General features: G+C 36.6%; 2 protein-coding genes and 1 long non-coding RNA gene across 3 annotated transcripts; 1 reads left to right on the forward strand and 2 right to left on the reverse strand.

Annotated features, from left to right (window-relative positions):
• Window positions 1–28731: 28731 nt before the first annotated feature.
• On the reverse strand, window positions 28732–42383 carry LOC121729642. The gene is made up of 3 exons (XR_006035990.1): window positions 42311–42383; window positions 33535–33544; window positions 28732–28742 (listed from the first exon to the last, which is right to left on the reverse strand). It is a non-coding gene; the product is annotated as an uncharacterized LOC121729642 (long non-coding RNA).
• On the forward strand, window positions 30386–175404 carry LOC121729640 (5-hydroxytryptamine receptor 2C). Its single transcript, XM_042118213.1, has 8 exons — window positions 30386–30414; window positions 101644–102064; window positions 130758–130860; window positions 139535–139664; window positions 146424–146622; window positions 160404–160524; window positions 172897–173001; window positions 174181–175404. The coding sequence occupies exons 2-8, from the start codon at window positions 101773–101775 to the stop codon at window positions 175070–175072; spliced, it is 1842 nt and encodes a 613-aa protein (XP_041974147.1). The 5' UTR covers window positions 30386–30414; window positions 101644–101772; the 3' UTR covers window positions 175073–175404.
• Window positions 175405–205524: 30120 nt separating this feature from the next.
• LOC121729496 lies at window positions 205525–206016 on the reverse strand. Its single transcript, XM_042118019.1, has one exon. It carries the CDS (start codon window positions 206014–206016, stop codon window positions 205525–205527), a length of 492 nt encoding a protein of 163 aa, XP_041973953.1.
• Window positions 206017–288358: the final 82342 nt, after the last annotated feature.

Genomic DNA, 288358 nt, shown 5'->3' on the forward strand with positions numbered 1-288358 from the left:
AATCCATGAGATTACAAGGCTGCTACAAGAAAAACAACAATTTTAACCCTTAACCACCTGTCATACGTCTCATAGACCCCGCTGATATTATTTTTGTTAATATTTTTGCGCCGGAGTATTGTATCGACTCGCTGGCTTTTACACCTTTTTCCTGCGCCCCTAGCTATCGCCCAACGGCTCGACGAGGTTAGGCATGCATTTATCTTATAAAGACTTGCGGGGGTCTGAGAGACCCGTGTCAGGAGGTAACGTAAGTTTTTTCGATTGTATTTTTTTTATTTTTTTGGAAATAATGGCTCTTAATTAAGTTTTTATTGAGCGTTGATTGGACCAAAGCCTGGCAAATGATGATAACATACCGAACGACGAATGCAGCGATGTGGAGCCGGTCAAAATTAATCATGTTGTATTGGAAGATAGTTCATAGTGGAGCGTCTGATTCCGAATGCGAAGAGCCAACTGCAGTGCAAATAAGCTATACATCACAAAGTTATATTCCTTCGGAAAGTGACCAAGAGTTTTTATTTGAGGACGATGTACTAATTAGCGGAAATTCGATCTAGACCTAGGAAGAATGATTATATAGCCAAAAATCACTTTAGTTGGTCATCTGCCCTGACTGAAATTGCATTCTAGTGAACTTATCTGTACAGCTACATAGACAAAAGGTTGAAAGCAGTTACATGTTTATGGAGAAACTGGCTAAACAGTTTACGAGATCGCTTAGGGCACATTGTGAAAGCAATGTGAAACTGTAACGTGATATGAAGAATCCTTCAGATTAACTTGACCCTCCAGCAGATATCCCATGCTGCAGCACTGATGAAGAGTGATTGGCAATTTGTAAAAACTGTTCCACTTAAGAGTATTAAAAGATCTGTCTTCACAGCCATAAAAAGCTCTAAGTTTGTAGCCTGCAAATTTTTATAATTAGTAACTATAATGAGTTTTATAATTGTTTTAAGTTACTTGTTAATTTAATTATATAATTTTCTATCAATTTAATCATTTTTTTTAGAAATTATTTTCTGAAAGTGTTAGTGAGTAAGCCAAAAACACGAATATTGTACCAAATATGCTGTATTATTTGAAAAATGTTGTTGATATTCAAGTTTTTTATTTTTTAAACAAAGAGTTTAATAGTGCCTAAATATAATTTTTTTAAATTAATATTTGCCTCCCCCTTTTTATTTATAGTTATCGTATGTTTTATAGCCGGGGTCCCACAGACGTATGGCAGGTGGTTGTGTGACAATTATATATGCTAGGTGGTTAAGGGTTAAAGTAGCAGCTAAAAAGTGCATCATAGAAAAATGTTTTTGGAACGAAGTTCCTTATCGGGCGTTCGGCGTAAATCTGAAGGCCAGACTGAACGATATTTGACTTTTATTTGACCTCGACACTTTTACTACCTGCATGTTAGGGGCAGAGGGCGCTGATAGTGAGTATTCCTGAGCATCAACTAGATGGCGTTTTTTTAAATAAACAGGGACGCGTTGTTAGTATTCCTGGGCGTCAATAGCTATGGCGTTTTTTATATAATTTTTTGATTGTATATTATGTATAGGTACAGGTTTTTTAAACATAAGAAATAACTTCGTTCCATTCGGGTGTCCCTTGACACCTTTCAAGTTTTTTAAGTATATAATAATAATTAAGTTTATAATAATTAAGGTAACGCCTCCATGGTCTAGTGGTTAGAGCCTCGCTCTCGACTCCGGAGGTCGTGGGTTCGAATCCCGCGTTGGAAACATATTATTTCTAAGTTTGGTTAGGACAATGCAGGCTGATCACCTGATTGTCTGACAAGTAAGATGATCCATGCGTCGGATGGGCATGTAAAAAGTCGGTCCTGCGCCTGATATCTCGCCAGTCGTGTCGGTCTTCCGTCCCACTGGGTTATGAGAGTAAAGGAATTGAGAGTGCTCTTGTGTACTGCGCACACACTTGGGCACTATAAAATTACTCCTGCGTACCTGGTCTGGTTTCAATGAAACCGGCCTCCGTCACCGAAACCGGTGTGGAGAGTATTATTATTATTAATAATTAAGTTAGTAATGCATGTACATTACAAATAGCAATAGCTCGTATGGTGTAAATTATGTTTTTAAACACATAATTATTATTATAATAATAACAATTATAATATGTGTTTAAAAACATAATTAATGGAAACTTCCTAATCTAAACTTTTTATCAACTTATTATATAGACTTATCCTGAATAACCAAAAATTTTATCAGTAAACACATTTTGTCATTAGTGTGATTTGAAAGTATAATGTGACGCAACCAGACGTATAAAATGGTAGTGAAAATATATTTTAGAATCGGTTAGTACTCTCAAAAAATATTACATAGGTTCGATTATATCGCTTAGTGAAGAAAAAGGTATATTAATTACTAATTATTATGGCATAAAATTATTAATTTTCTAGTGAATAAATACAAAATAAAATCGGTTATAGAGGAAACATAGACCAAAAATTGTGTTTTTGTATGGGAGCCCTCCTTAATTTTTTATTTTATTTTAATATTATTCTTAAAATTTGAAGTAGACATATAATTAAGGCCTTTGTGAAAATATCAAGTGCCTACCTGTTGCCATTATTGATATCGAGCAAAAAAGGCCAAAAAAATTACGTTTGTTGTATGGTAGTCCCCTTTGAATATTAATTTTATTTTGTTTTTAGTATTTGTTGTTATAGCAGCAACAGATATACAAAATCTGTGAAAATTTCAGAACTCTAGCTATAGCGGTTCTTGAGATACAGCCTGGAGACAGACAGACGGACAGACAGACATCGAAGTCTCATGAATAGGTTATAGGGTCCCGTTTTCACCCTTTGGGTACGGAACTTCAAAATGTTCTTATATAATTAGGAATGTTTATAAGTATTCCTTGGTTCTTATATAATAATTATCATCAAAAATACGTGTACACCTACACATGCGTAATTCGTAAATGACAAAAATATACACGAACACTGTCACACATTCGTAATTCAAATAAAAACAAGATGGCTACTCACAATAACATGGCACCCCGGTATCACACACGGCAATTTCATTTTCAATTAAAACTTGTGGCCGAGTAAAAAAGATTTGATTACAGCGTTCCGTGGATAGTATATATTGTACAATGAGATAGCGATGTGATATTATAAGCGATAAGCGTTAAGCGGATTATGACCTATATTGTTGGCGCTTCAAGTAACACTGGTAGTCTGTTAGGCTCAATTTATATGCGTCCGCCCAAATGCGCGGTTTGGCGGCTACGCCGCGAGATCAGAAGCAATTGTATGTAAATGAGAGCGCGACCGCGCCGCTTTTTAAATAAATCGTTGATTCTGATCTCGCGGTATATCGGCCGAGCCGCTCATTCGCACGAACGAATTATTATATATAAATCTAGTTTTAAGACAAAAATAACGTGTCACCTGAAGAATATTGAGACGGAAGTGTATTATGATAGTACACTTGTAATAAAGATTTTTCTCACTATATCTAGAATTTTCTAGGGACTCATAGTGGCGATATCTATGACTCGCTGCACCCAAAATAATGGTTAGCAGCTATTTAGCTCGGCGGCACTCCAACAGCAATATAATATTCAAGGCTCTGGCATGCGTCGTAGGCTATCCTGATTTTTGGAACGAAGTTCCTTATCGCGCGTTCGGCGTAAAGGAGGTTAGACAGAACGATATATTTTGACCTCGACACTTTTTTATTAGTACATGCATACGAGGGCTGCCTTTTAAGTTTTGTCGTTGGAATAAATACCGGCAATCTAATAGATTATCACCATTTATTGTTTTTTAAGAATTCTTCGCGATGTTTAAAATGCTTTTGCATGCGTTCAAACTAGTTTTTAAAACATTTATTCCAGTCCGAAGTTGGGTAGTCAAAATGGCCGATTTTTACCCGTAAACAGCTTCTTCAGGTGAGCTTAAGCGTTGGCTACAAAGATTTTGTTTAATTTTGTGAAACTTATTAAAATCCTTAGGGCTCAAGCCAGGGCTGTAAGGTGGATGATTTAAAATTTCAACGTTTTGGGTTCACAAATACATCATTCCGGTCAAACACCGGCGATGTGCGAACATGCGTTGTCATGGCCAGGAACATACGACATCTTAAATCGTTTATTTCGAAATTCGGTGATGACTTGTGGCAAACAAGCTGCGGTATACTAGTCAGCGGTAACCGTTTTGCAATCTTCGGGTACAATAGTGGCGATGCGACCACCCTTTGTCAGAATGGAGGCAAACATTTTTTTTAAGTGCTCTGTGAGTCCATGACTTTGGTCAATTTTGGCTCATTCTAGAAGACCCAGACAGTAGACTACTGCTTAGAATTTGGATCATAAGCATATATCCAAAACTCATCACCATTGAGCAAATTATAATATCGTCGTTAAGCAAACAAGGTATCTTACGAGAAATTACAATTTTTACTCCAAGTTTTTCGTGCAAGATTTTTTGGACAGTGGTCCCTGAAATGCCCATGGATGCCTCTATTTCGCGATATATCACATGACGGTCTTCGAGGATTAGCTGCTGCACGGCTTCAATATTCTCTTGCGTTATGACGGTTTTTGGACGACCACCACGTGGCTGGTCACTGAGGCTAGGGTGTCCACTTTAAACTTCTAAATACCAACGTACCTACTATAATCCTAAGACATGGTCCTGCATCACCAAGTACAGAAGTGATCTCTTCAACAGGCTGAAGTCGCGATAATCAACTTAGTTAGTTGTAAAAAATTATCGCACGGAAATTTTCCTTTGACATTTCCATTTTTACAACCGACTTGTCACCTTTGAATAGACGATATAATAAGACTATTTATTCGACCAATCTGAATAATTTCTGTTGTTTTTGAAATCCAAATACAAGGATATTAAAATCCCATATGGTTTTTTTTTTCAATGATCGCGGGAAGTTTACAAACGACAGAACTTAAAAGGCAGCCCTCGTAGTACGGGCAGAGGGCTTTAATCTTATGTACTTCAAAAGTACTTAGTAGGAGAGTAACCTGCATTTTCCTATATTAGATAGGAGCTGCAAACTCAACAGGTATCTTAACAGATGTTAATGTAAGCAGCATATAGACATGCAGATTCTGCGAGGAGAAGGACTATTAAACTGTATATATTCTCCTTGACTGTCCTGCTCTACTACATAGTAGAGGGCTACAATGACCTGCCTTCAGAGAGAAAAATATTAGATAAGTACAAAATATTTTATCAGTAGCTTCATCGCTTCATCTCTTAACTTAAGCCGCGTCTTGCTCAATGCAGTGTTTGTATAAAAGATAAGTGAAAGAATTTACTATACACGCTCATCCTATAAAAAGGTCGCACTTGCCAAACACCATAAATATCAATTTATAAACTAATATGGCATCATATTTTATACTAAAGTACCTAAGCATGTACTATTTTGTTCTCTAGGCTACTCTTATTCTCTAGGGCTTTTGTTTTTTTATACGAAAGCATATTAAAATCTTGTGATCTTGTGATTTACGGAGATTGTATTTTCTGACACTATATATGACACTATCTCCAAAAAAAGTAACATTTTTATCGAAAAGACTGAACCAATAACGGCTCACACATTATAATATTAAAAACATAATATTTTTAGAGACGAATTTGACGATCATATAAATAATGCTTTCCACGCCTATTTTCGTGAATGTGCAGGCGCAGGACCGGCTCTTAACATGCCCATCCTAAGCAGATATTCTTTCTTGTCAGGCAGTAATGTGATCAGCCAACAATGTCCAAATCAAATTTGGAAACAACGTCGGAATCAAACCCACGACCACAAATCGTTAGAGCTAGTATTACAACACCGAGTGCGTAGGCGTTGTGAGTTCTAAGTGAGACATATTTTTGCACTTGGTATTAAGAGGATACACCAGGGGCGAGAGAAATTGAAAATAGGTATTTGAAAATGTATTGCTGTCTCACCAATCTCAAGTCCCCCACCGCAGAGCGCGATAAAGACAACACGACAAAAGTTCTAATAAAAGAACAGAAAATCTTCGATTCGTTGTCCGCTGATTCCTTCTCCAAAACTTAACCGATTTAAGTACTGTTTTCATTAAGAATTAAAGCAAGGCTTGAGCTGTGTTCCTATGTTTTATATTTATTGTATATTTTAGCCAGTTTTGTTTTCTGGGTGTTTGAACACAGAGGAAAATCTGGCCATTTTTTTGGGTTTTTGGACGTCCTTATCTTTTTTATTAATAAAATTATGAAAAAAAAGAAAACATAGGGACATGCTAATATAGTGGCCATAGATATTCAGGAAAAAAATCATAACTCTACCGGCATCATCCAGGGAGGAAACAGGGGAGAGCGTTTGTATGGAAAAACGGCGGTGTGGAATCCTCTTAACTTAAAACGTAAATTTGCTAAAACTGAGCAATTGACCGTGAATCTTAATGCATACGGGTACCGTTTCCCTAATTTTCGTGGAACTGTCGATTTCAAAGGTAAAAACGAGGCCGAGGTACTTAGATAACCAGTATTCGATAATTAAGACCACTGTGGCTCAATGGTTTAGCGTGTAGCAGTTCAAACCGGAACCAGTGTCGTGAGTTCGATTTCCGCGTCAAAAACGTGCTAATTTCCTATTTGGTTAAAACAATGTTGGCTGGTCACCTATTTGTCTGATAGGCATGTAAAAAGTCAGTCCTGATCTCTCACCTGTCGTGTCGACCTTTCATCTCACTGTATTTTGGAACGGAGTTCCTTATCGCGCGTTCGGCGTAAATCTGTAGGCTAGACAGAACGATATTTGACCTTGATTTGACTTCTTTATTAGTACCTGTATGTTAGGGGCAGAGGGCGTTATTAGTAAGTATTCCTGTGCGTCAACTAGGTCGCGTTTTTTTAAATAAACAGCGACGCGTTGTTAGTATTCCTGGGCGTCAATAATTGGCGTTTTTTTAAATAATTTTTTGAGTGTATAATTATACAGGTTTTTTGAAGCTAAGAAATAACTTCGTTCCATTCGGATGTCCCTTGACAGGTGTCAAGTTTTTTCAACGAAATTATGGAATTCATGTTGTTTATGTACCCTGGGTCCCTGGATAGCTACCGCGATGAATGGTGATGATTTAAGCGTCAAACGTCGAAAAATGGACTCAGATGGACTTGTCATTGTATCCACTTTAAGAAATAAGAATTGATTTACAGTCTTATCTACCAAGCCTAAGTTTCTGTGATATACGGTCTAATATTATGATACTATGTTTATGGTATACGAAATAACGAGGAATACATTACTGAACTTAGTATGTTATAATATGTAACTAACACTATTTAGTTTCATGTATCTGGAAAACAGATTACCTAGATCTAGATTCTAGTGCATAAATTTAAACCTGAGTTAGAGCCCCGCGGATATAAAAATTAGCATATTTTCCCTTCAACTTCGCTCTAAAATTGCACGATAAACGTGCATAGATAGTCCATACAACAGACCAAATAAGTTCATAGACATGGCTTTAAGAAATATTGATTTTAGAGGCCCGCGTCCGATGATATCAGTTACCGATTTTCTATAGGAGGAAAATACTGATTGTAATAATGCCGTACATGTTATAAAAATGTCGGTCGGAAACTATAAGAGAATTTAAATCATGCCATATTGATTGGTCCCACAAAAAGAATTGAATACCCGACAAAAAATTACAATAGAATATAAAAAATTACATTATTGCACACCAAAAATAGAAAATAAAACAATGTTACATAATATTATTACTTGTATATTTAGGGCAAGCGAAGTGAGCCCTAGTATATTATCCCACAACCTGAGCACTTTTGTAATACACTTTACCCAAAAAAACTATCACGCCTTATGATTTGTGCTTTATCATAGTAATTTTTATTTATATTATGTACATGTGTTATGACCAGTAATTCAAGGTTTTGTTACTATTAAAATATATAAAAAACTGCCTAAAGATCTAGAAGAACCACGCAGAAACACGACACGAGCCCTCACAAAGCTCGGCAACCAACACAAAGTTTTGTCCCAACCATTACGTAAATATATTTCGATACATCGTTTATACGTGGGAGAGCCATGCTTCGGCCCAATCCCCTACCCTAGTCCCTTCCCTACCCTCCCCTATTTCCTGCCCTTCCCATCCCTACCCTCCATTATTACCCTATTCCCTCTTGAAAGGCCGGCAACGCACCTGCAGCTTTTCTGATGCTACGAGTGTCCATGGGCGACGGAAGTTGTTTTCCATCAGGTGACCCGTTTGCTCGTTTGCCCCCCCCCCCCCCCCCGCTTATTTCATTAAAAAAAAAACTTTTTTTTATTTTGTTGCTTAAAGGAAGCAAAAAGGAAGGTGATTACCCTCCCTTTATTAATTTAGGCAGTCAATAGATTAGTAATGATGCTGCGAGTATTTTTTTTTGTTCTTTACCATTGTATTATAGCTATTTAGGGCCTGTTTCACCGCTTCCTGATAAGTGCCGGGTAGGCTATCCACCACTTAACTTGACAGATATAGAATGGAGAATCTCTCAAAAAAGTTGTGGATAGCCTATCCGGCGCTTTATCAGGAAGTGGTGAAACACGGTTAAACTTCTAACATGTGCCATATCTATCACATTTCTAATCTATTCACCCTATGAATGCAGCACATGTTCGTGTGGGAAATTGTTCGACATTTTATTACACTGTGGATCGGACTGTGATTAATTCGTGGTTTAAGTCCGGCCGCACATTGTCCGAAATTTCTGATACGAAACAGTTGAACGTCCGCGCTGTCTCTTACATTTTGTACTGAGCCGAGTGAGCTCGAACTCGCCGGAAGGATATTTCGGATAGTGTGCGGGGTGGCGGTCCGGCTAAATTCAACTGTTTCTGATCAGAATTCGGACAATGTGCGGCCGGGCTTAATCTTTTCAGCCTGTACCGTATATTGGTAATGGCGATGTTATCTAGTTTCGTTTCGTCCTAGTTTTTCATTCTTTGGCGGGTTTCGTCCTAGTTTCCCTTCACCGTTATTTAAAAGGAACGTACAATAAATCAATTTGATAATGAGCTTTAATTTTTTTTTCAAAATTCGTGATTTATGAAATACGAAGGTATCTAAAATGAAGTACTAACCTACGTACTAACACTATTTTACAATCGCACTTGCATACATGCACAAAATGATTACAGGTCGGCCTGTTTTCTGTCTGAAACTGTACGGGAAAATTAAACTGGTATATTCCTTGCAATCCACGAAGACGCGCTCCACCAATTTTTGGGTGAGCATCTTTCCCTTTGACCGTGACGCTTTTCCTTAATTGATCTATTAATGTAATGTGCGCGTACTCGTACACTCATAGGTAATTAGTGTGTACCGATAACAACATTGGCGAAAGCTGCACACATATTATACTATAGACGATTATAGGAGGAATAGTGGGGCGCGTCTTCGTGGATTGCACGGACTATATTCTAAATCATAACATAAAATACCACACACGAATAATTGGGCCTTTAAGACAAAACTTTAAGCTAATAACTCTACATAATTTTATATTTCGAACACTATGCAATTTTAAATTATTTTAAGGTACCAGCTTTTAGAAGTCCTTTTGAATTCAAATTTAGGCTTAAGTGTCTATTGGCCTGTGGCATTTAGCGCTAATAAATTTTAAGAGTACTCATTTTACGGTGATTAATTTAAGAAAATGAAAATTGTTTTCATTGTCTTTTCTTTTCAATTAAATAACGTTTAATAAAATAATATTTCAATAAAAATTTGTGAGCAACAATTCATCAATTCACCATCACAGGAATCAATCAAGTTAAACGGAAAAATTAACAATTCCTGTGCATTAAAAATTAATCACAAATTTCTGTGCAAATGTTGCACAGCACTTACCTAATAAATATAACTAGAGATCGCCCAATGGTCGAAATTCGACCTTAGTTTCAACGACATTAGGACTACTACGTTTAATTTGTAAAAAAATATTGACCTTATCATTAGTTTTTATTATTCGTAGTTTATCATACATATTTTTTTCAACTTTCGTCTCTGGGACTCAGCTGATCTCAGACTAGCCGTGTAAGCAATGTCTAATAGTATCTAAGATTCAATAAAAAAAACTATAATCCGTTTTCAATTTGTCAACTTGTTGTCAACAGACTTCAACCATAAATAAAAGAGTTTAATTCGTATGTATAGGCTTGTCACTCAAAAATCTGTCATTTCTCATGTGTGTGTGTTGTAGTGTGTGTAATGTTTTATTTGTTAAAAAAATGTATGATAAAAGCATAATTTCAAAATAATATTAGTTCGATGCACTCCTTCACCATATAAACTATAACTAAGAACATAGATGCATCTACGTTTCCCCATTTTTCGTAAAAAGGGTTACAAAGTTTTTCGTTCGCGTATTAATATTATGATATAGATAATAGGGTCACGTTGTATGGGCGATTTTTTTTCTTTAAATTTCTTTACGTAATAGGAATCAAAAGTTGCCTTGGACTTATATGATTATGTATATGTTATAAAAGTTATATATTTCTTTTATTTTTGGCTCGCTCAAGTGTCTTGAAATATAAAAAAAAATGAATTTTTGTCCTATTTTTTTTAAGTCGGTTAAAGTGATAAGTATTAATTTTTATCAGTTATAAATATACGTTTATACTTTAAAGAAAGTAAAAAAATAATAATTTTAATACATTAAATTATAGAAAAGTAGTTTGAACATAAGACAAAATTACAGCCGGCTGCGTTCAACAAATCCAATTTAGTCGATTTCCGCCAAATATAAAATAATAGCTTCCGAAACTACCTTCGGAGATTCTGATGAATAAGTTGCATGCCCCAGATAAATTAAACCTAGTTTTTGTACCATTGTTATATGCTGTTCTACTCGTATGCGACGGTATATCTTTTCATAACTCTATAGTAATTTAGTTCGCCCTCTCGTTTCTATCTTAGGTTTTGAAGTGATTTTAATCGTTTTACTTATCAAATTAAACGAAACGAATTACTAATTCCTATCTATTATTTAGCTCACAAATTACAATTGAACGACTCAGATAACTGAAAAATACCGCTTAGTCGAAACTGTAGGAGTCGAATGAGGTCAAATAAAAACAGGGCGCGGGTATGTAAGTATAAAATATAAAGAAACAGTCGTATAACGTCTCCAATATTTTTTAGATATTTTTTACATTGTTAATAATATTAAAACAGTCCGTGGTTTTTATTTTTCTAATTGCAAATAGTAAAAAAAAATCTTAATTGAATGTCTGATTTTGTGCTTTTTTTCGAAATTTCAAGGTCTTTGAGCGAGCCAAAAACGTAAACTTAAGTAGAAAAAATAAATGCAGTTGTCCCTTTGTTCCCTTTAATCTTTAAAACTACGCAACGGATTTTGATGACTCTTTCAGTGTTAGATAGCCCATTGATCGAGGAAGGCTATAAGGCTATATTTTATCACGCTAAGATTAATAGGAGCGAAGAAATAGAGGAACATGTGGAAAAAACGGGGAAAATTATTAGAAAGGGCTAACTTGAACGCGCTAATCTCAGGAACTACTGATCCGATTTGAAAAATTATTTCAGTATTAGATAGCCCGTTTATTGAGGAAGGCTAAAGGCTATATTTTATCACGCTAAGACTAATAGGAGGATGTGGAAAAACAAGGAAAAATATTTGAAAGGGATTATCTCGCGAACTACTGGAGCAATCTTTATGTTATTTGGCACAGATAAGAAGTAGAGCACGTGACGGATAGGCTATCGATTTTAATATTTTTTTCAGTAGCTATATATTTTATATCCGTGCGACGCCGAGGCGGGTCACTAGTAATATTATAAAAGTAAATCACCAAGCTTACTTATAAATAAATAAATTCACAAATATTAAATTCTCTCCACTGATATCTCAACAAATATTCCCCATTATTTACACAAATCTAACTCGAAAGAGACTGAAAATATTGAGCACATTTATATTCACCTTAAGTAACACTTTAGGGTTACTTGAAACATCAAGGCACCGCCAAGGGCCGCACAGATTGGAAATCGATTTCAAGAGCATTATCTTACGGATAAATTCAAGAAACTGGGGCCACAAAAATGGCGTAATTCTCAGACAGACAGACACACTTTCGCATTTATAATATTAGTATGGATTACCGATGTCGATGAATAAAATTTTAGATTTGTGTTTATCTACCCATCTTCTTTAACACTTTTTTTATGAAACAAGGGGGCAAACGAGCATACGGGTCATCTGATGGAAAGCAACTTCCGTCGTCCATGGACACTTGCAGCATCAGAAGAGCTGCAGCTGCGTTGCCGGCCTTTTAAGAGGGAATAGGGTAATAGGGGAGGGTAGGGAAGGGAATAAGGTAGGGGATTGGGCCTCCGGTAAACTGACTCACTCGGCGAAACACACCGCAAGCGCTGTTTCACGCCGGTTTTTTGTGAGAACGTGGTATTTCTCCGGTCGAGCCGACCCATTCGTGCCGAAGCATGGCACGAATGGGCCGGCTCGACACTATAAAACTTGACACTTGACTCTCCAACAAACTTAAAATTATCGGGTAAATAACTGACAAATTCAGAACCTAATAATAGTAAAACGAGGATCAGAATTACGCCATTTTTGTGGCCCCAGTTTCTTGAATTCATCCGTAAGATAATGCTCTTGAAATCGATTTCCAATCTGTGCGGCCCTTGGCAGTGCCTTAATGTTTCAAGTAACCCTAAAGTGTTACTTAAAGTGAATATAAATGTATTCGATATTTTCAGTCTCTTTCGAGTTAGATTTTTGTAAATAATGGGGAATATATGTTGAGATATCAGTGGCGAGAATTTAATATTTGAGAATTTATTTATTTATAAGTAAGCTTGGTGATTTATTTTTATAATATTACTAGTGACCCGCCTCGGCGTCGCACGGATATAAAATATATAGCTACTGAAGAAAATATTAAAATCGATAGCCTATCCGTCACGTGGTCTACTTCTTATCTGTGCCAAATAACATAAAGATTGCTCCAGTAGTTCGCGAGATAATCCCTTTCAAATATTTTTCCTCGTTTTTCCACATTCTCCTATTAGTCTTAGCGTGATAAAATATAGCTTTTAGCCTTCCTCAATAAACGGGCTATCTAACACTGAAATAATTTTTCAAATCGGATCAGTAGTTCCTGAGATTAGCGCGTTCAAGTTAGCCCTTTCTAATAATTTTCCCCGTTTTTTCCACATGTTCCTCTATTTCTTCGCTCCTATTAATCTTAGCGTGATAAAATATAGCCTTATAGCCTTCCTCGATCAATGGGCTATCTAACACTGAAAGAGTCATCAAAATCCGTTGCGTAGTTTTAAAGATTAAAGGGAACAAAGGGACAACTGCATTTATTTTTTCTACTTAAGTTTACGTTTTTGGCTCGCTCAAAGACCTTGAAATTTCGAAAAAAAGCACAAAATCAGACATTCAATTAAGATTTTTTTTTACTATTTGCAATTAGAAAAATAAAAACCACGGACTGTTTTAATATTATTAACAATGTAAAAAATATCTAAAAAATATTGGAGACGTTATACGACTGTTTCTTTATATTTTATACTTACATACCCGCGCCCTGTTTTTATTTGACCTCATTCGACTCCTACAGTTTCGACTAAGCGGTATTTTTCAGTTATCTGAGTCGTTCAATTGTAATTTGTGAGCTAAATAATAGATAGGAATTAGTAATTCGTTTCGTTTAATTTGATAAGTAAAACGATTAAAATCACTTCAAAACCTAAGATAGAAACGAGAGGGCGAACTAAATTACTATAGAGTTATGAAAAGATATACCGTCGCATACGAGTAGAACAGCATATAACAATGGTACAAAAACTAGGTTTAATTTATCTGGGGCATGCAACTTATTCATCAGAATCTCCGAAGGTAGTTTCGGAAGCTATTATTTTATATTTGGCGGAAATCGACTAAATTGGATTTGTTGAACGCAGCCGGCTGTAATTTTGTCTTATGTTCAAACTACTTTTCTATAATTTAATGTATTAAAATTATTATTTTTTTACTTTCTTTAAAGTATAAACGTATATTTATAACTGATAAAAATTAATATTTATCACTTTAACCGACTTAAAAAAATAGGAAAAAAATTCATTTTTTTATATTTCAAGACACTTGAGCGAGCCGAAAATAAAAGAAATATATAACTTTTATAACATATACATAATCATATAAGTCCAAGGCAACAAGGTTAAAGAAGTTGGGTAGATAAACACAAATCTAAAATTTTATTCATCGACATCGGTAATCCATACTAATATTATAAATGCGAAAGTGTGTCTGTCTGTCTGTCTGTTTTCCAAATTTCAGCAAAATCGGTTCAGCGGTTTGGGCGTGAAGAGGTAACAGACAGACAGACAGACACACTTTCGCATTCATAAAATATTATTAGTATGAAAGTATGGATATTATGAAATATTTTTCATAGAGTGAAGGTCTTAAATAATAAATTATCTCATGCTTTGATTTGTGGCCCGACATTTTTAAATTTCGGCTGTAGGTAAAACTCAACAGCTCTAGATATTCGCCACCTCCATAAATATGGGCTCCTTGTAATTTCCCAACTCCAGCACCTTATTTCATTACTACTTATTACTTTGACTTTTCAAGATTTATGTTCCGTTGAAAAGTATATTAATTTCAATCACGCGCAAAACTTGTGTATTAGGGTACTTACTTTAACTATAACCAGAGACCAGCCATACATATTTATTACTCTATTAGTCGAATGAACTGTCAAATTTCATAGTAAAAGTCCATAATGGACACCATATTTGACAGTAACCTTAACCTTAACTATAACTACGCCTCTGGTGCAAAAAAATAAAGTCATAAAGTTAATATACCTAGCGGAATAGATAAACATAGCCTGAGCAAGCGAGATGTAACTGTCAGTAACACTGCGTGGTAGAAAAGAGACGTGTGATAACTGATACATGACAGAAGAACTCGTTTTTGACGTCCAGTCGGCACTTATCGGCACGTTGACAATTTCATCTCGTAGAATCCATGTTCAATCATGCTTGACGTGTAAGTGTATACGTACACATATTTATCACACAGATGAAACCAATTTCGGTGACGTTTGACAGCTCCAGATTGTTGCTCTATTCCACAAAGTTAAATAGAATAGAGCAACAATCTCGAGCTGTCAAAAGAAACAAAAATTGGTATTCATCTGTGTGAAAAATATGTGTACGTATAATGTACACTTACACAAGCATGATTGAACATGAATTCTGTGAGATTATATATTGTCAACTTTGACTGGACGTCAAAAAAAGAGTGGTGCTGTCTCTTTTTACCACGCAGTGTTACTGATAGTGACATCTCTCTTGCTCAGGCCTTTGTTTCTCTATTCCGCTAGGTAAATTAACTTTATGCTCTATTCCGCTAGGTATATTAACTTTTGCAAATGGGCGACTTGCGACTGCGACTGATTTCGCTACAAAATGTTCGTTTTTGTAACTTATCAAGGCCACACGTGTATTTTAACCAAACACGCGACACGATTTACAGTTTCTTCTTTGTTTGATAAATTTGTTGACATACGTAATTGAATATAAAATACTTTTCATCCACTAACCAGCTCGGTGAAGGCCCTTGAACTATGAAGGGATCCTAGCCTCCTAGGCCATAACGTATAGACGTTGTAGATCATAATACCTTCGGTACGGTTCTTAAATCGATGACGTAGCGGTACAAGAAGGCTCTCTTATACCTTTATTATTTACGACAAAATGTTATATTGGAGATAAATTGTATTTTATGATCGCTTGGCAGTAAGAAGTAACAAAGGTAGATCGTAAAATGCCATCACAAAATTATAAAAGAATACAACATTGGGTATGAAATTTTATAGCTTTATTTTGTTGCGCTTCAATTGCTCTAATCTTATGATTTCAGACCATTTTGTAATCAGTTAAAAAGAAAAAAATCGGAAACCGTACATCTCACCGAAATAAAGAGTATAGCGGAATAGAGAAACAAATGCCTGAGCAAGAGAGATATCACTATCAGTAACACTGCGTGGTAAAAAAAGACTTGTGACACACGACAGCAGCACTCTTTTTTTGACGTACAGTCGGCACGTGCCGCACGTTGACAATTTAAACTCATAGAAATCTTGTTTAATCATGCTTGTGTAAGTGTATACGTACACATATTTTTACACACAAATGAAACCAATTTCGGTTTCGTTTGACAGCTCGAGATTGTTGCCCTATTCCGCTAGGTATATTAATTTTATGGTCCATTCACAGGACTCAAACTATCTCAAAGATAAATTGCATCAAAATCGGCTCAGCGGGTTAGCCATGAGGGGGTAACAGACAGACATACTTTTGCATTACGATATTATTACGGACATGGATTCAAAGGCAATTTTTATGATTTTAAAAGAGCTCGTTTTAGAGCCTAATTCGCGAATTCGAGTCTGAAAATCTGGGTCATGTCAATCATAAAAATTGTCTTATGAAGCTATTATTAACTTTTATTAAGGTCGTTCGCGTAGAGCACCCTACGATCGAGGGGTCGGAAAGCTAATAAATGATAAATCATAATATTTTAGTATCAAAAATTAATACATTCGAATTGTAAAAGCTGCTTTATTCCGGCGCCGATTCTTGTACCATCGAAGAAATTGATTCATAGGCCGATGGCAGACCTACATCATTTGGTCGGGTTATGTCAATTCAACATTAGTCACGATCTGTCGGCTGGCTTTGACATAACGCGACGAAATCAGCAGGACCACCATCTGCCCATGAGTCATCTTCTCTGTTGGTACTTCAATTTAGATTGCCTGCCGTTTCACTCACGGATATACAAAATTAATTTAATTATGAGTGATCCTGCGATCGAAGTGACATTAGAGTTGTGATAATCCGGCTAGTCTGTTATTATCTTTAGCTGTTGCCCGCGACTTCGTCCGCGTCAACATAGTATAATAACCAAAATGGATAGTCCGCTAACAAATATGAAAAAAGTAAAATATTACCTGCTCCTTTTTGGAAGTCGGTTAAAAAGTAGCCTAAGTTACACCTTACTACATCAGCTATCTACCAAAAAAAGTCCCGGCAAAATAGCTCCAGCCGTTTCAGAGATTAGCCGGAACAAACAGACAGACAGACAGACTAAAATTTAAAAAAGTGTTGTTTTGGTGTATGTAGCGTATATAGATTCATATCCATGTAGTAAAAAACGGTTCTTTCAATATTACAAACAGACACTCCAATTTTATTTATATGTATAGATGAAATTTGATATAACTCCTTGCTTATTTGACTGACCGACCTTTGCCTTATAACGCACTCAGATATATATAGATTATATTTAGATTCTAGTCTTTTTTTTTTGTGAACTTTGTGGATATCACAATGAGTGTTGAAAATTTCGGAAAGTTTCCGAAACTTTGGAAAATTTTTCCATGGAAAATTTCCGGTAAACTTCCTGAACAGAAATTTTGGAAACTTTCAGAAACATTTGTGAATTTTTTAAAAATGGGTTTTCTTCTATAAAAAAGTAATTTTTTACCGACGAAAACAGACGAGGTACTCAATTCAATACGTAATTTTTTTGATGTACCTAACATAGGTACATCAAAAAAATATGATAAAATTTGAGTCGGCATTCACAATACTCTCGGAATATCCTCGTACATTGCAATGGGGTCGTTAGGAGGCAGTGTCGGTCGGCGATCAGTTGTTCCGTGATTTATTTGGCTATTGACCTGCTTCGCTATCGCCGTATCTTTTCCGTTCCGTGGTTTGAGCACGTAAATCATGCTATCGATGTTTGAATGCAATACAAATGTTTATTGCAATTCGTTTAACGGGACTTAGTTCTTGAAATGTTCTTATAATAAAACTGCTTTTCTTTCCATGACAGTGGTCGAGCTGTAATATATTAAACATTAATTCTTTATACTGTACCTAGTAGGGTAGTAAAAAAGCAGACGTATTCTATTAAAATAAAGTAAGATCTCAAAAATCCAATCTCTTCATCTTAGAATCTCTAGATTCTCCAGTAAGCAAAATAATTATTATTTCGCACCGATTTTAAATAAGACCGTGATAGTTAGTCTGATCTAGTTTGATTAAGCTATCCATTTTACACGAAACATAATATTTTATTACCGTTATTTATTAGCTTTTGCTATAACGATGAAATCGCAAACTTGTTTTTAGTGTTCTCCTTGCGTAAACGTAATATATTATATTCTCTAATATTAAGTACAAGACTTCAAATCCCCGTCGTATGCAAAAATCAAACTTGGGCTTTGAAGGCAGTTCATAAGACCCAATATAAGATCCTACTGTTTCAAAGGAGCTCCCGACGATATTAGCATGAAACAAGGGACCATAATAGATGCAGGAATATATTTAGTGCTTTTTAGGCCATGTTTAGTTACAAAAAGAAGCAGAATTTTCGTTTACTCAATGTTTTAAAGTAGGTTTTCTTTATTCGTTTATTTGCACATTGACGTTACGAAATAGTAAAAAAATAATTATATTTAATTTGTATTGAGGACTATCTAGTAATAGAGATTGGAGTGAAAAAAGCCTTAGCCTAAAGAATATTTTAAAATCGCCTGAGTGACAAATAATTGAAAATTTAACTTCCTATTGAGCGACAGCTTGACAAAAGATTTATATAAGCTAATATAATAGACGATTGTGAAACAGTTTTAAAATTATAATTTTGAAAATATATTTAATTGTGATTAAAATATAATCCTAGTATATCCTAGTATATCCCTCCCTCCCTCCCACACACTTTTGACTTTACGGAAAAACTATTATGCCTATTGATTTGTGCTTTAACATAATAATTTTTATTTACATGTTTGGTCACTATTAAAATATAAAAAAGACTGCATTTAAGATTATTACCACGTAGAAAAACGAAGCAAGCCCTCACAAAGCTCGGCTTTTAGCTAGTATATATAATATGGTAAATATACTACTATAAATAAAATAAAAAATAAAAAAGCCTTTATTTCCATACCCTTGTTTTACATTTTCTGATTCTTAATTGTTAGTACGTGTTAGTTATTATACTTATTATCTAAGTGTTAGTAACGGGTTAGTTAGCTGGGTTGGATATGGACCCCGTCTCGGGTGAAGGCCTCCTCCAGTTCCTTCCATCCACTTCTGTCCTTGCCGATTTCTTGCCAGTCCTTTCCTGTTATGTCCGTTATATCGTCAATCTAACATCTTTTTGGTCTTCCTACTCTTCTTTTGCCTATTGGCCCTTTCCATGTTGTAGTGTTGATTGTCCACCTGTTGTCCGTGTATCTCAAGACGTGTCCTACCCATTACCACTTGGGTTTTAAGGCTTGTTTAAGGGCATCTGTTACCTTTGTTTTCTGTTTGATAACTTCGCTCCTGATTTTTTGTATTTTCCTTATGTTGAGAATGCTTCTCTCCATATCTTTTTATGTTGTTTTTAGTCTTTGTTTTGCTCTTGCCGTGTAAACCCATGTTTGACAGCCATACAGTAGACAGGGCAATATGCAGGTGTCTAATATAGTTTTCTTTAGGTTTATTGAATAATCTCCTTTCAGGATTTCTTTCAGTGATCAAAATTTATTCCAGGCTAAGTTTGTTCTTCTTTCGATTTCGTCTTCATTTTGTGTTTTCATAAAAGATAACTGTTTTCCTAGGTATCTATAGCTCTGGACATAATCTATTGAGTTCTCTTTCACGGTTATGGGCCATTCGGTGCTATTTGTCATTATTTTAGTTTTTGAAGCATTCATTTTTAAACCTATTTTACTGCTTGCTTGGTCAAGGGAGCGAAACATATTTTGTAGTTGTTCTGCGGTTTCTGACATTATGACTATGTCATCCGCAAATCTGAGATGGTTCAAATAGCTGTTATTTATTTTTATGCCACTTGTTGACCAGTCAATCTTTTTGAATATATCTTCTAAAACAGCAATGAACAACTTGGGTGACAGTGGGTCTCCCTGCCTAACTCCCCTTTCGATTCTTATTGCATTGCCTCTACATTCTAGTTTGACATTACTGAAGCTGTTGCTGTATATGTATTTTATAATATTTGTGTATTTAACATTTATATTTACATTTTCTAGTGCATTCCAGATAGAACTGTGGCTTATGCTGTCAAATGCTTTGCTGTAGTCTATAAAGCCGAGATACAGTGGCTGGTTAAATTCTTCATACTTTTCTATAATCTGTCCAAGTGCCTGTATGTGGTCAAGTGTACTAAAACCAGAGCGAAAACCAGCCTGTTCTATCTGTTGCACATGTTCAATATCTTGTGTTATGCGTTTGAGAATTAAAGATGAAATTATTTTATACGTGTTAGCCAGTAAGCTTATCGGTCTGTAGTTGTTAATATCAAGAGGGTTTCCTTTCTTATAAAACAGTATGATGTCTGATTTGCACCATTGGGTTGGTACAACTTCTGTCTCAAGTATAAGGTTAAATAATTCTGTAAGAGGCCCCAGTAAAATTGGTGCTCCGAGTTTCAAAACTTAATTCGTTATTCTATCTGGACCGGGACTTTTGTCTGACTTGAGTTGTTTTAGTTCTGCGTGCACATATTTTCTTCTATTGGTGCGACCGATACCGTGTTGTCATAGGGGAATGGTGTGTTGGCTTTGTCAGTTGATTTTTCTCTGTTTTTTTTATAGTTCTTGATAGAATCTAGTTGCTTGCTGTATTATTTCTTGTCTTGTTTTAGTTTCTTTGTTCTGGCCTTCTAGCTTTTGTATCCATGTTTTTTGTAAGTTTTGTTCTTTAAATGCTCTCTTTGTGCTTCGAAATGTATTTAAACTTTCTGTTATTATTCTTTGTCTGTATTTACTGTAGTCTCTTTTAATCGCTTTACTAGTTTCTTTGTATAGATTGCTTGGTTCTTGTTTTGCATAAACGTCTTTGTTTTTTCTTGTACTTAATTCACTGCGCTCGTTTATTAAATCTATTGTTTCTTGACTAAATACTTTGTGCCGTTTTTTTGTTTTAGGATTATTTTTGCTAGTTAAACTTTTTATTATAATTTCTTCTAAAGTATCTTAGTAGGATTGCACGTTTCCAGCGTTTATTTGCTTTTTTCGATGTTAATTTTAAAGCTTTCTTTAAAATATTCTATTTCCTCATGGGTTCTCGGGATTTTAGGTTGTGGCTTAAAATTTTTTCTGCATTTTTTCAATTGACTCAATTTGATTGTTGCTCTTAGCAATCTATGGTCTGTTCGAAACTTAACATTATTGAGAACTTCACAATTTTGTACGATTTTTGGGGAGTTGGTCATAATAGAATCGATTTCGTTTTTAATATTCTCGTCTGGTGACCTCCAAGTCCACCTCCTGCCAGGTCTTTTTTTGAAATAACTATTCATTATTGATAGTCTAAATTCAAATGCGTATTGTATAAGTTGTTCTCCTCTGTTATTTCTTTGACCTAGGCCGTACTGCCCCATGACTAGTTCTTCGCCTTTTTTGGGTTGCCCTACTTTTGCATTAAAATCTCCTATTACAATTAGTTTTTTGTCTGCTATCGTATGCGCTTTTCTCAGGTCCTCGTAGAAGTTTTGTATCTGTGTATCATTTGATCTTTCTGTCGGTGCGTAAGCTTGAATTATTGATATGTTTACGATGCCAAATTTCATTTGTAATCGCGCAACCCTTTCCGAAATGCCAGTGAAGTTAACTATATTATTTTTCCATGCCTTTTTTATAAGAAAACCGACCCCATGAAATCCTTTTGTTTCCCCTATGTAACAGAAAATATAGTCCTGGTACTCTTCTATATGGCAGCCTATTTTTCTCGTATCTGAGAGTCCTAGTATGTCGAAGTTTATGTCTTTTAGTGCGTAAGTAAGTTCTAAGTATCGTTGTATGGATGACAGAGTCCTGACATTAAAGGTTCCTATATTTATAAGATTTTTGTCTTTTTCCCGTTCAGAGGTTTTTTGTAGATGTGTTTTTCCTGGACGGTTGTGGTCATACTCTTCCACGGCGACCAACCGGCTTGGAAGATGGTTGTTGCATGTTGTTTTTCCAGTATGCTTATTGGTTTTGCTTTTTTGGAGAGGCTGGCAGGCTCGTTGTTATATGTTTACTTGTGTATTTGTTTTGTTGCTGTTGTTTTTACTTGTTACGTAATTAAGCATGCTCGTTATTGCTATGCCTTCGGAAAAGCTTGAGGACCAGTGTGCAGTGTGGGCGGGCAAGGTTTTATTCCTTTTAGTTGCTTGGGATATCGGTTCAGTTATGTTATTTGCCTTTGTCTTTGGCGAATTTGATAAGTTTCTTTTATTATTTTTTAGCTCATTAGGTTGTTTCTTCAGTATTATAAGTTTGTCGTATTTCCTTTCTCTCTTTCAGCTTTTACCTGTTCTTGCAGTTCTTTTCTTTTTTGTAAGACCGATTGGGGGAAGTCTTTTTTTTTTACATAATACGCTGTTTCTTTAAGTGCTCCTTTCTTTTTTAATATTTCTATTTTCTTGCCAAGTGTCGTGAATGTGATGGCTATCGGTCGGGGCTTGTCCGACTTTTTGCCAATTCTTTTCACTGCTTGCAAGTCTCTGTGGTCTATTTGTATTGAGAAGTACTTTTCCAAAAAATTAACTTTCATATTTTCTAGGCTTATATAGGACTTCTCTTGTTCTTCGATCCCGAAAAATACTAGATTGCGTTGTCTTAGTGGTTTCTCTATGTAGTATAGCCTTTGATCCTGATTCTCAACTCTCGACTTAAGGTTTTCGTAATTTTCTTCTAAGATTTTTAGTTTTTTGTCCAGTATTTTATTTATATTTGATGTTACCATCTCAATCACTTCTTACCCTTTTTTCTTAATGAGCTTTTTCTGTTCATCGAGTTCTTTTTGAATAGAGAGAAGTGCAACCATAACTTGGTCCATTTTTATTTTGTTTTTTGCAAATTTAGTTGCTGTCTTTACGTGTCGTATAAATATTTCCACTCGCTAGTCTTATTTTTTGGTCTCAGTTCATTCTTTACTTTCAGGTAGATAACGACGCCCTCTATTTTGCACGCACTTAATTTGTTTGACAGGTGCCGCTTTTTGAGAGTAGATGGATGCACGATGTCGAAATTTTTATTTTAATGATTTAATTATTTGTTGCAACCAACATGGATTTAGAAAAATAGCTAATAAAAACCCTTGTTCTGTAGTTGTCTTCCCTTAGGTTTGATCCCGGTGCCGTTTGAGTATCGTGCTGGGTGCCCTTACCGCTACACCACTGAGGCGATGATAGGTACGCAAAATTGTTGATTATGTTTTTGTGAGTTCCTTAGTATAGCAAAAGTGGTCACTTTAAGTTTATTCATGTACCCACTGCCAATTTTATTAGACGAAGGAATAATGTATTAGTCCGCTTTTGTTTGTTTTCATTTCACCAGATTTCGGATTGTAATTAGTTTTGTATTTCGCTTGTGCCACAGTATAATTCACTTAGCAGTTTTGGTACATACTTCTGTTTTTTAACATATTTCTTGCAAATGTCACAATTGGTTTTCACTTCAAAGTTTATTGTAATTTTTAAACATTTCACCACTGTCTTTTCTCACTCATTGCTCTCGTACACTTTGTTTATGTAGTTACACCTCAGGCAGTTAGGTTTTTAGTATAAAATTCTTCGAGTAACTATTTTTAGTTTATGAAAATACACGAAGCCGATGTTTAGGTGGCGTTTGCCTACTACCTACTACTACTAATGTTGGCTATATTTATAACTAACTAATTAGGATAGGCAAGTTTGATGTTCTTCCTACGCGATATTCTTAATACGCGAAACAAGATGTTTCGAGTTTGTTCGCAATAATGTACTGTTGGAGATCGAATCATAATCTAAGTCGGATCAGACTCGAATTCCGATACAAAATAGTTAGTTATTTAAATAACATTTTTAATGAGATAGTTATCATCATTTTACTATTATATACTCGCGTATTAAACGCGAACGAAAATCATTTGTGTAACTTTTGACCAAAAAAGCGGAAACGTAGGTGATTGAAATTTTGCACATTTATAGTTTATACTATGGTGAAGGAGTGCATCGAGCTAATATTATTTTGAAATTATGCTAATTATCATACACTTTTTAAAAAAATAAAACATTACACACACTACAATATTATGCACAATACCAACTATGTATATAAATGACAAGCTAACCATAAACAAGAGTATGAATGGTTGGTTGTCTCTTTTGTTAATGGTTAAGGTCTGTTGTCAAATTAACAATGGATTGTTGTTTTTTTTTCGTTAAATCTGAAATAGTCAACACTTTAAACGGGGGGCCAAAAGAAGAAGATAGTTAAATTTAAGGTTGAATTTCGACCACTGGGCGATCTCTAGTGTATATAGTTATATTAATTTAAGGTCATATTAGAGTTCATCTGCAAAAGTAGAGGTAGAATACAGCCATCGCACATGTTGACATATTATTTGATAAACATAATATTATTAACATTGGGTTTCAATATTTATCATTAGGAGATGTCGTTTCTGTTTGCTGGAGATTAATATTTGCTAAACAAATATACACCTTCATACTCTAGAAATAAGGTTGAGATTACAGCAAACCATCTGCAGGATTAGCGTGGCAAAGGTATTCGCGTTTGGATAGACGTTATTAATTTCGTGCAGCAAACTTTGAAATACTTTGTAAGCTTTATTCGTATTTTTATGAAACTACGTCAGTTATTACTTCATAAGTTTTATTAAAATGATTCATTTGTTTTGATTATGACTAATTTTAAAAATAGATTATGTACCCATTCTGATTCGAAAGTGTGTACCAACTTCGCACCAAAACTGATGCTTGCTTTTTTTATTATTAGGTATAAATAAAAGAAAATAAATAAAAATTGTTTTATTTTTGAATAAATTTGAATCAAGTGTTTTCAGAACGAACTACTACAACCCACCCTACCTACCCTAACCTACCCTACTACAACTACCGGTTCGGGAACTAACCCGGCGAGAAGAACCGGCGTAAGAAACTCGCACGGGGCCACTTTTAAGTAAAAAAGTGGAAAATTTGTGTTTTAAAAAAAAATTAAATGTATGGACATACTTTAAGTCCCGGAAAAGGACAAAGAATACTTTTCATCCCGAAAAAACGTACGGTTTTAGAGCTACATTTAATTGTAAAAGATCTTTTGAAATCGGCACAGTAGTTTTTGAATTGATTTATTACAAACGTATACAGTGTGTAACAAAAATAAGTGATAATACTTTAAGGTGTGTACGTGTTCCTTGTAGAGATTTCACTGTGAAAGTAGCAGCTCTGAAAGACGATTTTTTTTTCACTTTTGTATGGGCAAGGGCCCGAGCGTCACGATTTTCCCCATACAAAAGTGAAAAAAATTTTTGGTCTTTCAGCGCTGCTACTTTCACGGTGAACTCTCTACAAGGAACACGTACACACCCTAAAGTATTATCACTTATTTTTGTTACACCCTGTATAAATAAATGCGTTTTTGATTGAGAGCATTTAATTTTCTTTATCTCAATTATAACAACACATATTGCCGCGGACGAAGTTGCGGGCAACAGCTAGTCTAAATATTATATTTACTTAACTCAAAAGTGACTGACTGAGTGACCGACCCAAACCACTGGAAAGTGGACGGATCTGGCTGAAATTTGGCATGCAGGTAGATGTTATGACGATAGCATCCACTAAGAAAGGATGTTGATCAATTTTACTCCCAATGGGTTAAAAAAGGGGATGAAAGTTTGTATATATTAATTCTTCTTAACGCGAGCGAAGCCGCGGGTAAAAGCTAGTAATATTATCAACAAAATACGATGTACAGATACAAGCTTTGTCATTTTATATGAACTGTAGTACCACGATCCGCAGTTTGGATTTTAGATGAATGCCCAACAGCGAAATTGATTCATAGTCAAATTATGGCGGACCCACTTAATTTTGTCGTATCATGTCAAATCCAGCCAATGGATCTATGACAGGTGATAATACGATGAAATTACGTAGGGTTCCCATCTGCCTTTGAAGTAATTTTTTGACATTAAGGCTACCTATTCTGGGAAGTATTAAAAAATCGTGAACTCTTGACAAGGAAATTTAAGGACATTTCCTTGTGTTTATGTTTAATTGAAAAAATAAGATGCAATAAATTATATAAATAATATAAGACGCAATAAACTAAATATTTGTTAACGAGCAAGTATGTAGTTTCTTGCATCAAGCTATTAGACACTTATGACCGCCAAAGTGCAATCTCATGTTCGGTATTCAAATTGGGTCGTAAGGGACTCGTAGAGGCCTCGTAGTGAACTCGTAGAGGCCTCGTAGCAAGCTCGTAGAGGCCTCGTAGCGCGTATGGCGCGTAGTTTCAGTGTAATTAAAACCATTTACAACACAGTTAAAGTACTTAGCGATGTAGATTTATTATTGAATGGTTAACTTCAAGAAGAGAGCGTATTCCCTCTTAAAACTCAACGTGGGAGAGCCATGCTTCGGCACGAATGGACCGGCTCGACCGGCAAAATACCACACAGAAAAACGGCGTGAAACAGCGCTTGCGCTGTGTTTCGCCGAGTGAGTGAGTTTACCAGCCCAATCCCCTACCCTATTCCCTTCCCTACCCTCCCCTATTCCATTCCCGTCCCTTCTCATCCCTACCACAATAGACATATCATTCTGTCTACTCTGTCCCTACCGTTACCTATTACCCTATTCCCTTTTAAAAGGCTGGCAACGCACCCACAGTTCTTCTGATGTTGCGAGTGTCTATTTGCGATGGTAGTTGCTTTCTATCAGGTGAACCGAATACTCATTTGTCTCCTTATTCTATATAAAGAAAAAATCATAATTTAACCATTCACCATCAGGAATAAAAACATAAGCAATAGTGACTACCGACTAACATTAAATTTTCTTATTTATAAACACCACACAATCTAAACAACTCCACAATTTAACTTGACAGATAGAGTATGGAGTAACTGCCAGATAAGTTGTGAATAACCTATCCGGCACTTATCAGGAAGTGGTGGAACATGCCCTTATTATATTTGACATGAAGCGACGTATTTTCCATAGTCTATTGATGGTAAACTAGCTATTTCACTATTTTACATTTTATTCATGTTTTATTATTCGATAAAACATGAATAAAATGACATTTTCTAAAAATGATCCCTAGCTAGATCGATTTATCGCCCCCGAAACCCCCTATAAACACCAGTGACTATGTTAGACCAAAATAATTTCATGTATAATACCTGTATTTCAGATATTGGCAGCATGGCGGCCGGTAAATCCCCTGCAAGCCGCCGTGACGAGGGACTGACCTGAGATTTTTGCCGAAACCTGTCATATCGACGTCCGGCCCACGTACATTTATTGATTTCCTCATTATTATTACACTTGAAAGGAATATCTTGGATGAATATTTCGTTTGAAATCGTGTGAATTATTTTCGGAAGGGTAAGTATGGTCCATAGAACGAGGTCACACAAATCTCACATTAAGACTCTTTCAAATTTTTTTATGATATAAGGGGGCAAACGAGCAAACGAGTCACCGATGATGGAAAGCAACTTCCGTCGCCCATGGACACTCGCAGCATCAGCAGACGGCAGAAGAGCTGTAGGTGCATTGCCGGCCTTTTAAGAGGGAATTGGGTAATAAGGGAGGGTAGGGAAGGGAATAGGGTAGGGGATTGGGCCTCCAGTAAACTCACTCACTCGGCGAAACACAGCGCAAGCGCTGTTTCACGCTGCTTTTCTGGTAGAACGTGGTATTTCTTCGGTCAAGCCAGCCCATTCGTGCTGAAGCATGGCTCTCCCACGTGTATACTGTATCGTAACAATAATATCCATATGTAACCACAAAAACGTAAAGTTACCGTTTGATAATCCAGTTTATGGGAGCCAGAAATTAAAAAAAAAAAAACTATAAATCCGTTACATGTTCAATGTTCATGACGTCAACGCATTAGAATAAACACAATATCAACAGGCACTTGACCCCAAATCCCATGAGAACGCCTGAGGTGTACAAAAGGAAATTTACATACTTTTCCTCAAAAACTCGACCAGCCTTTAGTATTTCCTTTGATATTTTGAGGGCCAATCGAACACCTTGTTTTATATCATTTGGGTTACAAAAAATTATAAATTTAGACCCTATTGGTTTGGAAATAGCGTTCGAAAGTTTTGAGATGATGCCTTAGGGAAGAGCGTTCAAATTTTGAGAAGTGACGAGTTTAAAAATTTAAATAAATAAATAAATTATGTATTATTAATATTTTATTTAAAAAACTAGATGACTCCCACAACTCTCCTGCAAGTAATATTTTCAGTTGCATCACCGTTCAATTTTCTGGACTAACGGCCTGCTTTACTACTTTCTGATAAAGTGCCGAATATGCTATTCATAACTTTTTGACAGATTTATTAATTGATCTATTAATTGATGGATAGCCTATTCGGTACTTATCAGGAAGTGGTGAAACAGGCCCTACAAATTATCCTAGTATATCCTTTCCCAGGACTCAAAGTATTTATCAGTACCCAGCAAAATCATGAAATTGTGATAAAATAACAGATAGACTTTCTCATTAATAATATAAGTATGTATTATTTTGTTCATATCTTTGAAGAAAGATAGAATAAATAATCAAAATTATCTTATTCGGTAATAATAAAAATGAGCTACGTTAAAAGATAAACTATTTTTTTTCTATTGGCAGTCGAGTAAAAGAGTAATTTCAGAATCATCTATACTTCCATACTTACTTAATATTTTAAATGCGAAAGTGTATCTGTCTGTCCAGCTGTTTGTAACCTTTTCACGCCCAAACCGCTGAACCGATTTTGCTGAAATTTGCTATGGAGATACTTTGAGTCCCGGGAAAGGACACAGGATACTTTTTGTCCAAGAAAAATGTACGGTTCCTGCCCGATAAACGAGTTTTGGCGCAGCGGAGTTGCGAGCGTCATTTAGTTTCCTTATAAACCACAACTATCTCACACTAATGGCACTTCCACAGAACACCCATTACGAGGTCTCCATTAGCTTCGCATAAATATTTATTTACGACTAATTATGGGTTTATCGCGAAAATCTTTAGAAAGAGAAACCTTGACATTAGATGCTTGCAGAAGTGAGATAGCTAATATAGTGCAACTACTATCATGTATATTGTTCTATACATAATATTATAATCACTAATTGTAATCCCTAGTGTATAATCATAATAATAATATATTCCAGTCAAAAACTATTTTAAAATTATAAATTGGAGGTACAAAACAATTTACAATTTTATTTGTAAAACATCGTATAAATTCTATTTAACAATTATTAATTTTAGAAGTAGATTTTTATATTACACTAGCTGTTGCCCGCGACTTCGTCCGCGTCAGCAAAATGTGATAACGAAGATAATAAAAAAGAGAGAATTTTCCGAACAAAGTATATAAAAATAAAATTCTTCCTCCTTTATCGAAAGTCAGTTAAAAAGTAGCCTAAGTTACTCCTTATTACATCAGCTATCTGCCAAAAAAAGGCCTGTCAAAATCGCCCCAGCCGCTTCGGAGATTAGCCGGAACAAACAGACAGACATACAGACAGACAAAAATTGTAAAAATTGCTATTTTGGTATATGTGTCGTAAGTACATTCATATGCATGTAGTAAGAAACGGTTCTTTCAATATTACAAACAGACACTTCAATTTTATTTACATGTATAGATATGTATAGATTAATTAGCAAATCAACTTTCAAATAAAACATTGTGCTTAGTATATTACGTAGAATAAAATGTAATTTAAAGCTTTTTCTTGCTAACAGTAATAATTTTTTGTTGATTCAACAAATCACATCAAAACATGTTCAATTCATCCTGAGGCTTATTTTATATCATTTCGTAAATACTACGCTTTTACATAAGAGTATTCATAACTTCTGCCGTTCAAAACGACAATAATAAAAGCAATATCTATTACGAATAAATAATTGAAATTAAGCTTTGTTCTGCTAATTAATTGTTAATATAATTACTTGTGAAATCAATTATTCAATTCCGAATTTCCTCCGTGCCTTAAACAACAGGTGCCAGGCGCCATTCGGCTACGAGCGTTGTAGCAAACGCACGTCCCGCTACGAAACCCGTAGCAGTGCTACGCCGCGCGATACGTGTGCTACGCCATAAACTTTATGAACATTTATGAATTATACATACAAAAGTGAACAAATGCGACAATTCATTTATGGATGATACACAAATTTGAAAAATTTTGAGTGGACCGAACTGATAAATTTGTGGCTTTCGAAATTGGCAAGCGGATTAACGAAGGTAGGTATGCATTTTATATTACGTGTATGACTGAAGAAAAAAAGAAATATTTTATAAATCATAGTTTACAAAGACATAATATAAATATTTTTTAATTTTTTACTTTTACTGGAAATTACATGTTAATGAATGAATCTTAAAACTTAAAAACAAAAGGTACCTTGCACATTTTACTTTGATTTATTGCCTATTAAATATTTTCACTTTGTGAAATTGTCGCTGGCATTTTTAACAGAAAACAATTACTGGATGCATTAATCATAACTATTTTACAAGTCATGGCCGATTTCAATAATGATGAGTTGATGACAGACATGAATGGTAATTTATTTATAATTGACTGAAAACAAAATGGCATGACTGGCTTCCCCGACGGTTTTCTCTTTTGTTAAAGATTTTTTTTTTAAACATTATATCATTTCAGTATTTTTTTTTCAATATTGATATTATAGTTATTATTATTTTCTTATTTCATTAATAGGGCCCCGATAATTTAGGGCCTGTTTCACCACTTCCTGATAATAATTGTCAGATAAGCTATCCACATCTTATCAGACAGACAGATTATGGAATATCTGTTAGACAAGTTGTGGATAGCCTATGCGACCATTATCAGGAAGTGGTGAAATAGGCCCGTAATATTGTTATGTATGTTTATTAATGGAAGTTAACTATTTTCGAATATAAGCTTTTACTTTTATTATTTTGTTATCATTATATGAAAGGAGATTACTGCTATAGTCGATATTAAATTATAAGCCATAACAGAAGCTTCCTGTGGTATAAATGTCATATTTTAATCAAATATTTTACGTATTGTTTTCATTAGGCAAATGACTTCACCAAACCATATTAATAATATTTTAATACGAATAAAATGATTTTTTTTAATAAAAATTAAGAGGATACACCAGGGCCTAGATAAATGAAAAAAAAGTACGTGTAATATCTATAGCTCTCTCCCTTACCTCAAGCCTATACCGCAGAACGCGATAGAGACAACTGCAGAAAATCAACGATTCGTTGTCCCCTGATTCTTTCTCCAAAACTTAACCGATTTAAGTACTTTTTTCATTAAAGATTAAAAAAAAGGCTTAACTGTGTTCCTATGTTTTACTTTTTTTGTATAATCTAACCAAATCTGTTTTCTGTATGTTTGAACACAGCGGAAAATCTGGCCATTTTTTGTGGGTTTTTGAACGTTCATATTTTATTTAATAATTAAATTATGAAAAAAAAGAAAACATAGGGACATTGTACTAGTGGCCGTAGATATTCAGGAAAAAAATTATAACTCTACTAGCATTATCCAGGGAGGAAACAGGGGACAACGTTTGTATAGAAAAAAGGGCGGTGTGGACTCCTCTTAATATACGACTGCCGATCCCGACAAAATAGCGTAACTTACACATACCGCTTTTTATCAAACCGATTTTGATAAAATACTTCATTTGTTTTCTACTTATGGGTATGAACAAAATAATCCGACAAATATATATTTTTTAAATAATAATAGGCAGCTTTTACAAGGATTCAGGCCTTTACAGGATTATTATTTGAATTATACACTGTACAATAATTTAATTATATAATATTTAACTAGATGACGCCCGCAACTCCGTCGCACCAAAGTTCATGTATCTTGTGCTTTTCCGGGACTCAAAGTATTTTCATACCAAATTTCAGCAAAATCGGTTCAGCGACTTAAGCGTGAAGAAGTAACGGACCGACAGATACACTTTCGTTTTTATAATAATAATATTATTATGGATTTTAACAAGATTTCCCATGAATGCATTCTTATGAGAAAAATTAAAATGCAGTTCTACGCCCGTGACAAAAAAAGAATATTTTTATAAATAATTACCCTTAATTATAACAGTTTATAATTAATTGTGTGAATTTTTACTGTGTCATTATCGTCATTTTTTTATGAAATAAGGGGGGCAAACGAGCAAACGGGTCACCTGATGGAAAGCAACTTCCATCGCCCATGGACATTAGCAGCATCAGAAGAGCTGCAAGTACGTTGCCGGCCTTTTAAGAGGGAAGAGAAGAATCAATAAATCCGCTGGATTCAAGTCGCCAGCATATCCGTGGTTTGATGGATTATCTTTGCCCAAAAAGATAGAGTAGCTATGATATAGTCAGTCACTTGATATTATAGTCGGTCACCGACAAAACTGTAGACAAAACTAGTAAAGAAATTTAAAAAAAAGTTGCCAGAATCAGCTGCCGCACGACAATACAATGTAGATTAGCCTTATGTTTATTGGTATAATAATCAACAACCACAACATGGTTATTTGGGCCGGTAATTACAATTTATAGATTTCATATTAGAAACAGTTCGAAACCGATATAGCCGCAAGATAATTGAAGATAATTGAGATTTTAATACACTTTTAATATCAAAAGATGAAACCGTAATCCATACCTACTAATATTATAATACTTATTATAAACGCGAAAGTGTGTCCGTCTGTCTGTCTGTAACCTATTCACGCCCAAATCGCTGAACCTATTTTGATTAAATTTGGTAATGGAAATATTTTGAGTCCCGGGAAAAAACATAGGATACATTTTATCCCGGAAAATGTACGGTTCTCGCGCGAGAAACGAGTTTTGGCGCAATGAAGTTGCGGGCGTCATCTAGTTTATACTAAAGTTCAAAACTTCATCTATATAAATAAAAATAAATTAATATTTTTGTTAATCTCGATAAAACTCGAGAACGGCTAAACCGATTTGGCTAAATGTTGTCTTTAAATAGTCCAGGAAAGGTTTATGTTTATATTAAGAGGAAAGTGATACAAAGTTCACTAGGTCATCTAGTAATATTATTAAGAGGATACAACAGGGGCTAGAGAAATGAAAAAAAAAGTACGTGTAATATCTATAGCTGTCTCCCTTACCTCAAGCCTATATCGCAGAACGCGATAGAGACAACTGCAGAAAATCCAGAAAATCAACGATTCGTTGTCCCCTGATTCCTTCTCCAAAACTTAACCGATTTAAGTATTTTTTTCATTAAAGATTAAAAAAAGGCTTGAGCTGTGTTCCTATGTTTTGCTTTTTTTGTATAATCTAGCCAAATCTGTTTTCTGGACGTTTGAACACAGCGGAAAATCTGGCCATTTTTTTGGGTTTTTGAACGTTCATATCTTATTTAATAATTAAATTATGAAAAAAAAGAAAACATAGGGACATTGTATTAGTGGCCGTAGATATTCAGGAAAAAAATTATAACTCTACTAGCATTATCCAGGGAGGAAACAGGGGACAACGTTTGTATGGAAAAAAGGGCGGTGTGGAATCCTCTTAAGAGGATACACCAGGGGCGAGAGAAATTGAAAATAGGTATTTGAAAATGTATTGCTGTCTCACCAATCTCAAGTCTCCCACCGCAGAGCGCGATAGAGACAACACGACAAAAGTTCTAATAAAAGAACAGAAAATCTTCGATTCGTTGTCCGCTGATTCCTTCTCCAAAACTTAACTGATTTAAGTACTTTTTTCATTAAGAATTAAAGCAAGGCTTGAGCTATGTTCCTATGTTTTACTTTTTTTTTGTATATTTTAGCCAGTTTTGTTTTCTGGTTTTTTGGGTTTTTGGACGTTCTTATCTTTTTTAATAATTAAATTATGAAAAAAAAGAAAACATAGGGACATGCCAAGTGGCCATAGATATCCTGGAAAAAATCATAACTCTACCGGCATTATCCAGGGAGGAAACAGGGGACAGCGTTTGTATGGAAAAACGGCGGTGTGGACTCCTCTTAAATCTCAGAAGTAACGACAATATGTGTGTAGATAATTTAATTCGGTATTCATCTAGTAATATATGTCAGAAGTAACGAAAATATGTGTGTAGGTAATTTAATTCGGTATTGTTATTTTACGTTTACTTTCCGGCAATAATTATTTAACGTTTATACATCCACTTGTGTACGTTTTACAGCTGGTTTGTTAAATATTTATAATATGGTTATTTGCACTTACCTAGTTTTCAGAATAAAGCAATTTATTTTATATTTCCGTCCAAGGCCACACAAATAACGTTTTATGTAGTTGTTGTTTTGAGAACTTGAATTTTCTTCAAATTTCCCACAAGATCCTCGGATTAGAGAAGAACTTTTAAAATAGTTTTAGGTTATAACCTCTTGGATTCTCTTTATTTTCTATTTATTATGACACTAGTATCCTATGTCCTATCTCGGGTCTCAAAGTATCTCCATACAAAATTTCTGCAAAATCGATTCAGCGGTTTGCGCATGTAGAGGTTACGGACAGACAGACACACTTTCGCATTTATAATATTAGTATGGATACGTAATATTATATTTTTCCTTCTTTAATTACCTACGCGGTAAATACTTATTCTATTGCAAATCTTGAAGTCGGTTAGTATGGAAGATGTCTATAAATAAGCCGTTAACGTATTTCCTTTAACAGTTATACAACTGTCCAGAACAAAACAATCACCATCCCAGCCTTCAAAAGGCATTTTTATCAGGAATGTGTATTCATGCAATTCATAATAAAAATTATTGAAATTGCCAGCGCGTAAATAAAGAAATTAACAATAAAATAAAAGTGCAGTCGCGTGTGAACTCGTCGAGCTTTCACCACTTTTCAGAGTTATTTAATCCACGGCTTGGCGCAGGAATGCAGTATTTTTATACACGTACTATGTTTACCGGCCTGCCACTGATTCTCAGGCTCAATAGTATGTAATGATCTTTTTAAATAGTCTTATGTACGCCTTATGTACGTTATACACGCTACAGTTTACCGGAGAGACTGCGCGGAGAGAGAGACGGCAAACCGTTGCATGTTGGCGTACATTACATACCTCGCGGTGTAGCCGCCTAACCACGCGTTCGGGCGGACGCATATAAATCGAGTATAAGGGTCTATTCAGACTGCAACGCGACGAGGTGAGGTGAGGCGCGGTGCGGCATAAATTTGTATGGATTTGACATATTTCAATTGCGTGTGACGTCTTGCGAATCTGTCAAATCCATATAAATTTAGAAATGCATCTATGCGTCGCGTTTGCGGTCTGAATCAACCCGCGACTGAACTAGTGGGTCCACCATCTGCTTAAAAATCAACTTTTCTAATAGTCATACAAAAAATTAAAATCGGTTGAGCCGTTTTGGAGGAATTCGCGCATAAGCACTGTGATATGAGAATTTTGTATTATATAAGAGATAGCTCTTTTTATCATAAATTGTTAAAGAAATAAACCCTAATTGACAGTCCCTACAGTATTTCCATTACAGATAACAATAGATAAAAAGCAATCATGTTTTAGGCAACAAAGATTCAATTACGTTTAAATGAACAGATACAAAAGATATCAATACATTTTCAAATAAATCCAATCTACGCGGCTGTCGAATATACATGATAAACAAACGTTATATAAAATATTTTTAACCGAATCCAAAAAAGAGGAGGTTATAATATGTTTGTATAATATATTTACTTACGCTTAAAGACTCAGTGAGCGGAAAAATACCTCACAACGCGTTGTGGTCACAGTAAAACAGCCACAACGCGAATTTCGCGTTGTGGCTCCAATGAAAACGGCAAAACGCTTTCTAGAAATCACAAAAAGACCAAAAAGTGAAATTTGTGTCGTGGCTGATATTATGCTTTTCGTATCTTATATCTTTCAACGAGCAATTCTTGTATATAATATATAATTAGAATCTCGGAATCGGCTCCAACGATTTTCATGAAATTTAGTATATAGGGGGTTTTGGGGGCGATAAATCGATCTAGCTAGGAATCATTTTTAGAAAATGTCTTTTTATTCGTGTTTTATCGATAATCGATAAACTGAAAAATATTACTCTTCCTGACATCTATTGGCGAATAATAATACTATTTCGTGAGCAACTAATTGCTTTAACGACACCACTACAGCTAAAGCTATTCCAGCAGATGGCGTTGTTAAGTAACACGAAGTCAATGAGTGTTTGCTATAATACCGAGCGCAGCTCGGTCATCCAGGTATTGTAATATATTATACGGAAAGCATAATATGCTTTCCGTATATATTACAATAGTATTTGAAAAAAATATATAATATTTGATAATGATAATAATATTATTATTATCATTATCAAATATTATATATTTTTTTGTATGTTCAACCATAACTTCGCCGTTTGTGGACCGATTTTCATAATTATTATTTTGTTTTTGTATAGGGTAATTTCATTCGAATTTGTGTGAGAACATAATAAAGTAAGACATGCTACCAAAAAATAAGACTTTGCACCAAATTATAACCCTGCCTCCGAAGGTACTGAACAGAACTTTTGAGTCCTTATAGCTACAGGTTATTTTGCAACAAAAAATTCAAGTCAAGGTTTGGTTAGTACTTACTATTAAAATATTAAAAAAACTGCCTTAAAGATTATAACTACGCAGAAAAACGAGGCAAGCCCTCACAAAGCTCGGATTTTACCTAGTTTAATATTAAAAGTGAATTCCAGAAATAATCAAACTTTTGGGGCTTGAATGAGGCATTGGAAGTAGGCGTTGATTGTGAAGTTGACAATTCAGCGATTCAGAAAATGAGTTCCGTCGAATATTGCCTGCACATTTATTAATTACTCTTCGCACTTTCGTATCATTAATCACTGAATCACTCGACACAATTTGAATCTGAAGTTTCGAAAGTTTTTACGTTGCATTTTTCCGTTTCAAAAAATTCCGTGTATTATAAATTCATGTTCCGCGAAAATTTAATTGCGTGTAACTTTACACGCTTCAGCTACTTAGCAGTAGCTGTATGATAAACTACTAGATAACGCCTGCAACTTTTTTGCGGCAAAATTCGTTTATCGCGTGGAAACCGTACATTTTTCGGGAAAAAAGTATCCTATGTCCTTTTCCCCCTTTTTTTTTATGAAATAAGGGGGCAAACGAGCAAACGGGTCACCTGATGGAAAGCAACTTCCGTCGCCCATGGACACTCGCAGCATCAGAAGAGCTGCAGGTGCGTTGCCGGCCTTTGAAGAGGGAATAGGGTAATAGGGGAGGGTAGGGATGGGAAGGGAAGGGAATAGGGGAGGGTAGGAAAGGGAATAGGGTAGGGAATTGGGCCTCCGGTAAACTCACTCACTCGGCGAAACACAGCGCAAGCGCTGTTTCACGTCGGTTTTCTGTGAGAACGTGGTATTTCTTCGGTCGAGCCGGCCCATTCGTGCCGAAGCATGGCTCTCCCCTACTTAATGTATCTCCATACCAAGCAGCAAATTGGTTCAGCGGGTTGGACGTGAATGACAAACAGACAGACCGATACACTCTCGCATTTATAATATTAGTTTGCATATAGGTACTTTGTGCTTCAATTAGTGTTTTTTACGTGATCATAATCAATTCTTTATCTTTGATCCTTTATTATCTCAGAAGTATTCACACGGAGACCACAGTATGTGAGAACACGTAATGTTTTGATGAGTATGCCCGCCCGGGAGTTATTTCATAGTGTCCAAGTATGCGTACAATACACAAAAGCACACCTTCCTCCTTTACCAACCAAACTTGAAAACGTGTACTTTTATAGTTGTGTGCGTCAGTAATTTTATTTGGCGAAAGGACAATGCCCAAAAAAACCCATAGTCGATTAGAATAATTTATGTACAGCAAAGTAGAGCATAAATAGTAGATTGAAAATATGCAATTCATTTTTTTCTAAGCCATAACCGAAACCGATAATTTCAAAAAATAAATCTGAGATACACAGTAGGTATCTACTTCGAATCAACTAGTTATTTCCTTTGTTTTTGTGATCTTTCTCGTGAAAGCGATGTTGATAGACAATAATGTACAATTAAATAGAAAAAAAATCGGCCAAGTGCGAGTCGGACTCGCGCACGAAGGGTTCCGTACCGTTATAGAGCGAAAGTAGGGAAAAATTATTTTTTGTATGGGAGCCCCCCTTAATTATTTATTTAATTTTAATTTTGCGATTAAATATTAAATTAGACACATAATTAAGGATTTCGTAAAAAAATCATGTGTCTACATAATATAGCCATTGTAGATTAGGAGCCAAAAAGGGCAAAAATAACGTTTTTGTATGGGAGCCTCCCTTGAATCTTAATTTTATTTAGTTTTTAGTATCTGTTATTACAGTGGCATCAGATATACACAATCTGTGAAGATTTCAGAAGTCTAGCTATAGCGGTTCTTGAGTGAGAGTGAGCCTGGAGACAGACAGACGGACAGACATCGAAGTCTCAGTAATAGTGTTCCGTTTTTTACCCTTTGGGTACGGAACCCTAAAAAAGTATGACAAATATAATAATATGTTTTAAGAATAAACTAAATCATCCTTCTATACGTGGGAGAGCCATGCTTCGGCACGAATGGGCCGTCTCAACCGGAGAAATACCACGTTGTCACAGAAAACCGGCGTGAAACAGCGCTTGCGCTGTGTTTCGCCGAGTGAGTGAGTTTACCGGAGGACCGATCCCCTATTCCCTTCCCTACCCTCCCCTATTCCCTTACCTGCCCTACCCTCCCTTATTACCCTATTCCCTCTTAAAAGGCCGGCAACGCACCTGCAGCTCTTCTGATGCTGTGAGTGTCCATGGGCGACGGAAGTTGCTTTCCATCAGGTGACCCGTTTGCTCGTTTGCCTCCTTATTTCATGAAAAAAAAAATGACAAGTGGCTTCACTCTACATCCTCTATCGGTTATAGCACGGGGAGTGCTCTAAGAATTTGTTCGGAACCATACCACCTGCAACTTTTCGCCATCGCTCCACGCAAAAAATATACCATCCTCATCACTTTGATGAGTGGCAGTCTTCCACCGTGCGTTTTTTGCGTAACTTTCTGCTGCGCACTGTAAAACTCTGAAATAAACTGTCACTATATTTTTAATACGACCTGGAAACATTCAAAGGCTGGCAACGTACTTGCAGGCTGCAGCTCTTCTAATTTTGCGAGTGTCCATGGGCGACAGTATAGTTGCTTTCCATCAGGTGACCCGTTTGCTCGTTTGCCCCCTTATTTTATAAAAAAAAACGATCATATAACCGATATCGTGTACTTATTAATCCTAAAAAAACAGTACATATTGTATACAGATTATTTTTTATACCAAACTAACATTCTATACTGTCAGATATAAAAGTGATAAATATTTAAACATTAAATTCATAAATACGTAATAACAACACTGTACATCTGTATTAAAAATGTTTTTACTACGAACTAATCGCCACACTATCGTTTGTAGCATCGCGTCGTTCTGAATATTATAGATTCCTATAAGAAAAGTCAATTAGTTACGATCGTTTTAAAGTACTCGGTGATTGTTTAATCCAAAAAGGATATTGTATTTAGGATACAGTATAAGTAGTCTACTATGGTCTATGCCACATATAAATGGTTTCAATCGATTACAGGTTTTTGGTCCATACATTTTCGGGCATTCACCTTTTTCATTCCAGTCTAAAATCGTTTCCTCACAACATATGAATCAGATAATATGTGAAGTTAATTCACATAATATTATCTGAAAACAAAAGAAACCAAACTTTCCATTGAAACGATAAAGAAGATATATTTCTATCAATTCTTTTCAAAGTTGGAACAAAACTTATTAAGCTGTTAAGTCGAAATCCAATATCTTAGATTGTGAGAGGAGATTTAGTAAGTATAAAAACGATAAGTGGCATCTGGGTCAATTGGCTAGCTCCGGGTTAGCCGGGTTGTGAGGGCTAGTCGGGTCGTGAGGGCTAGGCGGGTCGTGAGGCCTGGGTAGCCGAGTAGTAAGTTAGCCATTACGTTTGCCAAACCCTTCAGTTTCTTTATGGTCTATTTTATTTCCGGCTCGCTCTTATTGATATGAAACTTTTTGTGCGTTTAGAGCATAAAGTTAATATACCTAGCGGAATAGAGAAACAAAGGCCTGAGCAAGAAAGATGTCACTATCAGTAACACTGCGTGGTAAAAAGAGACGTGTGATACATGACAGCAGCACTCCTTTTTGACGTCCAGTCGGCACGTGCCGCACGTTGACAATTTAATCTCATAGAATTCATGTTCAATCATGCTTGTGTAAGTGTATACGTACACATATTTTTCACACCGATGAAAACCAATTTTGGATTCGTTTGACAGCTCGAGGTTGTTGCTCCATTCCGCTAGGTATATTAACTTTATGGTTGAGAGTGAAATTTTAAAGTCATGTAATGAAAAGATACTGGAAATAATAATATTGCGCCACGATTTTGGTCAGATGTTTCACTTCTGACTCGTGTACTCTATACACACGCATTTATCAAAATTATGGTTTTATATGTCGTAAGCTGATAATATGTTTTTTTTATATATTATTAACTAGCTGTTGCCTGCGACTTCGTCCGCGTCAACATAGTATAATAACAAAGATGGATAGTCCGCTAACAAGTATGAAAAAAGTAAAATATAACCTCCTCCTTTTTGGAAGTCGGTTAAAAAGTAGCCTAAATTACACCTTACTACATCAGCTATCTACCAAAAAAATTCCCGGCAAAATAGCTCCAGTCGTTTCAGAGATAAGCCGGAATAAACAGACAGACATACAGACAAAAATTGTGAAAAAAATTGTTTTGGTGTATGTATTGTATATAGATTCATATGCATGTAGTAAAAAACGGTTCTTTCAATATTACAAACAGACACTCCAATTTTATGTATAGAGAAGATGTATAGATGGTATAGATGTATAGATGTATAGTGTCATATATTATTATCTTACCTAACTTTACATTATCTGTGAACTATTGTGTCACCCATAGACGTTACCATGGAGTTATTGTTGTTATGTCACTTTGTAAATATTATTGCAAATAAAACTACATGAATTAACATTGTATATTTTAATACACAATATCTGGCGACGATGTCGACAGCAGAATTAAAGAAATGGAGAAGAATACGCGCTACTACACGCGCTCAACTTACAAAACTAGAAAATTACGTAAACTCGAACGAAACTCTAACTCACGCGGAAATACAAACAAGACTGCAGTCCCTACAAGAAAGTCTACAGTCATTCAAAGAAGTACAACTGAAAATAGAATCGGAAATTGCAGATGACGAATTTGATAACGAAATGGAAATCAGGTACGAAATTGAAGAAAAATTTACACTATTAAAAACCATATTGCTAAATATGCCTGATCAAAGTGAACAAACCCTTACACAATCAATGTCGAATCCACAATTGGCTACCAACAGCCCAGCAGAATCTAAACCGAAAATAAACTTCCAAGCGCTACAAGAAAACGAAACTTTTAAGAATTTCACTCAGCGCCTAGCTGTATACTTTCTGTTGAACAATATCACAGATGCGAAATTCAAAGTGTACACATTACTCTCGGCATTACCTCCTATACTTCGACAAAAATAAATATGAAACGCAGATCACCAATCACAATAAGAGACTTAAGGGGGAAATGCTACCGTTGCGGAAAGGAAGACCACCAGTCAAATGAGTGCAGTGCCCTAAAAATTACCTGTTCAAAATGCAATAAGAAAGGGCATCTGGCACGAGTCTGCCTTCAAAGAACACCACCGACACACCAAATGGAACACACTACGAGTAGTGAAGAGAGCTTGTGTGACATTAATCTTATTAAAAGCGAAATTTCCGAAAAATACATGATTCCTATTAAAATTGAAAATACACAGGTTAACATGGAATTTGACACTGGAGCTACCTTGTCCTCGATTTCACTTAAGCTGTACAATGAATTAAAAATTAAAACGAGAATTTTCAAAACAGACATGAAATTCAGAACATACACAGGAGAAATTTTCAAGCCAGTCGGAGTGACTTACGTCAAATGCTCCTACAAACATCAATGTTTCAATACTATACATTATTAATCAAGACGTAGACCCTATTTTTGGTAGAAGTTGGATGAAAGAAATTTCAATCAATCTGGCAGATATGCGAGCAATACACACAGCCACACCTAAACTAGAGAAGCTTATAGAGGAATACTCGAATACGGTATTTAAATCTGATTTAGGAATGATACCTAACTACAAAGCCCATTTGAACCTAAAGGAAGATGTCCAACCTATTTTTATTAAACCTCGAAGAATTCCTTACGCCTTAAAAGACAAGGTTGATAAGGAAATAGATCGACTTAGCAGAGAAGGAGTGATCACTAAAATAGATCATTCGGATTGGGGCACACCGATCGTCCCCGTCGTGAAACCAAACGGCAGTATCCGCCTATGTGCCGACTACAAGGTAACCCTAAACAAGGTAATAAAGGACGAACAATACCCTATACCTATTATCGAGGACATATTCGCTGAAATGAACGGAGGTAAATTCTTCTGCACTTTGGACATTACCCAAGCCTACCTCAACATGGTAATGGACGACGAAAGCGCTGCCCTGCAAACCCTTAGTACACACAGGGGAACTTATAAGGTAAACCGCCTAATGTTTGGGGTTAAGGTCGCTCCAAGCCTCTGGCAAAAATTCATGGATCAATTACTCCAAGAATTAGAAGGGGTCAAATGTTTTTTCGATGACATTATCATCCAGGGAGCGTCAGAAGAGCAACTACTTACAAGACTGAGCCAAGTCTTACAAAAACTACAAGAAAGTAACCTAAGAGTAAACAGAGATAAATGCCAATTTTTTAAACGTAGCATCAATTACTTAGGACATACAATAGACAAAGACGGCTTACACAAAAATAGAGAAAAAGTAAAGGCTATATTAGATACAAAAAGGCCTGAAAACCGAAACGAACTTCGAACCTTTCTCGGTATGGCCAATTACTATAATAAATTTATCCCCAACTTGGCAACACTCGCAAATCCACTAAACAGATTATTAAAAAGAGAAAACAAGTTCATTTGGTCATCAGAATGCGAGACTTGTTTCAATAATATAAGGAAGGAAATCGCCAGTGACAGAGTTCTAGCACATTTCGATCCAAAGAAACAATTAATTATAGCCACTGACGCCTCACCTGTAGGATTAGGAGCAGTACTTTCACATAGGCTACCAGATGGATCAGAAAGACCTGTGGCATTTGCGTCGAGAACATTAGCCACAAGTGAAAGGAAATACAGCCAAATAGATAAGGAAGCTACAGCCATATTCTGGGGTATCAAAAAATTTTTCCCTTATTGTTATGGACGGAAATTTACACTGGTGACAGACCACAAGCCACTTACTTCCATCTTCCATCCCCATCAAACACTCCCAGCCCTAAGCGCCATGAGGCTTTTTCACTACGCACATTTTCTTTCGGGATTCGACTACGAAGTCGAATACAGAGCTGCCGCTAAACATGGCAACGCGGACTACCTATCTAGATTCCCTGTGGAAACAGTGCACGAAACCTACGAAGACCAGCATTGCATCTATCAACGCGCTCAAATCAACGTTTTAGACATCAATCCAATGACCATTGTCCGGGAAACGCGGAATGATGAGGAACTAAATACCTTGCGAGAGGCCCTACAAAATGGCAGATCCTTACGCGCAATAGGTTTCAATGACAATGAATTCACGCTTCAGGATGACTGTATCCTCAAGGGAACTCGAGTCGTTATACCACAAAACCTACGAGAGCAAGTACTAGACGAACTCCATGCCGGGCACAGTGGTATAGTCAAAATGAAGGCTCTAGCTCGCAGCCACGTTTATTGGAGAAATATCGATAGAGACATCGAACAGAAAGTAAAGTCATGTAGGGCGTGCCGTTTACAACAAAACGAACCCCCTAAGGCCCCACTACATCATTGGGAGCAACCGACGGGGCCGTGGCAAAGGCTGCACATCGATTTTGCCGGACCGATTCAAGGCCAACAGCTCTTAATAATCGTGGACGCATTTACAAAATGGGTTGAAATACTACCAACAAAAAATACCACAAGTTCCTGGTGTATTAAGAAACTAAGGGAATTGTTTTCAATCTTTGGAATCCCATATACACTTGTGTCAGATAACGGACGTCAATTTGTATCAGCAGAATTTACGGATTTCATGGATAAATGCGGAATAGTACATAAAACGTCAGCTCCTTACCATCCGGCCACAAACGGGCAAGCCGAACGCTACGTACAGACCATTAAAAAGGCAATACGTGCAATGGAGGGGGAGGAAGGCGACTTACTAAGTAAGCTAGTGACGGTCAAGACGCGTCTGAGACGCACCCCCAACAGCGAGGGACAAAGTCCGTACCAGCTAATGTTTGGCCGTGACATTCGAACTTCCCTTCACGCTATGTTTCGCAAAATACCGCAGACTACATCGAGAGCCAGCATCGACATGCCCACAGTTAAGATGTTCACACCAGGCGACCGGGTCCAAGTCAGGGCCTACGGCTCCCAGAGATGGGCCTTTGGAACGATCTTACGACGTCTGGGCCAACTGCATTATGAGGTCCAAACAGATTCAGGAACAGTCTGGCGCCGGCATGTAGAGCAGCTTTTGCCTGCTCCAGGAATTCGAGAATAGCGGCGGAGGGCTGTCATATATTATTATCTTACCTAACTTTACATTATCTGTGAACTATTGTGTCACCCATAGACGTTACCATGGAGTTATTGTTGTTATGTCACTTTGTAAATATTATTGCAAATAAAACTACATGAATTAACATTGTATATTTTAATACACAATATATAGGTTTGACTTCACTCAAGAAACATTTTCAGTAGCAGCTTGAGAAGAAATTTTACTGCCAAATGTTCCCATTCAGTAGATACACATAAGACGAATTTAAACACGTTTTATAAAATGATACAATGATAATACAAGAGTATGTTAACAGTTTTATAAAAGTTTATTGTATATTGATCCGGAGGAAATAATAAAACAATTTATAAATAAAACATAAAAAATTGAGAGCGGCTGCCGAATTCATAATTAAAGACGTGAGTGGAAGAAGCACGTAAGTGACAGTTAACCTTCAAGCGGTCGCGCGGCGTCGAATAGACTCCCGTCAATACATTTTCGTTGATATTATCGATATTTCTCGATGAATCCATATCATTCTCTCAGTAGCTTTTCATAATTTATCTATCTACCATATAAATAGCTTACACTTACTTTCCGCACCCCCTTTGCAGCAAGGAGCTCAATTATTTTGGTCTCGGCGCCCGCGCCGGTGTCGAAAAGACTCCGCGCGCCTCTCTTATAATTTTATATGTAGTTTTCATATAATTGAGGCAAATTTAATGTTTATTTATAAAACTACATCGTCGTTGACCGATAACATCGAGTGTTATTGCTAGATGAAGAAAAATTTTGAACTACGATAAGAAAATTCCGATCACTTTTTCTACCCCTGTTCACACAAGATAAGCTACTTTGTATCACCGGATTTTATAACTAAGTTTTTACTAAAAATACATTTAATTTTGTGGATGAACTGATTACTTTCAAAAAGAGTAATAATTAAATTTATGAAATATCATATAATGCTAAATGAAAAGTGTTTTGTTTCCCAAATTCACCTACGACGTCTTTTAGGTTACGCGCAACCACTGCTGTTACAAAAAGGTGCGCGCCCGCTTGAAGGTTAATAAAGAACCGTTTTTGGCATATATAGAGGCTCTAGGACCGGAAAAAATATTTGAAATGAAAAAACTGTGTGTTTTATGTTCAGTCAGATATATACAGAGTGTAACAAAAACAAGTGATAACACTTTAGGGTGTGTACGTGTTCCTTGTAGAGAGTTCACTGTGAAAGTAGCAGCGCTGAAAGACCAAAATTTTTTTTCACTTTTGTATGGGGAAACTCGTGACGCTCGGGCCCTTGCCCATACAGAAGTGAAAAAAAATGTTCGTCTTATTATAACGTCTTTTACTTTTTTTTATTTAAATCTTTAAATTCACTACACTGCTACGTCATCAAGGAAAAAATATGATAAACTAGACGTTCCGCGTAGCTCCGTCCGCGTAAATAAGAAGTTCCCAAGGAACCGCACATTTTTCTGCAAAAAGTATTCTATAATCTTCTCTATATTATCTAGAGCCAAAATACATAAAAATCGGTCCAATAGTTTGTTAGATACGCGTGTTAAAAAAATCACTAGCAAATAACTGTATTTTAAAAAGAAAAATACTTCAAAAAAATTGTACGCAATTTATCTCCAAAACTACTGAACCGATTTTGATGAAACTTGCACTGTTCCCTAAGTTGAACAATACCTACTACAACAAAAAAAGAATAACCAAATTCGGAATGGTAGTTCCAGAGATATGCGAACACAAACATAAAAACATAGATACATACATACATACATATACATAATATACATACATACATACATACGTACATACATACATACATACATACATACATACATATATACGACGCCGCTGTACGTGTCCAGGCTGCACTGGTCCACGACGGTCGAGCAGGTCGTGGACTACATCAGAAGCAAGACCCACTTCGTCTTGAGGGTCGAGCGCTTGGAGTCCCGCCACAAAGTGAATTTTAGTTCCTTTGTGGTGAGAGTCCCGACGCACCATCTACCGACCTTCGAGAAGGAGGAGTTCTGGCCGATTGGAGTCGTCTACAGGAGGTTCCGAGGACGACTTCCGAACACGTCGCGCCCCACGTCGCAGACAATACGTGTTTAGTGTTTTAGTGTTAGTGTTAGTTTTTAGTATAATTGTATGTATGTTAGTCTATAAGGTATTTATAATATGGGCCAAGATGCCTGAGTTAAATAAATAAATAAATTAATTAAAAAAAAAATATATACAAACATACATGCATATATACATACATACATACAATTTTGAAATTTGGCACATTTGTTCAGACTAACACAATATATGAAAATTGAGCAGTTCTGGAAATATTACATACGCGTCAAATTGATAGCCTCCTTTTTTGAAATCGGTTAAAAAATCACAAAAATCACATGAAGCGAAAAGAAAATATTATATTAAAAAATAATATTTTCTTTTCGCTTCTTCATCGTATCCGATAGCAACGATATCGGTGATCGACTTCCATATCGTATAGTGTAAAAAGCTCTAGGCGGACAGGTAACACAGTCCATTTCAGTGCGGCAAAGCTTTTAAACTGTCACGTGCCAGCTTTGTACATGCCCCGTAGACCGGACATTATGTATATACATTTATAAAGCTTCTAGGAAAATGGTTTTATTGATCTGTTTATACATTTCAATTCATAGAGATAATATCCAGATGAAATTGCTATAGGCTGTTTATACTCTTTGGAATATTCAAGATACTTAAGTTTTGAATAACTTATACGTTATACGTGGGAGAGCCATGCTTCGGCACGAATGGACCGGCTCGACCGGAGAAATACCACGTTCTCACAGAAAACCGGCGTGAAACAGCGCTCGCGCTGTGTTTCGCCGAGTGAGTGAGTTTACCGGAGGCCCAATTCCCTTCCCTATCCTCCCTTTTTCCCTACCCTTCCCATCCTTACCCTCCCCTATTATCCTATTCCCTCTTAAAAGGCCGGCAACGCACCTGCAGCTCTTCTGATGCTGCGAGTGTCCATGGGCGAAGGAAGTTGCTTTCCATCAGGTGACCAGTTTGCTCGTTTGCCCCCTTATTTCATAAAAAAAAAACTTATCGTATTTCTAAATTACTAACGGCCTACCGGTTATTAAGAGGAGTTGAATATCTCAGGGAGGCATTTGCCCAACAGTGGGACATCGTAGGCTATTTTTTTTTATGAAAGAAGGAGGCAAATGAGCAAACGGGTCACCTGATGGAAAGCAACTTCCGTCGCCCATGGACACTCGCAGCATCAGAAGAGCTGCAGGTGCGTTGCATTTAAAATAATAATTTAATGTCAGAGCTTTGTATGAGATGCAACACTGTATACATAACCAAATATTTTTCCTTTCAATAATTGTGATCGGTTTAATGATCCGATCAGGCTGATCAATGAATGTTTGACAATTTCCTTAATATATTTAAGTGATTTACCACACAAGTAAAAAAATGTTAAACAAATATTTCAGTTTACAAACTCAATCTGAAAACGGGGTAACCTAATGTAAAAACGGGGGTTCCCCATGGCGACTACAAAGTGCAATAGTAACACCAATTACAAAAGCACTACATATTCATTAAGCGCAATTTTTCAACGTCCAATAATGAATAGAACGACATTCGGGGAATACCCGATACCATCTACGGCCGTGACGGATAAAACATTGTATTGAACTAAATTAATTTCACCTTTGAGCGTTCTTTACGTCTTTGTAGGCTGTATTTTAATATTGGTACGACTACAATAGAGTGTAAAGGAAAACCTACATTAGTGCGACACAACACCATCCGACACTTCACTTATATTTGTAAAACGTCGGATTAGTTTCAACGTCAGTTCTATGGTCGCGTCGTGTCGTGTGACGTGTCTCACCAGTGCATTTTTATCCAAATAATAAGTGCAATATTTTTTGCCGTGAGCTAGTTACAGTTTAGGTTAGCAGTGTCCAATACGAGACAGATCCGGACGTCCCCTTTGACTGGTGGATTATGCGATGAATTATGGCTACCTGGAGGAGGTTTTTTTGGTACCAGATGAAGCCCGCAACTCCGTTGCGCCAAGGTTTGTTTATCGCGGGAGAACCGTAAATTTTATGGGATAAGAAGTATCCTATATCCTTTCCCGGGATTTAAAGTATCTCCATGCTAAATTTCAGAAAAATCGGTTCAGTGGTTTGGGCGCAAATAGGTAACAGAAAGACAGACACACTTTCGCATTTATAATACTAGATGACGCCCGCAACTTCATTGCGACAAAATTCGTTTGTCGCGGCGGAACGTATAAAAAGTATCCTATGTCCTTTCTCGGGTCTCAAAGTATCCCTATACCAAATTTCATCAAAATCGGTTCAGCGGTTTGAGCGTAAAGAGGTAACAGATAGACAGACAGACGGACAGACAGACAAACAGACACACTTTCGCATTTATAATATTAGTATGGATATGGAAGTATGGATGTGGATATGAAGTGTAGCGCTGACTATATTGTCTTAAGGTGGCTTTCGGATCTTTGCCGCGAGCGACCGCGACCGGTGAAAATTCAAATAAAATGCTACTTTATGATATAGAATATAAGTGTCATTTTCTACTGACATTTTGGTGGCGACCCACGCTACCGCCGGCGGCGGCGTAAAAGCTAGTTGGTAGAGTAAAATGAAACCTATAATAATAATAATAATAATAGCTCTCACGCCGGTTTCGGTGACGGTGGCCGGTTTCATTGAAACCAGGCCAGCTACGCAGGAGTAATTTTATAGTGCCCAAGTATGTGCGCAGTACACAAGAGCACTCTCTATTCCTTTACTCTCATAACCCAGTGGGACGGACGACCGACACGACTAGCGAGAGATCAGGCGCAGGACCGACTTTTTACATGCCCATCCGACGCATGGATCATCTTACTTGTCAGACAATCAGGTGATCAGCCTGCATTGTCCTAACCAAACTTGGAAATAACATGTTTCCAACGCGGGAATCGAACCCACGACCTCCGAGTCAAGAGCCGCGCTCTATACCACTAGACCACGGAGGCGTCCAAAAAAAAAAGTTGAAACCTATCGTCTATGTCATAAAAGTGGCATTTCGTTTGAATTTTCGTCGGTCGCAGTCGCTCGCAGCAAAGATCCGAAAGCCACCTTTACGTACTCTTAGGGCGCTCGTCCCCCACCTGGGACAGGCATATTTTGCTCTGCGAGAAAAAAAATACGTGTGGCACTCGGCGACTACCGCGGTAAAGCTATTGCATAGGAATAGCTAGTCTACACGTCTAGTCGCACACACACAAAAACCGTGCCGAAGTCTGTCGAACCAAAACGACGTTAGACGAAGCAAGCCTTTCAACGCTTACGGCGTGGAGTGGGCGGTGTTAGGTTAGGTTATTTTCGTTACGAAATTTTTTGATTCGGCCGGCGTGAAAAGCCGGCGTTAAAAGCTATGCAATTATAGCTTAAAAAATATTTTTACACCGTGTCACAAGTTATGACGTCACAGCTGCGACCTGATGAATTAGTAATGTTGGAAAATATATAATTCTTAGAAGCCGTTTGTTTAGTTTAGTACTGATAATTTTATGATTAAGCGGAACTTTGTGACTGTCAAGTTTCAGTCCTTTTTGCTTAATTAATCAAACTGTGTTCAGAACATTGGAATGATTATAAGTTTAAGTATTATCAGATAAATTAGTTATTAGTACGCTCATTTTGGGTAAAACAATGCATTATTGTATTCTTCAAAGTTAAATCGCAATTCAAAGTTACCCAAAATGACTGTAGTAAGTCCGACATTGCTGAGATTTTGTGTACATATAATACGCTTGTTAATTAATTTCTCTGTAGATACATACCTACTGGAGTATTATTTAAGTATTTTATCGCCTTTGAAAAATTAAGGGAATTCCAATAAGAATGATCGAAAAAAGGTCTCATTGGCCTTCCGGAATCGAACCCATGATTGCACCCTCAAGAGGGCTCTTGAGTGTGAAACAAAGGTCTATTCACTAGGCCACGGAAGCTCTTCCGGGCAAGATACTATTCATTAATTTTTAATAAATGGCTTCGTAAAGCTTTTTGTTTTGAAATCATCATATTGTCGACATTACCCTCAGCCCTCAGGGTATTTTACAAAAATTGCTTAACGATTCGCGAAACAACCCACGCTGCCGCCCACAAGTCAGGTGAACTAGAAACAAGTTGTCATTATCAAAGAATATACAAATTACTAACGTGAAAAACGTCATTTACGTTAAATGTTTATACGTTGACTCTATAATAATATTATGTAGGTTAGATTCCGAAATTTACGAAAAGCTTTGTATGGGAAATATTTTGACAAAAGCAGCAGTTAACTGGCCTTAAACATTATCCGTTAATAACTGACGTACACGTCTGTGAGACGTAGGCTCGCGACAAAAACTATTCTAACTTTTAAAATCTTTGTCGGATGAACTTGTCTTTTCCAGTACCTCCCTAGGTATTAGAGCTGTTTAAATTACCGTACGACCTTGAGACGTATGTCACTGGTAAAGGGTTATATTAATATATCTTAGATTAGTAACATTCCTAGAAAACCCTCAAATATTTCCGGAGTTTACAAATAATTGTATTAGAGAAATGATCCTTAAATATAATGTTTCTGAATCGCCGGGGGCCGGCTAATCGCCGCTCTGGGATTCACAGCCAATTTCAACTGAGGAAGATGGATGGATGGCGACTGTATTACACGTAAACGGCACTTTATATTTGTACAGGATCGTATACTGAGTAGAGAAGTATCCATACTATTTAATGTACTACGTGACGCCTGCAACTCCGTCGCGTCAAAACTTGGTTATAACGCGGGAACCGTACATTTTTCCAGGATAAAAAGTATCCTATGTCCTTTCCCGGGACTCAAAGTATCTCCATAACCAGCAATATCCGTTCAGCGGCTAGGGCGTGAAGAGACGCCCTAACCGCTGAACGGATACTACACCAACCTACAACTACCCTAACAGACAGACAGACAGACAGACGGACAGACGGATAGACAGATGGATAGACAGACAGATAGACAGACGGACAGACGGACAGATGGACAGGCAGACGGACAGACAGAATCATTTTCGCATTTATAATATTAGTAAGTATGGAAGTATGGATTTACAGTGCATTTTCCTTCTTTAGTAAAATATGGCTCCGTGTTTCTTATGCTGGTTCTTCTTGCCAGGCTAGTTCCCGAAACGGTGTACAGTAGTGGTAACTGGTAAACATCTTAATTTCGAGGTTCAAGAAAAGTATTTCAAATACTTATTTCGAATAAAAAATATTTCATTTGCTTAATAAATAAATGTCTGTGTGGATTCTCCACTACATACAGTAAAGTTTACACGTGTCTGTCTGTCACATCTTCGTGATTTCATTAAATACTGAATAGATTTTTAATAAACTTCGTATAAAAATACTTTGAGTCCTTGCAGGACAGAGGATATTTTTAGAAGATAACGGATGTCAAGGTGAATCTAACGATATATGACTCACGGTAAGCCTTACCCGTGATATCGTGAGATACTTATTAGTAGACATCGGATTATATGCTCGATCAAAGTGCCGAAATATGCATGCAAGTATGCACGAAAAAGTGGCTGAAATATGCACAAAATATGCACAATCAAAAGTCACTTCATATTAAAATATTATTATTTTTGAAGAGTTTTCCTTTAGTCCCGTTAATAAAAGCGCCAATTTTTATAATTTCCTCAAATCCAGGATTTTTCATTTCTTATACAGCACCAATAATAATTTTCTACCAACATTTTCCATTAAATCGTTAACTACTTTATTGAAAATTTTTACTAATGTTGAAACTTGAACCACTAAACTACAAAGAAAAATTTCGTTTCTGGAAAGATATTGTACTTACCTATTGGGTGTATTGCATTCTTTAAATGGGGATGGAGCTACATATTATTTGAAGTGTTTTGATCTATCATACCTCTGTTTTGTGTCCTTGGTGTGTGTCATGATAGCTAGTTTGAAGACCACGAGGGCAAAAAACTACCAAATTATCAACGAAACGAATTATCAACGAAAAATTGCCAAAATATGCACTATCGCCTAAAAATGCCATTATATGCACTTGCATATGCAAGTATGCAAATACATATAATCCGATGTCTACTTATTAGTATCTTAAAAAGTTTTATGCAATTTGTAGACGCCCTAAGTTGCCGGCTCACTTCGCGCTACACTTCCTGGACTTAAAGTATATCCATACCAAATTTCAGGAAAACCAATTCAGCGGTTTGGGTATGAAGAGATAACAGACAGATAGAAGCACTTCGACATTTATAATGTTAGTATGGATGTGTATTTCAGTGAAAACGGTACCAAATTGCTATTATTATTTATAGGATTACATTTTATCATGTTGTTATTTGAAACAACAACTGTTTAGGGGACTCCCCGTGACGCAAGTAATGGATCCTCACACGATTCGTTATTTACTGTCTGTGGAACACGCCAACTAAATTGAACGATTGCTTTACCTTAATCCCACAATTGAAATCCCACGTTGTCGAGAAATCGAGAAATCTTCAAATATAGTAAAATAAGATTGTGATAAGTTATTAATTATTATGTTATAACGTATTTTTTATAATAAGGGGGCAAACGAGTAAACAGGTCACTTGATGGAAAGCAAGCAAATAAATAGAAATAAATAAACTTTTATTTAGCACAAAAGGACATTACACTATTTAATTCTACAAATACAATGTGAAATACTAAACACAATTAAAAATTACAATAAAAAACAAAATCAATATAAAAAAAATATATAAAAGAATAAAACACAGATTACAGGCAACATTAAATCTTTATAACATAATAAAACTTCGTTCTATCTACGACTTTCAAAAAGTGTATCATGATTCATGATACCCATTTTGAATGATAATATATTTTTTTTTTTTATTTTATTTAAAAAAATATGTGTTTAAAATTGTAATCGAATGGTAGGTAGTGTATTGCCTTAACGCCAAAAGGAAGCCACTCGAGTGGCTCGAGTCCTTCAGGCTACTGCCGTCGCCCATGGACACTCGCAACATTAAAAGAGCTGTAAGTGCGTTGCCGGCATTTTAAGAGGGAATACGCTCTCTTCTTGAAAGTTTGCTGATCGTATTGGTCCAGAAATATTGCTGGTTCATTCGTTCCAGAGTTTAACAGTGCGCGGCAGTAGGTTACGCGAAAAATGCACAGTGGAAGACTGCCAGTCATCAATATGATGAGGATGGTATAATTTTCCCGTGGGACGATGGCGAAAAGTTTCAGGAGGTTTGATTGCAAAAAAATCCTCATAGCACTCCCCGTGATACACCGATAGAGGATGCAAGGAGAAGATATTATATAGATTATAATAAAAAAGGCATATTAGTATTTTTAAAAGATGAAACCGATTTCAAAATCGTACGTACTTAAGAATCAAAATTTCCTAACTCAAAAACTACTGAACTGATTTTAATGAAACTTGCAGTATTCCCTAAGTTGAACTATAACTAGTACAACAAAAAAGAATTACTCAAATTGGACTTGTAGCTCCGGAGATATGTGAACACTAACATAAAAAACATACTCATATTACACTTTTGAAATTTGGCACATTTGTTCAGACGCTGATATAGATCAGGGGTCACCAAATGGTGGACCGCGATCCGCATCCGGACCGCCGACCCATTGTGTGCGGACCTTCTATTCGTTAAAAATTAATTTCGGTCTTGACGATGTCTCGATATACTGATGAACATATTACGAGTATAGCAACAAAAATTGACACTTTTATCATTGGTACAAAGTACAAATACCTTTGTAATTTCCATAATTACATTTGTTTACTTAATTTTTTTTAATGTGTGGACCGTGAAGGTCATTTTATTTCTTAAAACGGACCCCGAGCGAAACTAATTGGTGACCCCTGATAAAGACTAACATAATAATAATATGAAATAAGGATAATATAAAATAGTTTTGGTCATTGAAAAGTGTCTTACACTACAATATACTAGTTCAGAACAATAATCTACAAATTATATATAAATATTAGCCATTTGAAAATAAGTAAAGCAAGACTCATTTTTAGTCCACTTTGGTTCCTGGTACCTGACCAGGTGTCACACTTAGAGCTACACAAATTCGCAGGTATTCTAAGTACACGAGGCACTACTAATAACCTATGGTTTCATTCATCAGAGAGTAAGTTATGTCTTATCCTTCTGGGATCCAGGTCTACTAAAAGTGTGGGGGCGGGAAGGCAGCGGTGACATAAAGTATGTAATAACAAAACCTTTTAATAAACTGTTTTATTTCAACAGTCTATAGTAACTTATATTTTCATAAGCTCGGGGGTATTTTTATTAAGTTATATGAATCTGAAAAATACTTTTCTTCGTGCAGATATTTATTTTATTACATTGTTTAATTTTTATTATTTCTAATATGAGATGTGAAGGTAAAATCGTGGCCAAAAATTATACCATATTAATGTACGGGTATTTTTCTTTATATTTTTGTCTGTCAGAAGATATATTACGACTTCTAAAATATTTTTAATACAAAACAGCTTTTGTTGCTCATTAAAAAAAATCTATATATATAAAACTCAAAGGTGACTGACTGACACGGTGATCTATCAACGCACAGCCCAAACCACTGGACGGGCTGAAATTTGACATGCAGGTAGATGATAATATGACGTAGGCATCCGCTAAGAAAGGATTTTGATCAATTCTACCTCCAAGGGGTTAAAATAGGGGATGAAAGTTTGTACATAATAATACTTCTTAACGCGAGCGAAGCCGCGGGCAAAAGCTCGTTTATACATAAAAAGTTTTTTTTTTTAAATGAAATAAGGGGGCAAACGAGCAAACGGGTCACCTGATAGTAGGCAACTTCCGTCGCCCATGGACACTCGCAGCATCAGAAAAGCTGCAGGTGCGTTGCCGGCCAGGAGGCCGGCAACGCACCTGCGTTCCCTACCCTCCCCTATTACCCCTTCTCTACCCTCCCCTATTACCCCTTAGGAAAGGGGTAATAGGGGAGGGTAGGGAAGGGAATAGGGGAGGGTACGGAAGGGAATAGGGGTGGGTACGGAAGGGAATAGGGGAGGGTACGGAAGGAAATAGGGGAGGGTAGGGAAAGGAAAAGGGTAGGGGATTGGGCCTCCGGTAAACTCACTTACTCGGCGAAACACAGCGGAAGCGCTGTTTCACGCCGGTTTTCTGTGAGGACGTGGTATCTCTCCGGTCGAGCCGGCCCATTCGTGCCGAAGCATGGCTCTCCCACGTCTAAAATTCGACATCAATGTTCGAACAAAGCGTAATTTATAATGCTCTGAATTTCTCGAGCTATAATAGCTATAATCTCTGACATTCTATTCAAAGTGTAGAATGATCTATGCTTTGTGCACGTGGCAATGCGACGGAGATGGACGACTTTCCTGTATAATAAACGAGTGCTTTGCTGATTAGATGATTAATATAGACTACGAGCTTAAACTAGCCGAGTGACCAATGGGATAGAGGTTTTACTGGACTAAAGTATTTCGCTGTATTTTACTACTACCTGACCTGGTAAATATTATTTTGCCGATGTGTTGTTGCGTAAATAGAACAAGATACGAATTGAAAAGACAAAAAGGCTATTTTTTATGAAATAAGGGGGCAAACGAGCAAACGGGTCACCTGATGGAAAGCAACTTCCGTCGCCCATGGACACTCGCAGCATCAGAAGAGCCGCAGGTGGGTTGCCGTCCTTTTAAGAGGGAATACGGTAATAGGGGAGGGTAGGGATGGGAAGGGAAGGGAATAGGGTAGGGGATTGGGTCTCCGGTAAACTCACTCACTCGGCGAAACACAGCGCAAGCGCTGTTTCACGCCGTGGTATTTCTCCGGTCGAGCCGGCCCATTCATGCCGAAGCATGGCTCTCCCACGTAAAATTATATATAATATTTCTCCTTCTCCTCCTGCCCCTCCTCCCACGTAAAATTATATAAATATTTCTGACGTTCTTTAGGTATTTCAAACTTTTTAATCGGGACTTATTCAAGTAGTAATGCTACTACGAGTACATACTTTTTCTCGACGTTTCGGCCGTGTTGCAAAGTTTTAATTATAATGCAACGCGAAAGTTTAAAATGTTCTTTAGGTATATGTCTTACTGATAGAAAAACTTCAATAGGCGCGATTCAGGTCTGTGCGCAGTTTGGTCTTCAGATCATAAATCGATTTAGTTGTTTTGTTTAGTAACACCGCGAGTCCCGACTTGAGAATTCTTAATTTATAGACTAGCTGTGGCCCAAAACTTCGCTCGCAATCCATTTATTTAATTATTATTCATGCCATAAACCTCTTAGTAATTTTAACAGGTCAACCATCTGCCAGACACAACTCTAAAATGTACTTTGTTTTCGGATAAACTAGGTAAAGTTTTTAAAAGTTTAAACTGTATAAATATTAAATATAAGAAATGTTTAAATTCATAGAAAAAATTCAAAGTTTTTGAAAATTGTTTCTATTTTGCTTCAAAAAAACTAACCGCACTTAATCTATTTCAGTTCTATTTACCCGACTGCCAAGAAGGGTTATTAGATTGATTGATTAAGCTTGAAATAAGCTTGTGGTACATTTTAGGTTTACGTTCTTCCTTCAAGTTTCGTTTGGAAATATAATAATGATATTATTTTCTAAAAACAATTTTCTTCTTCGCGTCCAAGCCAAAACGCGTTGTCACAACTCTATTTTGTAAAGCTGCAAGTTTTAGCAATAATTGTTCAGAAAGCTTCCACAAGCTGCAACTGCTGCGAACAAAACGTGTACTGACACGGAAAGCTTTCTCTAAATAGCTTTATCACGAACTTTCCGAGAGCTTTTACGGTAAGACAAATCACAAGCTTCATTGTTTTGTATTGTAAGATAGTTGGTGAACTTTGTAAATGAATGGATAATGTTTACGTGCGAATGTGATGTCTGCCACGTCTCCCGTCTCCGCCTTCTGCAATCAAACTCAGAAAAAGTGAAATAAACATCAACAAAATCGACGTGGGAGAGCCATGCCTCGGCACGGATGGGCCGGCTCGAACAGAGAAAATATACCACGTTCTCACAGAAAACCGGCGTGAAACAGCGCTTGCGCTGTGTTTCGCCGAGTGAGTGAGTTTACCGGAGGCCCAATCCCCTATCCTATTCCCTTACCTGCCCTCCCCTATTCCCTTAACTTCCTATCCTTACCCTTCCCTATTACCTTATTCCCTGCAGTGCTTCTCATGATGCGAGTGTCCATGGGCGACGGAAGTTGCTTTCCATCAGGTGACCCGTTTGCTCGTTTGCAGGGGGCAAACGAGCAAATTTCATAAAAAAAACATAGTATTTTATTTTATTTTACAGTAGCTATAAAAGTGTGTTATATATTAATACTGTAAAATACTAATATGATTATTATGGCTGGTTTACATTATTTCAGAGGTAATCTAGCACTGGATTGGAAAAATATAAACAGGCCATTACTTGATAGGAATTTATAATAATAAATTCCAGAGCTGTAGATGGAGTTTTTTTTTTTGCATAGGTGGGACTCGAACCGACACCACACGATCACTGAAGTCACAGAGGTCGTGGAATGATGATGATAGGTGAAGTATGTGGTACGACACGTGCGCCGTAACTCAGCGCGCGGCCCATACGTCGATGACGGAAACAGAGCAATTATCGCCAGCGGATGTCTAAGCCGACGTACCGACAGAAAATTCATTAACTTATCTCAGCTACAAAAATTCAGCTACACAATTTTACTTTATCACCTATAATAGTATAGTACCTGCATGACCGAGCTTTGCTCGGTATAGCAAACCCTCATTGACTTCGTGTTACTTAATAACGCCATCTGTTGGTCGTTAAAACAATTAGTTGCAAACAAAATAGTTGCAAATATTATTATTCGCCAATAGATGTCAGGAAGAGTCATATTTTTCAGTTTATCGATTATCGATAAAACACGAATAAAAAGACATTTTCTGAAAATGATTCCTAGCTAGATCGATTTATTGCCCCCGAAACCCCCTATATACTAAATTTGATGAAAATCGTTGGAGCCGATTCCGAGATACCAATTATATATATATATATATATATATATATATATATATATATATATATACAAGAATTGCTCGTTTAAAGATATAAGATAACAACAACCGGAACATTTTGTGATACACTTTACGGTAAAACTATCACGCCAATTGATTTATATTTTTTTACATAGTAATTTTTAATTAGCCCAAACTTGAAACCTCCACTTCGAGTTCGTACGAAGCTCGGTGCCTATAGAATCTAGGTGATGCTGCAGAAGCAGCATGAAAATATTTACTGTAATAATATTATTATGTAGATGTGTTATCATCAGTCAGTCAAGGTGTGACGACGCAAGCCGTCACAAAGATCGGCTTTTAGTTAGTACTTACTATTATGTGATTAGTTAATAGTTATCTTATATCTTTAAACAAACAATTCTTGTATGTATGTATATATAAAATTGGAATCTCTGTATCGGCTCCAACGATTTTCATGAAATTTAGTATATAGGGGGTTTCGGGGGCGATAAATCGATCTAGCTAGGAATAATTTTTAGAAAATGTCATTTTATTCGTGTTTTATCGAATACCGAGCAAAGCTCGGTCAAATAGCTAGTGTATAATAATTATCACTACATAGACACATAGTATAAAACCATTTTTTGTGTGTTTACTTTTCCTGGCAATTTAATAGCTAGCAATTGGTTATCGCCTATCTAGGCGTGGGAGAGCCATGCTTCGGCACGAATGGGCCGGCTCGACCGGAGAAATACCACGTCCTCACAGAAAACCGGCGTGAAACAGCGCTTGCGCTGTGTTTCGCCGAGTGAGTGAGTTTACCGGAGGCCCAATCCCATACCCTATTCCCTTCCCTACCCTCCCATTCCATCTCTACCTTCCCCTATTCCCTCTTAAAAGGCCGGCAACGCACCTGCAGCTCTTCTAATGCTGCGAGTGTCCATGGGCGACGAAAGTTGCTTTCCATCACTTATTTCATAAAAAAAAAAACTTTTACAGAACGCACAAATTTTATTGCCACATTCCTGTAACTAAATCGTGTATTGACTATTGCCCGCTATAGTCGACGTCGATTTTATTTTATACTAGCTGTTGCCCGCGACTCAGCCCGCGCAGACTTCAGTTTGTAAAAATTGGTGTTATATTTCTAATTTCAAAGTTTCGTAATAACCTTTAGCCCTCATAAAAATCAAAATTGTACCGTTAAATAAAACAATTTTCATTCAACAATAAGAATATCCAAATGTTATGTAAGTATAATGTTTTTGCTAACATTACACGCCTGTTTACTACAGGAACTACGGGCCGGATAAGCGTTTAACGAATCTGAAGTAATTGCTGGTATACGTTATAATAAATTGACTAAATATAACGTTTACTATACAGGGTGTAACAAAAATAAGTGATAATACTTTAGGGTGTGTACGTGTTCCTTGTAGAGAGTTCACTGTGAAAGTAGCAGCGCTGAAAGACCAAAAAATTTTTTCACTGTTGTATGGGGAAACTCGTGACGCTCGGACCCTTGCCCATACAAAAGTGAAAAAATTTTTTGGTCTTTCAGCGCTGCTACTTTCACAGTGAACTCTCTACAAGGAACACGTACACACCCTAAAGTATTATCAGTTATTTTTGTTACACCCTGTATAACTGGTCGCTTACTGAGATGTTTGATGGCTGACAATATTATTTTCAGGAACCTTGCCAAGACGTTTTTGTTAATCTCACCCAATCCAAAGACGTGTAGTGTGTTTATCATAAAATATACGCAGTAGTCTTTTTCACCAGGGGGGTGTGCCAAAATCTTTTCGTTTTCGCTTCGTTATAGAAACGCCGATGAAAATGTATGGAATTGACATGAGCGTTCGTTAATATGACGTTGATGTTCGACTCGTCTTATGTCAATTCCATACATTTTGATCGACGATTCTATAACGAAGCGAAAACGAAAAAGTTTCGGCTGAATGGCCAGGTAACTTTTCGAACCTTACGGCAAGCGAATGCGACCTGTAGGTCCAAATAAACTCTAAATAAAATGCCACTTTATGATAGTGGCTATAACTTTCATTTTGCTCAACGCCTATAAAGCGACGGCATGGATGACTCGACTCGGTTACCGTCGATCCGATCCTATTCCCATCTTCATTTGCCGCTATACTTTGTTACATTATCAAGCAAGCGTAAAATTGATATTATATTAAAGAGTTAGCGTAGCCATAGAGTTTTACAACCGTTGTAAATCAGACGATAGCTCTGTCGATAGTTTATAGCATGTCATACCCACATAACAACCCACAGTAATAAGCCGTCACTAAGAAAATACAATATCGAACCTCAATATAATTCTCAAATAAAAACAAAAAAATTGCATCATATTCATGCATGCCGGTAATGGGGATAAAAAAATATAACGCCCAATTTTAAGGAGAAACTATCAAAAATAGGTTTTGCAAAGTTCCTTGTCATAACTCAGTAAGTAGGTTAAAAAAATATTTTCTTAGACATTCACAAATATATTTATTACATAAAAAATACCGTCATCATCACAAAAATATTTATTACATAAAAAATACCGTCATCCACATCAAATTTGAACCAAATAATATACGAAAATGTATTTTATGTGACACACTACATACCATACCCTATTTGAGCCATGATGCCATTGAGTCGTGACTGCAAACATGGCCAATCATACAGGAATAATAATATTATGCTGCCTTATCACACTGGCGATTAGCGAGCGATTTGAAAGCGACGCGACTGCTGCTGTCACGGCATGGCGTGGACGCCATTTTGTACACTCGCCTACACTGATTATTATTATATATAGTAGACTCGTCTAGGGAGTGACGTCAAAATCCATTTTGCTGCTGAGTGTCCAAAACGCCGAAGGCAAGCTGCGTGCACGCCGCGCAATCGCGCGTCATCGCGGCGTGTGCGCTGCGCAGTCACGTCGCTTTCAAATCGCTCGCTAATCGCCAGTGTGATAAGGCCCTAAATATTTGCAATCGCTTTTCTTTAGCCATGATCGATCATCGAGACCCGTCTTTTAGCATCACCGATTACAAGTAACGTTAATTTCTGCGGAACACGAAAAGTAAAATCTTAATGCCTCAGATCAGACATTTTTGAGTAACGAGGCTGGCATTTTATGTAAAATTCCTCGGCATTAATCTGCTTACATAATAAAAGGATTAATAGGTGGTAATCCATTGTTGGTAACAAAGAGGTCTGATAAATTGTATTGTGGCTTTAGGAAAAATTTACTTTGATGTTAATGCTTTTACATTTTTGCAATCATTACGATTCTTGGCTGAATAATTTGGAATTCAGCCAATTAGTGTTATAAGCCTAGGCTTTCAAGATGATTGTTAGCTTTCTGGTTTAAATTAATTAATAATAAGATTATTTTTAGACTGGGATATTGCTATAAACTGCTTTAATGAAATAATTGGTCAATTATTGGTTACAAAGTGAACTTAAGAAATGCTACAAATATTGTCTTTTCTATATTTTTATATATTTTTGTTTGTACCGGAATAAAAATAAATTCTAGTCTGTTATACTTTGAACACGTCTTTTTAAAATGAAAAATCGAAAAGAAATACTACAATGACTATAAATAACTTAATCCTAGATTTAGTGTATACATTTTTAGACATAATTGCTATACCTAGTATAATAATTATGCTACACTGTACAGCATTAATCTGAGAATCGGCTGATTCGGGCTGATTCAATCCGGCTCGGCTTTTCAGCTCCAGTGCGCGCGTTATTGTAGGAGAGCCGTGTCATTTGTCAATTTCCTTTGTTCCCTCATCCAAAACAGATGCAGGCTCCTGGCCCAAGATCGTTTTTGTTATGATATTATTGGCGGTTTTGATACATTACTGTTTTACCCATTTTTCATAGATAAGGGTCCTAAAATAAGACACTATGCGACATGCTATTATACAATTGAAACGTGAAGCGGCGTTACGCTTCCTGATCTGGCAAGCGACTGCGACCAACAAAAATAATATAATTTAAGCATATATTACATAGTGCACCATGGCTTCAAATGAATATGTCAATGGGCGCTGCTGGTAAAGGAGAACTGTCAAAAATGATGTTTTTGTATGAAAATAGCGTTAGTACCTTTTCTCGCACGTAAACGCACGTTTCTCGTTCGAAACCTTAATACAAAAAAAATACTGCAGTATATTAAAAAGTGAAAGAAACACTTGAATCGAGGTAGAAACGCAGAGTATCCACGTTTCCCGAAACTACTCAAACTCCGAGTATAATCAAGTATATAATCGTATACAAACCCAAAACTTAGAATGAGTTCCAATTTGCAGGTACATGTAGCCTGCTCATTAAAATATACATCTTGATCCTGGGGAACTCTTGTTAACTTTGCGGCGTTCATGTACCTGAATATTTATCAAGTTGAGAGTTTTAAAGTATCAAAACATCTTGAGTTTGAGATCAAAAATGGAATATTTTAAACGCTACAAATACGTGACGTAGCATTTTGTGTATTTTTTTTCTTCGTGAATAGTTAATACACTCAAGTTGTGAGTTCAGTGTATAATAAATTACATTGAATTCAAGATCTTGAAATAAAAATGTATAAAGAAAATACTTTAATTTTAATTATGCATTTTTAATAACTAGACCTACGATTAATTAAAACGTGTCAAAAAATTTGTTCCGATTCTACAAAATGTGAAAAGAATACATGTCATATTTTATGCAAAAAGAGGCCCGAATACATGTAAAAATTTTGTGTAATTAAAATTATACAACGGCTTAAACTTGTCAATTTTAATGTAGTGTTTCGTAGCTGTATTGCCTCATTTTAGTAAGTATGGCAGTTACATATTTTGCTTAGTTTGTATTATTCGTAGAACTATAGACAGTTTATTTTGGAAATGTCTGGCCCACCCACAATTCGCGTGATGTGGCGGTACCCACAATTCGCCTAACATTCCTGCATCGCGCTATCGAAGTTTTCTGAGCGCGTCGGTATATATACGATAGCTGACATGTATCACGTGGGCTTCGGCCTGACCGAGCATGCTATCTCGCTCGGTCGGAAGATCTTCCTTTTCGGCCGCCACTAACAACGTTAAAAATTTATAAGCATCCGTAGCATATTGCTATGAAATCTCGTAGAATTGCTACAAAGGCTACGACATAATGGGTTACCAAAAATAATAAGTATAGTGCAAGATATTTTTTTTATTGATATTGATTAATTCATATTTCATTTGTTTTGCTACAGGGCAATAAAGCAAATTTTAGGGTTCCGTACCGTCAACAAGGAACCCTTATAGTTTCGGTCTGTCCGTCCGTCTGTATGTCTGTCTGTCCACGGTTTTGCTCAGAGACTATAAGAACTACAAAGCTGTAATTGGGCATGAATGCACATATTAATGGTGCTGACAAAATGGCATATAAAATCTTCAAAAATACTTTTTTTACGGGACCCTCCCTTATAACACATCAAGCGGGGATAAATTATTTTTTCGCGCTCACCCCACCGTGTGGGGTGTCGTTGGATAGGTTTTTGTTTTAAATATAACGAGTATTCATAGATCATTTTCCGATTTAAGGGTCAATTTGTGAATAATAATGAATTATAAGATAATATTAATAATATTTTATTTTGTTTTAGTCGCCCCCTAACCAGATCGCGGTAATGACATTGTTTGGTCTCGAAACTCAGATCTGGGGCCATAATCTCTTTACAAAATTCATCAAAGTCGGTTCAATGGCTTTAGCGTAATGATAATATAACAGATAGATAGGCAGATATACTTTCGCATTTAAAATATTATATTGTGAATTGTTTTTTTTAAGTATCAAAATATAAGATAAAAGTAGGTAATATACAATAATATGATACGGTGAGTCAGTATGTTGTTACAGGTTGTTACGCTCCTTTTTTTTTTATGAAATAAGGGGGCAAACGAGCAAATGGGTCACCTGATGGAAAGCAACTTCCGTCGCCCATGGACACTCGCAGCATCAGAAGAGTTGCAAGTGCGTTGCCGGCCTTTTAAGAGGGAATAGGGTAATAGGGGAGGGTAGGGAAGGGAAGGGAAGGGAATAGTTGAGGGTAGGGAAGGGAATAGGGTAGGGGTAAGGGGATTGGGCCTCCGGTAAACTCACTCACTCGGCGAAACACAGCGCAAGCGCTGTTTCACGCCGGTTTTCTGTGAGAACGTGGTATTTATCCGGTCGAGCCGGCCCATTCGTGCCGAAGCATGGCTCTCCCACGTATTCACGTATCACACTCCTGTAGGTGTCTAATATCTATAGTGTGAATGTGAAATTGTTAGCTCTTATACCCCAGGAAATAGTATAGCTAGGAAAGGAAGCTAGTGTCAGTAAGCAAGCAAGCTAGTGCTTGTGGCTTCGTGATAAAACTAGCTTCATTTCTAAGCTGGTAAACTACTAAGCTAGTTGACAAGCCAGGACAGTTTTTAATAGGATGGAGTTCTATTTTTTAGGCTAGTAGTGCCCCCCCCCTCGCTGTACTTTTCGCCTCAGGCGGGTCCAGCGGCTCAGCGCCTAGGGAGAAGGTACGGACGGGTTTTAGTGGGTAGTAGAGCTGCAGCGGCCCCCGCGAAATGCGTAGGAGCATTTCCCATCCTAAAAAAAAAAAGGGTAGGAGTACCCCCAACCACAGATTTTTCTATCCTATCTTGTGTGATAGCTTCATAGCTTCATGTAACGCCTCCGTGGTCTAGTGGTTAGAGCGTCGCTCTCGACTTCGGAGGTCGTGGGTTCGAATCCCGCGTTGGAAACATGTTATTTCCAAGTTTGGTTAGGACAATGCAGGCTGATCACCTGATTGTCTGACAAGTAAGATGATCCATGCGTCGGATGGGCATGTAAAAAGTCGGTCCTGCGCCTGATCTCTCGCCAGTCGTGTCGGTCTTCCGTCCCACTGGGTTATGAGAGTAAAGGAATAGAGAGTGCTCTTGTGTACTGCGCATACACTTGGGCACTATAAAATTACTCCTGCGTACCTGGTCTGGTTTCAATGAAACCGGCCACCGTCGCCGAAACCGGTGTGGGGGAGTATTATTATTATAGCTTCATGTGGCTGGCGAGGCTAGTTTTCAGTTGACTCGTAGGCAGTAACCACGCGTTTTATTTGTTTTTCTCCGCGACCTGTTTTAGAGTCGTTTTAGAGGTTTTAAGATGCCCAAACTAAGTATCTAAGTATAGAGATTAATTTAGAGTTCATACATCTGTACTGCGACCATGAATGTCTGTGGAACGCAAGTAGAACGCCACCCTTTCATGTTATGAAGATAAAATATGTAATGTGTTCAGCGCTACAAAAATGTGTGACAAATTAAAGACGATAGAATAAAATAAAATAAAATTTATTAGACATTACATAAAATCAAGTGAGGTGAAGCGCCTGCTACTATTTAATAGGTTAGGAAACCTGTATCTAATTTAATAATAGGGGAAAAGAGACTGCTAGCCCTAAGGTGAGCAGTCCCTTTTCCCCTATATACAGAACATACAATTTTTATATGTTCTGTATTTACGATGGGTATTGATAATATGACTACCAAATGGTAAAAAGTAAACTGTCTTATATTGTTGTGTGTAATTACTGTAACGTGTCTAAAACTGTTCTATATCATCGTCACAGTCATTTTGCTTATTTATCACCATCGGAGTAAGTGATAAAGTTTAAGTGTATGTCATAAACTTAATGAGAAGATAAGGCCCCGTCCTGACGTTGCGGCCTGTAAAATATTGTGAATTGAGCAAATCAAGATAGATGACGTCATTTGCCTTGCTTGTTTTGTTTCGTATTCATTTAATTTTAGACCGGTTGTTTTCTATTTTGTGGTGTTCATTGAAAATGTTGACCATTCAAGCAAATTGAGAAAACGCGTAAACTGTCTGTCTGTTCTCCTAATGCTTAAGCGGCTTATCCAATTTTGATGCAATTTGGTATTGAAATATATTACTATATCCATAATAATATAATACTCCCACACCGGTTTCGGTGACGGTGGCTAATTTCATTTGAACCAGACCAGTTACGCAGGAGTAATTTTATAGTGCCCAAGTGTGTGCGCAGTACACAAGAGCACTCTCTATTCCTTTTACTCTCATAACCCAGTGGGACCGAAGACCAACAGGACTTCCCCAACCTATTACATTGAATCCCAGGAAAGAATATAGGATAGTTTTTATCCAGAAAAAGTACAAATTTGTAACAATAAATTTAAAAAAAACATTGGCAAAACAAAGTTGCGTCATCTAGAAGCACTCTGTATGTGCTACAAGATCTTTAAAGCATGTTTTGGCGATGTCACCGTATCGAAATAAACGACATAAAAAGCCGAAGCATCTTTATTAATTGCCCCGCTTAAATGTGAACGGCAACAAAACATGGTGAAATAGGAATAAACGAGCAATGTGATCCTCATGAAAAGTTATTTTAATTTAATTTTATGAGATTTGATAGCGCATGGTTAAGTGTTAAGAGCTTATTTACCCATTATTGATTTTATAGAAAATTTTATTAGGAAAATGAATACTTGAATACTTATATACAGGGTGCAATAATTAAACCCACCTGCCAATTTTTTAAGGGCTTAGGTATCAATAGAAAAGTTAATTTTAACAAAAATAGGGTGTATTTTTTAACAACATATTATTTTATCCCAACCAAAATCCTTGCAGAATGGTCACTTCGTTCGAATTACGATAGCGCCATTCTCAAGCGGGAGCGGCGCCCGCGCAGGCCGGTCTGTCGCCATTCAAGCACTAGGTATGGTTCTAGTCGGCGCGTAGTATCCATAATTATGGTGTTTTTTAAGAAAACTTTCGGAAGCTTTTTCTCAACATTTTAGTATTAAGTGATAATAAAAAAATATACGTGTATTTTTATTTTTAACGAGGATCAAGATATCGAAATTTGGCTGGAAGGTTTTATTGCAGCCTGCCCCCCTATCATTAACTTTGTCAAAACCTGAGCTAATCCGTGCAGGTATGTAAACAGTTGTAAAGTGAATGGTTCTGTTTCCGTATCATGTGCACTTTTACTTCTGAATGGTTTTAACCTGTAATATTTGTCTCTGAACTGGATTAAGAAATGTCAAACACGAACGTCAAATTTGACTAACGGAATTGTTTTTTTTTTTAGGAATTGAAATGGCTTAGCCATAACGACTAACGGAAAAATTGTAAATCAAGATGAAAATATAGTTTAAAAAAAGATTAATATTTTTTATTATAAAATATACTATTTTCTAATATAAAACGTGGTCAATGTAGGAATAGTTACTTTTGCACCGATTTATTGTATTTAAAGGTAATTATTATAAATGTGTAAATGGTTTTATTTATATTTTTTGGTATTTTATAAGCCCTTTATGAAAACACTGAGAAAATAACACTCCTTCATGTTTATATTATCACAAGCATGGCGATCTAGAGGAGAAAGAATTCTCTGACATTGGCAACTAACTGAGTCGGCAATTAAAAAAGAGAAGAAGAAGGAGACAAAAAAAAAGATAATTGGATATTGTTATTAAGTTTATAGAGATTATGTTATAAGCAAGAAATTGATAAGTTTATTATATCCTATACCTACTTGATACCTACGCTAAATAATCTACCATGAAAAAGTCTTAGAAATGCATCAAACTTGTGGATTACAATTACATGCATTACAACAGAGTTGATGTCATGAGTTGAACATAGTTTGTTGAACTTGAACTCATTCTTGAACACCTACGTTTTTTTGAGCTTTCAAATAGGTATTATTGTAACATAAACAGGCAATTTATAAGTTTAATAATCCCCTTTTCGTGCCTTGTAAGGCATTTTACATTATTAGTATTGTGTACGCTGAACCAAATATTTTTCAGGATAAAGGATGATTGTTAACACTGAGATACTATAAGTACTACATTTTATAATAAAGAATTGCAAGTGTAATGATGACAAAGTCCTAGGAAGATAATATATATTCACTCAAAAGCTTTAATTAAAAGAAATTTAATAAATACTCGTTTTTAAATGTTTTTTCATTTATTTTCTCACTTAAATATACCTACCTTAGATACATATTCATACACAGCTTTCATCAATAGGTACTATATTTGTCTTACATCTTATTATCAACCTAGTATCAGATAGGCAAGTGGTAAATCTCTTTTATATTATACTTATAAAAATATTTATACAGCGGAAATCTTAAACAAGGTCTTGTCACTTAAAATCAAAGAAGATGAATCAAATATCCCTTGCGTAAATATTAATTTATTATTATTAAAGGAGTTCAAATACAAACTTTTGATGAAAGATAAAAACAATATTATAATTTCAGACTTTTATTTGGCAAACCAATAACAATTAAAAACTGCATTGCAAGTTGCAACTATGGGAAATTGCCTGGGATATCTCAGACAGAGAGCGGTCAAGGGTTTTGTGTTCTTTGTGTTGTATTATGTTGTAGAATGCCTCCCGTGTGAGTATCTCTATATACTCACACAGGAGTTCTGAATGTGTCAGAATTGCTCCTCAGTCACCAACGCAAATGCTTCAACGCATGACCACTCTGTCTGATAGGTCCCTAAAACGACCACATCTTTTTAAAATGTATAATACATGAGGACTTACTAAAGTCCTCATGTATTTTAAATTTTAATGTAATAATATAAAACTAATATTATTATTATTGAGGTACAAAAGTATTTTTGGTAATAATAATATAAGTTCCAATGAAAACATTATGTTTTATGAACAATAAGTATGTTTGTTATGCAATTTTTGTTATGTCTTTTTGGAAAAAGTACTGTAAGTAATGTAGGATTATATTTTTGAGTTTTAGTGACTATTCCCATTGTATATTATATCATATTGTAGTCAAGAGAAGTTATAAATGAAAAAGTGCATATGAGAATTTAGCTAATTTGGATTTTATATTATCAATGATTTAACTTTTCTAGTAGTTTAGGTGTATGTGTGTGTGTTAATATTTATTCGTGAATATACATGAATCTAAAGTTTCAAAGGTTGTGTTCTCAAAATTCTTGTTATTGAGAAAGTAATACCTTTGAATTTACCTCCTTGGTGCAGCGTTTATCATGCATGGTTTACAAGGAAATAGTTTGTGAAATAACACAAAGACCTACTGCAATCAAAAGATTGTACGAAATGCTCCTAAGATAGGTTCCTAAGAAGTACATAGTAAGTCCTCATGTATTTTAAGTTTTAATTTAATATAAAACTAATACTTACTTATTATTATTATTGAGGTAAGTACAAAAGTATTTTTGGTAATACATAATAATATATGTTCCTATGATAATATTATGTTTTATGAACAATAAGTTCCATATGTTTGTTATGCAATTCTTATTAAGTAAGACTTTTTTGGAAAAGTACTATAATGTAGGTTTTTGTTTTTGAGTAAAATTTAGTGATTTACACTATTCCCATCATATAATACCATATTGTAGTCAAGAGAAGAAGTTATAAATGAAAAAGTGCCCATATGAGAATTTAGCTAATTGGGATTCTATGATATTATCAATTATTTAACTTTTCTATTAGTTTAGGTGTGTCAATGTTTACCCGGAGCATGTTATACATACATCTAAAGTTTAAAAGGTTTTGTTCTGAAAATTCTTGTTAAAAGTAAGTACTTAATATTGAATTTACCTCTTTGGTGCAGTGTTTATCATGCATATACCAAAATACTTCAGGTTTACAAGGAAATAGTTTGTGAAATAACACAAAAACCTACAATGCAACTATAAGATTGTACCTGTAGGTTTTTGGTGAAAATTCATACTTGTTTTACAGTAATTATACACAACACTTGTGTTCCTTATACCTTGTATGTGTTTCTTGTGTACTAAATCAATGCAGTCTTAGCTCATCGCACAAATGCAAACCTTATTGTTGACTAGACATATAGGTATATTGTACTAATATACTATACCTCACTTATGTTATTATTCTGAAACCTCACTAACACTAAATGGATTACTAAGGTCTCTACGTCTTTACTTATGTATCACTTCGTGATTAACTTGAGAATACTTAATCGTTTTCCAAAAATTTGGACACTTCGAATGTTAGTTTTTTGGTTTTAATAACGAATTATTTTCACTAAAATATATGCTATAGACTAAAATATAACTTATTAAGTAACTAACCAACTAAATAGCAATATAATTTAAGACTAAAAAGTATGTAATATTAATAAATAAAATTACTAAAATGTAAACTATTCAGTAAAAGCTACTCGTTGGTTGGTGTTTATTGAATTGCTGTATTTGACGTAAAAGCAAGCGAGCTTATGTCAGAAGTGTTGTCATGATTCGAAATTATTACTCAGTTAACAATGGAGAAGTGAGTTTTGTGTCACGTGACCACTGACTGGCTGGAAAATAGAGGTCATGGTACCAAAATGCGAGCCAGTCAGTATTCTGGCTGGGTTGAAGAGCTCATGATAGAGGCCCTGGGGGTGTATCATGACCATTCACGGAAACTGAATTGTTCCAGGCATTATCCAGCCAACTTATCATTTTTCTGACTGGATTTATCCCAGTTTGGTTGTCTATGAATGGAGTATATTTTCCAAACCTCAGACGTGCAATGGACGAGCATGTAGGTGACATTTGGAAATGTCAAAGTTTAAACTTGACGTAACGACAATTTTTTTTAAGGAATGCACATAATATTATTTATAGGACATAGCCAATGACGAACGGAAAAATTGTACTGCATTGCAATATGTAAAAATATAATGCGCTCGTCGTTTCTGGAAGCCGGCGCGCGCGGCGACCGATTGTAAGGGAGAACGACACACGCCGCGCGGAAGCGATAAGCGTAGCGATTTTTTACACATAACAAATATCGCTACACTGGAATGCATCAGAAAAAAATCACAAAGATGCATCTAATTTTCACGAATTTTGCATTTATTGCGATAACCTTGCATTGAACTAAGTTAATATTTTAACACATTGTATAAAATTCTATCATTGAGAGATCGACCAAGCAGATTTTAAAAAGTTGTATATTTATCGAGTTATTGAGAAAAAACTATTTTGGCGATGAATCCGCGTCGTTCTTTTTCACCTGGCATATGAAAGACGGGCGTGAGTGTGAATAGAGAAGGACGATGTTTGATTTTTGGGGTTAGTCGCCCTCTTAACACATAAGCTACATTTTATTTAGGAAAAATTTTACATTCCTATGGGAAAATCAATAAAAATTAATTAGCGAAAATTCATATAACCTACTGTTAATAAAGTGCGTAATTTACGTTCGCTAAAAAACACCGCGGGGCACAGCGAATATATCATATATTATATATTTTCAAATCTCTTATATTATGTTGAACTGCCAACTCGAAATCTAGCCCGGCGAGAAGAACCGACATCGACATATGAACTCGTAAAGGGCAGGCGCCTTTTGCGAGTTCTTATGAAATAAAATATGGAAAATTGTTTTTTTTTTTTTTTTTAATGAAATAAGGGGGCAAACGAGCAAACGGGTCGCCTGATGGAAAGCAACTTCCGTCGCCCATGGACACTCGCAGCATCAGTAGAGCTACAAGTGCGCTGCCGGCCTTTTAAGAGGGAATAGGGTAATAGGGGAGAGTAGGGAAGGGAATAGGGTAGGGGATTGGGCCTCCGGTAAACTCACTCAAAGTTCTTAAGAAAAGTGACAATGCAGCTAAGGGTACCGTAGCAAAATTATAAAAAACAGAACCATGGGTTCTTTATCGTCCTGTCCATGTTATGTAGGTATCGTCAGTTTTTTTTTCTTACTTCGCCATCGAAACTATGATAATGTAATTTGACTCAATACCCAAAATAACGTTCGTTGGCTAAATAGGTTTGGTAAATTGGTTATTCAACATTATATAGATTATTCCGATATGCCGGCTCGGGCACGGTTCCAATTCTGTCGCAGTGATCTATTAAATGTAAATCTGTGGTATTTGCGACTTTTGTTGATTTTTTTTTCTGTTTAGAAGTGTTTCTTAGTGTTGTTTGCATTATAGCTAGCTGGTTTACATTAATCCAATCCAATTTCTGAAATGCACTGGAATGTAAGTTGTATTGCAGTGCATTCCAGTGTCCGTTTACATTATTCCTGGTGCAATCTAGCGCTGGATTAGATCATTGGATTGGAATAATGCAAATCAAATATTATAAGCAATGTAGATATAATATAAAGTCGACAGTAATGTTATAATATTAATATACATACTCTTAAAATATAACACGGAATTGGTTTGCTTTATTACAGAGTGTAACAAAACTGTATGTATGTTGTATATACTGTGACAGTACTTTGGGTACTTATTGTTGTTTTTGGCCTAAAAATTAGCAAATTTTTGGCCTAAGAAAAGAATTGAAATCCAATTCAATGCTTCTAATTTGAACTTGGCAGGTTAATTTAATAAAACAAATATTGTCTAATTTGTACAATTAATCAAGTTTTACGTGAAGCAAGAAAACCTGCCAAGTTTAAATTAGAAATAAGTAATATGGATCAGGCTGTTGATGAAGATGATTACGATCGATGAAGTGCATCTGAACTTGGGATTGAATAGGATTTCAACTCTTTTTTTTAGGCCAAAAATTAGCCAATAGGAACTTGACCCCATTTTAACAGGTATGTTTTTGGTGGGATCTTCTATGTACCAAATATAGTTTATAATAACTTATTAAAAAGCCTCATGACGTCACATTCTGACTGAACCTACAGCTTTAATTTTTATGTAGCCGCGAATCTATTTTAGCTTGCCGGCAGCCGCTGACAGCTTGTCTATTGTTAGACAGTCGATACAACACTGCCAAGTGCGAGCTATTTTAGCTTCGATGAATATATTCTATTCTATTAAGTGGAAGACGCTGGGGAGGCCTTTGCCCAGCAGTGGAATATTATATACGTTTGTACAAAATAATATATTCTAACAGTGACGCTGCTTTTTACAGGCTCAGACCTAAATTATTTGGTTGGGTTATGTCACGACGTGTTCTGTTGGCTGGGCTTGACATAACCTGCCTAAATTACGTAGGTACACGTACCTAAACATTACAATATTTTGATCTAAAGTAGGTATAGGTACTATAAAAATAATAATACTAATTTATTTGACAAACTCATCCAAAATTACGATAAATTGTATGAAATACTTATATATTAAATACATCCATAATATTATCCTGTCGCGGTTCAACTCGAAAGGTGTAGATATTATACTTACATAAAGTATCTCGTATGTTGGAATTCTATTAAATTTTTAATTAACGTTTTGAAAGGTGGTGGGAAATTGGCCGGCGTCTGGAGACACTTCAGATTAATTAACACGATCAGCGCCATCTGTGTTTTAACGATTCCAACTATGTGTTGTATGTTTCAATTTTCATGTTGGCAACATGAAAGAAAAGTTATGAATTTGGAATGGAAGTAAAAAATTCAAATTCAAAATTAACTGCAAACTTAAAAACCTTAGTGTCATCATAATTCATACTTAAATACGTTTCGTTCTGTACCTAAGTTCTGTTTGTGAATGTTAAAAGTTTAATTCCTCTATGATAAAACGTTTTCGATGCACTTTGCAATTTGGTTATAACAGCTTAGTAGTATTCTAACAAATGAGAAATTAACCTAGCTGCAATTATTATTCTTAATCGAAAAAAATCTAAGATAAAAAAATCATGCTCATAATCAAAATATGAAGGTGAAATTTAAAATGGAATTTAGTAATAACAGCACTAGGATTCTTCTATTATTATAATCCATTCTAATGTCATAAATGCTAAAGTGTGTCTGTCGTGTCTGTTACCTCTTGACGTCCAAACCGCTGAACCGCTTTTGCTGAAAATCAGTATGGAGATATTATGAGTCCTGGGAAAGGACATAGGATACTTTTTAACTCGGAAAAATGTACGTTTCCCGCGCGATAAAATAATTTAGGCACAACGGAGTTGTAGGCATCTACTTGTATTATAATCTAAGTAGATATATATTTTGACCAAATTAATTTTTGCTTCCACAGTCAAGTTCCTATGTAAATCCTCCCGGGGGTGTACTTTGCTACATACAAGTGTAATATTCTTCTTACAATATTTTTCATCATCGATTTACTATATCGTCAAGTCTAAAGTCTAGTCAAAGTCTAAATCAAAGTCAAAATAGTCAAGGAGTCAAGTCGGTCAATTCGGTAAAGTGGTAGACGCTTTACTGAAACTTTCGACGGAGTTTTGGAGGGAACACAAAAACGCACATTTCAGGAAGTTGCAGCATTTGCCTACACTTATGCACGATAACGAATCTAATGGTTAATATCCTACCAATATTACACATTAAAAACACAGTTAACACAATTTTAGGGAAATAATACAAAAACAAACAATCACTCTTTCACATTCCCGGCAAAACTCCGAAATCCTCCTTTAGTGCTCACTGTAAACGTCTAAAGTTACATAACTTTCTTGGGTTATCGTCTGTAGTGTACTGTCGAAGAAGTCTGAGATAGTAACAAACTTTTTACATCTGGACGTTCTAGTTTAGTACGGTATCTCCAGACGAACGAGATGTTTTGAAGACTTTACAAAAAGTATTATCTTACGTTGGAATACTTACTTTTAAAAGATTATTTTGATGGAAAAATACATAAAACTCTCTTAACCTAATGTAACAAAACGCGATGCGTCGGCTGTAGGTGACTTTTCGACCTTTGCCGCAAGTGACCGCGACCGACAAAAATTTAAATATAAAATTCCACTTTATGACAAAGGCTATAGGTTTCATTTTCTATCGACATTGGTCTAGCGACCCGTGCTGCTGCTTTCTAGTGATGAAGAGTAAAATGAATTATTCTAAATCCAAAAATCTTTAAAAATTGGTGGAGACCTAGAGCAAAATTAAGCCTACGTCATCAAGTGGCATTTTATTAAATTTTTTGTCGGTCGCGGTAGCTTGTCGGCTGTCGCATTGATCGGAACAATAACTTTAGTTATGATAAGCTATGTCCACACTTTGCACTTTCGTCTTCAGTTTTCGTCATCAACTTTCATATTGGCGCATTCATTAATTGAATGCGTCAAGGAGCGCAATGCCAATATTGTCACTTTTGAAGTTTTGGATACGGTCAGAGGGCATGCGTCGCGGGCATGCCTCACGTTCGCTGTTCACTGCGCTATAACGCATGCCCTTGACGAACAGAAAAAGGCACAGTGTGGACAAAGCTATAGAGTCAGCTGCGTTATTTGACATGTCAAATTTATGTCACCGCATCACACCTGCCTACCTAGCATACGCCAACGAGATATCTCACTCTCGAGATAATTAAATTTTGACATTATGAGACGAGTAGTTACTCGTCTCATAATGTCGACATTATCTCGACCAAACTCTATAAAAATGTGTTATTTCGATGATAGATCTACGCGAGAAAAATTATTGTCATGCTAGAGTCAATAGAGATGAGAAGACAAACCATCAAACATCGAGAAAACATGAAGAGTGAGATATCTCGTTGGCGTATGCTAGGTAGGCTGGTCTCCATTTTTTTTTGCGAACCGACCCTTAGTCCAGTCCTTATCCATACTAATATTACAGGTGCGAAAGTCTGTCTGTCTGTTACCTCTTCACGCTCAAACCACCGACCCGATTTTTATGAAATTTGATATGAAGATACTTTGTGTCCTGGGAGAGGACATAGGATACTTTTTGTATCGGAAAATTGAACAGTTGAACTTTGTCTCTGCTACGGGTTTGTTGACGTCATCTAATATTTCAGTATCTTTGAACTCAATCTTATCTATACTTTATAATATCTATATCTATACTAATATTATAATTGGGAAGAGTTTGTTTGTTTGTTTGTTTGAACGCGTTAATCTCAGGAACTACTGGTCCGATTTGAAAAATTCTTTCAGTGTTAGATAGCCTAAATTTTATCACGCTACCACTAATAGGAGCGAAGAAATAGAGGAAAATGTGGAAAAAACGGGGGAAACTATTTAAAAGAGCTTATCTCACGAACTACTGGAGCAATTTTTTGTTATTTGGCATAGATAAGAAGTAGACCACGTGAAGGATCATAGGCTACGAATAATAAAAACTAATCATAGGCTTTTTTTGTGGAGTAATTTGTCTGTGAAATATCAAATTTACGCGGGCGAAGCCGCGCGGAATGTCCATATTTCAATATCTTTGAACTCACATCTACGGTTTTCCTGACCACAATGATATTTCTCATATCATGTATGAAAAACCAAGTTATCAAGTTTATGCAATTATTATAGGGTTTATATTACTCAATATACTCAAACGAGGCTAATATACAATTTTAGGGTTCTGTTTTAACAAGAAAATCATAAGTTATTTCTTAAACTAGCTTAAAGCCGAGCTTTGCGAGGGCTCGCGTCGTCACACATTTACTGACTATAACACATCTAAATAATATAAATAAAATTACTATGTTAAAGCACAAATCAATAGGCTTGATAGTTTTTCTGTAAAGAAAAAGCTTTTAATATAATAACTGTATTTTAAAAAGATAAAACCGACTTCAATATTGTACGTAATTGAGAATTAAAACTCCCTATCTCCAATACTACTGAACTGATTTTGTAAAACTTGCACTATTCTCTAAGTTGAACAATACCTAGTACATTTAAAAAAAAGGATAACTGAAATCGGAATGGTATTTCCAGAGATATGCAAACACAAACATAAAACATATATACACACACATACATACATACACTTTTGAAGTTTGGTACATTTGTTCAGACGCTGACATAGACTAACATATTATACGAAAATTGGGCAGTTCTGGAAATATTACATACATACGCGACAAATTGATAACCTCCTTTTTTGAAGTCGGTTAAAAATACTTTTATATTATGATACTGGCAAGCATTAAAATATTTTTCAACAAAGCTTTATTCAGCTTTTCAATAAACATCTAATAAACGCTTCCTCTGCTATATTTAGCCCAAGCTAAAGATAATATCGATTCCCTTTGTACTCGCCTTCATTACCGGCTTGTCCCAGCTCAAAAGACTAAGCACTTTGTGGTACTCCAGCTTACCTTTACCTCTAAATTTTAACTTTACCTTGGATTCTACCTTTGCCTCTCGATTTTACCTTTACTTGAAACGTTTTTCTTTAAAAGCTAACTTTCGGAGATTGTTTATACAGGCTGTAACAAAACTAAGTGATAATACTCTGGGTGTGTACGTGTTCCTTGTAGAGAGTTCACTGTGAAAGTAGCAGCGCTGAAAGACCAACATTTTTTTTCACTTTTTTATGGGGAAACTCGTGACGCTCGGGCCCTTGCCCATGCAAAAGTGAAAAAAAATCGTCTTTCAGCGCTGTTACTTTCACAGTGAGCTCTCTACAAGGAACACATACACACCCTAAAGTATTATCACTTATTTTTGTTACAGACTAGGTAGTAAACTATAATATATGACGCCCGCAACTCCGTTGCGCCAAAATTAGTTTTCTGGGATAAAATCCTATGTCCTTTCCCGGGACTCGAAAGTATCTCACACACACTTTCGCATTTATAATATTAGTATGGATTGTTCTTTTTATGCATTAACAATTTATTAGGGACACATTACAGACTAGAGCGCTTGTTTTAGAAACAGTATAATATTTGAAAGTTTTCTTTTACGAAAGATAATAAAGTTTAAATAATCACATACAGTTTTGTTTTGGAGCGCCCTTAAACTCACTGGAAAGTGTTGTAAGAAATCGCTAAAATATATGCGATTACTTATCATATCACTTTTTTCTGACTTCCCTAAACACCTGAAATGCGAGTTTTAATAAAAATCATAATGTTATGGCATGTATAAAAATAAATTCTATTTTTATTCTCTCAAGCGAACGCCTACAGGATGACTTACCAAAGTATTTATATTGAAGTTATTGTATCAAGTAAGTAAACAATGAAAAGTTGAGGAAGACGGAGAGTCTTTCCTTGTTTGAAGCAGTTTCTTACGCTAACTTTAGTACCACCTGTTTCTTATTAACTTGTTAACAAGTTTGATAGCTTCTCCTAGAACAACAAAAATTGATTAAGTAAAAAGTGCACTAGGACACATTAAAAAAATAAAGCGCCAATATTAGCTTGTCAAAAAAGAGTAAACGCTGTACACAATTTTGACATCTCATAAAAAATATGAAAACCTTATTAAATGGAAATAAAAGTGTAAATATTATTTAAAGTGTAATAAGCGTTTTCTGTGGAAATACAAAGAGAAAAAACCACCTTTTGAGCGTGATTACGTTTAGAAAATTTTGTACTGCGTCTACTCTTTCTTGACGGACTAATTATAGTGGGCTTACATGATTCCAATCCAGTGGTGTATTGGAGCACGAAATTGGAATAATGTAAACCGGCCATTGTGCTTTGTATTGTATGTAATTCGTAGCGGCTAAGCTCTGGTCCAATATTCACAAATAAAGGATCAATAGATTATTAGTAGTACTTAGTAGTTACGACGCTACGGTTAGTCTATATTTCTTCAAAATTATTATACCTATGGGACCTATTAGAAGGAGAGCGGTCACGCGTTCAAGCGTTCAGCGTTAGTATTCTACGTTCGTGCGGTCAGTCACATAGGAGCAATTCTGACGCGGTCAGAAAGCTTCCTGTGTAAGTAATATCTTTGTAACGATGATTTAATGATTTAATGATTGAACTTTGACAAATAATATGTATAATAGGGCTTATTTCAAAATGTTCATTTAATTACAGTTAAGTAATTGATGTTTGTCTCTGAGTGCGGCAGTAAGAACGCAAAACTGACCGCTTGAACGCTTGACCGCTGTCTGTCTGATAGGTATTTTAATTTTTTTACATTTTACTATTTAAAAAAATCTTTTAACTTGAACGAAGGTTATGCATGACGTCATACGGTATTGACGTGCTGCATTAATAATCTTTGCACCGGCACAAAGCCTTAATTACGGTAATACTATGTGTGACGTCAGCTCTGTCGAGGCATTCTTTGAGGACAGGGCCCGGTCGGACTAATAGTAGTGCAAGTTTGAGGCCTTTGTGATAATATAAGGTTCTCAAAGGAACCTAATGGTATGATATCTGAACTATGTGGCGGTTATTGGTGTTTTTTTTTATGAAATAAGGGGGCAAACGGGTCACCTGATAGAAAGCAACTGCCGTCGCCCATGGACACTCGTAGCATCAGAAGAGCTGCAGGTGCATTGACGGCCTTTTAAGAGGGAATAGGGTAATAGGGTAAGGGAGGATAGGGTCTAGGGAAGGGAACGGAAGGGAATAGGATAAGGTAGGGAAGGGAATAGGGTAAGGGATTGGGCCTCCCGTAAACTCACTCACTTGGCGAAACACAGCGCAAGCGCTGTTTCACGCCAGTTTTCTGTGAGCCCGTGGTATTTCTCCGGTTGAACCGGCCCATTCGTGTCGAAGCATGGCTCTCCCGCATTATTTTTTATGTTTAAAGTAATTTAAACTCAATGATAATGTTTTGAGACAGAAGCGACCATCATTGGCAAACTGAAGAAACATCTCTTTCGATTCTCTCTATCCACATCCACACTACTATACTTACTTATACTAATATTATAAATGCAAAAGTGTGACTGTCTGTCTGTCAATTACCTCTTTACGCAAAACCACTGAACAGATTTTGCTGAAATTTATCATGGTATCTGAAAGATCTGAAAGATATCTTGAGTCCCGGAAAAGGACATAGGATACATTCATTCCGGAAAAATGTACGGTTCCCGCGCGATAAACTAATTTTCATTAAAATCATCTAGTCCTAAATATAAATGCCGTCGCTGTTTATTGGTTCAGAACGTGGCGCTTTACTCGGAGTTGTTTGACCTGGGTTCAATTTCCGTTGGAAGAATAGCGTTTCCATGTTGGTTAGGTCATTGCTAATCTCCTATTGTCTAACAATAAAATCCTAACAACAAAAAAGCAGTTCGATCTTGTGTCTAAATTAGGCCAGTTTAAAAAATGTATACGCCGATAAAGAAGATTAATAACGTTACAATTTGTACCTACGATCCTGGCACGTTCTGTTGTTTAACCCTTCTCATACTTGCTTCCATTTACAGTGTTGTGTCGAATCGATTTATAATCGTATAGTGATGTTATTAAAAGCTATGTTGTATAATATTCATATTGCATACTACAAAAGCCAATAATACTAATAGCACTATAACCTTAACCTAGATCTATTAGTAACATACAAAGCTGTTACGAGAGTAGCTTGGCGTTTGTGCTAGATTAATGCTTACTACAACACATCCGCAACTCAGTTACGCCTAAATTCGTTCATCGTGCTAGAACCGTACATTTTTCTGGTATAAAAAATCACACAGAAAACCGGCGTGAAACAGCGCTTGCGCTGTGTTTCGCCGAGTGAGTGAGTTTAGCGGAGGCCCAATCCCCTACCCTATTCTCTTTCCTACCCTCCCCTATTCCCTTCCCTTCCCATCCCTACCCTCCCCTATTACCCTATTCCCTCTTCAAAGGCCGGCAACGCACCTGCAGCTCTTCTGATGCTGCGAGTGTCCATGGGCGACGGAAGTTGCTTTCCATCAGGTGACCCGTTTGCTCGTTTGCCCCCTTATTTCATAAAAAAAAACCGTATTACTACACTAATACTGTCATTACTAATGCTATAAATGAGAAAGCGCGTAGGTCGGTCTGTTACCTCTTCACGCCCAAACGGCTGAACCGATTTTGCTGAAACTTCGTATGGAGATTCTTTGAGTCCCGGGAGAGGACAAACGATACTTTTTATCTTGAAAAATGTACTGTCCCCGCGCGATAAACAAATTTTGGCGCAACAGAGTTGCGGGCGTCATCCACGAGACGAGATGACCACATAAGGTTCACCCTGTGAAAAAGATAATAATATGAGATCTCAAGTAGAGCCAAGCTTCTAAATCTAAACGACCTAACTGTACCGACCCTAACTTCAAATGTCAGTGAGTTGCAGTGATATCAATATCAGATATCAATAAAATTTAGATATACATAATAATATATAATATATTTGAAGATCAATTAACGAACTTACCTTAAGAGGATACACCAGGGGCGAGAGAAATTGAAAATAGGTATTGAAAATGTATTGCTGTCTCACCAATCTCAAGTCTCCCAGCGCAGAGCGCGATAGAGACAATACGACAAAAGTTCTAATAAAAGAACAGAAAATCTTCGATTCATTGTCCGCTGATTCCCTCTCCAAAACTTAACCGATTTAAGTGCTTTTTTCTTTAAAAATTAAAGCAAGGCTTGATCTGTGTTCCTATGTTTTTTTTTTTTTTTTGTATATTTTAGCCAGTTTTGTTTTCTGGGTGTTTGAACACAGAGGAAAATCTGGCCATTTTTTTGGGTTTTTGGACGTTTTTATATTTTTTAATAATAAAATCATGAAAAAAAAGAAAACATACTTTAGGGACATGCTAATAGAGTAAGTACACGGCCATAGATATTCAGGAAAAAATCATAACTCTACCGGCATTATCCAGGGAGGAAACAGGGGACAACGTTTGTATAAAAAAACGGCGGTGTAGACTCCTCTTAAGTGAAGTTCGATCACAATTATATGAGCGACTTCATTCTTAGCGATTGTTTAAGAGCTATTCCATTGAGACATAATATGTTTGTATAATTAGTCTACTATTGACATCATATCCTGAGAATATGAACTATGAACTATCTGGTACATTAGAAACCAACTCTATGAAGGTCGAAAAAACGACGAAACACTTCGAGAAAAGGTAGGTATAGTGCCTTTGCATTCCTGGGAAAGATAGTGCAGTGGTTTCCCCTTACCAGACAACCTCGAAAAGCTAATAGTCACGGGAAAAATTGAAGGCAAGCGACCCAGATGTCGATCACCTACCCGATGGTGTGACCAAATTACGACACTCACTGGACTGAAAATAACAGCCGCCCTTAGAGAATCAGAAGACCGAACAAAATGGAAGAGCTTAACAACCAAAGTAGATGAGAACTTTTCCAGGCGCGACCTTCAGTAATGAAGAAAACGACAAACAAGAAGTGCCTTTGCGATTCACTTGGCTCGTCTTGGTGGTGTTATAGGTATTAGCAACAACTTTTATGACTATATTATATTATAACATCAACAAACGCTGCATTGCTTAATGTAATTCCATACACGAACAACAGTACATTTCCTCGCAATATTATAGTCACATTTTACCGAAAAAAGGTCATACATTTCACGAGGGCAAGTCCATTCTCACCGATGGCCAGCAAAAAGCATTAACCATAAATCTGCCAATAATCCTGGCAAATAAATAGTTTATGATGCTGTATGAGGCCGCGTTTGGCACCGTTCCTCGCTGTAAAGGATTATTCATGAGCAGAACCGTGAATTATGCATACTTTGAGGCAACGCCAAGGTAATACGGTCGAAGATTTCCATACATCTTTGATGGCTTTGCACCTAGTTTGACAGATCAATAGGATTATTAAACGTATCTTGTAGATTGGAATAATTACATTTATTGGTTATAAACTGTTGAAGATTATATTATTCCACTGGGACATCCTGGTGTCGCAATCAGTCGCCACTATCAAAGAATATATATATATATATATATATATATATATATATATATATATATATATATATATATATATATATATATATATATATATATATATATATATATCGATCTAGCTAGGAATAATTTTTAGAAAATGTCATATTATTCGTGTCTTATCGAATACCGAGCAAAGCTCGGTCAAATAGCCAGTTATACATAAAGCAGCATAACATGCTGCAGGGCATATTATGCCCAAAAATAATGGCTCCATAATATTGCCCTAGTTTTACACCCTGGTAACAAAATACGTTACCAGGAAAAAGGGAATTTCTTATAAATATTTCATAATCATGTCGATATGGCTCATGTGACTTATTAAATATTGCTCCCCGCGGCCCTGTCGCGATAGGTTATGTTGTACTGGAAAGATGTCATGGATATGCTTATAATATTATGTAAAAGAGTTTGTGTGTTTGTATGTGTATACTTTGTATAATAGTTAATAGAATTTAGCATGACTATGCGTACACTCACTCATTTTGAGGTTTATTTCGCGGAATATTGTTAAAAATAATAGCATAAATAATATTTTTTTTTTCTTTGTATAATCCTACATCTGTTAAATATTTTTACAAGAAACAGGCGTGGCAACATTTTAGATTTCCATAACCAAAGGATAAAACCCTCTTATAATAATATTGAGACTTGCAGGGTATCTGCCGGTTTCTCTGTATGTAATCATAATATTGTCAAAATATGTATAGATGTTGTATAGAGGGTCTTGCGCAGCAAAGAATAATTATTTTTCTGCCTAACCTTAACGAAAGGACTTAAAGTTTTGTTGTAGTTTAAGTTATGTTTAAGTTTATTTATATAAAGTTATAATATAATAATATATAATAATATCTATGGACGCTTCACACCACGTCAGTCTGGCCCTGTGCTAAGTACCTAAAGGAATTATGTAGGTAGTAGTTTTAGATTTCCATAACCAAAGGATAAACCGTCTTATTATATTGAGAATTGGTATCTTTCTCTGTCTGTCATCATGATTATATTATTATGTACTACTACTAAGTGCACTTAATCGATTCATATCACTTACTGTATTCAGTACGCGAGCAGAGCTAAGGGCAAAAGCCGCGTACGCCTAAAGGCAATATTATTCCAATATAATTCTGAAGGGTTTTGTTTCCTAAGCCATCACGTTTTAGGTCACGTACACACTTTAATACCACATCAATATTATGTCATCCTTTGTCAAACATTGATGAAAAATATCAGTAAACGTCCTTACTGTGTTTAGGGAGCGGTGAAAATAAGGTTTATATATGTCGCAGTCATCTGGTTCAATCTGCGATTCGATTGAATGACTAGCGCATTCGTTGAATGACACCATTCAATTGAATGACTCGGCCGAACGTTGATTTAACGATCGTCACTCAACGTCCAACTAGCTAGCGATTTGTAACATAGCCCTTTGAAGATAGCGGACATGAAATCAGTCAGGTAATTGAACGTATTTCATTTTTTCCCACTGCGGCGCTAGTAGTCACTAAAACAAATATGGCGTCAAACAGCTCGCACAGCTGATAGCACTGTATTGATATTTTGTCGATTAAATTAACTTTAAAGTTTAAAGTGTTTTATTCGTAATAAAATATTATGACAGCGTGGATTTACCCATAACTACCCCGTCAACGGCTACTTATAAAAAATTATAGCATCCCATTTAACGACTTCACTATATGACGTTTAGTCAAGACGTTAAACGTCATAATCAACGTCTTGACGAGTTGTCCTTTAGTCATTCGATTGAATGCTGTCATTCAACAAATGCGCTAGTCATTCAATCGAATAGCAGATTAAACCATATGATTTTTTTAAATAATTTATTTCTTTCAAATCATATTAAGTAACATTCAAAAGCTTATAATTAAGACACTGTTTAAGTTAATCACAGTCCCAATTCAATAGTTAGCGTTGGGAGCTGTACTAGTTAAAAGCTGTGACACAGCTCCCAGCGTCTTCCACTCTGGAATACTTTTTTAATTTACACAGTACATTATAATAATTTACAAAACAAAAAACAAGTTTTATTCATGTGACGGGAGAAAAGTATATATTGTTTAGGTGAAATGCTCTTTTTAGGGTCGTACATGGGCCGTAGGATAAATAGTTTCAGTGCCTTGTAAGTAGTTATGTTAAGAATGTTTTCTTACTTACTTTTATCAAGTTACTTTGTTGAGTCGATCTTCTTATTTTTCTGTCTTTTTTTTTTTATTTTTTTTTTTTATTTTTATTAAGATAACTACAACCTTAAAACTAACTATTTAAATATACAATGTATAGTTAACTAGAAGGTCAATTAAATTTACCTACTTAAATACAGCTTAAATACTACTGTCTTTACCAATAAAATGTGTCTCACAGTGAATTAGACATTATTTTTGTCCTTGTCTGTCTAGTGACGTTTTCAACGTATCAAGCAGGGATGGAGAATGTTTTGTTGTGCTGCAAAGGCATTGTGTATATATTTTAATTAGGAAGTAAATTATGATAGACTCACTGCACTGTAATTGAAACCAATCTCCCTTAGCATAAAAACATGTTTTACTTGGGCGCCATGACTCTGATATTGTATTTTTCTTCTGTATCAAGTTATTCTATATCGCTAATGTTTATTACATAAATAATCTAACGTGATAATATTATGCTTGCCCATAATGTGGCAAAACATGGTTAAGGGATGGTCAAGAGCTAGTTCCTCAATTGGTATAGGATCCTCCCATAGAACGACCTTCACCGAGCTAGTTAATGGATGAAACGTATTTTAATTTCTTATGTCAATTTTTTTGCAAGTGGGTTGCCTAAAAAATTGCAGTTAAGAATAAATATAAAAAATAAAAAAGTTAAAAAAAATTTCATTCAATGAAATCCTGCAGTTCCCAAACTGTCATCCATACTAATATACTAATATACTAAACTATAATATTATAAATGCGAAAGTGTGTCTGTCTGTCTGTCCGTCTGTCTGTCTGTCTGTCTGTTACCTCTTCACGCCCAAACCGCTGAACCGATTTTGCTGAAATTTGGCATGGAGATACTTTGAGTCCCGGGAAAGGACATAGGATACTTTTTGTCCCGAAAAAATGTACGGTTCCAGCCCGATAAACGAGTTTTGGCGCAACGGAGTTGCGGGTGTCATCTAATAAAATACTTTTCATCCATTGACCAGCTCGGTGAAGGACGTTTTATGGTGGGCCATATCTTAGGCCATATAAAAATGTTAAAAAAAATTCATTCATCGAAACGCTGTTCCCAAACTGTTATTTCAATATATATATTTTTGTAGCTGATATAATTAATAACGATATTGTATCACGTTTGTATCAACAAACTTTCCGGTACACTTTTTCGGATTAATAAATCAACAGAGTGAGTGTGCGTTTTCGTTTCGTCCAGTCATTTGATTACTGTGACTGGGGGCTTCGAATTTTTACGATCATAATACTTTTTTTATAAAATAAGGGGGCAAACGAGCAAATGGGTCACCTGATGGAAAGCAACTACCGTCGCCCATGGACACTCGCAACATCCGAAGAGCTGCAGGTGCGTTGCCGGCCTAAATATCGTTATTAATTATATCAGCTACAAAAATATATATATTGAAATAACAGTTTGGGAACAGCGTTTCGATGAATGATTTTTTTTTAAAGAATTAGTAATAATATTTCTGACGGAAAGTAAATTTAAGTTTTTAAATGAATTGTCTTCTTGCTGAACGCTTCTTATGACATTTCTAAAAACAAATGTATGTATCACTCGGAGCACACTTTGAGAATGGCTGGCCGAAAAGACGAAAGAATCTGTTTGTCTACCTGTGTCACTTTTACGTCATAAACACTTAACCGCTTTAATAGGCATGATGACTATTTTTTTTTCTTATCGGTAATTGAAAGACACTTAAAAAATAGAAACATCGTTGAAAGAATGACTCTGATAGCTTAAAAATTCACCAAGATATGACAATTCAAATATCTCATAAAAAATACCTGCCCGAAACGCTCCATACAAAGTGCTACGAAAGTATGACGTCAGTCTTTCGTAGTTTGTACGCATCGGGAGACAACTTTGTTCGACAAGTATATTAAATATTGCGTTTATGAAAGTGATTTCATAACAAAAGTTGCTTTTAATTGCATAAGTTATCGAATTGAAATTTGGTACACACGTATTGTTTGTAGCCTGAGGAAGGACACAATTTTTATATTCGACACATTATCGCCGCAATTTAGTCGTGCTTCGTTAGGAAGAGTCAGGTACAGTGACAGTGTTTATCGTTACTCTTTCACCTTGAATTATAATATTATAATCCGAAAATTATTAGTCGCCTGTAACTATCGTTATTTTCGTTCTAGAAATGGTGGGAGACGTTTTACTTCGCACCCAGTCTACTCTCTCAGATCGGTTACGTATTCCGACACGATTTTTAAACGTAGATTTTTACACATTCGAAAAATCATTCATAACCCGGCTAAGGAAGTTCTCGTTTCAAATAATGTTATAATTTTTGTGTTTTTAATAAAGTTGGTTAATTAGCAATATTAAATAATTATAATTATGAACAAACATTCCGCATAATAATTAAATTAATATTATTGTAATTTATGTTAATCGTGGATACTTTTTAATTTTCCCAACTGTAGCTTTGGCCCACTCAGTATTCAAAATATGCATATTGCATAATATAATATGGTAATAATGTGCTGTTTTAATTAATTATTTACAAAAATTTTCATAATGTATCGTGTTATCGTGTGTAAATCCAAAAAAAAAGTTTTGGAACCGCGGCTGAACCAGGGAAAAAGAAAAGCCGTCCGAATCTAGTATTATAATAAACAAGGCGTAATAAAACCAAGTGATAATATAGTGTGTGTATTTGTTTCTTGTAGAGAGTTCACTGTGAAAGTAGCAGCGCTGAAAGACCAATCTTTTTTTTCACTTTTGTGGGGGCGCTTGCCCATACAAAAGTGAAAAAAATCTTTCAGCGCTGCTACTTTCACAGTGAACTCTTTACAAGGAACATTTTAGTGTGTACATACTTTAGTGTGTACATTTTGTGTATGTACACACTAAAGTATTATCACTTAGTTTTGTTACATCCTGTATATCACGAGGTAAAAAGGTATCCGTAAGCACTTTGCCGTTAAGTGCCCAAGTCGTGCAAGTTGACAGGCTGACCGCAAATTGAGCCGAGCGCCGGCGACCACATTGTTAGCCGAGAGCCGAGACTACAGTGGCCGAAAACGTTATATTGTCTTTAAGCATTTATAATAACCTCCTAATGATTGTATAGGAGTTTTATCGCATATACGTGGGAGAGCCATGCTTCGGCACGAATGGGCCGGCTCGACCGGAGAAATACCACGTTCTCACAGAAAACCGGCGTGAAACAGCGCTTGCGCTGCGTTTCGCCGAGTGAGTGAGTTTACCGGAGGCCCAATGCACTTCCCTACCCTCCCCTATTCCCTTCCCTTATACATACACTTTAATTTGCCCATAGCTTATATAAAATGTATTTATGGTTTTTAAATTACGCGACAAAAACCATTTTGTCGCTTCGCCCTTTCCATTTTTTGCTATTCCGTTGCTTGTTTTCTATGAGAGGCCGGGCCGGCCTCTAATAGAAAACAAACATTCTAAAACATATCCAACACGGTTTTTTTACTTTAACGCGGCGTCACCTTAATTCTAATAGCCCCGGCCTTGTTGGGTATATCTTCTATCTTCTATCTATCTACCTATATCTATATCTATATATATAAAACTCAAAGGTGACTGACTGATTGACATAGTGATCTATCAACGCACAGCCCAAACCACTGGACGGATCGGGCTGAAATTAGGCATGCAGGTAAATGTTATGACGTAGGCATCCGCTAAGAAAGGATTTTGATAAATTCCAACCCCAAGGGGTTCAAATAGGGTATGAAAGTTTGTATATAATAATACTTCTTAACGCGAGCGAAGACGCGGGCAAAAGCTCGTCAACTATATTATTATAATCCGCCACTCTACGACTCAATGTTTACCCTCCCCTATTCCCTTCCAATCCCTACCCTCCCCTATTAGTTATTACCCTATTCCCTCTTAAAAGGCCGGCAACGCACCTGCAGCTCTTCTGATGCTGCGAGTGTCCATGGGCGACGGAAGTTGCTTTCCATCAGGTGACCCGTTTGCTCGTTTGCCCCCTTATTTCATTAAAAAAAAATACGGTTTCAGCTGTCACGGCCCCTTTTTCACCATTCTATAACACGACTAAATAGCGTTAATAACAGTGTATAGTTCCATCACACATCTGCGTCTTATGGTGAACATAATCGTTTAGGTAAGGATAAATTGCGACAACCGACTAAGTTGTAAATTATGGTGTGTTCCCGCTTACCTAAACCACACTTTAAATACATACAGTAGCCCATTTTTACAAACGATATTTCAGGTACTACTAAGAAGCCAAAAACTTACACACGTATCATTAGAGTAGGTTCACACGGCACAATCCTGCACGTTTTTAGGGTTCCGTACCCAAAGGGTGAAAACGGGACCCCCTATTCATGAGACTTCGATGTCTGTCTGTCCGTCTGTCCGTCTGTCTTCAGGCTGTATCTCAAGAACCGCTATAACTAGAGTTCTGAAATTTTCACAGATTGTGTATATCAGCTGTTGCCGCTATAACAACAAATACTAAAAACAAAATAATATTAATATTTAAGGGAGGCATACAACAGACGTGATTTTTTTGGCCTTTTTTGCTCGTAATCAATAATGATAAGAGGTAGGCACTTGAAATTTTCATAAATGCCTTAAATATATGTTTACTTTAATAATTAATAATAATATTTAAATAAAATAATTTTTTAAGGGGATTCCCATACAAAAAACACAATTTTTGGCCAATTTTTTCTCTTTAACGGTATGGAACACTTCGTGCGTGAGTCCAACTTGCACTTGGCCGATTTTATTTTGCAGTATACGTCTTAACATTCATAATACGCCGATTGTACTGCAACAAATCGGGCAGTAAAATCGACGTGTGAAAGGTTCTATATCTCTTCGAACGCGCGCGCTCCAAGAGTCCAACGGCACGCGCTGCCGAAACGCTAAAACCGAAGCGATGAAACCAGCCTAATACGTCTTGTGCCTATGTTGGGCATATTAAATTTTAAGGCTACGGTTAAGCTAACCTACTGTATTATATTTACATTGTGCTTACAGCAGGTCCCCCTGAATATGTCATTTATAATTTATACCACATTAAAACAGGTCACAGGGCTTAACTTTAAGGGTCCGCTTAACTTCAAATTTATGTCGGATCTTCAAAATGATTAATGGGACAAGACTGTTCTTTTAAAAGAGCCAACTTTTGTAAATTATCTTGCAATTATATTTTGTTGTATATATTCAAGGTTAAAGTTAGGGGTTTTCACACTGGCATGGTACCGCGCGTCGTGATAATACTAAAAACTAAAACATACATCCCTTTGTCCGCAAAGAAACTACGTAGTATTTTTGCCTGTCCTAATGACGTTTAGGTAATTTAAAATAATAACTCTCACAACATTACGTTCCCTCTGCCCTGTAAATTATGCATATTGTTTTAGCCAGTGCCGAATTTATATTTTTTTATGATAACAGGCACTTTATCTCTGCCGAGGTTTTTTTTCAGATTACGTGCATGGGGGTATACGGGGTGTAACAAAAACAAGTGATAATACTTGAGGGTGTGTACGTGTTCCTTGTAGAGAGTTCACTGTGAAAGTAGCAGCGCTGAAAGACCAATTTTTTTTTCACTTTTGTATGGGGAAACTCGTGACGCTCGGGTCCCTGCCCAAACAAAAGTGAAAAAAAAAATTTCGTCTTTCAGAGCTGCTACTTTCACAGTGAACTCTCTACAAGGAACACGTACACACCCTAAAGTATTATCACTTATTTTTGTTACACACTGTATAACCTGTAAGTTGGGCCTCTATCAGGGCGCTACCTAAGGCGCTGGGCTAGGCTGTGGCCTATAACTTACGAATAATAAAAACTAAGGAAAAGTAACTGTGTCAAAGAAAAGTGAGTTTCCGTGAGTCTACAAAATGAGTCCCGAATACATGCACACTTGCATGTATTCGGGTCTCAATTTTATTTATTTTAATATACGCGACGATTATTGTCAACGGTTTTATTTCGTTGAGTGGTGTCTCGTTGCTATTGTCATATTTTGTAGTGTGCGAAAAGACACCAAATTCAAAGCGGTTGAAGAATAGCTATGACCACACTGTGCGCTTTCGTCTTCAATTTTCGTCATCTTCTTTCATTCAACTTTCGTTTTGACGCATTCAATAATTCAACGCGTCAATGAACGCAACTCCAACATTGTCATTTTTGTTTTTTGTCACGTTCGCTGTTGACTGCGCTATAACGCATGCCTCTGACGAACAGAAAAAGGCACAGTGTGGACAAAGCTTATGGGAGTTACGTTTCCTTAGTTTTTATTATTCGTAGCCTATAACGGCCTACCTATAAGTCTGGGGCTGGTTTTAACTTTTAGCACTGAAGTAAGCCGTGATCCTATGCTCAAGTTTTGTAAAAGGAGGGTCTCAAATATATGTTTGGTGGTGGTCATTGCTAAAAATGGACTCAATAACATTATTTGGGGGTCATGGATAAAAATGAGTACAATACCAATGTTGAATTAAAAGATTTACCCATGATTATCAAGAATTTAAAGGGGGCAAGTCCGCTTTGTGTGTGAGGATAATAATATGGACGCAAACCAAAAATACGTACCATTCTCTATCGATTTCACGTTTTAACGCTATTGCGACTACTGCTGGCCGATTCTGTATCGTACATGTGTGAGTTAATCACTGAGTTAATAACGAAACGGAGGAGTGAGTAACGGAAAGTCTCACTTTTGTATTCACTTGCATACAAAAGTGACACTTTGCGTTACTCACACCTCCGTTTCGTTACTAACTCAGTGATTAGCTCACAAATATATGATACAGAATCGGCCAGCAGGTCTGAAAATACATTAATTAATTTCATTTCGATCAGTTAAAAATGTTACTTTAATTTTATTTTAATTACTATGACTGACGTTGCGTGTTGGGTCAAAAGTTTTGATTATGTCAACAAAGGCTACATTTTACCCGATTACGGTGAAACAAAAAATAAGGGTGATGATTTTGACTCGGCGTGTAGCTAGTGGCGGCTAAGGGTCAATTTATAATAGAGCAGAGTCGAAGCGAAGTGAATTCTCAAAAACTGAACACAGAAAATTCAACCTTAGCTCCATAGCGTCACGCATACATTACTTCAGCGAGAACAATCAGCGTTGGTCGGGGGCATTCACGTCATGAATTCGCGCGGATGCGCGCGCCTTTTCAAATTCTCAGAAGAAATAAAGTGCGTTAATAACGGTTTGGAGTTAAGGTTGAATTTCTCAGTTTTAATAATTCGCTTCGATGCGTTTCGACTCTGCACTAGTATAAATTGATCCTAAACTACTATAGAGCTTTAGCAAATTAGGTGTCAATAGAGAAAGAGTAATAGAGTATAGATAGACCGTAATGATGCCGCAGGAAACATCTACACTTCCATAATTTACTAATATTATAATAATATGCGAAAGTGTGTTTGTTAGTCTGTCTGTTACCTCTTTACGCTTAACCGATTTTGTTGAAAGGATGGAGATAATTTGAGGCCTAGGAAACAACATAGGATACTTTTTATGCCGGTATTATACGGTTACGATATAAACGAATTTTGGCGCAACGGAGTTGCGGGCGTCATCTAGTAGACTTTTTGGAACGAAGTTCCTTACCGCGCGTAGTTCGGTGTAAATCTGAAGGCTAGACAGAACGATATTTGACCTTGATTTGACCTCGACACTTTTTTTATTAGTACCTGCATGTTAGAGGCAGAGGGCGTTGATAGTAAGTATTCCTGTGCGCCAACTAGATGGCAATTAAAAAAAAACAGCGACGCGTTGTTAGTATTCCTGGGTGTCAATAGATGGCGTTTTTCTTATATTTTTTTGAGAGTATTTATGTATACAGGTTTTTTGAACATAAGAAATAACTTCTTTCCATTCGGGTGTCCCTTGACACATCTCAAGTTTTTTTTATTGGTATAACAACAGAATCTTGTAATTTATGCAACGTACTGCTTAATAACAAGCTACAATAGAAAGGGAAACATAACTTCTGTCTGAGATCTTTGCGTGTAGCATATTGCATAACGAATTTTTAAATGCAGAAATAAAATTCAAACATCTTGGAATACACCCGCTTAATAGCTTCCAAGTTCCATGAAATCTGCCGGATTAAATCTCTGCCCCGCCTTAATTGTTGAGTAGCCACAATCAGTGGCGTAGCCACTAAGTGAGGTGAGGCGGTGCCCCGGGGGTCCCAAGACCAGGGTACCACGGACTAGGACTTAGAAAGTGCAAACTGAAGATGTTTTGTAGCATGTATAATCCTATGAAAGATACCTTACAATATTATTGTAAGTTATCTTTCATAGGCTAGTAATACTTAAATACATTGTACTTAGTTATTCTTTGTTATATCTAAAGTTAATTGGCCCGGGAAACTACATTTCTAAAGACATCGATGATTAGATGGTTATAGACATTAGTTGACCCTACTTTATGTTTTGTCCCAAGGTCCTAGGTAACATAGCTACGCCACTGGCCACAATAGCTGGTCTAGAATTTAATTTTACGAATTCGGTTGTATTTGCCAGTAATGAATAGGTTTTTCGGTTATTACGGTTGCAATGCACTGCCGTTATCGGTTGTATCGGCATAATGAGTTGGTTTTTGTTCAATAGGCAAATTAGTTTAACCGTAACCTGAAATTGTTTCGTGGTTCATTTTTATTGCTCTTATTTCTTGGTTTCCTGGCGTTTAGCAAAGTTTCAATTATTGTTTAATTTTTATATGTTTTTAAAAAGGAAAAGACTGAAATACATATAATATACTTACATAACTAGATGACACACGCAACTCCGTTGCGCGGGAAGCGTACATTTTTCCAGGATATAAAGTATCCTATATATCTATACAGGATGTAACAAAAATAAGTGATAATACTTTAGGGTGTGTATGTGTTCCTTATAGAGAGTTCGCTGTGAAAGTAGCAGCGCTGAAAGACCAGATTTTTTTTTTCACTTTTGTATGGGCGAGCGCCCGAACGTCACGACTTTCCCCATACAAAAGTGAATAAAAAAATTTGTCTTTCAGCGCTGCTACTTTCACAGTGAACTCTCTATAAGGAACACATACACACCCTAAAGTATTATCACTTATTTTTTTACACCTTGTATATCTATCTATATCCTACATATAAAAAGTATCCCGGGACTCTAAGACCCGGTACACATTAAGCGTTTTGAAGCGCGCGTTAGGTGCGCGCTTTGCTAACGCGCGTTTTGAGAACCCCGGATTCTATTGAAGCGTACACATGCAAGTGCGCGTTAAACGCGCGTTAACCCGCTCATTGTTTCCATACCGAATTTCAGCAAAATCGCTTTGGACGTGAAGAGGTAACAGACAGACAGACATACAAACAGACACTCTTTCGCATTTATAATATAAGTATGGAAGTGTGGATTTTATAAATTATTTAGATTATTATAAATTTCATATTTTATACTTAGTCCAAATTAGTATCTACACATTGGATAAAAGTATTCTTGGTAATGCCACAGAATATAATATATTAGTAGTACCAAGTAATGCCTCAAACCTTTAAAAAGCAGTTCATTTGCAACGGGTCGAAGCAATTCATCGCAAATTCGTGGCCGCCCTCTGGTAATTTATTTTGAAGTCGATTAAGTCACTTCTTAACTTCATTAGATCAGTGACCACAAGTTCCAAACTGTTTCAAACTAAAATTTCTTTCTTTTTATTTGAAACCTAAGTTTCTCATTGGCTTTCAATGAAAGCTCCGGGACAAGTATCTTAAGATTTAAAAGATATTAAAGGTATTGAGAGGCATTGAAAGTTTTACTTCATACTAACAGTTTTCTTTAGCGGAAAGCGACGAAAATTATCAGGTATTGCTTCTTTAAAGATTTTACTTTTACTTGGGTAAAATTCATATTTGCTGTAACAAATTTATACGTGTGAATATATAGACGTGGGAGAGCCATGCTTCGGCACGAATGGGCCCGCTTGACCGGCGAAATACCACGTTCTCACAGAAAACCGGCGTGAAACAGCGCTTGCGCTGTGGTTCCCCAAGTGAGTGAGTTTACCGGAGGCCCAATTCCCTTCTCTATCCTCCCCTATTCCCTTCCCTTCCCTTCCCTACCCTCCCCTATTACCCAATTCTCTCTTAAAAGGTCGGCAATGCACCTGCAGCTCTACTGATGCTGCGAGTGCCCATGGGCGACGGAATTTGCTTTCCATCAGGTGACCCGTTTGCTCGTTTTCCAACTTATTTCATAAAAAAATACAAAATATGTAATATAGGTGGTTTTTGAGTTAATTCAATTCAAATATAACAAATCTTAAACTTTATAATCTGTTGTCTGTATAAATAAAAAATAATTTTACATTTTATTAGTCTCGTTACTTTAAGCTGAACCGATTTGGCTAATTTTAGTCTTGAACTATTCGTGGAAGTCTATGGAAGGTTTATATTGATTAAGAGGATAATGATGCGAAGCTCACCGGGTTATCTAGCTGATTCTAATAAAATAAACAATGAAAGAAGTAGACGGAATCCCAACTGGTGGTAAGCAAATACCGCTGCCCATATGGACACTCGCTACTCCAGAGGAGTTGCAGTTGGTTACACATTTAGTTATATTTGGTGACATTCATTTTACAAAATGCATCATTAAAAAAATATATTAAGGCTAGATTATTCCAAATTCACGTTTCTAGAATGAGTAATTTTTAAAGAAAGCGTCATTAAAAAAAACTGAAAAATATATACATGTATAGATACATCTTTTAACTAGTGACTTTTATGGTTAGAAACACAATACAGATAATTTTACTCGATAAAAAAAAATCCGAAACAACCTCGATTTTAAAAACATTTTGAGTTTTATAGGACTTACAGGGACTCAATCAAAAAAAAATTTGGATACCTAGTTCGATTACTATTAAAATTTTACAGGGAAATGTACGGATACATGTCTAGTTATACTATTTTTTATCTAAGTAAAAAGGTTTTTTCTCCTATTTGGCCCTATCATGGACGCGGCGAGCGTCGTAACCGCCACTGTACAAGGCGCGCTGATATGAATGTTATTTTAATGTCATTTACGTCGATATTCGCACTGACAGACATCGACCTGCTAATTTAGGAATAATCCCATTAAGAATAAGTTTTACCGTTTACGATATTGTTAGAAAGAATAAAGAATTAAATGTTAATATCACTTATAGTATACAGGGTGTAATAAAACTAAGTGATAACACTTTAGGCTGTGTGTTCCTTATGCTAAGCTCCAAATCGAGCAATAACCACCATGTGGACTGCAAAACTCACAGGTAGAAGGCTCACTTCGAGCCAGCTCGATGGAATAAAATAAGTCGTTTCCTTCGATTCGGAGTAAAACTATCGAGCAAAACGTATGTGAGTACTTAGCATTACCACAGTATAGCAATATTTGTCATATTGCTATACTGTAGCATTACATATAGCGATTTCTTTTTTACATTTGTAAAAGCACTCCAGCGTCATGAATTTTCCCATACTAAAGTTCAAAAAAGTGATTCTTTCAGCGCAGCTACTTTCACAGCGAACTCTATGGAGACACATACACATCAAAAAGTATTATCACTTAGTTTTATTACACTCTTAAGCGTAAGTTTTTAGTGCATTTTGTATTTTTCTGTTTCAAATTATGTTGTGTAAAATAAAAGTATACGACGCAATAATGAAGACAGGGACAAAATGGCCCACTATTTTTCGTGCTCGTGTTGAGGGCCGAAATAATTTACCGAAGCCATTTCCTGGGCTTATCTGCGATCGTACGAAAAAACTTAAATTAAATGAGCTATCGCGATGAAATGCAATCGTGAGCGCTTTTACTTAGCCTTTTGCGGGCTTCAAGTTAAGAGGCACTTACATTGTTGATTTTCTTCTTTAGTAGTAGCCTGAGACTTTAGAAATCCGTAACATCGAAAAGAGTTTGCAATTTATACCTAAATCGAAAAAGTCCTAACTTCAAAAAAACCTCGAGAATTTGGCGAAATCCAAACATCTGCATTTACAATACAAATGAAAAACTATACAAGCCCGGCATTCATACTTAATGATTATTGAACCGTTTTGCAAAAGTACGTGGATGCTTTATTTTTCCCAACTTGTTTTAATTTTATTTCGATGTCTCCTTTTTCTTTCTGAAAATATATTTTAAATATACTTTAGCACTTCAACTTATTTTAGTAAATGAAAAAGTCGACATTAGGACCAAACTCTTTACAATAGGGTATCCACTACGTATACTGGTGTAGGACAAAAGGTTTTTCGAATACGTTTGTGTCAAAGTAAAGTCGAACAAAGCGGTGATCCTCAATGGCACAATGGCGCTTCGCTGACATTTGAAGAAACGATTTTACCCCATGACTCAGTGTAGTGATACACAGTATAAATACCGTAGATATTTTCACTGCCCGTATCGGGAATAGTAATCATAATTTCAGATAACTTTAGTGGATCTGTATCACGCTTAAGACCTGTCTGTATCTCATGAATTTTATTCAAGCACATTGCTTAGCTACGCTACTGTATGATACTATGTATTTTGTAGAAATATTTTAAAAAATGTCAGAAATTTCATTTTGACTCAGCTACCCTTTACCACAGTATAGCAATATGATAGGGTAGTATATTGCTATACTGTGCCTTTACGCTCCAGTCTAAAACTTTTTGGGCGTGGAGGTTTTATTTTAAAGTTCTTTAATTATGTAATATATTAAACTTCTACATTTTGAATTTCTTACACTATTCTGCCACACAATTTTATATTCCCACAATGGAAAATCCGTTTATATTTTTGCAGATAGGTCAGTGATTGTAGGACAAAAGGGGTGCGGCTATTTCGACGTTATATCGAGTGACCAAAACCTATCAAAACCAGAGAAACCTATATCCATTTATTATTATATTTTATTTTTATTTATTGTTTTGCTTTTACTTTATTCTAGATTTTACTATATCTCGCAAACGACAGATTTGTAGACTATAAAATTTTGAGCTAAGCTAGGTAATAAAAAAGTTTATAAAACATAATATTACAAGTTTTGCAATGTATTATAGTCCTTGTCATTAAATATTGAAAAAAGTCGCCTCAAATGATATATATAGATAAGACTTTGCTATGGCGATTGGGGTAGATAAATATTTTTTTACCTCATGGTGCACCATGAAGCATTATAAAAATGTTAGCAAGCTCACTACTAATCGCCTCACTTGAAAACGTCAGCCCAAAATACCGTAAAACATTTTCCATAAAGAAACGAAAGCTCTGAAACATGTAATAAAAAGACAGTAACAATATTGAAACGGATACCCAAACGTTTGCCTGTGTCAATAATATCCCGCGTTATTTGAATATGAACGGTTTTGTGTTTGTACTGCGACAATCCCTTATTACAAGCTAAGCTAAATATAGGATCATGTGCGTTGGGGTCTTTGTCTCTGAACACAGATTCGGACTCGACTAAATATTATAAGGTTTAGGAAAATCGAACACACACGACGTTCTATTGTAAGAGATTGTATTATTCCCAAAGGATCTATGTTATATATTTTATTATGAGCCTTAACTGGCCAGGCTGGCCAGCGGTGGCGCAGGAGAGAGACAGATGGAAGTCTTTGGGGGAGGCCTTTGCCTAGCAGTGGGACAGTTAAGGATCTATGTTGGATCTATTTTATTTTAAAACCAATTACGTCAACGAAAAATGGAACAATTTTGGCAGTGTATGTACTATGTATGTGTGTGCCCTCAAACTTCTGCTAAATTATTGCTCCGATTTTAACAAATGACGTGTTAATTATATGATTCCAGAACTTCTATGCTTGCAGTTCCATGTAGAAAAAGTTTGGGAATCCATACCAATATACTTACTTTACTTACTGATATTAATAATGCGAAAGTGTGTCTGTCTATCCGTCTATCCGTCTGTCCGTCTGTCCGTCTGTCCGTCTGGCCGTCTGTCCGTCTGTCCGTCTGTCCGTCTGTTTGTCTATCTGTCTGTCTCTCTGTTTGTCTGTTTATCTGTCTGTCTGTTCGTCTGTCTGTTACCTCTTCACGCCCAAACCGCTGAACCTATTTTGCTGAAATTTGGTATGGAGATACTTTGAGTCCCGAGAAAGGACAAATAATACATTTTAACCCGGAAAATGTAGGGTTTCCGCGCGATAAACGAATTTTGGCGCAACGGAGTTGCGGGCGTCATCTAGTCTCTTAAAAAGTATAAATGTCTCGGTACGGTTATTCAGACGAAGCCAACGAGCCAAATTCAAATTATAGCTTAAAGTATAAAATTACGTCGGAAAATGTCAATAGTTCACCAATCGTCCAAAGTAAATCCAGCTTTAGTGACCCCTGGCATACGGCCCACTACCTATGTACGCCTACATTGTGCACAATAATATTACAATACACAGATGCTGCCTGTAATAATAGTTATAAATAGATTTCCAAGGATAGAATTCGATTCTTATCATATTTTGTTGCCAAATGAAACACCTTATGGTAAGCTTCTATAAAATATGGAATCTAAAGATTTGAGCTAAATTTCAAAGTCACTGTATACTTCGCTTAAATTAGGTTTTTTTACGTGGGGACTGACTATATTTTCTTGATAAAATTATACTAAGTTTTTAACTCTATTTGTCTTTCGAATACAAAATTTCATTCCATTTAGATAAAAAGTTAACATGCAGGCAGGTAGACTTTCAAATTAATTATAATATAAATCGCGCATTTTTAAAATGTTTAGCGATTTGATAACGGTCAATTTATACTAGCGCAGAGTCGAAGCGCATCGAAGCGAATTATTAAAACTGAATATAGCAAATTAGCGTTAACGCACTAAAATTTTATGTTTTTTATTATAAGTCGTAACTAAACTTTAAGTATATTAATTATTATAAAATATTATTATAATCGAGTTCATAGGGTTTAAGAGCTCACCTGACTCTAAAAATCAAACATCGTCCTTCTCTCATCACACTCACGCCCGTCTTTCATATGCCAGGTGAAAAAGGACGACGCGGAATCATCGCCAAGTTAGTTTTACTTGAATAAAAGACGAACTATAATGATTATGAAAAAAGTGTTTTGAGCAAATTTAGGTTTTATCAATACTTTTTTAGATATTAAAAAATATTAAAGAAAAGACAACAAACTTCGAAGATCCAAGCAAAAATGTGTCTAAAACAAGGTTTTTTGTAAAAAAGAAACTATCGAGCATTTTTTGAGTAATCGTGTTTTCGTCTTGAGCAATTAATCTTTATGAACTGAAGTTACTTGTGTCAAAAAATCAGTTTTCTAATCCTTACAGATTTTGAGATCTAGGTTAAAGTATGTAGTCAAGTTAGGGTCATATGGGCTCTTAAGGCTATAAAGGCTTAAAGAAGGCTTTGTAAGTCTTCTCCAATAATTATTATAAACAATATCATTCATAGGTACATATAATATGAAAAATATTAATATGTTTTAAACCCATATCGGATACATTCCAATTAAACTTAATTTTTTAACCAAATTAAACGGATAAAATGAAAAAGAATTCAGATTTACAAACGAGAAATCTCGTTCAAAATTTACAACAAAATAATAATGTAGGTTGTAATAAATCAAAACATTTTTGCTCCCCCACACAATCTAATAAAACACTCGACGAATTTTAATTCACCGTATTTCCTTTGCAGATGCTAAATAAATTTGGAATGGAACTGTGAAAATGGACGAGAAGAAACCGAATGAGATTTACCACATTTACGAGATAAGGTGATTCGGTCCGAAATGAAACGGAAGTATAACGGAAGTGTGGAGTAACAATGAACGAAGTAACGAACGGTTCCGAAACTAATTTCACGGATTTCGAGTTCGCGAACGCTAGTGATGTGAATGGTACGGTGGTTGGTGATGTAGAGGTGAACAACTGGTGGGCGTTCATAGCTGTGATTCTAGTGGTGTGTACGGCAGCTGGAAATGTGCTGGTGTGCCTCGCGATATACCTGGAGAGGCGGCTGCAGAACGTCACCAACTATTTCCTGATGTCGCTCGCGATCACCGATCTGCTGGTGTCGATACTGGTGATGCCCTTGGGAATCCTGACGCTTCATAGAGGTGAGAGCTTTGTTCATTTTATAAATATGAAAAGTTTCTATCTAAATGTCGTACTTACACTGTTCGCAAAACTGAGATTTACTACTTTTACGTTTTAATTATTCGTAGTAACTTACTTAGGGCGGATTCGACCAAACTGGAGTAAAATTTTACTCCAGTTTGGTCGAATCCTAATCTAAGAGTAAGCTGGTTTTGCGTTTTTCCAACTTCTAATCCAATAATGAGGTAATTACACGGGAGTAAATATTTACACGGGCTATTTTGGTGGAGTAAATATTAAACTGAGAATAGTTGCACAACAGGGTTCAAATGTCACGGTCGGTGTCATTGTGAACTATAATTGACATTTTATTTCATACTCTTTGAGTAACTTGGTAAAATGCAAACGATAATACCCTAGAGTAAATTAAAGGAGTAAAATTATTCTCATGATAGTTATACTAGTGTAACTTCAAGTTTGGTCGAATCGGGCCTTACACTAATAGATTTCAGTGGGTATTAGGTTTTGTAATTATACATTAAATATCTGCTTCTACATAATTATTTATTTAGAAAAAGTCACCCTTTTCGTGTCAATGCATATTCGGAGGCGTACAAAAGTATGAAAAAAATATATACTTATATATCCTTCAATAATTAAATTCATTGAAGTCTTGGGGCTATTTCACCACTCAATGTCACTGATAAGTGCCGGATGGGCTATCCACAACTTCAAATTCAAATTATTCACCAAGCATACAATAATATTATTATATTAGTATAAAAGCCAGGTAGCATACATCACGTAGTCTAAATATCCCATGCTAAGTAAAAACTTGTGTATGACAATCAGACAACGGATGCACGCCGAACAATTTTATCCTAATACTAGATGTCCCGCGCGGCTTCGCCCGCGTAAATTAGGAATTTCACAGAAACCGTACATTTTCGAATAAAATAGCTAAGTATAAATCGACCTATGCGTAGAACAAAGTCTGATCTGCAAAATCACTACTTTTCAGTAGAGTAATCAGAAGATTTGCAAGTTGAAAAACTTGAATAGCTTAAAAACTGTAAGACTTATATTTTTGTTTTTTTTTTGTATGTTATTAAGAAATTCCTCTTTATTTACGTGGTATATATTATTTTTAATAATTCATTATATTTACCATGATAGCGGGTCCGATGTCAACTTAAGACATTTTATAGCGGAAAGACGAGGGTCCGTATTGAACACCAGACATTGTTTTATGGAAACTTCTGAATGAAATTACGTTTTATATTCATATCACTCGTTTTTTGAGTTTTGAGTTATCTGTAATTTTTATGTCCTATGTAATTTTCCATATTACTTCATATACACAAAAAAGTTTTTTTCTTAAAAAAACGTTTATTAATAAAACATCTCAAATTAAGTGGTGTTTTGAACAAAATTGCTAACATTAAATCAAATCTTACAGATATTTTGTTAGTGCCAACTGTTTATTTCGACTGCTCCTTGGGTTTTTTTTAAAAGGGGGCGAATGAGCAAACGGGTCACCTGATGGAAAGCAACCACCGTCGCACATGGGCACTTGCAACATCAGGGAGCTGCAGGTGCGTGGCCAGCCTTTTAAGAGGCTCTCTTCTTGCAGGTTTGTAGGTCGTATAGGTCCGGAAAATTTACAGATGGCGGCAGATTGTTTCAGTTTTACTGTGAAAGAGTCATCAAGGTGATGAGAATGGTATATATTCCCGTGGAATGGTTAAATGTTGCAGAAGGTGTGATAGCGAACAATTATACTCCCCGTGATTCAGCAGATAGAAGATGCAGAGCGAAGACACATCTCAGCGTAATTCCGAGGGGTCTAGACTTTAGCTTGTTTGAAACACAATGGCTGTCTACAATCCAAGCAGCCCTTCGTTGGTTATTATTCAGAAGGAATAGTTGGTATTTTGTCCTCATCTTTGGTCCCTGCCCAAAAATGAGAACAGTATTCCACGTGAGACTGAATCTTCACCTTGTAGAGTTTTAGGCGTTGCATCGTACTGAAATACTGTCTCGCTCTGTTAAGAATACTAAGCTTAATTAAGGCTAACTTGGCCTGACCCGTTTATCGCCCGAGAACTGAACATTGACATGAAAAGTATCCCATGTCCTTTCCCTTGATTTAAAGTATCCCCATTTTAAATATCAGAAAAATCCGTTAAGCGGTTTAGGCGTGAGGAGGTAACAGGCGAATAAACAGATAGATAAACACACCTTTGCATTTACAATAATGTAAGTATGGATATAGATTATACTTGGTTTATATTTCAATATCTCTTCTTTCGGCCAGGAAACTTAGGAACTAGTACTAGTAACCTAAGTGATCCTATTCCTATCTAAGTCGTATTCCTCATGTCAGAGGGTCGTGACCTCCCCTTTCATAACCTTCCTAGTTCCTGCTATTGATGTTACGCTAGCTTTTCCTGTCTTCGTCTATTCGACGAGCGTCGTAGACGATTGACTCAATAATAGTGGTGTGGATTTGATAGGACTAACGAATTGGACGGTGGCCCCTCAGTTCTTCGCCCCGAGTCTTGCCAGTGCCTATTTTAATATTGCCTCTTTCCTTTTTGGCTACATAGCCAAAATGTACACATGTCCATAGTAGGTATTCTAAGATACATTTATTTGAGGCATTTGGTACAGAGCCTTGTTTTTATGTTTAGCTTAGCCAGAATGGATGAGTTGCTTCTGAAAGCAGTCTATGAAAGGCGCATTTTCCTCCATCATTACACCCCGAAGGCGTCGATTTGTCTGCGGTCTGCAGACTTCAGAGTCAGAGTTCAGAGAGAGTTGGAAATGGCGTAGGAATTTGTACTAACAATAATTCTTGACTAACCAAGTGCGTGGGAGAGCCATGCTTCGGCACAAATGTGCCGGCTCGACCGGAGAAATACCACGTTCTCACAGAAAACCGGCGTGAAACAGCGCTTGCGCTGTGTTTCGCCGAGTGAGTGAGTTTACCGGAGGCCCAATCCCCAAACCTATTCCCTTCCCCTCCCTACCTTCCCCTATTCCCTTCCCTTCCCTCCCCTATTACCCCATTTCCCTCTTGAAAGGCCGGCAACGCACTTGCAGCTCTTTTGATGCTGCGAGTGTCCATGGGCAACGGAAATTGCTTTCCATCAGGTGACACGTTTGCTCGTTTGCCCCCTTATTTCATAAAAAAAACCAGAGTACACGTACTGTCGGAAATTTCTAAGTCTTCCAGCTGTATTAAAGGCGAATTTTTCAAAACTAGAAGGCGCTTCTTAAGAAGCTAAAGATGGTTGAATGCTATTAACGGTGAGGTCAGCAGATGGATTAGGCTCTTCGTTAATTTCATGCCAAATATCGTCCAGTTGCTGGCTTATTTCTTCTGCACCCGGAGGCAAAGGCGAATGTTGCGGTGTTATATTGTTCTCATCAAATGAAATGTCAAGAAATGTATTACAAGCAAATCAAATTTTACATATAATATGTATACATATATAGTATTGTAAAGAATATTTAATTTTAATTGTAAATAAATATATTTAAAAATAATATAATGTTGCTATAAGGTAAATGATATTATGCGCACAAAAGTGTCAATTTTATGATTTTGATTTGTCACACACCATAAGTTGTAAGGTAATACAGATTTATATATATAAAATTAAAAATATATTTATATTTGACAATATTTTTAAACGTACAACGTCCTATCTTATGCTATGATTCAGGTGATAACGTCCCATCTGCACAATGGACTTACAAAATGCATCAGTCATTCCGTAAAAAAGCGTCCTATAATTTCATGTAACCCATAAAAGCTCTAAAGTATTTGTCCAACATCGTCCTATCATCACTTATAACGTCAACTTTTTACGACATTATTTTCGATGATAACACGACGAATTTTTACCTAACATACAAATATTAAACAAATCTCACTTTTTACACTTAGAAACGTATTTTTCTAACCCTCCATAAAACAACGTCTGATATCAATATATGTTGTTGCGTCTTATCTAGATTAGACGCAACAACAACGTTGTTTCCGCACAACAACGCTCGAAGTGACGATGGTGCGCCACGCGCGCTCCCCTCTTCTCGTCCGATGTGCGCTTGGTGCATTTTAAGACGGAGCTTACTTCAAATAGGACGTTTTACGATTCTGTATATCGAAAAATATGTAAGATATAAAAATTCTGAAAATGAGAGACTGTAGAGCTTTGATTTCCTATTTCATGTATACAATAAAATCATTTTTGTCCTATGATCACATAGAACTCTGTTCTACGCATAGGTCGAAATACTCTTTTCACGTGGTCTACTCTATATTATAAGTGCCAAATATTGCTATAAAAATTGCTCCAGTAGTTCGTGAGATAAACCCTTTCTAATATTTTCCCCGTTTTTACCACATTTTCCTGAGTTTCTTCGGTCGTATTAGTTTAAGCGTGATAATATAATATAATATAGCCTATAGCCTTACTCGATAAATGATGAGATATCTAACAATGAAATAAGTTTTTAAAGCGCATTCAAGCAAACATACTCTTCAGGTTTATAATATTAAGTATAGACTTTTTTAAATTATCGCTTGACAAACTCGAGCCTCGATCTAAAAGACTATGAAATTATTCAACAAATGCACTAATATAAAAAGTAGCCAGTAGCCGATTCTCAGACCTACTGTCTACGGCAACTAACATTGTGACACGAGAATTTTATATATAAGATTATTTACACATTCACACACACAATCATATTACACTTATCTTACCGATACTTATCTGACAGATACTTTATACTCTATCTGTCAGATAAGTTGTGGATATCCTATACGGCACTTGTCAGTTATCAGTAAGTGGAGAAACAGGCCCTTATTACGAGTATTTTTGTGACCATTCGAATTATAGTCTATTCTATTTTCATTAAACAGAAGTTTTAGTACCTATTTCAACATTACCTAAGTCGCTACCGTTTTGATTAAGGCCCAGTAGTCCCTAAAATAAGCAGGTCGATGTCTGTCAGTACGAATATCGACGTTAACGACATTAAAATAACATTCATATCAGCGCGCCTTGTACAGTGGCTGTTACGCGCTCGCCGCGTGCCTTGATAATAGAAAATAGGAGTAAAAACCTTTTGTTTTTAGTATTACACAAATCAAATATATCAAATCGTTTACGTTAGGTTACGACACATATACTACATTTTTTGTTTTTTCTAGAAAGTGTGTAATTTAGCCATAAAATGATTTAATTATGAAAAACAGCGTTATAACAGTCATCTTTGAGATTTTTTTCTATCGAGCAGAATTTTTCAAATTGTGTACTGATATACCTTTGCGTATAGGAAATGAGCTCAATTTTAAAACGGTACTTATTTTATACTTAACTAATGACATTTCCTTTACTAAAAGCCTGTTTTAAAAAACCCAATTTACGTAGTTGCAACAACCACAGCACCTTAAAGTTAGTTCTTTTAGCATGGGCTCTATAATTTCATATTCAAATCCAAAACCTCAATTTCTCGAGAAATACGGTAATACAGTCGTCAATCCACAAAATGCAATAGGAATGTTCGGTATCATGCAACCTTTTTGAATAAATTATAAACTTCAGACTGAAGAAACTTGAAAAGGCGGGCTGAACGCTGTATTGTATAATGTATATTATTAAAAAAACATCTCTTTATTACGATTCGCTGGATCGGAATACAAAGGAATGTTTATTTAGGTGTAGATAGAAGAGATATAGACCATTAAATCCTCAAATGGATTGTCATTCGTATTCTACGCGTGTTTTTAAGCGTTGTCCAGCCTTCAGCTTCCTTTTGATTAAATTTTGTAATCTTTTTGTACCTTTCCGGAACACAGGACTTTTTTGGGCTCCTTCTTTTAATCTTTCGTAGCCCGTTTACGTTAAAGAATGTATGTGTTATATAAATTATTTTAAGGTGTAAAGAAATGTCCACCCCTTAACATTGTCAAAGTTTAATTTTATCTTTATAATATGTATATTATGTAATTAATTTAATTCTATATCTTTATATTTTTTGTATTTAATTGTATTGGGTACGTACCTAAAATAAATACTTTATACGCATTCCTTATTTGGTAGGTGAATTCCATGAACTCTGTTTCTGCTTTGGAAGTTATGTAACTTAAGTATCTCTTAATTACAATATAGTCACGATCCACCGAGGAAACTTCTGGTCATCCGCCATTTTTCTTAAAAGTTATCCCCTAATTGTCACAAAGTGAAAAGCTAATTACTAACTTTGAAGGTAATTATAGTTAAGAGAAGAAATCTTAAGATTATGGTGGAATGACAAGAAATTTAAGTTTGAATTGATATGTCAGTCAATTTAGCTGGTAAAGTAAAATGGACATAATAACATTATGTCCATTTTACTTTACCAGCTAAATTGACTGTCTGTCTTTTCCAAAAAATAAAACCGGCCAAGTGCGAGTTGGACTCGCCCATGAAGGGTTCCGCAGCAGCAATAATGTTTATTTCTATGAAATTTAGAGGTTTTTGATTTATTTTCATATTTCAGTTGATTAAATAAAAGTTAAATTAAGGTTTACCATTTATGGCGTATAAAATAAAGTACTGGCTAGATCTCGTTCGAACCAATATTCGTTGGTAGTTTTTGTAGTAATGTACATCATATATTCTTTTTGGACTTATCATGCCACTACTTTAAAAGTTAGAGGTGGGGGACACACATTTTACCGCTTTGGAAGAGTGTATCTCGCAAACTATTCAGGTTAGAAAAAAATGATATTAGAAACCTCAATATGATTTAAAATACCTATCCATAAATACCCCACACGCATAGGTTAGATGAAAAAAAATTTTTTTTTTGTTTCAGTTGTATCTATCGGGACCCCTAGAATTTTAAGTAATTTTTCCATTTTTGTATCAAAGTCTTAAAGCGGTTCACAGACTACATCTACGTACCAAGTTTCAATAGTATAGCTCTTATAGTTTCGGAGAAAAGTGGCTGTGATATGTGGACAGACAGACAGACATGAAGAATCTATAAGGGTTCCGTTTGGCTACGGAACCCTAAAAATGGGTCTATATTTTGTATATTATAAAAATAATTTAAAAGTAAAATAAAAATACGTTTGAAAAAACTTTGTTGCGGGCAAAGCAGAGTTCCCACGAGAGAAGTGTAACTTTTGAGGATAAAAGTATAATGTGTCAACTGTCAATCAAATATCATTTGTTCAAATTCGAAATAGGAATAAATTTTTGAGTAAAAAGGAGCAAACATTTTTCGCCTTTTTGATAATACTAAACGTTCCGTACGACTCCGCCCTTTTTTTGCCGCAAAAACTAGTCTTGGCTTTTTCCATGGTATTCTCTTTTTCTGTGCCAAATAACTTTACAATCGGTCAATTGCGAGAGATTCAAAAAAACTCTTCAGCTTAAAAAATACGTGTGGCACTCGCGGACTGCAGCGGTAAAGCTATATTATAGCATTTGTATCAACTGTAAGAAATTATATTCGCATACGTCTAGTCGCACGTACACAAACACCGTGCGTCAGCAACGCCACACCGGAGTGGGGTGTGTTCAGTTCTTTTCGTTTCGGAATTTCTTGATGCGGTCGCCAAGCCCACGGTAATACAATAGCTTATAATGTATATAAAGATAAGTATATTATTTTGATTCAACCAGTAACCTTCACTTAGTCTGGTTTAACTGGTTCATCATTCAGCGATTACATCTTTTTTCATTAACGCCTTTTCCGAGTAACAACTCGGAAAAGGCGTTCCGTGCGCCGTGACGGGGAACAAATTAAGTTAATTAATAAATTCGTCAGCCCAAATCCGTACCACCGTAAACACGCATGTACGTGCGTAGCAGTACACGCACAGTGGCCAAAGACATTAGGCTCGGTCTGGACTGGCGACGAGTGAACAGCACATAGCGCCTCTACACGATGGGCCATCGTGATGGTCCACTATCATGGGCCAGCGTGTAAACCACGTTCTGTAACCGAACGCGGTCGAGAGAAGACGTCGTATGTCAATATTTTACGCATTTCATTCAAAATGACGAGTACGTGGTTATATGAAAAATGCCGCAGCAGCTAAGATTTAGATCACAACTGAACGTGGCCATCGTGTAGATGCGTTGCAACCATTGTATAACCAACTCATGGGCCATTTGATGGGCCAGCGATGCTCCATCGTGTAGAGGAGCTATTAAAGAGAAATATACGAGGAGGCTGATTGATCCGGTAGGATTGATCGCAGGCCAACCTGATCGGATTCATTTTGTGCATTCCGTCGCATGTGCAGTCAAGTCGGCCTATGATCAGTACGGCCTGATTCTGTCATCATTCACGTATACGGCGGTTTTCACGGAGCCGTTAATCCCAGAGTGCTCTTACTTTTAAAATCATTTTTTGTATGCTGAATGTGTTGCTAAGCGCAAAACTCGAGAACGGCTGAACGGATTGGGCTAATTTTAGTCTTAAAATATTCGTAGAAGTCCAGGGAAGGTTTTTAAGTGACACGAAGTTCACCGGGACAGCTAGTGTATAATAGAGTTAGTTTCATACAAACTTTACAGCTTACTTGAAATACTTTTTTACAAGACAAAATTAAAAATAAAAGGCGACACTAAAAGATCATTTTTTTCAGGTACCTAAACCTTGTCTGATGATAACAAAAAGTATTTAGAGGCTTCCTTTACTTTGTTTTCCTTCAACGCTACATCTTCTTTATTGCACTTTAACCTAATTACTTATTTTCTTCAAAACGTAATTTTGCCTTTAAAGTAACTTTTTGTAAGCGACTCTAATCCTAAGTAAAAGCTTTAGGATTTGGTGAATTAGAAATTACGCAATAACCTTTATTAGATTAAAGCCTCTCCCGAGTTACCTGGATCTAAATGAAGTTACGCGATTTCGGAATGCCCTCAAAGCAATTTAAACATTAATTGCAAGTTTGATTACGTGGGCCTATTATAAGTTTTATTTGTTTCAATACAACATAAGAAATTTTTAGTTCGGTTGGGCTATAATATATTTTTGAAGTTTAACATTATTATGTTTAAGCTTCAAAGCAAACCTTCACATCCCACAGTACACGTAAAAAACGGAAATAATATAACCACAGTTCGTGTATGTAAATACGTTTAACGTACGTACACCCTATAAGGTGCTCCCGATTTCACCAACGAAATGGAACGTATTCAGTGCACACTGAACCAGTTTTGAACGTATAAAAGCGTTCATAACACCGAATTGTATATTACTAAAATAAACTGAACGCGTTCATAGCAAATCTGAGTTTTATCTTCTGAACGTCCAATGTCCGAAGTTTAACGTCATGAAACCCGTTCAAGCCCTGTCAGTGTACTGTCATGGCGGAACGCAAAACATAGACAAAAGAAATGTCAAGATGACAGTTTTGACACACGCGTTTCATTAGTTTATGTATTGTTTCTTGCTATTTTGTTGTTAAATTAACGTGACAAGGCTCTAAAATGATTAAAACATGTAAAATAATCGCGTGACGTCACGTGAACTTAGATTTATTAATCGCCATCAAAATAAGTTTTTGAAATCTATTTGAAACAAAACGAGATTTACGTCGCCGCATGAATGCGTTCAATGGGAACTAAGTATTATAAAACGAAGTTTTATGTGTGATTGGAGAAATATCCCACCTTAGGGCAACCGCACATTTAAGACACGACAGTTTTTAGACAGACTATTGCATAATAAAAAGTACTAGACGCGCACATTTAAAACAAAACGTCTCATAGACAAAGTTGTCTAATGCGTACAAGAACTGCACCGCGCCAAGTCTGACTAACGACTGTCGGCTTCCCTTTGAAGTGTATGCGAGCGCGCACATCAACGACAAAACTGTCTGACGGTGTAGGTCTAATCTGATCCGAGGATGAATATACAATTGTATGCGTTGCGTCGTCGTATACAAAACAGTTTCGTCTTGGTATGCGCCGCGTGGTAGACACAACTGTTTCTCTTTATTCGTAAAGTCTGACTCGTCTAGTGAAACAAGATTGTCTAAAAACTGTCGTGTCTCTAATGTGCGCTATCTCTTAGACTAATATTGACATGACATAATCATATCATTTGACGTCATCAGATTCATCAGATCAGATCATTTTAGGTCATCCATCTGCCTACGAATCAATTTCCCTAATGGTACTTCGAATTACCCTGAAAAATCAAGGAGCAAAAAAGAAATCGTAGAAAAACACCATCTTAAAATTCCTCACTTGTAACATCAGAAATTGCGAAAAGTGAATTAGTAGCACCCCAAGACATTTGGAAGCCGTAGCACGTACACAAATTATAAAAAATCTCGTTTCAATCAAATGAAGGCAATATAAAATTCGCTTAAATGTTTCCCCGAACACCTTAATAGAAATTCCCTTAACGTTGCATTTAAAAGTCGGCGATTAAATATCCGAGCAGAGCGGATAATTCGAACAACTTTAAAGTATTATATGGTGAGGCAGATGGTATCAGTCGGACTGATCGCAGGCCGATCTGACTCGGTAATAATAAAACATAATATTTTTATAAGTATCTTGTAAAACTGGAACCGGTAACAAGAATTAATCTTATTTGTGCATCACTATAACGTATTAGGTATTAAATAAATATGATAGCTTATACTAGGTTTTTTGATTTACGCGAATAACAATATTATAATTTTGAGCTCTTTACAAAGTCACAGAGCGCTTATCTTAATCTCAATATTTCGGCTAGTTTTCACCACGGTTGCTTTAAAGTAGGGAAAACGTCAAGAATAAGAAAAGTACTTCGTTACAAAATCCGTAGGATCTCAAGACGAAGCTAACGCTAGGTATCAGCTTGTCTCAGATTCGTATCTTTGAGTCATTCTGCACGTTATTTACTCTCTCGGTAAGGCCTTCTAGAGCAGGAGCCGGCGTCGTTTATCATCCCCCTACCGTGTTGTGGCTTAATTTGATTCTTTAATACGCTCCTACAATTTGGGTTATATTTACAATGATTACATTTCGGTCGAAAGCATTATTTTCATTCGTTTTCATGGTTATATTATGATTAATTTTCTTCGCATGAAAAATGAATAGCGATTAATTTACCTAATTTTGGTCCTCAGTTTTATTACAAAATTAAGCCGTACTCAGAGACCTTTAATAATGAATAACTTTCAATTTAATGAAGAGTTTGACAAATAATGTATGGGGCTTAAGTTAAAAATTTTGAATTGAAGAAATTACATTTAAGTTCCACTCTCAGTGCGGCAGTTAGTCTCCCAATTAGCTATTATTCTCTTGCAATATTGTAAATATGTTAGGTTCGTTCATTTGAATTAAAGTTTTCAAAGTACTCAGCTGAATCTTTCAATGGTTACAATGGGTACAGATATTAAGTAGCTTTGTCGACAGGCCAAAATTGACTGAATATCGTCGATCAATCCTTCTCCATACAAAAGGGGAACAAAAGTTTAGCTGTCACGAACTCACGAGGTAAAACTTTTAAATATTCATCAAGTTTAGTCGAAAAATACCGAACCAGGTGCTCGCTTTTCCAATTGATGGATGTAGTGACATTCCGAATGAAAATACTTTTCACTTCCGTTTTGTGGTTTATGGACAGTATTGGACGTATTCGTTTTTAGAACCGATTTCCGTCGAGTACTTATGGTCGATTTACACGGGTGAGTGGTGACTCACCCGTGTGTCGTGTGGTCGATTTTAGTCACCCGGCAAGTCACCAGTCGACAGTAGTATTCGCAGCAAGCGATCGCTTGCGACTGAGCGTTTGCACGGTCGATTTTGGTCACTCGCCGCATGCGGCCATTGGTCGCACGACTTTGGGGCTTGCGACTATAGCCGCATGCGGCGTAGTCGAATTGCCATTTAGACGGTCGATTTTCGCCGTGCGGCGTAAATCGTGCGGCTTTACTCACCCGTGTAAATCGGCCATAAATAGGTGGTGTATCGACAGACGTGAAAACAAACGCAGGATTTTCGTCACGCGGTAGAAAGAAGGAGAATATAACTAAGGGTCAATTTATACTAGCGCAGAGTCGAAGCCTGTTTGCCCCCTTATTTTATATAAAAAAAATAATTGGAAGTTTTTTAGGTATTCGCGCCCAAAGATTAGAAGCTCTAACTTACTATTATTAAGGAAAGTAAGGGTCAATTTATAATAGCGCAGAGTCGAAGAGAAGCGAATTCCAAAAAACTTAACATAACAAATTCAACCTGAACTTCAATCCTGTCCATCCTCCAATCCAAGCCAATCCTGATACAAGAATTGCTGTTTAAAGATATAATAAGATAAGACGTGTAGATCTGCTGTGTGCTTATGAATCGATTTCTCTAATGACACGTCATATCACTAGTATAGCCATCGGAGGATTTGGTGTAATTTCAACTTAATTACTTTGAAACACGGCTCAAAATTAGTTTACCAGATCTGTGAGGACCTCAAAAATGCATTACATTTGAGTAAATTCTCATTACACATATTGGTTGTGCACTTAATTTTGTTATAATTTAATATATTATATTTCCTTAATTTCCTTAATAATTAAATAATAAGTTCTCAAATTACACTCTGGATTTGTGGTGTGTTTGATTTCTACTGTTGGGATGTAGCTCAGTTTGGGAGTTTCTGTTCATCAACCGTTGGATGAACCTTTAACATAATATGACAATTCACCACTGTCGAAACTTCTTTCGACAGTGGTGAATACGAAGAAGACATATATTTGACACTTGACAGATGACAAGTGTTTGCTGGCCGCTTTTTGCCGCCGACCGATCCGAAATTTTGTTCTGATAATTTTTCCTCGAAAAGGCTTAATCCAGCTGGAATTTCAAGTTTCTTTCCCTTTTGGTTTTTCAATATAATCGCTGTGTGGTCAAACCTTTTGTGTGGTCGGCCGACCAAAGTGTATCAAAATTCAAGAGTACTTCAGCTACGCCCCGGAGCGGACCACGTGCTACAGAAGACTTCTTGCTCCTACAAGATCCACCGGGCTTGCTGCTACTGCAATTGCCTGAGGAGCACCCCTGCTGACTATGGAACAGGTTAGTCGGGCATGATACGGATTCCGGAGTGTCTTTTTTTGAGAACTTTGTATTATCCCGCAGGCAATTTAGCTATTTACACGCTATTGCCTTTCCACATATAAAGGTTAATTTTGGGTATAATTACAAAAAAATACGATCCCAAGTAGAGAAGGGATGCCAAACAATATTATTGTAGGATGTTAGCCTAATTTTATGCTTTTTCATGTTTTCGCTAGGGACAGTAGCTCTACCGAATTTACATAACATTAAACACTACAAAATTCGTAAGACTCTATAAAGCATTTGAAACTGTTTTGATTATACCACAGGTTTTGTTCGAAATATACTATTATATCCAATATCAATATTAATAACATATAATACTCCCACACCGGTCTCGGTGACGGTGGCCAGTTTGATTGGAACCAGACCAGTTACGCAGGAGTAATTTTATATTGCTCAAGTGTGTGCGCAGTACACAAGAACACTGTATTCCTTTACTCTCGTAACGCAGTGGGTCTTCCGACCGACACTACTGACGAGAGATCGGGCGCAGGACCGGCTTTTTACATGCCCATCCGACGCATGGATCATCTTACTTGTCAGACAATCAGGTGTTCAGCCTGCATTGTCCTAACCAAACTTGGAAATGCATGTTTCCAACGCGGGAATCGAACCCACGACCCCCGAGTCAAGAGCCACGTTCTAAACTACTGGACCACGGATGTAGGGAGGCGTGGTCCAGTGGTTTAGAACGTTTAATGAAATTTGATGGAATTTGGTACGAAGATAATTTAAGACTCAGAAAAGGAAAAACTAAAAAAATAATATGTATGTCCCGAAAAATGTACGGTTTCCACGTGCTAAATGAATTTATGTGCAACGAAGTTAAATGGGCATAAATGAGTAATAATAATTAAAAATATTTAGCTGTACCAGACAAACCTTGGAGATTTATCTATTACTTAAATAAATAATTGGCCATGTGCGAGTCAGACTCCCGCACGAAGGGTTCTGTACCATAATAGAGCAAAGTTAGGCCAAAAGTTGTGTTTTTTGTATGGGAGCCCCCTTAATTTTTTATTTAATGTTAGTATTTAAATTAGATATTACTTCAATATCTAATTTTAATAACATAGTTATTGTGGACTGTATGATTTTTTGTTGATATTATTTATATATCTATATTTGAGCTTTGATGACTTTAAATTAAATCACTTTTAACTCTTCACTTCGATTTATTATATTAAAATTAAACTTTGTGCAATGTACCAAGGCAAGGGCGGACTACTCAATATTTATACTCGTTACACCCGTAATCTGACCTATCGGAGCAATTTATATCCATCCGATAAGAATGGTGTTCTCTGACCAAGTTCCGTCAGAGTTTCTGGAGTCGTAGTTGCCGTATGAGTCCTATGCCCAATTACTATTCTATCACAACGCTAGTTTCTCAGATATTGCCGAACGTCTGTTCTTAAATATCCTTTATATTTTATTGTTATGACAAAGACAATGCTTTATTACTTTTTAAGAGAAACAGCTTTACTCGTTACTAATTTTTAAGGAACACAATAATAACGTATTTTAACTAACGAACCTAATACAGTCAAAGGGACCGAACATGTGGCGATTTCACTTTAACAATATCTTAGAAATACACTACTTAACTTTCTAAAATATGTTCGCCGCCCTTTTCATCGTTGTGTCCACAACAATAGTATAACTAAAGACTTTGAGAAAAACTCAAATTGCTGTTGCCATTTTTGATATAAAGCAAAAAGGGCCAAAATCACGTTTGTTGTATGGGAGCCCCCCTTAAATATTTATTTTATTTTGTTTTTAGTATTTGTTGTTATAGCGGCAACAGATATACATAACCTGTGAAAATATCAACTCTCTCGCTATTACCGTTCTTGAGTTACAGCCTGGAGACAGACAGACAGATGGACAGACAACGAAGTCTTAGTAATAGGGTCCCGTTTTTACCCTTTGGGTACGGAACCCTAAAAATTAACTGTAATTCAGCTATGCCAGACAAACCTTGGGGATTTATGTATTACTTAAATAAATAAAAAAATACCTAGTATTTGCGCCCCCATCACAATCGAGTAAGCGGCTTAAGCGCGAAGAGATAACAGACAGACACACTTTCGCATAATAATATAAGTATGGAAGTATGGATAGTATAGAATTCAAAATTCTAATTGGTCAAAACTCCAAAAGCCTTCATTTTGAAAAAATGTGCGGTCTGCTGACACTTGAATTAGATTCTCCGAAAACAGGAAAGTAACTTAAGGCGCTCCCCCTACGGAGATGTCGTATTAGAGTCTTATTAAGGGCTTGACCGACAATTGAAAAAACACACATTCACAACGCACATGCACCCACGCTAAGTCTACTCTGATTGTGGGAAATACTTGATTAAGTACTGCTAATTAGGGATTTATTAAAAAAAAATAAAACAGTATAGCAATAGTACACTGGTAGTATATTGTCCATAAATTTAATAATAATAATACACATACCGAGCATTTTAAGATTTTATGTTTGCGATTTTTTTCTATCGAGAAAAATAAGTTCCATAGTGTTTCAAAACACGATGTTTTGAAGCACTATGGAACTAGGTAGCATTATATGTTCTGAATAATATTATATTATATCTTTCTCAATACATTAAGTATCGCATTCTATCATAAAGACCTTCCTCTTCGAAATCTCGCATTTAGGTGTTCTAAGCCCCTTAACTCATAATTTGGAAGCTACAAAATTATAATAAAAATACAGCAATAATCTACAGCATAATATGAACAATGAAATTCCTTTCTCTGTTATTAATTTCCTATTTTTGTTTATTGTACTCATGATATCAGCTTCCAAAGTAATACCAATTTATTTAAATTCAAGCATACACTCAGTGTCACCTAGTATTTAGAAATTACGTTTATTTGAAACACACGCCAATAGATCAACAATTTCATTAACTACATAATTTGCCGTTTAAATTTTTTTAGGTCAATTTTAAACTAAGATAAGTAAAAAAATAGGATTTTATTGCGATCTCGGCAACGCAGCAAATGTATAGTCAAGGTCGTTTGCTCGGGGGATGGCCTTAAAGTATTTCTTAAAAATGTTCAACAAAACTTCAGAAACCCAACCTTTTTACATCAAACGAGCCCAAACTTAGCCAAAGGTTAAGACGAACTTAAAAGTTAAAAAGTATTCTTGAAGTTTGCCTTTGAATATTTAATATAATAACTTTCTATGACAGTTGTTGCGGTCTCAACTCTCTTAATTGCCTTCTTATTGCTGCGTGACTTGAAAATTCATGAAAAAATCCCCTAAACATAAAAAGTTGGAGACGTGATTTTTGCGCAACGTTTTTTTTTCAATAACAAATCGCTTTATGATTTTAGAATTTCGTTACCACGCGTTTAATATAACTATTATTAGTTTTAATAGCCTCAATGTTTTTAAATTTTCTTTCGTATTAAGAAAAGATAATTTAATCAAGATACAAATTACAATCTCATTAAATAATTCATTCTAATTTCTACTTTTTAATAATAATAATAATAATAATAAAACATTTATTCAACACACATTCACACCACACTAAACTTAAATACATAAAAATATATTTAACATTAAAAAACAAAGTAAACTACAAACACAAAAAGAAAAATAATAATAATAATAATAAGGACATAAAAACTAAAATTTACCTTGCTACACTATCACTAGGTCGTAGTAGTGAAAGGCAGTGCGATGCGAATATACCGTCGAAAGGGATTCCACTCAGGCTATGATCACGGTACAGGTTATAGTCCTGCACCGTGATCCCTGGTATTCTGTGGATCCTGGATCCTGAGTAGTTGTCAAGCGACTGACAGACAACAAGCAGTACCTATTAGAAATAAATAAGTAAATAAATACATACAATAATTACATATAATAATGCGCAAAATATTAATAATATAAAATGAATTAAATGAAATAACATTGAGATTTAGTATATGCGAAAGTGTTTAATATAAATAATTAAAAAAAAATATGCAAATAAAACAATAAAATATCGAGTGACCGATTAATTATAATACCTAATAATTTATATTTTAGCTTCACCGGTGACTGGTGAGATTTAAACAAAGGGTGGCGGGCAAGGACGAGGGGAGTGCGAGGGTGTGCGGCGCCAGACTGGCGGTAAACACCTACGGACTATAATACACTATACAGGCGCGCGCGCCGCACCGTTTTACGTTTCAAAATGTTGAGAAGTGTATTACCTAAAATATTTTAAGAGAATTTAAAGCTCTCTTTCTATGGCTACAGCCTACATGATGGCTCATTTTCATTGGTCGTTAACTCGTTCGCTATACAGCATGCGGGCAGTCCCCGCAGCCGAGATAACGACGAATGAAAGTTACAAGTCGATACGTGTTCGTTACACCGCCTGCGGGGATTGCCCGCATGCTTTATACCGACCGTGATATCGACCAATGAAATTCATCGGTCGATATACAGCTTGCGGGACGCGAGTTGCCACGTTTCCGACAGTTCCCAATGGCCGCCATACTACTGCAAAGGAGATTTTTTTTTCATTCAAGTACCACCCTGAAACTATTTTTAACAGTTCCCTGTATGATATAAATAGAAGTCGGATAATGCCATACCTGTGGGAGGTCGTGAATGTGAACAATATTTTTTCAAAATCCTAAGATTAGCCTGTACATTCGTAATTCGAACGAATCGTTCGAATTACGTATTTTCAATAATAATATAACCTCTACTCAAATATATTATATATAAATAATATATTTTCAATAATAATATAATCAATTTATCATGATCTTCTACTGTATCACACTCCAAATGCAATTGTAACTCCTTACACAATGTTTCTAACGCGCCATGCCTGTTTTTATTTTTCAGTAAAGTTCGCACCCAAAATCTTTTTCTCTTCTCCTTCAGTGACGCCAATAGTTTCTTCTTCAATAAATCACAGACAGTCAAAATTGCTCCGCGTAACATCAATTGTTGTTCCATGGCAAGAACGTCTGTAGTCTGTAACTGGCGACGAACACAGAGGTTCTCCCCAGCCCTGGGTCTATATCGACTAATGAAAACGGTTCTCCGAATGCGGGCCCTGTGGCACGCGTTCCAGAAATCTCCCGCACCCCGCATGCGGGCCCTATCGACTAATGAAAATGGTTCCCCGAATGCGGGCCCTATGGCATGCGTTTCAGAAAACTCCCGCACCCCGCATGCAGGCCCTATCGACCAATGAAAATGAGCCATCAACACATGAATGTAGTCAAATATAAGATAAGGTTGTCATTATTGTATATTTGACTACTTTCCGATTCTTGTGTCCTGTAGCCTGTAGCAATAGAAAAAGAGCTTAAATTCTCTTAAAATATTTTTAACTATTGATTTACTTCTATGTAAAAATGAATCGCTAAATGTGTGTGTAAGCGCTTACCTCGAGAACGGCTGAAGTGATTTCGAAATTTTTTTAAGAATAAATCTTGGGGAAGAAACTTAAAAAAAAAATCTTTAGATTTATCCATACTAATATTATAAATGCGAAAGTCTGTCTGTCTGTCCGTCTGTCTGTCTGTCTGTTACCTCTTCACGCCCAAACCGCTGAACCGATTTTGCTGAAATTTGGTACCTATGGAGATACTTTGAGTCCCGGGAAAGGAAATGAGATATTTTTTATCTCGGAAAAATGTACGGTTCCCGCACGATAAACGAGTTTTGGCGCAACGGAGTTGCGGGCGTCATCTAGTTTAGAATAATTTCTTATAAGCTATGACTTATGACGTATCCTTATCGCTTTTGACATTAATAATTAAAAACTTTATAGATATGACGAGAAAACATCCGTCGGGTCCGCTAGTATATATTAATATTGTAAGGCTGAATAGTTTGTTTGTTTATTTGAACACGGTAATCTCAGGAGCTATTAGTCCAATTTAAATATAAATAAAGTTTAAAAAACTAAAACCCGACTACTAAAACACGCTCTAAAAAGTACGAAACAAGAAAACAGTTTATAGGGATATGGAAATGTTTAAAGGATAGCCGTGGTCGTATGTATGCCCTTTATTATATTAATATAATATAATATAATGAATATGTTTTGCTCTAGTAGGTGGCATACGACCACGGCTATCCTTTAAACATTTCCATATCCCTATAAACTGTTTTCTTGTTTCGTACTTTTTAGAGCGTGTTTTAGTAGTCGGGTTTTAGTTTTTTAAACTTTATTTTTATTTCAATTATTTTGGGCCTAAGATTCACTCGATCTTAAACTATCCAACTCCTCAAATGATCGAGGATCATGAGGATGTTTAACAATTTATTTGGTTCTGTTTCACTACCTGTTGCCCGCGACTTAGTCCGCGTTAGCATAGTATAATAATTTTAAAAGAGATGGATAATTTTTTTTCAAAAAAAAAGTGTACTTATGTTTAGTTTAGGGAACAATTATGTCACTTTTAATTTATAACCTTAACCACCACCAACCTTAACCAAGTTCCGGCCGAAGCCCAAGCCCTCCATATATTAATATTATTGTTTTTACCTTGGAAGTCGGTTTTAATTTTTTGTTAAAAATAATAATCATGTATTTAATCCATAAACCTATAATGTATATATTAAGTCTATGATTTAAGACAGTATATATTAAGTCTATGATTTAATCAGACCGCAACGCGATGCGTAGATGCATTTCTAAATTTATTTGACAGATTTGACAGATTTGCAAGACGTCTTACGCAATTGTAATCTGTCAAATGCATACAAATTTATGCCGCGCTGCGCCTCGCCTCGCCTCGTCGCGTTGCGGTCTGAATTGACGAAATCAGACGAAAAACTGGTCGAAACTTGCGATTTTGCTGAAATTTGATATGGAGATACTTTGAGTCTCGGGAAAGAACATAGGATACTTTTTATTCCAGAAAATTCCGGTTCCCGAGCGATTAATGAATTTTGGCGTAACGGAGTCGCGGGCATCATCTAGACTAGTGACTATGAGATTACTCTAGTACAGGAGTAATCTCATGACATGATGCGGAGCACGTGGAAGTCGATTAAGGGCACCTGCGTGACGTCACCTGACCTGAAACCTTCGATTCAGTCTGACCGAGTGACAAATGACGTGTCGCCTTTGTCTCCGATTCCAATCCACTCAATAGCGTATTTCACTGCAAATTGCGATTAACGCGATAAACTAGCTATAGAACCTTTATTGTCAGAGTGACAACGTCAGATTTCACTGCTATTAATTCAATACCTACTCTTAGCTAAATAGCTGACCTTTTATTATTATATTATACTAGATTACATACATTTTTGCAAAAGTAGCCTAAAGGTGCTCCCTCACATATAAACCGATAATTGTACGTGGGAAAGCCATGCTTCGGCACAAACGGGCCGGCTTGACCGGAGAAATACCACGTTCTCACAGAAAACCGGCGTGAAACAGCGCTTGCGCTGTGTTTCGCCGAGTGAGTGAGTTTACCGGAGGCCCAATCCCCTACCCCATTCCCTTCCCTATCCTCCCCTATTCCCTTCCCTTCCCTACCCTCCCCTACCCTATTCCCTCTTAAAAGGCCGGCAACGCATTTGCAACTCTTCTGATGCTGTGAGTGCCCATGGGCGATGGAAGTTACTTTCCATCAGGTGACCCGTTTGCTCGTTTGCCCCCTTATTTCATAAAAAAAAAATTGTAATGCTCGGTTCTCCTCCCTCACTGATGTAATGTTCGACTCTGTAACGTTACTTTCCCACGACTAAAAGACGAATCCCCATACTGAATTTCAGCAAAATTAGACACACAATTTCCCATTTATTATAATGTTAGTATATATGGATTAATATTAACGTTATAATCCATAGTATATTATGGATTATAACGTTAATATTAATATGAGCGACCATGGCCTAGTGGGAAGATTGTCGCGTTGGTTCATACTCGAGAGGGTGCAGGTTCCATCCCGGGTTGAGGCGTGTACCAATATGTGACATTTTCAGATCCCATGCACATAATACGTACGATTTTGCGGTGAAGGAAATCACCCTCCCCTATTACCCCTTAGAAGGCCGGCAACGCACCTGCAGCTCTTCTGATGCTGCGAGTGTCCATGGGCGACGGAAGTTACTTACCATCAGGTGACCCGTTTGCTCGTTTGCCCCCTTATTTCATAAAAAAAAAACCCGTACATGGTTGGTCCCAGACGTATTGACCTGATCATTTCTCTGGACTAGGCCGACTATGTCGCGAGAATGCCGTATGTACATACATGCCGTATGTACGTATATACGGACATTTTTAAAATCTTGTCCCAGGCACTACAGTATTTGAAGAGTGGTGATTTCTCTCTGAAAATACCGTATAAATCATCCACAATGGGGATGCGAAGGCCTTGTTTTTTTAACCCGACGAGAACGTGGTGAAAAAAAGTTACCCGAAGAATATGGCAGGGTAAATTATACCCTTATGTAATAATTCATAGCCTTCTCCCAAAAATATGGAAACGAGTCCAAAAGTTCGCAAAACCCGTGCAAATCTGTGGTAATTACGGAATCCCAGAAATCACTGGGTGTATTTCGGTAATGGAACGCAATCCGACACTAATGATCACCAAACATTGGGAGCGTTCGGTAAACAGTGCTATTACCAAATTAACATACTGTTGGCAAAAATAGAATCTTTAAGAATTAGGTGCGGCAAAGTTTTTTTTGGCTCTAAATTTACCATTTAGGACTATTATTCTACTTAAAAGGTCGGCAACGCACTTGCAGCTCTTCTGATGCTGCGAGTGTCCATGGGCGACGGAAGTTGCTTTCCATCAGGTGACCTGTTTGCTCGTTTGCCCCCTTATTTCATAAAAAAAATCGTTAGTCATAATTTGTTGTGGCGACATAACCCGCCAAAATTAGGTAGTACGCCAACTGCGTATGAATTCTTTATTTACATCTCTTAGGACAATAAAAATGAACACCTATAAGAGGTTAAGTTTAAAATTGAATGAATAAACCGGCCAGTTTTTACGACGTCTAAAATCGACACCGACACTGGGTTTTATTTCGGAACTTACGAATAATTATTATTAAATAATTTCAGTACAAACCTCGTTTAAATTCAAAGTACTCAATTACAGCATTGGTATTCCAAATTTGAATATCTAGGTTATGTTTGCATTCATAAGTTTGATAATAACGTTGTTGATTATTCAAAGAGTTGCTGGCGCACCGCACTTTTACACGTACAACTAGTTTCAAGTGCGGTTTTCTCTTAAGAGGATACACCAGGGGCTAGAGAAATGAAAAAAAAGTACGTGTAATATCTATAGCTGTCTCCCTTACCTCAAGCCTATACCGCAGAAAACGATAGAGACAACTGCAAAAAATCAACGATTCGTTGTCCCCTGGTTCCTTCTCTAAAACTTAACCGATTTAAGTACTTTTTTCACTAAAGATTAAAGAAAGGTTTGAGCTGTGTTCCTATGTTTTGCTTTTTTTGTATAATCTAGCCAAATCTGTTTTCTGGACGTTTGAATACAGCGGAAAATCTGGCCATTTTTTTGGGGTTTTTGAACGTTCATATCTTATTTAATAATTAAATTATAAAAAAAAGAAAAACATAGGGACATTGTATTAGTGGCCGTAGATATTCAGGAAAAAAATTATAACTTTACTAGCATTATCCAGGGAGGAAACAGGGGACAGCGTTTGTATGGAAAAAAGGGCGGTGTGGACTCCTCTCTTGGCGTAGAAATGCGATCAGAATGGCAGATTTTAGGACGAAACTGACAGCCTTTATCAATCTACAGTGGTTACAGTTAAAGTTACTGTATAAAGAAACCTTACTAGTTTTTATAGTGGCCATCCTAAGCATGCTGAGTATAGATTTGCATACATCCTAATGTCTTGTAATTAAAAGATTATTCAGTTTAAAAACCTATTACCGTCCACATCCATAAAAAGTACCATCGAGGAAGTTGTTTCCTATGCAATTGACAGACCAACGTTATTTGGTCGAATATGTCAATTCAATGTTAATTGTGATCTGTCAGCTGGGTTTGACGTAACGCGACCAAACTACTTAGGTTCCCGATTTGCATAGGAATCAAATTCTCTACACATAGGTAGATAGTACAAAAAGGGTATAATACGTAAAAAATCTTATATTATTATAGCATTTTTTTTTTTATGAAATAAGGGGGCAAACGAGCAAACGGGTCACCTGATGGAAAGCAACTTCCGTCGCCCATGGACACTCGCAGCATCAGAAGAGCTGCGGGTGCGTTGCCGGCCTTTTAAGAGGGAATAGGGTAATAGGGGAGGGTAGGGATGGGAAGGGGAGGGAATAGGGGAGGGTAGGGAAGGAAATAGGGTAGGGGATTGGGCCTCCGGTAAACTCACTCACTCGGCGAAACACAGCGCAAGCGCTGTTTCACGCCAGTTTTCTGTGAGAACGTGGTATTTCTCCGGTCGATCCGGCCTATTCGTGCCGAAGCATGGCTCTCCCACGTTAAAATCTTCTCTTACGGCAACATCACTTATTGATATCTCATTTGTTAAAATCGGAACAGTTTAGCCGATCCGAGGGCACATTAACTACATAAAAGAAACACCTCATTACCCATCCTTTTGGATTCTCCGTAGTTGGGTAGCAATAAAGGAACATGTTAAGAAAAAGTAATAGTATTTTAAAAAGATAAAACCGACTTCAAAATTGTACGTAATTGAGAATTAAACTTTCCTATCCTCAAAAACTACTGAACCGATTTTCATGAAACTTGCAGTATAAGTAACTAAGTTGAACAACAAAAGAAAGAGTTATTACTTAAATCGGACTAGTAGTTCCAGAGATATGCGAGCACAAACATAAAAACATACATACACTTTTGAAATTTGGCACATTTCTTCAGACGCTGATATAGACTAACATATACGAGAATGGGACAGTTCTAGAAATATTACATACATACGCGTCGAATTGATCGTCCTTTTTTTAAGTCTGTTAAAAACTAATAAGTATAATATTATTTACAAACCGCCGCTTTTCCCGGCCGGGTGTAGTTGTACCGGGTGCTGCGATCAATGTCGGAGCCGCGACCTTGCTCTGAAAGGATCGCGAGACGCTAGCATTTAGCGTTTGCCGGCTATTTCATGATCCGAATCGGGGAAATAACTTTTGGATGGATGTAATCATGTTCCTAGAAGATAAGAACTTTAACAAGTTCTACTTCCTACTCCGCACAAAATGAATTGTTGCAAACAAAATATATTTTCAGTCCGATTACTAAAGCCAATTTTCCTTATGTATTCAATATAATTTATATATTAGGTATGCTTCTCCCAAGCTGCTGACATCCTGGGTACGCCCTTGTGGATGTTAAATTAGATTTAAGTATTTTGTATATTGCACTTAATCTCGTGAAGAAATAAAAATAATCTGAAACTATTTACTTCAGTTAACAGCGTATGGCATCGAGATGGTTCGATGAATTTAGCGATTATAACCCTTAATAATGGTAAAACCATTTGGGAAAACGAATAGCTTGATTTTAAAAAAATTAGTCCTTCTAATAATTTCGAATACGTTCAATGTCGTTCAAAATTAATCAAATCACTTTATAATTTAACCTCTTTAAAGCCAGGCCACAACACTGCGTTGCGGCGTCGTATCGCAAAAATAATATCGCACAGAAATGCGATGTGATGTCGCAAAACAAAAATTTCATGTAGCATCTAAGAACTCTTTACATCGGAAATTTTCACTATGCGTTTTGCGGCGTCGTAGATTTATACGATGCGACGCCACAATGCAGTGATGTGGCCTGGCCCTTACTAATAAAATATAAATAAAGAATATTATGATTATTAAAAGTCTGCTTGCCTTTGCCTGGCGCATTGAATAGTTACATGACAGATAAAGGTAACGTACTTGAATACTTAAGTGGGTAACACTACTTCATTAGTAGACCTCTTTAATCCTTTAGATGCTAGAGCACCTAAGTATGCAGGGTGCAATTAAACCTTCCTGCCAAATTTTGATATATTATCCTTGTTAAAAATAAAAATACACGTATTTTTTCTTTTATAATCACTCAGTACTAAAATGTTGAGAAATAGCTTCCGAAAGTTATCCTAAAAAACACTAAGATTAATTGACACGACTCGTTGCCCGCGCGTGATGTGACCCCGCGCGCGCGCCTGCCCCCGCGTTACCCCCGCTCATTCCCCGCGCCGCGAGTAACCGTTCTGCAACGATTTTAAATGGGGTAAAATATGTCAATAAAAAAAATATAACAACCAATTTTTTTTAGTTTAATAAACTCTCCTAATAATACCTTCCTACCAAATTTTTTCCAGGGCTTACCCTGGAAAAAATTTGGCAGGAAGGTTTAATTGCACCTGTATAATTTATCTACTTATTACACTTTCCCCACCCATCGAAACGTTTAAAATAATATAATTCAAGTGTAGTCAAGAATCTAATGGGGTATCTAAACTAGATCAGTAGAGAGGAAAAAAGTTGAGGAAGAGGAAAGCCACTTAACAGACGCTTATCTCAACGATGCACGTACTTTATTATGAAACTAACATAAGTTAAGTGGATGAAGTTAGAACAAGAGTCGATTACTTTTTTGTACATGAGAATCCATACTAAGATTAGCCAAAGTGTGTCTGTCTATCTGTCTGTCTGTTACCTCTTCACGCCCAAACTTCTGCACCGATTTTATATAACTTCCACAGCGGTTTCGGTGACGGTGGCCGGTTCCAAACCAGGCTAGTTACGCAGGAGCAATTTTATATTACCCAAGTGTGTGCGCAGTACACAAGAGCACTCTCTATTCCTTTTTCTCTCATAACCCAATGGGATGGACGACCGATACCACTGGCGAGAGATCAGGCGCAGGACCGACTTTTCACATGCCCATCCGACGCATGGATCATCTTGCTTGCTAGACAATCAGGTTACCAGCCTGCATTGTCCTACCAAACTTTGAAATAACATGTTTCCAATGCGGGAATCGAACCCACAACCTCCGAGTCCAGAGCCTCAGTGAAAGGTATGGAGATACTTTGAGTCCCATGAAAGGACATAGAATGCTTTTTGTCCTGGTTCACTTACCGGTGGTTCCCGAGCGATAAATGAATTTTGGCACAGCGGAGTTGCGGGCGTCATCTAGTATATTTTTATATGGCCTTAAACAAATAATGCCTCCCACATCGGTTTCGGTGATTGTATACGGTTGCATTAGAAAAGAAAACACAGGAGTGATTTTATAGACCAAGTATATTGTGCGCAGTACACAAGAGGACTCATGACTGTTTTCACCAACGGTCTCCTAACGCTAAGTGTTCCCTAGCGATCTTTGCGGGTCAAATATCTCTTAAAACAAACACATTAAAAAAAGTTATGTTTTGCAAAAGTTCTTACGCCCTAAGTACGAAAGTGACACACAAAAATTCGTGAAATCTTGAAGGACATGTACCCTTAATGGCCGCTAGGGGACCACTTAGCGTTAGGAGGTGGTTGGTGAAAACAGGCATCAGTGTTTAGCCTGCATGTTCTAACTTAAAAACAACATTTTCTACTTCTGATGCTGCTAGGATCCTATATAATTTTAACTATAATTCGGAATAATTTTTATAAATTGTTATATTTAGCACAAGGTACGATGAGATTGACATCGTCTTTCTGTACAAAAATCCCTTTAAAAAAAAAAACATTTTCAACGCAGGAATCAAACCAACAACCGCCAAGTCAGAGTCACGCTTTAAAGTCTTTAAAACGTTAGAATTAAAAAAGGTCAATTCATATTTGTTTGGATGTAACAGGTTTCTAAAGCGCTCGCTAAACGGTAATTCTGCATTACATGCATTACGTGCTGTAATGCACGAATTATCGTGTATTGCAGTGAATGATGCGAATTACATGCAAACTACGTGCTGTACCACGTGCTGTACATTGAATTACAACTTCTTTAATTTTTCAGCACGACATGCGTAACGTGCTGTAATGCACGCATGATCGTTTATTGTAGTGAATGACGCGAATGACATGCAAACTACGTGCTGTATAAGACGTCTGAGAGAGGAGTCACTTTAACGCAACTAACGCAATTGACATCTGACAATACAGTACACAAACTCATCTACGCGTCGCGTTGCGGTCTGAATTGACCCTTACTTGCTATATTTTAATATGGACATGTTTGCGTAACACCTACAGTCTACACCTATATTTTTATAATCTATAAAAACTATTTACTTATTTATTTAACACTATGAAAGACCTGACCTTCGATTTCAGGCGTAAAATCGATAGCTCTGTGTATTGTTAGAACATTTCAATACCACAATAGAATTGTTAAGAACAACATATTGCCATATCAATAGGTATTAATATTGTTTTTTTTTTAATGAAATAAGGGGGCAAACGAGCAAACGGGTCACCTGATGGAAAGCAACTTCCGTCGCCCATGGACACTCGCAGCATCAGAAGAGCTGCAAGTGCGTTGCCGGCCTTTTAAGACAGGAACAGGGTAATAGGGGAGGGTAGGGATGGGAAGGGAAGGGAATAGGGTAGGGGATTGGGCCTCCGGTAAACTCACTCACTCGGCGAAACACAGCGCAAGCGCTGTTTCACGCCGGTTTTCTGTGAGAACGTGGTATTTATCCGGTCGAGCCGGCCCATTCGTGCCGAAGCATGGCTCTCCCACGCATCCTGAATACTCGCAATCCAGACAAATAATCTCATCTGCTACGACAAAACTTAGACTTTTAAGGAAAATAATACTCCTAAAAAGTCACAAGCTTACAAATTATTATTCCTTGTCCATACTAATATTATGAATTCGGAAGTGTGTCTGTCTGTTACCTCTTCACGCCCAAACCGATGAACCAATTTCGCTGAAATTTGGCATGGAGATACTTTGAGTCCCGGGAAAGGACATAGGATTGTAAGCACGGTTCCGAGTTCCGACGCAAAAAAAGACGAATTTTGGTGCAACGGCGTTGTGGGCGTCATTTAGTAATATTATAAGTGAAAAGAGTAATTTTCCTTTTTGGTAAAATATGGCCCCGTACGTTTCTTACACCGGTTCTTCTCGCCGGGTTAGTTCCCGAACCGGTGGTAGGCACCATAGTCTCGACGTTCAGAAACGGTTTTTTTTTTATAAAATAAGGGGGCAAACGAGCAAACGGGTCACCAGATGGAAAGCAACTTCCGTCGCCCATGGACACTCGCAGCATCAGAAGAGCTGCAAGTGCGTTGCCGGCCTTTTAAGACGGAACAGGGTAATAGGGGAGGGTAAGGATGGGAAGGGAAGGGAATAGGGTAGGGGATTGGGCCTCCGGTAAACTCACTCACTCGGCGAAACACAGCGCAAGCGCTGTTTCACGCCGGATTTCTGTGAGAACGTGGTATTTCTCCGGTCGAGCCGGCCCATTCGTGCCGAAGCATGGCTCTCCCACGGCCTTTTTTTTTAATTTACTCTGAATAACCCATCAATCCCCGAGCGGCACCCAGTTGTCGCATTACAATTGAAAATCTATTGTGTCTGCGATTCCCGCGATCGAGGTATTACAATTATTTGATTTGATATTCTTTCTCTTGCAGGGTACTTCCCCCTCCCCGCGGTGTACTGCCTGACTTGGGTGTGCCTGGACGTGCTGCTGTGTACCGCCTCCATCATGCATCTGTGCACCATCAGCGTCGACAGGTAACAATCTATTTTATTGTAAGTAGTTACTATTTGTAAGGTTGTACGCGCTTGCGTAGCAGAATAAGGCTGCGTTTCCACCAGAGGAATGCTATGTTGCGAGGAATGCGTTTTTGAGAACCAATAGAGTCGCTTCATTGACGTGAGCTTGCCGTGGCTTCGCTCAACGCAGCGATTCTATTGGATCTTAAAAACACATTCCTTCCTTCTCTGGTAGAAACGCAGCCTTATTCCGTAATGAAACAGTTTTTACCAATGAAATCCATATTTACCCACAGATATTGTAAACGGTAAGGTGTTTTTTTTTATGAAATAAGGGGGCAAACGAGCAAACGGGTCACCTGATGGACGTCGCCCATGGACACTCGCAGCATCAGAAAAGCTGCAGGTGCGTTACCAGCCTTTTAAGAGGGAATAGGGAAGGGTAGGGAAGGGAATAGGGGAGGGTAGGGAAGGAATAGGAGAGGGTAGGGAAGGGAAAAGGGTAGGGGATTGGGCCTCCGGTAAACTCACAAATGGTGTGTCGTAAATTTTGTCCACTTATCTGCCTATTCCGGGTAATCTATCTGTTATCTCTTTAAGAATTTAGAAACTGCTAACCAATTTTCAAAAGGAATATAATAATTTTTATCTACTTACAATTTTTCGTAAATATCTGGTTTATTATTCAACGACTTCTGTGGCTCAGTTGGTGGGCTGTTGGTAGCTCAAGCCGGGGGTCGCGGGTTCGAATCCCGCCGACGGAACTAAAAGTTTTCAAAAGTTCTTGTATGTGTATTAAATATGTGTATCATAATATAATAATAACCCTCCCGGCAGTCGGGTAAAAAATATTAAATGTATGTATGTATAGTACAAAAGTATTAAATACAGCTGTTGTCTGTTACCCGTAACACAAGTCCTTCGGGTACATAGCACGGGGCCAGACTGGCATGGTGTGAAGCGTCCATAGATATTATTATAATAAATAAAAAATATAATAAATATGAGAGAAATGGGACAATTTGAATGTTGGTGTTCTACTTACGTCCACTAAACGGTGCGCGATTTATTTTCGGGGAAAAACACGCTCACGTGATATTAAAATGTATGCGTTGTATTCATAAAGTTAATATACTTAGCGGAATAGAGCAACAATCTCGAGCTATCAAACGAAACCGAAATTGGTTTCATCTGTGTGTAAAAATATGTGTACGTATACTGCTGGCCTTTTAAGTGGGAATAGGGTAATAGGGGAGGGTAGGGATGGGAAGGGGAGGAAATAGGGGAGGGTAGGGAAGGGAATAGGGTAGGGGATTGGGCCTCCGGAAACCCACTCACTCAGCGAAACACAGCGCAAGCGCTGTTTCACGCCGGTTTTCTGTGTTAACGTGGTATTTCCCCGGTCGAGCCGGCCCATTAGTGCTAAAGTATGGCTCTCCCACGTATAATTACCGTGGGATACTGTTTTTGATTGCGCAGAGCCGCACGCAACCAGTCCATATTAATATTAGAAACACAAAAGAGTGTCTATCCGTCTGTCTGTCTGTTACCTCTTCACGCCCAAACCGCTGCACCGATTTCGCTGAAATTTGGCATGGAGATACTTTGAGTCCCGGGAAAGAACACCCGGAAAAATGTACGGTTTCCGCGCGATAAACGACTTCTGTCGCAATGCGATTACGGGCGTCATCTAGTTGTACATAAAACTGAACATTTTCCCCGAAATTTCCCAGAATCGGTATTCCTATTTACATTTTCCATTCATTGGTTTTCCGTTGAAATTGTCTGTGCAATTTAACGAGACTCGTACTGTTGAAACCGTATTGTAGAACAAAATTAACTCTAAACACACTGGATTTAAGCTACAATTTAGATAAAGATTTTAGGTAAATTGAATTAAATTATGATTTGAATATGATACATTATATTAGTTGTACTGTTAGTGTTATACGAACGTAACCCAATGTTTTGTTTATTGTAACATTTTAATGTACTCGATACTTATGTTGGCAACCCACGTCTATAATTTGTAATCTGCGTAAAATGTCAATCGTCGTTGTCACTAAGATTATCTATGTCACAATAGACATAACTACCAGTAGTTCGACTGCAAAGAGACGGACAGGTTTCAATATCTGTCAAATTCGTCGGGTTTCACTAGGATTATGAACGGAATGTGCCTCGCGCTGGCTGATATAATTTATTTTTAAATATTTAAAATAAAGATTTCAAAATTGGATTCTGACAATTTTAATCGCATGTGCCAAAACACAAACAACAATACGACCAAAGATGAACACGTCCAGCGAATATGTCATAGTTTTAAATTCGTAGGTAACAAATTAACAACCCTTGCGACGATTTTCGTCATAATACGTCAAATTTAAAAATTTCAACATCAGTTCTAAGTCGGCATACTCTATCATTCTGTCTACTCTGTCTATCTCTGTATGTACAAGTGCAGAATAAACTGTATGATTTTCACCAAAATATTAATATGTACGAATTTTTTATAACATTAAATTCTGGTGTTGCGATGTGCGTAGTTATTCAAAACTGTAGTCTGCCGGGGCGTCTAATAATAATATATTGTTATTAATTACAGAATAAAGATGAATTTTACGACCATCCAAAATTTGGCAGATCGGTTAATACAAATCTGAAACTACAGAAGGGATTACGATAAGAATAGACTGTGTGCACTGAATGTGAATAGTGGTCGGACCGAAACAGGATTATGATGTTGTTACGAGAACACCAATAGGCATATGGATTTAGCACGGACGAAACTACTCACAAAGCATACATAGAACAAAGTATACAAATACACAATATCTTATCTTATTTCTTTAAACGAGCAATTCTTGTATATATTTATATATATATAATTGGAATCTTGGAATCGGCTCCAACGATTTTCATGAAATTTAGTATATAGGGGGTTTCGGGGGCGATAAATCGATCTAGCTAGGAATCATTTTTAGAAAATGTATTTTTATTCGTGTTTTATCGATAATAGATAAACTGAAAAATATGACTCTTCCTGACATCTATTGCCGAATAATAAAACTATTTTGTGAGCAACTAATTATTGCTTTAACGATACAACAACAGCGAAAGCTATTCCAGCAGATGGCGTTGTTAAGTAACACGAAGTCAATGAGTGTTTGCTATACCGAGCAAAGCTCGGTCATCCAGGTACTTATAAAGAAAATACACAGTAGAATATAACTTAGCCAGCATTTGATTTAGAGGACCCTGCAGTAATAATTCTCAAGTCTCAACCCAAGAAAATACACGGAGGCCAATATATTTCGGTCAGACTGATCGCAGGCTAAGAGTAGGTTCACGCGGCACAATAATGCACGTTTTTTTTGCGGTATAAGTCTTATCATTCATACGCCATTGTACTGCAACAAATCGCGCAGTACAATCGGCATGTGAATGATTCTATATACATTATATGCGCCACTATTTATTCGTTATGACATATACTGCAGAAAAAGTGGAAAAAAGTGCAGTATTGTGCCGTGTGAACCAAGCCTACCCAACCGGACTCATTTACTCGTTTGCTCTCTAATTTTCTAAAATAAAAATTACCAACCCGACCGAAACAATCAGACTTCCCGAATATGAATATGAAGTATACGCGCGCACGGTGCGACTTGATGCTGGTTTGCTACTTAAACTTATCTGAAATCATGCTAATGCGTTCGTATACTCGATTTGGACAGTCCAGTACGAATATCGTCTACTGTGATTATTATATTACTGTAATAAGAATGGATACTGGTTGTTAAAACTATTAATTGTTAACAACAGCTGCAGCATCGAAACCACGACCGCCATTTTGTTCAAAGGTCAAATAAATATTGCCTGAACAATAAAAGGTCACAATATTTGCTACCTGTTGAAAGCGGTAAAATAATTTCATTCGTTATCAAAATTAACAACCCTATTTTTAAACCCTTCTTAGCTATTTTAGGTAGATGTTTAATGTTTGTAGTAGTGGTCATACTTTTAATTTTGCACATATTTTGTATGTGTATAAGATCTTTGTAATTAAAATATTATGTTAACATAATATTTTTAACTATACATTTTTTTTTTAAATAAGGGGGCAAACGAGCAAACGGGTCACCTGATGGTAAGCAACTATCGTCGCCCATGGACACTCGCAACATCAGAAGAGCTGCAGGTGCGTTGCCGGCCTATTAAGAGGGAATACGCTCTTTTCTTGAAGGTTTGCAGGTCGTATCGGTCTGGAAATACTGCTGGTGACAGTTCATTCCAGAGTTTTACAGTGCGCGGCAGAAAGTTACGCGAAAAACGCACTGTGGAAGACTGCCACTCATCAAGGTGATGAGGATGGTATGTTTTTCGCGTGGAACGATAGCGAAAAGTTGCAGGTGGTATGATTCCGAACAATTCCTCAGAGCACTCCCCGTGATACAACCGATAGAGGATGCAGAGTGAAGCTACATCTCGGCGTAATTCCAGGGGGTCCAAGCTGTTTGAAACACTATGGCAGTCAACAATTCGAGCAGCCCTTCGTTGGATACGATCCAGAGGGAGCAGTTGGTATTTTGGCGCCCCTGCCCAGAGATGAGAACAATATTCCATATGAGGCCGAACCTGCGCCTTGTAGAGTTGTAGGCGTTGGTCCGGACTGAAGTACTGTCTTGCTCTGTTAAGTTCACCAAGCTTCTTCGAGGCTAATTTGGCCTTACCCTCAAGATGATATCGGAACTGGACTTCGCTCGATATGTTGATACCAAGTATCTTAATGCTAGGGGAGATGGTTAAAGATGTGCCCTCGAAACGAGGATAAACGACCATTGGTGACTTTTTAGTGGTGAACGCGCAGACTTGTGTCTTGGTGGGGTTGAATAAATTAATCAAATAATATTTGATAATAATATTATAATGTGTCAGCCGCACAAGGAGAATCTCTAAACTCTACACATTAGTCAAAATCGGTGGCCTGGCCATTTATCATTACTGTGTATTTTAGTTTAGTTTAGTATTAAGTTCAAAGCCCTGGCGAATAACAAAATGGCCAAGCCACCGATTTTGACTAATGTGTAGAGTTTTTAGATTCTTCTCAAATTCTTCTTAAATGTTATTATCAAATATTTTGCCGTTCTTTAGGGTAAAATTAAGGTTTTTAGATTTAGGGTTGAGTATGTAAGGTTATAAACTTGAGATCTCACTACTTTTTGACACGACGAACTATAATATTATGTTCTCATCTCGGCAACATTTTTACATGAAAGTGTTTTTGGTGGGATTTCATTTCTTTTTGTAAGCTGGTTTACGTTGTTTTTCTTTTGGTTCATTTTTTAGGGTTCCGTAGGGTAGAAACGGGACCCTATTACTGAGACTTCGATGTCTGTCCGTCTGTCTGTCTCCAGGCTGTAACTTAAGAACGGTAATAGCTAGAGAGTTGAAATTTTCACAGATTATGTATATCTGTTGCCGCTTTAACAACAAATACTTAAAACAAAATGAAATTTATATTTAAGAGGGGCTCCCATACAACAAACGTGATTTTTTTGGCCTTTTTCGCTGTATATAAATAATGGCAACAGGTAGGTACTTGATTTTTTCTCAAAGTCCTAAGTTATATGTCTACTTTAATATTTATTAATAATATTAAAATAAAATAAAAAATTAAGTTGGGCTCCCATACAAAAAAACACAAATTTTTGCCTAATTTTGCTCTAGAATGGTACGGATATAGGTTAAGTTGGGTTTGATAATTTTTATGTTGTTTCAGTACTAATATTATGTTACATACCAAATTTCAGCTTTCTAAGACTTCAGGAAGTACCCTAACAGTTTTGATGATCGGTGAGTCAGTGACCAAATTGTGGATTTTTGGACACCTATAAAATCTAAAGTATAATAGCTACGATATTCAAAATTTGCGCATTTAATAACTATACCCATGTCATTATATCTTAAAAATTTCAACTATCTGGCATTATTCAAACCAAAGTTACGAGGGTTAAAAAATACGACGAAACGTTTCGATAAAAGGTAGGTAGTGCCCTTGCGTGCTTCGCTTGGCTCATCTTGGCGGGGGCACTCCCGTGCCCCCAGATATCGGGGGTTTCGGGGGCGATAAAACGATCTAGCTAGGAATTATTTTCAGAAAATGTCTTTTTATTCGTGTTTTATCGATAATCGATAAACTGAAAAATATGACTCTTCCTGACATCTATTGGCGAATAATAATACCATTTTGTGAGCAACTAATTGTTTTAACGACCAGTAGATGGCGTTATTATTACACGAAGTCAATGAATGTTTGCTATACCGAGCAAAGCTCGGTCAACCAGGTATTGTACATAAAACACAAATAATAAGTTTATGAAGTTTTGGTAAGCTCATTTAAAAGATAGAAGGCCACAAGGGAAATATACAGACAGATGTAGCCAGAGAATTATTGTGTGGGCTTAAAATGAAATAACATTATGTATTTCATCTTTTCAAGAGCAAAAAAATTTTAATAAATTGAGATTTATTAGATTTATAGCTTTTGAGGCGAAATTTTTCTCTTTTCTCTCGCTTTTTTTCATATAACTTCACAAACGAAGGATTTGTTAGATGGTTCCATAAAGTGCAAGTCTCAAAAATTCAACTAATTTTAATAATATTGTGTTGAGTAAAGCAAACTTTTTTGCAATTTGTAAATAGCTGCGTGAGGTTAAAATATTAACTAACAACTTAACAACTCCGTTGCGCCAAAATTCGTTTATCGCGTGGGAACCGTACATTTTTCCGGGTTGAAAACTATCCTATGTCCTTTCTCGGGTCTCAAAGTATCCCCATACCATATTTCATCAAAATCGGTTCAGCGGTTCGGGCGTGAAGAGGTAACAGACAGACAGACGGACAGACAGACACACTTTCGAATTTATAATATTCAAATTATGGATTTGAACAGAATGATTTTTTTGTTACCGGATGATCGTATAAAGCTTAGATTAGAACAAACCTACGCGTCAGTGACGCGGGACGCGGAACGCGATACAGGAGCGTCTGTAGAGATTAGCGCGGTTTTGATTGAATTATTTCAGTGTTTTTTTAAGCGCATTTGAAAAATTATTTCAGTGTTAGATAGCCCATTTACCGAAGAAGGCTATAGGATATATTTTATTACGCTAGGACTAATAGAAGCGAAGAAATAGAGGAAAATTCGGAAAAAACGGGCGAAATATTTGAAAGGGAGACTCACGAACTACTGGAGCAATCTTTATGTTATTTGGCACAGATAAGAAGTAGACCACGTGAAGGATCATAGGCTATTTTTTGTGGACTAATTTGTCTGTGAAATATCTAATTTACGCGGGCGAAGCTGCATGGAACGTCTAGTAATAATAATTATATTTGCGGCTTACTTACCCGCATAGCCAACGCGGGACTATGCAGCTCAGCCGTTCCAGTAGCTTCGTCAGTGGTCAGACTTTAATGTCTCAATCTAATGTACCAATCAACTATAGATTCAATTTCTCTTTAATTTAATGGCTAAAGTGGCTTTCTTTGATTGTAGTTTGTTTACAATTTTGTTTTATTTAGTATCGTTAACTTAGTTTAAAATTATGGTCGTGGTAAACCTTCACTGCACATAATATTTTTTTCCTTTTAAGTGCGCTAGTCTTACTTGTTCTTGGCGAATTTTACACTACTAGAGATCGCCTAATGGCCGAAATTCGACCTTAGTTTCAACGACATTAGGACTACTACCTATATTTTGTAAAAAATATTGACTTTATCACATTTTTTTTCAACTCTTGTCTCTGGGACTCAGCTGATCTCAGACTGGCCGTGTAAGCATTGTCTAATAGTATCTAGGATTCAATAAAAAAAACTATAATCCATTTTCAATTTGTCAACTTGTTGTCAACAGACTTCAACCATAAATAAAAGAGTATAATTCGTATGTATAAACTTGTAACTCAAAAATCTGTCATTTTCCTGGTGTGTGTGTTGTAGTGTGTGTAATATTTTATTTGTTAAAAAAATGTATGATAAAAGCATAATTTCAAAACAATATTAGCTCGATGCACTCCTTCACCATATAAACTATAACTGTGCAAAATTTAATTCACCTACGCTTCCCCATTTTTCGTCAAAAGGGATACAAAGTTTTTGGCTCACGTATTAATATATAGATAACTATTGGTTATAATTTAGTTTAATTTAATAATTTATTTAATTTAATTTAATTTCGGTTATATTGAACTTGTTAAACACCGATGGCGATATTGCGAGTGTCTGTGGACGACGGTAGTTGCTTTCCATCAGGTGACCCGTTTGTACGTTTGCCTAACTAATTTTATAAAAAAAACTAGCTGTCCCGGCAAACGTTTCTTTGCCATAATGATTAAGTATTTCGCCCGTATTATTTTATTGAAGTGACTAAATAAGTATGTCACCATGGCAACGTCCATCGATATCCCGTCGCACAAACAATGGTCGCCGTCTGTCTCGAGTTGTGATAATTTACTATTATTTATTCAACAAACGCACTTATCAATATAAAAGGTACCCAGTAGCCGATTCTCAGACCCACTGAATATGCATATAAAATTTAGTTAAAATCAGTAAAGCCGTTTTGGAGGAGTACGCGGCCTAACATCGTGACACGAGAATTTTATATATAAGAAGATGTGTTATGTTCTAGGTACCTGTCACTGCGGTATCCGATGCGGTTCGGTCGGAACAAGACGCGGAAGAGGGTGACCATCAAAATAGCCTTCGTGTGGATACTGTCCACAGCAATGAGCCTGCCCCTGAGCCTTATGTACTCGAAGGTAAATATGTAATTCTTTTTTTTTTTTAAGAATTCTTATACAATCATTATACACAACAGCACAAAGTGAAATGAATACTTGAATAATATAATTATGTATAATGATTGTATAATTTAAAAAGTATGTGGAACAACAAAGTGCCGTAACTTTGTTTGTTCCACATACTTTTTAAATCACCTAATAAATACTGGTTTTGACTGGAGTTTATCTAATCGCCAACGATTTTGATTGGTTCAAGTTTGGAATGTCAACCAATCAATTGTATGGATAAATAATATTTTAGGCATAATATGGGGGATCAACGTAAATTATGTATTAAACCCAATCGACAAATCACAACTAACATTGACTCGGCGTAGCCCACTCAAATAAGTATAATAATCATAATGTGCATCGCCATTATTACATGCCATAAGTTTATAAACTCTTGTCATATTTTAAGAGGATACACCAGGGGCGAGAGAAATTGAAAATAGGTATTTGAAAATTTATTGCTGTCTCACCAATCTCAAGTCTCCCACCGCAGAGCACGATAGAGCAATACGACAAAAGTTCTAATAAAAGAACAGAAAATCTTCGATTCGTTGTCCGCTGATTCCTTCTCCAAAACTTAACCGATTTAAGTACTTTTTTCATTAAGAATTAAAGCAAGGCTTGAACTGTGTTCCTGTGTTTTATTTTTTGTGTATATTCTAGCCAGTTTTGTTTTCTTGGTATTTGAACACAGAGGAAAATCTGGCCATTTTTTTGGGGTTTTTGGACGTTCTTATCTTTTTTTTTAAATAAAATTATGAAAAAAAAGAAAACATAGGGACATGCTAATAGTAGCCTATATTCAGGAAAAAAATCATAACTCTACCGGCATTATCCAGGGAGGAAACAGGAGACAGCGTTTGAATGGAAAAACGGCGATGTGGACTCCTCTTAAGGGACGCGACGGGTAGAATTCCCTGAGGCACCATCGCCCCATCGCAAAGGGCCTACGCAAGTTAATAAAGTCAATATTTTTACATAATCCTTTTCAAACAAGGAAGTCAAAGGAAGTCAATTAAAAGTAAAGCTAAAAATAAATTCTTTCAGTCATTTTAAAGCAGGAAACAAACAAAATCTGCCTTTAAAAACAACTTCAGAAAAAAGCATTTTTTCTGAAGTTTTCTGTTTAACAAGCTGAGAAAAAGCGAGGAGGCTTTGTTTCTTAGTTGTATCCTTCTTCCGTGGAATAACTACAACACATTTTGAAAATCAAAAATATGTCCAAAATAGATATTTTATTATAAAATAACTAGCTGTCCCGGCAAACGTTGTTTTGCCATCCAAAGTATTTCGCCCAGTGATATTTTATTATAAAAAACATCGTTGATTTCGCCCATATTATTTAATTGAAGTGACTAAATAAGTATGTTACCATGGCAACGTCCATCGCTATCCCGCCGCACAAACAATGGTCGCCACCAGTCTCGAGTTGTAATAAGTTACTATTATTTATTCAACAAATGCACTTATCAATATAAAAAGTACCCAGTAGCCGATTCTCAGACCTACTGAATATGCATATAAAATTTGGTAAAAATCAGTAAAGAATTTTATATACTTACTAGCTGTCCCGGTGAACTTTGTGTCACTTTTAAACCTTCCCTGGACTTCTACAATTTTTTTTCAGACTAAAATCAGCCCAATCCGTTCAGCCGTTTTCGAGTTTTAGCGCGACTAACACATTTGAAAATCCATTTTTATATACCGTGTGTTTGTGTAAACACCGTTATCCTTGAAACCATCAAATGAGACCGTCAAAATGAACAACTTTTTTTATGAGAACAATGCTGAGAACTCAAAAAAAAAAAAACGGTGTTTACACAAACACGCTGTATAAGAAGAAGATATAAGACAAGATTATGTCGGAAATAGATAATCGCAAAATTCCCAAAGATTACATAGTAAGAAAATAAGAAAATGAAGTAGGAAATAACAAGAGGGTCTAGAAATCTGATGGGCTTATTCAATCAATAAGTTTCAAAGCCTTCTGTCATTCAGCCCACGAGCATCATCAAGTTATTGGATGAACATAACTAGGCGTGTTACTAAATCCAATTTGCACGACCTTATACGAAGGGCAATTCTTTGCGAAAATATTGGTGTTCACGTTTTCCAGAGCTAAAGAATTGTGGTAAGTACCCTCGCGAACACGGTTCCGGGTTCAAAATGTGCCTATTTATATAAACTAGAGATCGCCCAATGGTCTAAATTCGACCAGTTTCATATTTTTTTTTCAACTCTTGTCTCTGGGACTCAGCTGATCTCTGACTGGCCATGTAAGCATTGTCTAATAGTATCTAAGATTCAATAAAAAAAACTATAATCCATTTTCAATTTGTCAACTTGTTGTCAACAGACTTCAACCATAAGTAAAAGAGTATAATTCACATGTATAGGCTTGTCACTCAAAAATCTGTCATTTTCTTGTGTGTGCGTATTGTAGTGTGTGTAATGTTTTATTTGTTTAAAATATATATGTTAAAAGCATAATTTCAAAATAATATTAGCTCGATGCACTGCTTCACCATATAAACTATAACTGTGCAAAATTTCATGCACTTGCGTTTCCCCATTCTTCGTAAAAAAGGTTACAAAGTTTTTGGCTCATGTATTAATATAATATAGAGAAATAAGTACCTACATAATTTCTTAAATGTGGCAAAATATTAAATGATATTAAAGAGACGTCAATAGAATATCAGCAGAAAATTGCTATTAAATACGTATTATAACAGTTTTTTTTTTAATGAACTAAGGGGGCAAACGAGGCCCATGGACACTCGCAGCATCAGAAGAGCTGCAGGTGCGTTGCCGGCATTTTAAGAGGGAATAGGGTAATAGGGGAGGGTAGGGAAGGAAATAGGAGAGGGTAGGGAAGGAATAGGAGAGGGTAGGGAAGGGAAAAGGGTAGGGGATTGGGCCTCCGGTAAACTCACTCACTCGGCGAAACACAGCGCAAGCGCTGTTTCACGCCGGTTTTCTGTGAGGTATTTCTCCGGTCGAGCCGGCCCAAACTAATTTTTGAACGGACCTCAAAGTGCAAAAACAACACTGGAAAATTGCGAGCAGTTATTATGATTAAATAAAAGCCATACTAAGTATGGCTTGTACTAGTTTTACGGCGACTGAGACATAGAGACTTTATTATAATCTATTATAATCGATAGTTATAATAGTTTTGCAGTAAGTATTAAATATTTACTTTAAAGGTAAGAAACCCAATAAGCTCTATTTGATGAGATAGGCGACGAACAAAGGTCCCAATTCTCGGTATTCGATCTATTGTCGAACTCATTCAATAGGCCTAATCCCAATAAATAATAGAGCCTATTAAATTTCGGGTTAGCAGTCTATTAGGTTGGTAATTTGATTAGAAGATTAAAGATAATACTAACTTGTAATATTCGGATTGAATAATCTCTAACTCACCGTCGCACTCGAAGAATTCAAATGATTAATTAACTTTAATTTAAAATTACTTATGGTTTTTGTCAAATTGTTCATTATCATTGTGTATCATATCATTGTGTACAGAAATTGTTCATTAAATTTAATTTAAGTAACCATTAAATGTCTTTCACCATTAATAGGACAGGTTCCCGGCTTGAACATTTTTTTGACTTGATTACTATAAAGCTAATTTTTCGTGAGGATCTTCATTTTGATAAGACGAACAACAATTATAATTTCCTCTCCGAAAATTCTCGAAAGTGGTTGCTAACCACTGAAAGAATTAAATATTTCGATTTGATGGTCCTAAAATATGGATTGTTCTATTTGTAGGACAATGTTACAGTTAAATTAAGTAACTACCTATTAACCTATAAATATACAATAAATCATTAGGGTTCCGTAATCAACGAGGACTTGTTGATTACAGAACTTTAAAACTCACATAATGTGCGAAAACATTGTTTGGGTGCAATTGTTGATCGCCAACGTAAAGCAAGTTTAAAATGTGTACAAATAGTGTATCATTTTGTACATATTTCAAGCTTGCTTTATTATTTAAATTAAAATATGTGTCAGAATACAAATCACAAAAAAAAGTTAACTCGAGACTCCTTACATCGTAAAAAACCTTTTTCCTCAAAAAAAGCGTTACACAATTTCAAATCTATCTTCAAGTAACCTTCCTTGTTGTTTATTTCTATCCCTTGACAAGGATACAATTTCTTATTTATAAAGCAGCTAGTCGTTTACTTGTTGACGTCAATAGCTTACTTTTAACTACTCTATTTCATTTCAAGGTGTTTTGAATTGTTAAACAAGGTCTCTTTAAAATATCCCTTTTATGTAAAGTATATATTTATTTCAATTTATTGATTTGAACGCGTTATAATTTTTTAAAATTAATTTGAACCTTTAAATTTTCCGTTATGAAAATATAACCTAACACCCGCCCTCCAGCCCCAGGCACAGCGCGGCGGTGTCGTTTCATGCATCGTCTAGCGTCGTTTCATTTCGACAAATTTCTGCATGGTTTTTGTGTGCGTGCGACTAGACGTACGCGTATAAACTAGCTATTGCTACGCAATAGCTTTACCACGGCAGTCGCTGAGTGTCACACATATATTTTATTTACCGAAGAACCTGAGACAGTGGGCAGAAAAAGCATTAAGATCAGCGATTTCTAAAATAGAGTCAGAAAGGAGACAGCATATTAGAGTTGAGAAATAATGATGTAAACACTATTCCTATCTCTAGTAGGGCAAAACCAGAGATAGATCAAATATTGGGAATGGCCGTTAGTAAATCTATCCTTCCAATAAAATACACAATATTTTATCGCGTCAAACGACTTTCTTCTAGTAAATCCCTTAAGTTTTCACTTTTACTATTAACCTCACTCGAAAGTTCCTCCTCCTCGAAAACCTCGAAAACTATTTATCTACCTTTTTTCTACCGTGTCCATTTCGTAGGTCCCAGGCGTTGTCTAAATCTAGACTTTCATTATACTTTACGACATTTTTAAACTTTATATTCTTATTAAAATATGTCGCTAAGAAAACTTAAAAGTACTGCTCTGAATCTTGGACTATCAAAAAAATCGATCTATATTGTCACGTGCAGGACCTACGTTATTTAGTTATGTCAATTTAGTCGTGATCTGTCATAAGTCTGAGCTAGACAAAAGCCGACAATATTACATAGGTCCCCCATCTGCTTTTTGATAAATAATTGATTTCTGTGATAGCACGGTTTACTAATTTTGTATTCTAAAAAAGCACTGTTAACAGACTATAGCAAAACTAAAAATAAGGGTAATTATATCAGGGCGAGCGAAACGAGCCCTACCTGCGAGGCTAAAATGGTTACATTTAGCAATTCCTCTCAATCAATTCAGCAAATGAATTGTCAAAACTGTCAAAGTGACGAATGTCAAATTAGTACGAATTACTAGATATGAATTGCAAGCAGAAAGATAAATTTGCGATTTTAAAAAAATGAATCATATTTTGATTCATATTATGACCAAAGCGACCATTTCAGCCCCTCTGATCACTTTACGGAAAAACTGTCACGCCTATTGATTTGTGCTTTAACATAGTAATTTTATTTATATGTGTTACAATTGGTCAGTCAATGTGTGACGACGCGAGCCCGCACAAAGCTCGGCTTTTAGCTAGTATTATTATACTAGCTGATCGGGCATATTGACCAAATTACGTTTTTTTTTTTAATGAAATAAGGGGGCAAACGAGCAAACGGGTCACCTGATGGAAAGCAACTTCCGTCGCCCATGGACACTCGCAGCATCAGAAGAGCTGCAGGTGCGTTGCCGGCCTTTTAAGAGGGAATAGGGTAATAGGGGAGGGTAGGGATGTTAAGGGAAGGGAATAGGGGAGGATAGGAAAGGGAATTGGGCCTCCGGTAAACTCACTCACACGGCGAAACACAGCGCAAGCGCTGTGTTTCGCCGTGTTTTCTGGGAGAACGTGGTATTTCTCCGGCCCATTCGTGCCGAAGCATGGCTCTCCCACGTATAAAACGTGAACGTGACCATGGATCACTTTCTCTGGTACATAGCTAAAACATATTATACATATACACACCTCTTACGCCCGTATCATTAGTCCTTTCCTCGAGATTTCCTACACTCTACTCAGCCTCAATCTTAAAAAATTATGTCATTTATTTAACAAAACGCATCAGTTGACAGTTTTTACTTCGCCTCGGGTACCCTATGTCAAAGATTATATATTACTACTAGCTTTTCCCCGCGGCTTCACCCGCGTGGAATTCTGAGAACGACATATAAAAAACATAACTTTTTTTTTGACAGCTGGTGTGTCACTCAGGAACACGCCAGCTTTCTATCGGTGTTAAATTTTTTTAGTCGGACCAGTAGTTTCAGATATTACCTCCTACAAGCAAAAATACAAACTTTACCTCTTTATTATATTATATTATACTAGCTGTCCCGCCAAACGATGTTTTGCCATATAAATAATTTTTGGTATGAAAAATAGATATTGGCCGATTCTCAGATCTACTCAATATGCTCACAAAATTTCATGAGAATCGGTCAAGCCGTTTCGGAGGAGTATGGCAACGAAAACTGTGAGACGAGAATTTTATATATTAGATTATGTTGCACAACCTTATCTCGAAGATTATAATGTTTCTTGCACTAATGACTTTTGAGAATTGAGGTTGGGTTTAGTGGAGGAAATGTCGAGGAAACGAAAAATGCAAGTGCTTAGCCATTCAACTTTGTTCCAGGACAAGCAGTCAGTGCTCATCGGGGGCTCCTGCCAGATCCCCGACCCGCTGTACAAGGCGATCGGCTCAGTGATCTCCTTCTACATCCCCCTGGGTGTGATGTTGCTGACTTACGCGCTGACGGTCCAGCTGCTGGCGCGGCAGAGGAAGGGCCTGGGACAGGGATGGGCGGCGGGTTGGCTCGGTGGGGTTCCTATCGGTATTATGGTCTTCCTAGTTATTTATCTTTCTGGTCTTTTGCATGTTACCGAAATACCATACTATAGGTGACTATAGGACTATACACATTTTACTGTCATTTTTAGCAAAGCTGTAAGTTTTTTTTTTTTTTATGAAGTGAATAGATTACATTTGGATGCCTAAATATAGTTTATACAAAGTGTAACAAAACTAAGGTAATAAGAGTGTGCAGCTGGTAGGTCTCCTATACAGGGTGCAATTAAACCTTCCTGCCAAATTTTTTCCGGGGCTAAGGTAATAATAATAATAACAATATAATAATATCTATGGACGCTTCACACCACGTCAGTCTGGCCCCGTGCTAAGTACCTGAAGGACTTGTGTTACAGGTACCAGACAGCGGAAATATATTTAATACTTTTATACTATACATATATTTAAGATTTTTATTATATCATACACATATTTAATACACATCCAGACCCGGGAACATTGAAAACTTTTTGTTCCGTCGGCGGGATTCGAACCCACGACCCCCGGCTTGAGCTACCGACGCGCTCACCACTGAGCCACAGAGGTCGTCAAAGGTAAGGTATCATTAGTAGAGTCCATTCAACTAAAAAAATTTGGGTGTTATTTTTTTAATAAAACATTTTATCCCAATTAAAATCGTTGCAGAACGGTCACTCGCAGCGATGGGTATGAGCAGGGGTGATGCGGGGAGAGGCACGCGCAAGAACACGTCACGCGTGGGCGACGCGTACTGTCCATTTATTGTAGTGTTTTTTACCAACTTTCGGTATTTATTTTAGTATTATAAAAGAAAAAATACGTATATTTTTATTTTTAACAAGGATCAATATAATATCAAAATTTGGCCGGCAGGTTTAATTGCACCCTGTATAGAGTTCGATGTGAAAGTAGCAGTGCTACTTTAGAGTGAACTCTATATTAGGGGACAAATACACACCCTTAAGTATTATCACTTGTTTTGTTACACACTGTATATATTATAGTAAATCCAGTTAATGTCTGTGTGTGATCTGAGTAAGACAATCAATTGAATGAACGTGTTTTAGGGCTTTTTCATAATTTATTTTGTTAACACATTATTATCTACTAACTATTACTGTTATATTGATTTATTTACTCTGCCATAGAATGGTATTTCTATGATGTTACCTTATATTACCCCTTAAGGTAGGTTAGCCTTAAGTTCTTAGGTTGGAAGCCGGCTAAATTAAGCGGCAGCAGACGACGTGTCGTCGCGACACTACTGGTTTCTATGTATTTCTATGTAATACCCTGCGCAGCTAGCGACACGAAGCTAGCGACACTTTCATAGAAATACATAAAAACAGTAGTGTCGCGACGACACGTCGTCTGCTGCCGCTTCATATCGCCCGCTGCCAACCGGCACGTTTATACTCTAGTCGTAGTGTGGCGGTACCCACAATATGCCTAACATTCCTGCATCGCGCTATCGAAGTTTTCTAAGTGTGTCGGTATATATACGACAGCTAAAATGTATCACGTGGGCTATACAGTAGTTTCCTACCAGTATTCTCCAATCTGCTATTCCATAAAAAGTTTTCTCAAAACTTTAAAAAACGAACTTTCAGAATTGGCTGGAATTGGCTGATGATAATAAGGACATTGAAATAGCTCTATACTTAAGTTATTTTAACTTTATGAGCACCATAGAGGACGGTACCATAAAGAAAGGAATGAAAATAGGTCCATATTATGAATTACAGGCGTCAAGGTTCAACTTTGACCTTGCTTAGCGAAAATGTATAAATAAAAGCGATCAGACTTATGATCATTGCACATTACACCGACTCGACGCCACCTCAACAGTAAAGCATTAAATTATCAGCTTTAAGCACTGTGCCCAAGGAATTATTTTCTAACTTGCGAACAACAAGAGCCAAGTGGCTGTCAACGCGGTATGCGTTTACCTTACTCTTACGAGTATGTCCTAGCAAGACCTTGCTATTGAATTTTCAGGTTAATGTACTGCGACATAGGAGTGAGTTAATTTACCAACTTGCAAACAACTAGAGCCAACTGGCTATCCACGCGTTGTGATTTGACAAATTCACTCTTATGTCATTACAATAATATACTTATTATGCTGTGAGTTGGGTTGACGTCAAGTCGGTGTAATGTGCGATGACCTTTAAACTCATACTCCTGAGAGGCGATTTCACCAAAGAAATGGAACGCGTTCAATGCACACTGAACCGGTTCAAAACGTTTAAACGCGATTATAACATAACATCGAATTGCATTTCACTAACATAAACTGAACGCATTCACAGCAAATCCGACTTTTATCTTCTGAACGGCCAAATTCAGAAGTTTAAGAGGATTCCACACCGCCCTTTTTTCCATACAAACGTTGTCCCCTGTTTCCTCCCTGGATAATGCTAGTAGAGTTATAATTTTTTTCCTGAATATCTACGGCCACTAATACAATGTCCCTATGTTTTCTTTTTTTTCATAATTTAATTATTAAATAAGATATGAACGTTCAAAAACCCAAAAAAATGGCCAGATTTTCCGCTGTGTTCAAACGTCCAGAAAACAGATTTGGCTAGATTATACAAAAAAAGCAAAACATAGGAACACAGCTCAAGCCTTTTTTTAATCTTTAATGAAAAAAGTACTTAAATCGGTTAAGTTTTGGAGAAGGAATCAGGGGACAACGAATCGTTGATTTTCTGGATTTTCTGCAGTTGTCTCTATCGCGTTCTGCGGTGTCGGCTTGAGGTAAGGGAGACAGCTATAGATATTACACGTACTTTTTTTTCATTTCTCTAGCCCCTGTTGTATCCTCTTAACGTCGTAAAACCCGTTCAAACCCTGTCAGTGTAGTGTCATGGCGGAACGAAAAACATAGACAAAAGAAATGTCAAGACGACAGTTTTGACACATGCGTTTGGTTAATTAATGTATTGTTTCTTGCTATTTTGTTGTTAAATTAACGTGACAAGGCTTCAAAATGATGAAAACATGTAAAATATTCGCGTGACGTCACGTAAACTTAGATTTATTGATCGCGATCAAAAGAAGTTTGTGAAATTCATTTGAAACAGAAAGAGATTTACGTCACAGTGTGAACGCGTTCAATGAGAACTAAGTTTTATAAAACGAAGTTTTATTTTTTAACGAAGTTTAATTTTGGTCATTTCAGTCTTTGATTAGGAAACTGACACTATTACTGCCGCATTCATACTTGAACATTACTTAAATATAATTAATTAAAAATTTAACATAAGCCCCATACATAATATGTCAAACTCTTCATTCAATTGAAGGTTAATCGTAATTAAATGGTTCTGAGTACGGCCGTAAACGACTGGCAAATGGCTAATTAAAATATACGGTAAGTGCCGAATGTATTGTAACAAAAGTTATTTATTTAAATGAACCTTCACTTGAGTAATGCGTGTGATATATTAGCACCCATAAGGTGACTTTCCGAACCTTGCAGCATGCGACCGCGACCGACAAAAAACTTGAGAGGTGTCAAGGGACACCCTGATGGAACGAAGTTATAAAAAAAACAAAAAAAGAGAGAGAGAGAAAGAAACACGTGCTACCGCACGGCTCACAACTATAGCATTTTTGCTCTGGTTGTTATATACCGACACTTTTGTGTCATTTTGTCCGTCTAACCCCCTTTCGCAACGCGCGATAAGAAACTTCGCTCCAAAATCAAATAAAATGCCACTCAATGAACTAGGCTATAGATTTCATTATCTACTGACATGGGTCTAGCGACCCATGTCAGTAGATAATGCCGTTGCCGTTGCCGTTGCTTTATAGTGTAGAGCAAAATGAGCCTAGGTCATAAAGTCGCATTTTATTAGAATTTTTGTCAATGACGTCCCGATGACGTCGGAGGTGGACAAATGACCTAACGGATAATAAAACGCTAGTTAAATTAAGTGACGACATGTCCTTGTCAAGTTCCCCAGTGGTGATAGTGACAAAATAAAGGGTTTTCCAATAGGGCCTTGACAATTTTGAATTTAGTTTGTGGACGCACCCTTTTACTTAACATCGAACTGATACTGTCAGTTTATTCTGTAGACATAACATTTTTATCATTATGAAGTACACGAATGAACAACGTCTACAAATCTTAAAAATTTACTACAGAAATTCGGAGTCTTTGGCCACTACTTTAAGAGCGTTAACTCCGATTTTCGATCGTCATTCTCGCCCTTGTAGACAGGCAGATTGGCCATGATTATGGATTATTTTTGGCCTATATAGGAACTAGGAAGATATGCACTTGGACAGCATGAGGACGATGCCACAAGCCACACAGCACACGTTACAATAGATTTATTGAAGAGCAGGTTTGATGAGCGCGTTATCAAAATGAATCGCGCGCATTTGTGCGATTTAACGCCTCTAGATTTTTTCTTTGGAGCTACGTTAAGTTGTTGGATAAGCCAATGACGTTGGAACAGCTCAGTGCCAAAATTAAACGCGAAATAGCCAAAATGTGTGGCCGAGTCATAGAAAATTAGGTTCAACGAAGAATTGGGTTGCAGCGGTGCAAACGTGCCTGCGGTAGCTATATGAGCGGAGTCGACAGGAACAAGCAGGCTGATCGCCCGATTGTCTAAAATGAAAGATAATCCATACATAGGTTGTGTATGTAAAAATTCGATCCAGCGCCTGATCTCTCGCCAGTCGTGTCGGTCGCTCCCTATCCAAGGTTATAAGAGTAAAAAAACACAGAGAGCTCTTGTGTATTATGCTTACACTTGGCCACTATAAGCGAACTTGACCTGTTTAAAAGAATCAGTCACAGGCTATCAGCCTACTAGGTAATTTTAATTTCGGTTAATAATTATGTATGCTACGAATAATAAAAACTCAGGAAGAGTAAAAAAATTTGTTCCCCGAGTCTACGAATTAAATACCCAATACAAGCATATGCATGTGTTAGATACTCAATTTCGTTTACCTATTATACAAGTGACAGATATTGTCAACGGCTTTATTTCGGTTAAATAGGTGTTTCGTTGCTATTGCCATATTTATTTTAGTGTGCGAAAAGGAACCAAATTCAAAACGGTTGAAGTATGCGAGTTACGTTTCCCAGTTGTGTTTTAGAGAAAACTAAAGATCGCCCAATGGTCGAAATTCGACCTTAGTTTCAACGACATTAGGACTGCTACCTATATTTTGTAAAAAAATATTGACTTTATCATATTTTTTTCAACTCTTGTCTCTGGGACTCAGCTGATCTCAGACTGGCCGTGTAAGCATTGTCTAATAGTATCTAAGATTCAATAAAAAAAAACTATAATTCATTTTCAATTTGGATAAAAGCATAATTTCAAAATAATATTAGCTCGATGCACTCCTTCACCATATAAACTATAACTGTGCAAAATTTCCTTCACCTACGTTTCTCCATTTTTCGTCAAAAGGAATACAAAGTGGCTCACGTATTAATTAATATATAGATAAAGTTTATTAAATTACAGTCACTAAAACCGGTGTGGGAGGTATTATCATAATTATATAAATATAATTTCAAGCTTCAAATTAAAATGTCCTCACTCCTCATCAGTCGCTAAATCTGGCTCATCCCAGCGCTTACCATTACGAGCCATTAGTTAAGCCGTTTGCGCGTAATTTCTCTCAAACCAATTAAGTGATCGCGTTACATTCGTTTTTGAATACAAGGTCTGATCGTGAACTTAGTTTACTTTTGATATAAATTATTCATGATTTTCTATTAGGGCGCTTTTCCTGTCATGCCTGTTAAGGTGCTCCCTCACCGGGAGCACTCGCTTGTAATGTAATGTTACAGATTCGAGCATTACATCAGTGAGGGAGGAGAGCCGAGCATTAGGCATTCATTACACGCTCATGTAAGCGACAGTCAATTCCGTCAATCATGAATAATTATGTGTGACTGATGGTGACTGATGGATTGACGAATTGTATTAGACGGTCACTCAATTCTCTTCAGTTTTATGTAAGTCAAAGCCAAAATTTTCCAAGGTAAACGTTTTTAATTTTTTTCCTATTTTGTCAGATGTGACAACACTCACTCAAAATTCGTGACTGATGGTTGCATGAAGCAAAAATCAAGATATCCAGATTTTCGTCAATCAACTTCATGCAACCGCCTGTCACGCTCTTACACGGTAGGTTATCCATCAGTTACAGCCATGACTGTGGTCAAACTGACAGCAAAACCTACCGTATAATGGATGCCTTACAATGCGCACCTTGTAATAATAATATAATAGAATAATATCTATGGACGCATCACACTACGTCAATCTGGCCCCGTGCTAAGTACCTGAAGGACTTGTATTAGGTACAGGTATCAGACGACGGATATTATATATATATATTTTAATACTTTTATACTATACATATAATATTTAAGATTTTTTTACATTATATTTTGAAATTTGAACATTGAAAACTTTTTGTTCCGTCGACGGGATTCGAACCCGCGACCCCCGGCTTGAGCTGCCACACACTCAACCAATTGAGCCACAGAGGTCGTCATCGTCATTGTAATGGACTAATGGTACAAGTGTGTAACATCTTGATACAACTTGTCTGTCATTATGGAATAAACTAGCTACTTATGGAATGCTTAAAGTCGATTCTGTAATGTTACATTACACGTGAATGCTCGCGGTGATGCACACCATTATCGCCTGTGCGCGGATCTCTTCCGCATGACAATTGCCCGTATCCTATCATTTCATAGATGTCCCTGTCATGTGGACAAGACGCGCGTAGTCAGGAGCGTGTTGTTACCTGCATGCGGATCAGATCCGAGCAAAATTCTTAATACGATGAATAATATATTTAACTGACGATTTACTAGAAGAAGCTTTTATTGATTGTATGATTAAAAACTTCTTTATATTCAAGACTTATGTGATTCGATGCCCTTTTTGAAAAACAAAAAATGTATGGCATTCACTAAATGTGAGACCGCACTAAGCGTAAACTTGTCACGTATTTGCTTATTAGGAATTATGCTAAAGTGTATTCATTAAGGGGGCGACTAACCCTAAAGTGTCGATTTTATAATTCATTTTTATACTTACTTGAAAATAAGCCCTGAATTGTTCCATTTTCTAAAATTAGATACTACATTATATTTCCGAGAATTCGATCTGAGCAAAAACAGGATATCTTAAAATTTTCTCGATAGAAAAAAATCACAAAGATGCATCTAATTTTCACGAATTTTTCATTTATTGCCATAACCGTGCATTGAAATAAGTTAATATTTTAACACATTGTATAAAATTCTATCATTGAGAGATCGACCTAGTGGATCTTTCAAATGTTGTATATTTATTTATTTATTTATTTAAAACACTTTATGCAAATATTTACATAGGCGGGCTTAATGCCGATAATTTATCGAGTTATTGAGAAAAAACTAATTTGGCGATGAATCCGCGTCGTCCTTTTTCACCTGGCATATGAAGGACGGGCGTGAGTGTGAAGAGAGAAGGACGATGTTTGATTTTTGGTGTTAGTAATAGGGCACTATTAAGTGTATTCATTAATTGCTATTTCTAATATAAACATACATTTTTTTACAAAACCTCAATTGCTATGAGACAAAATGCAATATTTTAGTCTGTTACAAAAATATTTAAATTATATAGAATATATAATAAAAACGAAAATCCTCACGTAAGCTGTAATATTTTTTTGCAAAACTGTGTCGTCAACAAAACCGCCAAAGCTGAAAAACAAACCGAGCATTGTGTGCAGGTTGGGGAACTGTTTTTCATAATGTATGCACATTTATATTTTTTGAAACTGGAACACGATAGACGTTATAAATATTCAGCTTCAGGTTGAAAATTAAAATCTACTGAAATCGTTTAAAAAATCTAATTTGGGAGTGAGTGGCACTAGCCTATTGCTGAGTTATTGACTAAGTGTCTAAACACACCATGCCGAAGTTACGCGGCCGTAGTTCGGTATGATTACGTCATAATTACATACGGCATGATTACGTCAGGAAACGCATACAATATAGTAATTTCGGCATGGTGTGTCATCGGATTTCAAATACATTGCAGGCATAATCATGCCGAACTTCAACCGCGATTTTTCGATCTAGTGTGTTTATTCTTACTAAGGGCGCTTTTCCTATCAGGGTCAATTCGTTTGCATGACATCTCACGCAATTGAAGTCTGTCAAATCCACAGAATACAAATTACGTCAAGTCCATACAAATTAAGAAATACATCTACGCGTCGCGTTACAGTCTGAATTGACCCTGCGTGTTGTCAGTTGTCACCCGTGGGTCTGGTCCGCGTGCGGGTGACAACATGGTGAATAGACAGAAAGTTATGTCTATTGTGCAACATGCTCCTGACCAATGATATTCTATGTTACTAACGTAACTAGATTGGAAGTTTACGGTAGCAACGCGTTGCCACTTCGAAGATGCCTGCAGGCATATCTCACATACATAATGACATAACGAATATATTATGACTTGACATTGTCTTTTGAACAAAAAAGTGGTTACGCATTTCTGAGAATCTTTTGTAAGACATTGCTACTCTAGTATTTTAGAAACTCATTGCTCCTGACCACGCGCGTGTTGCCCGCATGACATGGAAAACATGTATGAAATGATTGGATGCAGTCAATTTTCATGCGGACCAGATCCGCGGGCAGTGACATGCGACAGGAAAAGCGTTCTAATAGAGCAAAATCTAGCGACAGTTAGATTTTTTTCATTTTATAAAGTTTTTGACAGGGAGTCAACGACCGCTAGCGACAAGCTAGCCCGAGTGGAGTAATCATTTAGAAAACAATAAAATGCGTTCGTCGTACGTCGTTTTTAACGCTTGTAAAATTTTTCTGAAGGTTTTGTATATAGTACGGTAGCCCTGTAACATTTTTTTTGTGATTACTAACAAGCAAATTTTTTGTGACTAGCTTCATTTTGAGAAGACGAAAAACATTTTTATTTTCGAAAAGTCTCGAAAGTGGTAGTTAACAGATATAGGAAGGATTTAATACTTTGATGTGATGGTCCTAAAATATTGATCTTTTTGTAGGACAATGTTACTCTTAAATTAAATTATTATATAACTACTAGATGTCCCGCGCGGCTTCGCCCGCGTAAATTAGGATTTTTACGGAAACCGTACATTTTCCCATAAAAAATAGCTTATGCCCCTACTCCCTTCACGTGGTCTACTCTATATCTGTGCCGAATATTGCCATAAAAATTGCTCTAGTAGTTCGTGAGATAAACCCTTTGTAATATTTCCCCCGTTTTCCCCACATTTTCCTGAGTTTCTTCGGTCGAATTAGTCTTAGCGTGAATTATTACACTAAGATAGAGATATAGCCTATAGCCTTACTCGATAAATGAGCTATCTAACACTTAAATAAGTTTTTAAATCGGACTACATTCCTGAGATTAGCGCGTTCAAGCAAACATACTCTTCAGGTTTATAATCGTCCCAATATTATTATAAACCTGAAGAGTATGTTAATATATGTATAATATGGTAGTGATGATGATGATGAATGTAATTTGCATAGTAGCATATGTTTTCCGTTCTTAATACAACGCCAAAACTCCCAAACTTGTATCTATAAAGAATCAGGAGTTCTCTTAGCACCCTCCGAACCACGGTATACCAGGTATACCTCGGTGCAAAATCTTACTTGTTGGTAGCATATGCTTAGAATACTTCTCACGAAACCGAAGTTACCACATGTTTCCCTATAAATATTGAGGAGTTCCCTCATTACTTATGGATCCTTCATCAGATCACCACTTTTGTGAATATAATACTAAATTGGCATGATACCCTATATACCAAAAGAAAAATTTTGAAAATCGGTTAACAAATGGCGGAGTAATCGTTGACCATAAAAAAACGAACTTAACACCTCCCCCATTTTGAAAGTCGGTTAAAATTGTAGCCTATGTGTTATATATATATATATATATATATATATATATATATATATATATATATATATATATATATATATATATATATATATATATATATATATATATATATATATATATATATATATATATATATATATATATATATTAAGATTAACCTACCAATATACAAAAAAACTTGTTGTCCTACAAATAGAACAATCAATATTTTAGGACCATCAAATCAAAGTATGAAATCCTTTCTATCTCTGTTAGCTACCACTTTCAAGATTTTTCGCAGATAAAAAAGTTGTTCGTCTTATCAAAACGAAACTACTCCTAAAAATTAGCTTGTTAGTAATAAAAAAAATGTTCTAGGGCTCCCTCAGTAACACGTTTAACTAGTAATTTAGAAAACAGTAAAATGCATTCGTCGTACCGCTTGTAAAAAAAATCTGAAGGCTTTGTATAGTTTTTCCATCTAAAAAGTTTTTAGTATGAGCTTGGTGTGCAGTTTAAAATCGGCGATACAAGGTCCATTAATACTGTAAGAGTCCTACAAACTGAAAACTTTTCATTTAGTTTTCGTTTGGAAATTTTCGAGCGATGCCAAAATCGAAACCAAATGAAGCTATCGTCTTTGGTTAGAATCTATATTGATAGGTTAATAGATATATAATTTAAGAGTAACATTGTCCTACAAAATTTGAAGGACAATGTTACTGTTTTCTATTAATTTAATACAACAATCCAAATTTTAGGACCATCAAGCCAAAGTATGAAATCCTTTTTATTTCTGTTAGACCACTTCCAAGATTTTTCGCAGGTAAAAATGTTGTTCGTCTTATCAAAATGAAGACACTCACAAAAAATTTACTTGATAGTAATAAAAAAAAAATGTTCTAGGGGTCCCGTACTATCAGGTTTATTTTCGTTACGTAATTTAATATAGCCCGGGAGCTGTCAATCTCAAAAGTGCCCTCATAGTGTGCATGAAATTTTTTGATGAAAATAGATAGTTTAGAACTATAGCTACACGAAACGCTCGGTTTGCGTGGATTTGCAAAGCTTGGTTTTGTTGGTTTTTTTTTTTTTTTATTTGAAAAATGTTTTGCCCTCACCATGTGCACTGGTTTGCTTAAAGTCTATTTAATAGAAAATTTCGTTACCTTTCAGGAAAAAAATACGCAAACCAATTTTTTTGGCTGGAAGTAAGTCAGTGAGCCTCTATATTACGTGCGTGATGAGGGAGGTTGCCCTCATTACGTGTCATGTTTTTTTAATTTGTTCCTTTCAATGTCTTCTTTAAGATTATGTTGGATTGCTGGCTCAAAAACAGCCGGAAATGTTCAGCAAACCACCTTTAAGTTCATTGACTCAGAACTCGTTTTCTATAAAGTATAGCGAATAAATAATTTTTACCGTAGGAAAGCCATGCTTCGGCACGAATGGGCCGCAAACCGAGCGTTTCGTGTAGCTATAGTTCTAAACTATCTATTTTCATCAAAAAATTTCATGCACACTATGAGGGCACTTTTGAGATTGACAGCTTACGGGCCATTAATGCGGTCGCCGCGCTCAAAGTCCGCGATAAAAGCTATGCAATAGTATGTATGTATAGTATGCTGGTTGTAAATAAAATTGTAAGCCATAATCTTAATATCATAACCTTGTTTACCATACCTTTCTATTACAAGCAGCCATTGTAATACAACAAAACACCCGCCAAAATTAATTATTATAAACGTTTATTAACCCGGCGAGCGTAAGTTTGGAATATGTAGCAAACAGCGCTAGGTGGATGTGGTACACCCAGATGGCAATTATGTGGTTATTATACACTATTATTTTAAATATCTATTTTTTTTAATACAAAACTAAATTTTAGTTATATGTTGAACTTATTCAAGAGAGAGATTTAAAAAAAGAATTGAATAATGTAATTTATTTACAAAATTAAGATAATTAATAATTGGAACTTACAAAATTTAGTAGTGCCGCATATTTATGACTTTTTATCAAAAATATGAAAACAACAACAAAAAAGACTATTTTTTCTTGAGACAGACTCAACATAAGAACAAAATAAGACATAAACTGGATAATAAAACTAATACAAAAATACTTATTCGTCCTAAAATCTAGAGCAGATTTTACAGACGAAATAAGCATGTTCCATATATAAAAAATACAGAAATAAGTAAATTCCCAACAAATAACTATCATTGCCTTCGCCATTATTCTCTATCAATCCATTATGCTGTCTTTCATCATCCATCTCCTACTTTGTGTCACTTTCAAAACTTCTTTCGCTGACATTATCTTGGTCACCAACAGACTCGTTGGGTGAACCAACTTCAGCTTCTTCAAAAAAACGTAATCATCTGTTTTGATTATCTTCGTACCTTTCTAGATTTTAAGTTTTAAAAAAATAAAAACATCAAAAATAGGATAAAATGTGTTTGATCAAATTCATTACAAGTAGCGTAAGGCGGGTGTCACACACCCGCTGACAACTTCAAACTCATCTTCACCGTACACCGTGCGGCGATCGCCAAAAACAGTGGGAGATACGGAAGCAAGGGACGCTTCCGTATCTCCCCCCGCGCAGCTACTCGAGCGCACGAAGCGTAACAACAATTCGTTAATAAAATATTAATCGATTTTTTTAGGTCTGGGTGTATCTTACCCAACCTTACGCTCGCCGGGTTAAACTACAGGTCAAAATAATTGTTTACTTGCTGCCTTGAGCCGAAGACTGTTATTACCGAGCCACTCCACTATAAACTCTATTAAACTGTAATAGAGCACAAATTGCGTTGCTTTTAAAGTATTATGCAGCAAAATTAAATTGATATTTCCTATAAGGCCTTCGGTGAAGCAATCCATTAGAAGCTTCTGTATTTGTCTTGTCACTATCGTTGAGTTTTCTATCCTCGATAAATTGAGAAATATCGCTTTAGATCAATTTTATTGATAAACTAGATGACGCCCGCAACTCCGTTGCGCCAAAATTATCGCGCGGGAACCGTACATTTTTTTGGGATAAAAAGTATCCCATGTCTTTTTCCCCGGGAAGATACTTTGAGTCCCGACTCAAAGTATCTAACCTTTCAGCAAAATTGGTTCAGTGGTTTGGGCGTGAAAAGGTAACACATAGACAGACAAAAAGATAGAGACACTTTCACATTTATAATAATTTTAATATTAACAAAGACAATCATATGTTTCTATTGTATCATTTGTATAATAATATTATTTTAAATTATCACTTTTTTTAACTTCTATAATATGTATATTCAGAGAAGGCGATTCCTAGGCAGATGGCTGACCTACATAATTTAGTCAAACCTAGCCGTCAGATCACGTTTAATATTGAATTGACATAACCTGACCAAATAACGTAGGTCTGTCAATTGTCTAGGAATCAATTTCCACGATGGTATGTACTATAATAATTACATTATACGTCGTCCTAGTGTGTAAACATAAACACACTAGGCCGAAAATACGCGACCAATGTTCGGCATGATTACGCCTGCAATGTATTTTTAATTGCTGATGACACAATATCATGCTGAAATTACGTCCCGCTATATAGCGTATAGCCGAACTTCGGTCGCGCGTAAGTTCGGCAGCGATTCGGCAGCAATGTTTTTTTCGGCGTCACTTCGGCGGCGTTCTAAACACTGAATACTCGGACGAAGTTACGCAACTGTATTTACGCCGTGTAATTTCGGCTCTTATCGAACGGCCGAATACGTCGGAACGCAAAATCGGCCTCGGAAGTTCGGCTCCGTATGTTCGGCCTAGTGTGTTTAGACACTTAACGTATTGACGTTCACAGAACGCCGCTGCACCTGGAAGCGGTTCCTCAGCCCCCGCGGCGGGACCCCGCAGCACTCCGCCGCTTCCACCGAGACCGAACTACCCATAGACACCAGGGACTTGTGGATACAGGACTCCAGGTAATATATTATGGATAGTGTATATATTGTATCTTCTTGAGTGTAAGTGTCTAAACACACTATGCCGAAAATACGCGGCCGAAGTTCGGCATGATTACGCCTGCGATGTATTTTAAATTACTGATAACACACCATGCCGAGATTATGTCGCGTTATATTGTATGCGTAGCGCATTCCTAGCGTAGTCATGCCGAACTTCGGCCGCGTTTTATTCGGCCTAGTTTGCTTAGACACTAACAGATGAAATATTAGTAGATACTTCTAAAATGCCCACTTTGAGTGTTACAAATTTCTTTCATGGTCTGTTTAATTTCATATTAGAAGCCATGCCATGAAAGAGTAATCATAAATTTTGTCAGTTTTCTATCTAAGGGATCTATCAGACAGCGAGCGTTCACGCGGTCAAGCGTTTCTTTTTGTTGTATTATTATATATATATATATATATATATATATATATATATATATATATATATATATATATATATATATATATATATATATATATATATATATATATATACGCCGTAATGTAACACGGCTAATTATACAATGTGCTTTGACATATATACAAGAATTGCTCGTTTAAAGATATAAGATAGACATACTCACACAGGAAGCATTTTGACCTCGCTAGAATCCCTCCTGTGTGACAGCATGAAAAACGCAGAACTGCCCTAGTAGACAAGTGGCAAGCGATTATTGTAAACGCTAACAAAATGTATGCGATTTGACATAGGTCATCGCTTGGCTAGCGAATACTAATGTCAAATCCCATACATTTTGTGCCGTTGGCGTTGCCGTTTACGATAATCGTTTGCCGCTTGTCTAGGCCCTCTGACCGCCTGAACTTGAAACCGCGTGACCGATCTCTGTCTGCGGCAGACTGGCACAGAATGTTGTTACCTCTATGTAAAGTCACCACATGAGTGTTGTATAGCATGCTACAAGCCTACGAGGATTTGATTCATGACATTGTCAAGGATTTTTTTTAATAAGTTTTATTTCATCATATGCAATTTTTTTTTCATTAACAAAGTCACACTCTAAGTACATCTAAATTGCCTAATAACAGGCGATAAATAAATCGCAGTAAGGAACCGATTCAGGTTGTATAGTGGAAATATTTAAGTAGTTTACTCAAAATATTCCCCTCATTATACCCAAACAAAACTAGCTTATGACTTATTTGAAAGGGCTTATCTCGCGAGCTACTGGAGCAATTTTTATGTTATTTGGCACAGAAAGATAAGAAGTAGACCACGTGAAGGATCATAGGCTATCGATTTTAATCATTTTTTCAGTGGCTATATAATATTTTATACCCGTGCGACGCCGAGGCGGTTCGCTAGTAAATTATAATATAATTATGTATACAGGATGCTCGGGCTCTTGCCCATACAAGTGAAAAAAAAATCGTCTTTCAACGCTGCTACCTTCACACTCTCTCTACAAGGAACACGTACACACCCTAAAGTATTATCACTTATTTTTGTCATGTACACTGTATATATTTTTCTGTATGTAAAGGGCGGCGAAAATTATTTTTGCCCGGAGCGGCTAAATAGCTAGATCGGGTCCTGTCTATACCGAAATGCTGGAGGTATAATATGCGAAATTGGATTCGTGTACGACACCCTCAACCTGGGCTTTGGCGGGCAAACCGACATGAACCAATTAGACATAATCCATTAGATTTCGGCACACGTGTGTTACTCTTAAGGTGGCTTTCCGATCCTCGCCGCGAGCGATCCCGACCGACAATTCAAATAAAATGCCACTTTATGACACAGGCTTATATTTCAGGTAACATTTTAACACTACAAAACAGTGGCAGAGTAGACAGAACTAAGGGTTGATTCAGACCGCAACGCGACCCGTAGATGAATTTCTTTTATATGGATTTGACAGATTCGCAAGACGTCTCACGCAATTAAAATCTGTCAAATCCATACAAATTTATGACTCGTTGCGGTCTGAATTGACCCTAAGGAGTACTTCACGGAAACGGGCGAATATATCAGTCAGTATGGGCGAATATAAAATGTCAGTTTCAACATGTTTCACAATGCTTAGTAACGCATTAATACGGCGCGCGCCGGCCGATATGACATACTACGTCAAACGTATAAATTTAGAGATCTCTTCTGAGTCAGCCTACTCGTTAGTTCTGTTTACTCTGGTAGTGGCGGCATGGGTCGCTAGACCAATGAGGATAGAAAATGAAACTTATAGCCAGATCATAAAGTGGCATTTTAATAGATTTTTTGTCGGTCGCGGTCGCTTGCCGCGTGGTTCGAAACGGTACCTTTACATACATTTTCTTGTTACACAGTAAAAGCAATTTGCTAATGGTTTAGACTTCTTTAGAAATTGACTTTACACTAGAGGTATTATGCGGTTATTTTATCAACTTATGCAATTATGTGATGCTGTATATCATATCGGCGCCCTCAATATTTCTCGGCTAAATGTCATTGAGAGTCTAAATGAACTTGTGTCTAAAATAGCGAATTCATTGGAGAAAGTCTCTGAATGGGGAAACGTAATTTAGTCCAATCCAACCCCACCAAGACACACGTCTGCGCTTTCATCACTAAAAAGTGGTAGATGTAACGAAAAAAAACCTAACACACCCCGTGTTAGGTTTTTTTCGTTACGTCTAAGTTTTTCGTAACGTCTAGTTTCATATAAATATTTTTTAAAAAGTAAGCTACGTTACTGTTCTATTTTTATGTTCCTTATCGACAGTACTTATTTCCTACCGGTAATATGAAAACTGACACCTGTCGATAAGTATTAGGGAAGCTGTAGCAAATAAATATACTGTATTAGAAATTTTACGTTACCTTTGGTCCTGGCAGAAAATCATAAAAAGTAATTTTGTATCATTCGGCCATAATATGAAGCTAGCTAATATTATATTGAATATATTTACCTAATCAAAAATATCACAAAAATTTGTTAAACTTGAAGAATTACTGAAATTCAATTTTCATTTGAATAGGTTCAACTTTTTAATGTGCATCTTGAAACTTCTCAATAAAAGCTATGAAATGGTGCTTAAATTCCGCATTCCTAATTTTATATTTTAAGTTTCATCAAAATTCGCTGAGTGTATGAACATGTTTCATTAATTATAAATACAATGAAAATGCATGAAAGTGTACATTATTATTCTGAATACATAAAATTATAAACCTGCTTTTTAATTTTAGATGCGCGCTTGAATTTCGTATTCAAATAATTTGTAGTTATTTGTAGGTGTAATAATATGAGATTTGTAGCGTACTGTAAGTATAGGTTGCTTTTTGTTTTATATATTTTAAACTTTAAATCAAAAAAGCAACCTATACAACACTATACATAATATATTACAAACATGTATGTGCTTTTAGAACTAATGTTCTAGTTTTTTAGATGATGTTTAATATATACCAAACACTTTGTTATTTTTCCCGTATAGATATCAAAACTTCATCCTCCATCCATGAATTAACACTAGAAAGACCGGAGCGGTCAAATGACTGCATTTTCGTTTTTAATTTGCGATATTTTCGTTACCATTGCGTGAAATTCGTTTTCTTCTCGTGATATTTAATAATTTTCGATTGTTTAAATTGTGATAACGTGTTTTTAATGATTGCTCAATAATTATAAGTTTTAAATAACAGCGCAGCGGTCAATTGACCGCTTCAATAAAATTTCAAAAGAAATTGGGTTTCATTTGCAAGTTTTATTTTTCTTTCAATGTTTTTATTATTGATAGAAAAATACTATGTTTTGTTTGTGTATTGATTTAAAATTTATAAAATTTTAAAAAAAACTCGACTGAAATAGACTTGTCAATGACTCATAGGACAAAAGTAGGATAAATACTTTTATGTACATAAATGGTCAAAAATTTCACATTTTTATATGTAAAAATAATGGTAATATATTTACAAATATAGTGTGTGTACAAATAAATCATTTTGCCTTGCCTGTTTTGATATTGTAACGTATTTCAAGTTTTTTGCCTAATGAAACCCTGTTTTTTTTGAAAATTATCAACGTTACTACAAAAATCTGTGTCAATTTTCATAGAATTGTTGCCTGAGTTTACCTAACACAGCCACGGTTTATTAGTAGTTGGAATTTCAATAAAATATTTATGCTGAGTTAATTTTATTTTTTGTTTTACCTATACAAACGAAGCAAATAACAAACTAATGGTTGCGAATTGTAGTTCTATGAAAATATGATAAAAATTGTTATATTATTAATGCTTATTTTAAGTATATTTCATTTCTAAAGCATATTTTTTGTGCTTTTTTAGCTTTAGTGATAAAAGATTTTTATATTGTGACCAAAAATACGATACGAAAAAATAATAGTTTTGTCCTCCAATAGGGTATTTTCATCAAGATGTTCATGGCTTCTAGACGTGAATTACTGTACATAAGAGTAACTTTAACATACTATTGCCAAAATGAGAAAATATAAAATCTTAAAAAACGATGTTTTATGCTTAAATACAGGAACAAAAGTAATTAATCTTGTGGAGTTATTATAATGTCATTATATCAGTAGTAGGTCTATAAAATGCTTTTATAAATAATTTTCTTGAATATTTGTTCTATAATTTAATTTAAATACATTTATAAATAATAACATGATCAATAAAATGCAAAAGCAAAATAGTAAGACACACAAAAAAAAATAAAAACATACCATGGGTCATTTGACCGCTCTTGGTCTTTCTAGGAAGTTCAGAATTTCGGTCTTTCTAAGGTTAAAATATAAGCAAGTTAATATATATTTTACAAAAATTATAAATACGAAAGTGTGTCTGTTTGTTACCTCAACACGCCTAAAACAACGATTTTGCTGGAATTTTGTATGGAGATACTTTTAGTTCCGAGAAGGACATAGGATGCTTTTTATCCCGGAAAATTGCACGGTTCCCGCGCGATAAACAAATTTTGGTGCAACGGAGTTGCAAAGGGCATCTAGTTGAATAAAATAATTGCCGTGTCTAGATGTTTCTATCTCTTGTTTTTACAGCGTGTTCTCGTGTAGGTACAATGTATTATAAAGTCAAATTATTATGCGCCGTAAAGTTTATGGCGCTAATTTTGCCGTTAATAGCCTTTAACGTTTTATAATGGCAGTATACCGTATCTGTTGCAAGTATTCTATTAAGTTAAAAGCAAAATCAAGTAAACTAAATTATCGAAATGCGTTAGAGAAAATCCTTTTTTAAGTACCTACTGTGTTTTTTTTGCATCCCCGGGGCCCGGGGAGGACCACCGAGGTATGTGGGACTCCCCGGGGCGGACGGAAGACGCACCCGGGACTACCCACTAAAACCCCAACGGAGTTCCTGCTCCTGAAGATGGGACTGCGGGAAATGCGTGATATACGACCGCAGCCCCACCACCTCTGCCTCTTCAGGCTCAACTCGTGGATACCATTCCACATTACTCCGCGACGATGCGCTGGAACACCTAACGCATCGTGGCCTACCCGGGACTCGGTGTCATGGGCGACGGCAGCCCCATGCCGATGCCCCGAGTTCCCCTGTTAAGGCGGGACGTCGTGACCATGTCTGTCCCTTGGTCTTCGCCTCGGCCTTCTCCGAGGATCGAACGCCTCCGCCTCTCGCCTGCGCTCCGCCTCCTCTTTCGATGACATTACCACTTCGGCGAATGTCTCGACTGCCCTCCAAGAGTGTTGGCTGTCCAGCATTGCACGAACGATGGCCGGTAGCGTGATGTCGGGTCCAATAGTGGCCTGTAGGACCGCTCTTTGTCTGCTCCAAGCGGGACAGACGAGCAACGTGTGCTGCGCCGTATCATGGTCGTCACTGCAATGATGGCAAGCAGTGTTTTGCTCACTTCTGGCCATGTCGCATAGATACTGACCGAAGCAGCCATGCCCGGTCAGTGCCTGTGGTACGACAGCGCACCGCTGTTTCTGTCCACCCATTCCCTCAGTACGGGACGCATTGCGTTCAGCAGTTCGACGCTGACTAGGGACTCGTTTAGACGACCGAGCCAAAGGTCTTAATCCCGGTCCCGTGCTGCTGTTCTCCATCGCCGTATCTGGTCTGGCGATGGGATCCGTCCTTCCTCACGTTCCTCCTGGCATAGCCAAAATATTTCGGCCAGTGACTCGGCTTCAATGTCCCACGGGATAGTGCCGGCAAGAACACACGCGGCATTCTTAGAGATGTTGCGGTATCCCCTTATCGCCCTTATAGCCATCGTCCGTTGTAACCCAGTTAAGATCCTCCTGGTCCTGATCGTCAGTCGCTCGGCCCATATCGGCGCACCGTACATGCACATGGAGCGGATTACTCCCATGTACAGGCGCCGACAACAGATGGCAGACCTGCGACATTTGGTTGAGTTGTGTCAATCCATACTAATATTATAAATGCAAAAGTGTGTATGTCGTGTCTGTCTGTCTGTCCGTCTGTCTGTCTATCTGTCTATCTGTTACCTCTTCAGGCTCAAACCGCTATACCGATTTTGCTGAAATTTGGCATAAAGGATACTTTGAGTCCCGGGAAAGGACATAAGATACTTTTTATCCAGTAAAATTGTAACGCGATAAACGAGTTTTGGCGCAATGGAATTGCGGGCATCATCTAGTTCAATATAGTGCTCTCGTGACTGACATAACGCGACCGAATTACGTAGGTATATCTAAAGTCTAATTAAACTTCTCTGATAGTACTAAATAACTGGGGCATTTTGGTTACAAGTTGCTCAAGATAGATAATATGCTTGGAAGTCCTTAGATCAGGCTAATATGCTTGGAAGTCCTTAGATCAGGCCTTTGTCGAAAGACAAGCTATTGAAAACCAACATCCATTTGCCGATTTGCCCCGTGCGAGTTTCTTACGCTGGTTCTTCTCAGCTTTCCCGAACCGGTGGTAGGCAACGTAGTTTCTTCGTTCGACTTTCAAAAAGTGTTTCATGATTCATGATACCCATTTTGAATAAAAAGATGTTTTATTTAATTTTACGATGATAACAAGTAATAAATGATGCTTAACTAAGCATCATTTATACAGGATTTTATTATTTAAATATTTGTATTTTTTTGCACAAAAGTAGCAATAAAGGCTATTTTATTCTAGATATCAACAATTCCATAATATCGTATCAGAGAATATAAATTTAATAAAAATTCCTACTGGCAAACGAACATTGAATTTCCTATTTTAATAATACTTTTGGGCTATGTTACTCACAGAAAACCGGCGTGAAACAGTGCTTGCGCTGTGTTTCGCAGAGTGACTGAGTTTACCGGAGGCCCAATTCCCTTCCCTATCTTATCCTATTACCTTCCCTTCCCATCCCTACCCTCCCCTATTACCCTTTTCCCTCTGAAAAGGCCGGCAACGCACCTGCAGCTCTTCTGATGCTGCGAGTGTCCATGGGCGACGGAAGTTGCTTACCATCAGGTGACCCGTTTGCTCGTTTGCACCCTTATTTCATAATTAAAAAAAAAATGTTGCTTTTACCATGCGGCCACTAATCTATTTTCTATCTTTTCGCAATTAAAAATTAAATTTATTATTATTTAAAATGTTTTATAGAAATTTCTTAAAAAGTTATCTTTACAATATAATTTACAAACCCCTAAAGGTATGCCTATAAATTTGTGTTGTGTCTGATATTTGTTTTAGACAACTTTGCTTTAAGTATAAAAGAAGCAGGTGTTCAAAGAGTTGCCTTCTCCTTGCAAAAAGTTCTTTGTTTTTTAATAGCTCCTCATCAAACTTTTTCACAGTAATAAATATACACTTTTCATGCACTTATTCCACTTTAATAATATTTATATTATTAAAGTGCGTCCGTAATATTCAAAACGAGATTTATCTCGTTTTGAATATTGATTATAATTTATTTTTTTCATTCCTGGAAAGTACTAAATATATTATACTTCTCCGAAAGAAGAAACATGTCATATAATATATGACGTGTTCAACATAATCTATGGATTCACACCCCGTCCGCCTGGCCCCGTGGTATGTACCTGAAAGACTTGTGTTACGGGCACCCGACAACGGAAATATTATATTTAATAAACGTATTTTATATTATACATATTATATTTAAGTTTTTTATTATAAAATATACGTATTTGTACGCGAGTGGTACTCAAGCCACGACCCCTGGCTTGAGCACCACTCGCTCAACCACTGAGCCACAGAGGTCGTCAGAAATATGTCCACAGACACAATGGAGCCGTATAGATTGTCAGCATTGCTTTGCATTGATTTGTAAGTATATCAAGGACTTTCGTCCAAAATTAGCATTTTGAAAATGTTTAGGTATAAGTCCAGCACGGAGTGTACAATTCCGTTCCACAGTACGTGGGTTACTATATTATATAGGACACTCTTGAAAATAAAAATTTTACTTCACGCTCCAAACTCAAAAAATAAAAAAAGTGTGGCACTCGGGGCCTGCCGCGGTAAAGATACAACAAGAATAACTTATGCAATTATAATTTGCAAACGTCTAGTCGCACGCACACGAACACCGTGTCAAAGTTTGGCAAAGTCGCTGTGCCGGTAGGAGTGGGGCGTGATAGGTTGTTTCTTTGCAAAATTTCTTAAAAAAAATTCGAGATATGGATAAAAAACTAAGCAATAGCGAAATTGTCAATTATGTTTTTTTTTAGATTGAATTGCTATTAATTAAGATGCAAGCGCTGAGTGGCGTTCATAATATACACTGTTCACACTCACGTATGCAAAATGTCATCAATGAAATTAGCGAAATTGTCCCGAAGCATGCATTAAAGGTCAATGCTGAAGTGTGTGTGGGCGATGTAATCAGGTGATGGCAGACATATTGCAGACCTACAAGTATTATTTTTGTAGCTAAATAAAAACGCTTATAGGTAGCACTTATGGATCACTAGTCAATTGCAACTCCGTTGAACCGTCCGAATCGTACATTTTTCCGAGATAAAAAGTATCCTATGTCCTTTCCCAGGACTGAAAGTATATCCATACCAAATTTTAGCCAAATTGGCTCAGCGGTCTGGGCGTGAAGAGATAACATACAGACTGACATACTTTCGCATTTATAATATTAAGTTGTTCACTTTTCGTATTCCCGACGTTTCGGCTACTTTCCAGCGGCCGTGGTTACAGGTAACAGATGTCCTACTTGCTGAAATTACTCTGAACTACCTACCCGAAGAATAATTGTCACTAATATCAGAGTAAGGCCGACTCAGAAGTGATCTTGAAAATACGTTTGACGTAGTATGCCTCGGCCGGCACGCGCCGTACGTATATATGCGTTACTAACGCCTCTACGAGTAGTACACCAACGCTGTGAAACGCGAAACAGCAGCGAACCGATTTGCTGTCTCACTCGCCACACGGAAAAGCGTTATATGGCATCTCGCTCTATTCCTGTTTCATAGATATTTCGCGTTTCGCAGCGTCGGTGTATTAGAGGCATAAGCACTGTGAAACATATTGAAACTGACACTCACGCTCAACTCGCGTATATTCGTCCGTTTGTTTGATGTCGAGGTACTCCTTAGTTCTGTGATCTGTCTACTCTGCTAATATTATTACTTGTCTAATGCTAAGTACTCACATACGGTTTTACTCGATAGCTTTAGGTACTGTAAATCGAGCAAAAACCACCGTGTGGACCGCAAAACTCACAGCTCGAAGGCTCGCATCGAGCCGGTTGGATGGAATTATAATATAATATATCTAATTTCAAATTAATAAAAACTATCGAGCAATGCTGAATGTGTGGACAAAAGCCCGAGCCGTGGTTTTTACTCTACGTGATTCCATCGAGTAAAACCATATGTAAGTACTTAGCATATTAAAGATCTACGTTCACCTTTTGTCAATTTGCTATTATTGTTTGGTATCTGTCTTTCAACATTGAGTGACAGATACACCACATCCACACACCCGTGACAATGGCATGAAAGTTCCACAATATCCTTGTTGGTGTGTTTATCATTATAATAATATGGATAATAAACGATGGATCGTAATTCATAATATGCTAACAATATTCATAAAATAAAATGTATTGCTTTTGTTGCATAAAACGTTTTATATATTGTGTTTAATTTACATTTATTTTATGTGTCTACCTGCCTGTGTGTCCTAAGATTCAACTAAAGTAGATTTTTTCAGATTTTCATTGAAGAACTAGTACAATTTGAATCTTATATGTAGAATTGTTAACGGGCTATGGATTATTATTTACTGTCACATTCAGAGACATTAATCCCGGCCGCACATTGTCCGAATTCTGAAAAAAAACAGTTGAATTTCGCCGGACCGCCACCATGCACACTATCCGAAATATCCTTCCGGCGAGTTCGAGCTCACTCGGCTCAGTACAAAATGTAAGAGACAGCGCGGACGTTCAACTGTTACTGATCAGAAATTTCGGCCAATGTGCGGCCGAGCTAAAATGATGAGTAAACTTCAATTTAATGATAGATAATTAGATAATATAATATAATGGGGCTTGAGTCAAATTCTCTATTTAGTTACAGTTATGTTATTATTATTCGTATCTGAGTGCAGCAGTTAGTTCCTATTATATATTTTTCGTACACTTTCTTCCTATAAATAAAATTATTTACACCGCGTACACGACAATCCATTTATTGATGTCCTTGTCAAGTGGTTTTTTCAATCAGATCAAGGCGTAGATTGCGTTGTTTGTTTGTCTACTATAGTTTTTTTTTTTTTTTATGAAATAAGGGGGCAAACGAGCAAACGGGTCACCTGATGGAAAGCAACTTCCGTCGCCCATGGACACTCGCAGCATCAGAAGAGCTGCAAGTGCGTTGCCGGCCTTTTAAGAGGGAATAGGGTAATACGGGAGGGTAGGGAAGGGAAGGGAAGGTAGTTGAGGGTAGGGAAGAGAATAGGGTAGGGGTTAGGGGATTGGGCCTCCGGTAAACTCACTCACTCGGCGAAACACAGCGCAAGCGCTGTTTCACGCCGGTTTTCTGTGAGAACGTGGTATTTATCCGGTCGAGCCGGCCCATTCGTGCCGAAGCATGGCTCTCCCACGTATATATAGTTTGTGCGTTTTATGATGATATGCGTGACACATTATAATTGACAACAGTAGGAAAGTTACCTAACAAAAATTAATCGATAGTTTAAAAATATCGAATCACTTCGTAAAGGAATTGCAATCGAAATTATCGATTTCGTACTGACATTTCATCGATGCTAGTGATTTAAGATGGCCGCCCTTTTTTATCGATTTGATTTCGATTCAACAGAGTCAATCTCTATTGACATAAGTTCCGTTTCATGCATACGAGTATGACATTTTTCAAATGTTTTCGTAACAATAATTTTATACTCCTATTTCAGAGTTAATATTTATAATTTTATATTAATAAGTTAGCATTTAGCAACTTTTCATTTTTATTCATTTACAATGATAGGAAACATTTGTTTTTGTAGATGGAATATAATTTATTACATTCTGATTTTTTTTGTTTTCTTGTAAAAAAAACCCGTAGCCAGGAATATGAAAACTGTCACCCATATCATCTTAAAACGCACAAACTATAGTCATCTGTTAGCCGGGTTTGAAATAAGCTTACCAAAGCATTATGTTATGATTTTATACTATACTATGATTGTATAACATAAAAATATAATCATAATAATAATTCGGATTATATAATATAATATGCACTCGATTCATGGACCTACGTAATTAAGTTGCGTTATGTCAATCTCAGCCGACTGATCAAGACTTACATTAGCTTTGTCCACACTGTGCCTTTTTCTGTTCGTCAAGGGCATGCGTCATAGCGCAGTCAACAGCGAACGTGAGGAATGCCCGCGACGCATGGCCTCTGACCATTTTGTTACTTTCGCTTTGTTATTAAAAATGACAGTTGGCGTTGCGTTTGTTGATGCATTCAATTATTGAATGCACCAAAACGAAAGTTGAATGAAAGAAGATGACGAAAATTGAAGACGAAAGCGCATAGTGTGGACATAGCTGTTGACGCATTCAATTATTTTTATTGAATACGCCAAAACGATAGTTGAATTAAAGAAGATGACCAAAATTAAAGACGAAAGAGCATAGTGTGGACATAGCTAATGAAATGACATTACCCAACCAAATGACATAGGTCCGCCAATGAATTAATTTATTCGATGGTACGTAGAATCACCACACCACACCTGCGTATGAATAAATTTCATTAAATTATGAATAAATCCCTGCGTGAAGCTCATCATGTCGAACGGAAACCCAAATCCATAGCCCGTTTGCACCATGTCCGTTCGCATCTATGTGCATAATAAAGCTTATGTGTAACATAGCCTATGTGTACACAGCGAGCCCGCGCCGTCCGCCATGAGTGCACTGCATCATTTCGGTGCTGAGATGTTGCGACTGTCCCGCGGCTTGGAGGCGTCAGCGTCCAAACCGTCTTACAAAGGGTATATGTTTGCATTGCTTACTGTGTCGTTGATATACTATGGCTACAATGTCGCTTTTAGTTACAAACTGGGATTTAACATAGCAAAAATCTTGTATTTATTTAAGAGGGATAGTTAAAAGATACAAATCCTGTTGATGATCGACATCAATTGGGCTTGTTTTGTAAGCGACATCTCTAGATATAGTATGTCAATGGTAAAACATATTGTGTCTGTCCAAATACATTGTGTCTCCGTTATATACATAATATAACAATAGCAACAAAACTCATGATCATTACAATGTAATGATCATAAGTTTTGTCGCTATTGTTCATTTAAAAGATGATATTTTATAAAATGTATTTTGATTAAGGTAAAACTTTAGTGTTCATGTTTCATGAATAATATTATTGGTGGTATTTTTCAATAAATTAGATACCCATTTGGACTATCTAAAACGCTACATCGTGAACAAATACAATCAATTTGATATTCAAAAGAAACATGATCACATAATCCAAATGACTGAAATAGTCCAAAATTAGCATAACAGCCACTTGTATATTGAATTACCTCGAAATTCTAAACTACATATAATTCCATGTTCCCGACAATTAATATTGTGAGCACATCTGAACTAATTTATCGTGCCCGCCATGTATTCATAAAGTTTGTACATTTGTGTGCTTTTGGCTTAACCGTCGTGCATGTGGAAAACTGTTTAGGTGTAGAAAAGTAATTATCATCTGACAAAAAGACAGTTATAATAAAAAAAAGCTTTCGTTTTTTGATTAAAAAGGTTTACAATTTTGTTGATACTTGGGAAAATTGTGCCTAATTAATGCTAAGTACTCACATGCGGTTTTGCTCGATAGTTTTACTCCAAATCGAGTAATAATTAGTGTGTGGACCGCAAAACTGACAGCTCGAAGGCTCGCATCGAGCCGGCTTGATGGATATATCGATTTAGAATAAAACTATCGAGGAATGCTGAATGTGTGGACGGAATCCCGAGCCGCTGGTTTTGCTCGACGTTATTGCTCGAGCGAGCAAAACCGTATGTGAGTACTTACACTAATAAGCTTACGAGTATAAGACAGCCAAAATGTAGTTTTCCAATACTGCAAAATGAAGAGCAGTTAAAATAGCCATAGAGCAAATAAAAACACCAAAAACTAATATCAGTCTTGTTTACAGGACGAACATCTCCGAACGTGGTGGGATGCTCACGCCAGGTTCCATGAGCGTCTCCTCCAGCTCTCCATCATCCATGCATCAGGATAAGCGAAGACTGTCAACTGCAGACCCCAGTCCACTCAACAGACCAAGAAGCGCGTCAGACGATGAAAGCAATGACGGCCTACTAGCTCCTGTCACATTGACGGCCAAGTCCCGAAGCTCGGAGGACGGTCTGCTACTGCCTCCGCCATGTACGTGCCCCTATTTTGGATCAGACTCAACACCACCCAAACGAACCACCGAAGTCATTATAGTACCGGGAGGAGACATAAATGGATGCAACGGGTACACCAGAAATGGTACCATGAAGGATGAACCTTCAACCCCGTTCTTTAGGAGATCCAGCCGCGGCGCATCCTCAATAGTGACATGGGAGGAAGCGAGAAGGTTTAGACGTGGTTCCAGCTTCGGTGCCAGAACTGCATTATCAACGCCTTCTAGAACTATCCGTAGACAACGATCGATCAACAATCGCCAGCAGACTTCTGTGAATCCGAGTCCTCAGAGACAGACTCCAAGGACTCATCACTCGAGAAATTCCAGCGTGATCTCTCGAAATTCATCACGCCACGGAAGAATTCTTCGACTGGAGCAAAAAGCGACGAAAGTGTTGGGTGTCGTGTTTTTCACGTTCGTCGTGCTCTGGGCGCCATTTTTCATTCTCAACATGGTGCCGGCAATCTGCCCGGAATGTGAGCGCAGGATCCCCGGCTGGGTTTTCGACTGCGTGCTGTGGTTGGGCTACGCGAGCTCAATGGTCAACCCGATCTTCTACACCATATTCAACAAGGTGTTCAGGCAGGCCTTCAAGAAGGTGCTGCTGTGTCAATACTTCAAGGCGAAGAGATAGCCGGCACCCTGGGAGCGCGTGAGGCCGGCGTCAGACCCTGGCCTCACGGCGCTCTCAGTCAATAGGAACGTTCGATCGCAATTCGTCTAACCTTCATAGTATGCAGTGTTCCTCCAGTGTGAAGGTTTATCTAATTTATCTTTATATAGCGTTGAGATCCTTCCAATTTTAGAGGGAATGCTTATCTTTATTTCGCTTTAATGTCTATTAAGCAATATCGACAATTTTTCAAATCACCATCATCAAAGATAGGATCAGCTTAGACAGCAACTCGAGTTTGTCGTTAAGGAATTTGATCAAAGTCATCCAAAAATTTTATCGAATTACTTTATCGGATAAAGCTTTAACAATTTAAACGCTTGTTATATTTTTTGTAAAAAAGTATATTTGATTGAAATCATCAATAAAATATAACGTATATATTATAAAGCTGGAATCCACTTTTTACGAATATAAATAGCAACTTTTTTCGGTCATAATTAAGTTTCCCTCTCATTTCGGACGTTTTCCGTGTGAATTGACATCAAAACGTGAGTGATTGGCCTCATTTCGAATGTTATATTAAGGCGACTTTTCGACCCCAGCGGCAAGCGACTTCGACCGACAAAAGTTTAAACAAAATATTATACGACAAAAGTGTATACGTGGGAGAGCCATGCTTCGGCACGAATGGGCCGGCTCGACCGGAGAAATACCACGTTATCACAGAAAACCGGCGTGAAACAGCGCTTGCGCTGTGTTTCGCCGAGTGAGTGAGTTTACCGGAGACCCGATTCCCTTCCCTATCCTCCCCTATTCCCTTCCCTTCCCATCCCTACCCTTCCCTATTACCCTATTCCCTCTTAAAAGGCCGGCAACGCACCTGCAGCTCTTCTGATGCTGCGAGTGTCCATGGGCGACGGAAGTTGCTTTCCATCAGGTGACCCGTTTGCTCGTTTGCCCCCTTATTATATAAAAAAAAAATAGCACCTTCTTACTAAAGCTTATAGGTTCTATTTTGCTCCACGTCGCTGCTTTACATACAAGGCAGCGGTGGCATGACCCGGTAGAGCGGCTAGACCAGTGTCGGTAGAAAAAGAAACATAATATATAGCCTAGTTCATTTTGTGGCATTTTATTGGAATTTTTGTCCATCGCAGTCGCTTGCCGCGAGATTCAGAAAACCACCTTTACAGTCGCCTGCGACTCCGCTCGCCATAATGTTGTACAATGAGTCATTAGTGCGTGTTTTCATAGCTTTAAGTCCCCCAAACATGCAATGCTATGCAAAATAGCTATATTCGACTGATATTGACGATTCAGTTTAGGCCGACAAAATATTATACAACTTCTCTTACCAATCATAATGACTTTGCTACTGGTAAATTGGGTTTTGAATATTTTTATCTATTTATTTGAACGGAGAAATGTTTTATTGTCAAGTTACTTTAAGTTTTAGATATTACTTAATTTTGTTTCCTAATATTGTTATTCTTATACATAATGTATAAAACATTTAACACATTTTGCGCAATATTAGGTAATGTACTAGTCAAGTGTAAGAGTCGCGGTTGATTATGAACTACTAGACTAGTGAGTAAGTCGGTAAGTGAACATAAAGTTATACATTTTTTATTGCCGTATTCAGAGATAAATATTATAAAGTTAATTGTAATTAAATGATCATTTTGACATATAAAGTTGTAAAAAGCCTTCGTTTAATTACAGTTGAGTAATTAATAAGTATTAGTCTCTGTGTGCAGCAGTAAATCACTTTTTGTCGAAACGTGGCGTGACGCGGTGCTGCACTCGTTATGTTTAAAAAAATTCTTCAATGCTACACAGTAAGCAATTTAACATCGCGTTGCATCACGTTGTTAATTATCACTCTGACCCAATACTATTTAAAGGTAGTCTAAAAAAAGTCTAGCTATGATTTTGGCAGCATCAAAATATGTTTGTTTTTAACTTCAACTATTGATCTCATTATTTACGTCTAACATTATCATAGTAAGAGTAAAATAATAATATAATAATCGCTATCATAGTACGGGCTATATCATTTGTAGTCGGGTTCTACAAAAACAAAGTTATACCTTTTAACATCATAACACTAAAGGTTAATGCTATCAACAAACATAAATTGACCTTCCTTTAAAAGCAACGGCGATGCCGGTAAAGTTCAGTTTATCCTGGCTTTACGGCGACGGCCACGTTTTTCAGTTCACTTACACAGTAATCCCACTGCCATTACAATTTTATTTTAGTTCCATAACATTTTTAACGCTCGATGAAGCCGGTTCACTTCGTTATTGCAGCTACAGCTCAATATCATGAGTACTTGATTGCAGTAACATTTTTGACGAATTTTATAAGCTTCTCAACTTTTGAAAGCGATGCATAATCCTTGTGATTCATTTGGGAGCTGGTCAAAATGTAAGCAGACGTGAAAGTTTTTAATGTACAGCCGATTATGATAGTGTTAACTATTTTATTGCAAGTCGTAGACGTGCTACGATACTTAAAATTCCGTAGCACTGCTACATACTTTTGTAGAACTGCTACGCGTGTCCGTAGCACTGCTACATACTTTTGTAGAACTGCTACGCGTGTCCGTAGCACTGCTACATACTTTTGTAGAACAGCTACGCGTGTTCGTAGCACTGCTACATACTTTTGTAGAACAGCTACGCGTGTTCGTAGCACTGCTACATACTTTTGTAGAACTGCTACGCGTGTTCATAGCACTGCTACATACTTTTGTAGAACTGCTACGCGTGTCCGTAGAACTGCTACGCGTGCTCGTAGCACTGCTACGCGTGTTCGTAGCACTGCTACGCGTATTCGTAGCACTGCTACGCGTGTTCGTAGCACTGCTACGCGTGTTTGTAGCAATGCCGCTACGACGTGCTTCGATACTAATTCATAATTCCACTGCCACGAGACTTTAGAGTCATAACTCTGACAGTTCTCATAAGCAGATACTACTAACGCTTTCGGAAGAATATTTTTATCCTAAAAAAACAAATCAAATATTTAAGTGAAACTCAACCCTACAGAATGCATTACACGCATAACAATATAGTAAAAATATTAAGAAAATGTAGTCCATAGACATTAATTTGCATATAAACAAAATGTTAGCCTCAGTCAAAAGTAAAGTATAAGAATCCATTACATATTATTAATATTGAATTATGATCACACACATTATTCAATAAGTTAGACATTAGTGTAGAAAAATGTTTTATAAACACAATTTTAAGACTGTGCAAGTTTCGTTATTTTATTTTGAATTATAATAAAATCTTATTACTAAGTTGTAAAATAAGAGATAGTAATAAATGATAATGAAATTATTAATAGTTAAAGGCCTATAAATAAATTATTAGATTAACAAATTGATGTATATTTATATGAGAGCTGGATCTCGCCTTAACTTTCTACTGAATGTTTTTAGCTGTACTTAATGTTCGTTCCTTGTTTTGTACTATAAAATCTTTATGTAATGTAAATACTATGAATAAAACAATTTATGTAATTATTTTGTTTATTTTAGATGATTTTTCCTACAGCCCCTAAGATTTTACTATCTTCTGACAAGTTCTACATTAAGTTATTTAGTCATTCAAAAAAAAACTATCTAGCTACCGCAGTTCTTGATAATACTGCATGACTGGTGAGTCATTTGCAATACTTAAGGAGTATATTTGGTCATATAATTATGTAATAAAATTAGGTACTAAATTTTTTACCAAATTTCTCTTTACATAGGAACCACATAATACCAGGCACTGTGGTGTACGTCACGGTGATACGCCTGAGTGGTATCCTTTTTGGCAGCAGACATGACAATGCACTACATGTACCGTTCTTCATGATATTATTATGCTTTTTTTAATTTTTTTTAATGAAATAAGGGAGCAAACGAGCAAACGGGTCACCTGATGGAAAGCAACTTCCATCGCCCATGGACACTCGCAGCATCAGAAGAGCTGCAAGTGCGTTGCCGGCCTTTTAAGAGGGAATAAGGTAATAGGAGAGGATAGGGAATTGAAGGGAAGGGAATAGTTGAGGGTAGGGAAGGGAATTAAGGGTTAGGGGATTGGGCCTCCGGTAAACTCACTCACTCGGCGAAACACAGCGCAAGCGCTGTTTCATGCCGGTTTTCTGTAGAACGTGGTATTTATCCGGTCAATGGTCATGGCTCTCCCACGTATAATTTTTCTTTATGTATTGTAATGTGTATTGTCTTATGGTAGTGTAATGTGATTTCTTATGTTAAATAAACGTTATTATTATTATTATTATTAAATACATGAATTATGGATCCTGAGTAAATTACATGGCTACGCAGGTAGGCATACTATGCGGCCGGCGCGGCGGCGTACGCCATCAAAGAAACACCGCTCCGCCCCTCCCGCGCATGGTGTCCATGCCTTGGGTAAATAATTATTTTACTTTAAGCTACATTTACTCAGTAATCAATTCATATTATTTTTTTTTTCATCTAATATAATAGCCAAATATCATGTCGTCGAGTATTGAAAATATCTCACCAGTCAGAATCATGGATCCTGAGTAAATTACGTGGCTAGGCCGTCGCGCCGGCCGCATAGTATGCCTACTTGGCGCGGCGGCGTACGCCATCAAAGAAACACCGCGCCGCTACCCTTCCCGCGCATAGTGTCCATGCCTTGGGTAAATAATTATTTAACTTTAAGCTACATTTACTCAGTAATCAATTGATATTTTTTTGATATATATATTTTTTCATCTAATATAATAGCCAAATATGTCGTCGAGTATTAAAAATGTCTCACCAGTTATGTTGTATACAGCCTGGAGACAGAACAAGTCTTCGGAATATGGTCTCGTTTTTACCCTGTGTGTAACAAGACTACATAATATTGTAGGTACTTGATCATTATTTTGATATTGTTCGTTTCATTTTCGAATAGGTACATTAATATTATTCGTGTTGTTTCAATACGCTTATTGTTTGATATGTGAATATCAATACAATTCGAGCGTCGTGAACAAAGATATTTTATGTATTCATAGCACTCAGTTCACGAATCTTTGTGAATATACAATCGCCGTTAAAAACACTTATATGCTATTGTTCTGATATTGTATATACTTACAAAAGTATTGCATTTTTAGGGTTCCGTACCCAAAGAGTGAAAACGGGACCCTGTTACTGAGACTTCGATGTATGTCCGTCTATATTATGTCCTTCTGTCTGTCTGCCTGTCTGTCTCCAGGCTGTATCTCAAGAACCGCTATAGATTTCTGAAATTTTCACAGATTGTGTAATTTTATTGCCGCTATAATATGCCGCTACAAATACTAAAAATAAAATAAAATAAATATTTTTACCCCATACACAAAACGTGTTTTTTTTCCTCTATATCGATAATGGCAACAGGTAGGGACTTGATTTTTTCTCAAAGTCCTTAGTTATATGTGTTATTTAATACTTAATAATAATATTAAAATAAAATAAAAAATTAAGGGGGGCTCCCATACAAAAAACACATTTTTTTGCCTGATTTTGCTCTATAATGGTACGGAACCCTTCACACGCAAGTCCGACTCGCACTTGGCCGATTATATATTTTATATTGAACTAGCAGATCAAGCAAACGTTGATTTTTGAAAATTTATAATTTTCTTCGTTTTTTTATTATTATGTATCTATATATTATATATCTGGAGAAACGCATCCGTGGTCTAGTGGTATAGAGCGCGGCTCTTGACTCGGAGGTCGTGGGTTCGATTCCCGCGTTGGAAACATGTTATTTCCAAGTTTGGTTAGGACGATGCGATCACCTAATTGTCTGACAAGTAAGATGATCCATGCGTCGGATGGGCATGTAAAAACTCGGTCCTGCGCCTGATCTGCCAGTCGCGTCGGTCTTCCGTCCCACTGGGTTATGAGAGTAAAGGAATAGAGAGTGCTCTTGTGTACTGCGCACAAACTTGGGCACTATAAAATTACTCCTGCGTCACCGTCCACCGTCACCGAAACCGGTGTGGGAGCTTATTATTATTATTATTATTATCTAGAGAAAAAATTTAAGGTTTAATTATTTTCTTACATTTTAAATTAACAAATATTAGAAAAAATCTAATAGAATTTCCGGTCTTCTAAAAATCCTACATCTGAAAGCATTAAGAGAACGCGATACTATAAAGTGCCACTGAAAAAGTATTGTACTGACTACCACTAACTCAGTTAACTATAATAAAATACGAGTGGGTTGCACCAGAGGCCTGGTCATAGTTACAGTTATGGTCAAAGTTATGGTTATAGTTAAGGCTAACTTTAACTTTAACCTTCACTTTGACCACAGAATTTGATAGATGACTGTTGCGTTTATTTTTTTGTTAAACTATTATCAGTCAGGAAACTTTACATTTTAAATAGTACCCTGATAATATTAAAAAAAGGAGACCAGAAAAAGCAGCTATACCATCAAAAGTTCGCACACAATTCGCTCAAAGGCAGTATTATTCTCAGTCTGTCCACATATATAATAAACTAGATAAAAATCTTAAAATTTACGCACTAAATCTAAATAAATGTAAAAATGTAATCTTACATTGGCTATTATGTATGTCGTACGAGGAGACAGAATCAATATTGCACTAGATATAGTGCAATATTGATTCTGTCTCCTCGTAAAGAAAAAAGGTAAGTAAAAGTTTGTATATTTAGGTGATAACCTAAATATACAAACTTTTACTTACCTTTTTTCTCCTTTTTAAAATCATAAAAATATATGTTCTAATCACACACATACACGTATACACATACATACACATACTCACAAACACAAAATAGTTTACATGTATACTGGCAAGCAGTTTCTAGATGTTGGTTTTTATTTAAAGAACGTTTGTGTGCCAAAGCCTATTATAAGGTCAATGATTTCATAAACGATGGCACACCTTGGGAGTAGGATGGCTTCTTGCAAGGCTACTTCTTCATTATTATAGGACTTACAATTATGTATGTGGATATTGTATATAATATTTAGTTACAAAATTGTAAACTTTATTTTAAAAGATTAATTCTTTTCTCACTTTTTTTGGTAAAAAAGTGGGCCCCGTGCGAGTTTCTTACGCCGGTTCTTCTCGCCGGGTTAGTTCCCGAACCGGTGGTAGGCATCATGTAGGACTTTCTGAAAACATTTATTTTAAATTTATTCACAAATAAAACAATTTTGATTTTGATTTTTTATAAACAAAAATTGTAAACAAAAAATTTCGAAATAAGTATGAGCGGTTATGGTTATCGTTAAATATGGCGTCCTTAACCAAAGATTTGACATTTTGCACTGTAGTTATAGTTAAAGTTACAGTCATAGTTAAAGTAAGTCGGTGCAACCCTCACTAAGCTGTAGGTACTGGCTTAAATGTTGGCAGTGTAATTGTACCGTTAATACTATACCTGACAGAATGAATCAAAATATATCGTAATCCTGGGGTCAGGTAGGGCTCACCAGCCGACCCTTGTAACAACCCAATTATACAGTAGATTTGTTCATATTAAGTGGGATGATATACATTATATAAGCTGATATAATTTTAAATTATTAAACGTGACACACAAGAAAAAAAAACCTTTTTACTCTAAATCACACGATTTACGGCCGTTCCCAATATTTGATCTATCTCTGGTATTGGCCTACTAGAGATAGGAATAGCTCACAATTGACATAAAATATATGTCTAATGTGAGCTATTCATATCTCTAGTAGGGCAAAACCAGAGATAGATCAAATATTGGGAACGGCCGTTAGAGTAAAAAGTTTTTTTTCTAAAGTTTTTTTTCTCAATTTTAAAGTTAGTAGTATAGCAATATAATAATATAATATATTAGCAATCATCCATACTATATAATTATAAATGCAAAAGTGCCTATTTGCCTGTCTGTCTATACCTTTTTCACTCCCAAAATGCTGAACCGATTTTGCTGGGCATAAAATACTTTGAGTCCTGTTAACACATTTAATGCCACCACGATTTTCTAATAATTCCCAGCGATGCCGCCCTATAAAAAAACATGCTAGGTGTGCTCTCGGCATGACGGGATGAAATAACGTAGCACGCTAGGCGTGTTCACTGGCACTGCAAAGATTAAAGGACATAAAATATTTCTTAACCCGGAAAAATGTACGATTCCCGTGTGATTTACGAATTTTAGCGCAATGAACTTGAAAGCGTCATCTACTTAGATTAATAAAATTAAATTAAGAAATTAAAAAAAACCCCCGCCAAACAACTTTAAAAATTAATGAAATAATATATTTACTGACTTTAAGTTTAAATAATTCCTAAGTGTAAAGTGATATTTTAGTCCATAATTATTGATGTCAAGGTGTGTCGGGGGACCGCCAACAGTGTCTTTTACATTTTTGTAACGCCATGTCACTGATTGTCTCGATTCGGTTCGCTGTGAACTGACCCTTAAACTATAATGTTATGTGAAATCAAACATCTACGTTAGCGGTCCCCCGACCCAATGAATACCATCTAGGAATGTCTTTTTGGATGAGGCCGTCAATATGAGGCCAAACATGAAACCTCTACTTTGGGCTCATATGGACCTCGGCTCCCATAGAATCCAGGTGATGCTGCAGCAACAGCAGCATAGCGGTTAATTTTTATACATAAAATAAAATCATGATCACTTTAATTATCTAACTTAACTTTCCTTTAATATTCTCTCTGTTAAAAAAACTTCTACCAAATTATGCGTAAAGCTAGCGAGTTCTTTAAATATCTCATTTTTCTGAGCTAATATTGCTAGGTCGGTATTTGTACTTTCAACCAAATTTATTATAATTTATTCAATTCTTACACTCCGCGGCGCGCGAAATAAAAATGTTAAAAAAGCATTTCGATTCAAGATACGAACGATTTTAAGGGTTTGGTATAATATTATGAGGTTAACGTAATATGTTGGCACAATATGTGTTGTATTCATACTAATATTATAGTAAATGTTGCCTTTTTTTAAAAAGGGGGCAAAAGAGCAAACGGTTCACCTGATGGATAGCAACTTCCGTCACCCATGGACACTTGCAACATCAAAAGAGCTGCAGGTGCGTTTGGAAGGGAATAGGGTAGGGGATTGGGCCTCCGGTAAACTCACTCACTCGGCGAAACACAGTGCAAGCGCACAGTGCAAGCGCTGTTTCACACCGGTTTTCTGTGAGCCCGTGGTATTTCTCCGGTCGAGCCGGCCCATTCGTGCCGAAGCATGGCTCTACCACGTTAGACCTGTACCTGCCTCTACGCATACAACCGATTTTTCTGATATCTTTGCGTCCTTTACATAGGATACTTTTTATCTGGAAAATGTATGGTTCTCGCGCGCCAAACTAAATTTGGCGCAACGGGGTTGCGTGTGTTATTTTAATTATTATACACCTGAAAGTTAGTCTGTGTGTCTGTATGTCACGTTAATTTTAATGTAGACAGAGATACGCGTCGTTTAAATTCTGGGAAAGACATGGGATAGATTATATTTGAAGAAAAAACGATTATTATGCAATAATAACAATAATTATGTGCATATATACAAAACACAACACAAGGAATGTTTCACTATGTTTTTTTGTAGAATCGTAGTATTAATCTGGCCAACTATAAATAAATAATAAAATAAAAAATGTTTTATTTCCGAGTGAATCATTTTTTCTAGAATGTCTACCTGATGCCTACCACCGGTTCGGGAACTACCCCGGCGAGAAGAACCGGCGTAAGAAACTAGCACGGGTCCCACTTCTTACCAAAAAAGTGAGAGAAAAATCGTTCTTTTTAAAATAAAGTTTACAATTCTGTAACTTAATATTATATGTATACTATATCAACATACATAATTGTAAGTCATATAATAATGTAGAAGTAGCCTTGCAAGCAGCCATCCTACTCCCAAGATGTGCCATCGTTTATGAAATCATTGACCTTATAATAGGCTTTGGCACACAAACGCTCTTTGACTACTTTTTTAAATTTATGAATGGAAAGACTGACACAATCCATACTAATGTTATAAATGTGAAAGTGTGTCTGTCTGTCTGTTATCTTTTCACGTCCAAACCACTTAACCGATTTTGCTGAAATTTGGTAATGTATCTCATAACCAAATTTGAGTCCCGAGAAAGGACATAGGATACTTTTTATCCCGAAAAAAATTACGGATCCCGCGCGATAAACGAAGTTTGGCGCAATGTAATAGTAAAAATATTACCTACACTGAAGCACGGTTCTGCTACAATGCATGGTGCGAATACACCAAGCATTTCAAAGCCTCCTAAATTGAAGTAGACTAAGAAATAGACTTTTTCTCTCTATACACGATTTACTGTCAAGCCAGACCCCGGCTAATTTGGACAAGACCAGCAGATAAAAAGTGTCAAAAACAAAGAACTTGGAGTGAAATATTTTAGAAGAAACTGGGCGTTTTTTGTCAATTTATCGCCGTCGTGAAATCCCGGACGCAGATGTTGAAACATGGAAGTGGCGGCCATATTTTTTTCTCTTCAGAAATGTTAAGGTTTTTCCTAACCTGTCACTTCCCGTTCTTTCAATCAAAAGTTGAGATATGAAAAGTTTATCTGATTGAATTCAAAAATATTTTGTCCCTTTACCACTAACTTAAAGATGTGTTTGCTATTAAAGAGATAAAGTTATGACTTTAAAACCATTTTTTTTTAATTTTCAACAAAACTCCTTGATCATTGGATATTATATTTGCATAATATGTATCACAAACAGAATCAGCTGCTATATTTATTTCAATTTCCCCGGTATTGCTAGAGTCAATTTCTTTTCTCACTTTTTGCCATCAGATCCTGGTTGACCTCTACAATCAATTTCAGATTATTTTGATTTTTTAATAATAGGGGACAAACCAGCCTACGAGTCACCTGATGGATAGCATCTACCGTCGCCTATGGATACTCGTAACATCACAAGATCCGCAGGTACGTTGCCAGCCTCTCTTATTGAAGGTTTTCTTGTAGTTTTGAAGATAATACTTGCCTCATCCAGCAAGCTATATACTATCGTGATCCCACCCTCTGACTTCCTCAACAAATCGAGGAGGATTTTACGAGTTGGCGAATTCAATTTTTCGATCAAAACATTGTGACGTCTATGAGTTAGTTTATCATCCCTTTTAGTTCAGGCAAATCTTTCTATACTCCAGTGAACTTAGCTTTTTTTCTATGAAATAAGGTGGCAAACGAGCAATCGGGTCACCTGATGGAAAGCAACTTCCGTCGCCCATGAACACTCGCAGCATCAAAAGAGCTGCAGGTGCGTTGCCGGCCTTTTAAGAGGGAATAGGGTAATAGGGGAGGGTAGGGATGGGAAGGGAAGGGAAGGGAATAGGGGAGGGTAGGGATGGGAAGGGAAGGGAATAGGGGAGGGTAGGGATGGGAAGGGAAGGGAAGAGAATAGGGGAGGGTAGGTAGGGAAGGGAAGTGGGTAGGGGATTGGGCCTCCGGTAAACTCACTCACTCGGCGAAACACAGCGCAAGCGCTGTTTCACGCCGGTTTTCTGTGAAAACGTGGTATTTCTCCGGCCGAGCCGGCCCATTCGTGTCGAAGCATGGCTCTCCCACGTATATATCATCATTATCGTATAGAGCAGGGGTTCCCAAACTGTGCGCCGCGGCGCCCTGGTGCGCCGTGGAAAGGCAAGAGGGGCGCCGTGAGTCATCCACCATCATTATCCGAAACCACAAATATTATAAAATTAAATTAATTATATATTTTATAATATAATAGTAAATGATTAAATTGTTTATTACTTACTATTTACCTGCTTATCCTAACTATAATCATTAAATGTGTTTATTTATGTATCTTTTTCTAATAGCTAGGTGGAGTAGGGCGCCGTGATAAAATATTTTACGTGTAACTGCGCCGCAGGCTGAAAAAGATTGGGAGCCCCTGGTCTAGAGTAAAAAAGCTCCGATATAATAATTGTCTATTGTCCATCCTCACTAATGTGAAAGTGTCTGTCTGTCTGTTCCCTCCTCTCTTTAGGGTAAATTCAGACCGCAACGCGACGAGGCGAGGCGAGGCGCGGATTTGAAAGATTTAATTTTTTTTTTTTTTATGAAATAAGGGGGCATACGAGCAAACGGGTCACCTGATGGAATGCAACTTCCGTCGCCCATGGACACTCGCAGCATCAGAAGAGCTGCATGTATGTTGCCGGCCTTTTAAGAGGGAATAAGGTAATAGGGGAGGGTAGGGAAGGGAAGGGAATAGGGGAAGGTAGGAAAGGGAATAGGGTAGGGGATTGGGCCTCCGGTAAACTCACTCACTCGGCGAAACACAGCGCAAGCGCTGTTTCACGCCGGTTTACTGTGAGAACGTGGTATTTATCCGGTCGAGCCGGCCCATTCGTGCCGAAGCATGGCTCTCCCACGTAAGACGTCTTGCGAATCTGGCAAAACCATATAAATTTAAAAATGCGTCGCGTTACGGTCTGAATCAACCCTTACGTTACATTATGAATATTATATTGAAGACAGGAAGGGACTATGAGTGGTGGCCGAAAAGGAAGATCTTCCGACCGAGCAAGATGGCATGCTCGGTCAGGCCGAAGCCCACTGAAGTCTTTGCAAATTTATTTGAAGATCGAAACTTCGGTAGCTCGATGCAGGATTGTGGTGCTAGTTGTGGATATCTCCATAACCATTGCTTGTTTGAAAAAATATACAGTTCCCGCGCGATAATCGAATTTTAGGTTGCTTTTAATATAGCACGTTATAAAGTAACTAGCTGCTGCCCGCAACTTCGTCCGCGTGAATGTGTGTTATTATAGAGATTAAGAAAATTAAATAATTTTATTCAACAAATTTATTTCGGAAGAGGATTAATATTATATTATTATACGCATATTTAATACAATATTATATCAAAGACCCAAGAACATCGAAGGCTATTAAGTAGCTTCAGACGGCGGATTTCAAACTGAAGAGTTTACGCCACAATATTCGGAACAACGTTGGACACATTGGGAAATAAGCATAAAGTTAATATTATCATACCTTAAGCTATACCAATACTATAATATATTATAGCATAGTATTAGAATATACTAAGATATAATTATAACACTTCAAAACCACAACAAAAAAACAATTTTGAAAATCGGACAACAAACAGCAAAGTCAACTTAGAGTCCTCCTTTTTTGGAAGTCGGTTAATTTTTTTAATCTAAGATTGTTGACCGGGGATGCCAAACTTCATTAAAATCGGTCCAGCAGATTCAGAGATTAGCCTGTCATACAGGCAAACAGACAAACAGACAGAGAAACAAAAATTTCAAAAACAGTTAAGATGTGTTCTTTTACTCTTCTAAAATGCCCCTGACTTGTTTTTTTTAGTTTTTATTCAATGTATAAAAATTTTACCTCTACGATTTTATTGTATGTATAGATAGATATAGATATATTTTTACTGCCAACTGATTATCTGTTATCTATTTTTTCAATTTGCCGCAACATCTTATCTTAGCCTTATTACTTCCAAGTTGCGGCCATAATATTCAAATCGTCCTGACTCCTGAGTCAACACGTAGTTAAATGACTCGATATCCGAAACCGCCAAAAGGCCATAAAGGGTAGCAGTGCGTAATATAATTTGATAACTTGTATGAACTTGCCTTGAGAATATAAATGGCGAATTCCGCTTGATTAAACTCAAGAAGATCGTATAATATCGTTTATACGTAGGAGAGCCATGCTTCGGCACGAATGGGCCGGCTCGACCGGATAAATACCACGTTCTCACAGAAAACCGGAGTGAAACAGCGCTTGCGCTGTGTTTCGCCGAGTGAGTGAGTTTACCGGAGGCCCAGTCCCCTAACCCCTACCCTATTCCCTTCCCTACCCTCCCCTATTACCCTATTCCCTCTTAAAAGGTCGGCAACGCACTTGCAGCTCTTCTGATGCTGCGAATGTCCATGGGCGATGGAAGTTGCTTTCCATCAGGTGACCCGTTTGCTCGATTGCCCCCTTATTTCATAAAAAAAAAAAACTATTCATAATTATGAAATAATAGACGTTCCCTGCAAATTCGTTATAAGGAAAGGAAACCGTAGATTTTATTTATTTATACTTTTTGCACAATGTTGGTACAAAGGCGGACTTAATGCCAAATGGCATTCTCTACCAGTCAACCTTGTTCAGAAACAAAATTGTGTAGGTGCCAATAGTGCGAGAGGATGTAAAAAAATAAAAATAAATGAAGAGCAATCTAAAATCTAAATCCTGCTAATCCTACTAATTATAAAGCCGAAAGTATGTGAGTTTGTGTGTTTGTTACTTCTTCCCGCCTAAACGGCTGGACTGATTGCGACAAAATTTTGCAAGAAGGTAGCAGACATCCTGGATTAACACATAGGCTACATTTTTACCGACTTTCAAAATTGAGGTTATGTTATGTTCGTTTTTTTTTTAATTTTTCATGTTCAACGATTACTCCGCTGTTTGTGAACCGGCACTTTGCCCCGGCCCATCTACTTGGGGGGCTGCGCCCCCCCAAACCCCCTCCCTCCTCCTGGTAGTGTTGCTTTTTACGAAATGGTGTCACGTCGTTAGTGCTGAGTTTAAATTCTCATTATTAGGATGAAACTTAGTTATTTATCATAAATGTGAATTTATTCTAACCTTAACTAAACACGTACAGATTTCGAGTGTGTTTTGATTAATACGCTTTCGTCCCGGCGCCTACTTGGGGGGCTACGCCCCCCCAATCACCTATGAAAACACAATTTAGTTTACCTAATAAATCGCCGGTAACACAGCGGGGCACAGCTAGTACATATTATATAACTAAGGTCATCAGCAAGCATTTCACTTAATAAAGCGAGATTACTCTACTAATATAATTTTAAAAAATCTATATAACTTAAAAAAAGATTTTGTGAGATAAAAAGCATCTTATGGCCTTTTCCGGAACTTAAAGTAACTTCGTACCAAATTTCAGCAAAATCGGATCAGCAGTTTGAGCGTGAAGAGGTATAGAGATCGTATCCTGTACGACCTTCGCCCTTTAGGGCGGGAGAAGGTTGCCTGCGACTTCGTCGTAAGGAAAGATTACCGGGAATTTTCACTGGACAAAATCTATCCTAGTTTGTCCTTTCCGGGGAATCTAGCCATCTCCATAATCAAAATCGATTTAACGGTTTTGTAAGTGCCGAGTAACATATACTGACACACTTTCACTATGATGATTGTATGGTTTCGCATAAGACTACGCTTCCAGCATCGAAACTGAGTTATTTAAAACCGCAACTTCCTATTTTTTTTTTTTTTATGAAATAAGGGGGCAAGCGAGCAAACGGGTCACCTAATGGAAAGCAAATTCCGTCGCCCATGGACACTCGCAGCATCAGAAGAGCTGCAGGTGCGTTGCCGGCCTTCTAAGGGGTAATAGGGGAGGGTAGGGAAGGGAATAGAGGAGGGTACGGAAGGGAATAGGGGAGGGTAGGGAAAGGAACAGGGTAGGGGATTGGGCCTCCGGTAAACTCACTTACTCGGCGAAACACAGCGGAAGCGCTGTTTCACGCCGGTTTTCTGTGAGGACGTGGTATTTCTCCGGTCGAGTCGGCCCATTCGTGCCGAAGCATGGCTCTCCCACGTCAATATATATACTATTTGTATAAAACTACGCACCAAAAACAGTTTAAATATTTAAAAATAGAAATCCCGGCTAAAAATAGCATTCTGCGTTACACGTGCCGCGGTAAGCGATACTTGTTTGTCCGCGCTCGGTGGTGGGACAACAGAATAGTTTACTAAACAGTATTTTAAAAATGTAAAACCGACTTCAAAATTGTGCATAATTGAGAATTGTAATTGCCTTATCTCAAAAACTATTGAACCGATTTTGATGAAACTTGTAGTGTTCCCTAAGTTGATAAAAACCGACTTCAAAATAGTACGTAATTAAGAATTGAAATTCCGTATCTCATAAACTACTGAACCGATTTTGATGAAACTTGCAGTATTCTCTAAGGTGAACCATACCTAGTACAAAAAAAAAGAATTACTAAAATCGGACTTGTAGTTCCGGAGATATTATGCGAGCACAAACATAAAAACATACATACATACATACACTTTTGAAATGTGGCACTTTTGTTCAGACACTGAAATAGACTAACATATACTAAAAATAAGCAATTCTGGAAATATTACATACATACATACGCGTCGAATTGATAACCTCCTATTTTTTTTAAGTCGGTTAACCTATAATAAAAATATGAGGTTTCAATACACCCCATTTTCAAAAGGCTGCCCAAGAAAGGTGAAGATTTTTGGAAATTTAATAAGTTTGGCTGTTCGTAACGCATATATTATATGAGTTTTTATTACTATTGTTATAAACATAAAACAATAAACCAAACCGACAGCAATTAACAAATAAAATTATCACACGACTTTATGTTAAGAAAAGGATTTTTCGTTTTTAATTTGTATATTTGTCACTTTATTACACAAAAACTACTGAACGGGTTTTGACGAAAGGTATAACTGTAGATTGGGTATTGAATTAACACATCACTTCTTTTCGCACCAAACAGAATTTTGTATTTAATTTGCTATCTATCTGAAACTAGCAATTTCCATGTCTTTTCTTTATTATTTAATTTGGGGCCATCTATGGACTCTGCCCCCCATCATTTTTTTGCTATCTTTGTATTGTTTTTCGCACCAAGGATAATTGAAACAATATTATTACATTTTCATGTTTGGCAGACAATTTCCATGTTTGGCATACAAGTCTTTTAATTGTAAACATAACGTCGCTCGAGCAGTTTCCCAGGTCCCAGGTAGGAAATGCAATTTTGGTTCGCACCAATCCATACAAAACAGAGTGGTTTAATTCGCTTCCACTCGGCACATTTCGATTCGGGATTTTATATTATAAGGCCCGTCGATATCGACATCAAACATTGCAAACGCGATTGTAATTACGATTTTGTTATTTGTTGTTAGGTCCCTTGAGAGTAGTTTACACCCAAATTTGCAACCCTGAAAACCCTGTGCTGTCAATGTTAATGTCAAATCAAAATCCGTTCAGTAGTTTTTGCGTCTTTATCTCATGAACCGTGATAGCTAGAGAGTTGAAATTTTCACAGGTGATGTATTTCTGTTGCCGCTATAATAAAAAAATAGTAAAAACCAGAATAAAATAAATATTAAGGGGGGCTATCATACAAAAAACGTGATTTTTTTGCTGGTTTTTGTAGATAATGTTTCGGTGGCTGTTTCTCATGAACCGTGCTAGTTAGATAGTTTAAATTTTCACAGATGATGTATGTCTATTGCCACTATAACAACAAATACAAAAAACTGGCCAAGTGCGAGTCGGACAACAGATATGACTTTTTTGCCATTTTTATAAATGATGGTACGGAACCCTTCGTGCGCGAGTCCATCTCGCAATTGGCCGTGTTTTCTGGAGGTGGAGGCGAGTTGGCATATTATGGTGTTGGATTGTCCTTATCCTCGTCCTCAGCATCCAGAACTATAGGGATGGCGTTGTTGCAAATTCGACCGTGGCAAAAGGAACATAAGATTATACCTGCATTATACGTGGGAGAGCCATGCTTCTGCACGAATGGGCCGGATCGACCAGAGAAATAACACGTTCTCACAGAAAACCGGCGTGAAACAGCGCTTGCGCTGTGTTTCGCCGAGTGAGTGAGTTTACCGGAGGCCCAATCCCCAAACCTATTCCCTTCCCTACCCTCCCCTATTCCCTTCCCTTCCCATCCCTACCCTCCCCTATTACCCTATTCCCTCTTAAAAGGCCGGCAACGCCCCTGCAGCTCTTCTGTTGCTGCGAGTGTCCATGGGCGACGGAAGTTGCTTTCCATCAGGTGACCCGTTTGCTCATTTGCCCCCTTATTTCATAAAAAAAAAAAGATAGAACGCTTGAGCCCGGCATTTCTGCGAGTGCACGAACCTAAGCAACCTTTCTTGCATTTGCAAGCCATCATTTTAAGCAGGGTCTGAGTAGCGGGCTCTGCGCACATTGTGACAGGCATTAGACCTTGTTCGCTGGTCTTCCATCCCCAATCACACGGGTTCTTTTCAACCCCTAACCATTTTTGTAGTTGGTGGTAAGTTCTCCACGAATATATTTTGCAGCATCTGTAATTGGGGAGAGGCGAGCAAGGTTCACTTCGACCGTTACTACTGATTTCACAAATGCTATCGCAAAGTATTCAGTGTCCCCTCATCTCCTCCGTAGAGGTTACGGAGATCTTCTCGCCAGCATTTCCTACGTCTTTCTTGTTGGAGTTTGAGTCAAGGAAAGTGTTGGCGAGATTATCCAGTCGGGGTTTTTTTTTTTTTGGAGATGTTGCACCACTTTATCTTGCCTTGCCAGAAAAGAGCAGAGGGAGTGTCACACCCGCTGATGGCATGCAGACAGAAATAACACCATCCCACGTGGAATCTGCATTTCTACACAAGTGAACGAATTTTCTGGGTATTGGATGCAGTCTGATCCACATCTACTGCCTTTCTGAAAGTACACATAAGACAAAAGGCAACTGAAACAAGAGCTGTTACATCGGAAATTCTGTAATTTCACAGTTTTCCTAGCACTGCGGGAGAATTGCCCATCTTTGACTTGCTGTATCTTCGCAACCAAAAGACACAGCGTGTTCAAGTTTCGCTAAAATTGTAGCAAATTTAGTTATCTTTATTAAACTCTTCATTAAGGTAGATTTTATATCAAACTGAAATATGTACTACTCTTATGGGACCTAACAACATATATAACAAAATCGTGATTACAATCGCGTTTGTAATGTTTAATTTTTTATGTTGATATAGATTGGCCTATATCTATTTAGCGTGTCACAACTCCGTGACGAAAGGTTGGGAAAAATAACTTTTTTCTAGCTGTAGAAGGGGAAAGTCAAGGAAGATCAGAGCCTAGCCAATATATTTTCTTTATCGTTTCTTTATAGAATCGCCAATCAAAATGTATGCAATTGAAAAGTCATGAGTCATGAGTCGAATGTCGACTTAGTACTATCGAACGCTTAAGTCATTTCCATACATTTTTATTGGCGATTCTATAAAATATAACGATAAATAAAATATGTGGGCGAGCTCAGTTTATACTGCAACACGACGAGGTGAATTGCTGCAATGTAATAATTAGTTTATTAACTTTTCAATCAGCCTGACGCCATAATCAATATTCTCGTCGTAGTGGGCGTCGAAACAATTAGATGCTAGCAGTTCTCAGAGTTCCTGTACCTGAGCCTGTAAACAGAGCGGCTACCAAATCACCTCTGTCATAGCTATGTTACATTGTTTATGTCCACTATCCATATCAATAAAAGTAAAATAGTTTTAGGATTTATAAAATAAACACTAGATTTATATGTATGACTCATCATGTTTTAATGTAAACCAATCCCTACTATTGCCTATTTCTTTTAAATTAATTGACTCCTTTTTAGTATTTTCTACTTTAAAAACATTATATTGTAATAGATTATTATATTACGAGATAAAATTTAATGCAAAATGAAAATATTGCAATTTAGGTTACCACACTCACTCGATAAATCAAACACAAAATAATCGTTATACGTGTCGGTTTTCTGTGAGACCCTTGTATTAAGGCCCTGTATTCCCAAAAACGGACGATTCTCAAGATTTAAAAGTGACAGTAGACACAAAAATATAGCAATTTAAATTCTGAAAAAAAATGTGTTAGTTAAGGATCTAACACAGTGGAATTTATATTCCATTACACAATATCATGAACTTCACTCGATAGAAAAAAATCCCAAACTTACCTCTTTTTTTAACGAATTTTCCATACTATAAGTTATAAGTAACATTTTTAACGATTCCTGTAAGAGTTTAAAAACCAAATTAACCAATTATAATACTCAAACTTCTGCTTTCGAAAATTAAAACTCATATCAAGTAATCATTATTACATTTAAGAAATAATATATCTACTGTTCTTAATGAATGCCGTACACGCCTATAATTGGCTTACACATAAGTGCATGTTTTAGTTTAAGTTTTAAGTCTAAATGTATTTCTGTGTTTTGCTGTTGGCGAGTCTAATAAAGAAATAAATAAATAAAATACTATGTCCAAATTATTTGGAATTTTCAGATAATTTTTGCACTGAATAAAGACAAAGAATATATCTAGGGCGATTCGTTCTTTTGACTCGATTTAATTGATGTATAAAAAAACGTCGATCAAAAAACTATAAAATAGCAGGCGCAAAGTGTGTGACTGAAAGCGTACCAGCCGAACCTTTGCGCCTGCTATATTTTTTTCAGAATTTAAACTACTATATTTTTGTGTCTACTGTCACTTTTAAATCTTGAAAATCGTCCGTTTTGGGAACACAGGGCCTTAAACCAGTCGATCCAGCCTGATTATTTAAGACGTAAGTGGAAGAAGATAAGGTAAGTAACATTTAAAAATTGCCTTTTTGTTGCATAAATGGAGGCTTAAGGGCCGGAAAAATGATTTGAAATCAAAAAATGTAGATTTTATCTGTAACCTGATATTTTAGCCGCATGATGAAGTAGGAAAGTTACAAGGTTTAATAAAATTGTAAGGAAATAATCGGCTCAGTGCGAGTCGGACTCGCGCACGAAGGGTTCCGTACCTTTATACAGCAAAAATTGGCCAAAAATTGTGTTTTTTGTATAGGACATTACATTTTTATTTTATTTAAATATTATTATTAATTATTAAAGTACATATAATATATTTTAGGCCTTTGTGAAAATTTCAAGTGCCTACCTATTATCTGCCGCGCTGCGCGCTGTGGCGTGAGCGCGGAGTTGACTGTACGATGGATCGCTTAGTGAATATTACCTATGTTGTTTCTAATTGTTCTATTGTATGTCATTTTACAATTTAGTTTATACTGAATATCGTTAAATATTATGTTAGTAAGTAGTATAATGTTTGTCTTCCTTTTGTGGCTCTGTTATCTTTAAAACAAGAGAACCTCTATATTGTCTACACAACTCGGCTACGGGTTAAAGACAATATTTTGTCAGAATTGTAATTTTACATGTTATGAAATAAATAAATAAATAAAATAAATAAATATTACCATTATAGATATCGAGCAAAAAAGGCCAAAAAAATCACGTTTTTGTATGGGAGCCCCATTAAATATTAATATTATTTTGTTTTTAGTATTTGTTATTATAGCGGCAATATAATAATAATATAAATATATGCACAATCTGTGAAAACTTCAGATGTCTAGCTATAGCGGTTCTTGAGTTATAGCCTGGCGACAGACAGACAGACGGACAGACAACGGAGTCTTAGTAATAGGGTCCCGTTTTTACCCTTTGGGTACGGAACCCTAAAAATGAGTTATTGTCCTTATGTTATAAAATGTTAGTGGAGCATCTTTCATTATGCACAAATAAAGCCAAATAAGATCTCGTAGTTTTCGGATATTACGTAAAAGTTTTCGACTGTCTTCTTTGAGTGCGAGGATAACAAAAACAAAGTTTTCCCGGAATCGCATGGTGGGCGTTACTTCAGGCGGAACAAACAAATATTGACTTTTATTGATTTATTACCACTTAACCTTTTTTGGGCTTCCTTTATTATTATCTTTATAACTGAAGAAAATATATAGGCTACGAAAAACTTTATGGTCTAACTAGAACAGCGAGTGAACGCATCTGTACCATTTGAACAACAATCTACAAATAAAGTATTACTGGCTATCAACGATCTCCGAATTTTACCGTGCGGAAAGAGACCTAAAAAATGTAAACACAGTACCTTCCTTTTTTAGAAAATAAGGGGGCAAACGAGCAAACGAGTTACCTAATGGAAAGAATCTACCGTCGCCCATGGACGAGCTGTTGCCTGAAGGTTTCCGTCCTCTTCTATTATATAATTGAGAGAAATTGTTTGAAAACATTTTGCTTCTAATTATAGATCTAAAAGGATGTTTTGGCACGTGGATAATATTGTCACGTAGGCGTCGATGCAAATAGCTGCTAGTTAAAATGACACCAGCGATAATTCATAATTCGACCACAAGCAAAATGACACCGACATATGAAACAGCTGTCTCTTAGGGGACATTTTACAATATGGCGGCGCTAATTCTGATTTTGGCCACACGCCAATACTAGTTTGTGTCGAAATCGTTGCGAAATTGTATTATTTAATATTTTTTTTTGTTTATTATGTTTTAAAACTTAATAAAAAAATATTGGATTCGACTTAAGTCTAATTAAATGTTTTTATTAAGTTGTGAAATTAATTTGGTTGTGGAATTAACATAATTTTAAAGAAATTATGTTAATTCCACAACCGGCTAATCGAAGCACTAAACTATACTTGAAATGCCAAAAAACTTGAATGAAAATCTGTTGAATATGTAAAACAAGAATAGCAAGTTTTGTAAGTCCGCAATTTACCTACGTATCAATTTATACTATAAAACTTGCATTGGATATTAACCCTACAATCTTCTTAAAGGCCGGCTCACGAGCTAACAAGGTATCTGTTATTAAATTAGCCGCTATTGGGGTCAAACGGGCCCGCGCCGCACTATTACGTGATCAATCTGCAATCTTGATTGATTGATACGTTGAAAATTGTTTACCACCTACACATGCGAGTACGTAGGTGGTAAGTTTACCGATTGGGCCAGAAAGAGGTATCTCTAGAAAAAAATCTCTTTACGCTACAACTATAATATGAGGTGTTCTCTTTTTTGTCTCAAAAAAGTATTTTTGAGACAAAGATCATCTGTGGCGCAAAAGCGTACATTTTGTGAAAAAATCAATGGGTTTTGAAACAAATGAGAATTAAAAACGAAAGCAGGAGTATTAGCAGCGGTGTAATAAGAGAAATGTGGATAATTATAACGTCCTCTCCAGCTACTCCTGGCCTGGCTGGTCCTCTACTTATAGATGGTACTTCTAAGTCCCTATGTCTTATAAATTTTCGAACAGATAGGGTTAAAAAAGTACAAAACAATTATTATACTAAAGAAGGTTTTCCTTCAATAATAATAGAACTAAAATATGATGGTTCTGTCACCATAGTTCCTTTACATTTTGACGCATATTCGTATTCAAAAGGCATTAAAATGTATAGACGTGTTCAATTTATTCCTGCAGTCTCTCGACCACACATTGCAATGCATCAACTTGTGTGCTGATCTGATAAGGCTGCGAATGCACGTAGCGATTTTCAGAGTAGATTTCACACCCTTTTTTTAATTTTGAAGTGATGGATGAAAAAATTTTAATTTTGGGCAATTCCTTTGCTCTTCTGATGTTGTGAGCATCCAGATGACGTTAGTTGCTTTCCATCGTGCGACTCGTTTGCTCGTTTGTCCCAATTAAAAAAATCGGATGAAAATACGTGGCTTGACTGAAAATTCGTTAAAAAGAGTTCACCGAAGTAATTTTCTCTCTTTCTTCAGCGCGGCGGAAACGTAGGCCTGCTGCTGTTGTGCTGTTTCGCCTTTTCCTTTCCTACTGACACTTCCAAAGTGTAACCAGTTTCTAGGCTCTAAGATCCAGAATATCTTAATTCTTTTGAATCAATAAGTAATTTAATGGGAATTAAATCAAATGAATAAAAACAAAATCTTTATAAGGTAAATACGTCATAATGTCCTAATTGAATATCAAAAGGGATAATAATTTTATTTATTTTCAAAGTTTACGAATAAAGATCATTCTTTATACAGGGTGTAACAAAAATAAGTGATAATACTTTAGGGTGTGTACGTGTTCCTTGTAGAGAGTTTACTGTGAAAGTAGCAGCGATGAAAGACGAAAAAATTGAACTCTCTACAAGGAACACGTACACACCCTAAAGTATTATCACTTATTTTTGTTACACACTGTATATTATTTGCGGTCCTCTTAAATAATAAGCATGTGCACATTATTTGCAAGTAGAAATGCGATTTGAACTATTTTAATTTCCTATACCTATGTAATTCTTAGTTTGTCTTTTCTTTTGGATAACAAATTTTTTAAATTTGTAAGAACATTGTAAGAAGTCTAAGAAAATGCGTCATCTGACGCTAGGTTAGTGCAAAGCCTTACGAGAACAAATTTGTACTGAGCTGTTTGCTCCACCTTAATAAAATCCAATTTATATCACCTCCGATATATTGGATATTTCCTCTTTAAACTAAAAGTTGGACACGCTAACATTCGATACAGATTTTTTTTTTATAAAATAAGGGGTCAAACGAGCAAACGGGTCACCTGATCGAAAGCAACTTCCGTCGCCCATGGACACTGGCAGCATCAGAAGAGCTGCAGGTGCGTTGCCGGCCTTTTAAGGGGTAATTGGGGAGGGTAGGGAAGGGATAAGGGGAGGGTACGGAAGGGAATAGGGGAGGGTACGGAAGGAAATAGGGGAGGGTAGGGAAGGGAAAAGGGTAGGGGATTGGGCCTCCGGTAAACTCACTCACTCGGCGAAATACAGCGGAAGCGCTGTTTCACGCCGGTTTTCATCACTGAACCATACCACGTCCTCACGGACGTGGTATTTCTCCGGTCGAGCCGGCCCATTCGTGCCGAAGCATGGCTCTCCCACGTCAGTACTATATAATCGACAATATGAACTTCAATTCCAATAATATTATGTCTAGCAGACCCGACAACGTTGTCCTGTGCACACGTCTTACTAAAGCTGTTTTAAATAAGCTCCTACAATCAGGAAAAATATTGTGACCAAATTTTGATACGAATCCATTTTCACACAAACACATTACACACACTAATAATTTCATCAAAATCAGTTACATCCGGCTCAGACTTCAATTGCAAGCTAGACAAATATGTTGTTATTACCAGCTTGTTTATGTTACGCATTTTCATTTTCCTCACGTCTGTCATCCCGTTTTCCGGCGGAAAATAATAACTCTCAATCATAATAATATGAAGATGGCGTACATTGAATTTATATTTTCTCTTTGCGTGCTTTAATGTGTTTTTTAAATTATGAATTATAATAATAAATAATGTCAGACGACAATTATAGGGAACGTGCGGGAACTATAGACAGCACATGTCAAAATTGTAAGTAGGCAACGTTTATTCTTATTTCTTTGTATAGAGGAACGTACAGGAACTTAATAGGGGACAGGAAAATGTTTAGTGAATCATCAATTCAAAGTTTCGGATAGGCGACATCAGTTCGTAAGACCTTAATAATTGCGCACGGTCCCTTTAAGATTAAAAATGTTTGAGCCTTAAAAATTAAGTTCCTCTTTCAAGTTACAACTCATTTTTGCTGCTATATAGGCGTATGTCCATAATATCATTTATTGTAAAAGCACATTATTTTGTTTTGAAACCACAAAGCAACTGAAAAAGCAAAAGAATATTATAATATTATTACGTTGAAATACTAGTTCTTACTACATGCAAAGTTAAGAAAAATATATTATTTACACATAATTTCTTTTTATTTTCTCCCATTTTACGCTTTTCAAATTTAGATGCTAAAGAAGCATACAAAATTTTTGAGCTAGAAAATTTTCCACCAGTTCTTGGAAAATTCGAGCATACAAAATATAAAAGAACTCCGCGGGAGCCCCTTTGAGAATATTCCCATTGATTTAAATATGCGAGGAACGGAAAATACGATCCGATTTTAGTTCAAGGGTGATCTGTTTTGAGACCGGGGCCATATTCCGAAATCGATTTCGATATATCGAGTCTAATCTCCAGTCTTACTTTCGAAACTGATACGATTTTGATTTACGAGTCTGATTAGTTTCAAATAGAGTCGAACATGATCGTGCGCTAGTATAGTCAGACAGGAGTGGGAAAAGCCGTTGAGATCGATCGTTTATATACTCAATTTCCTTTACTCGACTCAACTGCCTCTAAAATTATATTGTTATTTTATCAAAAACACGTCATCGTTTGACAGTTCTTTCTTTGCGTCAGGTAAGGAAATTCTTTTAGACGTTTTGTTTTCGATGTTGAGGTTGAGTCGAGCGAAGTGAATCTTGAGAAAATAACGGATGTTAGGCAAACGAAAATTGGTTAACACTAGGATCACTAGAACCATTAATCTTTTCAGAGATAAAATATTTTGAATGTTCTATTGGAAATCAAACTCCTATGGCCTAGCTTATGATGGTGCGCTGTATAGATCTCGGGTGTAACAAAAGCTTTCGAGATCGAATTGAGCCGATTCTCGATTGTGTTAGTAGTAAGGGCCATGCTTCAGGCCGTGAATTTTGAATCCAATATGTTCTGAACAACTTTTCGTATACTTGTCTAGTTTTTTCCTTAATTGCTACTAAATCTAATTTTGAGGTTCTTTACCTGGATCTTATTTTGACGTTCTTTACCTCGATCTAATTTTGAGGTTCTTTACCTCGAAATTAGATTTAGATAGAACGTAATCTTTTGCGTTGGAAATTTGAATAAAGTAAGAACTGTGTTTGATATTAAAATATGGATTCCTTTCAGTCTTTTTTTTTTGCGAATGGACAAAGGCTAAATTTAGTCTTAATCCTTAATAATCCTTAATTAAATTAATAAATAATAAAGTTTAGCGAGAAAAATTGAGCTCATACGATTATGTGCTCAATTTTTCTCGCTTTTTTTCTCGAGTGGGATAGTTTATACCGATATAATATTACACCGTCGTATATTATACCGTCGTTGCGCAAACGTGGCGCCATTAAAGCGTAAAGTTTATTATAGAAACAAATCACACTATATAAAGCTGTTGTACAATGTAGCAGATCTCAGAAAATTTATGGTGAAGATACGTGTGGAGTCGCACCTATACATTCCGAGCTATATTGCCTGCGATAGAACCTTTATGCCAACTGCTTAAGGATCAGTTTATTGAAACGTAGAAGTAAGATAAATACAGATGCCGTCCTACAATCTTTCATCGCCTTATGCTCTTACAAACTAGGGGATTTGGAAAAACACGTTCGCTTTAATGCTGTAAAAAGGTTTCAAATTTATCACGTAGTGACGACAACTTTGGACGATTGCCAGTTTGAAATGCTATTTCGTGACATATTGTTGTTGGCCATATGGGTTGAAAATGGTTGAAAATAAAATGGAATTCGATAAAAGTCGTAAAATAAATTAGTTTAATTTTTACGAGATGTTTCATAGTTCAGTTGTAAAATAGATAAAATCCCTATTTACATACCTAAAACATAATATTACAATTTATTTTTCTTATTAATTTCAATGTAATATTTTGTTTTTGTCACACTTATAATCCTTTACCAATGATATTACATTATAAAAAATAATCAGCCAAGTGTTATATAACTTATAACTTATTGAGCAAAAATTGTCCAAAATTGTAATTTTTCTATGGGAGCCGCCCTTATTTTATTTTAATTTTATTATTTATTATGTACGTATACATATAATTATGGATTTTGTGAAAATTTCAAGTTCCTACCAGTTGCCATTATTGATATCGAGCAAAAAAGGCCCAAGTAATCATGTTTGTTGTATGGATGCCCCCCTTAAATATTAATATTATTTTGTTTTACTATTTGTTGGTATAGCGGCAACAAATATACACAAACTGTGAAAATTTCAGAAGTCTAGCTATAGCGGTTCTTGAGATACGGCCTGGAGACAGACAGACAGACGGATAGACATCGATGTCTAAGTAATAAGTTTTAGCCCTTGGGTACGGAATCATTAAAAAGGATCCTTTACCGAGATTCAAAATACTAACTTATATACAACTATACTTAACTAGATTACTAAAGTGTTTTAAAGGTCAAGAAGTAACAGACAGACACGCTTATCTATACTAATATTATAATTGGGAAGAGTTTGTTTGTTTGTTTGAACGCGCTAATCTGAGGAACTACTGGTCCGATTTGAAAAATTCTTTCAGTGTTAAATAGCCCATTTATCGAGGAAGGCTATAGATTATATTTTATTGCACTTTGACTTATAGGAACGAAGAAATAGAGGAAAGTGTGGAAAAAACGGAGGAAAATTATTTGAAAGGCCTTATTTGAACGCGCTAATCTCAGGAACTACTGGTCCGATTTAAAAAAAATTTTCATTGTTAGATAGCCCATTTATTGAGAAAGGCTATAGATTATATTTTATTGCACTTTGACTAATAGGAACGAAGAAATAGAGGAAAGTGTGGAAAAAACGGGAGAAATTATTTGAAATGGCTTATTTGAACGCTTATCTCAGGAGCTACTGGTCCGATTTGAAAAATTCTTTCAGTTTTAGATAGACCATTTATTGAAGAAGGCTATAAGCTATATTTTTATCACGCTAAGACTAATAGGAGCGAAGAAATAGAGGAAAAAGGGGGAAAAAACGGGGGAAATTATTTGAAAGGGCTTATCTCACAAACTACTGGAGCAATTTTTCTGTTATTTGGCACAGATAAGAAGTAAACCACGTAAAGGATCACAGGCTATTCTTTGTGGACTAATTTGTCTGTGAAATATCTAATTTACGCGGGCGAAGCTGCGCGGAACGTTATATTTCGCGTGGTCACGACATCACGCGTAAACGGCTGGACCCATTTTCCTGAAATTTGGTATAAAGATACTTTGAGTCCTGAAAAAGAACATAGGATACATTTTGTCCCGGAAAAATGTACGGTTACTGCACAATATACTTTTATGATTTGCGCGTAACTTATTCAATCTATTTTGATGGAATTTGGTATGGACATACTTTCAGTCTCGGGAAAGGTCAAGGAATACTTTTTATCCCGGAAAATATACGGTTCCCGCATAATAAACTTTTATGATTCTCGCCTAAACTATTTAATCTATTTTGATGAAATTTGGCATGGAGATTGGAGATACTAATTTGAATCTGGACAAGGAATGTTTTTTGTCCCGGAAAAATGTGCGGTTCCCACACAATATACTTTTCTGATTTGCGCGTATAAACGACTCAATCGATGTACGGGAACAACTATAAACTAAAGTCCACGCGGACGAAGTCGCGGGCAACAGCTAGTTAAATATAAGTATGTATTATTTATATGGGGTACCGAATAAAATAATAAATATCTAACCCTTTTAGGGCGAAAATCATTGGTATTTGGTATACAAAATTTCATTATGTAGACCTTTTTTCGTTGAAACAGCAGAGTTTCAGAATGCATAATTTCCGATCGGGTAAAATGAGACCCAGCTAAGCTACGTAGGAATTACTTTGAAATTCTTTTTTATTCCCGATTCGATTTTATATGGTAACCGGTAAGAGACAGTTCTTAACAACGTATTGTCGCCGGTTAACATTACTTATTCCAATACAGCGCTGGATTACTACTGGATAATGTAAACGGGCACTAGAATGCAATTCAGTGCATTTCAGTGCCCGTTTACATTATTCCATTGGCAATCACTGAATTGGAAAATGTGAACCTGCTATTACGTAACGAGCCATTGAAAATTGAACTTTATTTTCCAAGTAAATAGACATACAATTGATAAACTTACCACCCAGTGTGAAACGATTATTCCAATTTTGAAATGATTATAAATGCCTCCCTCGTTAAGTTGCAATGTGACCTTAAATGATTTAATATATTTTTTCTAAACATTGCTTTTATATACCTAATGATTACCAAAATGATAATTGATGATTGGCATTTGCCATGATGATAGCAGAGTAGACAGAATGATAGAGTATGCCGACTTAGAACTGATGTTGAAATTTTTAAATTTGACGTATTATGACGAAAATCGTCGCTAGGGTTGTTAAATTGTTACCTACGAATTTAAAACTATGACATATTCGATGGACGTGTTCCTCTTTGGTCGTATTGTTGTATGTGTTTTGGCACATGTGATTAAAATTGTCAGAATCCAATTTTGAAATCTTTATTTTAAATATTTAAAAATAAATTATATCAGCCAGCGCGAGGCACATTCCGTTCATAATCCTAGTGAAACCCGACGAATTTGACAGATATTGAAACCTGTCCGTCTCTTTGCAGTCGAACTACTGGTCGTTATGTCTTTTTTTTTTTTCGACGGAAAATGCATTGTCGCATCCCGGGGGAATTGGGGACTCCCCCACGAGTATGTGGGGCTCGCTGCGGTCGTAAGGATGGTAAGTGACCGCAGCCCTACCCACTAAAACCCGTCGGTACTCTTCGTCTTCCCGTTGCCGAGTCGCGAGAACGCGTGAGCTCTACTCCGTGGCTCGACAATCGACCGCCCGCGTATCAATGGCGGGCCCGTCCTCTTTGAAGCACTGTCGCTATGCTTCTGTCACCAAACAGAGCCCTTTCGGGGCTTGCATAGGGGACTCTCTCTGTCGTCGCGATGCGCGAAGAGTACACTGCGCATCGCGACCCTCTCGGGGACTCGGTGCAATGAGTGTCGGCATCCCCATTCTACCACCCTGAGCTCCCCATTTACGGCGGCAAGTTATCATTCCGGATGACACGTCGCCTTGGTCGTCTTCGTCGAAGAGGGTCCAGCGCCCGCCTTTCTCTATCGCGCTCTGCCTCTTCTTTGTTGGAGATCACCTCTTCGGCGAACTTCTCCACGTCCCTCCAGTTTTGCTCACTGCTCAGCATGGCACTTACCAACGCTGGCAGTGGTAAGTCCGGTCCGATGGCGGCCGTTAATGCCGCACGTTGTCGTGTCCAAGAGGGACAAGCCGTTAAGGTGTGCGCGGCCGTGTCCCTTTCGTCGTCACAGTGGTGGCACCGCGTCGTCTCCTCCCTTCCGACGATCTCGCACAGGTACCGACCGAAGCAGCCGTGCCCGGTCAGCACCTGTGTGAGGCGGAACGAGAGGGCGCCTTTCTTTCGGTCCACCCACTCTCTGAATACTGGGTGAATAGCCCCTATGAGGTCTACGCTTACACGCGGCTCCAAGAGACGCTCCTCCCACAACTCCATCTCTCACAACTCAGTCTCTGGCTTCGTCCCTCCACCGACGTACGGCGTCCGGAAGGGGATTGCTGCCCCCCGCGCGGACTTCTGCGCTACGACTGGTCGTTATGTCTATTGTGATGATAGCAACAGTTCAACAGGTACAATGACAACAGTAGACATGCCAAATAATAGAAACGCCGGCTTTAGTGGGCGACGATCTGGGACTAACGACTAGACGATCAATTTTATTGTGTAATATCATTGAACAATATTATAATTTAACAATTTATTTGACAATAGGATTGAAAGGTGTTCAACATTAACCCTAGACGGTCTATTTATGTTGCAATACAATAACTATAAAGGTGATATTGTACTATCAGAGATGTTGATTCCTATGCAAATCGGGGACCTAAGTAGTTTGGTTGCGTTACGTCAAACCCAGCTGACAGATCACAATTAACATTGAATTGACATATTCGACCAAATAACGTTGGTCTGTCAATTGCATAGGAATCAACTTCCTCGATGGTACATAAAAGTGATCATCTATGGGCCCACTAAGAGACAAAGTGAAAGGTTCCTTTATCAATCAGTCACTTTGAATTCAGGAATAGACATTCTTGCGTAAAAACCCTTTTTTTTATTGACGGGTCCCGTTAGCGAAAACAAAACAATCAGGCCATCTGAGTTATCCGTCAAAGTATAACATATACGTCAAAATTGTGTATATTTTTGTTTCAGAAATTATGCTCTATCATTTTGTTTCTTTTTTTCATGTATTTAGTTTTTTTAAGTTTATTACTTTCTTTTGCAATACCACACTATGCGTCTTTTCTTCGATATATCTATTTTTATTTAAATTAACGTGCTCATTTTTTCATAAAGCCTATACTTAAAGTTAGTTATGTATCGAATCTCACGCTTGAACAGTCCAGAGCATCTCAATATGTGCCCAATTGAGTAGACACAATTGTCCTCAGTGAAATAGTTTGGAAAACCAAATTGACTGGCGAAATAGTTAACGAGGTGCAGGGGGATGAGATAAGAAAATGGATAAAAAAGGCGTCGTTGAACCGAAATGGAAGCTAAGGTCAGTTTATATTGCAACGTGATGCAGCGATACGAAGTATTTTGAAAAAGAGCCATTTAAAATTGGAAATTTTTGGAGGCATTTGAAATTTTTTAATAGATAAATATTACGCAAAGATCGCTGCAACACTTACTGTCTAAACACACTAGGCCGGAAGTTCGGCATGAATACGTCAACATTGTATGAGTAGCGCATGCTACGCATACAATGTAACGCGACGTAATTTCGGCGTGGTGTGTCATCGGTAATTTAAAACATTGCAGGCGTAATCATGCCGAACTCCCGCCGCGTATTTTCGGCCTAGTGTGTTCAGACAGTAAGTGTTGCTGCCTGCGGCCTTTGCGTAATATTTCTCATTTGACGAATTTTGAATGGGAAAATCCAGGTATTAACTATTAACACTAATTTCTGCCCATTCAATGACTTCTTGTCGTCCTTGCAGTTTCAGACAATCTTATAAAACTCTAAGGGTCAATACATACCGCAACGCGACGCGTAGATGCTTTTCTTAGTTTCAATTGCGTTTGACGTCTATTAAATCTGTTAAATCCGTACTTTAGCAATACCTCTACGCATCGCGTTGCGGTCTGAATTGACCCTAATATCACGTGTTCATAATTATTTTTTTAAGTTCTGTCTTTATCTAGTCTAAACCATTGAAACCGAAGCTTGGCTAAAATGTTAGTGCTTACGTATGCACGTAATTTACATGCAGGTAAGGTAAAGAAAACTGGCGCGTGCCTCGGTCCATACCGCGCGGATCAAAAGTTACATTATCGGGAATTTCAGACTCCACGTGTGTTTTAGTTTTAGGGATTATTTTACATAATTTAGGGGTTCACAGCGCATGATTCCAATAACTCAATCCATACTTATATTATAAATGCGAAAGTGTTTCTTTTCATACCAAACAGAACCGAGCAAATTCATCAAAATCAGTTCAAATCTTGATAAAATTTGGTATAGAGATTAAGAGTCCCGGGAAAGGACATAGGATAAAATTTTATACCGGAAATATGTACGGTTCCTATCTGATAAACTAATTTTGGTGTAACGGGGTAGCGGGCGTCATATAGTTTAATATATCCTTTGAAATACATGGAAACGTAACGTACATCTACTGTTTTATTTTGTTTTCTTGTACACACAAAAATATTAAGCAATGACAAGAAAACACATTCCTTCATTCAGTACGTTTCTTTGCGAGTGACAAGACCAAAATGATAATAAAGATAATAGCTGAGCCTATTCTTTTATGGTGCATGTATGGTGCCCATGATACTTTGCGCGCCCTTCTAGGGAAATACCTAGTGAGATAACCTTACATTCCAAATAGTAGGGGAGCCCAAAAGGGGATTTTATGACATGCTCGAGCGTGTCAGATTAAGCATGTATAGACTTCCAACATGTGTCTAGTTATAATGGTATAGAAATCAGATTTCTCACGTGGTGGGTTAAAAAAAAGTTTTTTTCGTGTATTGTCATCGGATCTGTCAGATTAAACATGTCAGGGATGTTTACTATACCCCAAAGAAGGTTCCATATAAAGTACTGACGATTAAAAGGTTAGGTGAGCCTATAAGACAATTTTAAAATATTATACTAGGCTCCTCTACAGCTAAAAGTAAAGTAAGTTTTCAAACACTGCCGACCTAAATGTTCCGAGTTTCTGTTTCCGTAAACGTTACGATATCAGTATTTCTACTTTCAGAAAAAAATGAAATTATTATGAATCATGGCGAGTTTTTCGAAACAGATCGTGTTGTAATCATATAAACTATTTTAAAATCTAAATTAAGTGTATAAAGAAGTTGCGTGTAAGGCGATAATGATTATCCACTAACACCCGACAGTTGCTTAAATTTCTTAATATTTTTTATGATACTCACAGGGGCAGATCCCAATAAAAGGGGCAAAAGACAGGGACAAAAGTAGACGCTATTGGCAAAGAGTGGCCAAACATAACAAAGGATAGAGACGTGTGGAAGGAAAGAGGGGAGGCCTTTGCCCAGCAGTGAGACATAAACTGCTAGTAGTAATAATATTAATAATACTTAACAAAGACAATATACCAAAATGTTCCCCTTATAAAACTACTGTACTATAACTGCAAAAAAATATGTTTCAATTAAGAAATTAAAAAAAAACTAGGATGATAAAAGTAGAGCTAATGATGAAACTACTGCTAAGAGCACTCTTGATTAAGTCAGCTTTTATACAAAAGAAAAAAACTATATCAAACTCGGTCCGCCCGTTTTAAGGCTACGATGACTATAATGATGGTCGAAGATGACCTCTGTGGCTCAATTGGTTGAGTTTGTGGCAAACCCAAGCCGTGGGTCGCGGGTTCTATTACCGCTGACGGAAAAAAAGTTTTCAATGTTCCCGGGTCTGGATGTGTATTAAATATGTGTATGATATTATAATAAAAATCTTAAATTAAATATAATATGTATAGTATAAAAGTATTAAATGACATTTCCGTTGTTTGGTACCTGTAACATAAGTCCTTCAGGTACTTAGCACAAGGCCAGACTGACGTAGTGTGAAGCGTCCATAGATATTATTATTATTATATTACGATGCCATGAACAAACACACACCCACACATATGCACACACACACAGACTGACTGTCGCGTCTGTCCTTCTGTATAACTTTTTCAGCACCCCTAATTTTTCGTCGAGGTTAGTAAAATACGCTTACTAATTATTATTATCCTATCCTGTGGCGGTAAACCAATAAGATGTTTAATCAGAGGCACAATCAGATCTAATTGGCTTGTTTAAGCGACGCCGCGGTTTGCGGCGGGCGGTAATCCATTTTTTAATTGATAACATTATAATCCTATAATTGAAATGTTATTTAATGGATATTGCGTAAAATCCAATAAAAGGTTTGCCGCTCGGTTCGGTTCTCTCGTGAGTGAAAAGTTATAAGCTACTCCCTTGTTATCAAAAAAACTATGTATACGTTATAGTTACAAAACATTACCCGTTTATATCTTTTGGATACGAAAGCCTAAGAACGGATTTTTCAAAATTTTACAGGAAAGCGCAAAAGGGGATAGTTTGTATGCAAGGAATAATTTCATGCGGGTGTAACTGTCTGTCAGTCTGTCTGTGTGTATGTTACCTCCTCACGCTCAAACAGCTGAAATAATTTTGTTGAAATTTAGTATAGACTTTGAGTCCCAGGAAAGGATATATAGAATACTGGATGACGCCCGCAACTCCGTTGTGCCAAAATTCTTTTATCGCGGCGGAACCGTACATTTTTTCGGGATAAAAAGTATGCTATGTCCTTTCCCGTGACTCAAAGTATCTCCATACCAAATTTCAGCAAAATCGGTTCAGCGGTTTAAGCGAGAAGAGGTAACAGACAGACAGACACACTTTCGCATTTATAATATTAGTATGAATTGTTTGTCCCGGAAAACTGTAAGGAGTGATAAATGAATTTTGGCGCAACGAAGTTGCATGCGTTATCTAGTCTAGTGTTTCATAAATATAGGATTTTTTTAAAACGGGCTTTGGCCCACCACCTACGAATAATAAAAACTAAGAAAAAGTAACTCCGGTAACTCAAAAAACTCAAAAAACATGCTCCACAATACTTGTCAAAAAAGTGTACCTTAGGTACACATTTCAATACATTTGCAATATTTGGGTGACCTTGAGCGGTACTAGGCTGACGTTACATGACAGATCAAAAGGAACCAAATTGAAAACGGTAATAGTATGGATTCCTTAGTTTTTATTATTCGTAGCCCACCACACATTCTCACCACTGTATCTCCTGTGTCGCCAGGATCGACAGCGGTATCCAACCACTCGACCATTTGATATGATCTCAGGGACATGCTAACCTGTCTTGGGACCCGCAACGAAATTAATCAGAAGAAAATAGGAGAAGTAGGAAGATTTCCAGTTTAATATAGGAATATAAATCATACCTGTCATGGTGTCGCAGACCGAATGTTGTAAGTGGTTTGGGCGAACGATTCTTGTATGTGACGTTAATCTCTCGACCAGCTTAGTAAGACCCGTGACCTTTGACCAACTGTCAACCCATTTAAGAAACAACCATTTGTGGATTTGCAGGTAAATTCTGCAAATCTACAAATGGTTTTCGGATGCATTATTCAGATAAAAGATATTTTATGTGCATGATTTAAAAAAATAATTGTCGTATTAAGAAACTAAGAGATTCGTCTCTTGTATGGGTGACTCTCCGCTTAACACAAACTCCCTCATTTATTATAGGATTTTTTTCGATTGAACTATTATTTTTCTTCCTAAACGTCTTTACATAAGCATTGGATCAAACAAATAAAATATCTATATTTTTTTGCAGTAACTTTTTAAATAAATGTTATCGTCTTTTCAGAAAAATGCAATGATAATATTATCTTGTATGATCACTGATCAGTCTATAAGCTCTATTAATGCAACGGGTAGCCTAATTTTTTATTTGCTATATAAGCAAATAGAAAAAGAAACCTGTGGTTGTAACGTTATAGAAATATCCTCTGAGTGTTGGCGCTATTATATTATAACGACATGTGCGAGTGTTACCAGACGCAATTTCCGTCGTCGTGTGTAAAGACTTCCGCTGCTCTTTTCCTGCGCGTTGTTGGCGCGAAATTTTATTCTTTTTTGTGTTAGCATCATCATCAGTATTGCCTTTCTTTTTTTTCCACGGGGAGGGCGGGAGAATACTCATGAATTTTTTATGGGCCAGCCCATAAGGATATGAGGTTCCAGGGGACTCCGGAACGAAGCGAGTCACGTCGCCGGCAAAATGTGACAGTGTTAGTTTTTAAGTATATATAAAATATGTATATAAGTTTTAAGGTATTTATTATATAATTATATGTATGTTAGATTTAAGGTATTTGTTATATGGGCCTCTGATGTCCGAATTAAATGATTTGATTTGATATATCCGACTTTACTGTGGTGTTACCCAGTAACCTACGGACTAAACTCCCTCCTGGTTACAACCTGCTGCTGTCAAATTGCAGCACCATTTTACCTTTGATTGTATCGCCTGTCAGAGAATATTACAAAATTGTAAGTACAACTACCAGAGAACTTGATTTAAAAGTGGCGGACCTACATATTTTGGTCGATTTAAGTCTAATCCAGAGAAATCACAAAAAAATAACGCTAAATAAAAATTCTGTATGTGTTGAAGTTAGACCTATTGATTATAATTTGAAATTTTGCCCAACATTTAACTTCCTAAACTGGTTTAAAATTACCTGAAGATGACTTGTGTTCCGATCTGCGCAGAACAAACTATCAGTATATTGAAGTCGATAAAAAAATATTTCCAGCCAAATATAGAACCTTCTCCTTTTTAGAAAATCAGTTTAAAAAAATCGAAAACACTGTCAAAAAAAAAACATTATTATTATTACTGTCGTTCGTTTCAACTGAAAATTACGTTGCCACAACATTGTCACATGGAAATTAAACGGCCTAGCCGCATAATAAAGTAACAAGATTAAGTCATCATAAAAGCAATTTTGGTGACACTAATTCAGCAAGAACGTGACCCGACGGGCGTGTCCAGCTTAAACCTAACTTATCTAAGTACTAATAAATATTTAGTTAGGCTTCTAGGTAATAAAGGTCATTTTTGTTACGTACGTGGGCATTATCACAGAGTGTTTGTTGGATTATACAGATGAAAAAGTTTAAGGTATTTAAGAGTCCATATAACCCTAACTCGACTACATACTTTAACCTAGATCTCAAAATCTGTAAGGTCTAGAAAACTGATTTTTTGACACAAGTAACTTCAGTTCATAAAGATTAAATGCTCAAGACGAAAACACGATTACTCAAAAAATGCTCGATAGTTTCTTTTTTACAAAAAACCTTGTTTTAGACACATTTTTGCTTTGATCTTCGAAGTTTGCTGTCTTTTCTTTAATATTTTTTTAATATCTAAAAAGGTATTGATAAAACCTAAATTTGCTCAAAACACTTTTTTCATAATCATTATAGTTCATCTTTTATTCAAGTAAAACTAACTCGGCGATGATTCCGCGCCGTCCTTTTTCACCTGGCATATGAAAGACGGGCGTGAGTGTGAAGAGAGAAGGACGATGTTTGATTTTTAGAGTCAGGTGAGCTCTTAATACAAAGAACCAACGATTTGATTGTATGGTTTGATCCTTTCAAATCGGTCATTGATATTTATTGAAGACACAATAAAACAAAAACCGTAAATATTTGAGGGTTTTAGACAGAAGATATAATATATATAAATCAAAGGTGACTGACTGACAGTGATCTATAAAAGCTCGGGCTATAAAAGCCAAACCACTGGACGGATCGTGCTGAAATTTGGCATGCAGGTAGGTCTGATGTTATGACGTAGGCATTCGCTATTAAGAAAGGATTCTGATAAATTCCGCCCCTAAGGGGATAAAATAGAGGATAAAAGATTGAATACTTCGTAACGCGAGCGAAACCGCTGGCAAAAGCTAGTTTTTTATTAAGGCTGTTATTTTTTTTAACAATCTTATTATAGTTTGTTGTTAAAAAAACGACCAAGGTTTTTTTCTCATAAACAAAAAAACCGAGCATTATTGCCACTTATTTGGCTATGTAAAAAACCTATTAAATTATATTGCCTACTTCAGGTTTCCCAAAATAAAACACCGTCAATTCCAATCCATTTAATCACTGTCGATACAAATTCGATCAATACGAAATTAACATTTAAAATATTCCGCGGAATACCCTATGGGTACAATTTACATTTAAGTAATGAAATGTCCTAATGTAATAAAGGAGATAAAGGAAATCTTTTTATTTCAGTGGTCGAAAATCCTTTAAAACTGCTAACAATGGTCTTTAGAATCGTGGACAAAGGCGGACCATACATTTGGGACCTGGCCGATGTAGCTTTGACAAATTTCTTTTTCCATTAAATTTTAGTACGGAAATTATATTCGTCCGTCGCTTCCCGCTGACTTAGAAATACATATTTGTATTTGCGATGGGTAAATATTTGTGGGGCTTCTGGCGCGTTTTGGTGACGTTTTTCAATGACGTTATCGATTTGATTTAAATAATTTGGGTACATTACTAATAATAATAACTCCCACACCGGTTTCGGTGACGGTGGCCGGTTTCATTGAAACCAGGCCAGTTACGCAGGAGTAATTTTATAGTGCCAAAGCGTGTGCGCAGTACACAAGAGCTATTCCTTTACTCTCATAACCCAGTGAGACGGACGACCGACGCGACTGGCAGATCAGGCGCAGGACCGACTTCTTACATGCCCATCCGACGCATGGATCATCTTACTTGACAGACAATTAGGTGATCAGCCTGCATCGTCCTAACCAAACTTGGAAATAACATGTTTTCAACGCGGTAATCGAACCTACGACCTCCGAGTTAAGAGCCGCGCTCTAATCCACTGGACCACGGAGGCGTAACTAATATTATAAATGCGAAAGTGTGTCTGTCTGTCTGTTAACTCTTCACGCTCAAACCGCTGAATCAATTTTGCTAGGTATGGAGATACTTTGAGTCCTGAGAAAGGACATATCATTATACTTTTTACCCTGGAAAAGTGTATGGGTTTTGCGATACACAAATTTTGGCGCAACGGAGTTGCAGGTATCCAATAGTTAATATTGTAAATACGATAATGTGTCTGTCTGTTGTCTATTTTGTTATTTAAACGTAGGAGAGCCATGCTTCGGCACGAATGGGCTGGCTCGACCGGAGAAATACCACGTTCTCACAGAAAACTGGCGTGAAACAGCGCTTGCACTGTGTTTGGCCGAGTGAGTGAGTTTACCGGAGGCTTAATCCCCGACCCTATTCCTTTCCCTACCCTCCCCTATTCCCTTTCCTTCCCATCCCTACCCTTCCCTGTTACCCTATTCTCTCTTAAAATGCCGGCAACGCACCTGCAACTCATCTGATGCTGCGAGTGTCAATGGGCGACGGAAGTTGCTTTATAAAAAAAAATAGGGTTGATTCAGACCGCAATATATTTCTTAATTATAGTTTGTGTGTTCTAAGATGATATGGGTGACAGTTTTCATGTTCCTTGCTACGGGTTTTTTTACAAGAAAACAAAAAAAAACAAAATGTAATAAATTATATTCCATCTACAAAAACAAATGTTTCCTATAATTGTAAATGAATAAAAACGAAAAGTTGCTAAATGCTAACTTATTAATATAAAATTATAAATATTAACTGTGAAAAATTATTGTTACGAAAACATTTGAAAAATGTCTGATGCATGAAACGGAACTTATGTCAATAGAGATTGACTCTGTTGAATCGAAATCAAATCGATAAAAAAGGGCGGCCATCTTAAATCGCCGGCACCACCGAAATGTCAGTACGAAATCGATAATTTCGATTGCAATTCCTTTACGAAGTGATTCGATATTTTCAAACTATCGATTAATTTTTGTTAGGTGACTTCCCTACTATTGTCGATTATAATGTGTCACGCATATCATCATAAAACGCACAAACTATATTATGGATTTGATAATAATAATAATAATAATAATAATAAACATTTATTCAACAAAGTTCACAGTACACTACAATAGAACAAAGCACACAACAATAAAGACAGAGAAAGAAAAAAAAAAAAAAAAAAAAAGACATGCATATTTGATTGACAGATTCGTAAGACGTCTCACGCAATTGGAATCTGTCGAATCCATACAAATTTATGCCGCGCCGCGCCTCGCCTCGGCTCGTCGCGGTCTGAATTGAACCTAACAGTGAACCCAGTTGATCAAAGTGTCAAATTGAAAAACATACAAGGTATTTGATTGAGAAAGCTTTGAGTCTGCAGAAAGGAGATAGGATTGTGATAGTAGTCCTTAGTGTAAAGGAGTGAGCACACTGAGACGGGCCGTACCGGAGCTCAACGTGCCGGGGCTCATCGCAAAAATCCGCCTCCATACAATTTGTATGGAAGTGGATGCGCGTATGGCACACTGTGTCGGGGCGCAACGGATTGTCCGCTTCCATACAAATTGTATGGAGGCAGATTTTTGCGATGAGCCCCGGCACGCTGAGCCCCGGCACGACCCGTCTCAGTGTGCTCACTCCTTTAAACCGTAAACGTATTTCTTATGTATGCATAGAAATACGTGTATAGTTTAACATTTACTTCGTTTGCGAAATACGAATACAGGGTGTAACAAAACTAAGTGATATGTGTGTGGGTCCCCTGTATAGAAATTGCTGTGAAAGTAGCAGCGCTGATAGAGTAACTTTTTTATGGAAAAAAATTATCACACGGGAGTGCTTGTCCATACGTCAGAAAAAATGTTGCTCTTTCAGCGCTGCTACTTCCACAGTGAATTCTATATAAGGGACACATACACACCTATATGACATAATATATATTATCACTTAGTTTTGTTACACTTTGGGTAGGTTTTTTAAAGTAACTTCGGAACCCTAACGACTGTACAAATTATAGCAAAACGCTCTATCTCTAACTTAATTTACTTAAAAGCTAACTAGTCCAATGCAACTGAACATTCAATAGGAATTAATGTTTAGTAAAGTTCTAGTAAGCTTTAGACGGTTAGGTAGAGAAGTTTAGACTGTTAGGGTTATTTTATTTGTTGCATTTCTCTAAGTATGTTATGCTCAAAGATCAAAAACGTTCCGTGAGCGGAAAATAGTTCACAATGTGTTGTGGTCACAGTAAAACATCCACAACGCAAAACTCGTGCTATGGCCCTAATAAAAACGCACACCAGGCGTTGTAGCAATTACGGAAAGACTAAATAGCGAAACTCGTGTCATGGCTGACATTCTATTCATTTTCAACGCGTTGTGGCAATGAAAAAAGCCATTAGGCGTATGGAATATCATCGATAACCTACACTACTTTTTGAAATATTAAAACCTTTGGATTTTTTTGCCTTTGTCTGTTGAGTGACTATTCTTACATACCACAAAACACTGAACCTCTTTTTTGGAATTCGGTAAATAAAATCTATATATATAAAACTCAAAGGTGACTGACTGATTGACATAGTGATCTATCAACGCACAGCCCAAACCACTGGACGGATCGGGCTGAAATTTGGCATGCAGGTAGATTTTATGACGTAGGCATCCGCTAAGAAAGGATTTTGATAAATTCCAACCCCAAGGGGTTCAAATAAGGGATGAAAGTTTGTATATAATAATACTTCTTAACGCGAGCGAAGCCGCGGGCGAAAGCTCGTACTATATAAAGATGGTTTGAAAAAGGTTGAATCTGATACTCTCTTAACCGGCGTCACGTTCAGCAATAAAAACAAAACACTGGCGTTTCAATTAACAACTTAGTTTCATTTACATAAACTAAAAGAATTCAAAACGATTCCATTAGCAGAACCTTTTTTAAAATTTATTTTAAATTGAAAAATTTAAAATGAATGCAAACAATTTAAATTTATTTTAAGTGCAGCGACATTTAATAAACGTAATTTATAGGGATTCTTAAACAATTATTGACTCGCCAACTCTTTGAATGGGCCCCTCGAAATGGCCGCACGCTCGGTGCACCGCAGCGGCAACATTGACAGAACGGCTTGAGGCAGGAGTGGTGTCGCTGGACTTTAAAAGCTGATCATTGGCACCCTCAGAGGGTCCCATCGCGTCTCCCACTCACCACTTACGCTTCACATCCTCCCTCCGAGCCGAAGCTCTTGCGACTCCACTCTGACCGGCCGGTTAAGGCAAGGCAGAGGTAGGGCCTGGTTCTCCGTCAGTGTTCACTCCAGCCGGCCGGTAAAAGCAAGAGGGAGATGGAGAACAGAGGCTTCCCTGGGAGAACTCGGGTACGTGGGGTCGCCTCAAACTGCCCTGCGGGCTTATTATTATTATTATTATCATCAGATTCAGCAAATTAATAAGGAATGATGCATTGCACTAAAAGCTTGAGAAACTGCGCACGTAGACATCCTTTGTCAAACTCGTAATTTATTTATCGAAGAGGACCTAACACACGTACGAATTAATATGTAAGACACTTAGTTCCGATATTGCTTATTAAGTTATAACCACTTGAATGTTGGTGCAGACCAGACACAATTCCGATCACACACACAACACATCATTATTTTCTTGGGTCTCCTTACGTAAGTTAAAGTCAGTTCAGATTGCAACGTTATGAAGGCGATGCAATTTATTTTTAATGAGCTATTCCAGATCAGAACTCGAAGCTCAAGCACTAGATATTTAGATAAGTCTGTCAATTTAATTGCAAATTTTTGACGTGACAATAATTCGCTGCTGCACGCACGAAAAAGCATGACTCAGCGGCGTTACCTGGCTCTGTGTAGTTCCATTACCTATCAAACAAATAAAATTATTTTTTTCTTTTAAAAAATGAAACCATTCCATCAGTATTTTCATATATCGTTGTCACGTACAACTAACGTCATTAAGCCGACTTTAAAGACAACCGATTTTTTTTTATTTTATAGTTTAGTTTTGAATGATTGTTTTCATTCAAAACTAAACTTTATTTACCAATGCATTGCAACCGATTCGTTTAGTTGAGGTCGTTTTGGTGAAATCTCCGTGACTGACATATACGCCGCAAAGTAAACAGACATGTCGTACCTGTCGCCGGTCTGCGCGTAACCTATTCAAACTCTATCATCACTAACTCGATGAAAGTAATTAACATAGAAATGTACATTTTGATTACACATGTATTATTCTAGTATGGTCGCAAATAATTTCCATTGGCCTTTATTGTAATAAGAGGGTCGCAAATTGTTACTTTATAATTACAAAAATAATTCTACTCTACATCAGCTATCCATACTAATATTATAAATAGAAAGTGTGTCTGTCTGTTAGACATGCGTTCACGCCCAAACGGCTGAATAGATTTTCCTGAAATTTGGTATGGAGATATTTTGAGTTACAGAAAAGGAGAAAGGATACTTTCATCCCGGAAAAATGATAGGCTCTCGTGCGATGAACGAATTTCGCGCAATGGAGTTGACAAAACATCTAGTCTTCTTCTTCTTTGTATATAAAACTTCTTCTTTATATCTTTATATTATCAATTTATATAAAACTCAAAGGTGACTGACTGACATAGTGATCTATCAACGCACAGCCCAAACCACTGGACGGATCGGGCTGAAATTTTGCATGCAGTTAGATATTATGACGTAGGCATCCGCTAAGAAAGGATTTTGATAAATTTCAACCCCAAGGGGTTCAAATAGGGCATGAAAGTTTGTATATAATAATTCCTCCTAACGCGAGCGAAGCCGCGGGCAAAAGCTCGTATAATATAAAACTCAAAGGTGACTGACTGACATAGTGATCTATCAACGCACAGCCCAAACCACTGGACGGATCGGGCTGAAATTTGGCATGCAGGTAGATGTTATGACGTAGGCATCCGCTAAGAAAAGATTTTGATAAGTTTCAACCCCAAGGGGTTCAAATAGGGGATGAAATAGTGTATATAATATTACTTCTTAACGCGAGCGAAGCCGCGGGCAAAAGCTCGTATAATATAAAACTCAAAGCTGACTGACTGACATGGTGATCTATCAACGCACAGCCCAAACCACTGGACGGATCGGCCTGAAATTTTTCATGCAAGTAGATGTTATGACGTAGACATCCGCTAAGAAAGGATTTTGATAAATTTCAACCCCAAGGGGTTCAAATAGGGGATGAAAGTTTGTATATAATATTACTTCTTAACGCGAGCGAAGCCGCAGGCAAAAGCTAGTATAATATAAAACTCAAAGGTGACTGACTGACATAGTGATCTATCAACGCACAGCCCAAACCACTGGACGGATCGGGCTGAAATTTTGCATGTAAGTAGATATTATGACGTAGGCATCCTCTAAGAAAGGATTTTGATAAATTTTAACCCCAAGGGGTTAAAGTAGGGGATGAAAGTTTGTATATAATATTACTTCTTAACGTGAGCGAAGCCGTGGGCAAAAGCTCGTTAGTAAACATTTAATGTAAGCGAACAAATATTATTTCTTTTATTCAACCAGCTACAGAGGGTAATGCTCGCTCATCAAATATAGCCATTTTAAGGTTAGAAAAGTAATTCAGATATTACGTGAGGCCATTCACGAATAATAGAAAAGCTTTGGCTAACGATCAACACAATACAGAATACAAAAAGGACTTAATGATGAGGAAAAATACTTATTGAAGATACTTTGAGGCTATTGTCTAAATATTACAAACGCATACAAACAATCAACAAAACATTCTTCTTTATAAATAACTAGATGACGTCCGCATCTCCGTTGTACCAAAACTCGTTTATCGCGCGGAACCATACATTTTTCCGGGACAAAAAGTATCATAATATGATACTTGAATGAACTACCAAACTTTGAAATAATTTTTTTCCAATATACACGGAATCCCCCTCACTTTGCCCGTTATTAGGTACCGAAAATCGTAAAATAATTTCCCGTATATCTTGAGCATTATTGACAGTGTTTAAGAGGGTTGAAGCCACAATTGAGATTCTGACCACTGCACCCATCAGCAAATACTTGTATACGGTACGAATACCTTTAACATTCTTCCAACGCGAAAATCGAACTCTTGGCAAGACAAGAGCTACGCTCTTAATCCCTGGACTACGAAGGCGCTAATTTATTATACAAAAAGTAAAGTAATTATTATAGTAGTTAAAACAATACTATTTTTATCAAAGAGAAGCCACGGTGGCCGAACTATTTATGAAAAATTGAATCCGCCTTAACTTAGAATATTATGTTATAATCGCCTACTGATAGCTGCGGAAAGGGGTTAGCCGGTTCCATTAATCAGAATATTTTCTGTTATGATTATTTTGAATGTCAGGTTCCTTCGCATACGGGGTATATGCGGCCCCATTAAGAAATTCACACGGGGCCATCTTTTACTAAAAAAATGGAAAATTACAATGCTATGGCTTACAGCTATGTAACAAAAATAAAAGAAAAGTAACCTGCAAGGAGTCCCGCTCACTGGTCATTGCAATCGTTTATCGCGCGAGTAAGAAAACGCGCGCAACGGCATCTGGACGCGATATATTATATGTATAAGTAGCTCTAGTATCTCGGGTACGCGCGTAAAACGCGCTAGTCGCTCACTCGCGCGTGAAACGCTTCATCTGGACAGGCTCTTAATACGATCAGATCGAGTCGAACCAAACTGAACAGGACAAAATATCCAAAACGAATGTTTTGCTTTCCCAAAAAATATTAACTTGTTCAACCCAACTTTTTCCCCAATTTTACTTTTTTTTTTGTACGCACGCGTGAATAATTATGGGCGCTCTCAGAGAAATATTATTTTAAATGATTACAATTAATTTTATTTCAACTAAGATTTCGACAGAAAATTCAAGCAATATTTAGAATAGAATAAAATAGAAACCGTTTACTTGCTTAGGATTTAAGTTAATTTAATTTATCTAATTACCAACATGCGGCAGTCAGCCTTTTAAAAGATGAGAATTTCATCTAAATAAAACTTAGCATTACATAAAGGTTTCTTTGCACGTTCATTTCATTACTTGTGTGGTAACGTTGTTAGCATTACATATTCCTTCGGAAACACGTGTCATTTATTTCGGCGGTGCCGGGAATGTTGTACGCGTGACAAGACGTACGTTTAAAAAAGAGTTCTTAAGTTTTTGGAACACGGACGTGACAACTATATTGATTTTAAGGTTTTTCGCAACTCTGCGAGTCGTAAATTTTTTCTTAAACTTGGTCTTAATCCATACTTTAATGCCCTTTATTTTTATTTGATTTTTTATTTTTATTTTATTAAATAAACGAGCAAACGGGCCACCTGATGGTAAGCAACTACCGTCGCCTATGGACACTCGCAACATCAGAAGAGCTGCAGGTACGTTGCTGGGCTTTTAAGAGGGAATACGCTCTTTTCTTGAAGGTTTACAGGTCGTATAGGTCCGGAAATACTGCTGGTTCATCATACAGTTCGTTATGTGACTCAAAATATCACTAAAATAAATTACACTCAAATCGGGTTAGCGGCAAAGTATGCATTATCTATTTTATTTATTTATTTATCTACATAATATCTATACAGAAGTGTAGATATGTAGATAAATATAAATTCTTCCTTCTTTTCCTTTTCCTTAAGATATACAAAAATATAAATCTTTCCTCTTTATAACAATATCTTTTTTTTAATATCTATGGACGCTTCACACCACGTCAGTCTGGCCCCGTGGTAAGTACCTGAAGGACTTGTGTTACGGGTACCAGGCAACGGAAATATATTTAATACTTTTATACTATACATATATTTAAGATTTTTATTATGTGATACACATATTTAATACACATCCATGACCCAGGAACTTTGAAAACTTTTTGTTCCGTCGGCGGGATTCGAACCCGCTTGAGCTACCAACAGCCCACCAACTGAGCCACAGAGATCGTCTTTAGAGATTTCACTAAAGATTTTTGTGTGTATGTTTGTAATGATTTCAAAAATTCTTTCACCATTAGAAAGCTACATTCACCCTGAGTAACATAGCTATAATTTTTGCTAGAAAAAATTAGGATAATCGAATAGAAATCCTTACTTAAACTTAACTAACGTAATCCATGGTAAAAAAGTGCCCTAAAACGCCTTTCGTTGCATGCGCTGCGGAAACTATTGATGATAGTACAAAAGTATGTTCTACAATATTAAAGAACAAATTATCAATATCTGCAAAAAAACTCTACCACCAACATCCAAACCAATCTTGGAAATATTCAATACTAGATGACGCCCGCAAATCCGTTGCGACAAAATTCATTTATCGCGCGAGAACCGTACATTTTTTCGAGATAAAAACTATCCTATGTCCTTTTTCGGGACGTGAACTGACTTTTTCGGAGCGTGAAGAGGTAACAGACAGACAGACAGACAGACACACTTTCGCATTTATAATATTAGTATGGAAGTATGGATATTAGTATGGATTACTCGTAAACACTAAGCATGAACCTGCGGAAAACATTCTAGGAACTAGTTTTAGTATCTTTTAGGAACTGCCATCAATAAGGCATTGACAAGACCGCTAGTACGTGGTGAAGGTTCGCGTGCCCTTGGAACCTCTGCGCGCCTGGTACCCAAACTATAAGATTGACATTGATGTTAATATTCGGCGAATAACGCGTTGCTATGTCACTAACTACGCTAGAAAAGGAAGTTTGTATGTATGTAATATTATATTATATTTATTCAATAAGTAATAAGACCTGTACACATTGACAGATTTGATCTAAGAGTAATTACGTGCATTGCATTGCATTTTTTCTATTTAATAAATCAGTGGAAACGAAAAACCAATTTCATAATAACGTAACCCTTATCATAGTAGAAGGAAGGGAAGTAAGTTATCTTCATACAAAGGCTCCGCTCGCGGCTTGTATGTGTGCGCCATAGTATAAATGCGTCGCCACGTACGGCACACAACGAAATCTTGGCGGTACCAGCCTAGTAAAACTGGCCGAGATTTTGTTGTGTGCCGTACGTGGCGACGCATTAATACTATGGCGCAAACATACAAGCCGCGTGCGGTGCCTTTGTATGAAGATAACTTACTTCCCCTCCTTTTACTATGCCCTTATTTTGCCTTCAAATAAAAAAAAAATCATTATCTAAGCAGAAGCAGAGGTGATGCAGAATTCAGTCAAAATATTATTATTTATTTAAACAAGATTATGTTACTAACATAATTTATAAGCTTTTACTAACAAATGAGTCCATGTAACTTGATTTAATAAACTATTTCATTTCATTTCATTATAATAATAATATCATGAACATCGATCAAAAACTTCTTTACAAATCACTATTTTTTTTTCGCTTTGAACAAGAAGCGCCAACATTCCCAGACGTCGGATAAAGTTTTCGCGCTACCCACACTCTTCCTACGCACATGTCAAATAATAAATTGATTATTTCTAGCTTTCATTGCCTTTTATATCATCGAAATACAATACTTAAGAAAAGGAACTACGCTAAAACAACTGTTACACTTCTATCAAGTTATCACGTTAAATGCGAAAGTGTATCTGTTCCTTTATGATTAAACGGTTAAACCGATTTAGATAAAATTTGGTATAGAGATATTTTATACTGTTGCAAAAAAGGTGGTTGTGGGTGTCTCTCACAGAAAACCGGCGTGAAACAGCGCTTGCGCTGTGTTTCGCCGAGTGAGTGAGTTTACCGGAGGCCCAATCCCCTACACTATTCCCTTCCCTACCCTCCCCTATTGCCTTCCCTTCCCATCCCTACCCTCCCCTATTCCCTTCCCTTCCCATCCCTACCCTCCCCTATTACCCTATTCCCTCTTAAAAGGCCGGCAACGCACCTGCAGCTCTTCTGATGCTGCGAGTGTCCATGGGCGACGGAAGTTGCTTTCCATCAGGTGACCCGTTTGTTCGTTTGCCCCCTTATTTCATAAAAAAAAACATTTTGAGTTTTGAGTTCTTCATAAACAATGCAGGCCGTCATTCTACGCGCAGGTACAAAGTATCTTGAGATACTATTTTCGTATAAATACTAATCTTTAAGAAATACAAACTGAGGCAGTGTGTCGTTGTCATTTCTTTACTTTTATGTGCGTAAAAGGAACCAAAATTCAAATAATAATATAATAATAATATCTATGGACGCTTCACACCACTTCAGTCTGGCCCCGGGCTAAGTACCTGAAGGACTTGTATTACAGGTACCAGACTATACATATATTTAAGATTTTTATTATATGATACACATATTTAATACACATCCATGACCCAGGAACTTTGAAAATCTTTTTGTTCCGTCGGCGGGATTCGAACCCGCGACCCCCGGCTTGAGCTACCAACGCGCTCACCACTGAGCCACAGAGGTCGTCGAATCATAGATGTATGAGAGTTACGTTTCCATAGTATTTTATATCGATGTCTTATATATTTCTATATTATAAGCAAGCGCGAAAATACTAAAAAGTAAAAACATAGCTAGTCGGCTTTTAGTTCAGGAAGAAAATATCGCCTTAAATATTTATAATAAGGCTTTCATCATTATGACATTTTCTCTTATTGTCAATATTTATTTCTTTGCTCATGTACAGCTATTTATATGCTATTTATAAGCAAACTATTTTAATAGTTGAAATGCAAATATTAATGAAACCCTCTATGATTTATTTTTATGCCTTTTTTCATTATAATAAAGTGAAGATAATATGAATATCTGATATCAATAAACAGGATGTATTCTTTCATTTTATTTTTATTCGTCTAGTTATTTTTAACTTGGGGTCAAACGGGTTTTAATGTTTTTCTCGTGTATTATATATAATGTTTTCACAAAGGATTAGACTTGTTTAGTCATGAATAGAATATAATAAAATAGAATCATCAATCAATCATGCAATTTTGGTACATGAGGAAACCTGTATTTTTTTAACAATATTGAGTTAATTTTTTCTTTTCAATGGTGTTGACTATCACAAACAAATTACATGTAATAAATCGCAAAAAAAAAAAACAAAACAATACTTAAAGGGACTTTCAACTCCCTTGATGCACTTTGAATTTATTATAAAGAATATTTTTTTGCTTGGAACTTTTACTCGCATAGTTAAATTTTGATTGATGTTATTGTTGTGATTTCTGTACAAAGTCTTGGAAAAGTTAAATAAAATTTAAAAGCTGTTACCCTTTGCCCTCTGACTGGATGGTTCAAGTTTCGTTGTACTGTCGACTAATCTTTTTGTTTTAGTTTTTATATATTTTGAGATATTATATTAATATATTTAACTTTGGAACTCACTACCACTGGATATTCGTCGCACTGATTCGATTAATAATTTTTTTAGGAATAAGATAAGACAGCATTTCTTTAATAAGCCTGAGTGTTTCTACAATATTTTTTAAGTTAAATGTATTTTAACCTTACCTGGTTTGTAAACCTACACGGTCATCTCAATTTTTTATAATATAGAATTTGATAAACAAAAGGTTAACTGGAAGAGATTGCTTATTAGCAATAAGTTCGCCTTTTGCGCATCATCATTCATGTTGTTTTATGTAAAATTGTTTCGTTTTGTGTTTTTATTTTGGTGCACAATAAGGTGTTATAAATTACCACTACAGCAAATGATATCTTTACTAATATTATAAATGCGAAAGTGTGTCTGTCTATCTGTCTGTCTATTGCCTCTTCACGCTCAAACCCCGGAACCGATTTTGCTGAAATTTGCTATGGAGATACTTTGAGTCCCAGGAAAGGACATAGGATAATATTTTGTCGAGAAAATATACGGTTCACCTAGTTATTCAAATTTGTTGAGCAGTAACAGACATATACATTTAAGTAACGGTTTAAGTAAGGAAGAGTTGCATGATAAATGAACGAGTACTATAACTATGACCTTACTATTGTCCTTAAATAATTGAAATTTTATTAAACACAATAAATCAAAAGTTGTGATAGAAATTTCATTTACAACAAAACAATCTTTTGAACTGAGGCTTAAATCTTAATTCGACAGACAATGGGACAACACAAAGCAGCAGTACTTGCTGGATGTCCAATAAAAAAGATACTGAGCTGCGATGAGCGTTACAGAATTTGGCGATGTACAGAAACGACTGATAAAGTGCCGTCGCAAGAAAGAAAAAATTGATGAAAAGCCTAGATTGTCGCTTTTAACTTTTCTTTGGCATTCGGCTGAGCCATTTGCGTGCAAACGAGATACATAATATAATGTGGCCTCGTGCTACGACGTAGTGTCAAAGAAGCAAGCTACGGCACAGCAGCGTAGCAATGTGCTACGAGCTACGGCGTAGCACGTCTTCAAGACACAATATGCTACAGCGGCGTAACATTGAAGCTGCATGCTACGAGTTACTCAGCTTAGGGTTGATTCAGACCGCAACGCGACGAGGCGAGACGAGGCGCGGCGCGGCATTAATTTGTATGGATTTGACAGATTTCAATTGCGTGAGACGTCTTGCGAATCTGTCAAATCCATATAAATTTAGAAATGCATCTACGCGTCGCGTTGCGGTCATCAACCCTAATCTACAATCCATACTAATATAATAAATGCGAAAGTGTGTCTGTCTGTCTGTCACCTCTTCACGCCCAAACCGCTGGACTGATTTTGCTGAAATTTGGTATACGGAGATACTTTACGTTCCGGGAAAGGACATAGGATACTTTTTATCCCAAAAAAATGTACGGTTCTCACGCGATAAACGAGTTTTGGCGCAACGGAGTTGCGGGCGTCATCTAGTATGTCATAATATGCTACGGCGTAACATTTTAGCTGCATGCTACGAGTTACGACGTAGCGCTTAGTGTTCAATACACATGCTACGGCATAGCATTGCAGCTGCATGCTACGAGTTACGACGTAGCGCTTAGTGTTCAATACACATGCAACGGCATAGCATTGCAGCTGCATGCTACGAGTTACGACGTAGCGCTTAGTGTTCAATACACATGCAACGGCATAGCATTGCAGCTGCATGCTACGAGTTACGACGTAGCACTTAGGGTGAAGCCAAACGAGCGTTATTTTGTGAGTCGTGAGTCGCAGACTTTCTGCCGCGTAAATATCTTTTCATTCAAATCATGACTCACAAAACTACGCTCGTGTGAATCAAACAGGGCTTGTAATATGAAACTGATTGCAGCAGAATTTCTGCCAGCCGAAATTTTGCGACTCACAAGTACTCACAACTAACAAATTACGCTCGTCTGGCTTCACCCTTAGTGTTCAATACACATGTTACGGCGTAACATTGTAGCTGCATGCTACGAGTTACGATGTAGCGCTTAGTGTTCAATACACATGATACGGCGTAACATTGTAGCTGCATGCTACGAGTTACGATGTAGCGCTGTGTGTTCAATACACATGCTACGGCGTAACATTGTAGCTGTATGCTACGAGTTACGATGTAGCGCTTAGTGTTCAATACACATGCTACGGCGTAACATTGTAGCTGCATGCTACGAGTTACGATGTAGCGCTTAGTGTTCAATACACATGCTACGGCGTAACATTGTAGCTGCATGCTACGAGTTACGATGTAGCGCTTAGTGTTCAATACACATGATACGGCGTAACATTGTAGCTGCATGCTACGAGTTACGATGTAGCGCTTAGTGTTCAATACACATGCTACGGCGTAACATTGTAGCTGCATGCTACGAGTTACGACGTAGCGCTTAGTGTTCAATACACATGCTACGGCGTCGCATGAAGCTGCATGCTACGAGTTACGATGTAGCGCTTAGTGTTCAATACACATGCTACGGCGTAACATTGTAGCTGCATGCTACGAGTTACGACGTAGCGCTTAGTGTTCAATACACATGTTACGGCGTAACATTGTAGCTGCATGCTACGAGTTACGATGTAGCGCTTAGTGTTCTTAATACACATGCTACGGCGTAGCATGAAGCTGCATGCTACGAGTTACGATGTAGCGCTTAGTGTTCAATACACATGCTACGGCGTAACATTGTAGCTGCATGCTACGAGTTACGACGTAGCGCTTAGTGTTCAATACACATGCTACGGTGTAACATTGTAGCTGCATGCTACGAGTTACGACGTAGCGTTTAGTGTTCAGTACACATGCTACGGCATAGCATTGCAGCTGCATGCTACGAGTTACGACGTAGCACTTAGGGTGAAGCCAAACGAGCGTTATTTTGTGAGTCGTGAGTCGCAGACTTTCTGCCGCGTAAATATCTTTTCATTCAAATCATGACTCACAAAACTACGCTCGTGTGAATCAAACAGGGCTTGTAATATGAAACTGATTGCAGCAGAATTTCTGCCAGCCGAAATTTTGCAACTCACAAGTACTCACAACTAATAAATTACGCTCGTCTGGCTTCACCCTTAGTGATCAATACACATGCTACGGCGTAACATTGTAGCTGCATGCTACGAGTTACGATGTAGCGCTTAGTGTTCAATACACATGTTACGGCGTAACATTGTAGCTGCATGCTACGAGTTACGACGTAGCGCTTAGTGTTCAATACACATGCTACGGCGTAGCATGAAGCTGCATGCTACGAGTTACGATGTAGCGCTTAGTGTTCAATACACATGCTACGGCGTAACATTGTAGCTGCATGCTACGAGTTACGATGTAGCGCTTAGTATTCAATACACATGCTACGGCGTAACATTGTAGCTGTATGCTACGAGTTACGACGTAGCGTTTAGTGTTCAATACACATGCTACGGCGTAACATTGTAGCTGCATGCTACGAGTTACGATGTAGCGCTTAGTGTTCAATACACATGATACGGCGTAACATTGTAGCTGCATGCTACGAGTTACGATGTAGCGCTGTGTGTTCAATACACATGCTACGGCGTAACATTGTAGCTGCATGCTACGAGTTACGATGTAGCGCTTAGTGTTCAATACACATGCTACGGCGTAACATTGTAGCTGCATGCTACGAGTTACGATGTAGCGCTTAGTGTTCAATACACATGCTACGGCGTAACATTGTAGCTGCATGCTACGAGTTACGATGTAGCGCTTAGTGTTCAATACACATGATACGGCGTAACATTGTAGCTGCATGCTACGAGTTACGATGTAGCGCTTAGTGTTCAATACACATGTTACGGCGTAACATTGTAGCTGCATGCTACGAGTTACGATGTAGCGCTTAGTGTTCTTAATACACATGCTACGGCGTAGCATGAAGCTGCATGCTACGAGTTACGATGTAGCGCTTAGTGTTCAATACACATGCTACGGCGTAACATTGTAGCTGCATGCTACGAGTTACGACGTAGCGCTTAGTGTTCAATACACATGCTACGGCGTAGCATGAAGCTGCATGCTACGAGTTACGATGTAGCGCTTAGTGTTCTTAATACACATGCTACGGCGTAGCATGAAGCTGCATGCTACGAGTTACGATGTAGCGCTTAGTGTTCAATACACATGCTACGGCGTAACATTGTAGCTGCATGCTACGAGTTACGACGTAGCGCTTAGTGTTCAATACACATGCTACGGTGTAACATTGTAGCTGCATGCTACGAGTTACGACGTAGCGTTTAGTGTTCAGTACACATGCTACGGCATAGCATTGCAGCTGCATGCTACGAGGTACGACGTAGCGCTTAGTGTTCAATACACATGCTACGGCGTAACATTGTAGCTGCATGCTACGAGTTACGACGTAGCGCTTAGTGTTCAATACACATGCTACGGCGTAGCATGAAGCTGCATGCTACGAGTTACGATGTAGCGCTTAGTGTTCTTAATACACATGCTACGGCGTAGCATGAAGCTGCATGCTACGAGTTACGATGTAGCGCTTAGTGTTCAATACACATGCTACGGCGTAACATTGTAGCTGCATGCTACGAGTTACGACGTAGCGCTTAGTGTTCAATACACATGCTACGGTGTAACATTGTAGCTGCATGCTACGAGTTACGACGTAGCGTTTAGTGTTCAGTACACATGCTACGGCATAGCATTGCAGCTGCATGCTACGAGTTACGACGTAGCACTTAGGGTGAAGCCAAACGAGCGTTATTTTGTGAGTCGTGAGTCGCAGACTTTCTGCCGCGTAAATATCTTTTCATTCAAATCATGACTCACAAAACTACGCTCGTGTGAATCAAACAGGGCTTGTAATATGAAACTGATTGCAGCAGAATTTCTGCCAGCCGAAATTTTGCAACTCACAAGTACTCACAACTAATAAATTACGCTCGTCTGGCTTCACCCTTAGTGTTCAATACACATGCTACGGCGTAACATTGTAGCTGCATGCTACGAGTTACGATGTAGCGCTTAGTGTTCAATACACATGTTACGGCGTAACATTGTAGCTGCATGCTATGAGTTACGACGTAGCGCTTAGTGTTCAATACACATGCTACGGCGTAGCATGAAGCTGCATGCTACGAGTTACGATGTAGCGCTTAGTGTTCAATACACATGCTACGGCGTAACATTGTAGCTGCATGCTACGAGTTACGATGTAGCGCTTAGTATTCAATACACATGCTACGGCGTAACATTGTAGCTGTATGCTACGAGTTACGACGTAGCGTTTAGTGTTCAATACACATGCTACGGCGTAACATTGTAGCTGCATGCTACGAGTTACGATGTAGCGCTTAGTGTTCAATACACATGATACGGCGTAACATTGTAGCTGCATGCTACGAGTTACGATGTAGCGCTGTGTGTTCAATACACATGCTACGGCGTAACATTGTAGCTGCATGCTACGAGTTACGATGTAGCGCTTAGTGTTCAATACACATGCTACGGCGTAACATTGTAGCTGCATGCTACGAGTTACGATGTAGCGCTTAGTGTTCAATACACATGCTACGGCGTAACATTGTAGCTGCATGCTACGAGTTACGATGTAGCGCTTAGTATTCAATACACATGCTACGGCGTAACATTGTAGCTGTATGCTACGAGTTACGACGTAGCGTTTAGTGTTCAATACACATGCTACGGCGTAACATTGTAGCTGCATGCTACGAGTTACGACGTAGCGCTTAGTGTTCTTAATACACATGCTACGGCGTAACATTGTAGCTGCATGCTACGAGTTACGATGTAGCGCTTAGTGTTCAATACACATGCTACGGCGTAACATTGTAGCTGCATGCTACGAGTTACGATGTAGCGCTTAGTGTTCTTAATACACATGCTACGGCGTAGCATGAAGCTGCATGTTACGAGTTACGATGTAGCGCTTAGTGTTCAATACACATGCTACGGCGTAACATTGTAGCTGCATGCTACGAGTTACGACGTAGCGCTTAGTGTTCAATACACATGCTACGGCGTAACATTGTAGCTGCATGCTACGAGTTACGACGTAGCGCTTAGTGTTCAATACACATGCTACGGCGTAACATTGTAGCTGCATGCTACGAGTTACGACGTAGCGCTCTTCAAGACACATACTACGGCATTAAGCATAGAAGTATGAATTACAAAGAATGTATTCATTTTTATATTTTATTTATTAGTTTATTAGTATTAAGAAGGAGTGGGGGTCAATATGATAATAAGTGTTTGAGTTTATAAAGAACTACTGTCACTTCTACGTATTTGTGACGTCTGTGGCGGCGCTCGCTCTTCACCCATTATGTCCATTGTTTTGCGGCCGTTTTGTTTAAAATTAATTTAACCGATACAGTATTGAAAACTTCGACTTGAAAAACTCATATCTAAAGTATCACATTACAATGCTTAAATCTAAAATATTCTATATTTTGGTAAATTGAGAATGTTTTAGGGTTTCGTACGCGATGAATAATGATGCCGCGATGCTGTAATATTATGGATACTTAGATCTCTTAATGTTTTTCCTTCTGTCACGAATATAATATTATCTCCTTAACTTCTGTGGGTAACTTAAACTATAATTAACAGTTAGTTATGGATACCGCCATCAGGCGACACGGCTCATTTAAGTCTACAGGATAAAATAAGGAATAAGAATTACCTTCTCACTATTTTTTATGTAATAAGGGGGCAAACGAGCAAACGGGTCACCTGATGGAAAGCAACTTCCGTCGCCCATGGAAACTCGCAGCATCAGAAGAGCTGCAGGTGCGTTGCCGGCCTTTTAAGACGGAATAAGGTAATAGGGGAGGGTAGGGAAGGGAATAGGGGAGGGTAAGGAAGGGAAAAGGGTAGGGGATTGGGCCTCCGGTAAACTCACTCACGCCGATTTTCTGTGAGCCCGTGGTATTTATCCGGTCGAGCCGGCCCATTCGTGCTGAAGCATGGCTCTCCCACGTTACATTTTTTTACAACTTACGAATACAAGCTATGTTTTTAGAATACGCCGCGGAAACATTTTTACGAGCAAGATTATAAGTTTCATATAAAGGATAAATTCCTCGAAATTAATATGTTAATTTAGTAAATTAATTAATCATTGTACGAGCTATGTAATAGTACGTATATGAGTTAATACGTGACATGCTTGTGAAGAGTTATTATGTTCAATATAAAGCGACATTCACATACGATCGGCAGTAATAATGACCCTCATGAAGCTCAGGCTTTATTCTTTTTATTCTACTGATACTTTTCTAAAAAAAAGTTATAAAAGCCGTGAAAAGTTAGCCTTTTCCTACGATATTTTCTCCTAAAACCTTCATAATTGGTTACGATAGTATTCGTGAGTAAACAGTTAGTACATGTGCACTAACTTAAGGTGTAACTTTTTTTCAATGTATCGCATTGCATCGTCTTCTCATGTCGCAATGTGAGCTGACCCTTATTACTAATGTGTTACGTATGTTCTTGGTAGTTATGATTTCTATTTATGCTCACTCACTAAGCAAAACAAAACTAAGCGTTACTATGGTATAATTACAATAGACATAACGACCAGTAGTTCGACTGCAAAGAAACGGACAGGTTTTAATATCTGTCAAATTCGTCGGGTTTCACTAGGATTATGAACGGAATGTGCCTCGCGCTGGCTGATATAATTTATTTTTAAATATTTAAAATAAAGATTTCAAAATTGGATTCTGACAATTTTAATCGTATGTGCCAAAACACAAACAACAATGCGATCAAAGAGGTACACGTCCAGCGAATATGTCATAGTTTTAAATTCGTAGGTAACAATTTAACAACCCTAGCGACGATTTTCGTCATAATACGTCAAATTTAAAAATTTCAACATCAGTTCTAAGTCGGCATACTCTATCATTCTGTCTACTCTGATATTAAACTTCGATATGGTTGTACTTATATAATCTGCCCTCCATGGAATTTCTACGTACTTATTTACGTACGTATTTGTGAACCGTAATTTTGTGTAAACAATAATTGCGCAACAGTATTGTGAATGCGTTACGGTATAAAGTCAATGTTTGTGTGTTTGTATTATGTATGTTTCCAAACGGTCACAATCACAATCATCATCAACCGTTAAAACAGAAGATCATCAATGCTCTATACAGTATACGGTACGAATACGTTTTTAGAATAATAATAATAGCTCCCACACCGGTTTTTCTTGACGGTGGCCGGTTTCATTGAAACCAAGCCAGCTACGCAGGAGTAATTTTATAGTGCCCAAGTATGTGCGCAGTATACAAGAGCACTCTCTATTCCTTTACTCTCATAACCCAGTGGGACGGATAACCGACACGTCTGGCGAGAGATCAGGTGCAGGACCGACTTTTACATGCCCATCCAATAACATGTTTCCAACGCGGGAATCGAACCCACCACCTCCGAGTCAAGAGCCGCGCTCCATACCACTAGACCACGAAGGCGTAGTTGTTTTTAGAATAGTGAATATTTAATTATAACATATTTAATGGTTTGCAAATTTTACGTAAATGCAGCTAAAGATAAAGTGTGTTATTCACAACTTCGTTTCGCTGAAGTTCGTTTTCGCGAGAATCGGTAATTCCGCGACAAAAACTTTTATAAAATTACTAGCTATCCCGGCAAACGTTGTTTTGCCGTATAAAGTATTTCGCCCATATTATTTTATTGAAGTGACTAAATAAGTATGTCACCATGGCAGCATATCGCTTCCCGTCGCACAAACAATGGTCGCCGTTAGTCTCGAGTTGTAATAATTTACTATTACTTATTCAACAAATGCACTCAATATAGAAGTAGCCAGTAGCCGATTCTCAGACCTACATACTACATACTAGAATATGCATATAAAATTTGGTAAAAATGAGTAAAGCCGTTTCGGAGGAGTACGGTATCTAACATTGTGACACGAGAATTTTTTACAGTGTGTAACAAAAATAATGGATAATATTTTAGGGTGTGTGCGTGTTCCTTGTAGAGAGTTCACTGTGAAAATAGCAGCTCTGAAAAACTAAATTTTCTCTTCACTTTTGTATGGGCAAGGGCCCGAGCGTCACGAGTTTCCCCATACAAAAGTAAAATTTTTGGTCTTTCAGCGCTGCTACTTTCACAGTGACTCTCTACAAGAAACGCGTACACACCCTAAAGTATTATCACATATTTTTGTTACAGCCTGTATAAGAAGATATCCTCGCATCTCTTCCTTACTCATGTCTCAAAGTATCTCAATTATATAAAATATTAACCAAAATCTGATCAGTGGTTTCAGCATGAAGCGATCATAGAGAAACAGAGACAAAGACATTCTTTCGTATTTAAAAATTAATGAGGATTATTTTTTCACCTCAAGGTAAATATTGTTGTATCGAGTACTACGGCGTACGTAATGAGTCCAGCAGCTGCGTATTCAATTCCTTGGCTTCCTGGCCGTAATGACTACTGCTATTGTACCTCCACGAAATTTGGGTCAAAGCGGCGCCTAAACGACCCATCGGACTCATCCGGTTTCTTAAGAAAAATGTAAATATTTTCGCCCATAGTGTTTTTGTAAGATAAATTGAAAGCAAAATATATAAATACAGATAACGGAGACATTCTTTTACTTAACTTTAATGTCGTGAAGGTAAAATTACCACATTCCTGCATCGCGCTATCGAAGTTTCGTAGAACGGCAATATATACAGGTTGTTCGGGTGAACACCGTTTTCCTTAAAGCCATCAAATGAGTTGAGTTCCCAGCATTGTTCTCATAGAAAAAGTTGTTCATTTTGACGGGCTCATTTGATGATTTCAAGGATAACGGTGGAGCGGCGCACGAGTTCCCTGAAATGCGTAATGCATCCACATTTTTAGTAGTTCAGCGGATAAGTCCGGGGCTTGATATTTTGTTTTTTTTTTGTTCCAAAGGGGTAGTAACAAAAATCGCTAGTATTTTTTAATTTTGACAACTATTATGTTGATTTATTGTACTGGTGAAAATATAATCCTGTATTTTATACAACATCTGAAATGATGTCAGTGGGCTACGCCCTGACCGAGTATTTATGGTCGGAAGACGTTCCTTTGTGGATGTGGATGAAGTGAAAGGAAGAAACTTTGAATCCTGTGAAAGAACATAAAATACTTTTTATCCCGAAAAAAAATTCTGTCCCAAGCGATAAACGTATTGTGGCAAAACTGCAAGCGTCATCTACTAAAGATATTCCAATATTTCTTGACAGAAGCCAGATTTATTTATATAAATAAATCTAGCCTAGATCCGGATATTTTTAGGCTGTACCGTCAATTGATCCGGCTGCGGTGATCCGGCTCTTACGCTGGAATAAATATATCCCAGATTCGGTATCGATGGTTCGAATAACTTATCATCATCATCATCCAGCTAACATCCTTAATGCGGGGCACGGATTTTTGGGGTGAAAAAAATTTTAGTGGCAAACTTTTTTGCGATAGGTCAAGAATGTTTGAATCGAAATTGAAATAATATCGGATTTTTTTCCAGATTAAAAAGTTGACCGCAAAGTTCGAGGCTGAGGCCTTACAACTTCACAGAACTATGAAAAGAAATGAAATCTTATTTAACACAACGATAACAAACTTTCGCAATAATCTCCTTCCCATAATCTCCTTAAGTTCGAACAAGAAACATAACCGCCAGAAACAGAAATGTACAAAGTGAATTCGTGGAAGCCAAAGTGATCTTTAAGATGTAGGTGTAAGTGTTATAATCGCTTGGCATTTAAGATTGAAAGTTTGGTATTTATCAAATATTTATAACCACAACGTTGAATGCATTAAACATAAATAATACCTCCTTTGTACTATTATCCAGAGATAACACGGTTTCAATCTTTCTAGGATTCAAATGTTTAGATTACAAACCTTACCATTATGATAGGGATCCTAATTATGTTTATGGGAAGTAAATAAAAAGTAATGTTACGTTAACGTAAAGTAATTGTAGTAAACAAGACCGTATAAAAAAATTTTTGTTAGGATAATAATAAATAAATAAATAAAATAGAAGGTATTTATTTCAGGCATATAATAACCATAACACCAATAACACGCAGGGATTTTAAAAATAATAATTATGTAAAATTAAAATGAAATAATGTTGACACTGTAAAGGGGTGTCCAGTCATAAAATTTATACGTGGGAGAGCCATGCTTCGGCGCGAATGGGCCGGCTGAACCGGATAAATACCACGTTCTCACAGAAAACCGGCGTGAAACAGCGCTTGCGCTGTGTTTCGCCGAGTGAGTGAGTTTACCGGAGGCCCAATCCCCTAACCCCTACCTTATTCCCTTTCCTACCCTCAACTATTCCCTTCCCTTCCCTAGCCCTACCCTCCCCTATTACCCTATTCCCTCTTAAAAGGCCGGCAACGCACTTGCAGCTCTTCTGATGCTGCGAGTATCCATGGCCGACGGAAGTTGCTTTCCATCAGGTGACCCGTTTGCTCGTTTGCCCCCTTATTTCATTAAAAAAAAAATCAAATAATTATGTAGCCTGATACAAAATTCCCAAAAATGTAGATAAGACCACAGAGACACTTTGATAATAGGTATTAATACATAGTGTAACAAAACAAAGTGATAATAATTTAGGGTGTGTATGAGTCCTCTGTATTTAACTGTAAAATTAGCTGTACTAAAAGAGTAAATAATTCATGAAGCTGGAGCGCTTGCCGCAAAAAATCGCACTTTCAGCTCTACTACAGTGAAGTTAATATAAGGGAGTAGGGACACACCCTTAGGGTCAATTCAGACCGCAACGCGACGCGTAGACGCATTAAAGGGGCGACTAACCCTTAAGTGTCGATTTTATAATTCATTTTTGTACTTGAAAATAAGCCCCGAATTGTTTCTTGTTCTAAAATTAAATAAGTATTTATATTTCCGAGAATTCAATCTGAGCAAAAACACGATATCTTAAAAATTTCTAGATAGAAAAAAAAAACACAAAGATGCGTCTAATTTTCACGAATTTTTCATTTATTGCCATAACCCTGCATTGAACTAAGTTAATAATATATTTTCAACACATTGTATAATATTCTATCATTGAGAAACCGACCTAGCGGATTTTTTAAATGTTGTATATTTATCGAGTTATTGAGACAAAACTAATTTGGCGATGAATCCGCGTCGTCCTTTTTCACCTGGCATATGAAAGACGGGCGTGAGTGTGAAGAGAGAAGAATGATGCTTGATTTTTTGGGTTAGTCGCCCTCTTAAGAGCAAGGTTGTAAGTGGACTGTGTTTTGCTGTGTTTTATATAAAGTATTACAATCCCGGAAGACGATTGACTTAAATTAAATTGAGATTTACTTAATCTGATATTTATCTGATATTTGCCTAACGGAAAACACGATTCACTTATTTTGACCCGATAGTTATATTTTTCGAAATTATGAATCTTTCTGGGCTTTTCAACAAATATCTGTTACACTTAATTGAGTTACTATAATTAAATAATTTGCACTACTACAATCAAACACTTTATAAAATAATGGCTAAAGGAAATATTAGTATTGTATTTAATTTTTAAGTAATCATCAAAAACATTTTTGGAACTTGCGACCTTACTTTCGTGCTATAATGCGGGAACTGTTGTTACGCGATATTGTTCACTATTAGCTGCAGCGCAAAGCACAATGCCCGGGGGCACGATTGAATGTATGAATGATGTGTAAGCGGGGCTAGCGTGCTTTGATATTTCTGAAAGCCCGCTCTTAAGGACGCTATCACAAAAATTATTACAAAAATTAGCAGGTCAGTACGAATATCGACGTTAAGGATATTAAAATAACATTCAATATCAGCGCGCATTGTACAGTGGCGGTTACGACGCTCGCCGCGTTTTTGATATTATGGCGAAAATGTATGAAGAAATTTGAGAGCGTTTCTTATTTTTCTTATAAATGGAAATGTTATTTATTTTTATATAAAATATTTAGCTATTCGTACAACTACAGGGTACTAATTAAGCAACATTTTTTTTTGTATATTTATTTTCCTTAGTTCAGTGTATTTAGCTATAATGGTACCTAAATACACTACCATTTTTTTAATCTTTTGCGATTATTGTGATGGTTAAAACGTATTTATGTGAAAATTTTGTATGCGGCTGTAACATTTTTATAGTATAGACGTCAAGATGAATATATTATCTTTCATATGAAACCAAAATATCCTCGTAGTGTGACTCCTAATTCTTTAAAATTGTACCTGAAAATCGCTGATATTTATGAAAAAATGTGATAGCGTCCTTAATTCTAAATTTGTACCCAATTGACAGATTTCGTGAGCGTGTGACGTCTTGCAAATCTGTCAAATCCATACAAATTCATAGAATGTTTACAATAATTATTCTAAATTACAATTCAGACTCTTAGTATTATTTCGATCACTGTGGGATGTTATTTTGGGCGTACAAAATAGAAGGAATCAAAATATGAAATAAGCCACTCTTAAAAACATAATATCGTAATCTCATAAACATAAGACGTCGTAAGAATATTAATATCGGGGTATTCGAGACGAAAAGTATCAAATACGTTATAATACTGTCTTTGATATAAGTTTCGTGAAATATTCGGCTTATTATAATTTGATATATAATATATTATACAAGCTTAGCGACTGGGTTGTACGTGTCAATCTTTACCATTATTAATTTGAAAATGCTTTCTTTGCTGATGATGTCTTGAAAATATTATGATTTTCTGGCCAATCATTAGCAGTTCTATTGTGTATAACTTCAAGTTTTTTAACGGTCATTGTCTTAGGACATTGCTTTAGAACTAAGACCGTCGAATTGACGTTTGATTTTTCATGAGGTTCAGGCATGATATTCTTTCATTATTGCTAGAGGTTCCAGACTGCGATCAGACCGTAGATTCGATACCCTCCTCTTATAGGCCTTTAAGCAAGCTTTATATATGCTTAAACTCCATCCATGGAGGATCGAAAGGAAACGTAAAGTGTGAACTCCATGGTGAATCGAAAAGTAATGGCTGCCTTTTCAGATAAGATTCAATAAGATCCGAAAATAAGAAACATTGTATCGCCTTTTCCCCAGGGCGCTCTCAACGGGAGTAAATACACACACTGAGAGCCCTCAACTTGAGAGTTCATCAAGAGCGATTGTTTTGTACTCAGCTCAGACGAATTCTTTGAATTAGTTGGTATGTGATTGTTTGGATGTTCTAATATGTATCCTAATGTGTGTCCATGTATGAATGTAGTTGAAAATAAATGTATTATTATTATTATTTAAGAATGTTAGTGTCTCGGCTGTTTGCCGGGTAAATGACTCAGGTACGGGCTTGTGCCAAGTATCCTGATTCATGATGAAAAAAGTGTTAAGATTGTGATGAAGTAAAAGATGATGATGGGTTTAGGAAGCGGCGAACGATGGAGCAGGTATCAATGACGACGGATTTTTGTAAGTGGGTGTATGTATTTTTGTTTAGGTCGAGTGATTTCAGCAGCGAGGTTTTTGGGAATGACGCCAGTCGAAGAAAGAATAATGGGTATGATTAAAACAGTTTCCTGGCGCCACATTTGTTTTATTTCATCAGCAAGGGGTTTATACTTTTGAATCTTTTCATTATGTTTTTGTTTCAAGTTGTTATTATTGGGGATGGCTATATCTATCAGGGCCTCTATCATGAGCTCTTAAATCCATTCACTTTATGTCCTAATACTTACTGTATAAGGACGTAAAGAAAAAACAATGGATTTAAGAGCTCATGATAGAGGCCCAGGTAAGTAATTTTTTCAGCTTTTATTGTGAGGGTTATATCGGGTCTGTTGCTCAGGATTGTGCGATCTGTAATTATATCTTTATCCCAGTAAAGTTTTGCAATATTATTCTCTCGGACACTGCACGGTTTATATTTATAATAAGGGGTATGTACATCTATGAGTTTATATTTGATTGCTAGCGGCTTATTATGATTATTATCAATACAGCTGTTTTCTGTTAAAACCTAGTTTGGTTGTGTGTGCTTTGATGATTACTTCACTTCAATCAGGGTGAGCTAAGCGAGCCGTATATCCCACAATCTAAACGTTTTGTGATACACTTTAAGATATATCTTGATCTATTTCTGTGGTTTTTTATATGTACTTAGATGTGTTATCATAAGTCAGTCAATGATAACACATCTAAGGACAACGCGAGCCCTCACATAGCTCGGCTTTTAGCTAGTTTAATGAAGAGTTCGACGGAAAATGTACTTATTTTATTTCAAAATCTCAATTTAATTAAAGTTAAGCTACAGTTAAGTTATCATTAAATGTTTCTGATTGCAATTATTACCTATATGTTTAAACAAAATTGTTTACGGTTGAAACGAACAGCGCTGGAAATACTATAGCCAGATTATAGCAATATGTCATTTTCGGTGCAACAGAATTTTATCGTGATAGGTATTACACTACGAGAAAAATGTACTACGCTAAAAATAATTCTTATTATATTCTTTAGTATGCTATAATATAATATTATAGTATTATTTTAGCACAACATAATATACGTACAAATAAAAGTGTTGAAACAACATCAAAATAAACTTATAATACAAAATCGTCGAGTATGAATACAAAATACTGGTACAGAATAAATTTTCCCGTGGGGAATAACGAAAGGCTGCAAGCGTCTGGAACTCACATAAGAACGATCAAAAAAGCTTTCATGAAAAGAAAGTGTTCTTTTATATAACGAGCTTCAAATGTTACTTATATAATGTACAAAAACTTTGTTAAAATTCCGGGAAAGACTACTTCTGAAAGAGTATAACATAAAGGAGTGAGCACACTGAGACGGGACGGACGGGCTCAGCGTGCCGGGGCGCATCGCAAAAATCCGCCTCCATACAATTTGTATGGAAGCGGATGCGCGTATTGCACACTGTGTCGGGGCGCATCGGCGCGGATTTTTGCTTTGCCCGGCAAGACCTGCTGCGCCCCGGCAACCCGGATGCGATGCGATGCGGCCCGGCAAGCCTCGGCTTAAAATCCGTCAATGCGTTGCGCGCCGACCCGCCCCGGCACGCCCCGGCACAGTGAGCGTTAAAATCCGTCAATACGATGCGACCCGACCCGGCAATAGTGTGCTTCAGGACATTTTGCGCTGCGCTGCGCCCCGACCCGCCCCGGCACGCATAACATTAGTGTTCCCATTCAAATTTGTATTTATTATTAGACAGTAAAGTTTTATTTATTTATTTATTTATTAAGTTTACTTGGCGGTCCCCCGACACAACTTGACAACAATTATGGACTAAAATATTACTTTACACAAGTTAGGAATTATTTGAACTTAAAGGCAGTAAATATTATTTCATTACTTTTTAAAGTTGTTTGGCGGGGGTTTTTTTAAATTTCTTAATTTAATTTTATTCTTCTTTCTTTTGGATGCACCCTTAAGAATTTTAGTTAACCTCTACAACACAAGTATTCTTATGCTAAGTACTCACATGCGGTCTTGCTCGATAGTTTTACTCCAAATCGAGTAATAATTACTATGACGTGGACCGCAAAACTCACAGCTAGAAAGCTCGCATCGAGCCGGCTAGATGGAATTAAATATATCGATTTAGAATAAAACTATCGAGAAATGCTGAATGTGTGGACGCAATCTCGAGCCGCGGGTTTTGCTCGACGTTATTGCTCGATAAAGCAAATAATATAATAAAATCGAGCAAAACCGTATTTGAGGAGTATTTAGCATTAGTGTAGACAAGTTGACAAGTACAACTTGTACAGGTACAAGTAGACATAGACAAGTTGAGGTGCGCACTGCGCATCCCCTACACTCTACAGGGTTGCGCGTTTACAAGTTAAGGTGCGAAACCCCTGGGTTGCGCATCTTAACTTGTAAGCCTTGGTACTATGATAACATTTGTGTTCCCATTCAAATTTGTATTTAATATTAGACAGTAAATTATTTATTTATTTATTAAGTGATACTTCATCAGACTTCCCACAGCTGAAAAATTTGGAGTTTATGGTTAGACATGTTTTAATCGGGGCTAATTTAAATTTCTTATTTAATTTCTAAATTCAGGGTTTTCAATTTGTAACATGAGCTACGCCTTGAAGTCTCAAATTAATATTGATAGTTTTCTAAGTTACGAGACCAGGCAACACTTTGTGTGGCTTACCCCCAAGCGACCAAACAAATATCAAAAAATATTGTAATCATTTTATGAAACCATCATTATTTAGGTGGAACTCGTATTTTGCTGGACTAAATTATGCTAAGTCAATACAAAACAAAATCGATTGGCGCCAACCCTCAAACCTTACCTGAATAATTCATATTAATTACGTAAAAATATTTATTACAGTCTGCACGTGGCCATTTATTTTATTCATGTTGAGTGCGTCCGTGGTCTAGTGGGTTCGATCCCGGGTGGAGTCGTGTACCAATGAGACATTCTCTGATCCCAAGTACATAATACGAACGCTCGTACGGTGAAAGAAAACATCGTGAGGAAACTCGCACATGGTTGGACCCAGACGTATTGATCTATTAACCTACTAAATAAGCTTGTCAACCAGGGATATTTAAAATCTTGTCCTAGGCACTGAACAATATTTGAAGGCCAATAGGGATGATGACAAGGTCAAAGATTAGCGAATTATGTTAATAAAATAAAGAAATCACGGTAAAAAATAAGTGCTCCCAAAATTTCAGTTTGATAGCATTTGTATTTTTTTTTTGTTATTCTTCCTTCAAAGTTGGATATTCAAGTCCAATTTTTTTTCAATTAAATTTCTTAATATTTGTATACAATTCGATAACTTATGCAATTAAAAGCAACTTTTGTTATGAAACCACTTTCATAAACGCAATATTTAATATACCTGTCGAACAAAGTTGTCTTCTGATGCGTATCAACTACGAAAGACTGACGTCATACTTTCGTAGCACTTTGTATGGAGCGTTTCGGACAGGTCTTTTTTATGGGATATTTGAATAGTCATATCTTGATGAATTTTTAAGCTATCCTCTGATAGTCATTCTTTCAACGATGTTTCTATTTCTTAAGTGTCTTTCAATTACCGATAAGAAAAAAAATAGTCATCATGCCTATTCGCTCTGAAAATACTGTATAATTCATCCACATCGGATGAAAAGGTCTTGTTATCATGTTGATCTTGTACGCTTAGTTATACACCCCTAAAAGGATATTTTTGCTCGGGACCAGTGGTAAAGTGTCAATTGATACTATTAAAAGACAGTTGTTTCACTTTTGCATGTGGCCGAATGATAAATAAATCCATGTATTTTGATAAATGTCTTTGTATGCAAATAAAGTATTTTGATGTTTTTGAAGTAGGTTCCGAAATAATCCCAGTATGCTGGTTGCTCAAGACGTCATGTATTCAACGCAATTTTATTGTATTCCTCACACTGATGAGCCAAGTAAGTGACATATTATAATGACATCCCAACAACATCATATTTAAATGCACTATAGCCACTTTACTTCGGAACGAATCAAGGTATGACATCGACACATGACGTCATAAGTACTGAGCAGTATAAAAATTGGGTTATGTTTTGGAACCTAGCCGATATGGATCCGTAGCCTTACAACGTCTCACAAATTATTGCAATAAAAACATTAGTAAGTACCTAAATTAATCATTTTTAAGCTAAAATTTACTCCAAAAATTTCTTTATGGAAATAATATTTACCTTTCCTTAGCCAAATTTTATAGGAAAATAATCTACTGAGTGCAATATTCTAATTTTAATAAAGCAAAATATTGCTTCTTTTCCCGCGTAAGCAAAAGCCGATAACTCGATAAGACGATATAATTCAAGTCTATCTTCAGACAATGGAATTTCCTTCGCGGATTATTTTTTATCTGCAACAACAGAACATCGTCATTAATGCTTATATAAGGGTTTTTATTTACTTGAAATGCTTTTTGTACTTCAACTAGATAATAAAGTTTGTGACGGTAAATAGTTACCGTAAATAGGTACCGACGGTAAGAATATTATAGAATACTAGCTGTCCCGGCAAACGATGTTTTGCCACATAAATAATTTTTAATATGAAAAATAGATGTTGGCCGATTCTCAGACCTACTCAATATGCTCACAAAATTTCATGAGAATCGGTCAAGCCGTTTCGGAGGAGTACGGGAATGAACATTGTGACACGAGAATTTTATAGAGTGTGTAACAAAACTAAGTGATAATACTTTAGGGTGTGTACGTGTTCCTTGTAGAGAGTTGACTGTGAAAGTAGCAGCGCTGAAAGACGAATTTTTTTTTCACTTTTGTATTGGCAAAGGCCCGAGCGTCACGAGTTTCCCCATACAAAAGTGAAAAAAATTTTGGTCTTTCAGCGCTGTTACTTTCACAGTGAACTCTCTACAAGAAACACGTACACACCCTCAAGTATTATCACTTATTTTTGTTAGACCCTGTATATAAGATTCTTAAATCGCGATGTGTAAAAGGATAATATTATAATTATGTATAGTCCATCATAAACGCTGAAGTTTTGTCAGTCATTTTTTTTTTATGAAATAAGGGGGCAAAACGAGCAAACGGGTCACCTGATGGAAAGCAACTTCCGTCGCCCATGGACACTCGCAGCATCATAAGAGCTGCAGGTGCGTTGCCGGCCTTTTGAGAGGGAATAGGGTAATAGGGGAGGGTAGGGATGGGAAGAGAAGGGAATAAGGGAGGGTAAGGAAGGGATTAGGGTAGGGGATTGGGCCTCCGGTAAACTCACTCACTCGGCGAAACACAGCGCAAGCACTGTTTCACGCCGGTTTTCTGTGAGAACGTGGTATTTCTCCGGTCGAGCCGGCCCATTCGTGCGGAAGCATGGCTCTCCCACGTATATATTTAAATATATAATATAATATCTATGGACGCTTCACACCACGTCAGTCTGGCCCCGTGCTAAGTACCTGAAGGACTTGTGTTACGGGTACCAGGCAACGGAAATATATTTAATACTTTTATACTATACATATATTTAAGATTTTTATTATATTATACCTACGAATAATAAAAACTAAGAAATCGTAACTCCCATACTATTACCGTTTTAAATTTGGTACCTTTTGATCTGTCATGTAACGTCAGCCTAGTACCGCTCAAGGTCACCTAAATATTACAAATGTATTGAAATGTGAACATAAGGTACACTTTTTTGACAAGTATTGTGGAGCATGTTTTTTGACGGAGTTACTTTTCCTTAGTTTTTATTATTCGTAGTATTATACACATATTTAATACACATCCATGACCCATATATAATATATATGTATGTATCCATATCATGTATCCATATAATATATATGTATGTATCCATATGTGTGGGTGTAGTTAAACAATTAACTCTACTTCCTACATCGAAAACAGTGAATATAAAGTTCAGGACAATGAAATAAACATACACGTGTAAGGGTTTAAGTGTTTTAGTTGTATTCGTAACTACCTATGTGAAGTTAGCAACCGAGTTCAAGGTAAATGATTTTATGTATGTCATTCGATTGTACCCGGAGTGTACCCGATTGTACCGCAATTAAAATCGTTTGTACCTCAATAGGGTAGAAATGGGGGGGTGGTAAAATTTGCTTAGCAACCGACATAAAGATACCGGAATTTCAATGATGCCATCTGGAAGAGTATCGTTTGTACCGGATTGTACCCGTTTTTAAAGTAAATTTTTTTTTATTTTACGAAAAAAAAAAACAAAAAAAAAAATTTCCCTAAAAATAAGGCTTTGTATGGAGTAGAAGGAAAGAAAGTATATAAAGCAGTTCAAATGTGTAAAACAAGTTATTTTTTGAGGTAGATTCGTTCGGTCTTGACGAATTTTCCAATATCTTACTATAAAAGTCGGAGTTATATTTTGCAGTTTTTTTGTCGTTTGTACCTCGCTAAAACAGAAAGATTATAAAAGAAGATACTATTCACTTTAAATTCACACAAAATGTTTTGAGGTACAAACGATTTTTCATATAGTAACAACGTCAGAAATTCGATCGGTCTTGACGAATTTTCGAATATCTTACTATAAAACTCGGAGTCATATTTTGCAACTTTTATCGTTTGTACCTCGCCAAAACCGAAAGATTATAAAAGAAGATACTATTCACTTCATATTTACATAAAAAATTTTGAGGTACAAACGATTTTTCATATAGAAACAACGTCAGAGATTCGATCGGTCTTGACGACATTTCGAATATCTTACTTTAAAACTCGGAGTCAAATTTTGCAACTTTTATCGTTTGTACCTCGCCAAAACCGAAAGATTATTAAAGAAGATACTATTCACTTCATACTTACATAAAAAATTTTGAGGTACAAACGATTTTTCATATAGAAACAACGTCAGAGATTCGATCGGTCTTGACGACATTTCGAATATCTTACTTTAAAACTCGGAGTCATATTTTGCAACTTTTATCGTTTGTACCTCGCCAAAACCGATAGATTATAAAAGAAGATACTATTCACTTCATATTCACTCAAAATTTTTTTAAGTACAAACGATTTTTCATATAGTAACAACGTCAGAGATTCGATCGGTCTTGACGAATTTTCGAATATCTTACTATAAAACTCGGAGTCATATTTTGCAACTTTTATCGTTTGTACCTCGCCAAAACCGAAAGATTATAAAAGAAGATACTATTCACTTCATATTTACATAAAAAATTTTGAGGTACAAACGATTTTTCATATAGAAACAACGTCAGAGATTCGATCGGTCTTGACGACATTTCGAATATCTTACTTTAAAACTCGGAGTCAAATTTTGCATTTTTTATCGTTTGTACCTCACCAAAACCGAAAGATTATAAAAGAAGATACTATTCACTTCATACTTACATAAAAAATTTTGAGGTACAAACGATTTTTCATATAGAAACAACGTCAGAGATTCGATCGGTCTTGACGACATTTCGAATATCTTACTTTAAAACTCGGAGTCAAATTTTGCATTTTTTATCGTTTGTACCTCACCAAAACCGAAAGATTATAAAAGAAGATACTATTCACTTCATACTTACATAAAAAATTTTGAGGTACAAACGATTTTTCATATAGTAACAACGTCAGAGATTCGATCAGTCTTGACGAATTTTCGAATATCTTACTATAAAACTCGGAGTCAAATTTTGCAACTTTTATCGTTTGTACCTCGCCAAAACCGAAAGATTATAAAAGAAGATACTATTCAATTCATTTTTACATAAGAAATTTTGAGGTACAAACGATTTTTCATTTAGTAACAACGTCAGAGATTCGATTGGTCTTGACGAATTTTCGAATATCTTACTATAAAACTCGGAGTCAAATTTTGCAACTTTTATCGTTTGTACCTCGCCAAAACCGAAAGATTATAAAAGAAGATACTATTCAGTTCATTTTTACACAAAAAATTTTGAGGTACAAACGATTTTTCATGTAGTAACAACGTCAGAGATTCGATCGGTATTGACGAATTTTCGAATATCCTACTATAAAACTCGGAGTCAAATTTTGCAACTTTTATCGTTTGTACCTCGCCAAAACCGAAAGATTATAAAAGAAGATACTATTCAGTTCATTTTTACACAAAAAATTTTGAGGTACAAACGATTTTTCATGTAGTAACAACGTCAGAGATTCGATCGGTATTGACGAATTTTCGAATATCCTACTATAAAACTCGGAGTCAAATTTTGCAACTTTTGTCGTTTGTACCTCGCCAAAACAGAAAAATTATGAAAGAAGATACTATTCACTTCATATTCACTTAAAATTTTTTGAGGTACAAACGATTTTTCATATAGTAACAACGTCAGAGATTCGATCGGTCTTGACGAATTTTCGAATATCTTACTATAAAACTCGGAGTCAAATTTTGCAACTTTTATCGTTTGTACCTCGCCAAAACCGAAAGATTATAAAATAAGATACTATTCACTTCATATTCACTCAAAATTTTTTGAGGTATAAACGATTTTTCATATAGTAACAACGTCAGAGATTCGATCGGTCTTGACGAATTTTCGAATATCTTACTATAAAACTCGAAGTCAAATTTTGCAACTTTTGTCGTTTGTACCTCGCCAAAACAGAAAAATTATTAAAGAAGATACTATTCACTTCATATTCACTCAAAATTTTTTGAGGCACAAACGATTTTTCATATAGTAACAACGTCAGAGATTCGATCGGTCTTGACGAATTTTCGAATATCTTACTATAAAACTCAGAGTCAAATTTTGCAACTTTTGTCGTTTGTACCTCGCCAAAACAGAAAAATTATTAAAGAAGATACTATTCACTTCATATTCACTCAAAATTTTTTGAGGTACAAACGATTTTTCATATAGTAACAACGTCAGAGATTCGATCGGTCTTGACGAATTTTCGAATATCTTACTATAAAACTCGGAGTCAAATTTTGCAACTTTTATCGTTTGTACCTCGCGAAAACCGAAAGATTATAAAAGAAGATACTATTCAGTTCATTTTTACATAAGAAATTTTGAGGTACAAACGATTTTTCATTTAGTAACAACGTCAGAGATTCGATTGGTCTTGACGAATTTTCGAATATCTTACTATAAAACTCGGAGTCAAATTTTGCAACTTTTATCGTTTTTACCTCGCCAAAATCGAAAGATTATAAAAGAAGATACTATTCAATTCCTTTTTACATAAGAAATTTTCAGGTACAAACGATTTTTCATATAGTAACAACGTCAGAGATTCGATTGGTCTTGACGAATTTTCGAATATCTTACTATAAAACTCGGAGTCAAATTTTGCAACTTTTATCGTTTGTACCTCGCCAAAACCGAAAGATTATAAAAGAAGATACTATTCAGTTCATTTTTACACAAAAAATTTTGAGGTACAAACGATTTTTCATGTAGTAACAACGTCAGAGATTCGATCGGTATTGACGAATTTTCGAATATCCTACTATAAAACTCGGAGTCAAATTTTGCAACTTTTGTCGTTTGTACCTCGCCAAAACAGAAAAATTATGAAAGAAGATACTATTCACTTCATATTCACTCAAAATTTTTTGAGGTACAAACGATTTTTCATATAGTAACAACGTCAGAGATTCGATCGGTCTTGACGAATTTTCGAATATCTTACTATAAAACTCGGAGTCAAATTTTGCAACTTTTATCGTTTGTACCTCGCCAAAACCGAAAGATTATAAAAGAAGATACTATTCACTTCATATTCACTCAAAATTTTTTGAGGTATAAACGATTTTTCATATAGTAACAACGTCAGAGATTCGATCGGTCTTGACGAATTTTCGAATATCTTACTATAAAACTCAGAGTCAAATTTTGCAACTTTTGTCGTTTGTACCTCGCCAAAACAGAAAAATTATTAAAGAAGATACTATTCACTTCATATTCACTCAAAATTTTTTGAGGTACAAACGATTTTTCATATAGTAACAACGTCAGAGATTCGATCGGTCTTGACGAATTTTCGAATATCTTACTATAAAACTCGGAGTCAAATTTTGCAACTTTTATCGTTTGTACCTCGCGAAAACCGAAAGATTATAAAAAAAGATACTATTCAGTTCATTTTTACATAAGAAATTTTGAGGTACAAACGATTTTTCATTTAGTAACAACGTCAGAGATTCGATTGGTCTTGACGAATTTTCGAATATCTTACTATAAAACTCGGAGTCAAATTTTGCAACTTTTATCGTTTTTACCTCGCCAAAATCGAAAGATTATAAAAGAAGATACTATTCAGTTCATTTTTACATAAGAAATTTTCAGGTACAAACGATTTTTCATTTAGTAACAACGTCAGAGATTCGATTGGTCTTGACGAATTTTCGAATATCTTACTATAAAACTCGGAGTCAAATTTTGCAACTTTTATCGTTTGTACCTCGCCAAAACCGAAAGATTATAAAAGAAGATACTATTCAGTTCATTTTTACACAAAAAATTTTGAGGTACAAACGATTTTTCATGTAGTAACAACGTCAGAGATTCGATCGGTATTGACGAATTTTCGAATATCTTACTATAAAACTCGGAGTCAAATTTTGCAACTTTTATCGTTTGTACCTCGCCAAAACCGAAAGATTATAAAAGAAGATACTATTCAGTTTATTTTTACATAAGAAATTTTGAGGTACAAACGATTTTTCATTTATTAACAACGTCAGAGATTCGATTGGTCTTGACGAATTTTCGAATATCTTACTATAAAACTCGGAGTCAAATTTTGCAACTTTTATCGTTTGTACCTCGCCAAAACCGAAAGATTATAAAAGAAGATACTATTCAGTTCATTTTTACACAAAAAATTTTGAGGTACAAACGATTTTTCATGTAGTAACAACGTCAGAGATTCGATCGGTATTGACGAATTTTCGAATATCCTACTATAAAACTCGGAGTCAAATTTTGCATTTTTTATCGTTTGTACCTCGCCAAAACCGAAAGATTATAAAAGAAGATACTATTCAGTTCATTTTTACACAAAAAATTTTGAGGTACAAACGATTTTTCATGTAGTAACAACGTCAGAGATTCGATCGGTATTGACGAATTTTCGAATATCTTACTATAAAACTCGGAGTCAAATTTTGCAACTTTTATCGTTTGTACCTCGCCAAAACCGAAAGATTATAAAAGAAGATACTATTCAGTTTATTTTTACATAAGAAATTTTGAGGTACAAACGATTTTTCATTTAGTAACAACGTCAGAGATTCGATTGGTCTTGACGAATTTTCGAATATCTTACTATAAAACTCGGAGTCAAATTTTGCAACTTTTATCGTTTTTACCTCGCCAAAATCGAAAGATTATAAAAGAAGATACTATTCAGTTCATTTTTACATAAGAAATTTTCAGGTACAAACGATTTTTCATTTAGTAACAACGTCAGAGATTCGATTGGTCTTGACGAATTTTCGAATATCTTACTATAAAACTCGGAGTCAAATTTTGCAACTTTTATCGTTTGTACCTCGCCAAAACCGAAAGATTATAAAAGAAGATACTATTCAGTTTATTTTTACATAAGAAATTTTGAGGTACAAACGATTTTTCATGTAGTAACAACGTCAGAGATTCGATCGGTATTGACGAATTTTCGAATATCTTACTATAAAACTCGGAGTCAAATTTTGCAACTTTTATCGTTTGTACCTCGCCAAAACCGAAAGATTATAAAAGAAGATACTATTCAGTTTATTTTTACATAAGAAATTTTGAGGTACAAACGATTTTTCATTTAGTAACAACGTCAGAGATTCGATTGGTCTTGACGAATTTTCGAATATCTTACTATAAAACTCGGAGTCAAATTTTGCAACTTTTATCGTTTGTACCTCGCCAAAACCGAAAGATTATAAAAGAAGATACTATTCAGTTCATTTTTACACAAAAAATTTTGAGGTACAAACGATTTTTCATGTAGTAACAACGTCAGAGATTCGATCGGTATTGACGAATTTTCGAATATCCTACTTTAAAACTCGGAGTCAAATTTTGCAACTTTTATCGTTTGTACCTCGCCAAAACCGAAAGATTATAAAAGAAGATACTATTCAGTTCATTTTTACACAAAAAATTTTGAGGTACAAACGATTTTTCATATAGTAACAACGTCAGAGATTCGATCGGTCTTGACGAATTTTCGAATATCTTACTATAAAACTCGGAGTCATATTTTGCAACTTTTATCGTTTGTACCTCGCCAAAACCGAAAGATTATAAAAGAAGATACTATTCACTTCATATTTACATAAAAAATTTTGAGGTACAAACGATTTTTCATATAGAAACAACGTCAGAGATTCGATCGGTCTTGACGACATTTCGAATATCTTACTTTAAAACTCGGAGTCAAATTTTGCAACTTTTATCGTTTGTACCTCGCCAAAACCGAAAGATTATAAAAGAAGATACTATTCACTTCATACTTACATAAAAAATTTTGAGGTACAAACGATTTTTCATATAGAAACAACGTCAGAGATTCGATCGGTCTTGACGACATTTCGAATATCTTACTTTAAAACTCGGAGTCATATTTTGCAACTTTTATCGTTTGTACCTCGCCAAAACCGATAGATTATAAAAAAAGATACTATTCACTTCATATTCACTCAAAATTTTTTTAAGTACAAACGATTTTTCATATAGTAACAACGTCAGAGATTCGATCGGTCTTGACGAATTTTCGAATATCTTACTATAAAACTCGGAGTCATATTTTGCAACTTTTATCGTTTGTACCTCGCCAAAACCGAAAGATTATAAAAGAAAATACTATTCACTTCATATTTACATAAAAAATTTTGAGGTACAAACGATTTTTCATATAGAAACAACGTCAGAGTTTCGATCGGTCTTGACGACATTTCGAATATCTTACTTTAAAACTCGGAGTCAAATTTTGCATTTTTTATCGTTTGTACCTCACCAAAACCGAAAGATTATAAAAGAAGATACTATTCACTTCATACTTACATAAAAAATTTTGAGGTACAAACGATTTTTCATATAGAAACAACGTCAGAGATTCGATCGGTCTTGACGACATTTCGAATATCTTACTTTAAAACTCGGAGTCAAATTTTGCATTTTTTATCGTTTGTACCTCACCAAAACCGAAAGATTATAAAAGAAGATACTATTCACTTCATATTCACTCAAAATTTTTTGAGGTACAAACGATTTTTCATATAGTAACAACGTCAGAGATTTGATCAGTCTTGACGAATTTTCGAATATCTTACTATAAAACTCGGAGTCAAATTTTGCAACTTTTATCGTTTGTACCTCGCCAAAACCGAAAGATTATAAAAGAAGATACTATTCAGTTCATTTTTACACAAAAAATTTTGAGGTACAAACGATTTTTCATGTAGTAACAACGTCAGAGATTCGATCGGTATTGACGAATTTTCGAATATCTTACTATAAAACTCGGAGTCAAATTTTGCAACTTTTGTCGTTTGTACCTCGCCAAAGCAGAAAAATTATTAAAGAAGATACTATTCACTTCATATTCACTCAAAATTTTTTGAGGTACAAACGATTTTTCATATAGTAACAACGTCAGAGATTCGATCGGTCTTGACGAATTTTCGAATATCTTACTGTAAAACTCGGAGTCATATTTTGCAACTTTTATCGTTTGTACCTCGCCAAAACCAAAAGATTATAAAAGAAGATATTATTCACTTCACATATGTATAAAAAATTTTGAGGTACAAACAATTTTTCATATAGTAACAACGTCAGAGATTCGATTGGTCTTGACGAATTTTCGAATATCTTACTATAAAACTCGGAGTCAAATTTTGCAACTTTTATCGCTTGTACCTCGCCAAAACCGAAAGATTATAAAAGGTGATTTTATTCACTTCATATTTATATAAAAAATTTTGAGGTACAAACAATTTTTCATATAGTAACAACGTCAGAGATTCGATCGGTCTTGACGAATTTTCAAATATCTTACTATAAAACTCGGAGTCAAATTTTGCAACTTTTATCGTTTGTACCTCGCGAAAACCGAAAGATTATAAAAGAAGATACTATTCAGTTCATTTTTACACAAAAAATTTTGAGGTACAAACGATTTTTCATGTAGTAACAACGTCAGAGATTCGATCGGTATTGACGAATTTTCGAATATCTTACTATAAAACTCGGAGTCAAATTTTGCAACTTTTGTCGTTTGTACCTCGCCAAAACAGAAAAATTATTAAAGAAGATAGTATTCACTTCATATTCACTCAAAATTTTTGAGGTACAAACGATTTTTCATATAGTAACAACGTCAGAGATTCGATCGGTCTTGACGAATTTTCGAATATCTTACTGTAAAACTCGGAGTCATATTTTGCAACTTTTATCGTTTGTACCTCGCCAAAACCAAAAGATTATAAAAGAAGATATTATTCACTTCACATTTGTATAAAAAATTTTGAGGTACAAACGATTTTTCATATAGTAACAACGTCAGAGATTCGATTGGTCTTGACGAATTTTCAAATATCTTACTATAAAACTCGGAGTCAAATTTTGCAACTTTTATCGTTTGTACCTCGCGAAAACCGAAAGATTATAAAAGAAGATACTATTCACTTCATATTTACACAAAAAAATTTGAGGTACAAACGATTTTTAAAGTAAGATATTCGAAATGTCGTCAAGACCGATAGAATCTCTGACGTTGTTACTATATGAAAAATCGTTTTTACCTATAATTTTTTTTTTGTTAATATGAAGTGAATAGAATCTTCTTTTATAATCTTTCGGTTTTGGCGAGGTACAAGCGACAAAAGTTGCAAAATTTGACTCCGAGTTTTAAAGTAAGATATTCGAAATGTCGTCAAGACCGATCGAATCTCTGACGTTGTTTCTATATGAAAAATCGTTTGTACCTCAAATTTTTTTTAAATATGAAGTGAATAGTATCTTCTTTTATAATCTTTCGGTTTTGGCGAGGTACAAACGATAAAAGTTGCAAAATTTGACTCCGAGTTTTATAGTAAGATATTCGAAAATTCGTCAAGACCAATCGAATCTCTGACGTTGTTACTAAATGAAAAATCGTTTGTACCTCAAAATTTCTTATGTAAAAATGAACTGAATAGTATCTTCTTTTATAATCTTTCGGTTTTGGCGAGGTACAAACGATAAAAGTTGCAAAATTTGACTCCGACTTTTATAGTAAGATATTCGAAAATTCGTCAAGACCAATCGAATCTCTGACGTTGTTACTATATGAAAAATCGTTTGTACCTCAAAATTTTTTATACAAATATGAAGTGAATAATATCTTCTTTTATAATCTTTCGGTTTTGGCGAGGTACAAGCGATAAAAGTTGCAAAATTTTACTCCGAGTTTTATAGTAAGATATTGGAAAATTCGTCAAGACCGATCGAATCTCTGACGTTGTTACTATATGAAAACTCGTTTGTGCCTCAAATTTTTTTTGGAAATATAAAGTGAATAGTATCTTCTTTTATAATCTTTTGGTTTTGGCGAGGTACAAACGATAAAAGTTGCAAAATTTGACTCCGAGTTTTAAAGTAAGATATTCGAAATGTCGTCAAGACCGATCGAATCTCTGACGTTGTTTCTATATGAAAAATCGTTTGTACCTCAAAATTTTTTATATAAATATGAAGTGAATAGTATCTTCTTTAATAATTTTTCTGTTTTGGCGAGGTACAAACGACAAAAGTTGCAAAATTTGACTCTGAGTTTTATAGTAAGATATTCGAAAATTCGTCAAGACCGATCGAATCTCTGACGTTGTTACTATATGAAAAATCGTTTGTACCTCAAAAAATTTTGAGTGAATATGAAGTTAATAGTATCTTCTTTAATAATTTTTCTGTTTTGGCGAGGTACAAACGACAAAAAATGCTAAATTTGACTCCGAGTTTTATAGTAAGATATTCGAAAATTCGTCAAGACCGATCGAATCTCTGACGTTGTTACTATATGAAAAATCGTTTGTGTCTCAAAAAATTTTGAGTGAATATGAAGTGAATAGTATCTTCTTTTATAATCTTTCGGTTTTGGCGAGGTACAAACGATAAAAGTTGCAAAATATGACTCCGAGTTTTATAGTAAGATATTCGAAAATTCGTCAAGACCGATCGAATCTCTGACGTTGTTACTATATGAAAAATCGTTTGTACCTCAAAATTTTTTATATAAATATGAAGTGAATAGTATCTTCTTTTATAATCTTTCGGTTTTGGCGAGGTACAAACGATAAAAGTTGCAAAATATGACTCCGAGTTTTATAGTAAGATATTCGAAAATTCGTCAAGACCGATCGAATCTCTGACGTTGTTACTATATGAAAAATCGTTTGTACCTCAAAAATGTTTGAGTGAATATGAAGTGAATAGTATCTTCTTTAATAATTTTTCTGTTTTGGCGAGGTACAAACGACAAAAGTTGCAAAATTTGACTCCGAGTTTTATAGTAAGATATTCGAAAATTCGTCAATACCGATCGAATCTCTGACGTTGTTACTACATGAAAAATCGTTTGTACCTCAAAATGTTTTGTGTAAATATGAAGTGAATAGTATTTTCTTTTATAATCTTTCGGTTTTTGCGAGGTACAAGCGATAAAAGTTGCAAAATATGACTCCGAGTTTTATAGTAAGATATTCGAAAATTCGTCAAGACCGATCGAATCTCTGACGTTGTTACTATATGAAAAATCGTTTGTACCTCAAAAAATTTTGAGTGAATATGAAGTGAATAGTATCTTCTTTTATAATCTTTCGGTTTTGGCTAGGTACAAACGATAAAAGTTGCAAAATATGACTCCGAGTTTTAAAGTAAGATATTCGAAATGTCGTCAAGACCGATCGAATCTCTGACGTTGTTTCTATATGAAACATCAATTGTACCTCAAAATTTTTTATGTAAATATGAAGTGAATAGTATCTTCTTTTATAATCTTTCGGTTTTGGCGAGATACAAACGATAAAAGTTGCAAAATTTGACTCCGAGTTTTAAAGTAAGATATTCGAAATGTCGTCAAGACCGATCGAATCTCTGACGTTGTTTCTATATGAAAAATCGTTTGTACCTCAAAATTTTTTATATAAATATGATGTGAATAGTATCTTCTTTAATAATTTTTCTGTTTTGGCGAGGTACAAACGACAAAAGTTGCAAAATTTTACTCTGAGTTTTATAGTAAGATATTCGAAAATTCGTCAAGACCGATCGAATCTCTGACGTTGTTACTATATGAAAAATCGTTTATACCTCAAAAAATTTTGAGTGAATATGAAGTGAATAGTATCTTCTTTAATAATTTTTCTGTTTTGGCGAGGTACAAACGACAAAAGTTGCAAAATTTGACTTCGAGTTTTATAGTAAGATATTCGAAAATTCGTCAAGACCGATCGAATCTCTGACGTTGTTACTATATGAAAAATCGTTTATACCTCAAAAAATTTTGAGTGAGTATGAAGTGAATAGTATCTTCTTTAATAATCTTTCGGTTTTGGCGAGGTACAAACGATAAAAGTTGCAAAATTTGACTCCGAGTTTTATAGTAAGATATTCGAAAATTCGTCAAGACCGATCGAATCTCTGACGTTGTTACTATATGAAAAATCGTTTGAACCTCAAAATTTTTTATGTAAATATGAAGTGAATAGTATCTTCTTTTATAATCTTTTGGTTTTGGCGAGGTACAAACGATAAAAATGCAAAATTTGACTCCGAGTTTTATAGTAAGATATTCGAAATGTCGTCAAGACCGATAGAATATCTGACGTTATTACTATATGAAAAATCGTTTGTACCTCAAATTTTTTTTTGGAAATATGAAGTGAATAGTATCTTCTTTTATAATCTTTCGGTTTTGGCGAGGTACAAGCGATAAAAGTTGCAAAATTTTACTCCGAGTTTTATAGTAAGATATTGGAAAATTCGTCAAGACCGATCGAATCTCTGACGTTGTTACTATATGAAAACTCGTTTGTGCCTCAAATTTTTTTTGGAAATATAAAGTGAATAGTATCTTCTTTTATAATCTTTTGGTTTTGGCGAGGTACAAACGATAAAAGTTGCAAAATTTGACTCCGAGTTTTAAAGTAAGATATTCGAAATGTCGTCAAGACCGATCGAATCTCTGACGTTGTTTCTATATGAAAAATCGTTTGTACCTCAAAAATGTTTAAGTGAATATGAAGTGAATAGTATCTTCTTTTATAATCTTTCGGTTTTGGCGAGGTACAAACGATAAAAGTTGCAAAATATGACTCCGAGTTTTATAGTAAGATATTCGAAAATTCGTCAAGACCGATCGAATCTCTGACGTTGTTACTATATGAAAAATCGTTTGTACCTCAAAATTTTTTATATAAATATGAAGTGAATAGTATCTTCTTTTATAATCTTTCGGTTTTGGCGAGGTACAAACGATAAAAGTTGCAAAATATGACTCCGAGTTTTATAGTAAGATATTCGAAAATTCGTCAAGACCGATCGAATCTCTGACGTTGTTACTATATGAAAAATCGTTTGTACCTCAAAAATGTTTGAGTGAATATGAAGTGAATAGTATCTTCTTTAATAATTTTTCTGTTTTGGCGAGGTACAAACGACAAAAGTTGCAAAATTTGACTCCGAGTTTTATAGTAAGATATTCGAAAATTCGTCAATACCGATCGAATCTCTGACGTTGTTACTACATGAAAAATCGTTTGTACCTCAAAATGTTTTGTGTAAATATGAAGTGAATAGTATTTTCTTTTATAATCTTTCGGTTTTTGCGAGGTACAAGCGATAAAAGTTGCAAAATATGACTCCGAGTTTTATAGTAAGATATTCGAAAATTCGTCAAGACCGATCGAATCTCTGACGTTGTTACTATGTGAAAAATCGTTTGTACCTCAAAAAATTTTGAGTGAATATGAAGTGAATAGTATCTTCTTTTATAATCTTTCGGTTTTGGCTAGGTACAAACGATAAAAGTTGCAAAATATGACTCCGAGTTTTAAAGTAAGATATTCGAAATGTCGTCAAGACCGATCGAATCTCTGACGTTGTTTCTATATGAAACATCAATTGTACCTCAAAATTTTTTATGTAAATATGAAGTGAATAGTATCTTCTTTTATAATCTTTCGGTTTTGGCGAGATACAAACGATAAAAGTTGCAAAATTTGACTCCGAGTTTTAAAGTAAGATATTCGAAATGTCGTCAAGACCGATCGAATCTCTGACGTTGTTTCTATATGAAAAATCGTTTGTACCTCAAAATTTTTTTTAAATATGAAGTGAATAGTATCTTCTTTTATAATCTTTCGGTTTTGGCGAGGTACAAACGATAAAAGTTGCAAAATATGACTCCGAGTTTTATAGTAAGATATTCGAAAATTCGTCAAGACCGATCGAATTTCTGACGTTGTTACTATATGAAAAATCGTTTGTACCTCAAAACATTTTGTGTGAATTTAAAGTGAATAGTATCTTCTTTTATAATCTTTCTGTTTTAGCGAGGTACAAACGACAAAAAAACTGCAAAATATAACTCCGACTTTTATAGCAAGATATTGGAAAATTCGTCAAGACCGAACGAATCTACCTCAAAAAATAACTTCTTTTACACATTTGAACTGCTTTATATACTTTCTTTCCTTCTACTCCATACAAAGCCTTATTTTTAGGGAAAATTTTTTTTTTGTTTTTTTTTTCGTAAAATAAAAAAAAAAATACTTTAAAAACGGGTACAATCCGGTACAAACGATACTCTTCCAGATGGCATCATTGAAATTCCGGTATCTTTATGTCGGTTGCTAAGCAAATTTTACCACCCCCCCATTTCTACCCTATTGAGGTACAAACGATTTTAATTGCGGTACAATCGGGTACACTCCGGGTACAATCGAATGACATACATAAAAATCATTTACCTTGAACTCGGTTGCTAACTTCACATAGGTTTCGTAACTCGCATAATATGTTTATGAATAAACAATGTTTATGATACAAATCAGTGTTATCATAGAATATTTTGCAAAACTCGTGTTACATTCTGTACCGATTAAGTCGAGGACAATAAAATAATAAATAATTGCAAAAATCGAAAAATGAATGAATCAATACATTTAAATAAATAAATAACATTTAATGATAAGAAAAAAAGATGGATTTTAATATTTATTTTTTATTTTATTATTTAAATTAAACGTAAAAAATAAATATTTCATAATATGTTTTTAGCCAATGACATAATATCTACAGGGTGTGACAAAAATAAGTGATAATACTTTAGGGTGTGTACGTGTTCCTTGTAGAGAGTTCACTGTGAAAGTAGCAGCGCTGAAATACCAAAAATTTTTTTCACTTTTGTATGGGAAAGCTCGTGACGCTCGAGCCATTGAAATACAAAAGTGAAAAAAAATTTTCGTCTTTCAGAGCTGCTACTTTGACAGTGAACTCTCTACAAGGAACACGTACACATCCTGAAGTATTATCACTTATTTTTGTTACACACTGTATAATCCGAATCTACGGTACTTGCATCATTTTGTAACAAATACGTTTTAACAACGAACAGTTTTATATTCTTCCTTGTTATAGCAACTATTAGAATAGAAAAAAATGTTGCTAAATATTATAATGGCAAAGTACAAGGTGGACAATTTTGAGACTGAGTTAGAAACAGAGACATATTGAATTAATAGAAGACTGCGTTAGAGAGAAAGACTAATTTCATTAGTCTCTAATTCAGTCTATAAATAGTTCACTTTGTAACTTTTCTCTCTCAAAACGCGATGATGTAAATTGAAATGAGAATTCAGTCGCAATCAATTTGACGAGGGAATTACTTCGTCTCTAATGGGTTGAGATTCCAGCCTAGCCAGACACCCTAGATAACTCTTAGAGCCAGTCCACACGGCGCACTTCGTCGCGCGCGTCGTCGCAACGTACACATGACGGACAGCATTCCCTGAGACTAAGCGGGAGGGGGTGTTAACGTTAAGGAGACGCCTTGATAATTTGGCTGTAGCGATATCGATTTTTGTCTAAAGCTAAGAAATTAAAGTTCATTGTCAATATTCATCATGGTTTGTCTTTGAATTACCCATAGCATAACACGATTGGTCAACTATTATAACACAGAATAATCAATCAAAAAGACCTCTGTAAAAAAAGGGATTCCTATTTTGCCGACAGAGGAGAGTGATTTAAGCTTCCAAAATTTGTACGTAAATTGGTTCAAGCATACACTTTAATTTGCCCATAGCTAAATATGAAATGTATTTATGGTTTTTAAATTACGCGACAAAAACCTTTTTGTCGCTTACGCCCTTTCCATTTTTGCTTTGCTTGTTTTCTATGAGAGGCTGGGCCGGCCTCTCATAGAAAACAAGCAATCTAAAACATATCCAACACGGGTTTTTACTTTAACGCGGCGTCAGCTGCGATGGCGCAGAGGCCATGTGGCCGGCTATGCGTCAAAATATTTGCGTTGCGACGACGCAACGCAACGCGCCGTGTGGACTGGCTCTAAGTCCTTACTAACCGCGTCGCGAAAGCAAGGGTTTTTGAGACAGCCATTTGACACGATAATCAGCACAAAAGACCCTATTGTTATATTATAATCAGTTGGTAGACGGTCGGTATAAATATGACGAAAAATTCTACAAGTTTTGAAAACTCAGTCCTCCAGGCGCTCCGAGTATTGGGTCTGCGCCTTGGGGCAAAGTGTGAAATATCAAAAACCGTCATTTAATATAATATGTTTTAGAATAATATCGTCATAGCATTTATTCAGATCAACGAACCTCATACCCATTTACTGACCTAGCGGTGCCAAGAAAAGATCGATCGTGATAGAAAATCCATTATAATATAATTATTCATTATCCATTTTAATACTATAAATAAGAAGGTGTGTATCATAAAAAAATCTACGGTTCCCACGCGATAAACGAAATTTTGCGCTACGGATCATAAAATTTAATTAAATCTGCTATTAGGTTATACTTATTAATAATAATAATAATAATAATATCTATGGACGCTTCACACCACGTCAGTCTGGCCCCGTGCTAAGTACCTAAAGGACTTGTGTTACAGGTACCAGACAACGGAAATATATTTAATACTTTTATACATATATTTAAGATTTTTATTATATCATAAACATATTTAATACTCATCCAGACCCGGGAACATTGAAAACTTTTTGTTCCGTCGGCGGGATTCGAACCCGCCACCTCCGGCTTGAGCTACCGACGCGCTCACCACTGAGCCACAGAGGTCGTCACTTATTGGCCATAACAATTAAAAAAAAAAGTGGTTTAGGTAAAAGTCGTGTTCGTTTCGTTTTTCAATGTACCATCGAGGAAGATGATTCCTAAGCAATTGACAGACAACGTTATTTGGTCGAATATGTCAATTCAATGTTAATCTGTCAGTTGGGTTTGACGTAACGCGACCAAACTACTTAGGTCCCCGATTTGCATAGGAATCAACTTCTCTGATAGTACCTTGCGCATGCGCAAACTTAAAAATTTGTGTCAGTGTGCGTGTCATGTTCTAAAATCTGACAGAAATTGTTAGAACATGACACTCCATTATGAAGTTGACAGTCAACTGCCAAACTGCGAAAAAATGAAACGAACACGCCTTTTGTGCAGACTACTACAACAGGGTATAATTTATGTTTTTTAAGAGGTATCTGGCTAGTCTGGGGTCTCGATGTACAAGGATTATTCTCAAGGCGAAGCGGAACGGTGAATCTTCGTGATATTATATAGGTGTCTGATAGTTTACATTTCAACATAACATCATCATCATTACGTGAAGAAAAAATCAGCCAAGTGCAAGTTGGACTTTATAAAGCAAATAATGGGATTGTCCATTTTTTTTAATTGTGCCCATTACAAAAACATTTCGAGGAATAACGTCAATGATCGTTATTCTGTATATAAATTCAAAAAATACCCATTAGTTACTTATATTTTTAAACAAATAGGTTTAACCTTAGTTTGACCTTCAATGACGTCACATTACGTTTTGAACTTTTGGTATGCTTCTCGAATCAGTGAATCAGTTTTCACATAAATAAGAGAACTTGCATTCATTTAACACCTTGTTGACAATGCTCTTTTTTTATTTTTTATGTCCTCAATGCAGCCGGCCGCCGATGATGACGTCATAGATCCGAAAACTTAAAAAAATTATTTAAAAAAAAACTAGCCAATGAATAAAAAATATATATTGTGATTTTTTTGGACAATGCCCATTGGGTTTTTTTATATTATAGGAGCTCCTTATATTATTTATTTTATTTTAATTCAAATATCTAGCTAGCCCATTTCTTGTGATACAGCCTGGAGACAGACGAACTGACAGCGACCTTTTATAGGGTCCCTTTTACGGTTTGGGTACGGAACCCTTAAAAACCGGTTGCACTCCGACATGGTGATTATGTATTTTGCTACTAAATTACTACGGGGCTATATTATCTCAGTAGAAAGAGAGAAGAATATAACATTCTTCTTTCTTTCTACTGGAGTGAGAGAAAATAGTGGTATAGACATAATTTTCCTACATCTTTAAATCCGTGGAGAATTTCTTTCTACAATCACATACTTATTGTAAAGTCGAGTGAAATTCAAAATATTTAAATGGAGCACCACTTACTAATGTACCCTTATTCTGTTCTCAATCCAACATATTTTGTACAACTTCAATAATATGCGATTGCTATAATAAAACTACAAGTTGATATTCTTCCGAAACGTCAAAATTACGCCAAATGCAATATTATTAGTTAAAACCATAGGTTAAAACTAAATCTGTTTGACGCGAACTTCTAATATTATGGAGGAGTAACTAAGCCAAAAAATGTTTTGTCGAAATACACCAAGGCGGACTTTTAATTATCACACAATTTTCGTTGCTCTATAATACTCCCCACATCGGTTTCGGTGACGGTGGCCAGTTTCATTGAAACCATGCCTTTTACGTAGGATTCATTTTATAGTGCTCAAGTGTGTGCGCAGTACGACCTCTGTGGCTCAGTGGTGAGCGCGTCGCGTCGGTAGCTCAAGCCGGGGGTCGCGGGTTCGAATCCCGCCGACGGAACAAAAAGTTTTCAATGTTCCCGGGTCTGGATGTGTATTAAATATGTGTATCATATAATAAAAATCTTAAATATAATATGTATAGTATAAAAGTATTAAATATATCGACGGGTGCAAAGTAAAAAGAGTCATCTACAAAACAGCTACTTTTCAGGAGAGCGCATAATAGGAAAAAATGCTCCCATTTTGTCAATTTCCAATCAAATTTATTGAAATTTTCATCATTGTTTCAATATTTATTAATGAATCCACATTTATATTTAATTTCTTCTAATAATGTTTAATTTACGAGATATTGTAGTTGTCTGCATCTACATTGCGCTTGAAAATATGACAACTGAGTTAACTACCACTTGGTCGTTTCTACGTGGGAATTAAAAATTATATTTATTAAAGTATTTTTACCGATTACTAATACAATTATCAGTAACTACGTAAAGTGTAACTTTTTATGTTATTAAAATATGTAGTTAGTGCCCGTTTTACATCTTAAACACACCAAGTTCAGAACATAATTGCGTAGATATCTTTTTCTACGTTGTCGATTCGGTGCAAGGTGCACGATTTAGAAGGAAGTTAAAATATGAAATACTAGCTTCTGCTCGCGGCTTCGCTCGCGTGAAATTTGAAAATCGCGTAAAATGCAAATATTCCTGTAAGCTCCCTTAGAAACATGATGTTTTTCCAAGGCCAAAAGTAGCCTATGTCACTTTTCATCCTTTCAACTAAGTTTGTGCCAAAAAACAACACGACTAGTTTCTTCGTTAGAGCGTGAAGGGAGGACAAACAAACAATTAATAAATAAACAAACATACTTTCCTATTTATAATATTAGTATGGATATACTTAGGAATCATTCATTTACTTTCGTAAAAATCGTAATTTCTCACAACAAAAATGAAATTATGTGTCAATACTTTAATTACTTTAAAACTAATTTAAAAAGTATTCAGTATCATTATCAGTACAGGAACTATGTTGTAAATTATTATAATTTAGGCAGAGGCTTATTCAGTCTTTGTAGTTGGCACTTGTGATCATGATATCATGATGGGTTCATTATAACATCATAAGCATCGCCGGACGTTTTACACCATCGGAGGGGTGTATACGATTCTTCAGAACACAAAATGAAATTTTATTTCAACGATTGCTCAATTGCTTTTCGTGATCACAGAGATCTCAAAACCGGTCAAATACAAGTTAATAGTAAAACTTCGTGAGATATTTTTGCGCTACAGTTAAACTTGTAAATGCCGGAATATGATGTTTCGCAGGTTGCAATTTCCCATTTCTGGACTGATGTAATTTTTTACCTAAATTTTGTCGTAATTTACGACTCGTATCAATGTATCAATACACGTGTCTTTATTTCTCAATCGCTTTTTCTTTAGATCAATACTGAACTGACGTCTTTTTCTACCGTTTAACGAGGAAGGCGTAGAATATTCACTTGATGCCTCCACTGCCGAAGAAGTATCAATGGTGTTGTCTATAGAAGATTTACAGTTTGAGAGGGACAATATAATCGATGGCCTGTATGAGTTAATAAACTCAAGCAGGCCATAGATTAGGTATATGAGGTCAAAATATCTGTTTAATAAAAAAGATAAAATATTTTGATCTAATACTGATAATGGACGCGGCGGACTTGAAGTGATGAATTGTATTCTGAGGGTGTTGGCGTATTTGTTAATTTGCTGAGATCGACATCCAAATTTTCAAAATCATTTTATATTTTAGGCTGAGAGTGAACTGGTGTGACTGGCCTAGAGTATTCAGATCATGGGGACTTATATTACGAAGTTAACTTATATTAATTTGTCTTCATCGCTAACACATTAAGGTTTTCTATAAGATGTTCAATAACTTCATCTCTACGATAAATCTATCGCTTATGTTCTGGAAACTTTCAACTTCTTTAAAAAGTCGTTTTGGACTTTCTGAACATGAAACAACAGTTAAAAATAACAGTAAGAAATTAGAAGTCAATTAATATAGCTAACAATAAGAATTAACATAGGTAGGTACTTATAAACATAACAAACAATACTTATTTACAAAAGTAAATTGAGACATCTAAATCACAATCGCAACGTAGAAAAAGCTATATGGCAGATAGCCGCTTATGCCGCATAACATGAACCCCGCGCGTCCCGCGTATAGACGACCAGCGGTAGTTACCCGCGTTTACATCGTGCAATTTCACAAAACAGGAGTAGATGTCTTCTTTTACGTGACAAAAGTACCAAAAATAAGGTGATATTTGAATTTTTGTTTTTGGTATGTTGTAGAACATGATATTTTAAGCTAGTTTCTACAAAAAAACGAAAAACCCAAAATTGCAGATGACTTTTTTTACTTTGCACCCGTCGATATTTCCGTTGTCTGGTACCTGTAACACAAGTCCTTTAGGTACTTAGCACGGGGCCAGACTGACGTGGTGTGAAGCGTCCATAGATATTATATTATATTATAGTACACAAGAGCACTCTCTATTCCTTTCACTTTGGCGAGAGATCAGGCGCAGAACCGACTTTTTAGATGCCCATCCGATGCATGGATCATCTAATCAGTCAGACAATCAGGTGATCAGCCTGCAATCTGCATCGTCCTAACCAAACTTGGAAATAACATGTTTCCAATGCGGGAATCGAACTCACGATCTCCGAGTCGAGAGCCACGCTCTAAACCACTAGACCACGGAGGCGTTCGTTGCTGTATAATAATATTAATCTGAGTGCTTATGACAACTGGAGCCATATATTTGAGCAGTCTAAGGCTGGCTTCTCACGGCGTGTGATATCACAAGCCGCGCCGCGCCGAGCCAGCTATTACGAGCGAGCACGAGCCACAGGCGATCACGAGCCACCCGTTCTCACGGCGCGTTATATCACAAGCCGCGCCACGCTGACAAACATTCAAGTAAAATTAAACTTTATTAACACGATAATAGATATAATTTTGCTCTAAGTCACTACGTTAAATAAGTAAATTTTAATGAAATGCAACCCCTTCACACGGCGCGTGGCTCGAGCGGGCGCGGCGCGGCTCGTGGTAGGACGCGCCGAGAACGCAACCACGCCACCACTTTCTTCGGGTGATATTAAACGCGCCTGCTCGAGCCAGCCCGAGCCACCCTTTACACGGCGCGTGGCTCGAGCGAGCGCGGCGTGGCTTACGATAATACGCGCCGTGAGAAGGCACCATAAGAGTTACGTACTAAATTATATTAAATTTCGATGGTCTTATTTATGAATTTAGCATCTTAATAAGATCGGGACTAGATCGAAGCTGCATTGATGTGGAGGTTAGTAGAATCAGGGTGGTGGTCAAACACAATACACGTCCAGCGATCCCCCTGCGGCCGCAGTTTCTAATCTCAGCCATCTTAAGACCGGGGTATTTTTAAGCCCCGTAATTCGTGTTCGCTTAGACGTGGGATTAGTTTTGTCGATTTATCGACATCGACATTTAAATTTAAATTTATTATTTCATTCAATCGTTCGTTCGACGTCGATTGGTCGTTTCATTGTTTCAATCTAACGTGAATGTTGAATACATGGCCGATGTAACCATGACGTGTATGGAAATCACTTACGGTATGATATTGTAATTTAGTAAAAATTATAATGTAATAAATCAACGTCGAATCGGATACACGTGTGACGCTGTGTCTAATATTTGTAACATCTATCGAAGTAAGAAATGTAATGATGTAATGACAAACAGGGAACGACTATTGTCATGAATAAGATGGAAAAATGTAAGTACGAAAGAAATAGATGAAGAAGTTAAATAAATATAGATACCTAGCGTAAATAGATAAAGTATGTATAATGTAATGACACAGATAGACCTGTTTAGTATTGAAATTAACGTATAAGAGAAGTATTTAAGATAGACGTAAAAAAATAATAGTAATAAAAAATAATCATACATAATGTAACCAGGCAAAATCATGTAATAATTGCCCTGTATTATGTATAGGGGAAACAAGAGGTCCCAGATAGGGGCCATTAAAAAAAAAAAAAAAACCATGACGTGTATGAATACATATTCATTAATATTACCATATTAATGTTACTAAGTACATGCTTTTGTAAATGACGTTGATGTCACAACACTCATGAGAAATTAATTTTGAATGTAAATTTTTTATCGCGTTGAGCACAAGAAAATAGCTTCCTGCTTTTTTCCAGATTATTTATTTGTTATGAAACAGACGATGGCAAAACATTCATTTATATAATTTTAATTATTAATAATAATTCTCGTCAGGTCTTGCTATAAATAGCACAATTGACAGACACTTCATCAAAGCGGAATTAAACTCCGGGAAGTCGTTAAACGTTTATTGAATTATCGATATCGATATGTTTTATCGATATATCGATAAATTCATTCGGTATAACGTCGACAGACACGTGCGGAATGTGATCGAGGGTTAACACCTACGTGACGAGACGCGCTGAATCTAAAACAGAACTACGTCGAATGTCGATATGCAGTCCGAGTGTATGAAAGCGAATTCGGACTGAGCCTGTGAATGTACGCGAATCCGATCATCATTCGATGTATGCAAGTGCTGCGATTCGAGATTTTTTGGGATGGAGATATTTCGAGTCGCCAAAAATGACAGATAGGATAGTTTTAAATACGATTCAAGTTAGGATGAGGGACTATTGTAAAGAAATACGTTGAAGATGCGAATTTTGAATGGCTGAAACATGGAAATCGTCAGATCAACACCGCAGGTGGCAAGTGTGTCAAATTAATGTGTTTTTTTTTTGTTTTTTTTTTTTTTATGAAATAAGGGGGCAAACGAGCAAACGGGTCACCTGATGGAAAGCAACTTCCGTCGCCCATGGACACTCGCAGCATCAGAAGAGCTGCAGGTGCGTTGCCGGTCTTTTAAGGGGTAACAGGGGATAGTAGGGAAGGGAATTCTAAGGGAGGGTAGGGAAGGAAATAGGGGAGGGTAGGGAAGGGAAAAGGGTAGGGAATTGGGCCTCCGGTAAACTCACTCAGTCGGCGAAACACAGCGCAAGCGCTGTTTCACGCCGGTTTTCTGTGAGGACGTGGTATTTCTCCGGTCGAGCCGGCCCATTCGTGCCGAAGCATGGCTCTCCCACGTCTGCATGGCTCTCCCACGTCAATGTGTATCGTATTGTGTATAAAACAAAGTTTAGGTTTGACTGTCTCATTAATCCCTCGATCATGGATTCTTGGAAATCTATTGTTATTCTATTGTTATTGCGGTCGAATTCGACCGCTTGGGAATTGACCTCGTCACGTTGCATTGAAAACTGATCCTTACGGTGATATTGTGCATAGGTACAGTTTGGCGAATCAAATTATTGTTTGGTTTAAAACTTAAATGCGGTTGACGAGCTCATCTGTGGTTACGTCACATTAACCGGATTGTCGCTACCTGTGCACAAACGTGGTTAACGTGCAGTTATCTAGTTAAATTACCCAGCCAATTTGATGCCTAAATAGTTCATTAGTTAGAACAATCACAGACACTTATACATCCTCACAGTAATAAGGCAAAAATGTGTGTTTGTGTGTGTGACACAAACACTAGAGACAACGTGCAAATTAAATTTGGCACGGTACTCGGTAGTATATTTTCTTCAATAATACAAATTAGTAATTTTAACCCATCAATCCCCAAGCGGCAGCCGGCTGCCGCATAACAATTAATATATATTGTGTCTGCGATACCCACTAGACGACAATAACAATATTATGTTAAGAGCTCACCTGACTCTAAAAATCAAACATCGTCCTTCTCTCTTCACACTCACGCCCGTCTTTCATATGCCAGGTGAAAAAGGACGGCGCGGAATCATCGCCGAGTTAGTTTTACTTGAATAAAAGACGAACTATAATGATTATGAAAAAAGTGTTTTGAGCAAATTTAGGTTTTATCAATACCTTTTTAGATATTAAAAAATATTAAAGAAAAGACAGCAAACTTCGAAGATCCAAGCAAAAATGTGTCTTAAACAAGGTTTTTTGTAAAAAAGAAACTATCGAGCATTTTTTGGGTAATCGTGTTTTCGTCTTGAGCATTTAATCTTTATGAACTGAAGTTACTTGTGTCAAAAAATCAGTTTTCTAGACCTTACAGATTTTGAGATCTAGGTTAAAGTATGTAGTCAAGTTAGGGTCATATGGGCTCTTAATTAAAGTATATCATATTTTTTGTTAGAAAGTTAGTGATCAGCCTGCATCGTTCTATAACCAAACATAACATTTTTTTTGTTTTCATTCAGGAATAGAACCTTTACCTTTTCAAAATGACCTTCGACCAACGAATAATAACTAAGAAAGAGTAACTGTGTCAAAATTTTTGTCCGCGAGTCTACAAAATGTGACCTGAATACATGCATACTTTATGCATGTATTCGGTACACAATTTTGTGTTTTTATACAAGTGAAAATTCCTTTTGAATGTTTCGTAGCTATTGTCATATCATTTTAGTGTGCGAAAAAGAACCAAATTCAAAACGGTTAAATTATGGGACGTTTCCTTAGTTTTTATTATTCGTAGCCTTCGACTCAAAAAAAGGTATAAGCAACAATAACAGGATTATACTAAGTTTGTGAAATATAAGCTTGTTTTATTTGAATCTATTTTTGATATGCCCACGCGAATTGCTTCACAAGTCATTTTCTTTGTAGACTTGGCCTTTTACTGTCAAAGGTTATAGAAACAAAGCTTTTTGTTTAATATAATATTTTATATTATGATTTTAAACTAGATTAAATTAGATTATGAGCAAGAAAATATCATAAGAGGATTAGGTAACCACGCAGCTAGGAGGGTAGGAGGGCTGTAAGTTGTATCTATGCCTAAGCGGGGAGTGGAGCACCATGGGATTTAAGGGGGCGACTAACCCAAAATTTTCACTTATAATACCACAAGAGCTTCAAAATTATCGGGTATTTCCCGATAGGTTCGTTGCAAACAAATGAAGGAGTCAAGTTTTTCAGGTTAAAAAATCACGAGCGCGAAGCGCGAGTGATTTTTCCTGAAAAACTTGACGACTTTATTTGTTTACAGGGAACCTTGAGGGAAATGCCAGATAATTTTGAAGCTCGTGTGGTATTCGGGGGATTATTTTTCCGTCCCAAATGTCGGCCAATAGAATTAGAATTTGTTTTTTATATATAGCAACTACCAGAGAAAATTTTCAAAAAATTATCAGTATAATACCATGTAGGTTGTACCACGTGACGTCGAATGGTGCAATTCTATTGGTCGATATTTGGGTCGGAAAAATAATCGATTTTATACTACGAATAATAAAAATTAAGGAAGAGTAACTCCGTCAAAAAACATGCTCCAAAATACTTGTCAAAAAAGTGTACCTTAGGTACACATTTCAATACATTTGCAATATTTAGGTGACCTTGAGCGGTACTAGGCTGACGTTACATGACAGTTCAAATGGAACCAAATTTAAAACGGTAATAGTATGGGAGTTACCTTTCCTTAGTTTTTATTATTCGTAGATTTTATAATACATTTTAATACTTGAAGTAAGCCCCGAATTGTTTAATTTTCTAAAATTAGATACTTTATTATATTTCCAAGAATTCGATCCGAGCAAAAACACGATAAGTATCTTAAAATTTTCTCGATAGAAAAAAATCACAAAGATGCATCTAATTTCACGAATTTTTCATTTATTTCCATAACCGTGCATTGAACTAAGTAAATATTTTAACACATTGTATAAAATTCCATCACTGAGAGAACGACCTAGCGGATTTTTAAAATGTTGTATATTTATCGAGTTATTGAGGAAAAACTAATTTGGTGATGAATGATGAATTGACCCTTACTGGGTAGATTCTACGGGGAGTCCCACATACCCCGACCGATGTCCCCAATCCACCGGGGATGCGCGAAGCATTTCCCCATGTAAAAAAGGAGGGCTAGTAGAGCTGTTAGGGTCAATTCAAACCGCAACGCGACGAGGCGAGGCGAGATTTGTATAGATTTGACAGATTTCAATTGCGTGAGATATCTTGCGAATCTGTCAAATCCATATAAATTTAGAAATGCATCTACGTTGCGGTCTGAATCAACCCGGGTCATTTGTCATTGCAATGTTGCGATGCTTTACAATCTATAAATATATTTAATTTATACGTGGGAGAGCCATGCTTCGGCACGAATGGGCCGGCTCGACCGGAGAAATGCCACGTTCTCACAGAAAACCGGCGTGAAACAGCGCTTGCGCTGTGTTTCGCTGAGTGAGTGAGTTTACCGGAGGCCCAAATCCCTTTCCTATCCTCCCCTATTCCTTTCCCTTCCCATCCCCTCCCCTATTACCCTATTCCCTCTTAAAAGGCCGGCAACGCACCTGCAGCTCTTCTGATGCTGCGAGTGTCCATGGGCGACGGAAGTTGCTTTCCATCAGGTGACCCGTTTGCTCGTTTGCCCCCTTCTTTCATAAAAAAAAATGTAACCTAAACCACACATCGCCTATACGTCGCGATAGTCTCCAGACACTCAACAATTATTTTAAAATACGAAATATTATACTGATGTTTCTTTATAACGATTTCTTGAAATATGTAATACGAGCTTTTGCCCGCGGCTTCGCTCGCGTTAAGAAGTAATATACAAACTTTCATCCCCTATTTTAACCCCTTGGAATTTATCAAAATCCCTTCTTAGCGGATGCCTACGTCCGCGTCATAACATCTACCTGCATGCCAAATTTCAGCCCGATCCATCCAGTGGTTTGGGCTGTGCGTTGATAGATCACTATGTCAATCAGTCAGTCACCTTTGAATTTTATATATATATATATATATATATATATATATATATATATATATATATATATATATATATATATATATATATATATATTATAAATGCAAAAGTGTGACTGTCTGTCTGCCCAAACCGCCGAACCGGTTCTACTGAAATTTGGTATGGAGATACTTTGAGTCCCGGGAAAGGACATAGGATACTTTTTGTCCCAGGAAAATGTACGGTTCCCGCGCGATAAACGAGTCTTGGCGCAAAGGAGTTGCGGGCGTCATCTAGTACTTTATATTATCACGCTTGATCTTTATTTGTAACGAGCTTTTACCCGCGGCTTCGCTCGCGTTAAGAAGTGTTATTACAAACTTTCATCCCCTATTTTAACCCCTTGGAGGTAGAATTGATCAAAATCCTTTCTTAGCGGATGCCTACGTCATATCATCTACCTGCATGCCAAATTTCAGCCTGATCCATCCAGTGGTTTGGGCTGTGCGTTGATAGATCACCATGTCAGTCAGTCAGTCACCTTTGAATTTTATATATATAGATAGAAAAAGAAGAAAAGAAACTTATCAGGGTAATTTCTTGGAACCAATTTTCTCTGAGTGTCTATTAGGTTCTAAAAGCACCATTTTTCAGACTTTCTAATGTCACGCCTGAAAAGATACAGTCGATCTCATTGTTACCCCCACAATATATATTATCTTATCTTACATTCATCATCATCACCAACAGTTTTACCATCACATAGAAAGATGATAATAAGTTATAATATATGGAGCCCTAACTATTATTATCATCATTTTTCGAGGTCTGTACTCAACTTACTCAAAGGGTAAAAACGCAACCCTATTAATAAGACTTCGTTGTCTGTCTGTCTATCTCCAGGCTTACATCTCAAGAACCACTATAACTAGACTTCTGAAATTTTCACAGCACACTGAAATTCTATTTCATTTTATCATATTTAAGTGGCTTACAGCTAGCTAGCTATATTATAATATTTGTATAGATATTATGTACCTATATTATATTTTTTGATACCTTATATCTAAAAAAACTTTTAGAATATCACAGTAAGACAGCAACACGCGCTGTCGTTTTGTTGTCGCATGTATTGTTCAATCCTGAGAGGCCATTTAGCGCCTGCCCTTGAACTACGTCGATGAATTTTTAAAGTTACGTTCTTGTAACAAATCTTGAATAGTGAACAATAATTTTCTAACTTTAAAATTAGGTATTATATTATAGGAAATGTATGTACCGTAACAACGAAAGACATAATATTCCGAGTTAAGCGAAATAGCAATATAATTTGTTAATTGTGTGTAAGTACTAATTATAAGTTATAGATTTGATAGAATATAGTATTTAAAATTGTGTATGAACTGGTCTGGTAGGTTAATATTAAATTTTAACTAATAGCAGTTTAAACAGCTGCAGTAGTTTAATTAACAATCTTGGATCGCGCTATCGCAGTTTCTGAGTTCGGCGCGACTCTGAAACGTCATCAACGTCAGAAACAACCTTTGTTGGCTTCAACCTGACCATTATTCGGTATACAACTTCGCTCAGTCGGAAGATCTTATTTTTATAAGCAAAAAATGGCAAAAACGCTGGCCGGTCGGGACTCGAGCCATATTACAAAACTGAAAATCGCCTATAGGAAATCTATTTCCATGTAATACAAAAATAAATCATAAAATAACCTTCAGGATAGTGAATGAAAAATTAATACGGGTTCTCTTATGCATGTACGCGTACCTATGCTATTCAACAGGGATACAAAACCTTTTACTTTCTATTCATACTAATATTATAAATGAAAATGGGAAAAACCTATAAGACGTATACAAAGATAGCAAAAAAGGGTATGGATGGGCGAATAGCCCATAGACGGCCCCAAATTACATAAATAAATAATCGGTCCAGTGCGAGTTGCACTCGCGCACGAATGCGCTCTATGACGGTACGGAACCCCGTACCGTCGCGTTATAGAGCGCAAATAGGGAAAAAAATGTGTTTTTTTTTGTATGGGAGCCCTTTATTATTTATTTTGATTTAATTTTTATATTATTGATTAAATTATTTATAATTGAGGATTTTGTGAAAATTTCAAGTGCCTATATGTTGTCACTAGATGTCCCGCGCGGCTTCGCCCGCGTAAATTAGGAATTTCACAGAAACCTTACATTTTCGAATAAAAATAGCTATAAATACTCCTTTCACGTGGTCTACTCTATATAAGTGCCAAATATTGCTATAAAAATTGCTCCAGTAGTTCGTGAGATAAACCCTTTCTTATATTTTCCCCGTTTTTACCACATTTTCCTGAGTTTCTTCGGTCGTTTTAGTCTTAACGTGATAATATAATATAATATAGCCTATAGCCTTACTCGATAAATGAGATATCTAACACTGAAATAAGTTTTTAAATCGGACCTGTAGTTCCTGAGATTAGCGCAGTCAAGCAAACATACTCTTCAGGTTTATAATTATATTAAGTATAGATTTTTTTAAATTATCGTTTGACAAACTCGAGCCTCGATCTAAAAAACTATGAAAAGGCTCATAATCATGGGACGATGCATGGTATAATATTATGGTAGTGATGATGATGATGAATGTAATTTGCATAGTAGCATATGCTTTCCGTTCTTAAAACAACGCCGAAACTCCCAAACTTGTATCTATAAAGAATCAGGAGTTCTCTCAGCACCTTCCGAACCACGGTATACCAGGTATACCTCGGTGCAAAATCTTACTTGTTTGTAGCATATGCTTAGAATACTTCTCACGAAACCGAAGTCACCACAGTCATGTTTCCCTATAAATTTTGAGGAGTTCCCTCGATTACTTATGGATCCTTCATCAGATCACCACTTTTGTGAATATAATACCAAATTGGGATGATACCCTAGATACCAAAAGAAAAATTTTGAAAATCGGTTAACAAACGGCGGAGTAATCGTTGAACATAAGAAAACGAACATAACACCTCCCCCATTTTGAAAGTCGGTTAAAATTGTAACCTATGTGTTATTCTGATGTATAAGCTATATTATTGTAAAGTTTCATTAAAATCCGTTCAGTAGTTTTTGCGTGAAAGAGTAACAAACATCCATACATCCACACATCCACACATCCATACATCCAAACAAACTTTCGACTTTATAATATTAGTAGGATTATGGATTACGAGCCAAAAAGACCAAAAAATAACGTTTATTGTATGGGAGCCCCCCTTAAATATAAACTTTATTTTGTTTTTAGTATTTGTTGTTATAGCGGCAACAGAAATACATAAAAAACGTGAAAATTTCAGAAGTCTAGCTGTAGCGGCTCTTGAGTTACAGTCTGGAGACAGACAGACGGACAGACATCGAAGTCACAGTAATAGGGTCCAGTTTTTACCCTTTGGGTACGAAAGTCCAAAAATAAAAATAAAAATTATAAATGGGAAAGTGCGTCTGTCTATTACCTGATCACGCCCAAACCGATTTTGCTTTTTTGGTATGGAGATAGGTTGAGTCGCGGGAAAGGAGACAGGACACTTTTTATCCCAGGAAATGTACGGTTATCGCGCGATAAACGGATTTTGGCGCAACGGAGTTGCGGGCGTCATATTCTAGTTTATTTATATTTTTTTATTTCAATAATGCAGCTTAGATTTTTTCTCGGAAACTCTTTAGTGCATATTTAATTAAGAATTTCCTAGAGTTGCGTGCACTTTTCTATTTTAAAATAATTCTCGCAAAGTTCTTTGCTATTAATTAAATAAGATGTAAAATGTACTGCGTTACAAGTAAACCGGCGTGAAACAGCGCCTGCGCTGTGTTTCGCCGAGTGAGTGAGTTTACCGGAGGCCCAATCCACTACCCTATTCCCTTCCCTACCCTCTCCTATTCCCTTCCCTTCCCTTTCATCCCTACCCTCCTTTATTACGCTATTCCCTCTAAAATGCCGGCAACGCACCTGCAGCTCTTCTGATGCTGCGAGTGTCTATGGGCGACGGAAGTTGCTTTCCATCAGGTGACCCGTTTGCTCGTTTGCCCCCTTATTTCATAAAAAAAAATACCGACTTCCAAAAAGGAGGAGGTTATATTATGTTCGTCTGCATTTTTGTATGTTCAACTATAACTTCGCCATTTGTGGGCCGATTTTCATATTTCTTTTGTTGTTGTTTAGGGTTTAATCCGAATTTTTACCATGTCTACAAAAGTAGTGATCTGATGATGGGATCTATAAAGAATCGAGGGGACTCCTTGAAATTTGTATGGAAACATGTAGTAATTTCGATTTTTTCTGAAGTGTTCGAGGCACATGCTGCCCTGGCTCCGCCCTGGTTCCGAAGGTACCGAACAGAACTTTTGAATCCTTATATAGACGCAGGTCTGAAAGCATAAGCCAATATATCAACTTGATTAATCATCATCACAACCATAATTATACCATGGGTATCATACAATCGGTACCGACTAAGTTCTATGTAGTATTTCAGTTCTGGGCTGGTACCGACTTCAAACGAATTAAGATTGAGTACAGAATAAGTTGAGGTTTAGTAGAATTTTTAAAAAGGCACTAATGAAAAATAAGAATTATTTCGTACTTTTTACATCGTTATAAGAATATTGTTTTTACCTTGGAAGTCGAGTTTAATTTTTGTTAAAAAATAATAATATGTACATCTACAAGACGTTCCCAGTAGCTTCATAGATATTCAATAAAACTGAAAAAGTGTGAAATAAAAAACTACTCTTTATAATAATTTTCCGGGACTGATCGATTTTCTTTTATTTTATTGGTGTAGATCTTATAGTTCCTGCCTATCATTATTGACCGTACAAAATCCACACGACTTTTTGGTTTTAGCATTTCCTGAAAATATTTCCTCTGTTTTAATGAACATAATAATAAAGATCATCTATGGGACCAGCTGCTGCATGATCAAATCAGAGATTTGTGAGTAGGGTTTTAATTCCACCTACTATCATTACATAAAAATATTATCCCCATAATATGACTATTTACAACAAAAATCTGTAATGACATTAATTATAATATCTCCATGTAGTAAACAACATTTTAGTATCGACCCTTATCGACGGACTTTATGTTTGTTTTTAACGTATTCGTTAAAAACAGAAGACAGTTAAAGTCCGTACAAAAAGCCTTTCAGCCATTTTAAACAACTTTAGAAATCTTACGTGAAATGTTACAAAAAGGTTGGATGGCCCTGTCGGAACGGTCTCAGGTGCGCTACAAACACATGAGTAATGCCCCACCACTACAGAGGGTGAAACATCTCACAAACATAATATTATGTTGTAATAGATCTGCTATGTTTTATCTCATAATATTGCCGCTTTACGTTGTAATTTGTAGATATTATATCCATGCTAATATCCATACTAATATTATAAATGCAAAAGTGTGTCTGTATGTCTACTCTATCTGTCTATTACCTCTTCACGCCCAAACTGTTTAACCGATTTTGTTAAAAATTGTTACCAAAGTGCGACTTTATGTAATTTGGTACATTCACCGATGTCTATAACTACCGAATAAGAGAAAGTCGCACTTCAGTATGTGGCCTCAATTTAAACCGGCGCGGAATGGAATGGAAGCGACTTTTTACAACGAAAAAATGTTGGTGTAAATTGAGCCTAATTTTATTCGTAGAAAGTATTTTGATATCGTTGTAGAAATCCATCTAAATGTAAATACTGTCTTCATCAATATCACGTTAGCAATATATCTACGTCCCTGAGGTCACGCCGCGTGATCACGTGACACATCACGTTCTGTCACGTTGACAGACTGACACAGCTATCAGAGTAGACAGAACTAAGGAGCACCTCGACTTCAAACAAACGGGCGAGTAAACGCGAGTTGGGCGCGACTGTTACTTTCAACATGTTTCGGCGCGTGCCGGTCGATATGACATACTACGTCAAACGTATTCTCGAGATCTCTTCTGAGTCGGCCTGAGGTCAGCCTACTCGTTACTTCTGTTTACTCTGGCAATATTGACAGATGACAGTATTGCCAGAGATACAGAAAAGGATGTTTTGGTACAACGATGACATTACTGGGCTGATTTTTGAGTATGCATATATATTTTAATGAATATGCATTTAGGCCCTAAAACCACATATTATTATTCCAAAAAAGTGCAGTGTTCTGGTGGGAGCAGCTTTACTCACAAAGTCTGGATTTGTTTCAAATTCAAATTCTTTATTAATCATACAATAGTATAAAAGCTAGGTAGCGTACATCACGTCGTGTAATCCCATGCTAAGCAAAAACTTGTGTTATGGCAATCAGACAACGAATGCACACCGAACAATTTTATCCTTAAAAAATCGAATGGAAAAGCGCCAATAATAAAATATATTATGAAGTATTAATAATAAAATGTAATATTTGTGACAAATTACAATCAAGCCAATGCATCAGAGAATTGAGTTTTAATTAAATAATTGTCAACATTGCTGACAACTAATGAACTTAACTATCAAAGAAATTGGTTCATAAGCGGACAGATAGCGGATTTGCTTTATTTGGTCGCATTACATCAATTCCATTGGAAAGGTCACGATTAATATTGACTTCACATAACAGGACTATAAATCTCCAATACATCTAGAATATGGTTCATAATCCGAAACCACCAAAGCATTATTACTCTGACGTCTCCTTAAATGACTTAATAGACCCAGCGGGCAAAATTAATTAATCACAGCAATCGAAGTGGCCCCAGATCTTGCCTTTTTACCCCGCCCCGCCCCTCGCCCGTCGCCCCTTTTGACAAATGACAACCCGCGCCTGCTCGTTAATCATAAATTAAACTTCGGTTCATATTTGGCCGAAAATTAAACGTTGATTAAGGTTATGGTCGTCCTAACCCAGGGAATAACTATCATGTAATATTTTTCTAGAAGTGAATAGTGACAATTTGAACATTATGGCGACGCCTTGATAATTTGGCTGTAGCGATATTGATTTTTCTCAGCAATGACTAAAGCTAAGAAATTAAAGTTCATTGTCAGTATTCATCATGTCTTTGTCTTTGAATTACCCATAGCATAACACGATTGGTCAACTTTTATAACACAGAATAATCAATCAAAAAGACCTCTGTAAAAAAGGGATTCCAATTTTGCCAAGAGAGGAGAGTGATTTAAGCTTCCAAAATTTGTACATAGATTGGTTCCAGCATACACTTCAATTTGCCCATAGCTTATCTGAAATATATTTATGGTTTTCAAATTACGCGACAAATACCATTTTGTCGCTTACGTCCTTTCCATTTCTTATTTTCTATAAGAAGCCGCCGGGACTCAAACATCTCCACACCTAATTTCATCTAGATCGGTTCAGCTGTTAAGCGTTAAGAGGTACCAGACAGACAGACGCACTTTCGCACTCATAATAATATTATAGTATAGATTTTAGAATGATTAATGTATAATTATTTCACACAAAGCGCTTTACATCTTATGAATTTTCGACCAGACCACGTGTTTTAACGAGATTTTACGCAACTAAATAGGTTGCCACCTCAAAAATACTTAATCTTTTACAAATGTCATAAAACAATACATATCTGACTCGTATCGGCCAAGCGAAGCGCAAGCCGGGCCCTACCTACCTTTTCTCGAAGTGTTTCATCTTTTTTTTTAACCCTCATAGAGTTGGTTTCCAATGTACCAGATAGTTCGTATTCTCGGGATATAATGTCAACTTAGGGCCTGTTTGACCACTTTCTGATAAAGTGTCAAATAGGCAAATCAATCAAAAAAGTTGTGAATACACAATTTTTTTGACAGATTCTCCATACTTCATCTGTCAAGTTAAGTGGTGGATAGCCTATCAGGAAGTGGTGAAACAGGGCATTATTAAATATACAGAGTCTCAATGGAATAGCTTTAATACTTTAGATTTTATTGATATCTAAAATACGTCGATTTCGTCACTGACACACTCATACACTCATACACTGTCACACTGACAAAATGTTTGGCTACTTCCTGAAGTACTAGAAAGCTGAAATTTGGTATGGAATCTAAGTTTAGTAAGTATACTACCAACAAAAAAATTCATAAACTTAGAACTTTCACCTCCCATCCCCTAAAATGGTGGTGGTAGAGGTATATGAGACTTTTACCAATTTTATAAATTAGGACATAAGAGATTACTCGGGTCTTTAGACAGTAACTAAAAAACCTTTTAATAAGTACTTACAAGAACCAACTTACAAAAAGAACTGAAATCCCACCAAAATCATTTCTTGTAAAATTAAAAAAAAAGATTCAGAAGCTTGGCTCAACATGAGATCTCATATCTTTTTCACAGGGTAAACCTTATATCTCGGCAACAATATACAAGAAAAATTTTTGGTGGGATACTCATGTTTAAAAACTTCATAATAGCATACAAAACATTTTCTTCATATCTTGACAAAGTTACAAGGTTGTGGTCGACCGGAATTCGCGGTTAAACTAGTTTAGGCGGTATTTTCTGACGCAGTCTTTGATGTAAGCCAGTTTGAGTTTTGGGTTCACCTGAACGAAATCCCAGCGGACTTTGTTTAGGGCGAGTTTCACCTACAACAGCCAATTTAGCAACGTGTAGCTCAGTTGGTTAGCTCGTCGACGCTCAAGCCAAGTAGTTTTTCAATGATCCATGGTCATGGATGTGTATTAAATCTAATATATAAAATTACCACAGTGTTAGGCCGCGTACTCCTCCGCTTTACTGATTTTAACTAAATTTTATATGCATATTTAGTGGGTCTGGGAATCGGCTACTGGGTACTTATTATATTGATAAGTGCATTTGTTGAATAAATAATAGTAAATTATTACAATTCGAGGCTGACGGCGACCATTGTTTGTGCGACGGGATAGCGATGGACGTTACCATGGTGACATACTTATTTAGTCACTTCAATAAAATATGGGTGAAATACTTTATATGGCAAAGAAACGTTTGCCGGGACAGCTAGTATAATATAAAATACAGGCTATTGTCCGTGATTTCATCGGCGTCATTTTTCACTTTTATGGTCGCAGCAGTCGTTATAATTATAGGCTAAAGCTTTTATTCATAAATGAATTGTATGCTGCTCGCCAGTTCTGTTATACTGGAACTTGGCTTCCGACAGCCCGATCAGCCGACACACAAAACAAACCAGTGAGTTCCTGAGACTTTTCAGTCTGAAACATATAATTATAAGCCTTATACAACTAATTAGTATAGTCTGATAACATACCCCAAAGTAACTATAATAATGAATTATTATTCATATTATTATTCAAGTACCTGGATGACCGAGCTTTGCTCGGTATAGCAAACACTCATTGACTTCGTGTTACTTGATAACGCCATCTGCTGGTCGTTAAAACAATTAGTTGCTAACAAAATAGTATTATTATTCGCCAATAGATGTCAGGAAGAGTCATATTTTTCAGTTTATCGATTATCGATAAAACACGAATAAAAAGACATTTTCTGAAAATGATTCCTAGCTAGATCGATTTATCGCCCCCGAAACCCCCTATATACTAAATTTCATGAAAATCGTTGGAGCCGATTCCGAGATTCTTTTTTTTTTATGAAAGAAGGGGGCAAACGAGCAAACGGGTTACCTGATAGAAAGCAACTTCCGTCACCCATGGACACTCGCAGCATTAGAAGAACTACAGGTGCGTTGCCGGCCTTTTAAGAGGGAATAGAGTAATAGGAGAGGGTAGGGATGGGAAGGGAAGGGAATAGGGGAGGATAGGGAAGGGAATTGGGCCTCCGGTAATCTCACTCACTCGGCGAAACACAGCGCAAGCGCTGTTTCACGCCGGTTTTCTGTGAGAACGTGGTATTTTTCCGGTCGAGCCGGCTCATTCGTGCCGAAGCATGGCTCTCCCACGTTTTTTTCCAATTATATATATATACAAGAATTGATATTATTATTAACACCCGTTATATTGAAGCAATAATAATGCTGTGTATAAAGTTAGTGGCTCTAACCCCAGTTTTGCGGCGATATCGCTTCCCACAATACGGCGCCTGCTATTTTAACTGATAACAATTTTAGCTCCCGCGTTGGCGGTGTTAAAATAGATTATGTCGATATCAATTTATTGGAGCTAAAATACTATTTGCAGCGCGGCGTGGCGTTATAATTGATTTGTGTTGAGTGTAAAAGTAGCATAAAAACAATCAAAGGTAATAATAATAATAAGCTATTATAAGGTCTTTTAACTAATTAGTATATCTTCTTCTTCTACCTTTCTAATCATATTTCGTTGCGAGTCCCATGAGTCACGACAGTGTTTGCATATACCTAGGGCTCCCGTGGAGCGTCCGTGGCCTAATGGGTAGACCTTCGGTTCGCACTCCTAGAGGGTGCAGGTTCGAACCCGGACGCTCGTACGGTGAAGGAAAACATCGTGAGGAAACCCGCACATAGTTGGTCCCAGACGTATTGACTAGGCCGACTATGATGCGAGAATGCCGTATGCGCTTGGGCAACCATACGGACATTTAAAAATCTTGTCCGAGGCACTATAGTATTTGAGGAGTGGTTACTTCGCTCTGAAAAATACTGTATAAATCATCCACAATGAATGTAAAGGCCTAGTTTAGGGTTCCCTGAAATCATATAAAAGGTCCCAACGCAACTAGCACATTAGTGATAAAAACAGCCAACCTTGCATCTTTTAACCGCACTATGGCGCTTTAGGGATTCTGGAAGCAGTTTTCAGTTCTAGTGATGCATCCGTTACTCTTTAATGCAAAACCTGAACCTAACCTAACCTAAACCTAATGCCACTCTAGGCTGGACGAGTTTGTTGCAACCTATTTTTTTTTTATGAAATAAGGGGGCAAACGAGCAAACGGGTCACCTGATGGAAAGCAACTTCCGTCGCCTATGGACACTGGCAGCATCAGAAGAGCTGCAAGTGCGTTGCCGGCCTTTTAAGAGGGAATAGGGTAATAGGGGAGGGTAGGGAAGGGAAGGGAAGGGAATAGTTGAGGGTAGGGAAGGGAATAGGGTAGGGGTTAGGGGATTGGGCCTCCGGTAAACTCACTCACTCGGCGAAACACAGCGCAAGCGCTGTTTCACGTCGGTTTTCTGTGAGAACGTGGTATTTATCCGGTCGAGCCGGCCCATTCGTGCCCAAGCATGGCTCTCCCACGTATAAATTTACAGTTTATTAGCTCTTCTTTTCCTGTTCTGAGACTTTAACACAGGTTTATCTTGGTTATTTACCGCTGTCGATTTTGACTTACAGAAGTTGCAGTAGTGAAAATGTGTGGTAGTCCAATATAGCCGTTTAGAAAAAAGGTCTTTTTAGATTTAAGCCCAAAGGTATGTTTCGAGTTTACATTTTACACTATAATATCACTAGAGAAAACTTCTATAGTTTTCTCTTTAATCAAGTGTTTATCTAGTCAATCTAGCAAAACGAATACTCACATACTTCACATATTTTTTCCAGATACAAAAAAGAAATGGCGTTACAGGATTCCGAAAATGGCTTTGAATAAACATGAACATTCATTTAAATTCACATGCCACTTTATAAAGCTCAATTCTATATTAATAAACAAAGCGGAGTCAAAATAATGAATTCATGGAATGTTTTAACTCGGAACATCACAAACAATTGGCAATTGTTTTCCGTTTACTTTTGAACGAGAGATTAGAATCGAGGTCGTATTTATGTTATATTATGTATAATTATTATACTATGAATGATTATGATATTATGCATTTATCGCTTTGCTAATAAAAAATATTTAACGAGAGTAGCAGACCTAAATATTTAAAAAGTTACGCTTATCTTAAAGAAACGCCTATCCTTATTCTTAAAAGCTACGTACCTATATTGGTGAGTACTTAGCTTACGTTTCGGTGTGAAAGACAGTAAAAGAAATGTTTCTGCTGTTACATAAAGTTAATATACCTAGCGGAATAGAGCAACAATCTCGAGCTGTCAAACGAAACCAAAATTGATTTACTTACATCTTTGTGTAAAAATTTATGAGTAGGTACGTGCTTCGTATACACTTACACAAGCATCTTTCTATGAGATTAAATTTTCAACGTGCCGATAAGTGCCGACTGGACGTCAAAAAAAGAGATCTGCTCTCATGACTGTATCATACGTATCTTTTTACCACGCAGTGTTACTGATAGTGACATTTCACTTACTCAGGCCTTTGTTTCTCTATTCCTCTAGGTATATTTACTTTATGGTTTGTTACAGACCGATTCGGATGAAATTGAGCTTGGAGATTGGGCATGCAAAGTCCATTCCCTAGAAACTTAGGTGACCGCGATTGACAAAAATTAAATAAAATGCCACTTTATGACATAAGCTATATTATGTGTAATTTTGCCGCAGAGCACTTCAAAGCAGCGGTAACATAGGTCGCTAGCCGCTAGACCAATGTCGTTAGAAAATTAATCTACAGCATGACTGGTGAGACATGTTTTATACGTGGGAGAGCCATGCTTCGGCACGAATGGGCCGGCTCGACCGGAGTAATACCACGTTCTCACAGAAAACCGGCGTGACACAGCGCTTGCGCTGTGTTTCGCCGAGTGAGTGAGTTTACCGGAGGCCCAATCACCTACCCTATTCCCTTCCCTACCCACCCCTATTCCCTTCCCTTCCCATCCCTACCCTCCCCTATTACCCTATTCCCTCTTAAAAGGCCGGCAACGCACCTGCAGCTCTTCTGATGCGAGTGTCCATGAGCGACGGAAGTTGCTTTCCATCAGGTGACCCGTTTGCTCGTTTGCCCCCTTATTACATTTAAAAAAATGTTCAGTACTCGAGGACGTGATATTTTATATTAGATGAAAAAATATTAATTATAATATTAATATCAATTGATCACTGAGTAAATGTAGCTTAAAGTTAAACAATTATTTACCCAACGCATGGACACCGCATGCGGGAGGGGTAGCGCGCGGCGCACGCCGCCGCGCCAGCCGCATAGTAATTTATTAAGTGTCCATGATTCATTTATTTAAAGGGAAATTTGGTCAAAAGTTATGTACCTAATTTTATTACATAATTATAATGAGAATCGAGTACCGAGTACTCTGGCTAGGTATTGATCATGTCTCACCAGTCATGCTGTCAGTATAGCCTATGTCATAAAGCAGCATTTATTTGAATTTTTTTCGGTCGCGGTCGCTGGCGGCAAAGATTGGAAAGCCACTCTGCGGAAAATCTACGAGATTTAATACGCGTACAGAGTCGCGGGTAACGTCTAGTGGATTAATAAAGTATGTTGATAACGTAGAGCGTAGCATTAATAAAAAGAACTTTACGTTACCGTATATTAAATTGAAAAAGTTTATGCGCCGTTTTCGTGGCAACTTTTTTATTGCTGCGATTTGGGTTGATTCAGATTTCAGATCCTAATGCGACGCGTAGATGTATTTCTTTTATAATATGGATTTGACAGATTCGCAAGACGTCTCACGCAATTGAAAATTTATGCGGACGCGCCTCGCCTCGCCTCGTCGCATTGCGATCTGAATTGACCCTTAGGGTTGATTCAGACCGCAACGCGACGCGTAGATGCATTTCTAAATTTATATGGATTTGACAGATTCGCAAGACAAGACAATCCATACAAATTTATGCCGCGCCGCGCCTCGCCTCGCCTCGCCGCGTTGCGGTCTGAATCAACCCTTAGTAGGTAGCATTGACACGTATTTTTCATTCCTTCGAACGAAAATAAAGCCTTTTTAGTTCCTCGTGGGCGGACTATGAATAGGGTATTAAAGCGAGGATAGTTACAGTTTTCTCCCAGGAAAATTTAAATAGTTTACAAAAGTTGCGTCATTTAAATACATTTCAGTAAAGTTTAAAGGATGTTTATAATAGAGGAGAGCAGGAAAGTTGCTTATAATAGAGTTTAGATTATTTCTACCCATACTAATAAAATATATGCAAAAGAGAGTTACATGTCTGTCTGTTACCTCCTTGAGCATGAAGAGGTAACAAACAAACAGACACACTTTCGCATTTATAATATTTATATTAGTATGGATGTCTTCAATTGCACTACATACTGTTAAGGCACGCTCTTAATGAGAAAACACGTGGCAATCATTTACCATCAGACAGATCCGTCTGCTTTTTCTTAGTCCATTTCATTAATGCCGCGGCCGCTGATTCGTCTATCGTCACGAAGCTTCGTGCTATGAGCCGATACCAATGGATCACAGGCAGATCGTTCAATGTATCGTTTTAAGCACGAAGCACTACGCATGTGCGGCCGCAGCATAAGAAATATCTTTATTAATTTTCATAACATGGACAGTTACTCATTTATCTTTATCTATCTAATATTATAAAACAAAGTCGTATTTTTATAATATTAGATAGATTTCCCTCATATCCCTTTGTTCCCTTTAATCTTTAAAACTACGCAACGGATTTTGATGATTCCTTCAGTGTTAGATAGCCCATTTATCGAGGAAGGCTATAGGCTATATTTTATCACGCTAAGACTAATAAGAGCGAAGAAATACAGGAAAATGTGGAAAAGAACGGGGAAAAATATTTGAAAGGGCTAACTTGAACGCGCTAATCTCAGGAAGTACTGGTCCGATTTGAAAAATTATTTCAGTGTTAGATAGCCCATTTATTGAGGAAAGTATAGGCTATATTTTATCACGCTAAGACTAATATGAGAATGTGGAAAAAATGGGGGAAATTATTTGAAAGGGCTTAACTCGCGAACTACTGGAGCAATTTTTATGTTATTTGCTTCGATCACTAATATACGTTATTTGGCACAGATAAGAAGTAGACCACGCGAAGGAACATAGGCTATCGATTTTAATCATTTTT

This window comes from Aricia agestis, chromosome 8, assembly GCF_905147365.1.
Source record: "Aricia agestis chromosome 8, ilAriAges1.1, whole genome shotgun sequence".
In the NCBI taxonomy this organism is placed as follows: Eukaryota; Metazoa; Arthropoda; class Insecta; order Lepidoptera; family Lycaenidae; genus Aricia; species Aricia agestis.

Excerpts from the sequence above, each read along its gene's own strand:
- LOC121729640 (XM_042118213.1), top strand. The coding sequence starts at position 101,773 with ATGAACGAAGTAACGAACGGTTCCGAAACTAATTTCACGGATTTCGAG. Across the intron at positions 102,065-130,757 it reads AATCCTGACGCTTCATAGAG|GGTACTTCCCCCTCCCCGCG; the intron begins GTGAGAGCTTTG and ends TTTCTCTTGCAG. Across the intron at positions 130,861-139,534 it reads TGCACCATCAGCGTCGACAG|GTACCTGTCACTGCGGTATC; the intron begins GTAACAATCTAT and ends GTTATGTTCTAG.
- LOC121729496 (XM_042118019.1), bottom strand. The coding sequence starts at position 206,016 with ATGGAGTTGTGGGAGGAGCGTCTCTTGGAGCCGCGTGTAAGCGTAGAC.